The 288,358-nt window shown below is 40.5% G+C and overlaps 1 protein-coding gene across 5 annotated transcripts; it reads left to right on the top strand.

Annotated features, from left to right (window-relative positions):
• Positions 1–5,969: 5,969 nt before the first annotated feature.
• Trpc6 (transient receptor potential cation channel subfamily C member 6) lies at positions 5,970–123,819 on the top strand. 5 transcript variants are annotated; one of them, XM_036194359.1, is made up of 14 exons: positions 5,970–6,022; positions 6,386–6,597; positions 66,391–67,165; positions 74,217–74,399; positions 78,100–78,264; positions 100,715–100,931; positions 106,315–106,548; positions 109,325–109,589; positions 110,830–111,025; positions 111,998–112,201; positions 113,708–113,782; positions 121,093–121,173; positions 122,608–122,683; positions 123,507–123,819. In XM_036194359.1, exons 2-14 carry the CDS (start codon positions 6,431–6,433, stop codon positions 123,656–123,658), a joined length of 2,790 nt encoding a protein of 929 aa, XP_036050252.1. In that variant the 5' UTR covers positions 5,970–6,022; positions 6,386–6,430; the 3' UTR covers positions 123,659–123,819. The 5 variants fall into 5 exon arrangements, with proteins under 5 accessions (XP_036050252.1, XP_036050251.1, XP_036050254.1 ...); XM_036194358.1 differs by lacking the exon at positions 5,970–6,022 and adding an exon at positions 6,118–6,288; XM_036194362.1 differs by lacking the exon at positions 5,970–6,022 and adding an exon at positions 58,715–58,792 and having other exon boundaries at positions 6,545–6,597.
• Positions 123,820–288,358: the final 164,539 nt, after the last annotated feature.

A 288,358-nucleotide genomic window follows, 5' to 3' on the forward strand; every position in this document is an offset into this window, starting at 1 on the left:
TGAAAGACCACTGATCATTTTCCTTAGCATGATGATCATTGTTCCACTCTATCTGCACTTGAGGGCTAGTGTGTCAGTCACTGTTCTATTTCTGTGAAGAGAAACCATAATCAAGGCCAACTTATAAAAGAAAGCATTTAATCTAGGGATCCTGGTTTTAGAGTGTTGTAGAGTCCATGACCATTATGGTGGGGAGCATGACAGTGGGCAGGCAGACATGATGCTGGAACAGTAGCTGAGAGCGTACACGTTGAGATAATAAATATGAAGCAGAGAGAGAGAGAGAGAGAGAGAGAGAGAGAGAGAGAGAGAGAGAGAGAGAGAGAGAGAGAGAGAGAGAACTGTGTTGTGGGCTTTGAAAACCCTCAAGGGATGCACCTCCTCCAATAAGGCCACACCTACTAGTCCTTCCCAAATATTTCCACCAACTGGGCATTCAGATATGTGGGGCCATTCTCATTCAAACCAACACAGCTAGATATATAAAACTATTTATAAATACCACATTTCTAAAGTCCATTCATCCATAGAGAGGCATCTCATTGATTTTATGACTTGATTGGGATAAATAATGTCACAATGAACTGGGTGTGGATGAATCTTTAATGTATATGGCTTTTGATGTACCCAGGAGTGGGTATGGCTAGATTGTGTAGTAATTTCACTTTTAGTTTTTGAGCTTTTATTCTGATTTCCATGGACTAGCTTACATTGCCCTCAACAGTGTATCATGTTTCAGGGGTTCCCTTCCATTGTTTCTCAGCAATTGCCAGTGCTTGTTTTCTTGATGATAGTCTTTGCCATTGAGATGGAACAGAACTTCAGTGCAATTCTGATCTGTGTTCCCCTGATGGCTGAGGAAGCTACATATTTTCCTTATATACCTATTGGCCATTTGTGTTTATGCATTTCAAAATTGTTCAGTTTAATTGTCTGCTCTCAATGGCATTATTTCATCTTTTGATGTTTATGTTTTTTGACATCTTTATATAGTCAAGATATTAATCCCCCATAGATGGATACTTAGAAAAGATATTTTCTCATTCTGTAGACTGTCTCTTTGTTAATTATTACTATCATTTTCCTTGCTTTGGAGTCCATGCCTATGTTGTAAAATATTTCTCCTATATTTTTCTCAAGTAGTTTCAATGTTTTAGGTCTTACATTAAAGCCTTTGATTCCTATTGTTTGAGATCAAATGGATTTTTTTCACACAGATATCATTTTAACAACTTTTAGATCATTATTGTCACATCGGTACCATTTATATTTAGGTTCTATAATCAGAAATTAGTATTACACACATTGTTTGTAGTTGGATTTACAAATATAAGAACCTAAAATAAAACATAATTATGTATGTTATTCTTTGAAATCATATAGGATGAGACACATGAAGAAAATAGTATACCATATATTAAACCATTCACAGAAGTAAGGAGATCTATCTATCTATCTATCTATCTATCTATCTATCTATCTATCTATCTCTATTTATCATCTATCTATCTCAACAATTGCTCAAATAATATAACCTTTACTTTCTTTTATATTTCAACATGAATTTTGTTGACTTCTGCTTTATTGTATGTGTATGAGGATATGAGTACAGGTGCCTGTAGAGGTTGGAAGAAGACGTTAGATACCCTAGGGCTAGAGTAACAGTGATTGTGAGCTGATCCATGTGGGTTCTGGGAACCAACCTTGGATCCTCTGGAAGAGCAGCAAGCACTGTCCACCCCTGTAATATCAATTCTTTTAAAATCAATCACATAGTGCAGATATGTGTAGAGAGGCAAAATTTCATCTCAAGTCATATAGCTCATATTCACCCTCATGTTTTAAAATTTACCACCTAAACACATGAGATAAAGCTACATACTTGAATTAAAATGTCGAACTTTGAGAACTGTATGTTCTTCTTTCATCCAGAACTTTTAATCATGAGAGCCATTTCTGTTCCCACTTTCTTCCTTCTTCCAGCTCTCTTTGATATTCCATACATGATTCAGAAGCATTTGGTGGGGGAAGACATCTTCTCTTGTTCTTTACTGGATTAACCATGTAAGCATCACTACATACAGGACTAAAGAATGTGGGACATTAGAGACAGAGTTGCCCTCAGTAATTACATCTCCTCACAGATTAACAATCAATGATGTAGAGACATCAAATGATATCGATATCATCCAGCTTAGTTAGGCTCAGTCATAGTAATATGCTATGGTCTGATCCTGTATGCTCAGCACTAAAGTGACTGTGACAGGAATATTGTGAATTTGAGGCCTTTCTGAACTGTCTAACCCACCCTAAAGGAGAAATAAATGTAGGCTCTTGCACTTCTACTTGCTTGTCTGTGTCAGACTCTGTGTTGCTGGGATGAAGCACTCAAACAAGTGAAGGGAAGAAAGCTTTGTTTCCATCCACAGTGTTATGAGTTTCAGTCCACTTGCCATGGCTGGTTCTGTTGTTTCCATGCCTATGGTAAGGTAGAGCATCATGGCCACGAAAGCATGTGGCAGGGCTTGCCTTATCTCATGACAGACTGAAAGAGCAGGCAGACTAGAATGTGACTGGAGAATATAGGACTCCCCAAAGACAGTGATCTACTTCCTCCAACCAGGCTCCTTCTTTGACTTTTCACTTTTTCCCCATAATGCCATCACAGTCCGCATCCATTAAGGAAGTAAGACTGAGTAGTAGTACCCTGAGGTAAATCATGTCCCCAAAAGCCCACCAGCTGACCTCAAAGATCCCACCATATTTCATACTCAAACATCACACGGTCTTCTACTTCATGATATAAAACTCTCAGAACCCTTGATTCATTTATGTGCCCCTGTCCCACCACAGAAAAGTCCTTCTAATTGTCTAGTGCTGACTAGACTTCAAATAAGAGAAAAAATTGTATCTTGTTCCACCAAATGATAAATTAATGTCACAGTATAAATTTAATAAGTTTGTTCAGTGTGAAGATTGTTATGTGTGAATGAAAAACAGTGTTGAGAAAAGGCACACACAGCTCAGCTAAGTGCAACAACAAAGCAAATTCCCTAGGAATTCTTTCAAAGCAAAACCTAAAAAACAGTCAATGCGGATTCTTCCAACTTTGCTTCACTTAACAGAATTTGAGTTGAGTAGAATATGTTTGAATGTTACTGTTTCCCACAGTGGTGTTCCAAAAGAGATTACCTGATTAAATGAAATGTTTATTCATTAGTTTATTGAAGTCTCGAAGCTGTGCTGTAGCGATGATTACCATGTAGCTTAGGTTTTGTCAGTTTGGCACAAACTAGAGTCACTTGGGCAGAGGGAACCTCAGGTGAAGAATTTTCTCCATTAGATTGGGGCATTTTCTTCATTAATGACAAGTGTGGGAGGGCCCAGTTCACTGTGGGTGGCACCACTCATGGACAGGTGGTCTGGGATGTATGAGAAAGCAAGCTGAGCAAGCCACAACAAGCAAGCCCTAAGCAGCATTCCTGCACTGCCTCTGCTCCAGCTCCTGTCTCCAGATCCCTGCTAGAGAGTTCCTGCCTGAATTCCCTCAGTGATGGACTGCTGTGGAAGTGTAAGCCAAATATCTCCCTCCCCAGGCTTCTCCTGGTCACAGCATTTATCACAGCAAAAGAACAAACTAAAATAACTCCAAACCAAGAAACTCCAAGCAGAATCTTTTTACTGGGTATAATAAACATGAAGTAGTAGCAGTTTTAAATTATGGTTTCACATATTGAGAGATTAGTAGGAAGCTTTTAAATCAGAAACAATCAGCTCTAGTTTCTCAGGGTCAGAACCTTTGATTTCTTTTATCCCCACCCACCTGAGTGCGAATTGTACCCCTGTGATGTATTGGTGAGCTATCACTGTAACACAATACCGGAGAGAAACAACTCAACAGAACAAAGATTCATGTTAGCTCCCATCTCAGAGGTTTCAGTCCGTGCTCACTTGGCTCCATGTTTCTCAACCTCCAGTGAAGAAAAGTCTGCTTACCTTATGGTGGCCATGAAGAAGAAAGAGCAGGGCAGCGAAGTACAAGGTACAATGGCATGCCTTCCACACTCACTTCTTCCAACTCCACTCCAACTTTCCAACACCTACCAATAACACTCTTAAATTACAAGTCCATCCATGGATGGACAGACAGACAGACAGACACACAGACACACACACACACACACACACACACACACACACACACACACCCCTAGAGCCTCATGATCCAATTGTAAGCCCCACCTCTGAACACTGCACTGCCTTGAAAAAGATATTTTATTTGTGTGTGTGTGTGTATTTTGTATACATGCGTATTTGTGCAGTACCCACCAAAGGCAGAAGATGGCACTGAATCTCCTGGAGCTAGAGTTAGAGGCAGTTGTGAGCTGCCTAATGTGGATGCTGGGAACTGAACTCTGGTCCTCCAGAAGAACAGCAAGTGCTCTTAACCACTGAGTTATCTCTACTACTCCAGGTACCAAGACTTCTAACATAGGAGCCTTCTAAGGGTGACATTTTATATCCAAAGAACATTTGTCAAGCACAAAGCTCTGTTCCTTTTCTCCACCCCTCTTAGTGTTTGGCAAAGTCAATATTTTATTGATTTATAGCCTCTTTGGGCCCCTCCATCTTTCAATGCAATTGACATTGGTGTGTTGTTTCTGGGAAGCAAAATTCTTTCTTCAACCCAGGTACATGCACATCTGCTGTTTCCATGGCCAGCTCCTTGCCATGTGTGTCTCGAATCAATTACCGGCTTCTCAGAGAGCTATCCTGTAGTCATCTTCTTGGCATCACCACATCAACATGATTTATTTCTGTGAATTTCATTTGCTTTTTAATTTATATATTTTTGAGGCAGAGTCTGACTTTATAGCTGGCTTGGAACTTATATACAGCCAGGGTTAGACTTCAACCTTTCCCTGTGTTCTGCTTCAGGCTTCCAAGTGCATGGTTTAGAAGTGTGAGCGACACACTCTACTTATTTAACCATCCTTTTTCCTTCATGAGAACACTATGGTGCTACACAGGGGCTTTAACTGTTTGTTTGTCCCTGCATCCTGAAATGGTGGCTAGTATACGCTTGGCATTCATTAAGTATTGATGAATGAATGAATGGATTCTTAATTGACTTCTCTTAAATGAACTACTATAAATACTGATTCAGTGTGTGTGTGTGTGTGTGTGTGTGTGTGTGTGTGTGTGTGTGTGTGTGTAAAGAGTTCAGGCACAGGGAGGCTTTGCATGCCTATGTGGAGGTCAGAGGTCAATTAACTTGTCATTCTCCGTGAACTCTCCACTTGATGTTTTGAGAGGTCAATGAGCCTGGAGCTTGTTTTCGCTAGATTAGCTCTCCAGCAAACCTCAGAGACCCTAGAGCTGCAGTTAGAGATGTCCTTCACTAAGGAGGACTGCTATATAAATGCTGGAGACCCCAATTCATGTCCCCCCGCCATACTTCTGCAGCAAGCACTTCGACTACTTCGAGAATTCCTATCCGTTCCTGTTAAGGCTTTAACTTGTCAATGTATGCCACTTAAACAGTTTTGAAACAAGTCTTAAAGAGTTAGTTAGGACATAGGAGAAAGCAGATAGGCAGAGCAACAGTTCTGGCATTCGAATTACAGAGCAAGGATTTTCCTTCAAGCAAGCAGGCATCATCAGAAATTGCCCATTTTGTTGTTAGTTTTTTTTCAGGAACCAGAAACATTCGGTGGTGAGAACGCAGACGATTCTTCAGTTTAAAGTGAAGCCCAAATCACTTCGGAGTTTGGGAACAGGGAAGAAAACGAAGGAGGTGTGGATGGAGAGGATCTTGTCTTAGTGTTACTTAAAAGAAACTTCCTAGAAAGCCCTCCCTTGGCGTTACTTAATAAACCTACTTTGGGAGCAGTTAGCCCTCCCAATCCCAAATAAAGAGCATGCCTGGCTCCGCCTAGTTAAGGTTTATTCTGGTCCTGCAAGCCGTGGCTTCAGACAGGGGTCCCTGGATTTCTGGACCGTCCTTTAGATCCCTTTAAAGGTGGGGATCGTGACGGAGGATGTGGGGGGGGGGGCGGGGAAGGCGGGAGGCGAAGGCTGGAGAGTCGTGGTTGACATAGTAACTCTTCAGCTGCTCACCCTGGCGGCTGCCACCGAGGCTCCGCCTGTGCCCTCTGCCTGGGAGCCCAGGCCGCCTGTTGGCACGGTCCAGATGCTCTCAGGTCAAGGTTCCCTTGGCGGTTGTCTCCCAAGTCCCTAAGAAGTGACTTCCACCCTGGCGGGCAGGGAAGCCACTGCCAGAGCCCAGTAAGCTTCGCTTCTGCATACGTTCCCTTATCTTCCTCTCCCGGGCTTCGCTTTGCTCTGGGCCAGTCCAGTAGGTGACGCGGCCCCTTCTCCCCAGGTCCTCATCTGCGGAGCAGGGTGCAGGCCGGCTGGGCGCTGTGCCATGAGCCAGAGCCCCGGGTTCGTGGCCCGGAGGGGCGGCTCTCCGCTGGCTGCCCCTGGAGCCGGAGCTCGGCGCAATGAGAGCCAAGACTATCTGCTGATGGACGAGCTGGGAGACGACAGCTGCCCGCAGCTCCCGCTGCCACCCTATGGCTACTACCCCAGCTTGTAAGTGCGGGCGCGGGCGGCATGGGCTGCAGGAGTGGGTACCTTGCGAGTGTCCCCTCCAGACATCCAGGGCGTGCGCGCGGGGCTGGGCTGGCTGCTGTGAGCACTCAAGGGGTGCACTTACCCTCAGAATGAGCCCGCGGGGTTCCCGCCCCACCCACTACGTGTGGTGGGATGCCGGGTCACCACAGGGGACCTGGTGGTTAGTCACCTTTGTTGGGTCATTTTTTACAGTCCCTGTCATCCTGTGGCACTGATCAACAGGCATGATCTGAACTCAGCTTTCAGTCTTTGTGGGAGTTAACTGAACTCTGGGTCTTTGAAGGCACTTTGGGGACAGGAACCCACTTAGTGCACTCTCCGGCTCTGCCTTAGTCCTCTGGTCTTGCATAAGGATTGCTGAGGGAGAAAGCAAGTACGGAGGTTCTGAGGCCAGACCTATCCATTATCCCCTGGACAGTCCCCTTCTCACCCTGGAGTTGAGATTAAGACCAGGAAGGAGACCTGTTCAGGTCTTCGTACCCGTGGCATGACATGGGTAAGCCTGTTAGGGGACAGAAAAATAGGGATGGCTCCTTCCTAGTGGCCTCTCAATAACCAGGAGCCCTTATTTAAAACAGCAGCAACCAACAACAAAACCTCCAGATTCCAGGTTGCTGACAGTGGTGATGGGAGGGACAGATAGCAGATAATAGAGTGGAGAAACACAGTCTCAGTTCCTCCCTTGCTCCCCTCTCCCCACCCCATGCTGTGACCACATGTGCAGCAGGCAGATAGTGTTTCCGGCTCTGTGGGCCTTTGCTTGATCTTGCTTGACTGATACCCAGGTTTCCTGGCCTGTCACAGCCATCCAAACTGTTTCCTAGGAAAGCCTTTCTCAGTTGGGCGACCCCTTCTAGTGGAGGGAGGGTTTTATCTCTTCCCAGAGCTGACAGACCCTTATGACAGATAGACTCCAGACTGGCTTTTGGGCAGTGACCAGGGCTGAAAGAGTCAAAGCTTTCTGTGGTTTACTTTCCTGGTGAGAACTGAGCCCCAGGAAATGGGGCATCTACATTTTTCTCCAGGATGAAAAAAAAGTTGGAAGTGGTTCCATTCATCTGAGCTGTGCAAGCCAAAAGCATCTATGAAAACCTCTTTTCATTTATGAAAAATTAAGATATAATTCAGACAACATGAAATTCATCTCTTTAGTTGTGCGGTACAACATTGCACATGTAATAGTCATCATGTTTTGCAGCCACTGTCAATAGCTAATTTCAGGACGGTTTTGTCAATGTTATATTTGCTGTCCAATTATAAGTCTCTCTCTCCTCTTCCCTCCCTCCCTCTGTGCAGGAGTGGTATATATCTGTGGGCTCGTGTGTGTGTGTGTGTGTGTGTGTGTGTGTGTGTGTGTGTGTGTGAGCTTGCCCACGATTGGTGTGTGGAGGCCAGAGATAGACATATGAAATTTTTCTCTACAGCTCTCCACATTACTTGTTTTGGGTACAGTGTCTCTCACTGACCCTGAAGCTCATCTTTTTCCTTAGACTGGCAGACATATGCCACTGAACCAAGATTTTACCTGGGTGCTGGGGATCTGAACTTGGGTCCTCATGCTTGTTCAGTAGGTGCTGTCTCCCAGCCCAGAAAAGTTCTGTTTTCTAGAGCAGATTTAGACTTCTCCCAGTTCCATAGGTATGTGACCACCCAGAAGCTTTGCTAAGACTCCAGTTCCCCAGGTATTAGGTGCACCTGGAAAGTCTGCATTTCTAAGTCTCCAGTGATGTTGTATTTGCTTGTTGACACAGTACACAGTAAAAGCAAGAAGATACATGGCAAGAAAATAATGATAGAAAAATGCTGGCATTCTGATGATAGCTGTTTGCAAATTTGCTTTGAAGTCGGGTAGGTGTTGCCCATCTGTGATCTCAGCTACTTCAAGGCTTCAAGTTTGAGGCCAGTCTGGGCCGCGTAGGGAGACCTTGTCTTTGAATTGAGTTTCACTAAGCTCTAATGCTATTTAGTAACATTACTTGTTGGCTAAATTAAGTGATTTGATAACTATCTGCATCTTCAAAAAATTAGATGGTATCATTAACTAAACATTTCTATTCTACAATCTCTATTCTAATTGATTTCTTTGTCTTAAAGAAAGTGATTTACTTTAAAAATCCGTGGTTATATTATCAGCAGTGAGATTAAATAAAGTAAGAATTCCAAGTTGTTTGAACACTTTTCATAATGTCTTCAAATGTGATTTACTGTCTAAATCATGAAGTTCTTTAAATTATTATTATATATAGTAATTGATATGTAATTATGTATTTAGAGAACTCTAGAAATATACTATTTAGAGCAAAAGCACCTTTCTCCTTCAGTACAGGAATTTCAGCTACTCCTGATGAGGACAGGTAAAAGCAGGACACAGAGGGCTTCAGTTCATGATGGGTGGTACTTGTTGAGTCATGCTGAGAGTGAACCACACACCAGTTAAAGATTTTCTTCTCCAAATCTATTGTTTCCCAAAGGGTTCAGGGCTATTTTTCATCCAACATGTTCTCTGACAAAGTTTTTAGATTTTGCAGTTGAATAAAAACGGTGCAGGAGGAGATGCCAGAAAGAACTGACTTCTCTTTGGCACACAGTCCAATGAGCACTCCACAGACTTTTCAACTGTGATGAGAGTGGTTTGTGTGTGTGTGTGTGCTTCTGAGTAGATCGTGTGCTGGTGTCATTGTGGCAATCACTGGTACACCTTAGGTGCAGAATGGCTATTTTTCTCAAATCACCAACATTCCCCTGTAAGATTCTGGAATTTTGTAAGTGGCCATTTCTGTGAGATAAATTCACCCACTCTCATTTGGAAATTCTCTTTCATGTTTATCTTCTTAAAAAGAATGTTTTTATATGTAGTTTCAGCGCTTTTACTACTGAAGATTGTGAGGAATTATCTTGTGGGAGATCAATTGTACATTCTCAGGCCTTGGTAAGTGTAAGTGTTAATATTTTAAAGATGGTATTTTTGAAAGAAAGATTCACAGTTTCCTCTTTTTCTAACTTTCAATTAGAAAGCAGATGCTACATTCTATTATGAATAATTTTGAATGATGAGTAACAAGAAAGTCCCACATCCTGCCAAGACCACAGGGGTTCCTTTATTTAAAGAAATGTCTCTAGTCTATGACCCTGAACATGAAGGAGAATCTCAGACATGTACACATATGTTAAGGGTTTCCAAAGCAGTGGAGATGAGTTGATTCAGTTCCATTGGCCATCGAGTCATAAACTATTGAACTGACATTTGTTGCTGCTCAGACTGTGAATAATGACGTGGCATGACAATCAAAGCTGCAGGCAACCCACTAGAGTAAGTCTAAAGCAACTACAGAACTTGTGGTGGCACAGATGTGCTGGCTCAGTGGGTAAGGGCACTGGCTGCCTGCTGAGTCTGATCCCCGGGATCCATGTTGTGGGAGGGGAGAAGTGACCCTAAAAGACACCCTCTGACTTTTCTGTATGTGTGCTGTGGAGTACATGAACCCCCAAGAAACAAATGTGAAAATACCCTGTGGTAGCCAGTGTGTCGTAGTGATGTATTTTCAAGTATCTGAAAACATTACTAATTTGATGCCTGGGAACAGCTCCATGGGAAGGTACTCACCAGCACACCCAAGGTCCAGGACTTGATCAGAAGCACCATGAATAAAAAAATTAATAAATTGCTTAAAAATTGTAAGTGATTGCTGTGTGTCAGGAACAAAGATGCTAGAGAGAATATAATGTGGGAAAGGTCTTAGTTGCAAATGAAGGAGAAAACTAGAATTGAGAAATACCTTGAAAGAAACCAGTACTCTCATAATACTGAAAAGTTAGGCTAAAAAATGATGCCCCCCAGCACAGAGTTGATTGCAAACACCAGGAAGAAGACAAGTCCCCTTAGGAATTTCAATTTAAGGGCCTACATGCCCAGTGAGCTCTTACTTTTTATATGCCTAGTTGATCTAGAGATCCTCAAGCCTGGGGCTCTTAGTATAGTAAAATGTTAAAGCATGAAGAGGAAGCATCCTGTCCATGTTGACTGCTTAGGAAATTCATCCAAGAGCAAGCCTGCTAAAAATAGGCTCACTACAGCCAGTGACCATGCACACAGGAAACAGTTAACTAGGAGAGATTGCACTAACAGCAGAATCCACTGCACAGCAAGCATGACTGCCCTGTGAGGTGTTTAGGAACTTAGGGTAACAGTGTAATTAGGGGGAAAGGTATAAAGCTGGTTTGTATAAAATGTCACAGTGTAAAAATGTAAAACCCTAAGGAAAGAAAAAGGCTCGGAAGAACAAGGGGACATCCACAAAAGAGCTATGGACAGAACATATGAGAAAGAAAACGCAGTTCCATTTTAACAAGTTTTTAAAATTACAATTATTAAGTTATTTTGTGTATGCATATGTTTGTGAGAATATACCCATAAAAGAAATAATAATGCAATTTTATTTTAAAAGTTAATCATGTGTGTGTGTGTGTGTGTGTGTGTGTGTGTGTGTGTGTATGTAAGTCAGAGGATAATTCGCTGGAGTCAGTTCTTGACCCCCATGTGGGTTCCAGGGGTTGGACTCAAATTCTCAGGCTTGCTAGCAGCTGCCTTAACCCACAAAACTACTTCACTGCCCTTCCTACCCCAAATAACGTAATATTGATGGAAAAATACAACACTAAGTTGTATAATGCAGATAATACAGATTGTCCATAGTATAACTGATGTTAATATTCAAAATTCAGACACAGAACAGGCTGATTTCTATGATTTTGAGGCTAGCCTGGTCTACAGAGTAAATTTCAGGACAGCCAGGAGAACACGAAGAAACTCTGACTTGAAAAAGAAAACAAAGCAAAAATTCAAGGACACAAATAAATAGACAAAACAGAGATTTACTTTTTAATGATTTGCTTTTATTTTATGTGCATTGGTGTTTTGCCTGCATGTATGTATGTGTGAGGGTGTTGGATCCCCTGAAACTGTAGTTACAGACATCAGTAGTAAGCCACTATGTCGGTGGTGGGAAGGGAACCAGGTCTTTGGGAAAAGCAGCCAGTGCTCCCAGCCACTGAGCTATCTCTCCAGCCTCCAAAATAGACTTTAATAAGAGTCATAGAACAAGAAGGTAGGTGTTCCAGAAGAAAATAACGAGAAAAAGGAAGCACCAATATTCGAATACATAATAGGTAATGATTTCCAGAAATGACAAATTCCTATGTTCATGAAGTACAATATTATCATGACACATAAAGCCAGACAAATACAACCTGTCATTTTAATTGCAAAATGCCCATGAAAGACAAAAGATTAAAATTAAAAGTTAATTAAAATACAAGAACTTGAAGTGAGTTTATATTTTAAAATATTTACAGTGGAAATTATCCCACAGTGTCTTCTGATCCATAGGTGATGTGTGTCTTGTGAGAGCCATATTGTTTTGTTCCCCCCCATAAAATACATCATATGCACCCCACTTGTGAAAACAACATTTCATACAGTCAGTGTTCAAGGCTGACAGAATCTATTTGAATGTAATTATGAATAAAATATTTTTAAAGGGTAACCTCATTGAGTCTCAACTTTAGGGAAAAATCCAAAGAGATTCTGTGTGTGTGTGTGTGTGTGTGTGTGTGTGTGTGTGTGTGTGTGTGTGTGTGTTGTATGTGTGGTAACTGCAGATTTGTGCCCCTATGGGTGCATATCCAGGGCAGAACAAGACTTTGATTATCTTTTTTGATGTTTTTTTTCTTACTGCCTTTCACAATGAGACAGGGCCCCTCACTGACACCTATGCTTATCTTTCAGTTAGCTGATTGGCTAATGAGCTCTTGGGATCAGCCTGTCTTCACCTCCTCATGCTGGGCTTACAGGGTCATGCAACCATACCTGATTTATTTATTTATTTATTGGCTTAGGTTCAGGGGATTTGAATTCAGAGCCTCACATTTGCAGAACAAACACTGTACTCACCAACTCCCAAAGAGATATTTAATTTCATTTTCTATTTCCCATTAGGGAAACAACAAAAAATAGATAGTGTTTGAATTCAGTGAGAATCCTAATATCTGTTATGGCCTTTGCCTTGACATCAGTACCATTAAAGACAAATCCTGAACTTTAGTTAAAGGAGGCAAATAGATAACCTATCCATGAGAAATATAAATTTTTTTTTATTTCTGAGACAATGTTTCACTGGGTCGTCCAGGCTAACTTTGAACTCATGATGTAGTATAGGTTGAAATCCTTGCTTCAATCTGCTGAGTGTTGAAATTATGGTTGTGTACCACCATACCTGGCTGAAAAATATAATTATTGAAAAAAGCCCAATGGAACAATTAAAAATGCATTTTTTTAGAATAATTGATAATACTTCAAATGCAGAGATATAAAAATATACTGATGAATATCAACAATTAATATTCACCATTAGTTAATGGTGGAAAGTATACATTCTGAAGCTGCATCGCAGGGGAAAGCAAGTGTGGAAATCACTGTTGGTTTTGGTTTCCTACTTCATTTAAAATCATCTTCCCCTCTTATCGCCCCCCACCCCCCCCCCCCCCACCCCCCACCCCCCACCATTAGCATAGGAGGGTCTCACTTTTGACCTCATGGAGAGCGCTTTGCATGACAGACACACCTGTTGTTTCAAAACTTGCCATAGCTTGAAATAATCAGTAACCACCAGGAAACACTGATGGTTGTGGAACATTGTGAGATGAATGGTCCTCAGATGTGCTTAAAGGTCCACACTCATTTTGTTTAGAGTGTTACTTACTTCTAAGGAAACAGTGCATCATTTTTCTCCACAGGGTTATCTTCCCTGAGTCATTAGAAGCAACTTTTCAGGGCAATTTGTCTTTTAGAAAGTAAAAATCATAAAAGGGGACATTTTGTTGATTTCACTCTTTTTTCTCTGTTTCATTAAAATGCTAGATATATTTGGATACAGTGAGTTAAGTTAGCATTTTTGATTGCTCTTTGTTCAGGAGTGTTCTGTTGGTTTCAGTGTAAGGGGTCATCTTCATCTGTGCACCATGTTTTATTTAAACTCTGGCAGTCAAATTTGCTATACTGCTCAAGACTCAAGCCATTGCATTTGGCTGAATAACATTCTTACACAAACAAGTGTTCCAGCTCTCCCATAACATATAGTTGTGGCATACCTGGCCTCAAATTCAGCTAACTGAGGTTCTAGGAAGAGGAGAAAAGATACCAAGAAGAATTATATACAATACAACATGTTCTTATTTCTACAAACAAGTAATCTAAAATATTTACATACATCTGGGGATCTAACATTTTTGGGATACCTACTCTGTAGTAAGTCTTTTTCTTGTACAAATGTAGTTGACTCTTGAAAGCAGTCACATGTCTATTTTTAATGTTTGTTTTACAAATAACGATGCTGAAATTTACAGATGTTAAGCCACTGGCATGAAGTTACAAAGTTGTTAAGTTTTCACATGGGTTCAACCCAGTACATCTCAAAAGCACATCTGGAACACATGTGCAGAAGGACTAGCAGGGTTCTCTACACTCTCAGCACTCCACATAATCATTCTTGTACCCATACAGAGGACTCAGCATAACATCATTCTTCCATTCTGCTTCTTCCTTCTTGCCACAGATACTTTAGAGAACCACAAGCTGGCTCTGCTATATTGAGCCAAGATTCCTGTGCTGTGCTTGTTATATCCAAGAAATACCCAGGTGAGAAGAGGAGACAGACAGGAGGAAAAATACCAGAAATCCATGTAGAATTGGGCATCTTTGACTCTGGCTTTCTCTTTCTATCAAGGTGTTCCTCATCTTTGAAGATCAGGGCCAACCTGCATACTCCCATCCTTTAATTGACTTCTGAATCTATTTAGTCAACTCTGTTGGCATGATATGATTACATTTAGTAAGGAGAATTTATTGTGGACTTTTCTATACTTAATAGATACTAAGTCATCCAAACTGAATAAAAGCTGTTAAGTGTGAGCATTGAAAATTCTTATTTTACTGATAAGAAAAAAACTTATAGATAAGAGGTCGATGGACATGCCCAGCATTACATAGCTTGCAGTTGATTGAATGGGACTAAAGGAAGGAACCAAAGACTCTTTCATCATTAATTCCATCAACAGTGAAATGAAGGTTTGAAACATGGCCAATCTTTTCACCAAGGAAGATCAGTATAACAAAATAAATGTTCTGTAGATAATTTGCAAATTTAACCAAGATCCACAAATTGATCACAACTTTTTAAAGATTATAGACATTATGTACAAATATACATATATAATCTTAATAAAAATTTCTCATCTGGTTTGACAATGTTTCCTCCAAGAGCCAAAGGCCACCTGACAAAATCACCAAACTAGTCATGAGAAGCCCTCTTTTGATATGGGGTTGTCCAAGAGACTCCCAAAACACACAGGTGTAGCTAGAGTTTTCCTGCCTGGCCCATAGTCAGGACAAATCTCTCTCACCCACCAAGACCCAACCAAGTAAACACATAGAAACTTATATTGCTTAAACTGCTTGGCCATTAGCTCAGGCCTACCATTGTCTAGCTCTTGGTCTTATATTTAGCCCATTTTTATTAACCTATACTTTGCCACGTGGCTCATGGCTTACCAGTACCTTACATCTTCCTTGTCATGGCAGCGGCTGGCAGTATCTCTCTACCCAGCCTTCCACTTCCCACAATTCTCCTCTTCCTTGTCCCACCTACCCTATCCTTCCTGCCTGGCTACTGGCCAATCAGCACTTTATTTATTTTAACCAATCAGAGCAACACATTTGACATACAGAACATCCCACAGCCCTCGATTGTCACCCCTACCTCCAGAGGTAGAAGATAAGTTCTTATTGCTGAAGACACATGTGCTTTAGACATAGGGCCCAGAGGCCCCTGAGCTGAAACTTTCCTGAATGCCTCTTCCCTAAGCACTAGCTCTCATGGTACCAGAAGGTGCCATGCAAGCTTTCAAAGGAGAGAGGCAACCAATATTCCTAACCAGATATAATGCCTATGAACCACAATGAATAGCACAACATGATAACCCTATCAGTGCCATAGTGGCATTCATACCTTAGAGATAACCAACAGCTCTTTAATTGGGCTTAAGACCTGCTCAGTAGTAGGGAAATCATGCCTTGTACTAGCCAATTACCCATTAGTGAAGTCATGGAGAACCTACAACCACCACTTTATTAAACTCTAATTATTTGTCCTTACCCCTTATCAAAGACATGTCTCGGGCTGGGGATTTAGCAAGCACAAGGCCCTGGGTTCAATCCTCAGCTCAAAAAAAAAAAAAAAAGACATGTCTCTTTGTAACATATGGAAACCGTGACAGAAAAATCACAACCAATAAAGGTGCAGAGTTGTGAAGCCCACTTCCAACGAGTACGTCTACAAAATACTCCCACATAGGGTTCAGAGATCATTGCACAAGAGGATCCGGGAGTTAGAATTTTGAATTAGTTACAATTGTGAGACTGGGAATCCTAGCGATGTCAAAAGCTACAGCCATGACGTCTTACCAACATGGCTGCCTAGCATGTATTGAATCAGTTCAACAGCAGTAGACATGCCAAAGTGGACTGGAAAGGTCACAAGGCCTCCACCCTACACAAAGAAGTACAGGCACATAAGGAATGCCGAAGAGTGGGGGAAATGGTCTCCCAGGGAAGAGCACCCCAAGTGGTTAAATAGTCAGCCCTGAAACTATACATATAAGTAACATTAAACAGACGGAGAAGATTATATTTAGGTATATACATAAAGACATGCAACAACAATTGGTGAAAAAATAGATTATGAGTCTGAAAAAGAGCAAGTAGGTGTACACAGGAGGGTTTGTGAGGGAGGAAAGGGAAGAGAAGAGTGATGTATTTATATTATAATTTTAAAAATAAAAAAGAAATTACAGACATAAAGTGCTCTTTTTCTAAAATGTGTATAAATTGCTTCTGTGCCAACATACAGTTATGTTAGAGAAACTGGCTTGATTGACCGTGTGAGGGGCTGGAGAGATGGCTCCACTGTTAGGAGCTCACTCTCCTTCTGAGAGGACCAGAGTTGAGTTCCCAGCCCCCATCCAGGGCAGCTGGAACTCAAGTCCTAAGGGTCTGTCACCTTCTTCTGACCTTCACTGGCACCCACACCCATACCCACACTGGCGCAAGCCTATCCCTAAAGTTAAAAATACAATAAATCTTTGAATAAAAAAAACCAGGGTGAAATTAGAGTTTATTGTAGGATTTGCAGTATTTATTTTGAAATTTTAATTTACTTTTTTCATATATTTTGGTCATATTTTTTCCTTTTTCCCAACTCCTGCCAGCTTCTCCTCACCCAGCTTCATGTCTTTACTTTTACTCTCAAAACAGCCAGAACTAATAACAAAACAAAATAAAAAAAATCAATAACACAAAAACAAAAACAGCTCAAAAACCAAAACTAGATTTGCCTTCCTTAACAAAACATTTGTACATTATTTACCCAGAGATATGTACTGCCTGAAATCAATTGAGTCAATGGCCATGTTAAGATTGATTGCCTATTCAGGGCACATTACACATCTCCATTCTGAATCTCTGATTTTACTGTGTGGAGCATCCTGTCCTGATCCTGCACTGGGAAAGGACTAGACTCCACAAGGAGCTTGCTAACAAAATGAACTTCCAAATTACCATAAGAATTGGAAATGAGGTGAGTTCTAAGGGTAGTTTGAAAATTCTTTCAGGGAATTAAAGTGCTGCAAATAAAACTCACCATGTTATTGCAATATTAGCATTCTTTTTTATATTTATATTTATTTATTAAAAAAAAGTCTTGCCTGGCGGTGGTGGTATCCGCCTTTAATCCCAGCACTCAGGAGGCAGGGCCAGGCAGATCTCCATGAGTTCGAGGCCAGCCTGGGCTACCAAGTGAGTTTCAGGAAAGGTGTAAAGCTACTCAGAGAAACCCTGCCTCTGAAAAAAAAAAATGTCTCTTTTTCATTTTATATACCAATCCCAGGTCCCCTCCTTCCCCTTCTCCTGTCCCCATCTCCTCCATTCTACTCCCCAAACACTCTTCCTCAGAGAGGGTAAGGCCTTCCTTAGGGAGTCAACAAAGTCTGGCATACTAAGTTGAGGCAGGACCAAGCCCCTCCATCCTATGACAAGGCTGGGCAAAGTATCCTACCCTGGGAATGTGTTCCAAAAAAGCCATTTCATGCACCCGGGATAAGTTCTGGTCCCACTGCCAGGGACTCCCCAAACAGATCTAGTCACGTAACTGTCACCCACATTCAGAGGATCTAGTTCAGTTCCATGCATGTTCCCTAGCTCAGTGATTCACAACCAAGCACTGGGCTGAGCTCCTAGATTTCAGTTGAAGAGAGGGAGGAGGGATCACAGGAGCAAGTGAAGTCAAGATCATGATGGGGAAAACCACAGAGACAGCTGACCCAATATTAGCATTCTTAAAACAGAATGGTCTTGTATAGTGCTGAGGGAATACCTTCTTCAGGACCTGTTGATTACTCTAAGATGAAACATTCACTAATTTATTTCAATAGTTGCTTAAACTCTTTAGATTCATCAGGCACTGACTTTGAAAGCCAGGACCACCACATTTCCTTAATTGCCAACAGCTATAATTTATAGCCTGCCCTTCTAATTTATGTATTTTCAAGAAACTGTTTTAGATTTTGTTTCATATCTGTTGAAATGGCTTTTATGCATAAATGTATATAGATACGGCTTATGTATAACTTAGAAACACATAAAAAAGAGCATATACATAAAATAACTTTTTTTTTTAATCTGATCACAAACACTTCGCTTTCAAGAAGTGACTCCCTTTAGTCCCATTTTAACTAAGAATCTTCAGTGCCCTTGTTTTCAATACAGTACTGCTCTAAATGGTGATCAGAACATTGGTGTAAAAGCAATTTTAAGATTTATTTATTTATCTTATTTGTTTATTTATTTATTTATTTGTGTGTGTGCGTGTGTGTGCGCGTGTGCGTGCGCACGCGCGCATGTGCACACATGTGTGCAGATGCCAGTGGAGAACATGAGAGGGTGTAGAATATCCCTGGAGCAAATAATGCAATTGAATGGTTCTGTGCAATTAAACTGACTTCATAATTATATGTTTCCAGAATAATGATGCTTAAGGAACCTGATTTACCGCTGTTCCTTATGGTCTTACTATAGTCCCTGACATACACACAAACACACATTTATTTATTTCTTATGCTTGAAAAGAATATTTCACACTATTTCTAGGATTTATTTTTGAACTACTGTCACCCACGCTGAACCTTTGGAGGCTATAATGTTCGTACATGTACTACTGATCAAAACTACGTCATGGCAACGATTGACAGCCAACAGAGCTATAGCTAGAAGGCTTACAATATAAGACGTCTGCAGTTTTAGGGATGTTAAACTAGGAGAAACAGGGATTCACCACTGGGAGATGCCAACTCTCCCAGCAGTCATCATTTACCCATAGTTCTTATTCCAGGGGTGAGACTCTGTGGAACTTTCCCCTCCACATTATGTGTCCACTGAAATTGCCACTGTTTTGATCTTGTTTATGCAGCCATTTCTAGGAGAGGCTGTTTCACAGCAGACTTCCTGGTATTAGGGTTCTCATAATCTTTCTGCCCTCTCTTTCTTGATGTTTCCTGAACCATAGATGCAGGAGGTATGACGCAGATGTATTCACTGGGGCTGGGCCAGGTTCATTAAGGACATTAAGGTCATTCTGGACCCCATGATGGTTTTCTGTAATGATCTTCATTTGCTGTAAAGAGATACTTCTTTGATGAGGGATGATAGCTGCATTTATCTGTAGGTATAAAGATAAGGTTTAGAATGTAATAAGGAATTATGATGACCTAGCAAAACAGTGATTCTTTCTAAGGTCCATGACTGCACTTACTCTGGGAAGCTGGCTAGGTTTCTAGTCCTAGGGATGACTTCCTTCTGTTGAGTGGGTCTTAAGACCAATTAGAGAGTTGTTGGTGGCCACCAACACATGAGTTCCACTTACTGCACCTTCATGAACATCTTGCCATACTGGTCATTGTGATTCATAGGTGTTGCAGCCGAATAGATCTTGCTTCCTTCCTTTAGCAGCTTGAACAGTACTTCCTAGTATTATGGAAACTAGACTGCAGTAAGGAGGCTTTGACATTAGATTTTGCTCAAATTATCCAAGCCTTGTAACCTATGTGCAGGATGTCTTCAGCAATAGGGCCTTACCCTCAACCTCTGGGGGTCAACCAAGGGCTACATCAATAGTCTATACTATTGCAAGTCACTTGAACTCCCCTGACCAATCATTGGACAGATTTCTCATGCCTGTTACTGAGGTTTTTGTTAGTCTGTGGTTCTTTTGGGGACCATTGCTATATGTGTGTGTAGATAAATATATATTTATATATAATTTCTACTAAATACAAAATACTATGATTCCTTGACACTTTATCAAATATTGGTATTTTTTGCCCCATCTCCTGCCTTCTCCTTGTTAATGTCTCTCCTGTCCAGTCAGAGAACCTCTGCACTTTCCATTTCCCACTTCACCTGTATCTTGCTCTTTTCCTGCCAGGATTCCCACCCACTCTGTTGTTGCTTTATACTTTCCTGGTTTCTGTGGTTAGTCCACGTTACACACACATATCTGAAGATTTGGAGCTAGGGACCACAGATGAGAGAGAACATGTGGCATTTTCTGTGTCTGGGTTACCTCACATGATATGATCTTCTCTAGGTCCATCCATTTATCTGCATATTCCATGATTTCACTTTTGTAAACAGCTGGATAACATTCCACTGTATATACATACTTCATTCTCACCTTCATTCATCTGGCATCTTTATTTGTTGTTTTTGGGCAGTGGCCAGCTCTGAAACTGTATATAACAAAACCGGCTTAGCAGGTTGGATTCATATATTTGTGCATTTACGTGTGTGTGCATGTAGCAGTCATGCTCTAGGAAAAGGAGGCTATCAGCCTGAGAACTGTGAGACATAGGAGAGGTGAGAGGGACATACCTAGAAAGGGCTGGGTGGAGGAAAGGGAAGGGAAACGATGTAATTTTATTTTAATTAAAACTGTATTTAAAAGAAAAAATATATATATATATATATATTGGAACTAATGAAATATGATGCCCAGTGTTCTGGAGCTGTCTGGAGGCATAGAAGGTCATAGGGGAACATTGTCTTTTAGAGTCTGTACCAAATTTAAGAGGCTTGCATTTTACATTTTCTAGCTGACCTTAAAATATTGTTGGTTCTTTGCCTTATTTACATTAACTTGTTTGAGCCTCCCAGGAAACCCAGTTATAAGCAGATGGTAAGTGGTAATATGATTATCATGTGTAAAGAGGAAAAGGAAATTCAGAATGGTCTGAGGCTCTTCTTTAGCTTGTCTTATTGCTTTTTACACAGAGTGTATTATTTCACACATAAAAAGCCTACATAAAATTTAAAAGTTAGAATTATTTTTAAATTAGATTTATTTGTTTTATTTCATGCATATGAATGTTTTACTTGCATGTATGTATGTATGTGTACCATATGTGTTCCTGGTGCCTGTGAAAGTCAGAAGATGGTGTTGGATCTCTTGGACCTGGTTTTATAGATTATTGTGAGCCACCATGTGGGTGCTGGAAATTGAACTCAGGTTCTCTGCAAGAGCATCAAACGCTCTTAACCAATTATTTCAACATGATTTACTATAATTCACAATGGCAACGGAAATAACAATAGCTAACAGCATTTCTTATGTGCCTGTTCCAGTTCTAAGCACTTTACATATATGAACTTATTCAATGCTCCCAGGACTTCTCAGAGGGATTTATCATCACCTACATTTTGAGATGAAGATCTGATGTGTGTGGGAATTAAGAAACTTGCTAAAGATTCCAAGTAGCAAGCTAATGCTGATCTCGGGCAGTGAGTCTCCACTGTTAAGACTGCATTGATCAAAACCTAATAAATTTGATCAATAAGAGTTTGCTTCACTGTTTAATGCTTGTTAGAAACATGTCTTTTGAAAAGATGGATGAGAAACTTTGGCTGCCTTCGCTAAAGGAGTCTTAGTTTGAGCTGTGAGACATTAGACAATGTTAGGGACAGGGAGCATAGCAAGTTTCATAAAAGTAACAGAGTGAGATTGTAAAGGGGAAGGTGGGAAGGAGAGCCAGTGTAACAATATAATGGATAAAATGTTAGGAAAGAAATTTTAGTAAAAAAAATGTGGAAATTGTACCTCTTTCACAGACTTTACAAGAGCCTGCACTCCAAGTAACCATTATCATGGGCAGGGCTTCTTAATGACATTCTTTAATTATCTGTTAGGAACTTACTGGAAACCCTGATAACCAGGTCCTTTTCTAGATCTCCTGAATCAAAGACTCCAGGAGATTTATGTGTCACCTGTTCCAGGGTGAATTCCTTGCAGTTCTGGAACAGCTGATTGTCTCATCATAGCCCCGTCCTCAATCCTGTCTTGTGGGTCTTTGCTGTTCCATCTACTGTTATTGACAGTTGCTAACACAACATGTAATAGTGTCCCCTGCAATGGTGGAAAAGGTCTGTATCTGCTCTGCCTAACATGGAAGTCCTCTGTGGTATGGAGGACTTGAAATATGATAGTAAAACCAAGAAACTCAAATTTTAGCTTTATTTAATCTTGAACAATTTACATTATGTTGTGTGGATGAGATTACCACAAGGGCCAGCATGATGATTAGTTTCTTGAGGGCCTGGCAGAGGAAACATGACTAAAGGAGGAAGCATTTTGTATACCCAAGCTCTTTAATATTCCAAAGCAACCCTATGAAGTAGGCTTTATTGTTTCTCCCCATGTTACAGATGAGAAAAAGAAAGTCTAAACTTTGGACATAACCCTTCAAAAGTCAGCATTGGGTTTATATGCCCAAGTAGTTTGATGCCAGGGTACAGATCCTCAATGCTCTCTCTGTGATCTTGGGTAAATAAGGTGAATTTTATATTACCTTCTAAACTCAGACCAAAGGGGTCAGAAACAAGGGTAAAGGCCATTTCTTTTCTTTTTTTTTTTTGTTTTCATTTATAATGGTATTCTAAAATTGGAAGTTTTACAGAAATGGACATTTTCATATGGCACAATAAATAAAAAAGTAAAGAGCAAAGAGAAAAAGATGACAGCATGGCTTGCAAAGGGATTTGCCCTGGGAAAATTCTGGCATGCAGGATGAGGTCATAGCTCTCTGGAAGAATGGAACTTCCCCAACTGAACACTAAGCATGTAGTTCTCATTTGGCTTCTTACAGTCGAGTTAAACTGGACTTCCTGTGGGTCCCCTCAGCCTGTGCACATTTCTCTCTGTAACTGCCATCTTTATTTATGTGTCCCCTCTCTCTTTCTTTTATTATTTTTTCAGGAGAATTAGAGGAAGAAGGCACATAAACACTAGGAACAGCCACGATCAAAGAGCTTGAGTTTTTACTATCTCAGGATACTCTTTAATCTTGAGTTTTCTTTGTTCATCCAGGCGACCACTCCATTCTTCTATGCTCTAGCCTTTAGGGAGTGTGTCTCAGGTGATATACTAATAAAAATTACGTAAACTTAAAATTTTAATTTTCAAATAAGTTTTTATAGATATTCCTTAATATATTTATATGCATGTATACATTAAATGCATATATTCATATATGTATATATATATGTAATGTAATGTGCATATATATACTTTCATATCTTTCTATTCATACATGATGCATGTCTTAAACAATGATGACATTCTTATTTATATTTTGTTTTTCCATTTAACATTATTATTATTATTATTATTATTATTATTATACATTTTAATGTATTTAAATTTAGCCTTAGGACTCTATGAAAGTGGCAGTCTTCTTGTATTAAGAGATGGAGAAATGGGGAATATATCTCTGTCTATCTACCTATCTACCTGTCTGTCTGTCTATATCTCCTAGCTCATACCATGCCTATTCATGGCAAAAAACTTTTTTCCCTTTAGATTTTGACCAGATCACATACATTATAAAAGGATTAAAAACAAGTTTCACTACTCTTGAATGTACTTCAGTGTGCATGGAAATTTCAAATAAAAGTGTTATATGCATGGCTTTTGTATAAATGAAAGGTTTGCAAGGAGTTCATGTGTAGAATTTGTAAGTGCTCATCTTAATCTAAACCAAAGACTGTTTTTCTCTATTCTCATGAATTTGGTCCTACACCTTTAGCCTATGGTACATTAGAAACAACAAGTGAGAAAGACAGCCCCTAAGACTTTGTAATTTTCATTGCTATCAATTTGACTAACAGGTTTATGTAAAAGATGAGCTACTCAAACAGGCTATATTGTAGGAGGGAATGTCCCATAACCACCAAACCCACTTAAAATATTGATGTTTTGTTGGCAGCTAGGTATCATGATTGACATTTATAAAGGTACCCTGTAGTCATCAAAACAAACTTGATCATTGTGAGCATGATGTATCAAAGGATACATTTAGAGAGGTTTTAAAATCTAATTCATTAAGTTAATTAAAAATGTTCATGCATTGAGATATGATAATAGGACATTCCTTTCTGTGGATTGACTCATGGGCAACAATCGAATCAATGAGATGCTCCCAGGGGAATAGTGTAGTCTACCGGCTCCTGCCGACTGACTGCTGCCAGTCTCCAGCATCAGCTCAATTCATTTTTCCAATCCTTGTGTGTTAACAACAAATGGCAGCTGCCCCTGCTGCTGCAGTTCTTCTCTTCCCTGAAACGGGCTGTGCTGCCTTGTTTCTATCAGGAAGCCCCTTAGAGAATTTTTTCTTCTGCTCTCTCTGAACTCCACATTGCTTCCTCTTAGAGCTCCCATTATGCTCTGGAGAGACTGACTGGGAATTACTAGACACCACAGTACAAGGACTCTATGTTTGAGGCACTTGGATATTGGGGGCACGCTCGAATGATATGATATATAAAATATGTCTGGTGAATGGGTGAATGGTTGGGCAAATCAGTCTTGCCAACTCAAATTCATATGCCAATAACAAAAACTAAGTAAAGAGGTCTGTTGCAAAAATGAGAGGGCAGGAGACTTGCTGACCGTGAAGCTGCCCTTCACGACAATGACAATGTCTATTTGGCTTTGATCAATAAATGCTATGGTGCACTAGAGACTTGTGTACCTAAACTCTATCATTGTTAAAAGAGAAGCCAGAAATCAGATTTCATATGGGGAATGTTCTGATTTGTCAAACACTGCATGATCCAAAAGAACAATAGACCAGATATAACTCCTAGCCTATAATTTTTAAAGGCCTAGAATGAGCAGTAGGTCAGTTTCCATGAGACTGTAATTCAAGGTTGAATAAATTCTGTTCTCTCAAAAGCTAACATAATGAAATCTGTGATTCCATCGATTGGAAGAGAAGCAAAGCCACATCATTCCCCATGTTCTACAGGTTACATTTTATTTCTAGCGCTGGGCAAACAACTGTTTATTTTTCACAAGTGAGCCATCACTTTAAAAATGATCTGTAAAAAAAAAAGACAGATTGAATTAATGTGGATAATTGTAAGTTAACAGAGAAGTAAATCTTAAAACATCACTTTGATAAAATCCTGTTCTTATTGCCAAGAAGCCCTCTCAGTTCCCTGGAAAAACATCTAAGCTATGTCCCCAGTAGTTCATAATTATTAAGGCTAAATGTCTGTGCTCATAACTTCATGGGAAACCATTCCAGGGATTTGCTGAGGTAGAGTGTGTTGAAGATTTACAAATGAAAATTTATTTATATAAAATTCTTAGTGCTTTATGTCCCCCCACTGCAGAATAAAAATGACTTACTCTCATAGAAATGTGGTACAGCCTGCTGTAAGCACAAATATTCCTTGATGTTTGTTTTATATTAAAAGTTTGCATCTAATTCCACAATGTTCCCATGTTAACTTCTCCCAGAGAGATGTAATCTGTTTATCTATAAGTTTGTGTGTCATTAGGCTGTGCCGCAAGCTCAGGGGTATTCATTCTAAAATAGGGAAAAACCTATGACTCACACTGATGACTGTGAACAGAAAATGTCAACTTAACTACTCTCCAAGCTCAGACCATAAACAAACACACAGCCCACAGGACCCTCCCCAGACAGGAAAAGGAAGTTATGGGAGCTAAGAGAAAGCCTTTAAAAGATATGGAATGGCAGAGAGGGCCAGTGCTTGGTGAAAGAGTAGGATGCCATGTCATGGAGTTGAAAAGGAAGATATTTTGGAACGGAAGAAATAATTCAGAGCCCCCATATGGTCCATGACCAGCTGACCCCAAGCCTAAAGCATCCTGCCTTTGAAGAACAGGGGAGAAAGGCTTATTTCACCAGAAGGGAGTTAGTACATAACTCACAATAAAGAGAATGAACTCCAAAACCTGCAGTTCCTCTGTTGTTGGCTGTTTCTGTGGCCTAGCACAGTGTGGGCTCAGAGACATGTGAACTGACCATAAGCAAGGTTACAATCTGACCCAGAAAGAACCCAAGCTATGGAGTGGGGCCATGATGCTTTTTCCAGACAGAGAAAAAGACAAGCCTAGGAAGGGCAAAAGGGAAGGAGTCAAAGGGTGATGCAGGGGTGCTTGGCTGGAGGACAGACCAGAGAAGGGTGGAGGGCCGATGAGGGTGGAGTCTGGTTCTGTAAGGCCCGTGGCTATCCACTTCAGCCAGGAGTTCAGAGGCCTCTCATTGCATTCTAGTGGATTTGCTGTTTTCCATGCTGTTCTTTGGTTTCCTTCTCTCTGCTTCATGTGAGGGTTCAGATTTCCCTCCACTCATTGCTTGCTTCTGCCCACCCCGACTCTACATGTGAGGGTTCAGATTTCCCTCCTCTCATTGCTTCCTTCTAGGCAGCCACCACCTAAAATAGGCCAGGGCTGGAAGGGGAGCACAGAGGTCCCTGATATGCCTCATTGTTGCCAGGGAAACCCATCCACCATATTCCCAGTCCTCCTGGGTTTTACCCAGATTCCTGCAGGTCTGGGAATGATAGAGAGTGAGGCACAGTCAGGCTATTGTTCCTCCTACAAGAGGCTCAGTTTCAGTGTTGCTCAGCTTTGGAATAACCACAAGAACCCAGCTAACCCAACAAGCACAACACCTATTCAAACGAAGGATTCATAAAGAGAGTATGTAAATACCAAACTTTAAGCGTTGGTTCCGCTTCATTGCAACTCCCCCTTTACTGAAAAGCAGAAGTGGAAAGAGGGAGCTTCCCCTTTCAGCTCTTCCTGGTGAAACCGCACAGGATGAAGCGCGCTGTCTCACACATCCTTTGCACTGAACTCTGGTCCGTCTGCCTGGAATGCTGATTTCTGCTTATTTATAGAATCAATTGCATTTGCTCCCCTCTAAATTCAGCGTAGACACCAGCATTTCCAATTCTTTATTCCACATACAGTACATATACACACTTTCCCAACATTGCCCTGTTAAGTTACAAGTACTTGCAACAGTATGTGGTTCAAGTCAGGCACTTAAAAACCACTTCTGCGCACTGTCTCCTGACTGCGGCATGGTGAGTCTCATGTGCATGCTTGTGGAGTGAAGGACTCCTGAGGGCCTCCAGTGCTAACCGTGGAGCCAACAGGGTAAACAGAGGCCATTTAGACAGGTGTGGAATACTGGGTAGTTCTTAGTGGTGTGGCATTGTGTATGCTGAGGCATCTGCAGGAGACTGGCTGAGGGCAAAAGTGTCCTGGAAACCTCTTTAAATTCCTTTTTATTTTCTCATAGTTTAAAATATCCATATAACAATATTAGTTATTTTCACCCCACATTCTGTCCTCTCACTCGCCTCCCGTCCGAGAACTCAACAAGCCCCTCCTATTTTCATGAGTTATTTTTGTGTATCACCCCGGAGTTTAATTGGCATTTCTTGTCTCAACATGAACAGAGGGTTATTTACTGGAACATGGGCAGCTCACCAGTGACTACACCACTGGAGAAAATGATATCTCTCCCCCAGCAGTCATTAATTGCTAATAGTTCTCAAGGCAGGGGGAGGGGAGCTTTCGGGCCCCTTACCATCCATGGTGAAATGTTGAGGTGCTTAATCTTGTTCAGCTACCTACCCACAGGAAGTTGTTAGAAGCATAGTTTAGGTGGATCCTAAAGTATTGTCCTGGAGGCTAATGTTCCAAGCATGAGGTAGTATGACTGTTTTAGGCTAACATTGGTGTTAAAAGAGGTGGATCTGACGGGTGGTCAACACAATAGGATCTAGTCGGCAGTTAAAAATTTGTATCCAGCCTGTGGTGGCATCTGTGTTTTTGTTCATCTAGCTTGAATTGGAATATTGGTAATGACAGAGGTTCAGGAGAATGACAAAGTCGAATATGGAAGAAACAAAACCAACATTTGAAACAAAAGCATTAGGCTCAGAATATAGGGCATACGTCATGTCCCTTGCAGGCTGGAGCTGCTTTGGCGACCCAGACCAGCTCAGGTCCAGCCTCCTGACTCAGCCACCGCAGAAGGGGGTGAACACTGTTTCCTTCCAGCTGCACTTTACCGCATTGCCCTATTTGACTCCCATTAGAATCTGCTTCTGGAATGTCTGCAAACCCAGACAAAAAGGGAGCTTCTCTTTTTACATGAGTAGAATAAAGACATTTTCCAGTATCTAATTAAGAAAACACAAATGATTCCTTGGTTCTGATATTTTCACTTTACATCTGCCATTTGAAACAGAAAAACCACTCTGAATAAATTCCAATGAGGTTCATTATTGCCCTTCATAAACACATCCTGTCACGTTCACATCTGTTATTCTCAGCCCTCCCCAGAACCCAGAATTAGACTGGATGCTGTGCACTGGGGTAAAATGTCTTCTCCATACCAGCAGAAAAGAACAATGCAGAAGTTCTGAACAAGATACACAGAGTTTGAGACATTTACTGTCTTCACAAAATACAGATTTTATAAAATCACACAATTTAACAGAGCTAGAACTTCGTTTTTTTTTAGAATTTCTTGTGGAGAATTAAATCATGTTTCTCTTTTCATCTGGGCAATGAATAAACAGATATAAAAATGAGAAGGAAATAAATTCCCAGAGCAAAATGTGTTTTCTGACTTGGTGGCTTTGTTTCTGTTCAGTGTTAAGAAGGTGTTGACGAGTCCTTAATTGTTTGGTACAAATATTTCCCAGAACATTTTTTTCTCTCTTGATATACAAACTACTGTGACAGAAGGTGATAGACATTTTGAGAGCCAACTCATTCTGACAGTTATGAAAGTTGGCCTCCTGTATCTGTGGTATGATTTTTTTCAAATATAGGTCAACATGTACTTCAAACATGGGTAATATTGTTTTCCTTTTATCCACTCTTTTTTCTGACTTATTTCTGATGCCTAGAAGTGACCCAAAACTTTGGCCTTATTAGTTTTGGTTTTGTTTGGTTAAAGAAAATCGTAACTTTCTGGGTCCTAAAAATAATGAATGGATATGGGTAAAGTCTGCAATGTTAGTGATGTCGATCATGATGAATGGCCTGGGATTTCCAATTGAATACCTACAAGATAACCTGTCACAGTTTCACAGATGCTGGGGAAAGACCCTAATTTACTTCTTGGTCTTAGGTAAACAGGTTTCTATTATAGTGATGGCAGCATCCAATGTGTTTTCAGTTTTGAATTGATACCCCATGCCCTGATTTCCTCAAGGAGACACAAAAGGATGAGATGCTTCCTGTTCCTCCAGAGAGGTGTGTGATAGAAAAGTTCTGTGATTAAACTTGCTTTGATGAGCAAGAATCTTGACAGGTCCTCTGCTCAGAGGAGGGGCATTCTATCTCATAAGACTGCTTGATAACCACCCTTGAAAACAAAGTTTGGGTAAAAGGTATAACACTGCCTCACAATAAAATGTTTAGAGACTCCAGACACATCTATAGATAACTGAATCCTTGGGGATCTCTTTGAGCTGCTCAATAGTAGGGTTGTTTTACTGGGAGAAAAAGCTGGGATTACTTGCATAATACCTGAAGAAGACTAAGCCAGCCAAAATTCTAGTAGATTGTCTCCAGGCCCCACTCAACCAAAGCTATAGGTGAAGGAGTGTGCTTCAAGGTATATTCCTGGTGTATTCCAGAAATGACAAGAAAACAAAGCAGGGTCTCTGGAGCATAGTAGAGGATGGTGAGAAGTGAATCATGTGTAATCAAGCTACAAACTACATATTTAGTTTTTCTCTTCATAAACTTGTAAAAGGGTTTTTATGTAAAATGATTAGAGATGGTCTATCTTTTACCAAGGCAAATTTATAGTCTCACTTTATATTTTAAGAAAAGTAGAGTTCTGAGTAGGGGATAAAGATAGACACTAGAGACCAGTTAGGGTACCTATTGCTGGAGAGCATAGCAGCGATAGTGGTAATATGAACCACTGTTTTATTTGATTGGATTTCAGGTATATGAAGGACCACTGGAAAGCTTATTGTATAGACATTAGCTGTAGGGGAAAACAGAGAGACCAAGACTACTCCAAAGCAGATGTGGTGACATCTGCTGAGTTAAAGCGAGCCAGAGAATAGGGGAGAATGGAATCTAAGTAGCACTTTGGACACTTAAATTGCAAATGCTTCTTAGATTTCCATATAGGCTCAGAGTAGAAGAGTCAGCAAGACCTGGTGATATGGAATTATTATTTGAAATCGAATATTAAATGAGTTTCAGAGGCATGAGTCAAAGTAGACTAGATAGGACATCAATCCTGGGACAACAATCAAAGCAGTAATGAATAAACTGGCCATTGAATTTGCAGTATGCACATCAATAATAGCTTTGATCAAGTGTTCAGTGGCATAAACATGTCTTTCTGATAAAAGACCTTGAAGAAAATTTGGGTGGAGAGAATGGAGGCAGTAGGACTGTTCAGCAGCTTTGAAGGATCTTGCTGTCTAGACTCTGCTCACCTCTTTCCTTCAATATAGCCTGTTAACCACATCGAGTACCTTCCAACAACACCAGTAGATAATGGTCAGACTGATGCCTTCTAATTGTTAGCATTGGTAGATACCAGTTAAGCCCAAAGTGTTGATTTGACAAAGAATTATAAAAAATGATTGCTTAAAATCAATGTATTAAGTTAGAACATAATTAAATCCATAAATTCAGATAGACCTATCACTGTTTTGCTGTAATGCATTTTCCTTGAGCTTTCTGTAGACTTCCTGTTGGTATACTTATTTTTTTTTAGTCTGTCTCTCACCAACCACAGTCAACTGCACCATCTTTGATTTACACAATCAATCTTCTGATTGTGTAAAAAATTTAATCTTTTGATTGTGTAATGAGAAATTAAATTATAGAATGAGAAATTAAAAACCCTCCCAAAGCAGCTCAAGTGCAGGAATTTTCTAGGTTTTGATTTTTTCCATCTTTTTACAAATCTATCCATCCTAATTAAATAAGTTATTTCTTTGTATACTCTTCCTTGTTATCTTCCCAAAATATACAGATGACTTCTCATACAATCAGTGACTCTCATTGTCTTTTTAAATCCCATTAATGAGTACACACTGCTGAGAGAGAAGGGCACAGCCACAGTAAAGTGCCAGGGAGTGTGTCCTATAAAAGGGACACAGGTTAGCTCAGAGTTGGGTCAGCAAGGTCACTTACGAGGACTTCTCATATTGATCCTTTGGGCTGGGCCTTTACATTGAAGAACTCAGCCACAGAAATGAAAACAATGATTTAAGTTCTACTGAAAATCGCTGGTTAATTTTCTATGTTTAGATCTTACAAATTTGAAAGAAAAGTGATGAATGCCTTAGAGTAACTATTAAAACTACATTTTTGGCCTCATTTTTTATTGTGAGACATCATACTCACACATGAGTAATAAGCTATCTGATAGAGGGATAATATCTAAAATATAAAGAACTCAGAAAACTAGATATCAAGGAAACAAATAATCCAATTAAAAATTAGGATATAGATAGAATTTTCAAAAGAGGAAATTCAAATGGCTGAGAAACAGTTAAAGAAATGTTCAACATCCTTAGCTGTCAGGGACATGCAAATCAAAACTACTTTGAGATTTTTATCTTATTCTTGTCAGAATGGCTAAGATCAATAAAACAAGTGACACTCATCAATTGATGTAGGGAGTGAAAACTTGTACAGCCACTATGGAAATCAGTGTGGTGGTTTCTCAGGAAGATGGGAGTAGATCTACTTCAAGACTCAGCTATACCACTCCTGGGCATATACTGAAAGGATGCTTCATCCTACCACAAAGACGTTTGCTCAACCATGATCATTGCTGCTGTAATAATAATAGCCAGAAATTGGAAACAACCGAGGAACATCTAGGTTGTGGTCCATTTACACAATGGAATATTCTGCATCTTTTAAAAATGAAATCATGAAATATACAGGTAAATGTATGGAACTAGAAAAAAATCATCATAAATCAGGTTTCCTGGACTCAGAAAGACAAATATGGTGTGTGTTCACTTATATGTGAATATTAGCTGTTCTGTCAATGAAAACCAAGCTACAATCCATGGAGTCACAGAAGTGAGGTCTAGAGTAAAGGATGAGGTGGGACAGATAGACCTAGGTAAGAAAGGGAAATAGAATAGATAGTTATGGATGGATTGCAGGCACTGGAATGGGGGATCAAGTCAGGAGGGGGAGGGGAAGAGGAAAGTAGGGCTAGGGAGAGACTACAAGGAGAGACAGACAAAATTAAGGTCCATTTTAGGACTGATATGGAAACCTAAATACACTTCAAGCTTCCTAAAATATGTACATATATGAAGGCTATTGAAATGAAATTGCCAAATAATGGGGTCGACAGAATTCCAACTGGACATCTCTTGTTACCAAATGAAACTTCCAATACTAGGATTGGATTATATCTAATTGAGCTGTTGACCAAAGTGTCCCATGGCAATTCCCAAATAAACCCCGCTGTTGCCAAGACTACAGGTTGCTCTCCACAGACTGATGACAAGGCCCCATTGCTGAAGACAACACCAACAAAACTCATTGGACATGGAGAAGTCCAACTAGTGTCTTCACCCTTACGTGTTAGTGTCTTTGGTATTGAAGATCACTTTGCATGCTACCGAAAGAGAAATGTAAACACAAACAAAACTATAAATGTTTTGATCTACACTGCAAGATATGCTAGTTCAATGGTGGCACAAATCTTGTAGGAGGAACTGACCAATATCTTATTTGAGTTAAGAACTACTCCATGAGGTGCTACCCATACCCAATACTGCTTGAGTGACCAAGAACCTAAGACTAGATAGCCCAGAGACCTGGCATAAACCAAATACTACTGTTCTAAAAACAAACAAACAAACAAAAACAACAACAAAGGAGTAGCAATAAAATGACTCCCGATGACCATGTGCTATACCCAAAGATCAGTGCCTTGCTCATCATCAGGGAAGTTTTCCCTGCAGTAGATGGGAAGAAATGCAGAGACCCAGGCTACATATTACATGGAGAGTGAGAGACCTTGGAACCCTCAGTTCTAAATCAGATAACTCTACCGACCCCACTCAGAACCTTAGAGAACCTTACAGAGTAGGAAACAGAAAGAATGTAAGAGCCTGAGCATGTCCTCCATCCCCTCTGGCTTAATGAACTCACAGAGACTGAGGCATTATGCACAGGGCCTGCATGGATCTGTAGTAGCTTCCTACTCTCTCTCTCTCTCTCTCTCTCTCTCTCTATATATATATATATATATATATATATATATATATATACACATATGCTTTCAGTTATTGTTTCTGTGAGATTTCTTTGTCTGTGAATGAGTGAGAGTTTCCTGTGCCTTTTCCTGGCCTCTTTTCCTTCTGTTGGTTTGTTTTGTACAATGTGTTAGTTTTTATTTTATCTTATTATATTTATTATTATCCTCTAGAAGCCTGTTTGTTTTTTAATAAAGGACAGAAAGAGAGTGGATCCGGATGGGAGGGGAGGTGGGGAGGAACTGGGAGGAATAGAGGGAGGGCAACCCATAATCAGGATGTATTCTGTGATAGAAAACTCTATTTTCAATAAGAGTATATACGTACACAGTTTAAGTAATTATCACAAAGTGAATTCCAGACAATACCCATGAGCCTCTTCCTAATGTAACTCCTGTTGGGATCAGTTCTTGTTTTTACTTATCATTTACCACTGTGTATTTATCTTGTCTTTAGACTTCCTACAACTGCACTGGGCTGCTTGTGTTCCTCCATACCCTGCTTAATGTGCTCTTATGATAATTTTTGAGATTCATCAACTTAATGTGCTTATTCCTTTTCATGATGATGTAGTTTCCCATTGAATAAAGACATCATAATTGATTCTATGCATTCTATTATGATGCGTACTTGTGTTGTTTCTACATTTAGACTACTGTAGTCAATTCTGCTATGGATGTTCTTATCTGCATGCTTTGGTGCATGCTATTTTTAGGTGCTATCAAGACACATTGTAAACTATTTTAATTTATCAGAAACTCAGAGGGGCCAGAGATATGGCGCAGTTCATAAAGTTTTTGTTTTATAAATGTGGAGACTGAGTTTGATCTGCAGAACATGTGGTCTCTAACCTGGGGCTTACTTATTTAAAAACATGCTGAGTGTGAACACTCACTAGGCAGAGACGAGCAGAGCTCTGAATCTGAGGCCAGCCTGAAGCTGACAGAGAACTTTGAGCCAGCCAGGGTGACAGTGCCAGAAAACAGAATGCAAAGGGTTCTCAAACGCAGCCCATCTGATTTCACGACCACCTCCCTTTGGGCTGATTGTTTGTCTTGTTGAGCAGCTCTCCCTGCTCAGAGCTGTGGTTTATTTTCTCTGTATTATTTACCAGAATCTCAGCATTTCGCATCTCTCATTTAAGTACTTTTAATGCCTGGATTTTTTTCAGTTTATTTTATTAGGTGTAAAATTTTGCTTTTTTCAATAAAACCCATTTTCTCAACAGTGTTTATTGAAAATTCTATCCTTTATACAAAGGCCTGTAGCAATATCCTTGCTGTACACAAAGTGTTCAGGGGTTGCCTCACAGTTCATTCTGCTCTGCTGTCTGCTTTGATGTTTATTCTTCATCTTTCTGTCCTACCAACACTCCATCCTAAGTCTCACTGGCAGGACGAGTCTGACTAACTTGTTCTTTTTATTTTAAGAGTTTCAGCTGGGCGGTGGTGGTGCACGTCTTTAATCCCTGCACTCAGGAGGCAGACCCAGGCAGATCTCTGTGAGTTCGAGGCCAGCCTGGTCTACAGAGCGAGATCCAGGAAAGGCTCCAAAAGCTACACAGAGAAACCCTGTCTTGAAGAAAAGAAAAGAGTTTCCCAGTTTCTATTGGCCATTGCATTTCCTAGTTTTTAATAGTTTCTTTTTATTAGAATAAATTCCTCTCTATTCCTGGATGGGGAGAAGTACCCTGATAGAAACTGAATTGTATTAAGTGTTTTCCTACAGCCATACTAAACTTTTTGTCAACATCTTTTGCTTCCCTAAGAACCTGATGGGTGCTTTGGATATGTCTTATCTTAATCTCGGGTCAGTTTTACAAATTAGTGTTATTATCTTCATGTTGTCAATCAAGAAGCTGCGAGTCACAAAAGCTAAGGAGTAAGCCTGGATTTCCAGATGCTAAGTGGAGAAAGTAGGATTCAAACTCAGATCTCTGGGTCAATTAATAATCAATTACATTATGTCTGGATATTTGTTTAACAATCTCAGCGTTTCCTTGAAAAAATAAGGAGATATCACAACAAAAGGAAGAAAAAAAAAGATAAAACCTCCATCTTCTGCCTAGAACTTACTTTAAGTAGTGAGGCAAACATCTGGTCATAATGTGCTAAGGTGGAGTGAACTTTTTATACAATGATTTAGTTGCATCAGGAGATTCAGTCATGTGATTAGCAGAGCATTGGGTTGCAAGTTAAAAAAAGACTCAAACACACAAACAGATTAAAAAAGTCTAGCTTAAAACAGGTCTGTGCACCCCACAAACACATGCTTTGCTGGTTTCAGTTACTATGGACATGTATGTACCATGTAAAGACCAACAAAGAGCCCATTCTGAGACCCTGCTTTGCCAGAATTGCACACTTGGAAGTGTAGGTGGTCCTTATTACATGAATGAATTCTTGGGCGGCCATTTCCCAGAGAAGAATGGGTGAGCGGTGTTCCCAATATGTCTCTGGAGAAGTCAAACAAACAAACAAACAAACAAACACCAACTAATCTTAAGTTTACTAAGCAAGCATGCTTTCATTTCTCTTGAAGTATGATTGATAGGTCAAAGGGTACATGTACTTTCAACTTTATAAGAAATTATAAATGTGCTTTCCAAAGTGGCTAGACTATTTTGCATCCTGCCAGCCTGTGTAAGCTCCAGGAATTCTGCAATCTCATCAGACTGGTGTAGTGAGAACTTTCAATTAACCACACTACATGATTATGTTGAGAATCTCTCCAGGTATGTACAGGTAATTTGAATATTTATTTAGTTTTAGAGATTTATTTTTATTTTATGTGTATGAGTGTCTGCCTACATGCTTGTGTGTATACCATGTGTGCCTCATTATCCATGGAGCCCAGCAGAGTGTCAGATCCCCTAGAACTGGAGTTGGAGACAGTGAAAACCACTGTGTGCTGGGAATCAAACCTGAGTCCTCTGGAAGAGCAACCAGTACTCTTAACTAGTGAGCCATCCCTGTGTATTTATTTTATAATTTTATCCTGTATCTTATGCTCTATGTTATGAGCTGTTTTTTTGTCATCTGGAGAGAAGTTCATTACTAGGGAACTGTTTTGTAAATATTTTCTCTGGAGTGTTTTGTTTTGCTCTGTTTTTGTTCTTCTTTTTGTATGGTTGTCAAAGAGCAAAGGGTTTTAATTCTGTTTGTTTGAGACAGAATCTCCCTGTGTAGCCCATGTGTCCTCCAGCTGACAGAGACTGGCCTTCCTCTGGCTCCTGAGTGCTGGGACTGGACCAGAGTCTCCCTGTGTAGTCCATGGAAAAGTACACCACTATGCTTGGCTAGAAGGTTCTAATTTTAATGAAACAAAACTTACCAATTTTAAAAGTGTTCATATTTTTAAAACCCTGTCAAAATCTTTGTGTAACTAGCAATCACAAAATAATCTCATGGTTTCTTCTGAAGTTCTATTTCTTATGTTGAAGTCTCAAGTTTTTTTTTTATCATCTTTATGCTTACATTTCATTTTCCTTTTTCAGCATTTATAACTGTTTATATATCAAATTCATTAGTCATAAAGATAGCATATATATGAATAGTTGTAAAGACATCCAAAATTTATTTTTTTGGCCTTTACAGAGGCAAAATAGGTCTACACCTTTGAGATTTCTTTTATGTTTCATTCAAAAATACATTTCTTTTTTAGTTTCATAATACAGGCTTTTCAATTTTAGGTTTTTTCACTTATTTATTAATAATTATTTATTTGTAATTATTCATATTACTTCAATCTTTATTCTAGGAAAAGCATGACACCAATATTATTTGCTTTTTGAATATTATCTGGGTTTGGCTGTTGTCTTTAGAAGTGACCAGCAACCTGTGGAACTGACTAGTTACACTATTTAGACTGCACCATTACAAAATAAAGCTGTATCTGCCCAAGCAAGATGTACTTTTAGATCTGTGTGAGGGAACCGCTGTTGTCTTGGCATCCATGGGTTATATTCTCCTCCCTAGACCCAAGGATCCTACAGAGATACTTTGGTTTATGGAGAGCTGCTAAATTGTTGTCCTTGTATGAGATACGAGCAAGAAGGCTACCTCTTCTGATACCTTACTGTCCTTGATTGAGTGCTTGTTTAGAAAATAATAATTAGGACTGCACACAGCACATACCTAGAAAATAATTCATGTTTTTAAAAGTCTACTGCATTCTGAAGCTCTGTAGTTCTACAGAGCAACCAATATGCTGCAGACTTCCACACTAGTTTATCTTGCCTTTGCATGAATACATACAGGACAAATGATTTTAAAACACCATGTGTATCAGAGGAATGTGTTGATGGATAAAAGACCACTCAGTGCACACACAAGCTTTTATCCAGGCTATTTAATTCATTTAATGACACTAGAACATCTATCATTTCCCTTAGGAAAGCATTCTGAGGGCAGGCCTCTCCTCACCAGGATGCCACCCTGGCATTTCAATCAGACACTGCTTCCTTTATGTCTCCACTCTTCCTGGGTAATAGATGCTGCGCACGCATTATCCTATGCTCACCCGCAGTAGTAAGTTTCAGGCGGTGGACTCATTCAATCTCTTCTGTTTATCCTCAGCTCTTACTGAAGCCTGGAACTTTTCCCGGCCTTTGGTCAAGTCTGTCCTGGGAGTACATGAGTGCTCTGTTCCTTAGACTTTCAACTGAAGGTTAGCCCACTAACTGTTAAAAGAAGGAGAGTGACATCTGTCCATCACTAATACTCCTGCTTACTAAAGTGATTATGTATTTATTAGTTGAACTTTCTCAGAATATATTACTTTAGTGAAAAATTAATATTTCATGATTCTAGATGCTAACTGGTTTATAATGTCTTTTAAAAGAAATTATTATTATTTTTTTATATAAGAACTTTGCAATCTGTTGGCTGGCAAGATGGTTCAATAAGTAAAAGTTCTGCTGCCAAGCCTGAAAACCTGAGTTCAACCTCCAGGACCTACTTGGCACAAAGAGAGAACCAATACCTACAAGATGTTCTCTGACCCCTACATGTGTGCCATGAGATGAAACATGTGTACCTATTCACATACACACATACATACACAATAAATAAATCAAATACTTAAATAATTGAACATTACAGTTAGTCAAAAATTCTGTTTGAGTCAAAGAATATTTATTGACATGATCAGTTATGAGTTATTGATCCAGCTATAGTAAGATGATAGCTGCACTTTGTCTGTGAAATGTATGCCAGGAGTAAGGCCGAGCAGCTATCTGTTTCCTCCTGTAGGATGGCAGACATTATGACACTTTCTGACAATGTCTAAATTTTAAAGATAAAAGTTAACTAATATTTCATACTGAGCTCATACATCATTTACTAGTATGGATGTCCTTCCTTTTGCAGCCCACATATGGTAGACACATTTCAGTGCCAGTATCTCAAGATTTCCATTGATCTTTTATATTCTCCATTACATGTACTATAAGATAGTAAAGAATATACAAATTTAAAACATTCACACATGGAATTATACATTGTCTAAAGATAGAGACAGACAGACAGACAAATATATTATGTATTCTCTTACATTTCAGAAAGGATCTATGCTGTCATGAATTTGAAGAAAACTGAAAAAAAAACATAGCAGCAATTATTTAGTTATTTTATTAAAGCTCCTTTGGGAACATAAATAATTCCATGTAGTTTATTAGTGAATTCAAAAATGTACATCATTGCTCTTTTAGCCCAAACAAAATGCCTATGAAAAGAGTAATAGATACACCCACATACACACCACTTGTGAGAGTTGTGAAGTCTCCTGTGTAGCTACCAAATGGAGCATGCTCTGGGTAGCAGCTGACTGGCCAAGAGCAAAGTGCACACTGCACTGGGGTCCTGTGAGGTTACAATGGGGTTGCAAAATCCCTCTTTCCTACAGGCACAACAGCCATGGTCACACGGTACAGTGTGTTATTCCCATGTTCCTGGAAATGCTGAGAAACAGTCCTGCCGCCCTGCCAGTCCTACAGAAGTATGTGATTCTGTGAAGTGCCTGGTACTCCATAGTAGTTATGAATGGCTGTGTAGCTGGTTTGTGTGTTTACTCTGCTTTTTATTGCTCTTTTAGAGTGCACTCCTTCTTATATGAAAGTCTGCATTTGCTCTCAACATTGCACAGGGACACTTGCTTGTTCAGTCACATCATAAAGGGCATGGTTCTGTGTAGGCAAACCTTTGCTTCACAAAAATTTTAAGTATCATAGAGGCAGCGGATTACAGTAGAACATTGCATCTTCCAATACTGTTCTTCAAACTTGATAGTAATTAGTGAAAGCCTGTTAGATCAGGAAGCTATATTTAAGTGGGCTCTGCAAAACTAAGAAACCACACTTGACATTTCAGGCAAAGTATAAATTTCAGTTGGAAATAAATCTGTTACAATAAGAGATAAAAAAATCATTTCCTTCTAATACTTTAATGAAATTAAAAATGAAATTGCTGGGCGGTGGTGGCGCATGCCTTTAATCCCAGCACTTGGGAGGCAGAGGCTGGCAGATCTCTGTGAGTTCAAGGCCAGCCTGGTCTCCAAAGGAGTTCCAGGAAAGGTGCAAAGCTACACAGAGAAACCCTGTCTCGAAAAAAACAAACAAACAAACAAACAAAAAGCAAAAAGAAAAAAAAACTATACATATATCGGGAACATTCTTTCCTTCCCCAGTGCCAGTCCTCTGTTGCACAAAACACTGCACAATTTTGCACCTGTATGGTACCTTTTAAATTGGTGCTCCTTTTCACCCCCCCAGCATTCATGTACACATGATAACATAGCTCTCTAGAAACATGAGGTCACCTGCTATAGTTTTATAACATAGTCCCTACAGTTTGGGACTCAGTCTACTCAATTAAGTTATCTTTTTGGGGAGGGAGCATTGGCTCAGCTGTTAATAGTACATACTGTTTTTGTGGAAGTCTTGGGTTTGGTCCCCAGCTTCCACACGAGGCTGCCCACAACCATGTTTAACTTTAGCTCCAGAGGATCCAACTCCTTCTTCTGTCCCTTGTGGCACTTGCATCCATGTGCACACACCCACACCAACACACACACACATTCACATATGATTTAAAAAACCCTAAAGAGGATATTCTAAAATTTTACAAAGAATGATACAATTTGGAAGTAACACATCCCCCAAACACTGTTGGTTAAACAGCTTTACACTTTAAAGGGGAAAAGAACAACTTGAATTCACTGAAGCATATCTTTTTGAAAGTCTAAAAATATGTCTTACATATGAGGTTTATGGGCAAAAACAATGTCATATTTAGTTACTGCTCAGTAACTAAATACAATTTTGCAAGAAATCAGGGCAGATAGTCTTTGTGAGACTAATACTGCATCACTCTAGTACTTGGAAGTGTTCACACATCCCCACGAATTATTAAAAGGACAGCAATAAGGTCAGAGAGGCAGATGCACACTCTTAATCAGTGCACATCAGTTGAATGTGTTCTTTTCACATGCCAGGGGCTGTGTGGGGAACTGCTAGCAAGCCAGGGCACCTATAGTTTTGAAATGTACCATATTGTATAGTTAGAGTTAGTGTGTAAGCACTCGGAGTGTAAAGGGCTTTGGGTTCTGAAAACTGTCCTGGTGTGTCTTCCAGTTTCCATTGTTGCTCTCAAATTAAGCCACCCCTGTACCAATCAACCTTTGGCTGTCCTCCCCTAACTGGTCATTCTGCCTCCTGTCCCTTGTCCTTTGTAACTATGGAATTAGTAGCTTTGGGGGCCTATTCATCACTCCAGGATAAAGTCTAAACATTGCATCCTAGTAGAAAATTCTATTTACAACTGCCCAGTTTTTCTCTCAACCCAACTATCTTGAGTTCCAAGAACATATTGTCGTATCTTCAACCTTTTTATTTTCCTTTCCTTCTTTCTAGAACATTTGCTTCCTGTAACTGAACCTTTACCCGACGAGTCATATGTCCTGTGGTCTTCATCTCATTTTATCTGCCCACACCGGAAACAGACACTCTTGTCTCCCCTTTACCAACCCCTTTCCAGTCCTTCGGCACTACGGCCTGAAAACTCCAGATGGAATGTTTTTGCTGCGGATGATTTTACTTTCTAATCTTACTCATTAAGACAAACCTGCTACACTGATCGTCTTATACTCTTTCACAGCTGGTGGAATTGCAACCAAGAGTCCTTTAATCACTTGCTTAAAATCATGTACCTGGAGGTTCACAAAGCTAAGACTGAAGCCAAATTTCATGACCTTTTCCCAGGTGAGGGGGATGCTAATGACCATAGATGCTTGTTCAAAATGACATCACCTTGATCAGACTGGGTACACTCAAGGTGGTACGGCTGAAGGCTGAAAGTGACACCACTTACAAATGTTCACTCAGATTCAGTTTGTTTTAATATTTCCTCCACTGTTAAAATCAATGACTAACAAAATTGGCACTGGGCAATATTTTCATCTCTTCAACTGTTTCACCAAGACTCCTACTTAAATCACTAGCTACTTGGAGTGAAGCAATGATGTAACAGTTTCTATTCATTTCCAGGGCATCAGACTTGAGAAACAACTAGAAAGTGAATGAAGCAATGTGTCATTTAAAATACTGTTTTTAATACTTTATTAATTGTTTGAGCATGTTATGCAGTTTTGATTATTTTCATCCTTCTCTCTTCACTCCTTTAAGATCCACTCTCCCATACCCACCAGAATCAACCCATTCAGTCTATTTGTGCTGCCCAGGCATTGGGTATGTAGGCACCTTGAGGCATGGTTTACCTACCGGGGTCACACCCTTAAGAAAAGCTAACTTTCTCTTTCCCAACAGCTGCCTATTGCCAATGACTCTTCTGCTAAGGAAGGACTGCAAGCCTGTCTCCCACCTCCATATGGGATTTTTTTCCTGGCTTCAACTTGAGAATGACAGTGCCTGCTGTCAGAATTGCTGTGAGGCTGTGTGCAACTGCCTTGCTGTGGCCAGCAACCAGTTTTACTGTAGTGGCCCCCCCACTTCTGTCTTTCACGATCTAAAAGTTTCTTAGAGGTGTGTATTGATGTTGAACATATCTTCCTATTCCCCCCATTTCCTATCTTTTACCCCTCTCTTTCACACTAATCCTCTTTGTTCCCATGGACAATTTCATTTCTATTTTCACATAATATATACATGGTTAGAACCAGTAACAAGGAAAAAACATATGATGCTATTCTTTCTGAGAGTGGCTTAATTAGCCTAATGGGATCTCCAATTGCACCAATTTTCCCATAAATTGCATAACTGCATTCTTCTTTATGACTGAGAATTTTCTATTGTAATATATATATATATATATATATATATATATAAATATATAACTTTCTTTATCTATTCATGTATAGGTGGACATCTACATTGGTACCATATCTTTGCTGTTGTTATGTGAAAGTATTTCTGTGGTATGCTGACCTTAGAGTTCTTCATACACCCCAGGAATGGGATAGCTGAGCTGTGTATAATTTTGTATCAAAAATATTTTAGTTACAAAATATTGTAGCAAAGCTGTAGGATATTCATAAGATAATGACAAAGCAGTATGCTGGAGACCTTATAATGTTGCCATCTATAGTAACCATTTCATCCAGTTTTCCTATCAATCTTTATAGACAAAGAATTATGAGTAATTCTCTATACATGTGTATCATGACAGCAGTTGGTATTTTGAGAAATGGATGATATTGAAAGACTCAGTCTGGAAACTGAAGCTCTTGTAGAATGTAGGGTGTGTCAAAATGTTATGGTGTATTTACACATTAGCTTAGTGAATAAAGAAGGCCTGGCAGAGGTTGAAGCTCCTGTCTTTCCATAGCTTGGGAAACTCACTTGAGTGGCCATGATGGTCCTACCATGCCCAGTAAAGGGGACACTGTTGTGGAAGGAGCGCATGGATGGGTGACCACTTAGATCCCAAGAGTGCTGAATCACTGAGCAGACACACATCGGACCATTTCTGAGCAACTCTGAGTTTATTGTGCTGAGGACAGAGCTTTTCCTTTAAGATAAATGGTTCTCAAGTCAGCCGTCATCACAGTTACAAAAACTGCAGCAGCTGCTGGTGCTGCAGGGACAGCAAAGAGGCATGCTTTGTCCAAGGTTGCTAGAGGAAGGCACAGAACTTTCTCATGGAGTAATAATTTCCATTCCTGACTGGTTTTCTGGTCAGAGACATCTTTATTTCCTACATGTTCTTCCTGCAAGTGATCACTGTCAGTAGAGCAGAGTATTTGGGTAGATGTTGGGTGCATTTTTAAAACCACTGAAATTGCTTAATATTTTCAATATTTTTCTATTCTGTTGCATCCAATAACATCCATCTGTGAAATGAACTGTTATCTAACTTAAGGGAAAATATAGATTTTTCTTTCTCTTTTTTTTAAACTCTCTACTGAGGGTTGATGTTTGCATTACAAAGTCAGACTCCAACTTTCAATGGAATCTGTGTTGTTGGTTTTTTTGTTTTGTTTTTAGACTTTACTGTAATTGATATAAAATGTTTTACAAGAAAGACAAAAGAATAGAAAGTTCTAGCAGTTGACAACGGTGCCATCTGCTCAGTCCATTGTGCAATGCACTTTGGATGGTGCAGACCAGAAAAGAAGTGAGGCTCCAGAGAAGGACCACCCACTAAGGGACACAGAGACTGAGGGCAAGCCAACCAAGTAGCTGTAATCTGATGCTTCTATCAAATCCCCTATCTGATGGTTCCATTGCTCTCTCATCCTCCTGACTTTTTCCTCCACCCTGAACAAGAAAAAAGTCACAAAGAACAAAGAAGAAAAACCAAAAAACAAAAGCCAACTGTGTGTATTTGGTTCATATAAAATCACTTCCAGGAAGAATGAGGTGGCCCTAAGTTTGGAAAAGATTATAACATGTGTCGTGGTAGACTAGAACATGAATTATGAAGAGGTAATTAAAAAGCACAAATGATTTAAATGAGCATTCTTCAGAAGGTATAATACTTGGTTTAAAAGGGCAAAGTGACTCTTTTAAAAGTGCTTTTTAGCTTTTAGGCAGTGAAATAGCAAAGAAGGGAAGGAGATACAGGTCTCTGTCCTGGAAGACAGCAGACAGTTAAGTCTGTCAGCTTGACTGAACCACAGGGCTTCCAAGTATGTGACTCAGTTTGTGGCTGAGTGTGACTGTGAGGGTGTCTCAAGAGAAGATTTTCACTGATGGACTAAGGAATGAAGGTATCCCCCAATGTGAGCCTGCATCACCATCTGTGGAGAGTCCAAAACAAGAAGGCACACAGAGAGACACACTGGAAACCCCACTTTCTGCTTTCTTGGCTCTCATGTCTTAGACTTGAAGGACACTATCAGTTTCTCTGTGTGCAGATTGTGGGCCTTTTCATCCCACTCAATTGAAAGGCTATTTCTGTACAGTAAATCTTGGTCCTGTTTCTCTGGATCCTTCTAACAAATACAACAGACAACCAGACAATTTAAGGGCACACAAACTCCCCTTCCACTACCATAACAGCTCAGAAGTCAAGGAAGTGCTTGAACTTTGCAGTGCTGACAGAAGAGGGCACCATTGAACAGGGTATCTTACTCCGTGCAGACCAGCCAGGGGATGCAGTTCCCAAATGCACAGTCCTCATCAAGCATGGTGCCATCATTCTCCTTACCTCCTGTCATCCCATGAGTCTGCAGTGACATCTTATAAAGGTTTTAGTTTGAGTATCTTAAAGGGCTGATATTTGTTGCCCATATATGCTTTGATGAAGGATCTGCTAAATATATTCATTTTAGATTGAATTCTTCTGTGAGTGAGCCACGCAAATCTGATGGCCTGCGTCCTGTCACTCCAGCCCACATAAAGGTAAAAGAAGAGAACAGACTCTGCAAAGTTGTTCTGTGAGCTCTGCATGCATGCCCACTCATACACAGCATGCACACTCACAAATAACAAGTTGAAAACATTTCAATTGAATTCATTCTTTTTAAAAATTTTTTTTATTTGTTTTATTTTTTATATTTGTGTTTTTATTTTACATATCAGCCATGGGTTCCCCTGTCCTCCCCCCTCCTGCCCCGGTCCTCACCTTCCCTCCAGCCTCTCCCCTCTATTCCTATCTCCTCCAGGGCCAAGACTCCCCTGGGGATTCAATTTAAACCTGGTGGATTCAGCACAGGCAGGTCCAGTCCCCTCCTTCCAGGATGAGCAAAGTTCCCTGTGTAAGCCCAAGGTTCCAAACAGCCAGCTCATGCACTAAGGATAGGTCCCGGTCCCACTGCCTGGGTGCCTCCCAAACAGTTCAAGCTATTCAATTGTTGCACTTATCCAGAGGGCCTGATCTAGTTGGGGGCTCCACAGCTTTTGGTTCATAATTTATGTGTTTCTATTAGTTTGGCTATTTGTCCCTGTGCTTTTCCAATCTTGGTCTCAACAATTCACTCTTACAGCCCCTCCTCTTTCTCAACAATTGGACTCCTGGAGCTCCACCTGGGGCCTGGCCCAGGATCTCTGCATCCACTTCCATCAGTTATTGGATGAGAGTTCCAGCACGACAGTTAAGGTGTTTGGCTATCTGATCACCAGCCTAGGTCAGATCAGGCTTTCTCTCAACCACTGCCAGCAGTCTACAGAGAATGTATCATTGTGGATTTCAGGGGACCTCTCCAGCACTCTGCCTATTCCTGTTCTCATGTGGTCTTCGTTTATCATGGTCTGTTATTTCTTGTTCTCCCTTTCTGTTCTTGATCCAGCTGGGATCTCCTGCTCCCCTAAGCTTTCTTTCCCTCAAACCTTGCCCTTCATTACTCCCACTGTCATCCAGGTTGTTCATGTAGATCTCATCCATTTCTCTGTCATTGGGTGATCCCTGTGTCTTTCCTAGAGTTCTGTTTTCTAGGTAGCCTCCCTGGAGTTGTGTAGCAGTCTAGTCATCTTTGTTTTACATCTAGTATCCTCCTATGAGTGAGTACATACCATATTTGTCCTTCTGAGTCTGGGTTACCTCACTCAGGATGATTTTTTTCTAGATCCATCCATTTGCCTGCAAACCTCATGATGTCATTGTTTTTCTCTGTGGAGCAGTACTCCATTGTATATATGTACCATATTTTCTTTATCCATTCTTTAGTTGAAAGGCATCTAGGTTGTTTCCAGGTTCTGGCTATTACAAACAATGCTGATATGAACATAGCTGAGCAAATCCCCTTATGGTATGATTGAGCATTCCTTGGGTATATGCCCAAGAGTGCTATAGCTGGGTCTTGGAGAGATGGATTCCCAATTTTCTAAGGAAGCGCCATATTGATTTCCAAGTGACTGTACAAGCAGCTTGCATTCCCACCAGCAGTGGAGGAGAGTTCCCCTTGCTCCACATCCTCTCCAGCATAAGCTGTCTTCAGTGTTTTTGATGTTAGCCATTCTGACAGGTGTAAGGTGGTATCTCAGAGTCGTTTTGATTTGCATTTCCCGGATAATTAGGGATGTTTAGCAATTCCTTAAATGCCTTTCAGCTATTTGAGCTTCCTCTGTTGAGAATTCTCTGTTTAGTTCTTAAATCCATATCTGTCACCATGCACAAAACTTAAGTCCAAGTGGATCAAAGACCTCAACATAAATCCAGTTACTCTGAACCTGATAGAAGAGAAAGTAGGAAGTAGTATTGAACGCATTGGCACTGGAGATCACTTACAATCAATCAATGGGATCTGTTGAAACTGAGAAGCTTTTGTAGAGCAAAGGACACAGTCCACAAGACAAAGCGACAGCCTACAGAATGGGAAAAGGTCTTCACCAACCCCTCATCTGACAGAGGGTTGATATCTAGAATATATAAAGAACTCAAGAAATTAGACAATGAAATGCCCGACATTCCAATTAAGAAATGGTCTATAGAACTAAACAGAGAATTCATTCTTTTATTGTGGTTTTCTTCATACCTTTTCTTTTTTTCTGGTGCTGGGGATTGAACCCAGGGACTTGAGTATAGTAGACAAAGCCCCTCCCGCTGATCTATATCTGTAGTCATGTGCCATTTTAATTCAAGTCTTTTTGTGTGTTTTGATTCTTTTCTGTATTCTTTCTATAAGTCTTTCAACAGGTTGTTACATGCATACATTTTCTCCCAGACCCTGGATTTACCTCCTGATTCTCTTGGTGTCTTTCATAAATCATGTTGCCTATGTTTTGTCTAAAAATTTCTTGTTAGTATACATTATTAAATGTTAAAGTGGTCCATAGTCTATTACACTTGTAATAATATTAACTCTCCCATTTTTAGTGTTTTTGTGTCGTTTATGTTCTCTGTTTTGTTGTTGTTGTTATTTGTTTGTTTCTATTCATCCTGACAGAGATTTACAAATGTCATTTACCTCTTTGAAGAACTCTGTTACAACGTTCACATTGAACTTGAACCTCATGTTTCCTTTTGGGTATCAATCCACATGAGATTATGCATGTGCTCATCCATTCAGTGGGACTCATCACTTAGGTGTGGGGTGCATTCCATGCACTGAGAATGTATCTTTGATGGAGAGGATATGTTGCTTCAAAAACAGAAGACTGAAGAAGAAAAGTTATTCCCTTCTTCCTTTCCTTTCTCCCTTCCTCTCTCTCTTCCTTTCTTCCTCCTTTTTTGTTGAAATGGAAAGAAACATCTGGCTGATCTACTTGGCTAGGTGCCCTGTAGGGGCAAAAGAAATAGCATCTTTAGACACAAAGGAAGTGATGCACATATGAACTCCCAGAGACTGTGACAGCAGGCACAGGACCTGCACAGATTCAAACCAGACAAAATCTCAGCACTGAGACGGGGAAATGTACACATTCCACCAGTAACTGAGAAGCTATTTGCAATCAATACCTGATGGGAAAGGTAAAATTAGTTTTCCTCAAAGGAGTGACACTGGGTATATCAACCATTCTCTAGGCATCCCATGCCCAGAAACAGTTGGTCCATGTTCCATGGTGTGTGTGTGTGTGTGTACTTTTTATATATTTTTGTATTTTAGTTGTTGTTTATTTCTTTGGGGAGATGATAGATAGATAGATAAATAGACAGAGAGAAACAAAAACATGGGGGAGGAGCTAGGAGCAACTCAGCTGGAAGGGGGAGAATGTGATCAAAATATGTTGTATGAAAAAATGCAAATGAAAATGTAAAACTAAAGAAAATGTGGCAGACCAAGCAAGCAAGCAACCAACAAAAATGCTTACACATCCCACCAGGAGACATATCTGTGGTTTATGTCATTACTTTAGCCTTAACTTAAGGCTGAGGAGCATGAACTCAGCTAGCCTTGTGGCCTTTAAGACAATTCTGCTTTTATTTGGCTGCAATGTAAATAGGGGGCATTAACATCAACTAAAGGATTATCTGGAGAAAATATGATGTTCAAATTTGATCTTTGCCATAACAAAATGCCTCTTAATAGGATGAGAAATGAATTTACTTTAAAAACAATTGTTTTGGATAGTAGTACTTCAAAGCAAAATAAGTCAACAGTTCTGGGTTACAAGCATCTATTCAACACTGGTCATGTTGCTTTGTGCCCCTTGAAGTTCCACTTTCTTTCTTTCTTTTCTTTTTTTTTTTAAGATTTATTTATTTATTATGTATACAGTGTTCTGCCTACATGCATGCTTGCAGGCCAGAAGAGGGCACCATATCTCATTGCGGATGGTTGTGAGCCACCATGTGGGTGCTGGGACTTGTACTCAGGACCTCTGGAGGAACAGCCAGTGTTCTTAACCACTGAGCCATCTCTCCAGCCCCCAAAGTTCCACTTTCTAATTGAAGTTTTCCATCTAGGAAAATGTAAGACAGATATTTGACAAGGTTGAAAGAGACCATTTTCAAGTCTCATGCTAACACTTAAGTTTGTGATTCCCAAATGACTGTAATACCATTTCCATGGGAACCAACACTCTTTTTTGTTTGGTGGGTAAAGAAGTGACGTGGAAGTGTATTTAATGCTGGCAAATACCGAAGTGACTGACACTGTGCGACCAGCAGCATTAATAAAGAATGGCAGAGGTGACTGCGCAGAGGAAACTGAACCTTCAGCAGAGTTCTGTTTGAAACTTACCAGCAAGCAGTGTAATACAGTCAATAAAAGTGGCATGCATTGTTTTGGTAGGGACTGAAGTTCAGTTTTTGACATAGAGTAAGATAATAACTTCTCTATAGAAAGCCAGAACTTTTGTCTTTTTTAAATAACAGGGCTATGTGTATTTTTTAATGTATGTTTTGGTTATATCAACCTCCAACTCCCTTTCTAATGCCTCCCAGTTCTTTACATCCTCATGTCATTCTTGACAATTCTCTAGGCTATTGACTCTGATCATTACTGTCCTTTCATGGATATAGGGCCATCTACTGGGACATGGCACCTAGCAGGGGCCATTGCCTGAAGAAAAGTGATCACCCCTACTCTAGCAGTCTTCAAATGCCAAGGTTTCATGGCTAGGGGTGGAGCTCTATGAGTCCTTCCCCATCTATGCTCCATTTCTTACTGGCTTGATCTTGACTAAGTCTTCTGCAGGCAAACACAGGTGAAATGACCTTGTCATGTCCAGAAGACACTGTTCTGCACCAGTCCTTCCAAATCTCTGGCATGTGCATGCAAGATGTGGTCAGCTGGGCTTGTCTTCGTGCTCTGCCAAGGTGTGGCTTTGCTGACTCAGCCGTGTGTTCCCCTTTCCACTTTACTTTAGAGAAGTCTCAGAGTATCATAGGTTGATACTCCTTGTTAATCTCATTGTAAGTAGTACTTTTACCCCTGAGTGTTGAATGAGTGGAGATGCTGTATTTCATTCTTAGCAACCCACTGGTTGCTTTGCAGCCACTGGCTGGTTACACTAACACAGCTTTTGTCATAATTCACTGTTTTGTTTTGTAGAACTGGTTTTAAAAAATATAGACAAGGGATTGGAGAGATGGCTCATTAGGTAAGAGCATTTGCTGCTCTTACTGGGGGCTTGAGTTTGGTTTCTAGCACCCATATTGGATGGCACCCAACTGCCTGTAACTCCAGTTCCAGGGGATTCTCCAGAGCACCCACACATATGTGGCATATATTCATACATACATGTTCAAAATAAAACTTAAAAAGCAATACAGACAAAAGAGGTCATATGATAAAACAAAGAACCCCGTGGTTAGCACCTTCATTTCTAAAGGTGACATGGAATTGCCTGAAGAGAGTGAACCTCTCCAGGATGTTCTTTGACCTATGCATTTGGGACAGCGTAGAGAGCAGCAGATGTTGGGAATATTATTTTAAGGTGTGTTACTTTTGTTAAGTTGCATTTGTTTAACTCTGTGAAGGTGTGTTACTGTGCCTGTCTAAAATACCCGATGGTCTAATAAAGAGCTGAATGGCAAGGCAGGAGAAAGGATAGGTGGGGCTGGCAGGCAGAGAGAATAAATAGAAGGAGAAATCAAGAAGAGAAGAGAAGAAGGTAGCCAAAGAAAGAAGAGAATATCAGGGGCCAATGTAGTGTGTAGCCATCCCAACATTGGCCTGGAAGTTCCAACCCTCATTGAGGCTTCAGTAATGGTCACGCCCACAAGGCGGGGCTGAGGGAGGAGGCTGAAGACCCAGGATCAAGAGGAGAGGTCTTTCTTGGTTCTGGGACCCTGGGCACTGGAGGTAGACCATGCAGAGTTCTCCAGAGAACACCTCCAGACTGTGCCATACCTTTGCCAGACCCTACAACCTATCCCTTCATTTTTAAGTTACCCCATAAAATAGACCTCCCTTTTAACTACGTGGAATGGCCTTAATAATTTCATCAATAGGCCATCCACCCAGCTACACAGCAAACCATGGAGTAAGAAATAATGAAAGGTATACAGAAATAAAGAAAGGTAAAAGCATAAAAAGAAAATCCAGATGGATTAATATAAAGTTAAGCTTGCTAGCAACAAGCTAATGCTGGATATTTATAATTAAGAATAAGCCTCTGTGTGTGATTTATTTGGGAGCTGGGTGTTGCCCCCCCCCCAAAAAAAAAAAGAGCAGAAACAAACAACAAGAAGTAGATGCATAGACAGGTACCCTGCCAGCCTCTCAGACAGCAAGTGCAACTCTGTGGATCCTCAAAATCCAAGGACTGGCTTTTGGGATGTTTTTCTCAGGGAAGCTCCCTCCAAGTGTGCCACAGTGGCAATAGTTATTCTTTTTGTTTTGCTGTGTGTAGCTGGAGTTCTTATGGTCCTGCCTGACCCACCATCAGGACAAATCTTTCTCAACCTAGTCCCACAGCTACTCAGACCCAACCAAGTAAACACACAGAGACTTATATTGCTTACAAACTGTATGGTCGTGGCAGGCTTCTTGTTATCTACTTCTTTTATCTTAAATTAACCAATTTCTATTAATCTATACTTTGCCACGTGGCTTGTGGCTTACCAGTACCTTACATCTTGCTTGTCATGGTGGAGGCTGGCAGTGTCTCTCTGCCTCAGCCTTCCACTTCCCAGAATTCTTTTCTTTGCTTGTCCTGCCTCTTCTTTCTGCCTGGCTACTTGCCAATCAGTGTTTTATTTATTAATGAACTAGAGCAACACATTTGACATACAGAACATCCCACAGCAGCTGTGATTGTATATGTAGTTTTTCAAAACTATAAAATAAAGAGAATATTTAATATAAGAGCCAAACACCTGTTACTTTTCTGGGTTTGAGAAGCAAATAGGCCTAAAAATGACCAGTGAAGTAATTCTTAGGTGGGGAAGGGAACTAAATGTTGCCAAACTAATTACTGCTTTAAAATTGTAGTTTCTTTATTTCTGTCACAGCAGAAATTAAATTAAATGGAGAAATATGATCACCTGCAAACCTGAGTTTGCAATTTTACATTTCTTCTTGTTGTTCATGAAGTGACTGTCTTCATTAAATCCACATTATACTGGAGCTGTGAGTGAAAGTTTCCAAATAAACACACACACACACACACACACACACACACACACACACACACATACACGTGCACACACACTCACACAGAGCTCTCCCATCACTTCTGTGAGAGGAACATTGTAATTCTCATTTTTCAGGCAACCAGACAGTCAACAAATGGAAAAGCCAGAACCAAAATCCATGTCTGCTTACTTTAGCATCTGTGATTTTAGTTGGCAGAATCTGGAATGTTTGATAAAAGTTTCAGCATAGAATGAGGAAATAAAGGCAAAGAATGAAAATGTCTTGGCCAACAGAGCTGCATCAGTTAGTAACGTGCTTGCTATGTGTACTAGTCAGGATTCTATAGAGAAACAGAACTTACAGAATGAATCATAGAAAAAAGGGGAAATTCTTAGAACAAATTACAGGCTGCAGCCCAGATAATCTAAAATGTCTGGCTGTGAATGGAAAGCCCAAGAATCCAGCAGTTGCTCAGTCCCCGAGGTTGGATGTCTCAGTGGCTTTTCAGTACATGCTGAGATCCAGAGGACATAGGCTCTAATGCCAGTGAAAGGATGGACTTGCTAGGAAGGTGAGAACAATCAGGCAATGAGAAAAAGCTGCCTTCTTCCGTGTTCTTAGATAGACTTCCAGCAGGAAGTATGGCTCAGGTTAGAAATGTGTTTTCTCATCTTGAACAATCTGGATTAAAGGTGTATCTTCCTGCATCAAGATTAAGATAAAAGGCTTGTTTTTCCCAGCTCAAAAGATCTGGATTAGAAGTATATCTTCCTATTTCAAATTAAGCAAAAATCTCTCACAGATGTGCCCTCTATTTGGAGATTTAGTTAATTCCAGATGTAATGAGACTGACAACCAAGAATAACCATCTCACTGAGCAAGCATGAGGATCAGTGTTCAAATCCCCAGCACCCATGTAAAAGGTGGAGTGGATATGGAATCCAGATGGTGGCAGTGAGAGCCCAGAGGCTCATGGACCAGTCAGACTAGAAGAATCAGGGAACTTCAGGCTCAATGAGACACTTTGTTTCAAGAGTCAAGTGAAGAAGTGATTGAACAAGACAGTTGACATGAGCCTCTGGCCTCCACAGCCCCTATGGGCCAGCATAGCCCCTACATATGTGCTTACATATGCACACACAACACACACATACACACAATGCCTTGAATCTTACATCATGATATTAAGAATATCATAAAGACAAATTTATTGAATATGGGCCAACTTTAAAACACTTTGGGGTTTATTTACTGTCTATAATGCTTCTTAAAACTTGACCCTGCATGTCTAGGACATTAGTCAATTTAAAAGACAGAAATTTACATTGCAGGAAGATCTTAGTTGTTTCAAAAGAGTGCATAAAGATTCATAAATTTAGTCTTTGTGACAATTGTAAAATTGACTTTCAAAGACCTGTGATTTAAAACCTGGTATGTGCTTAATGAGGTTGCACTCTTCTGGTAAGTGAAACTGAAGTGGATAGTAATTTCATGTGCATTAAAGCAAACATGGTTGCAGTATGGAGTGAGCTCTCTCTTTCCTAGCCCTTCCAAATCATCATCATGCAAAGATATCTGGAAGACTCAATAGTTTCTTGATAGTATTCAGCTTCTGTCATTTAAAATAAAGCTCTCAGATGTAACAGGAAGCTTGTGTAGTATGGATATTATCTATCTAGCTATTGACCATAAATCAGTTTATCACTGGATAAAGCTTTCTGACATGGAAAAAAAAAAGCATTTCTACAACTCTTTAAGATATTGAACCCAGTACCTCACAAGAGCCAAGTAAACACTCTACAGCTAAGCTGTGGTCCCATCATCCAGGATGATCTTGATTCAGTCATCTTTTATAGTTTCTATTTGTTTATTTATTTATAGAATCATTAGAGAATTTTTTCATGACCCTTAAACTTGGCTGTGGAATCCAAAGAAGAGTTCAGGGCTTTAGAACACTCATGCACAAGAAGAGAATGAAGGCTGAAGCCAAAATAATGAAATGCGTATTAAGAACAGTGTCTTGAAGGCCAAGGCATAGATATAATGAAGATAAAAAATAAAACATAAGGCACAGAAGATGCCATTTTGGTCATAATGACTGTTCTGATAAGATAAGCTCACTGGTGCATAGTGACATGAATGTTATAGGAGTAAGTAACCAACTTCAGATTGGATCTAAGGCCCACTCCATAAGATGGAATCCATATTTGGCACCATTAAAGGGGCCAAAAACATGTGGCTAGATTTGTCATAGGCCCTATAATAGAACTCAAAACTATTATTATACTAAATTTACAGTGTATTAAAACAAACTTACTTTATTTTTAATTGACATAGAATAATTTCACACGTGCATATGGTTCTGCTATACAATTTATAATGATCATATTAGGATTAGCAGATCTATCACCTCAAATATTTATTGTTTATTTGGGAGGTGATTGGCAGGTCACCCAAAGAGAAAAAGAGTAGAAAAAAAATAACCAATAACAATATTTTGGCACCCAGTGTAGGGCTAGAGTAAAAGAAAATCTAACAACAAAGGTCAACTGATGTTAGGCATCTAACCCTGGCCCCAGACTTTAGTTAAACAGAAGAGAAAAGATTTCTCTTCGAAGAAGGGTACTCTAGTTCCTGAATGAAGGACAATTTCAGGTTGCCGACTCATACAGCAAGGGCTTTTCTTTTCTGTCTTTTTTTAAAAATTTATTTTTGTTTAGTTTTGTTGCTGTTTTCTAGTGATGCACCCTTCCTGCTAGCTCTCCTTCCTTCTTAAGTTTAGTAACATTTCCTCAAAAGGTTTTGCTTGACCCACAGGCTGGCTTAAAATTGCCTTCTACTGGCTTGCACAGCACACCATTCCAGTAGCAGAAGAGGCTCCACATTTAATCTTCTCTTTTTTCTACTTCATCCTCTCTTCTTACTTCCCCTGTGCTAAACGCAGGAACTAGAACATTCTGGTTATGTATTTGGCAAATAGTGGAACACTTAGACTTACGAGATGTCTCATGCTTGTCAAACCGCATCATGCTTGTCAAACTGTTTGATACCTGGAACCCATATGGTTCTAGAAAGAACTAATTGACTCATGCACATTGTGTCTTGACTTCCACATGTGTGCTGTGGCACATACACCACACACACACACACACACACACACACACATGCGCGCGCGTGTGCGCGCGCATGCACACACACACACACACACAACTTGACAGGAAAAATATTTGAACTATTGAATGACTGAATCCAATCAATTGGTAATTCATATTTAAAATTCACCTGACTGGTGAATGGAGGCACTCTGCAATGCTGGTTTCAGTCAATGGAAACCATGTGCTGTTCAGTTTACCTTCTCATCCTTCATAGCTGTGTTTGCTGATACACAAAGGCTCCTGTAGACGGGAGCTTCTGCAGTGAGTTCTTGGATCTGGCCCTGGTTAGTGGTAAAGGTTGAGAATGTAAGAAATGGCTCTGGAGTCGAAGCAAAGGACCACACAATCCAAGGTTTTTCTTCAAGGCAAAATATATTGCTTCTTTAGAAGGGTACATAGCATGTTGAGTGAAGTGGGCAAGCATACCAGTAGATGCAGTGTGTGAGTATGTGTGGAGTCTGCTAAGTTTTATTCCTAATGCAAAGGGATGCCATACTCCACTTTGAGTGATCAGAACTTCAGCTGATATCCTTACAAGACTGGCTGGTTTAAAAGGTGGAGTTGAGAAGCACATTTTTTTTTTTTTTTTTTTTTTTTTTTTTTTTTTTTAGCAGAGCGGGCAACCTTAAGCACACACTTTGATTTCAAGAAGTCATGACCTTAGAAGAATTAGGATTTCTGCCAAGCAGCCTCTTCAGTTTCTTTTCCCATCTGTTTTATTTAACTCTTTGATGGAAAGGCTAGTAAACTTTGTTTATATGTCCCACAGGAGCAAGCTCCAGATATACCATTCATGACTGTTTTGGGGAGCCAGCATCTTCAGGCTCTTCACAGACATTTATACCAAATCTGAGACACCAGAGCACCTCCTTCTCAACTTTAGAATCTGTGTTGTTCACTCAAAGCCTCATGTGAATGTGAGCAGGAACTTAAAATTCAGATGGATTAATTTTTTTTTGAAGCCTCACTTTTAAAAAAGATAATGAACTTGGCTGGACTTGAATGTGGGTGTCTTTCCTGACAGAGCTCAGAGAGGTGAGAAATGATGACACACCAATAACTCACAGAAAAAGTTCCCCTGGCATCTCTTCTGCACATGTTTCCAGCAGTCATTTCTGAAGGAGTTCACCATGGAGCTTGGGCTGCTGTTGTTGGGTTGACCCTCCTGCTCCTCTCTTCATCTTTGCACTCCTTGCAACCAGTGTTTGGGGGACATCGATACAGACCTGTGTAGATTACATATATGGTTCTTTTATTTCCTGTCACTGGTCTGGATCCAACATATGAGAGGGACTTGTGGGTTTCAGAGGGCAGAAGAAGTTGTTCTCTCTGTCTCTGTCTCTGTCTCTGTCTCTGTCTCTCTCTCTCTCTGTGTGTGTGTGTGTGTGTACATGTGCACCCACAAATACATACATAGGTTCCTGCAGAATCCAAAGGAGAGTGTTAGATCCCCAGAGCCAATATTACACGTGGTTATAAGCCATCCAACATGAGTGATATGGAACTGAATTCCTGCCCAATGCAAGAGCAGTGAGAGCTTTTATTTCTAGGCTATCTCTACATCTCACAATTCTGACAGCTGGACATCTCCTTCTATCACTTTATACTTGCATATTCGTTGTCCTGCTGTAGGCACTGTACTGTGTTGTGCTGGCATTCTCCACACTCCTAGTAGTCCCTTCACTTTATCCATTGTAGGTGCCCTCTCATTTTCCACCCTAGAATCTGCCTTATAGAAGAGATGTCATTTGTGGACTGGGAAGAGACCTGTGTGAAATATACAGGACTATGAAGTTGTTGATAATAGAAGCAAAGAGATTAAACTTTTTCCTTTGGCAACATAATTGGGGTCTATTTTGTTATACACAAAGTTTTTAATAGTCCCAAGAACACTCATCAAAATAGATAAAAACTGAATGTTTGTCCCCAGAACTCTACCAAAGAGCATTTCAAAGAAGACATGGCATACAAAAATGAACTGAAAAGAGTGAGCAGCATATACATATCAGATGTGGTTCTATATTAAGCCAACTTTCTATAACTTCCAGGTATTACTTAGGTTTGTCCTCTAGCAGTCTGGGATCTAACTGGTTCAAACAAGATAATTGATGATTAAAACCTAAACATGCAACCCCAAATCTCTACCATGAACAAGGACTTTGCAGTCACACTTTTGTTACCTCATAACTAAAGGTGACAAACATTTCAGGCAGGCAGTGATGGAGTGTGACCAATCAAGTAGAAAGTTCGGGTTTCATGAGATGAAAGGAGTTCGTGGGAAAGTCAAAGCCAATTGAGCGGAGACAGGTCAAGAATTGTAACCAAGAACACTGTCTGGGGTCCAGACAGGTCTGGTGATGCATTGTGAGGGGTGGCCATGGACTCTGTGCAGCGTCAAGTCCAGGTAGGAAGAGCAGGGCACACTGGGAGGCGATTCATTCTACCTCTAAGGATAAAAACTCTCCAGAGAATCTGATGTTTCCTTGAACAGTGTGCTTTGCTTGTATGTTTTGCCTTTCTTTTTCTGTAGCATTGAACATTGTGGTTACTGCAGAGTTTAAAGGCTGTGAACTTGGTTCCCTTGACAGGTGGAATCGCTTGTTTGGCAGGTATGTACTAGCGAGTGTGTGGATTAACGGAAGAATGAAAGGAAGTAGTTTCTGCTCCCACAAGACCAAGGCAAACATCACTCTAATAGTTATTACTTCCTCAACCCCAGAGAAGTCCTGGAATATGGAGAGAGAGATTAAATAGACATGTTCAAAATAGGGTTAATGTTATGCAATGATAATAAAATGACTTCTGTAATTCATGCATCCCAAACAACAATGATTGCAAACTCACTTCTTATATTGATCAACAGTTTCCAAATAACCAAGTCTAATTCTTCTGTTGAATGTCTCATAAAGTATAGACACCCAAATCTCCTTTATTTCCATTTTTCTAGGCTGAATATATGGAGTCTTCTTATGTGATTGCTAACTTTTGCCTTAGTAGATAGATTTGTGCTTGAATTTATATATTCACAAGGATTTTACAGAAAAAAAAAAACAAAACCAAACAACAACAAAAGTGCAAGCTAAGCAAGGCACTGCTGTGGGGCTTATTTGGACAAGAGCACTTCCATTTGATAAAAGCACATCATCTTGGAACAGGAAGTAGAGAAAATGACCACACATGCTCTGGCCCCAGCACGCAGTCTGTTCTGTTAGCAGCTAATTCACATTGCTGGCTTTTTCAGCTGAGATGGATTATTCCATCGCTCACTATCTGGGGCAACAGGCACTATTTCGCCAGAGAAAAGAGTCACGGAAATGAGGTACGTAAAAACCGGTTTTCATGACCTGACTTGAGAGCTGAGTGTCATGGGAGGTAGTGGTTAGTTTGGATTATTTCTTAGAACTGTTATTTATATGTTGTGATGAAAAAATTTTAAAATAGAGACGAAAATGTAGATTATTGAACATTTAACTATGCTAAATATTGCTCAATGAACAGAAAAACTGTGTGTGAGAGAGAAAGGGATGTGTGTGTGTGTGTGTGTGTGTGTGTGTGTGTGTGTGTGTGTGTGAATGTGTGTGTGTGTGTGTGTACATATTTAAAATAGAAGAGCTGGTTTTGCAAAATTACCTTTTAGTGGAAATGAAAATAACTCTTGTTGACACAGTTAGGAGGGTTTTTTTTTCTAGTTTTTTTGTTTTGTTTTGTTTTGTTTTTTAATGAGTGCTTGTTCCAGGCTGTGTTTTCTATTACAATCCAGTTCTACAAGACAGCTTTATAAAATCCATTTTCAGAGAGGTAATGTGGTCTATTCCCTGAAAGGGCTGAAATGCACCTTATTTTAAAAGTTACTTTACCTACTTTGTATTTACAGTTGGGAGTCAGAGAGGAAGGAACCAGCACAAACTCAAACACAAAACCAAACCAAACCAAAGGCCAGACCTTCCCTCTTCTTTGTTACACTGGCAGAAGGGAGCAATGCGCTCCTCCAGCTTGGAGCACCCCTTCATGCTGTGCTGCCCTTGACTTGGGAACTAGCTTTATCATGTGTAATTATTGCTGTTGAAAGGCCACAGAAAATGCATATGTGAACACTATATACTCCGTTTTTTTCTGTTGAAACAACATAAAAAAACAAAACCAACAGCCAGATTTTTAAATGAAAATGTGTCATAAACTAATGTATTCCACATGTATTTGTGGCACAGCCGTTAGGACAAAAGACAGTGGCTTCCTCCTGGAAAACAGCCTTCACTTCCCATGGGACTGTTGTTCTTCCAGAGGGAAGCCTGAGTGTGAAAGGCAGAGTTGGGAGGGGAAGAGGTCGTGTCCCAGGACTAATGGCTTGCCGAAATAGATCATGACTTTTTTTCCCCAAATAAATAGTAAGATAATAAATTGCCCTTCTTGAATTTTAGGATAGGTGTGTCTCTACTATGGCATAGTCTAGTTGAATATAAACTTAAACATGTATGGGCAAACACAACTATGGGCACCAAGTTAAAAAGTGACCTATAAATGAAGTTACTGATAAGATGCTTTCTTTCTGTGAAAAATGAAAGCCTCTTGTGTTAATTATCGTCATATTGTGAGCATTGTCAGGGTCTTTTATTTGAATAAACGGAAAATGGTGAAGTCCTGATGTCTTGCTCTTTAAGTGCCTGTCTATGAGGATGCAGGATGAATGCAATCTGAATCTAAGTGCTTTCCACGTTCCTAACTTTAATAGACTCCTAAAGGAATACTTTGAGACAAGCTAGAATAATTATTTGTTCCTATTGTAACAGACAAAGAACAAATCTGGGGGCTAGAGAGATGACTCGGTAGTTAAGAGAACTTGCTGCTCTCCCAGAATACCCTAGTTCGGTAATTCCAGCTCCTGGGATCCAATTCCCTCTTCTGCTCTCCATGAGTACCAGATACACACATAAGCAAAAAAAAAAAAAAAAAAAGATAAATATTTTAGCCGAGCAGTGGTGGCACACGCCTTTAATCCCAGCTCTCAGGAGGCAGAGGCTGGTGGATCTCTGTGAGTTCAAGACAGTTTTATCTACAGAGTGAGTTCCAGGACAGCCAGGGCTGCACAGAGAAATCCTGTCTTGAAAAACAAACACACAAATAAATAAATGAATTGAAAGATAAATATTTTTAAAATGAACAAAAAGAGGCTTAGTTCTTGATCCTCTGGTACTCAGTTCTACTTCATGCCTCTTTCCTATGCTTTTTATATCTTTAGTGTTTCATAAGAACTTTTTTTTGCAAGCTTTCACTTTCAGTGTTTCCATTTCATCCTCTTAAATCTCATTTCTCACTTATTTTTACATTTTTGTCTTTTTCAAACCATACTGTACCTTCAGCTGACACCTTTCCCTTCCCCCATCTTTAAACTCTACAACAAAAATCATTGAAAATGCTAAATAAGAACACAGGAAGCAAAAGCCCAAGGAGATTGTCAGAGGTCAGAAAAGTGACAGTGTGGTGAAGAGGACTTCCAGATGGAAGATGCTGGATGGCAGCTCACAACGTGCCTCAGTGGTTCCCTGCCTCCTCCCCATCCATGTTGTTAACATGGAAATAAAGCCTCTCTCAGAAACATCCATCCTGGGGGGCTGGGGAGATGGCTCAAAGGTTAAGAGCACTGGCTCCTCTCCCAGAGGTCCTGAGTTCAATTCCCAGCAGCCACATGATGGCTCACAATCATCTGTAGTGAGATCTGACACCCTCTTCTAAATAAATAAATTTTAAAAAGAAAGAAACATCCCTCCCACTCAGGAACACACACTTTGGCAAACCAATGTTAGTCTAGTTCTCCTAGGGAAGGTTGCATCCTTTTAGGAAGCACATTAGGAGTACTTCTTTGGAGGATAGGAAAGCATATCCACTAAGGATCACTTACAACGCATGAAAGGTGATGTGAAATACAGAGACCAAAGCAAACAAATTGAAGTGAGCAACTCCGGAGTAAATTCTTTGAACTACAATCTGCATTGCCTATATTCTTAATATCTTCAGACATTGAAAAATGGATTAAAGAAACATTTGGGCCACAAGATGGCTCAGTGTAGTAGTAGTAGTAGTAGTAGTAGTAGTAGTAGTAGTAGTAGTAGTAGTAGTAGTAGTAGTAATTAGTAATAATAAATGTAATATAATGACAATATAATGGTTAATACAATTTGAAAGGAAACATTTGAGAAAAAGTTCCTGAAAATTAAAAATGTAGTGGCAGAAAAAAATTCATTAGCGATATCACAGGATAAAATTGAAGAAATCTGGAATATGATGCACAATTGGAAATGAGAGAAAAGGGATAATAAATTTAAAATGTGATTATGAAATGTCCAACATCCAAACACAAGGAGTTAAAAATGGAATGCTAAAGTAGGAAATAAGATTGTTTAAGACCTATGACAAGAATGTTCCTCAGAACTGTGGAGGAGGAAGGACTCTCTCCACAAGCCAACACTTAATTTGAGGGCAAAAGAGACAAAGAAGTGAGCAAGAATTCAAGGCACGATGTGCTTCTCAGCAATGGCTTTAAAACCCAAACTCCGACAGAGTCAGGACTTCAGGATTTCTGCCAACAGAGTTCTTTATTCGCTCACACTGTTAGTTACATTTGGTGAGACAATTAAGTCATTTTAGACATGGCTCATCTACAAAAATTTTGCTTCCACCTACCTGTAAATTTTATAATTTCATTTTTCCCAACAGTTGAATAATAAATATTCCATCACATAAATGCACCATATAAATGTTTTGAAATAATAAAATAATTACATTATTCTCCCATTCCCATTTCTGTCTTCAACCCCTCCTATGCACCCTCTTGCTCTCTCAAATTTATGGCTTCCTTTTCTTTAATTATTGTTTTACAAACACACACACACACACACACACACACACACACACACAAACACACACACACACATTCCTAAGTACATAAATATAACTTGCTCAGTCTGTATAATGCTACCTGCATGTATATGATCTCATGGCTGATTACTTGATATTTCTCCTAGTTATTGTTCTATTACTGTGAAGAGACACCATACTATGACCGTGGCAATTTTTTTCTTTGAAGCAGAGCTGGAATTTATTAAAATAGATTTTTTCTTTATTTTACATACCAACCACAGTTTCCCCTCCCTCTTCTCCTCCCATTCCCTCTCCCCACCCATCCACTCCTCCTCCCTCTCCATTCAGATGGGGTAAGATCTCCCCTGGGAATCCACAAAGCATGGCATGTCAAGTTGCAGCATGACCAAGCTCCTCTCCCCAGCATCAAGACTGAATAAGGCATCCCACCATAGGGAATAGGTTCCAAAGAGCCAGCTTATACATCAGGGGCAGGTCCTGGTCCCACTGTTAGGGGCTCCACAAAAGACCAAGCAACACAACTGTCATCCAGATGCAGAGGGCCTAGGTTGGTCCACTGTCAGCTCCTTAGCTGTCTGTATGGAGTCCCTGAGCTCCCACAAGCTCAGGTCAGCTGTCTCTGTGGGTTTTCCCCTCATGATGTTGATGACCCCTAATGGCAACTCCTATAAAAGAAAGCATTTAATTAGGGGTTTGCTTGCAGCTTCAGAGGCTTAGTCCATCAACTTTGTGGTGGGAATGTGGTGGCAGGGAGCATGGCAGCAGGTAACTGGATAGGCAGGAAGGCATAGTGCTGGAGAAGTAGCTGAGGGCAAAATCCTGGTCCACAGGCAACAGGCAGAGAAGGGGGGGGCTGGGCCTGTCATGAGCTTTTAAAACCTTGAAACTCACCCCTTCAGTAGGGACACATCTACTCCAACATGACCATACCTCCTAATCCTTCCCTAACAATTTATCAACTGTGGACCGGTCATGCAAATATATGAACCTATGTAGTCAAATTTATGAAAAGTTTTAATAACTAATAAACATAGAGCCAAATACAGAAGTAATAGTCAAAGACATCAGAGAACTAGCAAAGAGTCACAACTACCTTATCTTACCATCTTGCTGCCTTTGCTTCCCCAGAGAGAGCTTCTTCCCGTGTGTCTTGTGTTTTTATTGCTTTCCTGTTCTGCCTTCTCATTGGCCCTAAGCCCAACCACATGACCTCCTCGTCACTGCATGTCTATACAGACCTCTAGGTCTCTATGGTTGCTACTGGCACTAAAGGCTTGTATCACCACACGTGGCTGTGTCCTTGACCACACAGAGACTCTGCCTGCCATATGATCGGATTAAAGAAGTGTGCCACCACCACTGGACTTCTGCTTATGGCTCGTTATATGACCTCTGATCTCCAGGCAAATTTTATTTATTAACATACAAATAATAGTACATTTCAGCACAATTAAAATATCACCACAAACCTATGGGGCATTTTTCTTCAAACCACCACATTATTGGAAAACCACTATGGGAGAAGTCCTTTCCATGGGGAAGAGCATTCTTCTGGTTCTCAGCATTCTCCAGTTCTTTGTCTAGAGTTGAGGCTTTACGTAGGAGCTTTCCCACTTCCATGTTAGCATGTCTATTGGCATTATCAGGTCTTGTTTGGGCAGCCATGAAGATGAGACTTCATGGGTAGAGTGTCTCTGACATGTCGCAACTTACTTTCTGCGCCTTTGGTTCTACAATCTTTCTGATCCCTCTTCCATAACAGTCCTTGAGCCATTCATCATCTGGTGGACATCTAGGCTGATTCCATTCCTTGGCTGCTGTGTTTAGCAGCAATAACATGGGTGAGCAAGTATCTCTGTAATAAGTAAAATATAGAGTCCTTTGGAGAATGTACCCAGAAGTGGTATAGCTGGATCATATGGTAGATCTATTTCTAGCTTTTTGAGGAACAACCATACTTTTGTCATAGTGACTGCACCTGTTTGTACTCCCACTAGCAGTGAGTAAGTGTTCCCCTTTCCCCACACCCACACCAGAGAAAATCCTGCTTAGGCTGATGTCCACTGTCTGTTTTTTCATAGAAATAAGGTTATAAAAAATATCTGTTTTGATAAGACACTTTTTTTTCTCAACCAAACACATAAGACATCTACTACCTTATCTGGAAACACTGACTGAGGAGTTGTTTCTTTAGCAAAACATAATTTTGGTTTGTTTAGAAGATGCCTTTGACAATCGATGATGAATGAAAGTGAAGCCCATTGTGAACATGGCAGTGTACTTTACAAGCTCCTTGATGAATTTTTGGAGCTGATGAAGTTTCACTAAGTTCCATTCTCTGGTGGACACCACTGCTACAGACAACACCCCAGGAAAGTAGATGAATTCCACGAAGGAAAGGCTTTTAGGTTTCTTAGACCTGGATGCATTCAGAGATGGTGGCTTGTGAAGTCTATCACCCACTGATGCTCTCTTTATACTGGAGGGTCTGTTGGCAGTCTTTAGAAAGGATAGCCCATTGAACATTTATAACAAGGAAGCTCCTCATTTGTCATCTCTGTTTCCTTCATTTAAGCCACTCCCACAACCAGGCACATCCTCAGTTGTGCAATACTGTTCCTCTTTGGGTTTCCAGTAGGTGATGGTAATAAAGCTTTAACCTTTTAGTTGAATGAGAGTTTTTCAGCCTCAAGAAGACCTTCTGACACATTTTGGATCCATAGAGGATAAATTTCTTCTTACAGAATTTTGATTAGAACAAGGATTACTTAAGTTTCTTGTGATAATCTAGAGGCCTCAGTAGAGGCCAACAGCCTCTTTGGAAGCAGTCCCCACCATGAAAGTTTCCTTTCTTCCTGTACTCTTGATCATGACTCCAAATTTACAGTGATGTTGCAGGTTGACAGAGTCCAAGCATTAATTATCTCAGTAAAGTTCTCCCTCAGTACATTTCCTCTGCTGAAGAAAGCTCCCATCTACTCCCACCTCAAGCCCAAGCTCCCAAACACACACTCATCTGACTAAGTCATGCTTCCATTATTGGCATGCCATTTTCGCCAGCAGCTAGGCTAGATGGTTATGTTACAGCTCATCACAACACCTAAGCAGCTGATAATGGGGTGTTATACTAATTTCTGCTTTTAGAGGATAAGACTTAAAGAAATAAAAAGTATATTTTTCACTATCAATTTTCCTGGAGTAATGTACTACTCCATCATACAGAATGACTCAGTAGATACTAAAGACTTGGAGTGAATTTTCTGTTCTGTTCACCATTTTAAAACATTTTCATGTTCTCTGCTCTAGTTTCATTTATGTTGATGTCACAAATACCTTGACCAAAAACAACTTAGGGAATAAATGGTTTATTTGGCTTATGATTCCAGGTTATTGTCCATCCCTGGAGGGAAGTCATGGGGGCAGGTGCTTGGGACAGCTGCTCACAGCCCAGCCACAGACAAGAGCAGAGAGAAAGAAATGCACCTGTGATACCTCCTTGCTTGTTACTCTGCTTGCCCTCACTACTCTTATACAATCCAGGGCTCTGGGACAGGGAATGGTACTGCTTACAGTGAGCTGAGTCAGATTATCAACAAGAAAATCCCCACAGTCATAATGGACCAAGTGAATCCAGATAATCTCTCATGAAGACTCTTTCTAGGTGACTGTAGGTTGTGGCAAGTTGACATTTAAAACTAACCATCACAGTGGCCAATAGCCTTTCCAAGTGTTTGCAATCTGCAGTTCAGAAATACTCACTAATATCTCTAAGTGAATGACATAAAGAAAATGATGGCCATCGCCAAGGTCTCCACCTCAAATTGGAAAGTTAAGCTCTATAAAGTACTTACCTTTCTTAAATAAGAAGTTCTTAGAATTCATTAACAAATAAATTCATCTTCATCTTATCAGCCAGTAGGGCTAGAGTTGCTGAGGCAACATCTAATATACTTGAGGATTGCATTAGATGAATGACAGGTCATTTGGCACAAGAAATTGCTCTTAATATGATTTCTTCATCATCTTTCTGTCTTACTGCAGCCGGGGTAATGAGAACAGACTGACTCACCGGCGGCAGACAGTTCTCCGTGAGAAGGGAAGAAGATTGGCTAACCGAGGACCAGCATACATGTTTAATGATCACTCTACAAGCCTGTCTATTGAGGAGGAGCGCTTTCTAGATGCAGCTGAATATGGCAACATCCCGGTGGTGCGGAAAATGCTAGAGGAGTGTCTCTCCCTCAATGTTAACTGTGTGGATTACATGGGCCAGAATGCCCTGCAATTGGCAGTAGCCAATGAGCACTTGGAAATTACAGAGCTGTTGCTCAAGAAGGAAAACTTGTCTCGAGTTGGGGATGCTTTGCTTTTAGCTATCAGTAAAGGTTATGTACGGATTGTGGAAGCAATCCTCAGCCATCCAGCTTTTGCTGAAGGCAAGAGGTTAGCCACAAGCCCCAGCCAGTCTGAACTCCAGCAAGATGACTTTTATGCCTATGATGAAGATGGGACTCGGTTCTCCCATGATGTGACACCAATCATTCTGGCTGCTCATTGCCAGGAATATGAAATAGTGCACACACTCCTGAGAAAGGGTGCCCGGATTGAACGGCCTCATGATTACTTCTGTAAGTGTACAGAATGCAGCCAGAAACAAAAGCATGACTCATTCAGTCACTCCAGATCCAGGATTAATGCCTACAAAGGCCTGGCAAGTCCAGCATACCTGTCTTTGTCCAGTGAAGATCCAGTCATGACAGCTTTAGAACTCAGCAATGAGCTGGCTGTGCTTGCCAACATTGAGAAAGAATTCAAGGTAGGTCATTGACAGTAGCAACATCACAAAGTTCAAGCACTAAGTAAATCTATGAGCAGTGTGCTGCACAATATTAGAGCAAGGCACATCTAATTCCTCCCAGGTTTCAGCAAGGTTCTGCAGAAGCTGTTATGTCAGCTATGTGTGGAAGAATGGACCAGAATTTGGAAAGCTCAGAGTGAGAAAAAGTATGATGTTGGCAAGGTCAAAGCTAGGCTCTGTTTCCATGATGTGCTAATTACTGTCCATGATAGGACTTTATAGACTGTGGGGGGTATGTGTATGTGTTCATGTGAGCTTGTGCAAACGTGTGGATGTACACATGTGTATATGTGTAAGGCCAACAGCTGACATGGGGTGTCTTCCTTGAGCATTCTTGGAGCTCAATGATTCCACCTGTCTGAGCTACTGCTGGGGTTACAAACATGTCAGTGTGCAGTTTTTGTTGTTGTGTTTTTAACAACATGTTCTGGGAATCTCAATTAAAGTACTAATTCTTGTGAAGCTGGGACTTTATTGACTGAGCCCTTTGCCCATCCCCAATTTATGTTTTATTCAATAAGTGTATTATAATTGTTGCTGCAATTATCTACTTTATATCAGATGTTTTGTATTTATCATGGCCCCAAGTAGGTATTTTTCCTATTCTATTTGAGAACTGGGGGATAGAAAGGTTTAGTAAGACTTGAATTCAACAACTGGTAAATGGCAGAGCTGGCATGAGAATACAGTTTCCCTCTGATTTTCAGCTTCTTTCTCTTAAAACATACTGTCTCTGTGTGCAGTATATCGTGATAGATGCCACTGGTGCAGAAAGACACAGTTTGAGAGGCAGTACATACATGAATAAGCATGACGTAAAATAAAGCATGACTGTTAAGTCAAGCTTTGAACATTGTGCTATAGAAGTTAAAGAAAAAGATTAAATTCCTACTAATTCCTAGTAGGCTTCAGCCAACTGGTCTGGAAGGCGGTACTTCCATGTGTGGAGGAATGAATGGGATTTTAGAAGGCCAAGAATGAGAGACAAGAAGTAGAACAGTCCTGTATACCTGAGGGAAGCAGGCATGTCGAACTATAAGTAGACTCTTATTAAAAGTGGCTACGGAAAGACATGGTTTCAGATCCAGCCCTTGTCTGTGTGGTCCCTGACACATTTGGAGAAGGTGAAAGCTCAGATTCCAGGCCAAAGAGCATCCACATGCGACTGAACTTCCTCCTGGGTTTCCAGTCTGATTGTGTTCATTTTCTTTTTTACTGGTTTGTCATGATTATTTGTGTATATGTTTATATGTTCATGTGCGTGTGCGTGTGCGTGTGCGTGTGTATGTGTGTGTGTGTGTGTGCACACACGCGCTCCAGCCATAGAATGTATATGGAGGTCAGTGGCCAACTTGTGAGAGTCTCTTTTCTCTTTCTATTATGCATATTCTGTGGATTAAATGGAAGTCATAAGGTTTGGTGATAAGGACCTTTATCTGCTGACCCATCTCACCAGCCCTGGACCTTAGGTTTGAGGCAGGATCTCTCACTGTACCTGGAGCTCCTCATTTGGCTAGAATGCTTGGTCAGAGAGTTCCCAGAATTTGCCTGCCTCTTCCTTCTTAGCACTGGGATTAGATGTATACACTTCCAGGCCTGACCTTTTACGTTGGTGCTGTGACTCAGGTCTTCAAGCCTGCACAGCAAACATTTGATGGACTGAATTATCTCGCCACTGCACCTCATTGCTGTTCACTGGAATAAACTTCTATGCAGCTTTGAATCAATTCAGTTCTTTGAACTCAGTGTTTTATACAAGCACATGATATCTTAATTGACTCTATTCCTTACACCTTGAGAAGATGGTCTCTCCACTGCACAGCTTGAGAGACTGCAGTCCAGTCTCTCCTGGGAAGCTCCTTGATGTCATTATTACTGAACATAGGGCACAGGGGAGGTAAAGCTGCAGAGATGAAAGAAAGAATTCATCACATTACCAGGATATGCACACAATTTAAAACGTGGAAATTTTTATTTCTAGAATTTTCCACCCATTTAGTATTTTCTGACCACTATTGACCATGGGAATCTGAAACTTTGGAAAGTAAAAGCCAGGGATGAGGAAGGGCTACTGCACTCAGTGGTCCTTGTTAATGCCTATGTATCTCACTCTAGCTGATGTCGCACTCAAGGAAGGTGTATTACTTGTCAGTGGTGGAGAACAAAGAGGGGATACACTAAGAATGATCCCAGCTCTCACTGCTTCACTTGAGCACACATGTGAGTCATTTTAACACTAATTCCCATGCATCTCTACCAACAGGCATCCTCTTTAGCAAGTGGTGGAATGTGGAGAGACACAGGACACCCTCAGGTTTTACAGGAATAGATTAATCATTAGAGGAAGTTCCCTTATTACTTGGCACATGTGATATTATTTTGTAAAGGAATGAAATATCTTAAGAAAATAGGCCTTAGAGAATAATGTGAGATCTTGACTATTTTAAGGTTAAAATCAGAGTTAAGCCTTGGCAGCAGACAGAAAATTAGTAAACAAACAAGTAAGCAAACAAACAACCAAAAAATGGAGGTCCAGAACTTTCATTTTAATACTGTAGAAGAGCATATTTTCCTGGCTGAAGTCAAAGCTTGGACCAGGAGTGAGAGAGTTCAAAGGGAAAGATCAGGACAGGGTGGCCTTGTCCACAAGTACACGTCCCCAGTGTCCCAGTTTCCTTTTGGTGTCTCCATGTGCTCCTGTGTGCTCTGTCTATAAATTCTTTTTTGAGTCCCTCTACCTCTTGGGTTGCTTGTAGTGATGCAGCGATTCCCTTTACTGCCCCTCAGTTTCCCATTCATTTCCTTTAAGTAGCAAGGACTGTCAGCATCCTTGTAATTCTGAAGAGAAAGTTTTGCTGCAGCTTTTCCAGCTCCATTATGTCTCCCCAGAGGTCCGTGCACTTACACACACATGGCCCCCCAGATGCCTCTGCTGCAGAATGGGGAAAGAGAATGGCAGAGAAAGACTGTCATGTCTATTTTTAAATCATTGCTATGTTCTGTTGTAGAATGTTCAAAAATGCCGGGCCATTTGCCTGCTGGAAAGATAAGTATCTTACAAGAAACTGGCTGGTTTGAAAAGTAGTATTGTTAGCAGTAAAGTCATGTGTCTATTATCAGACCTTGTAAAAGAACAAAGGCTGTCACTTACCTGAGATACAGCCTGCAAGGCAGAGTCACAGCGCTGGGAGCATAGAGCTGAAGTTCTGACCAAAGAGGAAGGAGAAACTGTACTCTTGTTGAGATTCATAAATTATTTTAAGTGATTCCCACTATAACTTCATGACAGAACAGCATTCACTAGACCAGACAAGGAGCTATGAATCCTACCTCATGTGTCTATAAGAGACCAGACAATGAGCTACTGTATTCTATCTCATGTCTTTAGGAGACCAGAGAGTGAGCTACTGTATCCTACCTCATGTGTCTATTAGGTAGTAAGCAGGAATTCAGATACAGCTACACTTTCTATCTGTCCACAGTCCTCTTTTTACATTCTCCAGCAAAGTTTGCTGACTGTATATTGTATGCCTCACACTGTGCCAGCTTGTGTGGACTAAAAAGAGAAGTAAGATACAGCACTTGTCTGGAAAGATACTCAAATCAACTCACAAAAAACAAAGTAGCCTTTCTATGTATACCAATGAAAAACATGCCGAGAAGGAGATCATGCGCACACTCCCATTCATAATAGTCTCAGAACACATTTTAGGAAAAAAACCATTTAAGGATATGAAAGACCTCTACAAAGAAAACTTTAACTATCTGAAGAAAGAGATTGAGGAAGACCCTCAAAAACGAAACCCTTCATGCTCATGAACTGATAGACTCGGTATGGGATGACTCAGCTCACAGATTAACAGCTATGGGGAAAAGATTCAGGGATGAGCCCCTTAACTGGTTATGGAAGAAAAATTCTTTAGACTAGAAACATACACACAGGCAACCCAGAGCTGGTCACCAGGCTGTATTTATGCTTTTTATTCATTTAGTATATGTAACAACAATGGTTAATGCTCCATAAATTTGGGAGGGTGTGCGAAGGGTAAAAAGGAAGTATAAGAAAAGGTGAGGGTGGGGAAAATTACATAATTATATTTTAATTAAATAAAAATGAGGAAATATGTGAGTCTATTGAAAAGAGACAGAAGTGTAAACAAACAAATGCAGTAAAATTCTGCCTGTGTCTCATTTGCGTGCATGACAATGTGTTTTCCCTTTGCGTTTCCTGAAGTGTGAAATGAATGGATAGAGAAAGTCTCCTTCCAACAGATTTTCGACACACGATAGCTCACAATTACAGAAAGGGGATTGTCAGGACAATCTGCTTCAGGGCATCTGTTGCACTAGGAATCCTGTGTGTGTCTGTCTCTTTCCTTGCTCCTTCAACTTCACAGTGGCTGTGGGACCTCAAAGAATAAGCACCATCATCAAAGGCGTTAAGTGAAATCAGGGCCACTGCTGAGGCTGAACACACAGGACAGTTAGGAACATCTTGGGAAGTGTCTTTTCTTAATTCTTATTTGAGATTGAATATAATTTATTTTTATATTTCCCATTGGGTAGTCTCCATTTATCTTTCACCCTTTTCATATCAGCTATGGCAGAGGTATGATCAGTGTGCCTTTAGTGACTATTATTATAAAGATTAGGGGAGACTGAGGTTGAAACTGGTTCCTATAGCATAACAGGGCACCTGTGATTATCTGGAGAATAAGACTCTGCTCTGTCCTGATCTTCAGATACATCACCGCTCTGGTCTCCTAGTTTAGCAAGACCGTGGCGTCTAGCATGGTCCTGGTGTGCAGAATGTTTCCCTTCTCACTTTTATGGAGCTGAATCTGGCCAAGGATGGCTGATTTCACAGGCACTGAGAGGTATTGATGGTCACTTGGCACACAATATGAAGCTATTTTGCATGCATCACTTATAAAGCTGTGCTCCAGAGCAGCATCGCTGAAATATGATCTTGTTGACTGGCACTCAGAGCCACAAGGTTTCTCCAGTGTTCTCCCCTTGTGACCTTCTAAGGAACCTTTCAGCTGGCAGCACAGGAGAGTTTTAGGATGAAGAAACAGCTGATTAGATTTGCATTGCTGGAAAGACTGTGCAACTGGGAAACAGGGTTATTGTTTTTTTTCCACACCCTAGATGGGAATGGCATCTGTCCTGCTTGCTTGTCATCTCAAAGTTCAAAGTGAGAAAGCGTTTGTGAGGAAGAGATGATGTGGTGTCCTCAAAGGCAATGAATGAGTTTGTGGCCAAACAGATTTATGCCAAGGTCGGATGTCAACAGTTCTGAGAAAATGACTTAGGATACTTTATTTACTTGCAGCAAATTATATGACTATTACATGAGATTATATCTACCTGCTGCACAGCAGGCTCTGATAACAGGTGTCTTAATTAGGGTTTCTATTGCTGTGAAGAGACACCACGACCATTACAATTCTTATAAGGAAACATTGAATTGGAGTTGAATTACAATTCAGAGGTTTAGTCCATTATCATTGTGGTGGGAAGCATGATGGCACTCAGGCAGACATGGTGCTAGAGAAGCTAGGAGTTCTACCTCTGGATCCACAGGAGGCAGGAAGAGAGTGACACTGGGCTTGGTTTGACTGTCTGAAGACTCAAAACCCACTCCCACTGACACACTTCCTCCAACAAGGCCACACCTACTCCACCAAGGCGACATCTCATGGAGCCGCTCGCTGTGGGCCTGTGAGGGCCATTTTCTGTCGAACCACAGCAGGGTTTCGTAGTTAACATTCAGTGATATGTGCATGACCTTATTTCAGGGTAAGAAAATAAGGAGGGTGGAAGCTAGGGAAGAGGCCAACGAACGAAGCTGTGATGAGATGCTGTGTAGAACGGCAGTGGTAGTGTACGGTCATTCAAGCCTGCATTCGAAGACCCCTTCTCGAAGAGTGTCACTTCATCGGATAACACAGTAGCACAGTAAAGGCTTCTCCACTAAACATGGTTTTGTCTCACTGTTCAGCCTGCACTGGCCTGGCATTCACCACCCCTCTGCTTCTGCCTCTCAAGCGTTGGGATTGCAGGTACCCTCACCCCTGATACACACACACACACACACACACACACACACACACACCTATACACACTCACACCTGACTAAACTTTTTCTTCTCTAAAGAGAATATCAGTTTTCAGAATCTATACATAGATCTTATATTTTGACTCTGCTGAATTCATAATAAGAAATAACAATTCATTAAAAAGATAATTGATGAGTCAGTTGTTGTGGAACACAACATCTGAATTTCCAGTGCCTGAGAGGTGGAGGCAAAACGATCAGGGGTTCAAGCATCTTGAGGTACTTGAGAATTAGTCTTAAAAAAGAAAAAGAAAAGAAAAAGGAAGGAAGGTCCAAGTAAGTGTTAAATGCTCTGAGCCTCAGGAGTGTCAACAGCACATAGTCTTCCAATGTTTTATCAAGTTTGTATTTTATAACTTACTGGTGAAATTATACCATATAGGACAGATCTATGCAAAGCAAGGTAGTCATGTTGTGGGGAAAGCTGGCTGTTTCATATCTCCCAGATCAGGTAGTGAGTTTGGCACAACAAAATCCTTCAAAATAATTTTGGTGATTCTTTGGGCAAATATTATTTTAGAGTCTTGAGAAAAATCTTCATGGTGACAATGTAGCTCAGGGGGCAGAAAGCAGAACAGGATCAAAATGTGTTTAAGATAAAATACAGTGAAACCAAGCTGGGCAGAGCCGCTCATCCTAGCCTAGCACTTGGGAAGCTAATGCGGGAGGGTCGCCGCAAATTTGAGACCAGTAGGTTTCATATCGCCTAGGCTACAGTGTGACTCCCTCTCACAAAGAAAAACCAAAGCCAGAACAAATCAGGGGTGGCAAACCTAAAACTTGATTTTTCCTCTTGAATGTACAGTCCCCCAATTATCTGAAAAATTCTGCCAAGCATGGCAAAATGAGCCCGTTCTTCCTTGTTTTAACTGCGCCTGTCTTCCCTAGAATGACTACAGGAAGCTGTCCATGCAGTGCAAAGATTTCGTTGTTGGTCTCCTGGATCTCTGCAGAAACACGGAAGAAGTGGAGGCCATCCTGAACGGAGACTCAGAGACTCGCCAGCCCGGGGACCTCGGCCGTCCGAATCTCAGCCGATTAAAACTTGCCATTAAATATGAAGTAAAAAAAGTAAGGTCGGGCTTGAGGCCTCTACTTTGCTTCAGTTCCTCTGAGTGGATATGCAAATAAGCAGGAAGGCTTAGCAAGGCCTATAGAGCCCGGGTTTTCTACCATCTCAAGGAACGGGAAGCATCTAGTGAGGCACAGAATGCACAGGGCTGGTCAGACATAAAATTTAGGCGCTTTGACGCAGAGAATCACAGTCATTGCCATTTCGCATCACTTGGATAATAACAATGACTCCATACATGGAAACCCGAAGGCATTTTCTGTATGAAAGGAACGAACTTAGTTACAGTATTTTAGATGCCTCCATTTTCCGATGAGTCGCTAGTTTCCAATTTGAAACAATGGCTTTAATTCTTCTTTTGGTTTGAAAACCTTCCAGGATCTTCGTAGAATTTTTTTTTTTTTTTTTTTTTTTTTTATATTGATCCCTACTCCTCTGACCACTTTTCTAGGGCATGAAGTTTTCTGTTTTTTGTTTTTTTAAGTTTTATGTATGTGTGTATGTATGTATGTACTTATTTAGTGTGAGTGTGTGTGTGTGTGTGTGTGTGTGTGTGTGTGTGTGTGAACAAAACCGGAAGAGGGTGTTGGGTTCCCAGGAGCTGGAGTTTCAGGAGCTTGAATCTGATGTGAGGGCTGGGGTTGTTCTTCTCAAAGAGCCACAAGTGCTCTTAAGCACAGAGCCGTCTCTCCAGCCACGAAAAAGTTTTTTTTTTTTTTAATAGTTCTTAAAAAACAAAAGCAATACATGTTTATGGTAATTATTCAGTGTAAATCAGCTGCTCTCAATCTGTCTAGCTAAAAGCAGAGAGTAATTGACCATTACTGTCTGCTTCACAAATTCTTATCTGGGGCCCCTTCTCCTAGCAGTCCACAGACACACACTTCATTGTTTCTATGGCTGTGCACACTCTACACATTTAATCAGTTACTATGCAATGATGCTTACTATATTTTTAAAAACTTCAGTCATCAAGACACTGACCATTTTTATAAAATAGTCATTTTTAAATGACTTACTTGTTTTAAATCTGCAAATAATTCTTGGGTATGAAATTAACATGCTAGAATTTTACTTTATGTATTATTTTATTGTATTTCAGAATATTTTTGTAACAATTCTTCCAAAAAAGATGCAACCAACAGTGTGCAGACAGAGGGCTCACTCCCCCCACAGTGTGCAGTGAAAAGACTCACTCCCCTCCCAAGGTATGCAGAGAGAGGCTCATTTACCTCCCACAGTGTGCAGAGAGAGGGTCACTCCACCCCCCCACAGTGTGTAGAGAGAAAGTCCCTCCCTCCACAGTGTGCAGAGAGAGAGTCCTTCCCCCCACAGTGTGCAGAGAGAGAGAGTCACTCCCCCCCCCCAGTGTACACAGGCTCACTCCCCCCCAGTGTGCACAGGCTCACTCCCCCCACAGTGGGCACAGGCTCACTCCCCCCACAGTGTGCACAGGCTCACTCCCCCCACAGTGTGCACAGGCTCACTCCCCTGCAGTGTGCACAGGCTCACTCCCCCCACAGTGTGCACAGGCTTACTCCCCCCCAGTGTGCACAGGCTCACTCCCCCCACAGTGTGCACAGGATCACTTCTTCCCCAGTGTGCACAGGCTCACTCCCCCCACAGTGTGCACAGGATCACTTCTTCCCCAGTGTGCACAGGCTCACTCCCCTGCCCAATGTGCACAGGCTCACTCCCCCACGCAGTGTGCACAGGATCACTCCCCCCACAGTGGGCACAGGCTCACTCCCCCCCCAGTGTGCACAAACTCACTCCCCCCCACAGTGTGCACAGGCTCACTCCTCCTCCCAGTGTGCACAAGCTCACTCCCCCCCCTAGTGTGCACAGGCTCACTCCTCCTCCCAGTGTGCACAAACTCACTCCCCCCCACAGTGTGCACAGGCTCACTCCTCCTCCCAGTGTGCACAGGGTCACTCCCCCAAGTGTGCACAGGCTCACTCCCCCCCCCAGTGGGCACAGGCTCACTCCTCCTCCCAGTGTGCACAGGCTCACTCCTCCTCCCAGTGTGCACAGGCTCACTCCCCCCACAGTGTGCACAGGCTCACTCCTCCTCCCAGTGTGCACAGGCTCACTCCCTCCCAGTGTGCACAGGCTCACTCCCACCCCCAGTGTGCACAGGGTCACTTCTCCCCCAATGTGCACAGGCTCACTCCCCTCACAGTGTGCACAGGCTCACTTCCCCCATAGTGTGCACAGGCTCACTCCCCCCCCCCAGTGTGCACAGACTCACTCCCCCACAGTATGCCCAGGCTCTTCCTCCCACAGTGTGCACAGGCTCACTCCCCCCCCCGCAGTGTGCACAGGCTCACTCCCCCCCTAGTGTGCACAGGCTCACTCCTCCCACAGTGTGCACAGGCTCACTCCCCCCCCAGTGTGCACAGGCTCACTCCTCCTCCCAGTGTGCACAGGCTCACTCCCTCCCAGTGTGCACAGGCTCACTCCCTCCCAGTGTGCACAGGCTCACTCCCTCCCAGTGTGCACAGGCTCACTCCCCCCCCTAGTGTGCACAGGCTCACTCCTCCCACAGTGATGTTCTGACACTTTGCCATTCTGAACTGATGAACTGTACACTTTACTTTCATTGTCTTTGGGATGAACTATCCTTAAGACTCATCTGAAGTTTTTTTGTTGTTTTACATAACCTGATCTTTTCCTTATGAATTTTTATTTTAGAAGATTGTTTTTTTTTGTATACTGACTAGAGTTAACTGTTCTTATATAAAATATAAATAAATATAAGAAAAACACATTATTCAAATCAAATATGTGAGAATAAAGAATTCTATAAAAGAATTACAATTGAGCCAGGTGGTGTGGCACATGCCTTTAATCCCAGCACTTGGGTGGCAGAGCCAGGCGGATCTCTATGAGTTCGAGGCCAGCCAAGTCTACAAAGTGAGTTCTAGGAAAGGCACAAAACTACACAGAGAGACCCTGTCTCAAAAAATCAAAAAAAAAAAATATAATTGAAAGAGTAAAGGAGATAGCAGGCATCTCCCAGAGTTGCTGAATGTGTAGAATTGGCACAGGTATAGAATGCTACCTCTGTGGGAAGCACACTGTTCCAGCTAAGTGAAGGGACAGTGTGGTTTGAGACTGGAGAGATGGCTCAGCAGTTAAAAGCACCCACTGTTTTTACAGTATAACCAAGGACAGTTCCTAGCACCATATCAGATGGCTCATGAACTACCTGTAACTCCAGCTTCTAGCAGGCCTGATGCCTCCCTCTTCTGTCTTCTGAAGGCATGTGGACTCATGCATGCACACATACACACACACACCAGGAACATAGGCATACACACACACACACACACACATTTAGAAACAAATCTTCATGAACAAACAATATTTCCACATCTAATCTAGGATGACCTTAATCTTGCTCTTTCTTGCTTAAAAAATTATATAAAATTCATAAAATTACTTGGGCAAAAATACTTGAGAATCTTTTTATAATGTTAAAAACCCAAACATTTTCTGTGCTTTGAATATCTGAACGTGTATACAGAGTGAGTGCTGTTTTGATTGATGCCTGTTAGTTAGATGGCTTGTTTGTTTGTTAATTCTAATCACATTTTTTCATGGGAAAACGTAGAAAGACCTATTAGACTCCAGAGAATAGCCTATGCTTCCTCTGTCTTTAGTCACACTGTGTGTTGTGTGCTGTCTCACTGCTAGTTTGTAGCTCATCCGAACTGCCAGCAGCAGCTCCTCTCCATATGGTATGAGAACCTCTCTGGTCTACGGCAGCAGACGATGGCAGTCAAGTTTCTCGTGGTCCTTGCAGTTGCCATTGGACTGCCCTTCCTGGCTCTCATATACTGGTGTGCTCCATGCAGCAAGGTATGTCTGTGAGGCCTGCTACCTGTTTGCAGTTGAAATTCTGTCTGGCTGGCAAAGTTCTAGCTCCAAAATGAAAATCTGATTGAAGTACACAGGTTTAAATAATCTTCTTGTTTGTTTGAGAATTTCATACATGCATATAATGATTTTTTAACAAATCCACCCCCATTCCTTTCCTGTACACACCACCACTCTGCCCTCCCAACTTCATGTGCTCTTTTAAAAACCCACTGAATTGGGTTGAGGATTTAGCTTAGTGGTAGAGTGCTTGCCTAGCAAGTGCAAGGCCCTGGGTTCAATCCTCAGCTCAAAAAAAAAAAAAAACCCCACTGAATTAATTTAGAGTTTCCAGTATGTACACAGGGTTAGGGTGTCTACTGAAGCATGGGTGTATGTAGGCTGTCCCCTGGGACATGGGCTTAGGCTATCTACTGGAGTATGGGTGTAGATGGTCTACTGGAACATGGGCAGCCTCTCAGTAGCTCCATCCCTGAAGAAAATGTCCCACTGCAACAGCCATCAATTGCTAATAGCTCTTCAGCTACTGTGGAACTTCATGCCATTCTCCTGCCTCCACGCCAACAACATGCTGAGGTTTCATCTGGCTTGTTTTGTGCAGGTCTTGTGCAAGCTGCACAACCGCTTTGAGCTCACATGCGCAATGGCCCTGTCATGTCCAGAATACACTGTTGGGCTGCAGCAAGTCACCATCAAACACTCTTTTCTCCCTTTCTATCAGGATGATGCTTGAGCCTTGGGTGGTGACAGTGTATTATAAACATCCTAATTAAGAACAAGCACTTCACAGACTTATTCTTTTTAATATTCTAAAAATATTTCTTATTTTCAATGGGAAACAAAAACAGAAAAAGAAAAAAAAAACCCAGAAAATTCACCTGAAACAAAATACTGTCACTATTTATGTGTGAAACAAAATGTCACTCTATTATTTCCTTATTTTTTCTCTAGGCATATAGATACACATAATTTTGCATTTTAACATAGTCCTAGTTTTATTGAGCTCATCTATCAAAGGCTTTGTAAAATTTCATCATTATTCCTTTCTTTGTTTCTCCTGAGATAGTATTTGAGATAAGAGATATATTTTGTATATATATTACCTTATATAATGAGAGAACAAGAGTACAAATGCTATTATGAGGCTTGTTTTAGTAAAGACCACTTATATTAAGGAGAAAGTTCACTGGAAATATGCAGCAGTGGTCACACACTTTTTAAGCACACTCTATCTGCCCAGGCTTTGGTGAAAGCTGGACCTTGCTTTTCTGGTGAACATTCAAATAAGACTGAAGACAGTTTTTTGTTTGTTTGTTTTTGTTTATTTGTTTGTTTGGACTGGGTGTTGAATATAAGACCATGGACATGCCAGGCAAGCACTCTACATTGAGCTGCATTTTTAATTCTCTTTGAACTGTTTGAGAAAGGGCCTCACCAAGTTGCCCATTCAGGCCATGAACTTGCAATCCTCCAGTGAAATTGTGCCTTAGCTGGGCCTACAGGTCCAGTTCACTAAGCCTGGGCAACACCAACTTATCATTTTGCTAACAGGTACATAGGTTCAGAGGCTGCATTTCTAGCAAACTTTTCTTTGTATTTTTGAGAGGCTGACTGAAATAATTCAACAATGCATGTCATCTGGGCCATCTCTTCCGTGTGCTGGATAGGCACATCAGGTGATAAGTGTAGTTCCTAGACACAGGCAGGACTCATTTTAGGCATTTGTTATGAGGGAGAGAACACACATCAGCATTTCCAGCATGTTGTCTTATTACCCAGACATGCTGTTGCTGGCATTTTAGCCGCTGAGGGACTTCATACTGACTCGTGTTAGGATGCTGCCACAAGGCCTTTACACAGTGGAAACTTCCTGACTATTTACAATGATGACGTTAGGGACTACTGGAAACATGGTATTTTCTCATGAGAGTAAAGTTCACCATCATGAAATTTTCCCTGTACAAGACATGAGACCAAAACTTGACCATATATATAAAGCACACATTGATGACATTAACAATAATAGATTATAAGAAATGATATTTATAGTGCAAGTTTTCTTATAAAAGTTATGTTCATATTCCAATTCGTAGAAAAGCATTCCACCCTCCGTGTGTGTATGTGTGTGTGTGTGTGTGTGTGTGTGTGTGAGAGAGAGAGAGAGAGAGAGAGAGAGAGAGAGAGAGAGAGAGAGAGAACATGTTGGGAGATCAGAGGGTAACAAAAACCTAAGAACCTTTACCTGCTTAGTCATCATGTTGGCACCACTCCTGTTTTTTACAGGAATGATAAATTCTTTTTAAATTTAAATTTTTGTCTGACAGTTTCATATATTTATATAATGAATTTTAGTTATTTTTATCCCACCCCCTCCTTACCTTAGTATAAGATTTGAAAGCTCTACATTACTCAATATTTAAAACTCCCCTGGTCCCTTATAGTAATAGTACAAAATATTCCCCAAACACACCCCTAGCCAGACACTAAGAAAAGACTTTCAGAGCGTGAATTTTCATGTTAACTTCCAGATCTATAGCTAAGAAAACTTAAGCATAGAAAGTTAAGAAATCTGCCCAGAGTTGCAGCTGATAACAGGTAGATCTAAGATTTAACTTTTAGAAAATATGGTTTACAGCTAACTGCCGAATTCTCATACTATTTTTCAACATCTTCTATTTTCTCTCTCCTTTTGAGTTAGAATTTCTCACCAGTGTGTGTTCTAATTAACTCTCTTCTGAACACTGGTTGCAACTGTGTCTGCAGTCTGTTATGCCTCTACTTCTCTTTCCCAAGTCTTTAAGAGTTAGAGCAATGTCTGAATCATCCTTGTTCTTACTCTGTGGTGGTCATGCAGTGGGTGGCTGTTTGAGTCATGCCCTGAAGCACTGCCCCTATCGAGGTAGCAGGTAGCTATTACACCTGCCCATGACCTTGAGGTACATGTCCCTGGGACGTGGCCACTGGGGGACCCTTAAGACCTGGGATGTATGTACGCTCTCTCTCTCTTCCCTACCTCATAGTTTTAGATGTTGAGATCTTCAGCTAGACAGGTCAGCATGGGACATAGCTCAACTTTCCTGGACCCTACAATAAATCTCCTGTGGTTGTGAGTTAACCCCCAAATAAGTTCCTTTGCTCATTAAATAGACTCTGTGGATGAATCTCACTATCTGGTACCCAACTCCTCCATGTGGGAGCATGGGTTGGCCATCCACCCCAACTGCTACCTCACTAGGGCTGGTGCTTCAGGACATGGCTCAAACAGCTCCCACTACAGTGGCCATGCAGTTGTGACAACTATTCTAAAGTCAATAATATTCTCTTCTTGTCAGCAGTGAGTGAAGATCATGATACCTTCCTTAGCTCCTCCTCAAGATTTGACTCAGGCAATTTGTGGTTTGCCTCAGGTTTACACATTTCTCAAATTTTAATTAAATATTAACTATCTGATTTCCTTCACCATTTCTTCTTCTCTGGTTATAATTCTTTCTGATATCTGTTTTCAATCCTAATTTATAAACACTGAGGCAAGCATAGCTTAAATGGGCATTATCAAAGCATTTTCCTCACATCTGAAGCTGTTTTATTGTCTATTCTTTATCCTAAGAATCATGATGATAAAGTGTGTAGCTTTTCTCATTAGCCATGAACTGAACATTATTACTGGGTCATAGAGCTCATTTATTTTAATAGTGAGAGGCATCTTTGGCTAAACTGATGCTTTTATTTGAAATATTTTAGATTTTCTTATATATCCACAAAAATATAGATTAAAATTTTAGGAATGTATCTTCACTAAGCTCTTGCTTGTCTTTCAGTTGCTCATTGGTGAAAAACAAGAAGACTGTGGTAGATAATGCTTAAAGGAAGCATTTCTTTTAAGTTATTTTAAATACATAATTTTTCTTTTGTTAAAATGTTTTTAGTTGAAATAGAATTACAGTAATTTCCCCAATTCCCTTTCTCTCTATATCCAATCCCAACCACCCTTCCTGAACCCTTTCCATGACCCCACATTTCTTAAATTGGTAGCCTCTTTTTCTTTATTATTGTTACATACATTTATATGTGTGCATATGCATATATATGTATATGTATGCACAAATATGTAGGAATACTGTTTTGATGATGGTGGTGTGTGTATGATTTCAGGACCAGCTATGCATTTGAACCCCCAAAGAGGCCTTATCCCTGAGAGGGGTTGATTTTCCTTCTCCCAGACATCAATACTTGTTCATAGTTCTTTGTGTATCATCATTGTTTTCTTGTATATGTAGACACTTCTAGAAATGGCTGTTTCATAACAGGCTTTCTGGTGTTCTGACTTTTACAATATTTTTGCCTGGTTTCCATGAAGTTCCCCGATCCATGGATGCAAGAGCTGTAATGTAGGTGCATCCATTAGGCCTGGGCTCCCCATGATTGATCTGTTGATTTCTGTGTTGTGTCTAGTAGTGGTTTTCTGTGATAGTTTCCATTTGCTGTAAAGTATGGCTTCTTTCATGAGGGATGGTAACTACACTTATCTGTGGGTATAAAGATACAGTTTAGGATGTAGTAAGGAATAATGATAGTTTAAGAAAGTGGGGGTCATATTCTTTTCTAAACTTCATGACTTATTAAAAGCAATGGAAAATTGGCCAGGTTTCTAGTACCAGGCATGATTTCCCTCCTCCTGAGTGGGCCTTAATTCCAAATAGACAGTTGCTGGTTACCATCAACATGTGAGTGCCACTTATTACAACTTTATGGATGTCTTACCTTTCTGGTAGCTCCCATGGTTCATAGATATTTGCTGTTTGGTAAGACTGTTTAATTGCTTCCCTCCCTTGGCAGCAGGGAAAAATATTTTATGGTATATGGGAAGCTACACCACAGAGCAGAGGCTTTTCAATTCAGACCCAGCTTAAATCTTCCAAGTCCTGTGTCTTAAGCATGGGCTGTTTTCAGGGGTAGGGACCACCCTCAGCCCTGAGAGGGAGCCAAGGTCTAAATCTCTAATCTATGTTGTTTGGGACTAGGACTGCCTTGAGTAAACATTTTAAAGGCAGTTTCTTATGCTTGCTTACTTGGGTTTTTCTTAGTTTACGGTCCTTGTGGACAGTATTGTCAGCTCAGGTGGCATATTGGCATAATTTCCCATATATTGTTCATATATGTATATAGTGTAATTTTTGGTAAATTAAAACAATATGATTCCTTGAGGCTTCATCAAATATCTTTGGTGTTATCTGTCCTTTGTTTCTTATTCTTCTTGTATTGACCTTCTATCCTCTCCAGTTGGAACCCCCTTTCCAGTTTCCCACTTCATATTATTCATATTCTGCTAGTCCCCTTCCAAGATCTGTCCATGGTCTCCTTATACTTTCCTACTTTCTGTGGTTACTCAGTGTTGTATACTCATACCTAAGGATTTGGAGCTAGGGAAGGTAGATGAGTGAGAACATGCAACTCTTGTATTTCTGGGCCTAGATTACTCCACTCAATAGAATATTTTCGAGATCCATCTATTTACCAACCAACTGCATGATTTTGTTTGTCTTCACATTGTGCATACATACCAAATTTTTATTATCAGTTTTTCTCTTAAAGGACATTTAGGGTTCCATTTCCGGGTTATTGTGAATAAGGTGGTTATGTATGTTGATGAGCAAGTTTATGTGATATAGGATGTCCAGTCTTTTGGGTGTTACCCAAATCTTATAACGTCTTATAATAAAAAAACAACAACCCAGAGCCAGATATCAGGGTGAAACTGAAAGATCAGAGAAGCATGGCAGCCAGCCACTAGTTTTTACCTCTACAAAATCCTCAGCCTAAAAAGAGGGAGTTCCTGTTTCCTCACACCTTACATACCTTTCTCTGCCCAGATATCAGGCCAGATTAAAGGCATATGTGCTACCCAGTACTGAGATTAAAGGCATGTGCCAGCAGTGCCTGGCTCTGTTTCCATTGTGGCCTTGAACTCACAAAGATCCAGACAGATCTCTGCCTCCCTAGTGATAGGATTAAGGGTGTGTGCCACCACTGCCTGACCTCTATGTCTAATCTAGTGGCTGGCTCTGTCCTCTGATGCTCAGGAAAGTTTATTAGGGTACACAATATATCACCACATTTCCCCTTTTTTGTCTAAAATAATAATAGAAGGTTATAACTAATATAAAAACTATATACAATAAGTAAAATAAGTATATACAATATTTACAGTCAAGAATTACATTAACAATGTCCAGTCTATTAATATTTGACAAATTTAGAGAAAATACTCCATTTTGTACCTGATTCACTTTCTATCCTAACTTGTATTACCAGCCAAAAATATCTTTTGATGTCTTCCAAACTTACACATATTACACATCTTTAGTGAGTTTCTTTTCTAAATTTGTTAACTAGGAAAACTATAACTATCTAAGCTTCAACTCCTTCAGAAACTCAAGAAGGAAATAATATTACCTAAGTAATCAGGAAGTGCAAACAAGCAACTTTCAGAAATATGAGAAATGACAGAAACAGCAGCCTGCCTGTTTGGTCAACCAAGATTTCTCTGCAAAGTTGGGGCATCCATCTTCAGCCTACAGGTCTAGCATATCTGACTCATTTGTGAAGACAGCTTTTCTAAAGAGCCTTCCTACCTTGTCTTGGCAAGGTTTCACAGTCCTTTCTTTTCTGTCCTGCTTGTCCATTTAAATGAGCTGTTTAGGTACAATACCTTGAACAAGATTAGAAATATATGTACAGTATTTTCTAACAAAATCAATCTCAAGTTTGTATCTATATACGTAATTTGTATACAATATACAAATATCCAATCCTATGTAAAATATTTAAAGCTAGTAGTTGCTTTCTAAAAGTAGATTCAATAAACTACCTTTTTATCTTTTCATATCCATATTCTTTCTTTTTTATTTTCAGAGTAGATTTCATTAATCTACATTTTAATCTTATCATCTCTATATCCTCTTTTTTCTTTTTTTTTAAAACAAGAACCCCAAATCTATTTTTTTTGTTTAACTTTTTTTTTCCTGACAAATAACAATTAACAACTTGTAACCAACCATCCTAAACAGTGACAATAATCCATAACCCATTGAAAGACCAAAAACCACCCATTCTATCTCTTGGGAATGTGGGCATTGTGTTCTTAAAATTACTTCCTGCTGTCTGGGGGGTGAACGCATCTTTAGGGGATCCCAAAAAGAAAATTTTGGGTTAATTGTCAAGTCCTGGGAGAGATGGCTGTATCATTTGTCTAGTTTCTGCATAATGGGAAAGTGCAAGGCTTATCTGAATTTCTTGCTTGAGTAGTCTGTGAGGCTGGTTAATCTCAGCTAGCTATCTTGAAAATGTCCTGAGCAGTTTGTAGTCCAAAGCCAATGTTTGGGTGGTATTTGTCAGCTTAGTAGCATTATCATCATCCTGATGGAATCGTCATTGTGGGGTCCCATCATCTTTTTGGAGACTTCAAATTTGCTGTTAGGCATGGTCGTGATTCCCTGCAGAAAATCTATTTCTTGGGACATTTATTCTGGATGACTTGTCCTTTTTCTCCAGATGTCTCATTTATCCAGTGGTCTTTAGATTCCATAGCTAGATGCCTCCATTTTCCTGAAAGACAAAAACAAAACCCTTCCCCAACCCTAACCTTGGAGTTTGATTTTTTTTTTTTTTGGCAAGTTTTATCTGACCAAATGAAAAGCATTTGTTAGTTGTATAAGTTAATTTAAATTGAATGGTCATGTTGATTGATGAACTATCACCTCTTCTAATTAAGAAGTCTCTTGTTCAAATTGAACTTTTATCAATTTTGATGGTATCCATAGGTTTTCTTCACCTGTAGAAACAAAAGCTAAAGCTCATCCCCATTAAATACATATCCTAATTTTCATTCTGAGGTCAGCTCATCTTTAAAGTATAGAGGCGGATTTAATTCTATAGTTTTTCCTATTAGCCAATGACTCTCTGCAGCTGTCCTTCCTTTCTCCTTAGTACTGAGAAAATTTAAAATTAATAAAACATTATGGAATCTATTTCTGGCGGGGGTTGTTACACATTACTGTTTATTTAGCATAAAATTCAGAATTTGATTTGATCTGTCTATGACTGCTTGGCCTGTAAGATTGTATGGTATAACTGTAATATGCTTTATATTGTAATAAACAAAAAACTTTTTCATTTTACCAGAGACATATGCTGGAGCAGTGGCAGTTTTAATTTGTACAGGTATACCAATGATGGCCATAACGTCTAGCAAATGCTTGATTACAGAATCAACTCTTTCAGAACTCAGAGCAGTTGCCCATTGAAATCCTGAATAGGTATCATTAGTGTGGTGTACATATTTCAATTTTCCAAATTCTTCAAAAATCACGTCCATCTGCCAGATTTTATTCCTCTGAGTACCTTTTGGGTTACATCCTGCTGGTAGTAGAGTTTGATTGTATAAAGAACAAGTAGGACATTTTCTTATAATTTCCTTGGCTTGTTGCCAGCTTATGGAAAAATCAATTTTTAAACTCTCACTATTGACATGATGTTTTTATGAAATTCTGAAGCTTCCAGCACATTTCCTATCAGTCATTTATCAATCTCATCATTATATATATATATATATATATATATATATATATATATATATATATATATAATGATTCCTATTCCTGATTATATCTTGTAACTGAATAAATAACAAAGTTAATTCTGAATTAACAGAGATAAATTCAGCAGTTTCAATATGTAATACCACTCTTTCAACATATTGAGAGTCAGCAACTATGTTGAGAGATTCCAAAAACTCCATTAATACCATCAGAATGGTATATAATTCTGATTTTTTGACAGAATTATAAGGACTTTGAACCACTTCACTTAAATTTTCTGATTTGTAATCTGCCTTTCCTTTTTTGGTTCACGCCTGTATAAAATGTACAAACTCCAGATATTGGTGTTTCCTGTACAATATAAGGCACGATCCAGTTAACTATCTTTATAAGTTGAATTCTATCTCTTTGGGATATTTGCTGTCAATCTCTCCCCCAAAATTAATGCAAGCTCATTAAATCAATTTTGCCAAGGTTCACTTTCTGCCCATAATTTTTCACTTTAATCCTTAGTTAAAGTTACTATAATTTCTGCTGTGTCTATTCCTGCTAATTGAAGAAGTCTCAATTTTCCTTTTAAAATCAAGTCAGATATCTTTTCCACATAAATTTTTAATTTTTTAATTCTGTTTATTTGGTAGAAATATTCACTCCAATACATCTTCCCTCTTTTAAAATTCCTGTAGGAAAGTGCTTAGAGGGTAAAATAACCAAAATGCAATCAGGCTTAAGATCAAAACAATTCACATGTACATCCTGTATTTTCTTTTCCATCAAGGCCAATTCGTTCTCAGCTTCAGTTAATAATTCATTTGGACTATTTAAGTCCTTGTCACCCTCTAAGGTTTTGAACAAATTACTCAGCTCATCATTTTTTTTTTTAGCCCTAATAATGGTCCATAGATTTGAAATGTCTCCTAATAATCTTTGAAAGTCTTCAAGAGTCCATAATTGATATCTCCTAATTTGTACCTTTTTGGGTTTAATTTTTGTACACTTATTTCATATCCTAAATAATTAATAGAATCTCCTCTTTGTATCTTTTCAGGAGCAATTTGTAATCCCCAAAAAGACAAATTTTTCTTTACTTCTTCAAATATTCTTTCTAAAGTATCTATATTTGAATCAGCTAGTAAATGATAAACTATAGATTGAGGAAACTGTTTACATATTACTTCCAACAGCTGTCATATAAAATATTGGCACAGTGTTGGGCTATTTAACATTCACTGTTGGAGAACCTTCAATTGATATCTCTTAACAGGCTGAGAATTATAAGCAGGTACTGTGAAAGCAAATTTTTCTCTATATTTTTCTTGTAAGGGTATTGTGAAGAAACAGTCTTTTAAATCGATAACTATAAGAGACAATCCTTTAGGTAACAGAGTAGGCAAAAATTATAGTGTGCCCAGTGACCGAATTACCTTGTTAATGGCTCTTAGATCTGCTACCATTATCTACTTACAAGATTTCTTTTTAACATCAATTACAGGAGAATTCCAAGGGCTGGTTGATTCTTCAAAATACTGAGCATTCAACTGCTCTTGTACTAGCTATTCTAAGGCCTGTAGTTTCTCTGTTGTTCAAGACCATTTTTGAACCCATACAGGCTTGTCTGTTAACCATTTTAAAGGTAGGGCTGTTGGTGTCTTTGAAAGATCAGCAGCTGTTGTGCTATGTTCTTACACAGTCTGGAGGGTTAGTGACTGTTCTTTATAATGTCTAATATTTTTCCCAGAAACATATGTTAGTTTATGGTTTGAGATTGAAGGAATGTTAATCTGAGTATTTCATTGCTCCAATAAGTCATGGGCCCATAGATTCATAACTCTTTTAGCTCCATATGGCTTTAAATTCCTTCTCTTTTCCTCCTGGACCTATATATTTGACCCATCTTCAACTCTGTTTTACTTGAGATAATGTTCCAATCCTTAAAAGCTGAACATCTACCTCCTGAAGAGGACAATTTACATGCAAAGATTGGTGCAATCATTGTTATGTCCATACCTGTGTCAATAAGACCTTCAATGAGAATGTCATTTTTTTTGGCATTTTTTTTTTGCATTTTGTTATTATTATATTTGTGTTTTAATTTTATACATCAGCCATGGGTTCCCCTGTCCTTCCCCCTCCCGCAACAACGCCACTTTCCCCTCATCTCCTCCCCTCGATTCCCATTTCCTCCAGGGCCAAGACTCCCATGGGGATTCATTTAAGCCTGGTGGTTTCAGTACAGGCAGGTCCAGTCCCCTGCTTTCAGGCTGAGCAAAGTGTCCCTGTGTAAGCCCAAGCTTCCAAACAGACAGCTCATGCACTAATAACAGGTCCCGGTCCCACAGCCTGGATGCCTCCCAAACAGTTCAAGCTATTCAGTTGTCTCACTTAACCAGAGGGTCTGATGCAGCTGGGGGCTCCACAGCGTTTGGTTCATAATTTGTGTGCTTCCATTCATTTGGCTATTTGTCCCTGTGGCTTTTTCCAGTCTTGAGCTCAACAATTCATGTGCTTAGAGTCCCTACTCTTTCTCAACAGTTGGACACCTGGAGCTCCACCTGGGGCCTGGCTGAGGATCTCTGCATCCACTTCCATCAGTTATTACAAGAGAGTTCCAGCAGGACTGGTAGGGTGTTTGGCCATCTGATCACCAGACTAGGTCAGATCAGGCTTTCTCTCAACCATTGTAAGCAGTCTAAAGAGGATGTATCTTCCTGTTCCTGTTCTCATGTGGTCTTCATTTATCATGGTCTGTTATTCCTTGTTCTCCCTTTCTGTTCTTTATCCAGCTGGGATCTCCTGCTCCCTTAAGCTTTCATTCCCTCAAACCTTGCCCTTCATTACTCCCACTGTCTTCCAGGTTGTTCATGTAGATATCATCCATTTCTCTGTCACTGGGTGATCCCTGTGTCTTTCCTACCGTCCCGTTTTCTAGGTAGCCTCCCTGGAGTTGTGTAGCAGTCTAGTCATCTTTGTTTTACATCTAGGATCCTCCTATGAGTGAGTACATACCATGTTTGTCCTTCTGAGTCTGGGTTACCTCACTCAGGATGATTTTTTTCTAGATCCATCCCTTTGCCTGTAAACCTCATGATGTCATTATTTTTCTCTGCTGAGTAGTACTCCATTGTATATATGTACCATATTTTCTTTATCCATTCTTCAGTTGAAGGGCATCTAGGTTGTTTCCAGGTTCTGGCTATTACAAACAATGCTGATATGAACATAGCTGAGCAAATGCCCTTGTGGTATGATTGAGCATTCCTTGGGTATATGCCCAAGAGTGCTACAGCTGGATCTTGGGGGAGATGGATTCCCAATTTTCTAAGGAAGCACCATATTGATTTCCAAAGTGGCTGTACAAGCTTGCATTCCCACCAGCAGTGGAGGAGAGTTCCCCTTGCTCCACATCCTCTCCAGCATAAGCTGTCTTCTGTGTTTTTGATCTTAGCCACTCTGACAGGTGTAAGGTGGTATCTCAGAGTCATTTTGATTTGTATTTTCCAGATAATAAGGGTTGTTGAGCAATTCCTTAAATGTCTTTCAGCCATTTGAACTTCCTCTGTTGAGAATTGTCTGTTTAGTTCTATAGCCCATTTCTTAATTGGACTGTTGGGTATTTTGATGTCTAATCTCTTGAGTTCTTTATATATTCTGGATATCAGCCCTCTGTTAGATGTGGGGTTGGTGAAGACCTTTTACCATTCTGTAGGCTGTCGCTTTGTCTTGTTGACCGTGTCCTTTGCTCTACAAAACTTCTCAGTTTCAACAGTTCCCATTGATTGTTTCTGTCAGTGTCTGTGCTACTGGTGTTATATTTGGAAAGTGATCTCCGGTGCCAATGTGATCAAGAGTACTTCCTACTTTCTCTACTATCAGGTTCAGAGTAACTGGATTTATGTTGAGGTCTTTGATCCACTTGGACTTAAGTTTTGTGCATGGTGACAGATATGGATCTATTTGCAGCCTTCTACACATTACATCCAGTTATGCACCATTTGTTGAAGATTCTTTCTTTTTTCCATTGTACATTTTTGGCTTCTTTGTCAAAAATTATATGTTCATAGGTGTGCGGGTTAATGTCAGTGTCTTTAATTTGATTCCATTAGTCCACATGTCAGTTTTTATGCCAGTACCAAGCTGTTTTTATTACAGTAGCTCTATAGTAGAGCTTGAGGTTGGGGATTGTGATGCCTCCAGATGTTGTTTTATTGTACAGGATTCTTTTGACTATCCTGGGTTTTTTGATTTTCCATATAAAGTTGAGTATTATTCTTTCCAGATCTGTGAAGAATTGTGTTGGTAATTTGATGGGAATTGCGTTGAATCTGTAGATTGCTTTTGGTAAGATCGCCATTTTTACTATGTTAATCCTGCCTATCCATGAGCATGGGAGGTCTTTCCATTTTCGGACATCTTCAATTTCTTTTTTCAGGGACTTAAAGTTCTTGTCATGTAGGTCCTTCACATGCTTAGTTAGAGTAACCCCAAGGTATTTTATATCATTTGTGGCTATTATAAATGGTGATGTATCTCTGATTTCCTTCTCAGCCTGTTTGTCTTTTGTATATAGAAGGGCTACTGATTTTTTTGAGTTGATCTTGTATCCTGCTATATTGCTGAAGGTTTTTATTAGCTGTATCAGTTCCTTGGTTGAATTTTTGGGGTCACTCATGTATACTATCATGTCATCTGCAAATAGGGAAAGCTTGGCTTCTTCCCTTCTAATTTGTTCCCCCTTAATCTTCTTATGTTGTTTTATAGCTCTGGCTAGAACTTCAAGTACTATATTGAATAAGTATGGGGAGAGGGGACAGCCTTGCCTTGTTCCTGATTTTAGTGGTATTGCTTTGAGTTTCTCTCCATTTAATTTGATGTTGGCTGTTGGCTTGCTGTAGATTGCCTTTATTATGTTTAGGTATGTTCCCTGTATTCCTGATCGCTCCAAAACCTTTATCATGAAGGGGTGTTGGATTTTGTCAAATGCCTTTTCTGCATCTACTGAGATGATCATGTGGTTTTTTTCTTTGAGTTTGTTTATATAGTGTATTACATTGATGGACTTTCATATGTTGAACCACCCTTGCATCCCTGGGATGAATCCTACTTGATCATGGTGGATAATTGTTTTGATGTGTTCTTGGAGTCTGTTTGCCAGTATTTTATTGACTATTTTTGCATCAATGTTCCTGTGGGAGATCGGTCTGTTGTTCTCTTTCTTTGATGCATCTTTGTTTGGTTTAGGAATCAGGGTAATTGTAGCCTCATAGAAGGAGTTTGGTAATATTCCTTCTGCTTCTATTGTGTGGAACAATTTAAAGAGTATTGGTATTAAGTCTTCGTTGAAGATCTGGTAGAAGTCTGCACTGAAACCATATGGTCCTGGGCTTTATTTGGTTGGGAGACTTTTAATGACTGATTCTATTTCCTTAGGGGTTATTGGACTATTTAAATGGTTTATCTGGTCTTGATTTAACTTAGGCATGTGCTACCTATCCAGAAAGTTTTCCAATTCTTTTAGAATTTCCAGTTTTGTGGAGTAGAAGTTTTTGAAGTATGACCTGATGATTCTCTGGATTTCCTCATTGTCTGTTGTTATGTTCCCCTTTTCATTTCTGATTTTGTTAATTTGGATGCTCTCTATCTGTCTTTTGGTTACTTTGGATAAGGGCTTGTTTATCTTGTTGATCTTCTCAAAGAACCAACTCTTTGTTTCATTAATCCTTTGTATTGTTCTCTTTATTTCTATTTTTTTGATTACAGCTCTCAATTTGATAATTTCATGGCATCTGTTCCTCCTGGAAGACTTTGCTTCTTCCTGTTCAGGAGCTTTCAGGTGTGCTGTCAAGTCACTAGCATGAGATTTCTCCAGCCTCATTATGTGGGCATTTAGTGTAATGAATTTCCATCTTAGCACTGCTTTCATAGTGTCCCATAAGTTTGGGTAGGTGGTTTATTCATTTTCATTGATCTCTAGTAAGTCTTTAATTTCTTTATTTCTTTCTTAACCTATTGGTGATTTAGTTGAGCATTATTCAGTTTCCATGAGTTTGTAGGATTTCTGTAGGGTTTTTTTTTTGTTGTTGTTAAAATCTATCTTTAATCCATGGTGGTCCAATAGAATACAGGAGGTTATTCCAATTGTTTTGTATGTGTCGAGATTTGCTTTGTGGCCAAGTATGTGGTCGATTTTAGAGAAGATTCCATGGCGTGCTGAGAAGAAGGTATATTCTTTTCTGTTTGGGTGGAATGTTCTGAAGATATCGATTAAGTCCATTTGAGCCATAACATCAGTTAAGACCATTATTTCTCTGTTAAGCTTCAATTTGGCCGATCTGTTCAGAGGTGAAAGTGGGGTGTTGAAGTCTCCCACTATTAATGTGTGGGGTTTTATATGTGATTTAAGCTTTAGTAATGTTTCTTTTACATATGTGGGTGCCCTTGTGTTTGGGGCATAAATGTTCAGAATTGAGACTTCATCTTGGTGGATCTTTCCTGCGATGAGTATGTAATGCCCTTCATCATCTCTTTTTATTGATTTTAGTTTGAAGTCTATTTTGCTGGATATTAAGATGGCTACACCACCTTGTTTCTTAAGACCATTTGATTGTAAAATCTTTTCCCAGCCTTTTATTCTTAGGAGGTGTCTGTCTTTGAATTTGATGTGTGTTTCTTGTATGCAGCAGAAAGATGGGTCCTGTTTTCATATCCATTCTGTTAGTCTGTGTCTTTTTATGGGTGAATTAAGTCCATTGATATTAAGGAATATTAATGACCAGTGATTGTTCGTTCCTGTTATTATTTTTATTTTTTGGTGGTAGTGTGTGTGTACTTCTCTTCTTTGGGGTTTACTGCTGTGGTGTTATCTATTGCCTCTGGTTTCATGGGTGTATCTGCCTTTCTTAGGTTGGAATTTTCCTTCTAGTGCTTTCTGTAGGGCTGGGTTTGTAGATAAGTATTGTTTAAATCTGGTTTTGTCTTGGAAGGTCTTATTCACTCCATCTATGATGACTGAAAGTTTTGCTGGGTATATTAGTCTAGGCTGGCATCCATGGTCTCTTAGTGTCTGCATTATATCTGTCTAGGTCCTTCTGGCTTTCAAAGTCTCCATTGAGAAATCGGGTGTTATTCTGATGGGTTTGCCTTTATAAGTCACTTGACCTTTTTCCTTTGCTGCCCTTAATATTCTTTCTTTATTCTGTACGTTTAGTTGTTTAATTATTATGTGGTGAGGGGACTTTTTTGGGGGGCCTAGTCTGTTTGTTGTTCTATAGGCTTCTTGTATCTTCATAGGCATTTCGTTCTTTAAGTTAGGAAAGTTTTCTTCTATGATCTTGTTAAATATATTTTCTGTGCCTTTGAGTTGGTATTCTTCTCCTTCCTCTATCCCTATTATTTGTAGGTTTGGTCTTTTCATGGTGTCCCAAATTTCTTGGACATTTTGGGTCATGACTTTGTTGGTTTTAGTGTTTTCTTTGACTGATGTATATATTTCTTGTACTGTATCTTCAACACCAGAGATCCTCTCTTCCATCTCTTGCGTGTTGGTTATACTTGCATCTGAAGTTCCTGTTCATTTATTCAGATTTTCTATTTCCAGCATTCCTTCTGCTAGTGTCTTCTTCGTTTTTTCTATTTCCCTCTTCAAGTCTTGGACTGTTTCCCTTGCTTTTTCATGATTTTCTTTCAGGGACTTATTATTTTCTTCTGCTTTAATTATCCTTTCCTCTAGTTTTTTATAGCGTTCTTCCCATTTTTTGTTTGTCTCTTCCTCCATTTTATTTTTGATTTCTTCTGTATAAGGCTCTAGCCTCTTCATGATGTTACTTATAAAGTTGTTTTCTCCTTCTTCCATTCCGTGATGTTCAGGTCTAGCTGTTGGAGAAGGACTAGGTTCTGGTGATGTTGTATTGCTCTTTATTTTGTTGTATGTACTTCTGCCTTGGTGTCTGCCCATCTCCTTATGGGTTCGTTCTTGTTCTTATCAGTGTATTTGGTCCAGACAGAGCTAACAGATTTAGGGAGCCTCTCTCTGGTCCAGATGGAAGCTCTTGGATGGAAGGGAGCTCTGGTCCAGATGAGAGTGCTGGCCTGATAGGAGCTGGGGGGCTGGACTCTGAGTCTCAGGAAGTCCCTGAAGTCTTCTTATTTTGTCCAGATGGGAGCTCCTCCTCTCCAGAAGGGAGTTCTGGGACAGGATGGAAGCTCTGGTCCATATGGGAGTTCCAGGGCAGATGGTAGCTGGGGCCTCTCTGGTCCATATGGGAGTTCCAGGGCAGGATGGTATGCTGGACACTGGTCTCTAAGTCTGTGGAAGGGGCTGTGGTCTCCAGCAGATGGGTGTGGGGTTAAGGTGTTGAGGTTGTAGTGTCCACCAGAGGGTCTCTCTCTGGTCCAGATGGGAGTTCTGGGGTGGATGGGAGCTGGGGGCTTGTCTGTGAGTCTCAGGAAGTGGCTGGGTTTTGGGCAAATGGGTGTGGGAGCCGGGTGTGGAGACTGCAGCGTCTGCCTGCAGTCTTGGAAAAGGGGAGCCTTCCCACAGGGCCTGCCAATTGGCCAGAAACTGGGGCCAAGTTGGGCAGGTCCTCCCAGTATGGTCCCCAGGGGTGGGACCCAGGGGCGGTTGCCTCTCTGAGTATAACCCCAGGCACTCACCTCTGGTCTTTATTTGTATTTTAAATTTTTGTCTTTTTTCATTTATAGAAGAAGTTTGCCCAAAAATTCACTTTATGGTTTCTCCCAAATTTTTTGTTCTCTCTTCTATAGTTGTTCTATCACCTTGAGCAGTATGTTTTTTATAATAGGCATTAGGTTCTTAAATTGCTTTGAGAAAGGGTTTCTTCCATGATGGCATGAAAAGACTGAATTGAATGTCATGGGTACCTGTAAGAGGCCTGCCAGTGAGTTTCCTGACAGCAAATGCAAAGGATTACCTTTCAGTCCCTTGTTGATCTACATTTGTTAGTCCAATGTTTGCCTTTGCCACATCTTCTGCATACTCTAGAAGGGAGGGGTATTCTTTGGGGATTATTCTTTGAAAAACATTGCTTCTAGGAACACCCTGTTACAGTCCCTTTTTAGGTGACCTTGTTTACCACATTTGAAACATCTGACATTACTATTTTTTCTTCAAACCTCTGGAAATCACCTCCTGTAACCGAGCTTCATTATGAGACTCAATATTAATTGTATCTCAGATCCATTCCTCCAAGGGTGCTGATCTGGCCTTTAATGGCTTAATTATCCTTTTGCATTGTACATTAGCATTTTCAAAAGCCAGATATTTAATTATTATTTGTCTAACTTCTGAATTTGACATCATTCTATTTATTGCTAAAGACAGCCTTTGTAAGAAATCAGTGTAGGTTTCTTTTGGGCCCTCTATACAATTTGTAAATGACTCAATTTTCTTTCCTACTTCATTCTGTCCAAAGCATTTAAGGCTGCCATTTGGCATAAAGCTAGGGTGTGATCATCATATAGAGATTGCCTTTCTATATTAGCATAATCTCTCCCTCCAAGAAGTTTATCTTCAACATTTCCATAGCTCTAGCCCTACTTTGTTGTTCATGGTCTTAGCCTCATCCTTCCACCAGGTCCTCCATTGTAATTGTAGATCAGCTTCTAGGACAGCTGTAACCAAATCTCTCCAGTCTTGAGGGATAATTCTATTACAAGTTGACCACGAGTTTAACATATGATTCACAAATGGGTAATGCATACCATATGCTTCTTTGAATCTCCTCAAATCTAACATTTGCACAGGAGTCCAATCAGCTCTTATACAGCCTTGAGCATTTGGCAGTTCCTGTAAGGTTACTGGATAGATTATGTTTTGCTGCTTGAAAGCCTTAGGCTGTTCCTCTGTAACCATATAATGCAGTGCTGAGATTGCTTCACCTTTAAATTCTTCTGTCTGGGTCTAAATATCTCTATATTCTATTTCAACAAGTTTTTCTAAAACTTTTATCTTGACATTCATATTAACCAACTTTTAAAAATTAAACAAAAATGATCAAACAAATAATATTTATAATTGATGTTACATAAATCCCATCTATATTAAAATTATCCTTTCATTTAATTGTTCCACTTTCAAGTCGTCAATTGCATTATCAGACAGAGACCATATTCCCTCCATTGTAAAAATGTTTCCCATTTTTTAATATGGGAAAATCTTTCTTTTACCTAATTTCTCCCTTTAAGAAATCTTAGTTGACTCACCATGTCTGCTGATAACAACAATTCAGATGATGGTGTGGCGGCAGCCTGAGGAAGGGCCCAAGGAAAGCCCAAACTCACCAGGTGAAAAAAGGAGCCAAAAAGCCAGTTTTCTGCACTGGAGAACATGCAAAAGCAGCTAATTCTGTACTGTTTGGAGCTTGAGCCTGGGGATTTTGCTGCAGAGAGGCTGAAACAGAAACTTAGCCAGTGGGTTAAGGACTCTGGGCCCAGTCAGGATGGAGATTCCCGCTGCATGTAGCTCGAGCCTGAGCCTAAGGCAAGTGGGTTTTTTGTGAGTTCATGAATTTGTGCCCAAGTTGGGCACCAGATATAATACAAATCTTAAAAGGTCCTGTAATAAAAAAGCAGAGCCAGATATCAGAATGAAAGCTAAAAGATCCAATAAGTAGAGCAGCTAGCCACTAGTTCTTACCTCTACAAAGTCCTCAGCCTAAAAAGAGGGAGTTCCTGTTTCCTCACACCATATATACCTTTCTCTACCCAGACATCACTTCCTGGGATTAAAGGCTTGTGTGCTTTCCAGTACTGGAATTAAAGGTGTGTGCTACCAGTGCCTGGCTCTGTTTCCATTGTGGCCTTGAACTCACAAAGACCCAGACAGATCTCTGCTTCCTGAGTGATACAATTAAGGGTGTGTGCCACCACTGCCTGACTTCTATGTCTAATCTAGTGACTGGCTCTTTCCTCTGATGCTCAGGCAAGTTAATTAGGGTACACAATATATCACCACATTGGGCATATGCCAAAGAGTGGTGTGCCAACCTAAGCCATATGGTAGGTATATTTTTAGTGTTTTGAGGATTTTGTATACTGATTTCCAGAGAGGCTACACAAGTCTTCACCTCCCTCTACAGAGAATGAGAGTTTCTCTTTCTCTACAACCTCACTAGCATTTATTGTAAGTACTTTTGCTGATTTTAGTTTTTTGACTGAGGTGAGATGAAATCTCAAAGTTTTTTAAATTTTCATTTCCCTAATTGCTAAGGTAATAAACACTTTTTGAGGTACTTCTCAGCCATTTCTAATATTGAAAACACTTTAGATCCTTAGCCCATTTAACAATATTTTTAAAAGACTTTCTGAAGTTGTAATAATTCACTTCCCTCTGCCTTTCCTTCCCTCCAAACATTTCCATATTCCCCTCATTGCTTTCCAAACTTGTCTCTTTCATTAATTGCTGTATGTATTCATAAATCCATAAATACAGCCTGTTTAGTCTATGTAATGCTACTTATTTGTTTCCTTGACTCTTTGTTTACCAAGTTCTTTGTATATTCTGGATATTAATCCTTTGTTATGTATATAGCTGGCTAAGACTCTCTCCTGTTCTGTGGGTTGCTCTTTACTTAATTTTTCCATAAGCTGTGGAGAAACTTGTTTAAGTCCCAGTTGTCAGTTGTTGGCCTTCAGTAGTTGGCTAATGCAGTCATGTCCAGAAAGTCCTTTCTTACACCTATGTCTTGTAGGTTACTCTCAATGTTTTCTTTTGGCAATTCTAGGGTCTCACATTTCAGAGTAAGGTCTTTGATCCACTTGGATATAATTTTTTTGTACAGCATAATAGATATATCTCTAAGCAAACCCTGGCCAGCAGCCTGGCTAGTAAAGGAAAGTAAATAACAAAGCCAGTCAGGGGTCAGCTAGCGGGTCTGTCTGTCTCCAGCCATGCTACTGAGAAGAGGTGGTCTAAGGCTGCCTCATAAACACTCCAGGCCTTCACCTCCAAATTCTTTCCCATCATTCTTGCTGCCTTCATGGTGTGTGGTGTTGTTTGTGAATGCTCACTTTGCCATCCCTTCCAGTCCATTACAAAAAAACAACTATTTAAAGGCAGGGAAGCAGTTCTAAGAGGGAAGCTTATAGCCCTAAGTGTCTGCATTAATGCTAAACAATCAGAAAGACCACAAATAAGTGACTTAGTGATGTAGCTTAAGAACTTGAGTGTGTCTATTTTAATGTATTTAATTCAACAATTAGCTAGGCTATTAAATTTGTTTGGCAACTTATTCAATAAAATACTTCTATCTATAGTTATATATTATAAATTTATTTATATCCCAAAATATGGATAGCAAAATTTGCTAAAATAACTCCTCAATTCTTAAAGTTCATTGAGACATACCCAAATCTCCACATTTTAAAGAGAGATATGGCCAACTGTGGTGGCATGTGCCTATGAGTTTAGCAGTCTAGGCAGAGGCTAGAGTATCCGAACTCAAGGCTATCCCAACTCAAGGATCCATTGCCAGAGCCTGTTCAGTTTTCTGCAATAATAAAGGATATGAGGATTCAAATATACTTCTTTAACCTCTCGGAAAGTTGCTCGTTTTTTTTTCCCCTTTCATTTGTCAGCTTGCTTTAAAAATCACAAAATTTTTTTCACTATGTAATAATTGTGGGTTTTATCACATTTTAACAAATGTATCATTGTGTATTATGTATGCTTATTCTTGATTTTAATGGGTTTCATTTATCATTTTAGAGATGTCCAGAGCCTTGAGGTATAACCTAGACTCTCCCTCTGCCATGGCCACATTTCAGACAGAAATTAATACAATAGTGCAGTGACATAGTAGGTTTTATCATCTATCTATTTCATAGGAAGGATTCAGTTTTCACATTGGGCAAGAAATGTACTCTTTGTCACCCAGCAAACAAAATGATGAAGGTGAAGCCTGATCCCCAAATGCTGAACTTTAAAGTCGGTGACCTTTGAGCCTGTGACTCTGAAGTGACTTTTCCTCCAGGGAGACATTGTGTTGATCTTCATGACTTTTATGCCCTGACACTATCCACAAGACATCAGCATCACCTCAAGCCTGAGCTCGGTGTATGTCAGTAAATCACTCCGGAGACAAAACTCAGGGTCTATGCTTTATAATGCAGACCTGCTTAATGTTTTCACTACTGCTTCTTCCATGCTTAGGCTCACTAAATGAGTTTGCTCCTTATGAGTGTGCTGATGATGTCCTCTGCATTTGAACTAACATTAACAACACCTCAATAATTTAAATATTCTTTTTCCTAAAAGATTTATTTTATGTATGCATCTGTGTGCATTTGTGAATCTGACATGTATGTGTGCATGCCTGAAGAAGATCAGAAGATGGCATTGGATCCACTAAGATGGAGTTACAGGTGGTTGTGAGCCACCCAGCGAGGGTGTTGAGATATAGATTTGGAAGAGCATCAAACACTCTTAATGCATTGAGCCATCTCTCCAGTCCAAAAGTTTAAAAATTCTTGATCGTGAAATTAGTTTTCAATTATTAGAAACATCAGCAAGTAGAAGAACATGGCCAAAATTTTACAACAATATAAAAATTATTTTTCTATCACTAATCATAAAAAATATATGGCTATTTTAGGAGAGCATTGAAATATGCAGATGTGTATGTGTGTGTGTGTGTGTGTGTGTGTGTGTGTGTGTGTGTGTGTATGTGTGTGTGTATGTGTGTATGTGTGTATGTGTGTGTGTGAGAGAGAGAGAGAGAGAGAGAGAGAGAGAGAGAGAGAGAGAAAGAGAGAGAGAGAGAGAGAGAGAGAGAACAATATTAAGATTTTTCTGATTTTTCTGTTGATGTATGTTGTGGCAGATGGGGAAGATAATGCGTGGACCATTCATGAAGTTTGTAGCACATGCAGCTTCCTTCACCATTTTCCTGGGGCTGCTCGTCATGAATGCAGCTGACAGATTTGAAGGCACCAAGCTCCTCCCTAATGAAACCACCACAGATAACGCAAGACAGCTGTTCAGGATGAAAACATCCTGCTTCTCATGGATGGAGATGCTCATTATATCCTGGGTAATAGGTAAAGACTGATTTTCTGTCTTGTTCCTTTTTGCAGCCTTAGCAATTGTACTGAATCATGCTGATTCTCCCACATAATCAGTTACACAAATGTATGCAGTAGGAAATAGTTTCCATGCACTGTGACTTTCTTTGTGATCTTACGCAGTTGCTATAGTGCTCTTATTACCAATGTCAGTCTCTTCATATGCCCTGTGATAATTGCATTCCCTCTCCCCAAAAGGAAGAAGACCAGCAGTATACCATTAATCAAACCCATCACCAATAATGACAACCTCCCATGTGCAGTTTGGGATGGCTTTGATTTCAAGCTTGAAAACAACTGTATTATTTTATGTTGGGATTTAAGAGAAACTAAAACTAGTAGCCACTCATTTTGATTGAAAATTTATTATGTACCAGGAATTGTTCAAAGCCCTTACCATACATCAGGCCACACAGCCTTTCTGTACCTCAGATATCCAGTCTGCTATATATAATAACATCTATTTTATTGAATTATGAGGGCATTAAGTAACTCATTTCCTCAGGTAGCTTGAGAAAGATGAGGAATTTAGTTTGAAGCACTATAGGATTTGATTTGTCTTTAGAATTTACTTATACCTGTAGATTGTCACTAAATACAAAGCATGTGAGAAAAGTATCTCTCTTGGATATTTATGAATAAACACATTCAACCACTATTGAGCTGTCATTGGGTAATAAGGATACTAAGTTGAGTGGGATGTAGTCTTTCCATTCAAGGAAGTAATCTGGGTGACAAATAAAAATGTCAGTAGTTAAATCTCATTCATGAAAAATGATACAATTGAGGACCTGCTAAGATACTACAGAAGCACAGATTGGGCATTTAAATATTAGTGAGGTAGGATGCAGAAGGAGCAGAGAATTCCTCTCCTTAAATACCAATGGCACCTTTAAGGCTTTGAGGATAAAGACAAGCTAACCAGACCAAGCATTTGGGGGATATGAACACAGAGGCATTAGGTGTTGAGATGTGGAACTATAGTAAGACTGGACCACTTGAAATACTGTGAACTCCTCTTGGCTGGTCTCTAGGGGCTTCGTGGCTGTGGGTGACAGAGGTGGGTGGTGAAATGGTCAGAGGGTGATTTCCAGTGGCTGCTGCTGATGGCTCAGAGCACATTTCAGAAATGTCTCACTGGTTTTGCTGAAAAGGGAGGCTTGAAGTGGTGGTGAGCCCAGAGGCTGGGACCAACTGCAGTGAACCTAATGACAAGAGTTGCCTGAGTTCAGCATCTGTGGGAGAGGACCTGAGAATGGCTTAAAGGTTAACTGCAAATAACTTGGTAATTGTGTGTCTACAGGGAGGCTTGTTATTAGAAAGTGGTTACTGTCCTCTAGGGGGTGGGGGAGACACGTGAAAAACTGCTTGTTAAATTCATGGTTAAGTAGGAAATGTCGTAGCATTTCCAGGGATAAATGTCAACTGAGTCATATGAAGAATGACTCCTGGAATAAGTCTGACCATAGATATATTTCCAGAAATTCTTCATTTTCACACAACTCTTAAGGCCTTGACTGTATGAAATTCCCTCAGTGGAACTGTGTGGAGTATAAAGAGAAGACACAAAGGCTCTTGATACAGAACCTCCCACAGTCTGTTAGGTCTGCTCCATCAGCTGGCACCTTAGTCACCCAGAGAAGTGTTGCAGTCAGATCATGTCACTTCCCGGGCATCCATGGCTTCTTCATAGTGGAGCCCAGTGGATGACCAACGGGATATTAGGAAGTAGCATAACACTTGCAGTATGCATGCTTTGGACTTCGTAAGGTGGTTCACTGGCTACTGGATTATTTAAAACTTTCAAACCGCTTGATCTCATAGGTAAGTTTCAAGGGAAAACAGTTTTCTCCTGGTTTTACTAGAATAATGCTGACCTTGAACACATGGCAGGACTTGACTTTTCTTTAACTCTTTCTTTTCTAATTTAATTGAAAAAACTGGAAGAGATATATTTTATCTCTGTTGTATGACTTAAGAGTAAATACTATTTTATAGCCTCTATCTTATTACACTAAGAGCTATGAGGTTTTTTAAAAATATATTAATATAAGTAAAATATACAATAAGGAATTGGAGTGTTGGACAGGCTCAAAGAGTCTCAGATAATTATTAAACTTTTCACTAGGTATTATTTGTTTTTTTATATATATATGGTAAGCATTTCCTACTAGATAAGAGATATCTCTTTAAATACAAGACATAATTTTGAAAAGAAAATAAATTTTATTAATAGTATTAGAGATAATGAATGCTCATTTCATTCTTTATCAAAATTTATTCTTCCTGTAATATATAATTTTTAGTATAGACTTACCTTTTCAATGAGAAACCAAAGCTGAGAATATTAAATATCTTTAATGTTGTGAACAAAAACATTTTCCGTGGAAGAACTGCCCTGATAACCTTTGCGTTTTACTTTAGAAATTATCTTACAATCTTTATTTGAAGAGGAAAAACAAAAATAAATCAAAGAGACAGCTATGTCCATGTAGACTATGTGGGTTCCTGGCTCAGCTTCGGACACTACTGTCTATTTTCTTTTATTTTTGTTCTTGTAAGAAACTCACAGAAGCTTCTAGAAATATTAATGAGAAATAGGCTATGTAGATCACAGGCCAGATGTGTTACAGTGTTAGTGGAAAAGGCATGGTTTTTGTTTTGTTGTTTTTAACAGCAAGCAAATCTATGTGATTTTCATTTGCTGAAAATTTGAAAAGCCAAAGAGTAGAACTGATACTCCAAGAGACTGTAGCCAGACAGAATAACTGCAAACTGATGTTGGTGTGGGCTCTGGCAGGAACACAGGGCAGGCGCTGTGTGTGAGAGGGCTTTGTGTTCAGAAGTCGGAGGATCATTTGTTGTATGTCATCCACCGCGAGCTCTGAGAAAGCACAAGCGATCCTAGGTTGACTCGAACAGTCAGAGCACAGTCAGGGCTGCCATTGCTCTGCTGTGGAGACCACGGCTTCGAGAGCGAGCGACAACCGAGTGTGAGTGACCCCACACTGGTCCTCAGAGGATTTGGGGAGTTTACTTTTCATTACTGAAGGGGATGGAAAGGAGGGCTTCACTATTATAATTTGAGGCTTATTCCATTGGTGGGGGTCCCTTAAAGAAGAAGGTGAAACATACCTGGAAGTAGGGCGGCAGGGCGTTGAAGCTCTTAGTGTCTCAGTGTCCCAGGGAAGCATGGCTCTGCTGGAGGAGAGCCAACACAAGGAGCACACAAGTGGCTTGCTCACTAGAGAAGTTCAAATGCAGAGGGAACTGGCACACTCTCCACTGCTCTAGAGAACAGAAATAGAACCAGCACACTCTCTTTGAAGAGACGGTCCTCACAAGCTGGCAACAGAGCGAGCCTCCCTTAGAAGTAGGAAGTCACTCAGCCCAGCACTTTTTCCACAATGTGGTCCCTACCGAGAACTCTCCTGCATGGGGGAGAAGCCAGACTAGATGTGGACAATTTCAAAGGTCCTTAAGCAACAACCCAGAGGTTGGGATCAGCATAGAGGGGATTGGACAGGCACACTTCCTGAATAGCTCTGAGTGTTAGCTGTACTTTGTCAGATGCAGCAAGATACTATTTATACCAGAAAAAAAAAAAAAGGTATGAGGAAAAAGAGACAGTTTCAAAATGACTGGACTGTGTGAGTTCCAATGTCCACTTGGTTCCTGTACATTACTCTGAATCATTGTAATCTTTGTTAAAGTTGGGAAAACTTGGGGATCACACCAAGAACATAGATGCTTTTAGGTTTTCCCATTCTGTTCAATGTTTTGGTGTGAATGTGAGTCTTGCACTATTTCCTGTTATAAACTTGTAAGTCAATGCTAATGTCCCCTTAACCTGAAATTACCTAACAAGAATAATGACCATGGCATTTTCTTCATCTGGCAGGGCTGCTCAGCAACTGGCCTAGCATGTTCTGTGATAGACATGAGATGGATGTGGGAACTGGGGCAAGAGATGCTGAAGGTTAGGGGAGAGGCCTGCTTCTAAGTCTGTGCAGGAAGTTCTTGGTGAGAGAAGACTTCAATGAGCATGTGGATTGTGTTTCTGCATAGGGCTCTAGCAGGGGATGGGGTGTCAGACAGGACAGCATTTTTAACTTCTTTTTAATTAAGTAATATCCTTCAAGTTAAGAAAGAGGGTACATGAAAGTTACAACTAAATCAAAGAAACCAGTGCTTTGTCACAGTTTGTTACAAAGGCCAGCACTGTGCTCTATATTTTACAGTTATTATTTCATTTGTACACTGTGGTCTTGTAAAGTAGGTACATGTTGCATTCTTATTTTGCAATCTACATTCTAGAACGTCTGAACACTTTGTCAATGACTCTGCAGCCAATTATTGTAGAAAAAAAGTCTCGCAACCAATGCTCGTAAGTGCTGCACTGAGGCTTTGGAAAACCGTGAACTATTATTAATAATTTATCAAAGAAGTCAATCACTGTTAGTGCAGTGATGCAATTAGCCTCTGTAATTTCCTGTCGTCTTTCAAGATGCTCGTTTGTGTTTGTTCACAGATTGTATGCCATTTAAACTTGTGGATTTACTTGATGGTGTGTGTTCTGGTTCCTCAAGACACATGTGGAAAAACTAAACACACAATATTTACATTGAAAGAAGTGTAATTTTATTAAGGTGAATGTTCTTATGAGAAAAAATGTGGAGAAGATAGAGGAGAGAAGGGAAGGGCTTTTGAACCTGAGGGTTAGAAATGGAAGGGAGGCATCCTTGGTTAGATGGGTCCAAACTTTCATTCAGACTAAGAGAAGTGTGGCAAGACCATTAATCTTTGAATCAAAGGCCCCATCAGAGAAGTCTTATGTGTTCCTCAGTTTTTGTCTGAGAGGGGCACATACTAGGAAAAGTGGAGGTGGTTTTCAGAAGACAGTAGACGAGGCTCATGGTCAAGGAAGGTTCTGTGGTTGGATGTTGGCAGGTAGTTCCCATGATCTGTAACCCACAATAATTTATAAGATATCATATCAAATATCTGCATAATTTCATTGAGAAAATGTGAGTACTTCCATTTTGAGTATGTAGGTATGTTGTGCTTAGGATATTAAAAAGAACATCTTAAGTATTTTTTCATGATTTGAAATAAAAGATCAATGTGGTATTTTTTTCACTTGAGATTTTTGATTAATTTCATTTGATTGCTTTCAGGTAACATGGTGATATTATTGGACTGGGTTTCTGGAGGTGGGGAAATTGTGACTGGAAAGGAAGATAGGGGAAATTTACAGAGCTGTGAATATCAGATGAGACCTTTCCAATTGTTTTGTCTTCATGGAAGAGCTAAAATTAGAATGAAATTGAGCTGATATATTAATCCTTTACTGATGCAGGCATGATATGGGCTGAATGTAAAGAAATTTGGACTCAAGGCCCCAAAGAGTACTTATTTGAGTTATGGAATATGCTTGATTTTGGGATGCTGGCAATCTTTGCAGCATCATTCATTGCAAGATTCATGGCGTTCTGGCATGCATCCAAAGCTCAGAGCATCATTGATGCAAATGACACTTTGAAGGACTTGACAAAAGTCACGCTGGGAGACAACGTCAAGTACTACAATCTGGGTGAGTTTATGTTACTGTGTAAACTACTGAAGATAAAATATTTTCTTGTAAAGAAGTATTAGTAGCTTTTTTTCCCCAGTTCACACAAAATTGTTTGTTGATGGTATCTGTATTTGAAGAATAACATCACCTGAAGATTCATGCTTTCTGCCTCTACATTTGGTTTATCTTCTGCATGGACCTTTGTTAACCATGGGAATCATCTCCCATTCCTTCTTAAATCAACTGGATAGCTACCAAATCCATTGAGAATCCCTGTACCATATCTTATAATTATGTATTTTTCTGTTGTCTTTTTCTTTTTACTGAGTCTTTGTGTGTGTTTCCCATATAAGACTGAGTACCCAAAGAGTCCAGCAGAAGTTGTTAGATCCACTGAAGCTGGAGTTACAGGTGATTGTGAGCTTTTCAACATGGGTGCTGGAAACTGAACTTGTGTCCTTTACAAGACCAGCAAGCACTCTGAGCCCTACAGTCTCATAATTTTTTCTTGACTTCTAAGAGAGTTCACATGAGACAGTGATCCAAAAAAATGCCAATATGGGATATCTGTATTCTAGCCATCATGTCTTCCATATCATGAAAGAATTCCTTTTCTTCTAAAGCCTCCAACAAAACCTCTTATTTTGGCTACACTTCTGTCTGTAATGATGTAAAGAAAGCAGAGATCATATTGTGCATCCCCTATCTACTTCAGTAAAGTTAGTTCTTTTGCTTTTAAAACTCACTGTGTGTTTGCCTAGTGCACAGAGCTGAACAAGCTCCATCTGTGACTTCTGTAAGAGCAGCTCTGAGTAGTGATCATGAGTTAAATGTGGCCTCAGTGCAGGCTTTGTCTGAACATTTGACAGGTCACGTGTTGATGGCAGAAGTTCACCAGCCATTTCTTTAATTGAACATATTCAACAGCTGTGAAATGTTAAAGTAGAAAGAGAAAAATTCACATGTGAACTATGCATACATGATGAAATGATACTTGGGTTTAAATAAGAAAGGAGATGATTATTGCAAAAACATGATGAATATCATTGCTACATGAAATAAAACAGGCATGCAAAAATCTCATGATTTCACTTACATGTGTCGCACATAAGCAAATCATAATGGTGGAAAGCAGGAATGGAAACATGTGGGTTAGAGACAAGAACATGCTGTACTTAGACACAAGCCACAAATGCTGCTGTTCGACCATGCAACATGGTGGCTGTAGTTAACCAGTGTACTACACAAAGGAAAATTGCTGAGACAGTAAATTTTAAATGCTCTTACCACACAGAAAAAGAATGTGATAAGGAGATTGATATATTAACTATATTAATTTGATCATCATGACGTGTCAACGTATGTGACATTGAGCCCACATACACATAAGTTTTAAAAGTTTATTTTTGAATGATTTTTTTTTAAAGACATATAAACTGTGTCAAAGCAAAATAATCTTTGAAGTCTCTAGGAGGGGTCTCAGGCACTGAAAGAACTGAGAACTGAACAAATGAATATGAAGTAGGGTCTCAGTCATCAACTCTAAAACTGATAAAAGGGCAGATGTCGTACATCAGAGCTAGATGGATCCCTGACGTATAGTCTCCAAATTTGTAAGAATTACCATCCAGTTTTCAGCTAGCAGTGGGCCAGGGCAGCATTCTCAATGAGGGGTAGAATGGTGGTGACTGTAAATGGTTGATCTTGAGGGATGCCTCTGTGGGGACCAGAGAAGTTTCACAAGAAAGAGGGCAATGCCAACCCCATGATCAAAGTCAACGTGCTTACTATCCCAGGTTAACAAACGGTGAACTATTTATTTCCCCAGGGGAAAACTGACTAAGGAAAGGAAATAAATTTCAATATTCACCCACGTAAAATAATCCCTCCCATAGAAACGGCTTGGGGAAAATAAATCTATTAATGTTTAACTGACATCTTTGTGGGCTTAATGTCTATGTCACTAAAATCTCATTTTCATTATGGATCTTAGTATTTATTTCAATCCTAGGTTTTTATTTAAGGAGTTTCAAAATATACTCAGACATCTACTTAAAGTAATACTCAAAACACTATAAAAAGAAACGATATTCATAAGTTTTGTGTTATCCTTTCCTAATTCCACTTCTCTGAAAATAACCAAATGCAAATTTGTAATCACATTTTCCTCATTCTTACACACTGTTTTGCATTTTTCTTCATAATGGTTTCTTAAGTGGTTTTTGATGGCTTAATGTAATAATACGAGAAGAAATTATTAATGAATTGTAGAAAAATTTGTAGCAAAAATAGACTTGCTTTACTGACCAATAAAAGTATTTCTAGTAGGTTTAAATAGTAAGTATATAAGCCTCAAATGACATTATTTTGTGGTTATAGTTCAAGATTGAACAATGAATGCTATAACTTAGTAAGTGCCAGATATTTCTAAGCACTGTCTGTATGTGAACTTATTGAATTTTCAAGGGCAGATGAGAACAATGGGAACAGTACTCTCACTGTTAGGGAGAGAGGAATAAACCTGAGAGGGGTTATTGTATATGTTCTTTCATTTGGAGATACATATCTATCAATAGGGACAATTGCTCAACTAGTACACCATGGATTTGCCACATAGGAATTAAACCCTGTTGAGAATTCATAGCAAACCATCTCAGTCAGATTAGAAGATATGGCAGGCACTTGAGAAGTTCTTCAGAATGGAGACTTTCACTTGAGCTTACTTTATTATCAGAAAAGAATTTACAAAGAATAAGCAACCCATAGGAATTACTTGTCTCTGATTTTTTTCTAGCCAGGATAAAGTGGGACCCTTCTGATCCTCAAATCATCTCTGAAGGTCTTTATGCAATTGCTGTGGTCTTAAGTTTCTCCAGAATAGCTTACATTTTACCAGCAAATGAAAGCTTCGGACCACTGCAGATTTCACTTGGAAGAACAGTAAAAGATATCTTCAAATTCATGGTCATATTCATCATGGTGTTTGTTGCCTTTATGATTGGAATGTTCAACCTCTACTCCTACTACATTGGTGCAAAACAGAATGAAGCCTTCACAACGTATGTGGTCCTGGTATTCTGATGACAGAATTTGATGACAGATCAAAAGGAGATTTGTTCAATAGCACTCATGTTCATAGGCCCATGCTTTGATGCAGACATCCTCTCTACATCTGTTTCAGCAAGACATATATTTTCAGAGTGACTTGTATGAAGACCAACATACAGAAAACTTCCTAATATAAAATCATGAGATAACATTTTTAGAGCTATATTAGATGGTAAATCCTCCTACACATACCTTTATTATAGATAGTGCATAAAAGAAACTAAAGCTCACAAAAGCTAAACAATATTCTAGATGTTGCATATGTGCTGACATTATTTACTAAGTAGCATCCACTGTCCCATTCCTCTTTCATGGGGACTGCTGGGGCACTGGTGTGAGGACAGCTCTTCTCCTAGTTGAGTTAACCAGAACTTATCACTGGACAGATTATTAGTAGCAACAGTGACAAGATTATGACTTGCATTCACCACACACACATACAGTTTGAATAAACTGTGCTGGAATAGATGTCTTAAATGTCATGTCTATGTCACAGGACAAGTGGCTTCTGAAGAAGAACCTACTGTTTTTCATATTCTTCTAAAGTACATTTTTTCAATAGAAAATTAAACCAACTGGGTTAAACCTATGAGCTTAACTCTGGACAAATGATTATGCCTGAAGCATCACAATTCTTCCTAGGACATGCCAAGAAATTTGGTGCCATTGTCTATATTTATATTGTCATATTTTCTTATATATATATATATATATATATATATATATACCATTATATATATCATATTTCCATATATATATCATTATTTTCTATTTATTTTGTGTGAATGGAAGTACAGACAAACAAGAAACTAAAATGACTCTAACAAGTTGTATTTTTATTAAGTAATTCATTTAAATTTTCCTTTGCCAACTCCATCAATCATTTAAATACCAACATCTGTAGTCATGAGTTTATCCCGTAGCCTTTAATGTCAGCATGTAGTGTCTATTCAATGCTAAATCTTAAGCTATGCACTTCATATGCACAATATCACATCTTCGCAATGAACCTAAAACTGCTATTTTGACTATTTTACAGAAAGGGAATTGAAAATTCAGACAAGAAGATAATTTTCTCATGAATAGCTAATAGTTTATAAGAATATTGAAACCACTCGGATTTATGATGATGTTATTATTATGTATTAACATCTTTTCTTATATTTCTTTTTCTGTTATTTTTTCTCCCAGAGTTGAGGAAAGTTTCAAGACACTGTTCTGGGCTATCTTTGGGCTTTCAGAAGTGAAGTCAGTGGTCATCAACTACAATCACAAGTTCATTGAAAACATTGGCTATGTTCTGTATGGTGTCTATAATGTCACTATGGTTATTGTTTTGCTAAATATGTTAATTGCAATGATCAACAGTTCATTCCAGGAAATTGAGGTATGAAATCCATATGTTTTTATAGTCCATGTTCATGTTTCAAGTATTGTAAGGATAAACTAATCAGTGGAATGAAATTTACTCTCCATGATTTGTTATTTCTTCACTGTCCATGCTCGCTTGATCAGTGTTGGTCTAGGAATGCAGACAAGCTTCACTAAACACAGTATAGATGGAGTATGCTGAGTCAGCAGAGGATAAGGGATAGCACTGTCTAATTTATTACTGTTTCTTAAAACCTGAAACACTGCGTCAAGATGAAATTTTATTTTTGTGGTGTTTTGTTATTTTTTTATATACCATCTCATGTAGTTCAGGTTAGCCTGGAGCAGAGGATGGCCTTGTGCTCCTGATCCTCTAGCTTCTACCTTCCAAGAATATATTCTACTGTACCTAGTGATGAATTAATTTTTTAGTCAACAAATATTGCTATCAGCCAGGTGTGGTAGCCTAACCCTGCAATCCCAATGTTTGTGAGACTGAGGCAGACAGAGCAACATGAATTTCAGACCTGCTTGGACTATACAATAAGACTCTATTTCAAAATAGCAGCAACAAAGGAAAAAAATATTATTTACAAATAATATACTGTCCACATCTTTTTTGAGTTACATTCAGAATTGATTATTTCTCAAATTGGTGATGACTGTGTAAGTTTGTATTCTAGAAATATTGATTCCAGAAATATCCTGAATGAATGAGTGCTTGAATGAAGGATACATTTTCATGGTATTTTAGAAAGCACACTTTATACCTTGCATATTATTTATAAACTCATGTGAATTTTGAGGTCAGTAGTCTAGGAAGCCTAGTAAAATCTGAAGCAGACTTCAGAATGAGGGTGCGGAGCCTTCAGTCTTGGGAATCAGGCTATCTACCTTTAGCCATTGCCTCTTCTATGCAGCCACACAGCGTTCGAAGAGCCTGATAATTCCATGTTTCTGTGCTGAACAGTCATGTCTATGTCTACAGGATGATGCTGACGTGGAGTGGAAGTTTGCAAGGGCCAAATTATGGTTTTCCTACTTTGAGGAGGGAAGAACACTTCCAGTCCCCTTCAATCTTGTGCCAAGTCCAAAGTCCCTGCTCTATCTCCTATTGAAATTTAAGAAATGGATGTCTGACCTGGTCCAGGGCCATAAGAAAGGCTTCGAAGAAGATGCAGAGATGAACAAGGTGATTAGCTTGATCACTTATCACTACAGTCATAATTGTTACCACATGGTAACCACTGAAGCCTTCCATGGATAAACCATGTCCCTGCATTCTCATCCCCAGCAACTACATATATGGTGCTCCTTGGTCTGGTGACTATTTATAAAGGGCACACTGGACATTTCCTATGTAAAAACATGCAAGAGAAATGAAGTGTAACTAAATTAATGAATTGTCTGGTGTAGACACTGAAATCGAGAGTATTTGGGATTTTATTGTGCTGCTGGCGCCCCAAGTTTCTCCCTTCACTGTTAGTGAAGTGCCAGCAGTTATCAGTAGCTGGTAGGAATTTGGCCATCTAACATAACATCTGCATTGCACAATTCAGGAATGACTGCTCACACACAATGTGAGAGGCCAGTGTCTGCAGCAAGGTGCTTGAAGAAAGAAGGTCTAAGATTACTGATTGGAAATAATAATCTCAGTAGGCAAGGTGATCTCAAGAAAGCACAGATGAGTAGTGCTCAGATGGTGGGGGTAGGAGGCTTCCAGTATGTTCAGATATATTTCAAAGACATATACAATGCTGTGTATACATAGGATTGGAGACATGGGCTGGCTACTTCCAGTGGAGGTGGATCAGGATGGGGACACGTATGATAGAGTGTATTCAAATAATTAACAGAGCTGTCAGTTTCTTCTGAAAAGGGAATTTGAAAGGAACAAGAATCTTTTTAGAGCATTCATTTTTTGGTTAGAGATTACAAGCTTTTTTTGTCTCTTCAAAAATTAGAAAGGCAATGAGCAAAAGTTATAAATGTTTCAATTTTAATTTTATGAAAGAACAAATTCATAATGATAAGATCTACCCAGCAGAGCAGTAGATAATCTTAGTAAGCAGGGTGCCCCTGGAATTGTAGTTATCCAGTAAACTACGAATGTTTGACATTAGAAACCCAAAGCTGTTTCTCCCTAGAGTAAGTGGGCCATTGGACCGAATGGTTTGAGGTTTCTTGAAATGTTAAGATTCTGTCATTGGACGGAAGGAAAATGTGTTTCAATTACTGTTCCCTTTGCACCACAAGCTTCATGGGTTCTAGTTTCCTCTCCAGCAATAGGAGTAAAAATTCTGTCTGTGTTGCAGAGATTAAGTAAAATAAATATTAAAAGTGCTTTGAAACTTCTAAATGCTTGTGCATAGAAACTTAGAGGAGGCAGCAGTAATGGCCTTCCTTGGATGGCTGATTTACAGTAGTCAGTGGGTTAAGTGGAGGACATTTTATTTTACTCAATGTAATCAAATGGACAGTTGTCAGCTTTGATTAGAATTGTAACCTGAGAAAACTTACCTGAGAAAACTTAGTGTTTGAATAAATGTCCAAGAACTTGCCAAAAGGAAGACTCAAAAAGAATATGTTTCTCTCATTAAAACTTGCTGAGGAATTAGAGCAGGTAGCTTTTGGAATATGAAATGAAGAGTAAAAAAAGCCATGCAACTAGACTCATTTTAATATCTATCTTTAAAAGAGAAATGAAGAAAAGAAATTTGGAATTTTGGGAAGTCATGAAGACCTTTCAAGATTTTCACTTGACAAAAATCAGGTAAGATAACACTTGAGAACAGAAAGCCACACTTAGGCTGCCTGTCCTCACAGTTGTCTTGTCACAGAAAAAGACCAGTGTTTAAAGCAATGTTAAGGGACAGGTAGCAGGCACTGGAGAGATGGCTCAATGGTTAAGAGCACAGGCTGCTCTTGCAGAGGACCTGAGTTCAATTCCTAGCACCCATATGATGGCTCACCACCTTCTGTAACTCCCAGGGAATTTGATGCCCTCTTCTGGCCTCGACAGACACTAGGTATGCATAGACATGGATGCAGGCAAAACACCAATGGACATTTTAAAAAGTAAAAAAGAAATAGGTAGCAGATACAGTTATGCTATTAGCAACTATTATATCAAAGATTGTAATTGAGAATGTACCTATGTCTGTTTGCAAAAGGAAATTGGTGTAATGTAAGCAATGTGTTAACCACGAATTTGTGGGTCCTGACAGGTAGTGAGATACAAGGCTATTGAAAGGAAGAAGGCACCAGGCCAGAGGGTTTGTTAACTGTGCAGAGCACACAGCCAGCGATGTCTGTCAGGCGTCAAGAAGCTGTTTGCAGAGGTACTGTGAGGATTCAACAGATGTGGCCAGTACAGTTCATAATGAGATGATGTATTTCGAGATACTCCAGCTTCCTAAGTTGGAGTCAGCAAATCCTCAGTGATAAGATATTTACTCCCTTCCCTGTCAGTTATAAGTCACAGGGTTTTGAAAGACATCAAAGAGAAATTCAAGAAATTCAACAAAAGAAATGAGAAGAGCAGTTTGTCAGGAAGGAACCGAGTTCGGTTGCACATAATAAAAAGCCCAAATCATGGCGGGCAAAGCAAGGTGGCTGTCTTCCTGCTTCTGCTCTCACCTGCCCTGTGAGAGTATGCAGTGCTTGTTAAGGGTGAGCGGCTGGGACCCTCTTGGAGTTTTCTTTTCGTGGACACAAGATGATAGCTTCACCTCCTGTCATGACACTCCCTGTTGAGGTAAGAAAGAGGAATATGTACAAAGAATGGCTGGCTAGCTGAATTCCAGAAGTACCTCATAACTTCGTTATTCTGATCAACAAGAAATGCGTTGTGCTGCTAACCCAAGGAAAGAAAAGACCCAGAGGAGGCCACTGCGTTCTGTTTTTAACTGAATATTTTATGTCTCACAGCAGAACACACATATACTTAAGGTCTGTGTGATGATGATTCCCAGCTGCCCAGCTTTCTTTCTCACCATCTCAGTCGCAAGTCTGTCAACCATTTCCCACTTTCACCAGAACCTGAAAGACACGTCTACAACAAGAGGATGTGGGCCAGAAGCCCTACTCCCGTTAATAATTTCATTGGGAAGAATTTTCATGGAGCAGGATCCCAAGCAGGAAGGGTGGTAGTGGAAGGAGGTGTGAATGTGTGACACACCCAGGAACCCATAAGGCCTGCAGCAACTTGGGCCTTTAGTTGCAGCAATGGGGGCTAGGAGGGAAATAGTAGCAGGTGCAGTGAAATAACCTATAGTCCCCAAGGCAGTCACCCTTAAGGATTGTGGGGAATTGGCGGTCTTGCTATTCAAGTTGTTGTTTCTGTTGCCACGGAGACACCAGGCATTTTAAAATGGTACAGGCAGGGGAGTCATGGAGTGAAGTAATTAATAAGAGATCTACAAGGTCCATTTTCTCTGTGGAGAAGATGGTGTGTTGGTTGGGGGGAAGTGGAGAAACTCTATCCTTTCCTTCAGCTATGTTTGCTCTCCAGCTTGTTTTTGTTTAGACTGATATAGTTCAGTGTGTGTGTGTGTGTGTGTGTGTGTGTGTGTGTGTGTGTGTGTGTGTGGTTTATATTTTAAGGAATTGCAGAAAAAACGAGGGAAGAAAGTGGCACAGACATATGTGGCTCACAACTCCAAAGTAGTATCTGTTCACACAGAAGCTCCCTGCTCCTCAGCTTGTGGGGACATTATGACAAGAACACTTTGAAGACACAGAGCATATTGAATACTTTGTAAGGTATTCCTTATGATAATGAATGGCTGTAGGAGGGATGCTTAGAAACACTACCTTGACAGTGCCTCCCTTGTTTTTAGAATGTAGACACCAAACACACTGCCATCCCAGAGTGTTTGGATAAAGTGCTTATGACAATATCTGAGGCAGAGTAGAATACAGAGCTACTTAATTATCATCGCAAGAGTGGGAAGAACAAACAGGCACACAGTTACAGTCACACAGGAAAACGAAAATGGGACTCGGCCTAAAAGTCCTAGAGAAAGGGTACAAACAGGAAATAAAGGGAGTCCAGCTGAGTAATGTAAATGAGTGTATCTGGAAAAAATAATTGGAAATAAGTGAATTAGCAAGTGGAAAAACAGTAATGATAATGGAAAATCATCATGCCATTGGAAAGACAGCATACATTAATTGAGAAATGACACCAGCATTAGCATATGTCGGGTATGTTTGACAGTATACACATGTGCACGCGCGCGCGCACACACACACACACACACACACACACACACACACACACACATTCATCACCATTATATTGGTTTTCCCATTACATTCCAGCTAAGAATTTGCACAAATTGCATAAGCTACTACAGTGTCAAAGGATGACTAAAGGAATAAAATATATAGTAAGGCATTTTGTGGGAAGTTGTTTTGTTACTTCTGTGTTAGTACCTGCCTCTCATTTTCCTTGGTGAAATCATACTAGTCATGGCATCATAACCAATCCCCTGGTCAAGAAGAGGGCGTGAATGTCTAGGCAGCACAGGGGTCGTGTCTTAGTTGATCCAGTTGTGGAGTTTGGGATGAGATGTTGATTCTGATGTCACTTTAACAGCTGGAAAACCTTTTCATGAGGTCGTATACTATGGCAACCACAGAGATGTGGTGTTCATATCTTTCTTCAAGACAGTCTGGTCATCTTGGGGTCACCTGGCAGCTTCTAGCTGTAGAGCCTTTGAGATCTTGTCACTCCCTTGCTGTGACTGTGCCCTTTAGGTTCTAGGTGCTTGTGTTCCACAGTGACCCCCACCCCATGAAGTCTAGACACTGGAATTGGGCTGGACTCCATGGGGCTGGCTGTCTCTTCCAGACAAAATTTGTGCCTTTCCTGCTTTCACAGGTCAGCTAACCCTCAGGGTCGAGGGTACCAGTGTATGGAGGGAAAGTGAGAGAGGGTAATGAGGGATAGAATGAGCAGAGCACATGATACACACATGTAAGTGTCATAAATAAAACCCATTATTTGTATGTGACAGGTTCATACATGCAATTCCGGATATATCTCAGACTTCCAGTGCTGGCTTTGACATTTGCATCCTGGATGCTCAAATCAACACAAATGTCCATTTTCCTACCATGTGAGCTTCTGGTTTCAAATGATTTTATTTGAGAAAGCTAGTTTTAAATTAGCCCATTTTTACTGAAAATAACTTTTCCCCAGTGTTGCTGAAGGAGGTTCCTCTGGGAACATGCTGTTCTGTAAGTACAGATTCAAACTCCCATGGTTCAGGCTTCATTACCCCATAGCTTGGCTTGGATGTTTTCATAAAGTTGGCCTCTAGGATGGCAGTTTGTGTTTTATCCAAGGCCTCTTCTGACTGCTTGAAGACGGCAGTATTTAATTAGCTATGGAAATGCTGTCTTCTTATTTGTTGCAGGCATACCATACAATCCCCAGGGTGAGCTGAGTAAAAGTTCTTCTCAGTACTCACTGAGCAAGCCTTCTCATCTTCTGTCACATTCTTTATTTCAAATGTTTCCTGACTTCGATGGAGGCTAGTGTTAGCTTTTCAGACACACAGTGCAAAAGAAGAATGTAATTGAAGACCAGTCTCTGCCATTCACCACTACACACGTAAACCTGCTAATGCAGAGTGATGCCTTGAGTTCCTGCTCTGCTCCTGTTCCAGCACAGGTCACTATCAGGTTGTTTATATCACAGTGGGCTTTATGCCTTTTGGGTAGTTTGCTCTGCCCTGGGTTCAGTATATATACATAGGCTATACATCCAGGAATTATGGTTTTAGACACTACTTAGGGCAGGAGCTACTTAAAAATAAGTCATCCAAAGTAGCAAGCAGGTAAAATGCTGGCTCATCTTTCTACATGATCTTGTGAGAATTCTCACGTGATTTCCTTTATATACTAAAATATGACAGAGGGTCCTGGAAATGTGTGTACTCACTAAGCTCTGGGGAAGCTGAGTGTGGTAGCTCATATCTCTAATCCCAGTGCTCAGGTAGCAGAGACAGGAGGATTGCTGCTCAAGGCCCACTTGGTCTACATAGTGAGTCCTAGGCTACCACCCAGGGCTATATGGTAAGAATATGTCTAAAAGAAAAAAACTTTAATACATTATGGGGGAGCCACATTGTATAATTTTCTAAATGACTTAGTCATAGACTTGGGTGCATCAATCAAAAGCAGTGTTTGCAGAGTATCCCCAGTGTATATCAACTAGATCATGACCATCTATGAACAGACTTCAAACCATATAGTAGATATGCATGTCTCTCTACAATAATAACAGATATTGGCAATACCTATCATTCCAAGCTGGAAAATCCATACAGCTTTTCTTTTGCATATTATTTTCTCGATTCTGCACCTGAGGTGGCTGAGCTCTGAGAGGTGAAGTGCTTTGCCTAAATTTCAGCCTTAGACAAGTTACAGTTGAAATTCAAGTCCATAGCCACTTAGTTCTAAAGCAGGAGGCTTCCCTACAGTACATACTATGGTCCACCTCACATCTGCATTTTGTGAGGCCCGAGTACATCACCTCCACTGTCTTTTTTCTTTGTGTTTTTCTGGGGTCCTGCAATTTAGTCCTTATAAAAATAAGACAGACTTCCAGATTGTCTGTATTTTCAGAAAGGCAGGAACTTACTTTCTTCTCCACATTAATAATAAATATTTTATTTAATGTTCATCATGCATATTCTGTGGTCTGTAGGATAAAAATGCTAATATAAAACAGGAAATGAGAAAGGAAAGGCATAAAGAATGCAGAAACAGACTTGATGCAGGTGTAGCTCATGACACAGCACCTACCTAGCATTCACAGCTCCATGAATTTGAGCTCCATTTCTTCCAAAAATGCATAAAATATAATAATAGGTTGGTTTTTTTTTTTCAAAAAGAGCAGTCCATGTTTCATTCTGAACTTGAGAGAGCGAATATTTACAGATAGTAAGAACAAAGCGTGTGCTCAGTCCTTTGCACCTTATTGTGGCTGCATCTCTAAATGTTAAACATTCTTCAAATTGCCTATTGAATTCCCTGATAAGAGCTGAAGGGCAAACAAGCTGCTGTGCCCTCTCTCTAGACTCTAAGCTGGCTGGGTATCTGGCCATGGAGCCAGATGGTACATGAGGACTTTGTGCCACCAAGTGGTAACAATGCTTCTTTGCACATTGGGTACATTTCCTCTCCCACATTATTTCATTGCCTTATTCAATTAAAAACTGATTTGTTGAGTTCCTATATTGGAAAAATTACAGTATCATTTTTCTGAAATAATATTTACATCCGAAACCTGATATTTCAAAACAGAACTAGCCACAAAATAATTGGCATGAATTAATATCTGCCTGCTCATGAACCTTCAATCTGCTAGCTGGTTCCTAGTCAGTAACAATTTTGTCATTGACCCCCCACAAGGATGCATTTGATTTGGACATATTTGGGCTTGTTACACAGGGGTAAGGACTGCTATCTGCATCTATGGCTTAGAAACTAGGCATGCTGCTAAACACTATATAATACATAGGACACTGCTCACACTGAAGACTTTTCCAGACCATGATATTGAACTTGATACTGCTGTGACAGAAAAAGCAAGGGTTTGTCTGCCTGGCATGCATTTGAGAGGAAATGTGGGAATATACCATAGTTTTGGTCCCCAAGGCCTTAAGATCGGAACCCTGGAAAGCCACATCTGTGCTCTTCCACACACAAACCTTCCTTGTATCATTATCATCTCTGTGTAATCTATCTATGACAGCCTGTAAGGCATCTGCTTATGTCCTAAAGTTATTCCTTGTGTTTCTAATACATGTTTACCATGAAGCTAAGCTACCACTACCTGGCTAAGATCTCATATTGAACATGCCCAACTTAACAAAAACTTCACAACCCCAGTACATCCCACTGATGATGAAAAACACCCATCATTTCATTCTTTACACAGGACAGCAGTGTTTGAGCACCTGCTATATATCAGTACTGCCACAGGGGACCCTGAAATAAACTGCCAAGACCAAAAACATAAGAAGATAACTATGCAACCAAGCTAGTGTAAGAATCATGAGCAGTTCTGACAGGTGCTATGAAGAAAACAAAAGGCCTGACAAGTTCAGGAACTTTGTTATCATGAGGAGGGCAAGGAAGCTTTTCTAAAGAACTTATGCTTTAATCTAAAATCTCAATGATCTGACTGAGCAACTCTGCGAGCACAAGGAAGGAAAGGTTTTAGGGATGTCAAACACAATGGCCTTTAATTTGGAGAGCAAGTGAAAGAAGACCCTTGTGACACTCACAAACTATTAGGTTAAAAGAAAAGATTATCTTTTCAGGTCCTCCTTCACAGAGGATTGACATGCCAGGGTATGCATGACCAGAGATCCTCATTCTCAGAGGTTCCAATATGCTGTCTCATTTCCACCTACTGCTTGCTGTACTGGGATGTAAGATAAGAAAGATCATGACCCTAAGTTCGCTACACAGTTAATAAACCAAAAGTATGAACCATAACAATTCCTTTTATCTAGGTTCTTCCCTTGGATTATGAGCCTGCCCTCACCCTCCATGCTGTCAAGTACTTGGGTGGTAGAGAGATGGATGCTAGCTTGAACCCAAGCTCCCAATGTAATGCTGCTTTCAGAAACAAACTGTACTTTAAAAAGCCATTGTGTCCTAAAATGCCAAAGATGCTGTGTTGATGCTTCCTGTCATTTCATGACTTCCTAAGTTAGGGAGGGGCAGTAGACAGGCATCAAGGAGACCATACCCTTCATTATCAAGGGATGCTAGCAAAGCTAAGTGTGCTGCAACAAGACTCATAGAACAATGTGATGAGAGACACCAAGTCTGAGAGCCTGCACACACAATCTCCAGCAGCAACAGAGTGATTCAAAACCCTTGCAGAACCATTTCTTATATCTTATAAGCAGAACATAGCAATTAAGACAAATGGCCCTATCCATACAGATGTGCTCCTTTGAATACACCAGACTATTAGCACACCCATATGACTAATAATCTATTACACATTGCTTACAATGAGAATTAAATGAGAATTTCTAATTCCTTTTGTAGCTGGCACACAAACAGTCAAGCATAAGGAGCTCAGAAGACTTCTGTTTAAATAGTTTCAGTAGTCCTCCAAGGCAATACCAGGTAAGCACAAACTTCAAGACATAAGGCTAGCTCTTTGCTCTGCTTAGGTTCTAAAGCTCTGCATTTTGTTAAATTAAAGAAAATGTTAGGACATGTTCTAAACATCAGAAGGATGCATCCACTTAACACGGCTTGTGGTGTAACTATCATGTGCCTGGTACTTTCTAAGTGAGGAATATGTAAGTAAATAATCATACAGTTTAGAGACCAGGGTCTTCTTAAAAGGCTAACCTTTCAAAACAATAATGAGGGGCTACAGAAATATCTCAACTTTGGAGTATACACTGCTCTTACAGAGGACCCAAGTTTGGTTCCCAGCACCCCCACAGAAGCTCACAACTGCCTCAAACTCCAGCTCCATGGCATCTGACCCCTCTCTTGACCTCCAAGGATACCTACAGTCTTGTGTGTATACCTGCACACATTTATACATACATATACATGATTAAAAGTAAAACTAAATCTTTAAAAATAAAACTAAAGAGCACAATTTACCTCACAGTCTCCTACTGTAAAATAAAGATTGCTTACTTGGGAATGTTCTATCTGCTGATTGTATATGTGTATGCATTGTACAGTTTTATATATGCTAATATTCTGTAATATTTGTGGCATATCAAATGAATGAATAGTAAGGTGTTCTATATATAGTTCTTTAGTGTGTGTTTTCACTCTACAACATATATACCTACAATGTATTCTTTTATAGAAATAAATGACAATTTACTGAAATAATTCACCATTGATGGACATTTAAGTTTTCCTTTACTGTTTTTGTAAGTAACACTACTGAAAACACACACATCTCCACAACAAACTGTATCCTTATAAGAATTTCTTTAACAGAATTGTATTCATCACCTTTTACACACTAAACTATGTCCTTATGTGAATTTCTCCAGCAGAACTGTATTAGTCACCTTTTAATTTGTGGTGAGATTTGGTTTCATAATGTAAGAACTTCCTGCACTATTGTTGTGTTTCTTAAATTGTTACACATAAACCAAAGAACTAGGGAAACCTTGTTTTGTTGAAACTATGGTTCTTAAAGCAACCATACAATTAACAGTGGCTACAATTCTTGGTAGGGTAGGGGACATAGACAACTGGACCCTGTTTAATTCCTTACTTCCTCAAAGAGCTCTGCACAAATCTTGGACCTGTTTGACAGGAAGTCTGTGCTCTGCCTTCAAACAATACATGAGAGGCACAAAGTATTTGGTGTTTGCTCTCTGGTATTCCTCTTTTTGAGAATTAACTTTTGAGTCATTAGCCCAAGTAACATGACAGTTGCTTTCATAAGAAGCATGAAATATAGATAAACATACTCCTCATGGGCCATCACTTCTAAAGATAGTTAGACCAGAAGCCTATTCCAAATGAGATGTTTGCATGAACATACTGCTGAAATGGATTTCTCTTTTTCCTGTCTAGAAAATAATGAAAAGACTCATTAAAAGATATGTATTGCAGGCTCAAATTGATAAGGAGAGTGATGAAGTGAATGAAGGTGAGTTGAACATAAGGACAAAGCTTTCCTGTGTGAGCTGGGACTGTGTCCTGATGTGGAGATGAGAGGGCCCTGGGCAGCCATATAGAATAGACTCTCTCCACCTGGGCTTGCTTTTCCCATCACTGTGACAGAACGCTTTAGGAACTTTATTCTGGTCACTGTTTGGGGGTCATCCACCTTGTGGGGGGCATTTTGAGGGGTCGGTAGATCATGCCGGTGAAGGAGTGTTGTGGCAGGAAAGATAGAGTGCCATTTTCCCGTGTGTCTGCTGTCAGGAAGCAGAAAGGGGTGACTTCCACACTCAGCTTACGTTCTCCCTTTGATTCCACTGGCACTCTTGCCCAGGGAATGGTGCTGCCCACAGTTTTGATGCATCTTCCCACGACAGTTACCCCAACCCTCAGGTTACTCCCATACTAGTCCAGATGCCAGTCAGTCTCCAAGGTGATTCTAGAGCTTGTCAAGTTGACAGGCGGTATTAGTCCTCTCCACAGCCATCAAGGCCACAAAATACCAGCTAACAAGTCCTTTGTCTGCAGATGGTACAGACTTAGATAAAACCTCCTTATTTTATGGGGTCCTTGGTGATGGTGTCTGGGGAAGGTGAGAGGCTGCTACCCCAACTGCAATGTTCTCCAAATCACTAAAATTCTGCTGTAATTACTTTTCCTACCCGAGGAAAGAGAAGCCTACTCTGATTGGGAAGTTATTTCCATTGAATAGATTCCGAATACAATTAGGGCTGTCTTTATCCTACCCTGGAATCATTGGTTTGCTTTCACAGTCATGGTTGACATCTTTTCTCTTTCCCTCTTCCCAGGAGAACTGAAGGAGATCAAGCAGGACATCTCAAGTCTCCGTTATGAACTCCTTGAAGAAAAATCTCAGAACACAGAAGACCTTGCAGAACTTATTCGAAAACTGGGGGAGAGATTGTCCTTAGAGGCCAAACAGGAGGGAAGTCACAGATAATGTGAAGCCCCCTCAGAAATGCATATTTATTTCTCCACTTGAAGCCATATTATTTTCTGATTTATTTTTTTAAGTGCCAATGATAAACAGTATGTTGAATGATAACTTGGATCATCTAGAGTCCTAATGTCAACATTTTTTGGTGATTAAATTGCACTGTTGAGGCTAAAGATTACAGACTGTGTTGAGAAGTCTGCTTGGTTCCTTGGAGCTTGTTTTCTGGATAGCTTTCTTGTGGGGTGGGGGTGAGTGGGATGGGGTGGAAGAGTAACTTGTGCTCCTGTGAATGTCTTGGGAATGGGTCTCAGATGTCAGGGGACAGTTTTAGGTTGCTCCCTATGTGGCTCCTCAAAGTGAGTTCAGGCATCTTCTTTCCCTGTTGGGGACTTCCAATCCTAGAATACAGGGGAAAATAATCTATTTAAAGAGCATTGTAACCACCACTTAGCTACTTAATATACTTGATACTACCTGTTCCAAGTGAGGTTTAGAGCTCTGTGTCATGGCAAACACCTGTCACACCAGCACTTGGCAGATAGAGTGAGGTTTAGAATTCAAGGTCAGCCTTGGCTACACAGTGAGATTCCATGGCCTACATGAGACCATGTTTAAAAATCAAAACAAAATGATCTTATACCTGTGTTAAATTTTCTGCTTCATCTGTTCAAAACATTATATTTAACAATGAAAAAGTGTTTTCTCAGCTAATGCCAGAAACATGGCCCAGTTCTCTCTCTGTCTCTGTCTCTGTCCCCCCACTCTCTCTGATGTGTGTGTGTGTGTGTGTGTGTGTGTGTGTGCGTGTGCATACACTGGTGAACTTGTGTGTGCATTTGTGTGTTTGTACATATACAACATGCTTGCCCTCTTTTGTAACTAATGCGAACACTCAAAAGCCCTTTATTATGACTTTTTAAATTGTAACCAAAAGTTACTATTCAATAAGAACTTTTTTCTGTTACAATAGTATCGAAGTTCCAAACACTGTATTTCTTAGGTTCAATGACACCACAATTCTACGCCATTTCTAAGGGCATTTACAGACAAACCCCATATTCAGCCTTTGACTTTAAGCAGCCATGTGGGAATTTGCAAACATTCACTGTGGTCTACTCTGTTCCCCAAACATGTAAACCAAGTCTTGTATTCATTTCCACTCACTAAGTGGTTGTTGTTATAACTATTGACACTGTGATCCAGTATCTTAAATAACTAGAAACCAGCAATTAAGGATCATCATTTTACCCAAAGACTCAATCTTCAGATGCTGCCTGCTTTAACTGAAATGCTGCTTTGAGTTCAGCAGAAGTATGTCTTCCCTTACAGGCGGCAAAAACAGAAAATCTGTTCTGCACCAAGTGTGGCTGAATCAAAGGACATCTGTAGAACCAGCTTAGAGCACACAGTTGAAAATTAATATTCAGTGCTTTTGATATTTGTAGTTGTTTCTTATTGATAAAATTATACCGATAAAGCAGAGGTCCATCTTCAAATCATGTATGGCAATATTTAATTAGTAATTGTGAAAAACAAGAACCAAAAGACAAACCTCATACCAAGTGCTGTATCTGCAAGTTAAAATAATGCAACATCCATAGACTTTGTGTGCTGTGCTGTTCAAGAGGTTGGCTTCTGTGCCAAGGACTGTGGAACAATGACTAGGCTGAACTGCAGAGGGTTCCAGAAGAGATGTTCAGACTCCTGTGTCTCCAAGGAGATTACCTTGAGAAGGCACTTTGGAGAAGGTGTCATAGCTGTGGGTTCCGAAGAGAAGGTGTCATGGCTGTGGGTCCCAGGAGAAGGGTGTCATGGCTGTGGGTCCCAGGAGAAGGTGGCATGGCTGTGGGTCCCAGGAAAAGGTGTCATGGCTGTGGGTACCAGGAGAAGGGTGTCATGGCTGTGGGTTCCGAAGAGAAGGTGTCATGGCTATGGTTCCCAGGAGAAGGGTGTCATGGCTGTGGGTCCCAGGAGAGGGTGGCATGGCTGTGGGTCCCAGGAGAAGGTGGCATGGCTGTGGGTCCCGGGAAAAGGTGTCATGGCTGTGGGTACCAGGAGAAGGGTGTCATGGCTGTGGGTTCCGAAGAGAAGGTGTCATGGCTATGGTTCCCAGGAGAAGGGTGTCATGGCTGTGGGTCCCAGGAGAGGGTGGCATGGCTGTGGGTCCCAGGAGAAGGTGGCATGGCTGTGGGTCCCGGGAAAAGGTGTCATGGCTGTGGGTACCAGGAGAAGGGTGTCATGGCTGTGGGTTCCGAAGAGAAGGTGTCATGGCTATGGTTCCCAGGAGAAGGGTGTCATGGCTGTGGGTCCCAGGAGAAGGGTGTCATGGCTGTGGGTTCCCAGGAGAAGGGTGTCATGGCTGTGGGTTCCCAGGAAGCACCTCCTGTTACATGATTCAGTGGCTTCTGCAGAGGGCAACTGGATAAGAACCTGTTCTGGTTTCTTTTCAGTTGGAACATTACAAAAAGACACCAAAATGTATTTAAAAGTTTAAAAATTCCATCAAAAACTTCTTTTAGGGCATATTGCTAAAGATTGACCCTAACATGACAAAGATCTCAGGGTCACTGCTTTTTATGAATACAAATCATCGAAGACCATAATTCACATCACATACACCTCACCTGCTAAAATAAGGTTGGAATGTACCTATCCCAGTTGCTCTTTCCTCTTGGAAACCTGTGTACCACCCGGAGGAGTGATTATGAAGTTTGACATAGCCAACAGTTGTTCCCTCTGCCTAGCCCTGCCCTCTCCTTACCGAGTACTAGCGGCTTTATTGCCAGTAAGCAGATCAAAAGCTGTTGCATGTGCATGCATGGTTTTGCCTCCTTATTTCACGGCTGAATCTGAGAAATGGCACATATTCAGTATGATTTTACTAGATGTTGTGTTTTGAATGTGGAATATCTCCCACAACCTTGTTTATTTAAACACTTGGTCACTATGTTATTTTTGGGTGTTGTAGAACCTTTGTAGGAAAGATCTTGCTGGAGAAAGCGAGTCATTGGAAGGCAAGGCATAAAGTTTGTAGGTCTGACCTTATTAGTGTTCTCTGTTTCTTGTTCCCCTAAGTTGTGACATGAAGGGTCCAGCCACACACTGCAGCTGGCAATGATCCACCTGCCAGCATGAGATTCCTGCCATGATGGAATTACACTCCCTCAAACCATGAGCTGAAATGAATCCTTCATCCATGGCATTGATTCTTGTAAGGGGTTTAGTCACAGCAACAAGAAACAATCCCTGCACTAGGCAGAGAGAACAAATCATCAGAATCCACCACTCAGTGTCTGACACTAAATGGAGAGCTGAGATGTCACACAACTAGGAGAAACATCCACTGAGCACAATCCTTATGCCAGGCTCTAACACATGTTTTCTACCTTAGTTTTATTTCTGTTGCTGTGACAAAAACATCCCAACAGAAAGCAACTTGTGGGGAAACAGGGTTGATCTTAGCTCACAATGCCAAGTTACAGTCCATCAAGGCAGAAAGTCAATGCTCAGGGACTTAGTCATATCACATCTATAGTCAGGAGCAGAAAGAAGAGAATGCACATGTCCTTCTTTTTTCTGCTTCTCTGTCTAATCTACAGTCTAGGACCCAAACCTAGGGAGTGGTGCCACCTGCAGTAGTCTTTGTCTTCACACATTGATAAGCATGATTGAGATAATCTCTCCTAGACATGCCCATGTCTGATCTAGGCAATCCCTCATTGAGACTCTCTTTTAACCCAATATTGTGAATTTGACAACTAATATCATCACATAATTATCTAATTTGCTCAAACTTCATCCTTACAAAAACTATATAGCCTGAGTCCTTACTTTCAGCTGTGGTATGCTCAGCTGACACACCAGGAACTTTGAAAAACTGGGATTGTAAAAGCAAATGCATAGTGTGTGTATGTGTGTGTGTGAGTGAGTGTGTGTATGTGTGTGAGTATGTATGTGCATGTGTGTGTAGCATGTGTGTATGTGTGAGTGTGTGTGTATGAGTATGTGTGAGTATGTGTAGGTGCATGTGTATGTGTGTGTGTGTGTGTGTGTAAATCATTCATTAACTGCTTGACTTTTCTCATTTATTCAGTATTTGTACCTATAGAACTTTCAAGAGATCATTTTTCCATTCTTCAAACCTTTCAAGATTTTAAGTGCACTGATTTTTGGATAGATTTCAGATTCTGTTATGAACAGTCATGTCCATGGACTGCACATAATCCTCAAAAGCAGTGGCTTTCTCCATCCAGTATAGCTATTTCAACCTCATCATCTTCAACTATACATTTTATTTAAAACTTTTTAGTCCCAGATCCCAGCAAAACCAACTTTGAAGAGCCACCCACACATCCTCAGAATGAAGCTGGTCAAAATAACTATAAAATAATCTCTCATTCTGTAATCAACTTTTATGGAGATTTGTGTATGATTAAGTTTATGCTATCCAACAGTGTGATCATCCTTTTTAAATACTATGCCATTTTAAAGATAATTATTGTGAGTAGATGACCAGGATGGTTAATTCTATTTTGCAAATTCTTTTGAGGGTGACATGTTGGAGGCCATCTTGTTTGATAGCAAAGGGAAGAGGTCAAATATTTATAGTAACAATAATACATCATAAGAAATCATACCATTACATGGGATGTGTGTTCATCTTTTTGGTTGCTATTAAACAGTATCCTTAAGGTGAACAGCTTATAAATAATGGATGTATTTTTCACCCTCTGGAGAGGAGTAAGTAGACTTGGGGAGAGTCCACTTCCTATGTCATGAATGGGCTCTGCTCACTGTGTCCTCACATGGTAGATGGGGCCATGTTGTTCTCTGAAGTCTCTTTCTCAAGATCTCTAATCCCATTCATGAGGCACCAACCATTGCACTAATACTTCCCAAAGGCTCTGTCTCTTTTCATCCACTGTGGTGATATTTTATTTGTGCAGCCCAACAAAGTTTATCTGAGGACCAGAGGAAAAAGGCAGCCACTATAGTAAACATAGCAATCAGGCAGTGGTAGCACACCTTTAATCCTATCACTTGGGAGGCAGGGATCTGTCTGGATCTCTGTGAGTCCAAAGCCACACTAGGAACAAAGTCAAGTGTGGTGACACACGTCTTTATTCCCAGCAATAACCATAAAGGTCTTGAGGTCTGTACAGACAGGCAGGAAGAGGAAGTGATGTAGCTGGACACAGAGAGCAAATGAGATAGCAGAACAGAAAGGTATATAGGCATGGGAATATAGAAAATAGGTCTCTTTGGAGATGGAGGTGTCAGTGAAGTGAGGTTAGCTTGTGGCTTTTCCTATTCCTCTGATTTTTCAGGTTTTAACCCCTATATCTAGCTCTGGGTTTTTATTTAATAAGACCATTTAGCAAACTTGACTACGATCCACAGTCAGGAAACAGAGCAAGATGAATGTCACTGCTCAGCCCACTTTGATTCATATTTGTCTGCAATGTCAGCATATAAAAAGATGTCATCCACCTTAATGTGGTCTTTTTACCTCAGTTGGTCCATTCTTGATACTCCATCATAGGTGTGTCCAGAGCTGTGTCCTAGGAGAGTCTAGATTTTGTCAAGTTGATGATCCATGTAGACTACCACAGTTACCTCCCCAGACAACTTTGTCAAGTTGGTGATCCATGTAGATCACCACAGTCACCTCCTCAGTCTCTTTTGCCTTGTGGCTTGGATTTTAACATAACTCAAGAAGCAGACACAAATATTCAGACCACTCATGGGTATGTACAGAATCTTTCTGTTTTACATGCATACCTGCGAGCAAGGGCTATTCTTGTCTGTTGATAAACTGTAGGGAGAGTGTACAGAAGCAGATGGATGGACATGCCCTTGTCTGTTGATAAACTGTAGGGAGAGTGTACAGAAGTGGGTGGATGGACATGCTCCTGCCTGTTGATAAACTGTAGGGAGTGTACAGAATTGGGTGGATGGACATGCTCCTGCCTGTTGAAAAACTGTAGGGAGTGTACAGAATTGGGTGGATGGACATGCTCCTGCCTGTTGACAAACTGTAGGGAGTGTACAGAAGTGGGTGGATGGACATGCTCCTGCCTGTTGAAAAACTGTAGGGAGTGTACAGAAGTGGGTGGATGGACATGCCCTTGTCTGTTGATAAACTGTAGGGAGAGTGTACAGAGTGGGTGGATGGACATGCTCCTGCCTGTGGATAAACTGTAGGGAGTGTACAGAAGTGGGTGGATGGACATGCCCTTTAGGAAACACAAGAACATCATGGCTATTTTCTCTAAATCTCTAGAGAAAACCTTGATGCTGACATTCAGGAAGTGAGTCTTGAACTTCACTAGCTGGCATTTTGATTCTAATTTTTGTCCATTAAAATAGACTCTCATATTGCTGTAAGAAAAAACTTTTAATCAGAATAAATTAAGTTCCTTATTACCATGTGTTGGTCTAAAGCAGCGTGGAGATCCTTCACTGTGCCTTAACCTTTTCAGTAGTCTTTGATTTGCTGTCTGACATTTACCCTCCTCTTCTCTTTTGAAGGTGGACTTCCACTAGAATAATTGGAAAAGGTCAAACTTTAGAGTGCTTCCTTGTATCTTAAAAAGGGTTCGATTGTGTCCACTTTATTGCTATAATTTGCTAACATACAGAAGAGTACACATGTGGAAGAACACTCATACATCTACATATAATCCATCATATATAACAAATAACAGCACCACCTACCTGTACATATACGTGTATGTGAGCAAAGACATTTGGGCATCAAGGCTGTCTGAGACATCATATGTATTTTCTTTCTCTTCTCACTCATCCTTTCCTTTAGTTTTTATTATTTTGATAATTTACCCCCTCTCTAGTCTCTGTTATCTCCTCTTGTAAAATCATCTTGGCCTAACAGTTCGAAATATAGATCCAAAGCCAGTATCTGTGGGTTCAAATCCCAGCACTGGCAATTTCCAGCTGTGCATTCTTTACCATTTTCCTATTTTTCTGGTCTACAGCATCCCACTTGTATAGGTGGAGAACTAATGCCATCTCCTCTACTGAGTTATGATGAAGGTAAGTTTGGATGTTTTAGATTCAGACAGTAGTACTTGGGTCATAGTAAGTCTTCAGTTAGCATTAGCAATTTTACAAAAATGGTGTGGCTAAAAAAATATTTTCCTAGGGCTGAGGTTGGATAGCATTGGTAGACTGCTCACCTAATGTGCACAAGGCTCTGGGTTTGAACATCAACATCACACAGCTGGGTGCCATAGAGCATGGCTGTAATCTCAGAATTGGGAGGTAGAAGAAGGAGGGTCAGAAGTTGAAGGTCATCCTAGGCTATACAGTAAGTTCAAAATTAGCCTGAGCTACACGAGACCCTGCCTCAAAAAAGGAACATGGGATGAACAAACTCCCTTTTCCATTCTGTCTTAGCCTATTCCACCTTAAGCTTCATAAAACCAAGTGCCATTCAGGTTTTTGACTTGCATTTCCCTGGTCAACTCCTATATCATTCCTGGAGCATTGAGTTAAGAAGGAACCCGAGACACTAGCTGGAATTAGTAGAGAAGCATGACAGAGGAGTTATGTCTGTCAAATGCAAGACTGGCCTACACATGCCTGTCATACTTAAAAAAAAATAGATGGCTCACATTTGAACCGTATTTGGGAAAATTTCATGGTGCTTTTGCTATTTTGCATCCTAATAATGCATTATTTTAACTAATGGCATTCAAAGATTGTTTGGGATGAGGACTATGTTAGCTCCTGTTCATAACACTTCTATTGGGAGCTTGTGACATTGGTGGGAATGTTCTGGGTACGGCTTTCAGTAACAGAGACAAAGTGTAAGCAGTTTCTCTGTAACAGAGTAGGGGCTGCCAGTGAAGTGCAGGGCTCCTCTTCTCTGAAGAAACTGTAAATGCTCGTGAGGGAGCTTCTAGATCCTCAGCTGAGAAGGAAATCTGGGCTGATTCTGTTATGTTCAGACTTCCTGCTACAGTCTATGGTTTCTTTTTTATTAGAAGACATGCTAGACATTGCTCAGATGCCAGTGAGCTGACTCCAGGGTGGTTTCAAGTCCCCCTTGAAGTATGATCATTTAACTTGTTTACTTTGTCCCCCTGTTTAATCAGAAAGCCATCCCTCAGCAAGAGAACAAGACTTCACCAACACATGCCACGTGTTCGTTGTTAATTCGCTGTTGGACACCTACCTGCTTGCTCCAGCAGCACAGTCTGCTCTCCACTGGTATCGCCAGTGGAAAGGTCCACACCCTGGCTCTCCTCATCTGGTTTGTCATGTGTTCACACAGCCTGTCTTAGCAGACTCTGTCTGTTGATGGACCTCATTATGTTTCTTACACATCTCCAATAAGTCAGGTGTGATTATAAGATTATATTTATTAAATATATATTTATATTTATTTATATACGATTACATCTATTAAAGCCTTGGCATCTTCTTGATGGTTTAGGAGCTCAATGAAGCCCTGTAAGTGAAATCTGTGTGTGAATCTTCACAGGACAAATCAATACTGATGGTGTTAGATAAGAGTGTTTTATATATTAAAGGATCCATAGTTTGGCCTTGGTGTAAAAACCCAAACTCTTGGGTGTTCTGGTCCAAAGTTGTGGTACTAGGTGGTCATGACAATTCCCTACAGAGATTCATTTATGCTGGGAGTTAGAATTTAGACTTGAACATTGATCTGTCTGTTGCAGCCTGTGACCAATAAGATAATCTACATCATTCTGCGTTCCCACTTCCTCAGTCCTGCAGCAGGACTGCATCCTTTGAGTATTTTACAGAATTTAGAGAGGATTACAAACTATCCATCAGAAAAGCATGGTCAGTCCACTTCACGGCAGTGGCACTGTCTTGAGTGTCTTGGCCCATGCTTTGCAAGGCCAGTGTCTGACGTTCACTTCCATCTCAGGCTTACCAAAACTCCCAATTAAACTGGCACAAGGCATTCATGGCTTTTTCAGGCATTTCATTTAAAATTATGACAATAACTAAGATGGTTCATATCCTACTAGACTTCTGAGACGTGCAGCTGGCTAAACACTGTGAACCCTTAGGAGAAGCCCCTACATGTGTGCTTGAGGGCGAGGGGAAGAGCTGGTTTTACATGTCAAAAAGGCTTCCAGTGGGCTATGATGCTTTGGGAGAGTACTCTGCTCCAAATGCACGTGGTTACTTGGATTCCTTTGGTTGACAGCATCAGAACACGCTCTACTGTCAGCACGGTATTCTGCATTTTCTTTCCATTTCCAAGGGATTATAACTCAATGGCTTCCTAACCCTGGCCTGGAATGAGTCCTGTGGACCTTTGAAGAAAACGATTTAGGTGTAATAACTACTGAGGGTGAGTGTAAGGAAAGGGCTAGAATGTAGGGCCCTTTTGTTTGGGCCACTTTATGATTAAACAAAACCACAGCAGTCACTGGCCCGAGAGGTTGAAGGGAGGTATTGGAGAACCTGCAGGAATGCAAGAGCCAGAATGCACTTCTTACAGTGGAGCAAGAAGACCCTAGGGGCTCTTGTGTTCTGAATCCATATTCTCATGGCCATCACAAAAACTGTGCATAACCCAAAGAGACCTATGAGCCATGGAACTATTTCCCAGACACTTTCAGGGGTGGCGGCAGTTTCAGTTTCTCAAAGAATGTCTAACAAATGGATGTGTTTATTGAGTGAATGGTCTGGTGCAGCTTGCAACCCCAGTGGGGCTGGCAGCCTTCACCTGGGAGGAAGAAAGAGGGCCAGGCCCCAGGTAGAGAAAGACTCCTAAGGGAACCAAGTTAAGATCTGCTGGCCAAATATTCTGGCAGTGGCATCTCGGTAACCCCTCTCAGGCTCCATGGCACCAAGACTTCATAAAGGGTGTGGGCCCCCAATGCTTTGGCAGCTGCCTCCATCTTTCTGCACAAACCTGGCCAGATGTAGTTGTTTCCTTTATATGTAGTTGCTGGGCAGACCACATCGTTTCCTATCCATAAATGGAGGTCACAGCGACACAGTTCAAGAACGCTTGTGACAAGGCCTTGGAAGAATAGACAGAAAGTGGTTGGGCCTGCTCCTGCTGTGCTGTGTTAGACAAATGGACAGAGAAGGATCTGGAAGGAAAACCCCCACACTGCCACTAACTTCCTGCTGGGAAGTCTGGGAAACTGTTGACTCTCCCCAAGGTCCTGCCTCCTCTGAGTTTGGAGTGAGGATTAAATAACGCATATATGAAGGGCTGTCTCTGAGAGCTGCATGCCTAAGTATCACTGCCAGGAAACAGGCCTTATCAGCTTCCGTATGTCGTCTACCCAAAACATCCGACTGAATTTTGAGATGCTATATATATTCTTCTTAAACAATCCCAGGACAAGATTTGAGGTATGCATCTAGGTTATTAAATGCCAGGGTGAGACTCACACAGATCACTCTCTGGGAGGTAGTGAGGAGATAAATACAGAGCAGGAGTCCAGAGCCACAAGAAGACAATACATCCATTCTTGTGAGTAGTCATTAGCAAATTATGGTCCTATAGTCTTGTCTTCCACATCTAACTGATATTTCCAGTGGAGATCCAGTTCTATTGTGGGCTCTATGTTTGATGCTTCTGGAGTCTTGATGGCAGTTAGCTTAGCTATCAATCCTTTTACAGCCATATGCCTATTTGTAAACATCAGCTAGGTTACTGGACAATGAACTTATACAAGCACTATTGTTGCCAGGCTAAGGTTGCTGCCAGGCTGTGGTTGCTGCCAAGCTGGGGTTGCTGGCCACCTTGGCCACCTGTGTGATTGCTAGGCTTGGGACTTGAGGCTTCCTGGAGCTCCTGTCCCACCAGAGATGTGGACTGTGAGTAGCAATGCCTGACTCATTTGTGGTTCCATAGGTTTGCTCTGAGTGTTATGTGTATTAGATGTTGCCCTGGATGAGACCAGTAACAAGGAAAACCTCTGCCTTCTCAGGAGCCTGGGAGCCAGGAACCTGAAGAGCCACCGTAGTAAAATGTGCAGTTTACTACAAGGAAGAATGAAGGTGGGCCAGTGAGTTCCAATTTTAAGTAGAAAAACATCTGAAGGTGGCAGAGAAATTAATGAAGTAGAGGAGGAAGTTCTGGGAGGAAAAGGCCTGGGAAAAAGTCTTGCAGGCAGGGGCACAGGATGTGCTGGGGTTGGAACTAGAGAGCCAAGGGGTGGAGGACCCAGTCCATTGGAGGTGGAGAAGTCCACAGGAAAGCTGTGGTTTCCACTCTGATGCAAAGCTGAGCAGTGTGGCTCTGCTGCCTGGGGTGCCTGCCTGTTTCTTACCTTGCTTTCTGGAGGCTGAGCCTCTCCTTGCCTGATCTCACAGACATTACCACCCCAGTGCATCTTGGTGTGATACAGGGAGCAGCCGACTTGTCTAATTTCCCACTCACAGTGCGGTCCTTTGAGACCCTCACACCTGGGTTTCACATGGTCTTTGTCACACTCTGTGACCCCATCTCCCTGGCTAGCTGCGTCTGCTGCCCTCTTTCCGTTTCCTTTGACAGAGGCTCTTCGGCCGCTAGCAGGCCATGAAGTTCGACCTAGCTGGGGGTTTTTCTTGTGAACTGTGAGAAATCAGCACAAGAGCAGTTAGGGGACTGCTTCGTGGCGAATGAGAAACCTCCGTGCCTCACTGTCCTACTTGTTCTGTCAGAGAACAAAACCAGCAAAGAACTCACCTCAGAATCCTTCTGTCAAAAAGAAAACTGATTAAATTATTATGATATTGGTTTATTTATTGCATGTGTGCACACACTGTGTCCATGTGCCACGGAGTGTGGATGAGCAAAGGACAGAGTTGGTGCGCTCCTTCCATATGTGGGAATCCAGGTATTGAAACCAGGCAGTTGGGCTTGACCGCAAGTGCCTTTACTCACCGAGTCATTATATCAGGCACAGAAACAGATTTTTATGAACTGAATGTGTAAATATCTTCTGTTTAGTTCTAGAAATTGACTTAAGCCCACATTTCAGGACATACCACTGTGGTTGAACTGAAGCCAGCCCACTGCAGGGGTAGGCTGCATTCCAATTTACTCTCTAGCACCACCATGTGGTGATGCGCGCAGCCTTCCATTTAGCTGGCCGGGCTGGATCAGGGGTAACAAGAGAGCCTGGGTAGGCAGCTGAGCAGCCACGTGTGCCCTGGTACAGTCTGTCAAGTAGTACAGGGCACTGTGACACAGACTGGCTCTATAATTGTCTGAGGTCACCCTCAGGTTCTCAGTGCTCATAATTCTGGAATTTGAGATGAGGCCCTGACAACTGTCTGAATAGCAAATGAAGTTAAGGCCTGTCTTGTGCAATGGCCAGCTACCCTTCCTTCCATCTTCTTCTTGTTTTTCCCACCAATGATGGATGTTACCAACATAATTGGATTGTGAAAGACTTATGTGCTCAGATTTAATGTAAAGCACAATACAATAATAAAGGTGTGTGTGTGTGTGTGTGTGTGTGTGTGAGTGTGTGTGAGAGAGAGAGAGAGAGAGAGAGAGAGAGAGAGAGAGAGCGAGAGAGAGGGAGGGAGGGAGGGAGGGAGGGAGGGAGACAGACACAGATGTGTAGAGGCATTCACCAGTGTGCAAGTACTGAGAGAGCAGAGGAGGACACCAGTCATCAGATGTCGGGTTCAGCCACGCTCCTCGTCCTGCTGAGAGAGAAGAGGTCTCTCCCTGAACCTGGGGTTCGGCTGGCAGTCCTCAGGCTCCCGCAATCCTCTCCTACCCTCCACAGTGCTGAGTTTCTGGGACTCATCCTCAGGTTTTCACACGTACACAACAGCACTCTTATTCCACAGACTTGATGTTTTTAACTTATTTTATCACTTAAGTGTTGCCATTAAAAAGTTCTTTTTAAGTTGTATAATGTTGAGAAATAATAACAACAGTTGCCATCTATTTAACCCAGGAAACAGGCAGAGTCTGTGGTAGGTCTTCCTCCACCTACATTGTTTATTCAAATTTTCATGAAAACTCCATCATGTAGATATTTTTCTAGAAGAGATGACAACATCTCAATCAGATCAAAGCCACACAGAGAATATATGGTAGCTTTGGGACTTAAATGCAGGTCCCATTGGAAAGAGTAGAGGCATGGAGGGAGAGCAGGTGCTGGAAACAGAATACCCCCACCTCAGGGCTGCAATTGCCTTTCTTGCTGGAGAAGGACATGTGCATGTTTAATGGTGTTGAGGCAGGTCTATTGCAGCATGCAAACCTACTATGATATCTTCAGTTCCTACCCCAGCAAGAAAAGAGCTCAGCACCCACATACACTATCACAGCCCCAGGAGAAAACTGATAGCTTGGAGGAGTTGTGATGTCCTGAAGTTATGAAAGCATAAGCCCAGAGAAGCCTGGCTTTGTATCACCATGCCCAGGACTAAGATAGACAATATGCTTATTGTGATTGGATATAAACATCTAAAACATAATATGGATGAACAAAGAATGGCCTGGCCCCCAATGCTTGAGAGATGCTTAGGTTGAGGATGATTTAGGTTGGGGCTGGTCAAGTGTGGATTCTCTTCCCTTAACTACTGAAAGGTGCATAACAGACACCATCTCTAATGGGAACCTGGTGACCAAGGTTTACCACTGACCACAGAACTTGTGGCTCATAACCTGTGACCCAAGTCAGGTTCAGCTACCATTCCCAGCAGCTAAGAAAGGACAAAGTAATGGTAAAAAGCAGAAAAGGGAGATTTATCCAAAGAGGTCACCCTGGGAAAAACAAAGAGATTCAGTACCACCCCCATCCCCTTATGGGTCCATATTTGGGGTTCTGAAGGGAGACTGAAGCTTAGGTGGAGGGTCAAGGGTATGCACATCTGAGTAGCCTGGGCAAGGTCATCTGGTCCAGTTACAGACACACAGAAAAATACGATAAATGTGCAAAGTAAATGTTCAGCTTTCCTTGACAAACTTTCAACTCAATATGAAAAAGAATTATTTAGAGTCACCGTGTCCCCTCACCATCTGTGTCCCATTTGGCTATTAAATTGTCCCTTTACCTAGAGCAAGGAACAAAGAGACTGGCCTCAGCCTGAATGCTTGTCGACTGAATCCTGTTTTCTATGTGCTTCACTCTGCTTCACACACATTTTTATTTCATTCTCACAGTGGTCCCCACATGGAGGCTGAGAGAAAAGAGGGTGAACCATTGTTCTTAAAACCAGAACTGAAAGCCCGGCTCATTTAAGGCAAAGACTAGTACTTTCTGAATGCAAGACTATAATGACAGGAGAAGAGACTCTCAATGCGAGAGTGTGGAAGTCATCCTCAGACTCAGGTCAAGTTGCTCCTGTCTAGCTGCATGAAGTTAGGAAAAGAACAAATTGTCTTTCCATCTGCCTAGCAAGGACAGGAACGAGCAGCATCGTGACAAAGCGTCACTAGAGGGCGCCATTGACCATCCTTGCAGGTGCATTGCTTGCCCAGGAGATCTCAGCCCATGGCCCCTAAAGACAGACTTGAGCCAGGGGTCCCAGAGTTCCAGGACTATAAGGCTCAGGTCAGCTCTATGTGAAATTTAGGACACCAGGAAGAAAATTTCCTGCAGGCTGCAGGCTTTATTACAGATACTTGGTCATCTTTGAAGTGCCCAGCGCTTTGCTTTGCTTTGCTTTTGTAAACGCTCCAGGAAGTGAGTTACTAGAAGAACGCTGAGGTGAGACTTAGACACAAGAGCAAAACAATAGCTCAAGGTATCAACCTTGGAAAAGATGGAAATGACTCCTTTAGGAAGAAAAATTAGCCTATAAGAAATCAGCTTTGCCCAGTTCTGCGGCAAGAATGGAGACTCAACTGATATAGAGTGACATCTAATCCCATTCCCACCCACTGACATCCCTGGACCTCCGCTAATTCTAATTCTAATCCAACGATTTTACTGGATGTGGAAGTTAAGTAGTGGACAATACTGGAGCACCGAGTCCAGGGAGTACTTAGTAAATAGTGTTGAATGAGTAAATGACTAGGCAGGTGATATTCTACTTAGCAGCAGCAAGGGGCTTTCTGGAACAGCCTCCCAGCCCTTTTGTCCTATCTTCAACTGGTGTGCCTAGGAAACAGGAGTGAGTGAGCACAGTGGAGACGAGGCAGCAGCATGGGCAATGTTTGCATCCCCCTCCCTTGCAGTGGCTACAGACACAGCTTCATCTTTTCAGTGGCTGCTTCATAAACACCTGATGAATAAAGCAAGCAGAGCTGGCTCTAATTAGGGCTTACAGGTGAAACGAAGCTGTGGAAAATAGTTTTGAGGGGAAGACATTAATGGCAAGATCTGCCAGTGTGTGTAATTGTCTCCCATCAGCTGCAGGGTCTGTCCTCTGCTGTAATTAACTTAGAACTAGTTAGGCAGCAGTGAGGTTAGGGATAGAGCAGACAGAGGAGGCACAGCAGAGATGCCCTGACGGCTTTTCCACATCCAGGTTGATTGACTGTTAAGAAAAGAAGGAACAGCTTGTCCTATTCTTGGCAGCATGAACACTGCCATTTGTGGCAGCTACAGGTCATGTATCTATTTTCTCTATCTGACAGGGACAAGGAGCAGTTACCCAGAGTGGCTCATGCGAGCTGTGACAACCAGGACAGAGCCTTGGTATTCCTGTGTGAGCTGTAGAGGAGACCATGTGTGTGGCTAACATCTGAACATCTCAAAAACTTAACTGGAGTTAGCTGAGCTCTGGCTGCAGATGGGAAAAACAAAGAATGATGATTCTAAGAACATGGGTCTGACTTTCCTTCAAAGGACCGAGGGAAAGGAAAGCAAAGTGTGTGTGTGTGTGTGTGTGTGTGTGTGTGTGTGTGTGTGTGGTGTGTGTGTGTGTGTGTGTGTGTGTGTGTGTGTGTGTGTGTGGTGTGTGTGTGTGTGTGTGTGGTGTGTGTGGGGGGGGAGTCAGCACCTGCCTCTCTCTCCACTCCCACTGTGGCCACCTTCAATTCAATCACATCAAAGCAATATCCCAAGAGCTCTTATCGAGTGCCCCGCTCTGGGCTAGGCACCAAGGGCTGAGTGCAATATGACATGCTGCCCGCCCCTCCACCATTAGCTTAAGATAGTAATAGATGGCTGAGTAAAGTGGGTGCTAATGACAGAGCTATGCACAAAGCTGCAGCATGGAGTATGGGAAGAGTGGAATTTGTGCTCTAGCTGAAGGAGATAATGCCACAGTGAGGAATGCAGATGGATTTTCAGCAAAGAAGCCCAGTTTCTCCCACCTGTGAACTGATTTTAACAGTATTGGTGGGTAAGATGAATGCCTTACATTCCCTGAATCTCTAATACTTGGAGGTAAGCCTGTTGCTTTGAGGGTGTCTCCAGTAGCTGTCACACTCTTGTGCTATCAAGGACTCTCTCAGCCTCACTATGACATTAAGGTTTGCACACACAACTTTATTTCATTATATTGTTCGTATTATTTAAGTTTGCAAAATTTTCTACAGTTTATAATGTTTCCTAGGAAATGTAATGAGCTAGAATGTCCTTGTCTTTGCAGGCCAAGAGTGTCAATGTTTCTATCGGTAAGGGATGCTGAGGAGCACTGAGTAGCTAAGTAACAAAGTAAATGAGTGTGGGTAGAGTGAATACTTAAGAAAGTCAAAGACATGTTTTTTTTTGTTTTTGTTTTTTGGTTTTTTGGTTTTTTTTTTAACATATTCTGGTTCTTAACATTCTTATTCAGTCAGTCTTTATTTTCCAGGAATCTTTTCTTTTTAAAGGTATTTATTTTATGTATACGAGTGTTTGCCTGCATGTATGTATGTGTCCTGGTGCTGGCAGAGGCTGGAGGAGGGCATTAGATCTCCTTAGAACTGGAGTTAGGGGAAGGTGTGAACCACCTGATGGCTGCTGGGGACTGAAATAGATTCTCTATAAGAGCAGCAAGAGCTCTTAATCCCAGAGTCATCTCTCCAGCCCACTAAATTCCTTCTTAACTTTGCCTTATCCCTGCATAGATCTTTTGTAGGCCTTTCCTTGGCTCCTGTTACACCCTAACAAGTAGCTCTCTTTCATGGTCCCAAAAAGTGGCAGAGGAAGAAGGACTGGTGGTTTCTGTGGAATTACCACGTGCTTCAGTTTGGGGAGCACATGAAGAATGAGCAACATATGCAGAGAAAATAAGCCTTGTATGTCCTGAGACACCCCATGTTCCTGGAACTAAGCCATAGCCTCAGATCCTTAGTAGAGGGAAGTGAGTGATAAGTACATTAATATAACTAAATATTGAAGCAGATCTACAATGGCCCATGAAGAAAACTAACAGAAACTTTTCAAAGAAACTTTGTGCCACAAATGAATATTGTGTAGTATGGCAACAATTCCCTCTGTGTTCCCAGACAATCCCTTGCGGCCAAACTTGTGGACTGACTTGGAGTATGGAAAAGCAAGATCATTGAATTACATACAACTGATATACTGAGCCTCAAGACTGTAAGAACACCAGAATATATAAAGAACTCAAGAAATTAGACATCAAAATGCCCAACAGTCCAATTAAGAAATGGGCTATAGAACTAAACAGAGAATTCTCAACAGAGGAAGTTCAAATGGCTGAAAGACATTTAAGGAATTGCTCAACATCCCTAATTATCCAGGAAATGCAAATCAAAATGACTCTGAGATACCACCTTACACCTGTCAGAGTGACTAATATCAAAAACACAGAAGACAGCTTATGCTGGAGAGGATGTGAAGCAAGGGGAACTCTCCTCCACTGCTGGTGGGAATGCAAGCTTGTACAGCCACTTTGGAAATCAATATGGCACTTCCTTAGAAAATTGGGAATCCATCTCCCCCAAGACCCAGCTATAGCACTCTTGGGCATATACCCAAGGAATGCTCAATCATACCACATGTCATTTGCTCAGCTATGTTCATATCAGCATTGTTTGTAATAGCCAGAACCTGGAAACAACCTAGATGCCCTTCAACTGAAGAATGGATAAAGAAAATATGGTACATATACACAATGGAGTACTAGTCATCAGAGAAAAACAATGACATCATGAGGTTTGCAGGCAAATGGATGGATCTAGAAAAAAATCATCCTGAGTGAGGTAACCCAGACTCAGAAGGACAAACATGGTATGTACTCACTCATAGGAGGATACTAGATGTAAAACAAAGATGACTAGACTGCTACACAACTCCAGGGAGGCTACCTAGAAAATGGGACCCTAGGAAAGACACAGGGATCACCCAATGACAGAGAAATGGATGAGATCTACATGAACAACCTGGACCACAGTGGGAGGAATAAAGGGCAAGGTTTGAAGGAAAGAAAGCTTAGGGGAGCAGGAGATCCCAACTGGATCAAGAACAGAAAGGGAGAATGAGGAATAACAGACCATGATAAATGAAGTCCACATGAGAACAGGAATAGGCAGAGTGCTCGAGAGGTCCCCAGAAATCCACAATGATACATCCACTGTAGACTGCTGGCAATGGTCGAGAGAAAGCCTGATCTGACCTAGTCAGTCTGGTGATCAGATGACTAAACACCCTAACAGTCGTCTTGGAACTCTCATCCAATAACTGATGGAAGTGGATGCAGAGATCCTCAGCCAGGCCCCAGGTGGAGCTCCAGGTGTCCAACTGTCGAGAAAGAGGAGGGACTGCAAGAGCATGAATTGTTGAGACCAAGATTGCAAAAAGCACAGGGACAAATAGCCAATCGAATGGAAGCACATGAATTATGAACCAAAGGCTGTGGAGCCCCCAGCTGGATCAGGCCCTCTGGATAAGTGAGACAATTGAATAGTTTGATCTGTTTGGGAGGCACCCAGTCTGTGAGACCAGGATCTGTCCTTAGTGCATGAGCTGGCAGTTTGGAACCTTGGACTTACACAGGGGCACATGCTCAGCCTGGAAGGAGGGGACAGGACCTGCCTGTACTGAATCCACCAGGTTTAAATGAATCCCCAGGGGTGTCTTGGTCCTGGAGGACATGGGAATGGAGGGGAGGGGCTGTGGGGAAGGTGGGAGTGGGGGCGGGAGGGGGGGGAGGACAGGGGAACCCATGGCTGATATATAAAATTAAAACACATAATAATAATAATAATAATAATAATAGCAAGCAAACAACCAACCAAACAAAAAAAGTCTTATTAATAAAATCAAACCTGAGGCCAGGTATTGGGGTGAATGCTGGAAGGTCCAAGAGACAGAACAAGCCACAGTTACCTCACCTTGCCAGTTCCTCAGCTGGTCTTGTTTCCTCAGACTGGATGCCTCTGAGTCCTCATCCAGAATGAATCTCAACTGAACTGTGTTGCTCCAAAGCCTAAAAGATTAACCAGGCAAATGCTTCTAGTTTCTGGTCTTCATGCCTTATATAATCTTTCTCTTTCTGCCTCCACACCCTGGGATTAAAGGCTCACTTTCTGGGGATTAAAGGTGTGAGTCACCAAACCTGGTTGTTTCCAATGTGGCCTTGAACTCACAGAGATCCACAGGGATTTCTGTCTCTGGAATGCTAGGATTAAAGGCGTGTGCTAACACTGCCTATTCTCATGTTTAATATTGTGGCCATGTAGTGGATAGCCATCCCAGCATTGGCCTGGAAGTTCCAACCCCCATTGAGGCTTCGGTAATGATCATGCCCACAAGGCGGGGCAAAGGAGGGAGCGGAAGATGGAGGATTGAGAGGAGGTCTCTCTCTTGGTTCTGGGACCCTGGATGCTGGAGGTAGACCAAGCAGAGTTCTCCAGAGAACACCGCCGGACTGTGCTATACCTTTTCCAGACCCTGCAACCTACCCCTTCACTTGTAAGTTACCCCACAAAATAAACCTCCCTTTTAATTACGTGGAGTGGCCTTAATAATTTCACCAATATGGCCGTCCTGTTATCTGACCCCAGATAAGTTTATTAGCCTGCACAATATTTTTGGGAACACAATCCCACACACCACCACCAAGAGGAACTCTCCACAAGCCTTGTTCTCCAGATTAGTGGTATCCACAACACACTGAAATCTTTTCAATTTGATTTAGGCCATTTTCCCTGCCTGGGTTTATTATGTCCATCAATGTGGAAATGAGACCCAAACTCCAGAGAGCCATTGGAAAGATGTTTCCTGTGTCTCTAACTCTCTGTCCATGTCATTCTAGGTTCTACTTTAGCCCTCAGCACATACCAGTAGGCTCTGAGATGTAAACAGCAGAGGTTTGCTGCACCCTGGATAATGATACACAATAGATTTGAAGATAAGCAACCACTCTGGAGGCCTTCATACAGAAGGGCCATGTGGGCTCAGGGCTTGTGGTGTGTCACACAAACAGGAACACTTTACTTAGCAAGAGCTAGGAAGTGTTAGTGTTACCAGAGGAGACACTGGGATGTAGTCCAACCTTTTCCTTGCAGAATGAATTCAGGCTGTGACCTGCCTTTCACAGCCACCCTGAACTCTTGGTGAGTTACAGTTGATGCTGGAGTGGGGGTGGGGATTGGGGGGAGGAGAAAACAATGGACTGCACCTCATAGGCTGGGTCTTGCAATGTTTGAAATTGAAGCAAGGAGCTAGAGTTATATACTCGTATGTGCTTTAAAGTCAAATGATTTTCAGTCTTGAGAGCTCTGACAGCAGAACACTCCATGGAGGGGTAACAGAGGTCAGTCTGAGGCCAGAAGGGGCCTCTTGACTAGTGCTCTCCATCAGCCTTAGGCTATGTGAGCTCATCTCCAAGACATGCCTAGGGAAAGGGTTCTAGTAGGGTTAGGAGGGACCCCATACATTTTGACGTAATAAACTCATATATGTATTCGACACCACATCCCTCTCCCTCTAGAGGACCCCAAGAAGTTCTGATGTCAAAACATTTTTAGTTTTCTATTCATTTATGTACACATTTTAAATACAGGGCTTTCTGCATGTATTGAACCATGGACACATTTGGCAAAATAAAGCCTCAAGAAGCCAACTTCCGTGATTGACATTTTGGAAAAAGCAATGTATTGATGCCATCATAACTATTTCCAGAAAAGGATGGGTAATGCAGAACACATATACAGATACCTGGTATAGGGCTGGAGCTTAATTTAGTTGTTGGACTGCTTGCTCAGCATGCACAAGGCCCTGGGTTCCATACACAGCACCGAGGAAGTAGAGGCAGGAAAGCCAGAAGATCAAGGTTATCCCTGTCTCATAGGGAGTTAGAGACCAGCCTGAACTAGAAACAAAACATGACCTAGACATTATGAGCCCCTCAGTGAATACTGTGCTGCACACAGTCTAGGTGGATCAGGTGAGGTTTGCTTTTTGCATATGTGTTCATAGCATCACATTGAACATGATAAACACATGTGATTTCATCTGCCTATTTCAAATAAATAAATGGAATTGAAAAAAACAAAACCCAATCATTTCTTACTTAAAAGTGGAAGTATTTTTACTAAAACAGGTATATAATTTTAGCTCACATAGAAAGTGTTTAGCACAGGGAAGCTCTCATTTATAGATATTTCCATTAAGCCCCAAACATTTCTTCCTGTTAAATCACAAAGCCAAAAGGGTAAGGGCAGTGATCTGAAAACCTTGTTAAGACTACACCAAGATTGGTGGGGGTGGGCTGTATTTGGGAACAGGCCTTCCAGCTCCCTCATGGCTCATTTACAGCACTATCAAGAATGAAACTGAAGGGAGGGAGGAATATGGTTTTGCACACAGGGAGACTACACAGAACCAAACTCAGAAAGATTCTTTTTGTTTTCCCAGTTGCCAGTTGATTTTGAAACTGATTTGGGGTGGGAACCCTGTTGGTAGAGTCTATTCTTAAATGTTTATTGTCTTGTGGGTGGGAAGAGCCTTGGGAGACAGAATTTTACATCTAAAAATACAGGGATAGTGTGAGAAGGAGAACTCATTTCTTGAAGTGATTTACTGAAGAGTTGGATACAAATTCCATGAGAAACTTCTGCTTAGGAAAACCAGGACTTGCAGGGTATGGTGATACATAGATGGTAACTCTGCACTTAGAAGACTGAAGCGAGAGTTCAAGGGCAGCCTGAGCTCATACAGAGTTCCAAGTCAGCTTGGACTACATACAGAGATTGTCAGAAAGAGAGTGAGAGGGAGAAGAGGGGAGAATACAGGGAGGGAGGGGAGTGGAGGGAAAGGAGAGACGAGCAGACCAAGTCCTTAATGGCATTTGTAGAATGTTTTCCTGTGTTAGTCGGGAAATGCCAAAAGCAGACACCAAAGTGAGCTTTCATGTACAAGAAACTTGTGGGGGTGTCTGTAGGGACAGAAGAGGGGGAATAAGATGGTTGAGAGAGACAGGCTGCGGTAGGAGCAGTGAAGGAACTCATGGCAGCAAGCCACCGTGCAGTTCATCTGTGCCACCTCATCTCCAGCCAACGGAGAGTGTTGGAGGAATGGTCAGGAAGCTGCCTGGGGGATGGAAGAAGGATGCTGGCTAGGATAGTGGCTGGGAACTTAGCTTTTCCAAGGATATGAACAGAATCAGGTGAATGGGAGGAAGGAAGGAAGGAAGGAAGGAAGGAAGGAAGGAAGGAAGGAAGGAAGGGATAGTTGATGGCTCCAATCTCTCTTTTGTCTTCAAGAATTCTGTACCTGGCCTGACCCCTGTTACTTAACGGATATTTTATGAACTGTTTTATTGTGGAGTGTTCCTGAAGAAATACATGTATACTTCCTGAGTGTTACTATTTAGGAAATAAAGGTTACATAAATTATCTCATGGAGAAATGCCTAGGGGAATGGAGAATTTGAGTAAACTATGATTCTTTATTTTTATTAAAATGGGCTATAGTGGATGCATCACCAGAATTCTCAGAACTCACATAGTATGGGTGACACGGAAGTGGACATTTTCCTCAGGAAAAAAGCTATTAAGTCAAACTTTTGACCCTAATTACAAGGATTGTAGAGAACACCTGATTTGTTCATGTTTGATAAAAGTGTATGCTCATGTGAATGAAGTTGGAGTGATCATAAAAGAATATTAGAAAAAAACATAATCCCTTAAGCACAATAGAAATCTGGTGGACTGTAATTCTACCCACATACCATACACATCTCAAACTGTAGTCACACTTCCTAAATATTCAAAATGTTCTACTTATTTATTCTTTGTTACCAAAGACTCTTCTGACTGACCCAGCCAGCTTCTCAACCCTCTCTGAGAGTCTGTTGTAACACTTACACATTGCACAAAAATTATTGGGTCTTTGCCCAGACTCTCCCTCGTTTGGGCTTGTACTTTCCATGGGTAACTTGTGTGTCTTTTACTTTTATGTCTATGTCAACAATATCTGGCACACACTAATGTTTTAAAAATATTTAATGAATGGAAATATATACTTACTGTCATAAAAGAAAAATACACTTAAGTTATAAGAAAATGGATGAGTTAAAGTGACAGGAATGCTGGTTCTCTGGAATCTCAACAACATGGTCACATGTATAAGGATCACACTGGTCGCCATGACAAACTGGATGGGAAACTACACATGGCTCCATCTTTAGATGAAGAGTTTCTGAACCAATGGCTATGGCAGGACGGAAAAGCAGTTTTCTCTAGGACAAATCCCATTAGGTTATCTGATCCTAAGTGGTTAACCCTAAACACATGTACTTATGAGCCACACTAGATAGACTTAGTAGGCTATATATTACACAGATACATATATTCAAAACAATTATAAGAGGCCATAAATTCAGGAGGGGATAAGAGAGGAGTTAGGGCTAGAAATAATGTAAATACTCATGTACAAAATTCCAAAAAAATCAGATGGGTATGTAGTTTAAGCCTTGTTCTTTTGTTTTAGAAGATCTTTTTTTCTTTAATTGACTTAAGACTTATTTCTCATGACTTAACAACCAAGTTTTTAAATTAAGTATGTCTTAGTTTCACTACTGGTAACATTCAGTATCTATAGTTACTAGCTTGGGGCCTTTTGTGTGCACAGTAGGATGTTTGGAAGCATTCTAGTGTCTATCTGCTGGGTCCTGGGAACATTTCCTTTATTGTGATAACAAAAATATCTCTTGACATTGCCAAGTACTCCTTGGTTGTGTAAAAATCTTCCTATACTGGAAACTGTTGCTCTGTTGTACAGAGGCATAAAGAGTGCAATGAAATCTTTGTCTATGACAAGTCATTTGGTGGGAAATGGTGTGACTCGGTGTGAGAGATGCTGAGGCTTAATAGACCATGATAGCATGGAGCCTGTTGCAAATGTTGATGGGAGGAATTACAAACTGTGTACATGAAAGCATTGTTGGCATGCTTCTTAGCACATGCTAGGACATTGTTCAGTTTGGATGTTGATGCTGGATGACTTTGGGAAGATGTGCCATTTAGCAGAACTAACTGGTGACACGAGACACCTGGGGTTTGCTCCTACATGTCCAGTTCTGTTAGATCTCATGCTTCCTTTCCCTAGGTCCATCCTTGGCCTCCTTCAACTCCAGTTGTAACAACAATAGCCCACATAGAAAATCACAGAGCCCACCAATTTATTTGGCCAGTCTTCTCCTTTCTATGATCCAGTTTGAACAGTGGCCTCTATGGGCTCACATATTTGAACACTTGGTCCCTAGCTGGTAGAACTATTTGGAAAGGACTAGGAGGTGTGGCTTTGTTGGATGAGTATGTCTCTGGGAGTGGGCTTTGAGGTTTCAAAATCCCCACCACTCCCAGTTAGCTCTGTCTCATCTCTGTCTCTGTCTCTGTCTCTGTCTCTGTCTCTGTCTCTCTCTCTCTGTGTGTGTGTGTGTGTGTGTGTGTGTGTGTGTGTGTGTGTGTGTGTGTGTTTCTTGGTCTTCTTGTCATTGTCTCAACATGTAAGGTCTGGGCTACTACTCTAGCATCAGGCCTGTCTGCTTCTCACCATGGAAGTCATGGCTTTACCCTCTGAAACGTAATCAAGCCCCCAACTAAATGCTTTCTTTTATAAGTAGCCTTGGTCATGGTGTCTCTTCACAGTAACAGAAAAGTAATTAAAACACCTGAGAACTTGAGGGAGCATGATTGATTTTGTCTCACAATTTGAAGATGTATTTCTTTATAGTGGGGTACATGACAGTGGGAATATAAGGCTGCTTCTCATGTTTGTGGACCAGGGAACAGAGATGGGATAGGAAATGTGGCCAGGCTACAAGCCCCAAAGCCTGCTTCCTGGTGAACTACTTACTCCTTAATGCTCCCAAGCCTTCCCAACACACCATGTGCTGGAGACCAGGTGTTAGAACACATGGACCTATGGGTAAGTTACTGATCTCATCCACGGCAGGTAGAGCCAGAGCTCAAAGCTCCCTGGTGTCACAAGGATGAGATTCTTCAGCAGGAGAAATATTTCAGTCTAGCTTACAGTGCCTGTGACAATTTCACTTCATTAATATTTGAATTATACTTTTAATCTAATAAATAAAGTAAGATTATAGTATTTTCCCTCTTTGGGATTCCTACAAACAGGGGAATTTTATTATTTACATCAACCTAAGACTCTGTTCAGATGGTTCAGAATGCAGAGGCTATGGTGGCTGACTCGTTCTTGGTATTGCCTCTCTTCACATTTTTGTCTTGTGCCACAATTGACAAGAAGTAGCCATGTATCCTTGCTGATGTTAAATGACCTCTCTGCTGCTCAGACATTTGGTTGGGCACTGTCCTGAAATTCATCTTGATGTAAGAGGAGAGAGACCAAATGCACACTTGACAACAGTGAAGGAATGATCTTAAACATAATAAATCTTCTAGAATGTTCTAACCATCTTTAACTGGAGTTTGACATGAAAATGGATTTTGAGAACAGTAATAAATCTGAATCTACATTTTTGACAAGTCCTGAAGAACATACTAACCTGTTTCACAAAGTGACACTGTTCCTCAGATTTTAGAATAGTTTTCTCTCAGTAAATTTTACATTAGTCAAATCTTAAACAAGAAGACAATTTAAAAAATAAACACAAGTGCAATGCATGGCATTTTCCTCAAAATCTGAATGCAAAACTACTTTACAAACTATGAGAAATGTAAGCGGCAGATTTTGCCCCATTCCTTGGCTGAGAGTGGAATGTGAGGGTCACTGCGTCCTAGCAAACAGGTCTTCATGGCCTTGGGGATGCTTTCATTTCATGGTGAGAGAATAAAGGATTATTCTCCCCTCCCTTGAGACAGTGCAGTTCATCCCTTGGCCAGACTGAATCATTCTGCCTGGTTTTGGGAGCAGTCCATAGAGAAGCCTGGAAATCTCACTATCTCTGGATTTATCTGTTGGGCCAAGCAACTTCTAAGGTCACATTTGAGACAGTAGTTGTATTTACACCAAAAGGCAGAGACCCCTCCTGCATTCACTGCCTTGTGGAGGGCCTGACATGCCCTGCATGGCAGAGATAGAATATGTGTGTATCTTTAATATGCTGACATCCTAGCTCCTGAGGTGATGCCAATAAGCAGGCGGGTTCCACATGGTAGAGCCTTTGAGGAGTGGTTAGGTCATAAGAGCAATGCCTGTACAAATGGGATCCCTGTGATAGAAGACGCCACAAAGAACTTGTATCTATGAGCCAGCTAGCCAGCCTTCACTAAATGTTTAACTTGCCTGCACCTTACACTCTCAGTGTAAGCGTGAGAAGTGAATATTTTTGTTTATGAATTTTATTGTAACATAAACATAGACTGGACTATGATCCTTTACCACCATACTAGTCACCCCTTTCTCAGGCCTTCAAGCCTTTATGGTGTCCTTCACCTTAATGCAGATGCTTTGAAAAAAAGTGGCTCTCTCGGTCTCACTCAGGGCTGCCTAGATTCCTCCCACAGCTTTCTCTTGCCAGACTCACCACTGTGCCAGATAAGCCTGGTTTCTGCTGTCTGCCAGCCTCACTACCATGGCCGCCTTTATCAAGAAGCCTAGATTCATTTTCTCTGCACACCAGGCCCACAGTGGTCTGTGGTTGAAGACTTAATCCTTTGGGAGAGGGTGTTTATAAGAACTTTGTTTTTAAAATCACTAAGTCTAGTTAGTGTGGCCCATATGGCTAAGAAGTAGAGCCATCTGCTGGAACACAGGGTACCTACCTACCAGTGGGATCACCCTCAAAAAAAGAGTAATGTTCCCTCCCCCAGCAGCTAGGAGCTGCTAATAGCTCTAAGGTAAGGGGTGGGGCCTAAAGAGCACCCACACTGTCGATGCCAGAGCTCTGGCTGGCTTGACCTTGTACTTGTCTTGTTCAGGTGATAACAACTGTTGTGTGGAAGAGCAGAAGTAGACACTACATTGAGAGGAGGATGTGTTGGGGAGCTGAGAGGAAAAACGAGGGCAGATATGACATTGCACATATGTGTGAAATTCTCAAGAACAACAAAGCAACTATCATGATGGACTGTGAATGTTTGCAAGCCAAATAAATCTTCCATTGTGGGAAGTGAGACTGCACTACCCTGCTTTCATAGTGATCAGTACGCAAAGTTGTGTCTGCATTGAGGCAGCCTGAGAGAAGAACCAAGTATCATTCTCACTTTGAGATACAGCTTCAGAGGAAAACACTCGTCCATGTGACCCACAGTAACAAAAAAGATGTCCGTAGGAGACACTAGGAGGGGAGATACTCCCTCACCCGCAATGGCAGGGAAGCGACTTCTGCTAAATGGAAGTTTGCTTACAGATGAAATTAACTATATTTCAGCTCATAGGCATACTCTTTAAAATACTTCAGAATCTCCATAGATGGTAAGTTGGATCCAGAATACCCCTCAAGGGCCCATGTCACCAGAGTAGTGAGTTGGAGGAGTGAGTAATGGAACCTTTAAGAGATGGAGTCTAGTAAGAGTTTTTAGGTTATTGGGCATATGACCATGAAGTCTCTTCCATTATGCTCTTTCATATTCTGGCTATGAGGTAAGCAATCACTCCTGTGAGATGTGCTACACTCTGTGATCATTTCCTTGGGAGATGTGAATAACTATCTGCTCACTACAGAGAGGGTGCCAATGACATATTAAAACATAATGACATCTGAGCCCAGCATGGTGGGCCAATGGTCTCATTGGGATTACTTATAGAAGTATGGTTGTCAGGGTGCTTAGAGGAGTAGGGGGACCCTCGAAACAGCTGCATCACTGAAAATCTCACCCAAGCAAGGATGATGACCTTCCAAAAATTGTAGAGATAGAGTCCCATCTTTGAATAACCTTCATCTGCTATATACTCTAGCATCTCCCATGACCATATGAACTGGCAAACATCACATACAGCTCTAGGCGGTTCGGGTGTAGAAGTAAGTCAATGACTGGAATCTCAGGGGACTCTCTAATGACCTTTTCCATCCTCTTTAATCATGTGACAGAGTACTAAGAGGCCCCAACTTGTGAGTGTCTCATATACACAGTCACCTCTCCTGTGATTTTCAGATGGCTGTGGCCATGCCTGCAAAACAGAACTCCTTAGCAGTGACTCACACTTCACAGAAGCCTGAGAGCAGCTTATCATGGGTCCAAACCTGGGAGCCAAAACAAACTTTCTTTCGTGTACATTGTCTATTGTAGCTGGTGGTTTTTACTCTTTAATCTTTTGGGGCCCATGACCCAGCTCCCAAATAAATACACACACAGAGGCTTACTCTTACTTATAAATGCCTGGCCTTAGCTTGGCTTGTTTTTTTTTTTTTTGCCAGCATTTCTTAACTTAAATTATCCATCTACCTTTTGCCTCTGGGACTTTACCTTTCTCTATTTTGGTATATCTCTCTTTCCTACTTACTCTGTGGGTTGCTGTGTAGCTAGGTGGCTGGCCCCTGGAGTCCTCCTCTCTGTTTTCTTTTCTTCCTCTTCTAACTCTTTCCATATTTCTCCTACATTTATTCCCTCTGCCTGCCAGGCCCACCTATCCTTTCTGCTGCCTCACTATTGGCCATTCAGCTCTTTATTAGACCATCAGGTGTTTTAGACAAGCACAGTAACACAGCTTCACAGAGTTAAACAAATGAAACATAAAATAATGCAATAGATCTTTGCATCATTAAACACTTTTTCCACAGCATAAACAAATGTAACACATCTCTAACTAATATTCTACAACACTTTCACCTTTTGTCTAAATAAAAATGAAAGGTTTTAGAGACCAGCCCCCAGCTCCCATCCGACCCAGAACTCCCATCTGGACCAGAGGTGAGTGCCTGGGGTTATAGTCAGAGAGGCAACTGCCCCTGGGTCCCACCCCTGGACACCAGCCATCCTGGGAGGACCTGCCCAACTTGGCCCCAGTTTCTGGCCAATTGGTGGGCCCTGTGGGAAGGCTCCCCTTTTCCAATACTGCAGCAGACCCTGCAGTCTCTATACCCTGCCCCCACACCCATCTGCCCGAGACCCCAGCCACCTCCTGAGACTTAGAAACCAGCCCCCACCTTCCATCCTGGCCTGGAACTCCCATCTGGACCAGAGGTGAGTGCCTGGGGTTGTAGTCAGAGAGGCAACCACCTCTGGGTCCCACCCCTGGGCACCAGCCATCCCAGGAGGACCTGCCTAACTTGGCCCCAGTTTCCGGCCAATCGGCGGGCCCTGTGGGAAGGCTCCTCTTTTCCAAGACTGCAGGCAAACCCTGCAGTCTCCACACCGTGCCCCCACACACATTTGCCCAAGACCCCAGCCACTTCCTGAGAATCAGAGACCAGCCCCCAGCTTCGATCCTGCCCCGGAACTCCCATCTGGACAAGAGGAGCTCCCATCTAGACAAGATAAGGAGACCCCAGGGACTTCTGAGACTCAGAATCCAGCCCCCCAGCTCCTATCTGGCCAGCACTCTCATCTGGAATAGAGCTCCCATCTGGCCCAGAGCTCACATCTGGCCCAGAGCTTCCATCTGGACCAGAGAGAGGCTCCCTAAATCTGTCAGCTCTGTCTGGACCAAGTACACTGATAAGAACAAGAACGAACCCAAGAGGAGATGGGCAGACGTCAAGGCAGAAGTATATACAACAAAATAAAGAGCAATACAGCATCACCAGAACCTAGCCCTTCTCCAACAGCTAGACCTGAACATCACGGAATGGAAGAAGAAGAAGAAAACAATCTCATAAGTAACATCCTGAAGAGGCTAGAGCCTTATATAGAAGAAATCAAAAATAAAGTGGAGGAACAGACAAACAAAAAATGGGAAGAACACTATAAAAAATACTAGAGGAAAGGACAATTAAAGCAGAAGAAAACAATAAGGCCCTGAAAGAAAATCATGAAAAAGCAAGGGAAACAGTCCAAGACCTGAAGAGGGAAATAGAAAAAAATGAAGAAGACACTAGCAGAAGGAATGCTGGAAATAGAAAATCTGAGTAAACAAACAGGAACTTCAGATGCAAGTATAACCAACAGAATGCAAGAGATGGAAGAGAGGATCTCTGGTGTTGAAGATACATTAGAAGAAATATATTCATCAAAGAAAACACTAAAACCAACAAAGTCATGACCCAAAATGTCCAAGAAATTTGGGACACCATGAAAAGACCAAACCTACAAATAATAGGGATAGAGGAAGGAGAAGAATACCAACTCAAAGGCACAGAAAATATATTTAACAAGATCATAAAGAAAACTTTCCCAGCTTAAAGAAGGAAATGCCTATGAAGATACAAGAAGCCTATAGAACACCAAACAGACTAGACCCCCTAAAAAAGTCCCCTCACCACATAAAAATTAAACAACTAAACGTACAGAATAAAGAAAGAATATTAAGGTCAGCAAAGGAAAAAGGTCAAGTGACTTATAAAGGCAAACTCATCAGAATAACACCCGATTTCTCAATGGAGACTTTGAAAGCCAGAAGGACCTAGACAGATATAATGCAGACACTAAGAGACCATGGATGCCAGCCTAGACTAACATACCCAGCAAAACTTTCAATCATCATAGATGGGGTGAACAAGACCTTCCAAGACAAAACCAGATTTAAACAATACTTATCCACAAACCCAGCCCTACAGAAAGCACTAGAAGGAAAATTCCAACCTAAGGAAGGCAGATACACCCTCGAAAACACAGGCAATAGATAACACCACAGCAGTAAACCCCAAAGAAGAGAAGTACACACATACTACCACCAAAAAATAAAAATAATAACAGGAACGAACAATCACTGGTCATTAATATCCCTTAATATCAATGGACTTAATTCACCTATAAAAAGACACAGAGTAACAGAATGGATATGAAAACAGGACCCATCTTTTTGCTGCATACAAGAAATACACCTCAAATTCAAAGACAGACACCTCCTAAGAATAAAAGGCTGGGAAAAGACTTTCCAATGAAATGGTCTTAGGAAGCAAGCTGGTGTAGCCATCCTAATTAATATCCAGCAAAATAGACTTCAGACTAAAATCAATCAAAAGAGATGATGAAGGGCATTACATACTCATTGCAGGAAAGATCCACCATGATGAAGTCTCAATTCTGAACATTTATGCCCCAAACACAAGGGCACCCACATATGTAAAAGAAACATTACTAAAGCTTAAATCACATATAAAACCCCACACATTAATAGTGGGAGACTTCAACACCCCACTTTCACCTCTGGACAGATCGGCCAAATTGAAACTTAATAGATAAATAATGGTCTTAACTGATGTTATGGCTCAAATGGACTTAATCGATATCTACAGAACATTCCACCCGAATGGGGTCACTCATGTATACTATCATGTCATGTGCAAATAGAGAGAGCTTGACTTCTTCCTTTCCAATTTGTATCCCCTTAATCTCTTTATGTTGTCTTATAGCTCTGGCTAGAACTTCAAGTTCTATATTGAATAAGTATGGGGAGAAGGGACAGCCTCGCCTTGTTCCTGATTTTAGTGGTATTGCTTTGAATTTCTCTCCATTTAATTTGATGTTGGCTGTTGGCTTGCTGTAGATTGCCTTTATTATGTTTAGGTATGTTCCCTGTATTCCTGATTGCTCCAAGACCTTTATCATGAAGGGGTGTTGGATTTTGTCAAATGCCTTTTCTGCATCTAGTGAGATGATCATGTGGTTTTTTCTTTGAGTTTTTTTTTTTTTATATGGTGTATTACATTGATGGACTTTCGTATGTTGAACCACCCTTGCATCCCTGGGATGAAGCCTACTTGATCATGGTGGATAATTGTTTTGATGTGTTCTTGGAGTCTGTTTGCCAGAATTTTATTGAGTATTTTTGCATCAATGTACATGAGGGAGATTGGTCTGTAGTTCTCTTTCTTTGTTGCATCTTTGTTTGGTTTAGGAATCCATCAGTAGTTCTTAATCTTGATTGGATTTAACTAAGTTTAATACACATAAAGTCGAATTCACCATTTGTAGAGGCTGCTTTCAGAGAATTCTGATTTTGTGTACTATTGTCCATCCTCCAGACACAGAAATGTGTTAAATAGACAATAAATAGATGTTTAAGGGTATATACCTTATCACATTCTCCTTAATGGAGCATGTCACCACTCTAAACCTAAATAACCATTATCTAAATATCTTTCCTTTTCATTTGAAGAAAGAGATTTGATAGTAATGAAACCAGAAGGGACAGATTATTACAGGTTTCAGAAAATTGCCCTCAAATTGGATGCACAGTAGGGAATAGTCAGTTGTGGAGTAAAGGAAGGCATTTCGGGCACACAGAAACAACAAGAAGGGGGAAAGACAAGAGGTACAACTTGGTGTCCTTGAGAATCATTCTTGATAGCACTATTCTAAAAAATTAGACTCCAGCTTTCCTTTTCAGCCATCCTGGTGAATAGCTGCCTGGCACTAAAACATTCTTATGCCACCATTCATTCCCCCTAGGTTGTGTATCTGGTGTGGTGGAGCCCCAGAGGGATGAATAGTAGAAGACTCTCAGAGGGTCAGAGCCAGGTATTGGAGACAAAGACAAGGTTATATTCTTTTCCCCAAAGTGGACTTTCTCAGGGAGCTTAGCAAGAGATCTAGAATGCTTGTCTGAGCCACCTGCCTTCTCGAATTTTCTGGAGGAACTGATGTAGCAGGGGAGGCTGCATCTTTCCTCTCAGAAACCCAGCTTCAACAAGACTAAATGCTCTGACATAGGGTTATTGAGAAGGTGTCTCTGTCTAGTCTGTCCAGGGAAATGAGCCAGGGCTCTATGAGAGCCTTTCTCTTCCTGGGTCTCATTTCCAAACTCCCTTTCAGTTGTCATCTCCAAATGGCTCTCCCTCTAGTTCCTCACAATTTTGTTGGCTTATTTCTGAAGTTGCAAGTTCATGGGCTACTTTACATGGAACACTCTTTCTCCAACTTTCTTCTAAAATCTGTGGTGTGTGTGTGTGTGTGTGTGTGTGTGTGTGTGTGTGTGTGTGTGTGTGTTGGGCATGCCTGTGAGTTCCTGTGTCTAAGTGTGGACCCATACAGGCCATGGTGTACATGTGAAGGTCACAGGGTGGTCTCTGATGAAGACCCTTTGTCACCACTCTGTTAGAGATGTCTCATTTGCTTCTGCATATAGCAGGCTGAATGGCCTACAGGCTTCCATGAACTTTCCTATCTCTAGCCCTTATTTCATCAAAGTCATTCTGGAATCACAGACACATATATGTCACGAATTACTGGGTTCCTAGGATCTGAACTCAAGCCCTCACACTTTTGAGGTAAGCACTTTACCCACTGTTTCCCCAACCCGCCGGCCACATGACTTGTTGCGTGAGGGTGAAATATGCTATCCTGTTGACAAACACCTTCCCTATAACTCTCTTTTCCAGGCATCCATTTTGTCTCACTGCAGCATCATTTCTTCTGGGGTTTTTGCAGAATCTTTCACTGAGGATTCGAGAGTTTTCAACTATGTTGCTGTAATAGGCTTATTCAGTCCTAATACTTTATAAATAAAATAGAGTTGTTTCTTAATGTTGTGGGGGCTGGAAGACCATGTCTGCTGAGGACCTACTATGTCATCTTACTGTGAAAGGTAGATGGGTATGAGGAAGTAAGGGGAGAAGATGGTGGTCAGCTTAGATAAGCTGCCTTGATCTCTGCTCAGAACCTGGAGTCTACTTTGGGGGTAAAAAAAGCTAATCTTGAAGCCTTTAACTCCAAGACTTGTGTCTGCTCCTTTGACACACTGCCCCTGTTCAACCCACTGTGGCTTTTCTACATTAGATATGCTGCCTAGGGAAGTGACTGATGATACAAGAGCGTTTCCATACCCGGCAGCTATTCGCCAGCATGGCCACAAGATCCTTCACACTAGGATTGAACTATTCATGAAATCTATCCCCTTGTGAACAAAGCCCCATTCCTCTCAGGTTGTTTTCTCAACACTGTTGTGTTGAGTACTGTTTCTATCCTACACTTTCAGGGAAGGCACTCAAAACATATTAGCCCCTAAACTACTTAAATACTCTTTAAAGTAAATAGTTGCAGGTTTTAACAGCTTTTTGTTATTCTTTTGCCTCTCCTCATCACTAAAATGTGAGCTACTTGAAGAGCAGGCTCTATCTTGTTTGCGACTGTTTCTGTAGCAATTGCTATGTTATTGACACACAAGCACCAAACTAGCTTTAATGGGAGATAATGATGGTATAGTGGTGTGTTAGTGGGAGGTAATGGTGTAGTGGTGTGTTAGTGGGAGATAATGGTGTAGTGGTGTGTTAGTGGGAGGTAATGGTGGTGGAGCTCTCAGCTCTGGAAAGGGTCAAGCTGCCATCAGGTCGTGGAAAGTTCCCTGGTTTTACAGGCTTGCCTCTGGTAACAGAGCATCACCCCTGACATTTCCTATCAGCAGGAGCACCCCTAGAGCTTGCTGGTCAACTAGTCTTGCCCAGTTGGTGACTCTAGGTTTAGTAAATGATCCTGTCTCAAAAAATCAGAGAAAGCCATAGAAAAAGATAACTGACATCAACTTCTGGCCTCTACATGTGCACATGTAGCTGTGCATGCACTCACACATGAATTAGTACACACACACACACACACACACACACACACATACACAAACACACTACCATGCTACACATACACAGGAAAATAAAGATGTCTGTGTAGCCTGTGAAATGGGCACTTTAGAGCTTTAAGTCAGTAGAACATGGTGGTATGTACCTGAATTTGAACACATAGGAGGCGGAAGCAAGAGGATCATGAGTTTGAGGCCTACCTAGGCAACATAACAAGACCATCACTCAAAAAAGAAAACACAAATCATTATCTAAGGACTGTACTCTCTTGAAAAGATAGGGGCTCTGCCTGATCGTGTCTATAGTATGCAGCCCTATAAAAACAAAGAAAATGGCTCATTGCAATAAATACTGGCAAGCAAGGAGAGGTGGCAGGAACACCCACAGCATCAGGGGGAAGAAGAAAGATTTGATTAAGTTTGCATGTAACTAATATGGATGTCCCTAAGAAGATGGCCATTCTAGATCCCTGCTCTCTATCATATTTGGCTACTCTGATACTGAAATTGAGTAGTCATGAGGAAGGTGAGGGGTGGTGGTGTATACTGTTTCCCTTTACAGCAAATCAATGTGCATGAGTGCTCTCAGGTGAGGATTACAGCAACCAAACACAGTGTAGCTTCTATCATTCTGCTGAGGCATGAACCGAGGTTCAGAGTGCTCTGACAATATGTGGACAAACCAGAATGTGGCAAGGTTTGACCTAGAAACAAATTCTATTTTCATTTCAGGACATTTGTATAAAAAATGACCAGAGAAACTAAATTAATCACTCTCATGCCCATGTAACTCTGGGATTCCTGGCCATAGGGCTTTCCTTTTGAAAGGGAAAGCAGTAAAAGATGATAATTACATCAAGCAAGGTGTCAGTAATGGAAGAATCCAAAACATCATGATTACTGCTCTGGGTAATTATGGGGAATGGGGTGAGTCCTGTGCCTGTTACAACAGCATGGCATTTACATGATCTTCAGAGGGGTGTCCCCATTTACCTCTGATTACCATATGATTTCCATGGGTGTCTGGCCGCCTGCATTTCCAGTGCCTGGTAGTTTCTACAGAATCCTAGCAACGTTTACAATGCATCTGGATTCATTTCTGGACAGGCTATTAAATGGCATTAGTTTTGATTCTTTCTGCAGAGACAATCCTTGACTACAGCCCCAGGTTGTCTTTACTGTATGACTGTCCTGGTGTTGCCCCAGTCTCAAGACTTTCTCTTTGAGGATCAGCTTGACCAGGTGACTGTGAGCCCAGGATGGTGAGGACCAGGTCAAGGTGCTTTGTTCAAAACTGGAATCTGTCACAAAGTAATATGCAGGCTGAGATGACTTTCTAAAAGAATTAAGGCATGGAGATGTGGATGTGCTTTTTGAAATGTGTTTATGAAAGGCATCTCTTGGAGCCCTCCACAGTATGACAGGCCCTAAACTCTGAATAACACTGTATATCCATCATCTCTCTCCTTTCCGTAATGGTCCCCTGAACCAGGTGTCCTCATGATACTTTTCAATTGTACCTTCCCGTGTTTATTTGGGTATAGTTGGCAAATAAAAATTCCAGGTATTTAAGATACCCTATCCCTGAACTGGTCTCCTAGCTCAAAACAGAAATTAAGACATTCATTGGGTTTAAGAAAAAAGAAATTAATACAGTAGAGTTTATCTTTTTAAGCTAACCATGCCTAGCCTTCTGCTAGGAGATAAGCAAGTACATTTGTATGACCAAGGTCAACTGCATTTGAGAAAAGTCCTTCATCTTGGTTATCTTAGAAGATGTGGGCCATTGGTTCATTCCTTGTAATGCTGTGCTGACTGAACTATCAAGCCAGCATCGAGAATACTATTTTAAAAAGAAAACCAGTAATAGATGACAAAATAATAAAATTGTGTATCAAATGTATACTTTCTAATCTTATTGTTTGAAAGCTAAAATATTTTCAGGTTCCTTCTGTATTTCTAGCAGCTGTTAAACATCCACTCAGTGGGGTCAGAGGTAGAGGTAATCCACCACCATATGCACAGCCAAGCAGCCACAAGGCTCAGAGGACAGTACTAAGTGAATTTGAGAGTGTTATAGAGTTGGTTCAGTAGCATGACCCAGAACTCAAATTGAGTCATGATTTTGCGTGGATTAGATTTCTGGTGGCAGTATAAAGGAAGATTGGCCATGATTCTAGAGACAAGAAGTACAGTCCTTAAACCTATGAGCACCCTCTTTCTTTCTGGGAGCTCACCAGACACCTACATCCCATTTTACTTGCTCAGGAAATTTTGCCTCATTTTGATTTCTGGTTCAGTTGCATCCATCCTTTCAAAAATCTATCATCTAGCCTATTTCCTAAGTAGCTATCTCAGGATCATAAGCCTTTCTACCTACTCCCAAAAAAGTATTGTTATTCTTTATCTTTGAGTCTCTGCCTTCACATCTTTTCCAGTCTTACAGTTTTTTCCATTTTGTTCTAAAATAAATTGCATTCTATTTGCACAGAGTAATTCCATCTTTCTAAGTCTAAAGGCTCAGAGCCTGAGCATGTCTTAGCATATGGAATGTTAATCACTTTAAGACAGATGGATTCCCAAAATTCATTCTATCAGTAAAAGAGGCAAAAACCAAAACCAAAACATGAAAAGTAATTGTTTGCACTTTTAAGTACATGCTAATTTCTCCTATATGAAATTCTCAAGCTGCTACTTTATTAACAGAAATAGAAGAATTCCAAGCCTCCCTTTGGTAATTCTACATTGAATCACTTCCACTGTGTGTCCTGAACTCGGTGGCTGTCATGCATGTCTACCACCTGATAAAATTAGAATTTCTGTTATCTTTAAGCCAGCTCTGGTCTCTCAGTTCTAATCTCAAATACTCCAACTTTTTTTTCCATCCTGATGAAATTAAGCTGCTTTGGTCCATAGTTCACACAAATCTTAAGATTTCTGTTCAAGAAGTCTTATCCAAATTGGCAAAACAATAAACAAACATATTGTGTCACATCACAGCAAATGCAGGCAGATTGTGGACTCCAAAGCTGGTTGCTGTCTCCTCAGCTGTATGTTGAAGGACTCTTTAGACTTTTTGTCTCTAGAACCATGCCTTCTGCTCTCACAGCAGTGGCAAGCAGGATATAGCTGGGGAATAGAAATCTTTGATCCACATACATCTTCTTAGAAGGGTAGGGTGGACTGGTCACAGTGATTCAAATGCCTGACAATCAAAATAAATGCTTGCTTTAGCTTCTGGATGCTTCCATGCAGGAGACAGCTCACACTTCAGATGTCACAGGTCCATGCTGCTACAACCATGCTCCCAGCAGACATTAGCAGATTCTCAGTTCCAAAGAGGCAGAAGCTGATGCCTCAGGAGCCTAAGTGTCCATAAGGAAAATGAATGAATGAGGCATTACGTCTATGCACTTTTCACACAAAATTCAGCAGTGTAGACCCATAACTGCATAGACAGTTATTGCCCCTTTCAGGCATGATGGCTGAAGTCTTCCGACTACAGCTAAGATTTATCTTTGTGCTAACATATCCAAACATATCCCAGGTGAATAGGGATCCTTGCTCTTCTCTGCATTTTCTTATTTTTTATTAATATGACCCAGGGTAATATCAAAATCCTTTTCTCCCCCAGGGGGCTGTGAGCTTTTCAAAGGAAAGAGCAGCATTTGATTTATCCCGGGGATCTCTGCATTTAGAATGATGCCTGGCACTAAATAACATTTAGAACAATTAAAAAAATTAATTTATTTTATATTTTGTCAAATTCAGGAGAAATTTTCTTGTAATTATTGCTTTAGATTTTTACAAGACTTCTCTTCCATGAATTCCTCTTAAAAATAAAGGTGAACAATTGTGTTTTGAGTATGTATATATGTTTATGTATGTATGGTTGGTTGGTTGAAGTATATCTATGAGTACATGTATGAGTGTATATACCTGTGCATGTGCATGGAGACCACAGGAGGGCACCAGATGTCTTGGCCCGTCACTCTCTTTTGTATTCACTTGAGACAGGTCTCCTGGGGAACCTGGAGATAGGCTGGCATCCAGGAAAACCTGGCACCTCTTTTGTCTCCACGTCCAACAGTGCTGGGGTTACAAGCAGGCATGCAGCCATATCCAGATTTTTATGCAGGTGCTGAGATCTGAACTCAAGTCCTCATGCTTGTGAAATAAATTCTCTTACCTGATGAGTCATCTCTTCAGCCCTACTAAAATATATAAAACCCATTTGTGTATAGTTGTAATGCTTTCTTTTTCATTTCTCATTTTACCTCAATGGGAGAATGCTGTACTCACTTCCTTTTGATTATAACAAACAGAAAAAGAGCCACTCATTCCTTTGGAAGAGAAGTCAGTCTGCCATCAATGGGGCAATTTAATGAAAGTCCTTTGTGCTCTTGTCTAGTGCACTTCAAGTTGGGGCAGGCTAAAATATCTGCCAGTCATTTTGTATTGAATAAGTGCAAGGAAGAAACCGGGCTGTTGGAGGACTGCACTCTATCAAAGGATATGATAATTTCATTTTTGTTCAGCCTGGAAAGACTAATGAATATTGCCACAGACACATTGAGATTCAACATGCAGAAGGAAAGCCACACAGGCATAGTTTTATGCTCTTGCATTCTTGTCAAATTATAATTCAAAATTAACAACAGTACCAGCAAATACAATAAACTGAAGCTATACATTGAGCAGTTGGTGGGAGTTTTTACTTTTTCATATTCAGAATAGGTAGACCAGTTGACTGCTTGTTCTCTCTCATAGCATCACTGAGTAAATAGTAACAAATTCACATGGACACTGAGATGGACTGGCCACACAGAGATAGTTGGAAGGTACTATCTCTCAGAGAGATAAAGACCTTGCACTTCTAGAAAACACACCAGGACATACATCTGTATTGGTGAAATTATTAAGGCCACTCCATGTAGTTAAAAGGGAGGTTTATTTTGTGGGATAACTTACAAGTGAAGGGATAGGTAACAGGGTCTGGGAAAGGTGAAGCGTGTCTGCTGGGTCTACCTCCAGTGTCCAAGGTCCAGGAACGAAAGAGCTGGCCCCTCAGGATCTTGGGTCTTAAGGGGTCCTCTCTCGGCCCGCCTTGTAAGCGTGACAGTTACCAAAGCCTCAATGGGGGTGGTACTTCCACATCAAAGCTGGAAGGGCTACCCACTACACACTGCTTTGGAAGACCCTATACTTTGCTGCACCACACAACCAGCACCCAGAATGTGGGAATGAGACGTTCTTAAATTCAGAAGGAAGTGAGAGCCAGTTGAATTGGAGAACTGATAACAGAGAAGTTTGGCCCAAACCAAAGGTCAAGGGACGATGAAGCATCAGAAGGCACTGGGGCATTAAGGAAATAGACTTTTTTGGGCTCTGTAAGCCACATTGATGTCTAAGCTTTATCTGAAGAGAACCAGAAATCCATTAGTGCTCTCAGCTCTGAGAAAGAGACAAAGTGAAAACAAAAGCACGAGGACGGTAGGATTGTCAGTGAAGAACAGTACAGAGTAGATCCCCTTCTGTTACAATGGATTTAGTAGGAAAACAATGGTTCCCACTTTAAACAATAACAACAATTCATAATGTGAGATGAAATGTACAAGCCACCAATCAAATAAAAGCTGTGGGAACACTGGTGTAAAAACCCATACATGTGCCAGATATAAACAACAGAAACCAGCTTTCGGACCAAATTTAGCTAAACGTGCTCAACACAAAATTTGTTCTTATGCTTTACCTGTAAAGGCAAAATAAGACAGGCTATTGTGGCCACCGAAATTACAGAAAGAAACGAACACCCAGCTGTCCTCTCCTGCCTATAGCTGGAATCTTAAAAGTCACACTGGGCAAATCCATAACGACCTAATCGCTCCCTTGTTTAACTTCGACTTTTTTTTCTAGGATATTTGAGTTTTCTGTTTCTTTTATTGTCATTGAAACCTGTTTTCTGTTACTTTAAATGTGGTGAATATAATATATACTGCATTGTCTACAGAGATGATTCATCTGTTCACTGTCTATATTAGTTTTTTAATCATAATTTCTTAGTATTTATTTATTTATTTATTTATTTATTTATTTATTTATTTATCTATCTATGTATCTTTTAAATTATGGTCTTACTATGTGGCCCAAAGTGGCTTCAAATTCATAGTCTTATTGCCTTAGCTTCTCAGTGTGTGGTTGTAGGTGTGTGTCTCTATACCTGGCTAGTGGATTGTGTGGCTGTAGGTGTGTGACTCTATACCTGGCTAGTGGAGTTTTTAATTATATTTTTCATATAGAATGCTTATTTTCCTTGTAATTTGTGGGAGTTTGTTGAAGTTTGAGATAAAGGCAATTTATTTCCATGTGAATTTCCATTGCTTTTCTGCCACCAAGAGACATGTGCGGCTCACTTCCATTAAAATGACCAGGGTTTTGGTCAATGTGAATATGAGCTATGACTCCTTGAGCATGCTCTTTCAGGTCATATTTCAAATGTATTTACCACTTTTGATCAGCTGAAGACATGAAGAGGATGTACTGGAGGGATAGAATAAGAAAGTCTGATATCTATCATTCTAGATTCCAGAAACAATGGTTATGAAGAATTATTCAAATCTCATGAAAGATACCAGCCCATTAACAAAAAGTTATTAAATAATTTCCAAGTTGAACATGATTAAAGCTTTATTCAGGTACTCATAATGAAAGTTTAAGGTGATGAATATGCTGAACTTTGATTTGATCACTATGCTATACATATGAATCAAAATTTCACATTAGAAGTCATAAGTACATATGAATATGTGTTAATCAAACAGCAACCTAAATTTTAACACAGATTACTAGTGTTTACTGTGATGGAACTGAATTCATTTTACATGTGAGAAGGACATGAATGTTCTAATTTGAATGTGTCACCTTTTAGAACCTGGGTATGACCAGTGTGAAGGTATTAAGTAGAGCCTATCAATGGGACAGTTTAAGGGAAGAGAGATTTATTTTGGCAGTAGTTTCAGAAGCCCCAGCTGGTTCCATTGCTGTGACTATAGTGAAGAAGAACATGGTACAAGAGTACATGGCAGCACAAAGCTGCTCAGCTCTGTGAGGGTTAGGAGCAGAGACAGCCGACACAGCCCCTTCAAAGGCACACTCACCAATCACCCATGTCTTCCAACTAGGTCATTCCTAGAACTCCATTCAAAAATCATATGTAAGGAGCCTCGAGAGGTGGCTCAAGTTTCCAAGTACTGCTTGCTCTTCCACAGGACTTGCATTCAGTTCCTAGTGCCCACACAGTGGCTCACAACCGTCATAGCCACAGTCCCAGCAGATCCAAAGGCACCAGGCACATGTGTGATACAGAGACATTCATGCAGACAAAACATCTGTACACATAAAATAAATAATAAAATATAGTTAAAACTATAAAACTTCAAAAGCAATGATCTTGGAAGGTTCAAAGTAAAGTGATAAAATGATAGTTTAGTCAGATCTTAACTTGAAGTTCTGTGAGGTAAAATGGATTTGGGTCCAAAGGCATTAAAACAATGAAGGAATTTTATTAAAAGTGCAAGTTCAATTCACTGACTTAAAATAGCAGTACTTACATATGGACAGTTGTCCCACACAAGTGACTCCAGTTGTCCTGGAGCCTTTGCTTTCTGTGCTGATGTGAGTGGGTGCCTGCTTAAGGAACTAGCAGATTCAGCACTAATGTCTACCTTACCATCTTTTTGCCACATCCTTAGGACACTGGAGAGTAGGGAGTTGATTTTGCTTCTCTTTTCAGTGCATTGTTGGCTGGCTTCATGGCTCTGGTGGTGAGATAGGACATAACATAGTGGGGACAGAGTGTCTTGTGGCAACTAGGAAGCAGAAAGAGACAAGAAATGGCCAGAGATAGCAAAGGGGGCAAACAGGTCTTTCCCAGTAACTCACTTCTTCCAATCAGACTCAATTTCTTAAATAGTACCACAAGCTGGAAACCAAGCCTTCAACACATGGCCCTATAGGGGATATTCCATATTCAAACCATAATATGCAGGTAAAAATAAGTGAGCTACAAAAGATTTGAATGAAACAATAAACAAAGGGTAATGGACATGACCTGTAAAACACTTGCTCCCAGACCAATTAGCATGATTATACATTTGGGTTTTCTTTAGTCTAAACAGAACAGTTACAAAAATATAGATTGTCAATCAGAACAGAAAAAGTCGTATTTTAAAGATAACAAATCCTAGAGATTTTTTCAGTCATCAAAACATCACAATAAAAATGATAACAAAAGATATAAGTTATATTTGAAAACTAAGAAACAATGAAACATTTAAATTATTTATTTAGAATTCTATATGCTACATATAAAAATTTGTGGAATCCAATAAAAGGAATTACAATAATTTTTCAGCTTTATGCCTGCATACTGGGGCAGGGGGGCTGGAGAGATAGCTCAGTGATAAAGAGCATGTACTGTTCTTGTAGAGATAAAAGTTTGGTTCCCAGGGTCTAAACTGAGCAGCTCCCAACTGCTCCCAAATTCCAGATCCAGCAGATCTCTGTGGGTACCTGCACTTACACAGACAAACCCTCCCCTAGTCCCCTAACATGTATATCCCAAACACATATACACATAATTAAATATAAAAATAAATCTTTTGTAAAAAGTGTTTATATCAGGGCTGGGCAATGTAGTTGACACTTGTAATCCCAGAATGTTGGAGATGCATTCAGAAGCTCAAGGCTAGCTTCATTACATAGTAAGACCTTATCTCTAATAAAAACAAAATAGGAGGTTTGTATAGGAAACGAAAAATGACTGATGTTTGCTGAGCTGAGCATCTACTTTTAGAAGTTAGAAAAATAAGAGCAAGTAACTCAGCAAATGCATAAGCAGGAAGACGAGCTCCGTTGACAGTGGGTGTCAAGGGACTAGTTAAGGCTGAATAAAATGTTCAGTTTAGAGAAGCTCCCAGGTGATGTTGTTAGTGGAGAGAAATGGTTAATTCTAGAAACAACAGAAGGCAGGAAAGTAAATCTCTATGAATCGATTGATAAGAGGAAGATGAGGGGAAGGGTTATTCTCAGATTCAGAATTGATTAGCATGCTTTCCCACTGGGAGTTGATGATCAATGGGGCTATCATATCTCACAAGCACAAGTATCATTTTTGGAGCATTGCTCCAGGCAAAATGTTTTATTAATCCTCAAAATGGCTGTTGGAGCCTTACATTGTCAACATTCTCGTTTTAAACCCAGGTTTCAAATTTGTTGGCAAGTCTACTTACATATGAATTTTAACTTTGGTCTTGCATTTAAAAATTTATGTATTCTCCAGTTTTTGTTTCAGATATGATACATTTGGATTGTCAGAAAACACTAAAAATCTTGGCAAAATGCATATTACCTGGTTGTCAAAAAAAAAGCAGTCTAGTATAGGATAATATGGTCCAAATAGACTTGTAAACTCTGTATTATGGGACTGTGGCAATACTTTTCATGATTCATTTTACTTTTCATGATGGTACAGGTGCATTTCTTTGTCTAACAGTTACCACAAGGCAGGAAGAAGGCAGGAACTTGGAAAATATTGTTCTTGCGGTTCATAAGCCCTTGTCTCAGTGTGGTCGACTTCTTCGCTCATGAATCATATGTATAGTTGATTACAACTTCATGGAAGCTGACTTCCATTAATCAGATTCTAACTCAAGGTCCTCACAGGTCGCTCAAGCCAAAGCAAGCTGACAATCTTTGGATCAATAAATTAATGCTTCATTGGAGGTAACATAGGCTCAACAAAATAATCTCTATTCACTTAACAATGCGAATGTTGAAATAAAAACCTTATCAGAAATATAAAACAGTTGATTTGGGGGGGTCTATGGATAAAAGCTTTACATGAATAATTGGCTTTTTTCTTCAAGAGGTTTTTCATGCCTGTCTAATCATATACAATGAGGAAATCAGTCAGCAGAAACACATTATTCTGCCATGTCCATTTTGGACTGCAAACTCACCCACTGTATCAAGAAGAACCTTTGTCCACACGCAACTGCTTCCTCCTGGTAAAACCAAGGTTGCTAAAAGCAAAAGGATTTAAGACGAGGGTAGGTTTGAAAAAGGGAGTTTTGTAGCATGAATGAGAAAAGGATGAATAAAGTTGAGTTATTGTCAGCTCACTCACATTGTCCTTTCAGAACAGAGGACCACAGAAGCTGTAAGTTGAGATTCAAAGGGTCTGAAGTTCATTATCAAATCCATCACTCATTGGCAGTGTGAGATTAAATCTTTTAACCACCCTGAGCCTCAGGGTCATCATATTGGAAATGAAAGGGTTAAATGTCAGTGACCATGTAAGGCAAAAACTTCATAGCTTCAAGGAAGTGTTCACCCCAAACACCATCTCATCCCTCATCCATGATAAATGCACACATCCTAGTGTTTTTATGTTTTGTTTTGTTTTCACAGAAAAACTTACACGACCAGATAAACTAGTTTGGGAAAATCCTCCTCCCGAAGTGAGAGTTCTCAGGTCACAGTAAAAGACTGGGCAAACACACCATCATGTAATTTTCCAACCTCTGTGGAGTGCTCACTTTGTTTCAGGTACTCTGTTGCATAAGGACGTTTTCATAGAGTTAATATTGCACACTGAATGCTCCCTTTACCCTTTGCCCTTCCCTGCTAGTGCCCTCTGCTCCCCTTGACAATTATACCTCTATTTACATGTCATAAAATAGTCACTATGTTTGAGACAACCTAGTGGGTAGCACATGGCTTCAAATCCACTCCTTTGTGACCTTTTCTGAGAGCCTTTATCCACTTATGTGTCTTCCAACACAGCACACACTTCCTCATGTTTTCCAAAAGACAGACCACAAGCAATATAAGCAAGGTGATAGGAAAGCTATTTTTGACTGAATCCCCCCACCTCATCTGTTTTATCCATACGTGAAGTTCCTAGTGAAATACAATGACACCCTTGACTTTCAGGAATGTATGGGTGTCAATGCTCTGTCAATCAGGAAATCACCAGTGGTCCGGAGGATAGTGTAGTTATACACTAAATTCAAGGAAATTACTGTTTTTATGAATATTTTCCTAGATTTAAATATACATTTTTTAAGCATTTGTGAATTATTGTTGTTGTTGCTGTTAAACCCTGAAGCGTATGTAAGGATGAGACATAGATTTGACAACCCCATCTCTAGTTACATAACCAGAGGGATTTGATATCAGGAAGTAGATTTTTTTCTCTTAATGGAAGAAAGTATTTTAAAAATTGAAAATCCCAGTGGTTCTACACCTGCCTGAAAGCTAGGGCTCCTGACACCACACCTCAGTTCCTGACTGTTGGCCACAGTACCTCGGGTATATCCCTTGAGCGGTCTGGATTGTCTACACAGAAAAGGACAAACCATGGCTATAGCAGCTGACATTTGGTGTCAGTCTGAGCCGTTCTGCTGCTGCTCTTCCCACAGTTTGGGCTTGAACCTAAAGAAAATAACTTGCCAATAAGAGTGTGTGGAGGGTCACTGCCAGTGTCGAGAACTGATCTGCAAACCTGGCAGAACTGAGTAGGGTGGAGCAATTAAATCAGCAAATCTGCCTGAATTTGATGGCATTGACTTTGTTTCTAGGGTGTTTGCTCTGGTTGCCCTTCCCGTTGCTATGACATAATGGCTGACAAGCAGCAACTCAGTGAAGAGTTGTTCTGGCTCCCAGTTTGAGAGGACACATTCCAACATGGTGGGGAAAGCATGGTGAAAACACCAGGAGGTTGGCTACCAGCAATACTCCACAGTCAGGAAGCAGAGAGCAAACAGCATGTGAGAACTGGCTATGAAAAACTAAATCCGGACTTCCTCTAGCAAGGCTCATCTTGAGAAGGATCTACAAACATCTCAAACAGCACTGCCTCCTAGAGAGACAGTATGTAAGCACATGGGCTTGTAGACATTGGCCATTCATACCACAGCAGGGATGGATATCTGAGACTGAATTACCCACAGAATGGTTATTTCTTCTTTAGCATCAAAAGTCTCACAATATTTGTGGGAACTATCATTTATGTTCTCCTTCTTTGCCACTTTCCTAGTGTCATAACCATGTTCAGCCTTTAAATTCAGTGAGAAAATTCCTTTGGAGTTGAAGTTATTTCGACTTTTAGGACTTTGTAAATAACCCAACTCTAAAAGCAGGAAGAGGGGGTCTGAACAGTAGCAAACTGCAGACAGCTCATTCCTCACCTGATTGGTCTTATGAGAATATATATTTACTTATTTAATACAAATGATAATATATCTATATTAGATTATATTTAGTTTTAAACTTATACCTAAAAACATAAAATTATACATTTTAAGGATTTCCCACTTGGTATTTGGAGATATGGATATATTATATACCTTTTTCAATATTTATTATTATTACTTTTCTTTAAGTATGTTTTAATCTACATGGATGAGAGTGCAGATACCCCCCAGAGACCAGAAGAAGGCATCCGATTTTTTGGAGCTGGAGTTGCAGGGAGAGGTGAGATGTGGGTGCTGGGCACCAAACTCGAGTCCTCTGGAAGAGTAGAATGTGCCTTTTACTGCTGAGCCATCTCTTCAGGCCACATTGTGTAATTCTAAAATCAGGCTAAACATACCTATCTCCTCACACATTTAGTATTTGTGGTGAGGACATTGAAAATAATTTCTTTCAATTTTTGAAACATAGAGGATATGGTCATTATTTATAACCACCCCACTGTGTGGTCGCACACCAGAGCTCCTAGCAGAAGTTCAGTCAATCATCCTGCCTGCCCTGCTACACTCCCACATCCAATGGCCACTTGTCTCTGGTCAGCTTTTGTCATTCCTGGACACGAATTCTTTGTATAACAACGGATTTCCTTCTTTCAGCCCCGTTAAACTGGTATGGGGTGGGGGCCAACAAGTCACGGTCAAGAGCTGAACTTGGCACTTTTCTTAGAAACTTGGCTTTTTAATTTTTTTTTGCTTTGTTCCTTTCACTATCCCTGAAGATGAGCAGCACGGTTGCTCTTATCCCAGTTTACGAATCAGGAAATTCTCAAAACTTAAATAACTTTGCATTCATAAGGCTAAAACCTAACGGTTACAAGGTTGTGGCTTCTGATTCAGGCCTGTGACTTTTGCACAGTTCCTACAGTGCTTACAAAGTTTCAACTATAGTTACCTATACAGCACCTAATGTATATTAAGTTCTTAGTAAATGTGGCCTGAACACATGGCTGCTACAAGACTAAGGAGGGGATCTACAAAATTTTGGGGGGAATTCTAAAGTATGTACCACACAGATCGGCATGTCCTCAAAGATACCCCAGAGGACAGATACTATTGCCATCTCTGTTTCCATCTTACAACCATGAAATAGGCACTTGTTTTGAAACATGAATTTTTGAGATGTTTACCTAAGTACTTACTGGGATCTTATTTTAAGCCAAGCATGATGAAAGTTTATTACATAATTGTCCTATTTAATCTTCACAAGGATCATCTGGCAGCATCAAATTTTTACCATTTTACTGAAAATTATATTTAAAGAATTTAAGCAGTTATCAACTGGGACAGTCAGTAGCCAGGTTAGGGCCAATCTCTTAGCACCTTGATGCTTTCCCACTTCAGAAGCAGGAGTCTGTTTTATCCATGTTTATCAGTCTCCTCTGCAAAGTGAGTCTCCTCTACAAAGGTCTTTCTGCTTAGAGCACATTGCCTGCCTGCTCACTTAGGAATTCAATTAAAAGCTGAAGCAGATTAATAATTGAATGTTGTCAAAATCATTGTTTTATAATAAATGGTCCACAAATCATGTACTCAATAAAAATAAGACAAAATTCAAAACTGGTTTTTCGGAAATTCTTTTCATGAAAAGAAACCATGTTTTCTTCTTGTCCCTTGCTGTGCATACCTCTTTGACTGTGCGCAGACCATAATGATGCCAGGGAGCTTCTGCAGGACCCAGACCACTGCTGGCAGAGTATACGCATGCAGAGAATACATTTATCTTGAAGTGAGGGTAAGCACCCCACAGATTCTGTGCACAGTTTGTACACAGCCGAGGAGAAAGCAACACCCTTGAGAGTGAGGGTAAGATCTTAGGCACTGACAGACGGCCATGTGTGTGGATGCTCAAGTACACTGGCAGCTGGCAGAGTCTTTGGAGTAATTCTTTAGTTTTCAACAAGTCTGCGCATCTCTCCTCTTGAAAATGAAATGGAGATATGTGAGGCTTTTTTAAATGTAGCCTGAATCTTATGGTAAGTTTTTGTGGAAATTTAATGACACTATCAGAGACAGTTTTGTCACATCCCCAAGAATCTAAAAGCAGGGCCTGAGTACTACCAAAACTCCCAGTCACAGAATTTCAGTAAAAAAAAGTGAGTCACAGGGTATTGATAGGTAGCAGTGAAGAGGCAACCAAGTCACTCCACATTGTGATTCCATCACTGTGTAGACAAATACAGGAGCCACTGAGATGGCCTCCGGATAAAGGCCACCAAGCCTGACAATCTGAGTTCAATCCTTGTAACCCACAAGATGTAAGGAGAGAAATGAGTCTAGAAAGTTGTCCTGAGACCTCCACACATGCACTGTGGCCTGTGTGAATTCACTCACATGTAAATAAACAATTTTTTCTTAATTCTAGTTTTCGTATATGACAAAATTATAATTGAATTCTTCAAATACTTATTAATAATCTGTTTTATATTTCAAGTTATGTAGGTCTTATTTTTAATGAGGAAATGAAGAATATTTGGTTCCTATTGTCTTATAATTCACAACCAACAGGGATAAATATGTGACAGAAAAGGTAGAGTAGAAAAATAGTAACACACTATGAGAGACTTTAGGGCTGAGAAAGAGCACGTCCAGGGAACAGGCATAGATAGTTGTAGGAAATGCTAGGAACAGAGCCCTCTGTTCACATACAAAGCAAACATATGCACGGGTGCACCTTGGTCAGGATTCAGCCTGGTGGGGTACTTCCTGTGTTAAGACTACTTCACCAGGGCCAGCATGTCCTTTCTTAGAGTTCTCTTCCGTTCCCCTTTCCTCTTTCCTCCCTTCCTCTCTTTATCCCAATTTCTTTGGACTTTTCTTACCCCTGATTATATTTCTTGCAGAGGTTACAAGTTTCTTCTTTCATCACAGCTTGTGCTCCCCCTGGTGACAGAACTCCTGAATTCCAACCATCTGCTGATGGTTCAGACTCAGTATCCTTTGTTCTGTTGTCTGAGCTCTATTCCCATGTGTCAGATTCTGCTTGGCTATCCCACTTAAACCCAGTATGTTCACAATCATGTTGCTAAAATATGCTCTCCTCCTGACATACTGCCCTGCCAGTGATGTCGTTGGCCACCAAGTGAACAAAGACAGGAGCCTGATTGATACAGCGCCTCATCTCACTCATTTACCGCTCAGAGTCAATGAAGCCTATGGATTTCAGTCCATCCGTGAGTCCTCGGTTCTACCCTTCCTTGTCACTGCAGTGATGCACTGTTGCCTGGTGTGCACCCTGACTCATCTTGTCTGTATCTGTCTTCCTGCTGTAAGGTGAGACTTCAGATGGTTTCAGATCAAACTGTTCCTAGCCAACATTTATCCTGAAGGGCGTGAGAAGTCACAGGAGCATGGCATACCAGCTAGCTTAACGCATCAGGCTCTTGCCCATCTCCCTAGAGTCAATCCTTGGGCCTCCTCAGAACCTGCCTCTGCTCCATCATGCTTTTGTCTCACACTTGAAGCACCCTGTACTGATGATGTCTGACAGCCTAGATTTCTGTCTCAGATTAGTTGGATTCCAGTCTATGTTCTATTATTTTAAATGTTTGATTCTTATGTTTTAATTATGTATGTCTTTGTGTAGCTATGCTTTGTGTGCAGGTGCTCACAGAGGCTGGAAAAGGGATTCTGAATCCATCCCTGGAATTAAAGTTACAAGTGATGTGAGCCACCACCCTATGTGGGTGCTGGAAAGAGAACTCAGCTCTCTGCATGAGTTATCTTAACTTCTGAGCCGTTTCTCCAATCCTTCATGGTAGTATTTTAGATACATTATTTTTCAGCAGAGAAAACTGGGATCTTGAGAGAATAAATTTTTAAAAACTCAATAATTTTATAAGATGGTACATTTGTGTTATTATTTCAGTAAAATTTTCACATTAAATTATAAAATGACTATATTAAAAGTTGGATTCATCCAACCAAAACCATGAATATACATATTATCATGATAGCCCTAATTAGAGAAACTCCAGGAATCAAAAAACAGCACAAGTTGATGATGTACAGCACTTGAGGCTCTCAGTCCATATTTATGAAATCCTAAAAAAATATGTGACAGAAATGCTGAAATATTCAATGCTTGCAGCATCTATAAGGGCTTTGCATATGGGACCACATCCAAGGTTCTCTCTTTTCACATAGCTACTAGGATCAGTATGGACAAAGGGAAAAGGTAAAACAAAAACGGGAACAAAATCAAAAGCTGAGATGTCTAGGTATGTTAATAATGTGAAAGGAGATCAAATCTACTGTGTAATAACTAGTGTATATTAAACTTCATGCCAATGATTCAACATTTTAAAATAATTTTTAAGGTCCATTTATGTATTATACAAGTCATGGAAAGGTTGTCTCAGAACCTGCTTTTCCTTAGCCAAGAGACATGATCTGAGAAGCCAAAAGCTTTCTTGGCTTTGGATCAGTTGACTAATGTGGCGTTCAGTTCTACACAGCGTAAACACTGCACTGGGGAGAGGAAACAAATACCAGGCTGGCACTGAAGCTCATCACTGCCAACAGAAGGCATCAGACCAGGGCTGGAAAGCAGCTCCAGGCAGTGGGTGAGCAGGCAACACGTGAGCAGTGGCCAGAGTACTCCATGTAAGGACAGGGCTTTGTGCTCAGCTGCTATGGGCTATCTCCATTTTGGAGGACAGGGCAGTTTACCATGACCTTGTGGCAGGAATCCAAAATGTTCACAAAGGACACATCAACCAGAGAAGATCTTAGGCCCATTCTGCTTGGCTCCTCTATTTGACAAACTAGAAAGATGTCTATTCTGTAGTATAGCTTAGAAGCCTGATTTCAGATGTATACCCTGTCTATCCTGAATACCACATGTACCCATTTTAAATTTTTTGATTAATGAGGAACTTACAGCCACTATACAGTATTATCTCAGGAGTAGAGACTTGGAATATACATTCAAATATTTTTCTCCATCTTTCCAAGCTACTTTCAAAGATATAAGTAGTCTGTCAATAGTGAAAAGGCTATTCACTGATAGACTTTAGATAAACCCAGATAGCTCTGTGGTGGTCTTCTAGTGGATAAAGTGGACAGGCTCAATGCACATCATACTGCATATTCACTTGAGCACCCTCCCATTAGATCCCAGGAAATTAGAGAAATATGAGAAGCCTTCAAGGAACCTCTTTAGATCTTTGGCTTTCTCCTGCTCAGCCTGGTAGCTGTCACAGCATGCTTTCTGAGCTCTGAGGCACCCTGAGAGCATGTACTTCATACTGTGGCCATCAGTGTCCTTGTGAAGACCATTAATCATCCCTTTTGTGGGATGCAGTGAGACTTATATTATGCATACACATTCACCTCCCAGCAACGCAGGAATATAGGGAATTCTGAGTCTTCTAGAACAAGTTTTAGGTTTTATTCCAACATGACACAGGAGTGTCTTAGTTAGAGTTTCTATTATCTATTGAAGAGACACCATGACCATAACAACTCTTATAAAGAAAATATTTAATTGGGGTGACTCACTTACAGTTTTAGAGGTTAATTCATAATCATCATGGCGGGGAACATGGCAGTGTGCAGACAGACCTGGTGCTGGCTACATCTTGATCAAAAGGCAACAGGAAATGATCTGGGACATGGGGTGCTATCTTGAGCATATACAAGACTTCAAAGCCCGCCCCATAGTGAGCACTTCCTCCAATAAGGCCACACCTCCCAATAGTACCACTCCCTATGAGATTATGGGGGCCAATTACATTAAAACTACCAAAAGGAGCATGTGGACAATTCTTTCCCTTTCTTCTATAGTCATAGAATAATCAGAAAAACACATTATATGACTTCTCCCCTACAGTATGTTGTTCCTGGAAGAGAGATACATTTCATAGCAACTCCTCATTGACTGGAAGGAGTGAAAATATTCTTAGGTTTCTGCAGCTTTCCCTTAGTCCAGCCCTTATACAGGCCATTTTACCCCAAATAAATATTGACCTAAGACTTACTAAGGAATGTGTCCTTCTAAAACAAAATATTACAGCTTGATCTATGATTCCTGAGAAGTGACATTCTGTAAATGGATGCTCAGGTAAATCCCGCTGGAAGCCTTCTGAGTTGGTTTCTGTTTGAACCTCTCTACCATGCTTATGCCACTTCATGAAGTATCTTTTAGGATCGAACATCCTTATCTTGCCTGCTCCTCCTCTGCTTCAGTGTAAGGAGTGAGAGCAACTTTCTAACCAAATGTCACCATCATCAAGTAGACTTGCCTTATAGCATGTCATGAAGTACATTATACCCAAGGAAGCATTGTTGTTAATGACAAACCAACAGTGAAAAACTTGGAGTATAAAAGAATAAAGAGAGCCTGGAGAGATGGCTCAATGGTTAGGAGCACTGACTGTTCTTCCAAAGCATCCAGGTTCAAGTCCCAGTACCCACATGGAAGTTTACAACTGTCCATAACTGCAGTTCCAGGGGATCTGACACGTTCATACAAACATGCATGCAGGCAAAACCCCAATGTACAATAAATTTAAAAAGGAATAAAGATCCAGGATATTATTGCTTTATTTAAAATGAAAATTCCATTTTCATATGTGTGTATGTGGAGTGTACCTGTGTATATGGACATATTTTACGTCTGTGTGTGTGTGTGTGTGATGCACGAGCACCTGTGTGTACATGCATGGTAGAGCCCAAGGTCTGTGTTCAGAATCATCCTCGGTTTGCTCTTTTATCTTACTCCATGAGGCAAGATTTCTCAGTCAAACCCAGAGCTTACCAATGTGGCTAGTCTTGACAGCCAGCTTGCTCTGTAAATCCCTGTCGCTGCCTTCTGAGGCTGGAATTATAGGCCAGCCTCCATGCCCTCCCACCATGAGCTGTGTAGATCTGAACTTTAGTTCTCATGATTGTGGGACAAGTTCTTTAACAACTGAGCCCTCTCCCCAACCCTGCTACTGCTTTAGAACTGTCCTCATTGGCAGCCTGGTAAAGCTCTCCTTATAACAGTGAGGAAATGCTAACCAGAGAAGGGAAGTAGCTAGCTAGTGGAAGAGCCTTGGGGACCACAGATTGCCCTCAGTATCAAAGCTGTGTTTCTTAAATTACATCACAACATTGAATCATGACCAGTGACATCCTATCCATTAGGCAATTTGGCAAACAATACAAAGAATGAGTCATTGGATTCTCTGGGTTAGAAGAGGAGTCACACAGGCCCCTGCTTCACCACCTTCTGTTTTGCTACCCCTTTGTTGCTTTAGGCGGTGCTTTGACTCTCAAACATGGTAGTCACAGTATTGTACATAAATATTCTATTAGTCTATTAATTGTGTGTGTGTGTGCACACGCACGTGCATGCATGCACATGGGTGTGTGCATATGTGTGTGTGTAACAATTTGAATCAGTTTCCCAGAGCCCAATGTTTCTAACTGATAAATAATTTTTAATCATATAGTGTCTGTATGGTGGTGTGAAGACCAGATATCAACATTGTATGTCACCCACCTGTTGTGAATTATCAGTTGAAGATGTGCTAAATTTTTTATGCTGTGGAACATTTGTTTAATGATGCAAAGTTATATTTCATTCTTTTATGCTGCATTTGTTCAACTTTATGAAGCTGTGATGTTTGCCTGTCTAAAACACCTGATTGATCTAATAAAGTGTTGAACATCCAATGGCAAGGCAGGAGAGGGATAGGCAAGGCTGCCAGGCAGAGAGAATAAATATAAAGAGGAAAAGAGAAGAGAGAGGAGCAAGAAAAGGAGAAGAGGAGGGTGCTGGGGGCCAGCCACTGAGCTGCACAGTAGACATGGAATAAGTAGGAAAGAAAAGATATACAGAAGTAGAGAAAGGTAAAAGCCCAGAGGCAAAAGGTAGATGGGATAATGTACCTTAAGCAAACCTGGCTAGAAATAAGCCAAGCTAAGGCCAGGCATTCATAAGAAAGAATAATCCCCTGCGTGATTATTTGGGAGCTAGATGGTGGCCCCTGCCCCAAAGAGTAAAGAGTGAAAAATGAAATGAAAAGCGCCCACCATCACATTCCACCCTAGCTTTCACAACAGGAAGCTGAGCCTGAAGCCCTCGGTCCAAGCAGACTGGCTGGCCAGTGAACGCCATCTCATCTCTGCCTCTCCAACGTGGGTTTGCAGACATGTCTCAAGCACATTCATGTTTCATGCTGCACGACAAGCACTTCCAGACTGAGTCATCTTTCCATCCCTCAAATTTGTTTGTTGAAATGGAGACCCAGAGGACAAGAGGTCCTGCCTGTCTGAAGCAGAAGGTAGGCTCTAATCCATACACACACTCCTTTTTAGTTCAAATCCATGCATGGACAATGAGCTCAAAACACACGTCAATGAAGTTCCAAGGCCATCTGCTGGGGAGCCACCATATGTCAGGAGCTCAGCCAGCAGAGGCAGAGGTGTCCTCCTCAGAGTTCCTGTAAGTTCTTTCATTCTTCATACTTCCTCTAGCCCTATAGTTTTCTAAACGCCAAAAGCACCTTCAGGTGACAGGCACAGTTAGTGTCCTACAGTTTACTTTCTATATCAAGTCCCTAAACCCTCTAAGGAGGTGGTTTTTAACCTACAGGTCTCAACTCCTTTGGGGGGTCACATATCAGATATCTTGCATATCAGACATTTACATTATGATTCATAACAGTAGTAAAATTATAGTTACAAAGCAGCAATGAAATATTTTTCTGGTTGGGGGTCACCACAGCATGAGAAACTGTATTAAAGGGTCGCAGTGTTAGGAAGGCTGAGAACCTCTGCTCTAAGGGCAGGAATCATGAATGCTCATGTTCCAACACTACTCTACCCCCAGTGTCTAACGCACTTCACATGGTACAAGTTCAACATTCAATACATGTGTGTTGTTGTTTTGATTCTTGCCTTGCTGAATAACAAAGTCTTTGCAATTTCTTTGCATGTTTCCTTGATTTTTCTTACAGTTCTGGCACTCAATGAAAGCCCCCGAGATCCAGGGAAATACAGAGGATTGGCTATCCTCCTGTGAGCCTCACTAAACTGCTTAGCCTGTGAAAACCATGTCAGTTACAACCGTGTACATGACAATCCTCTGGGTACTTAATGAATGTTGAATATTTATCCTAATTTCCTAGATACTAACTGGAACTCTCTCAAAAGAGGTTTTCTCAGACTATTCCCAAATCTGCTAGATCCTCCCTCATATGACTAGAATTATCTCAAAGAATCTGGAAAAACATCAATTCCTTGTCATTAAAATCTGACTCACAGAGATGCTCAAGTCACCAAGAAGCAGGACAGTTCAGAAGGAAGAGGGGGCGTAGTGACCCAGGAAGTCCCTATGAAGGTCACAAAGTCTCACAAAACATCAAAGTGGAGAGGCAATTTCCCTTAGCTATCATGGAGGGACTGCATCTTTAAACTCTTCTTTGATGCAGCTGACCTGATCCTTCCTTTCTTCTTTGTTATATGTCCTAAAGATATGGTAATACAAACCATAGAACTCATCATCCATTCTTTATTATTCTTGACATTTTAGATGAACTAGCTTGATCAAATTTCTCCTTTTCCTTTTGCCTCAAGCAATGAATACATTCTAATTGTGATAAAAAAAAATAAGCAAGTGAGGATGGAAGAAGTGGCTTAGAAGTTGAGAACCCTTTCTGCTGCTCTTCAGAGGACTCTGGTTTGGTTCCCAGCACCTCCATCAAGCAGCTCACAACCACCTGTGACTCTCATTCCAGGAGATCTGAAGCCCTGTTGTGGCCTCTTTGGACACCAGTACTCATGTGGTGCACACACAGACAAAACACACACACGCACACACACACAAGTGTGTAAACAGTTTCAAAGACATCTTTCCCTATGTGCCCAAAGTTCCTCCCTTCCCCCACATGAAATGCTATAAAAGATTCATTGTACTTCATTCCTTTGTTTCTCTTGTGCAATGTATACACATATCATATATAACCATAAAACATTTCCAGGACCAGAGTTGTTCTGCATTTTATGATATTTTGTTTCTCTTTGAGGATTTCTATTATTAATGCAGATTTGACTTGCTGTGTTAATAGTTTCATGGTTGGTCACCAGGTGGCTGTGATCATTTTACTCTGTTTTTACTAGTATACATTCAATTCCTGTCTAAGTTCTTGATGCCACACAACGTCAGAGTTAAAAGGAATGTTTACAGTCTTCATAGTTAGCTTGAAAAATATATGAGTCATTTCTGGAGTCATTTGTGTGTGTGTGTGTGTGTGTGTGTGTGTGTGTGTGTGTGTGTGTGTGTGCAATGTCCTTGGATGACAGAAGAGTGCATCATACATCCTGGACTGGAGTTATAAGTGGTTGTGAGCAGGCTGGTATGGGTGCTAGGAACCCAACTCAGGCCCTCTGCAAGGGCAATAAGCCTTCTTTAACCACTGAGCCTCTCAACAGATTTTTCTGAATACTTCTAATATGAAAGGCCTCATTTAAGTGCTGATGGAACTACCAACTACAACAGTCATGGTCCCTACCCTCATGCAATCTATGCTCTAACCAAGGACAGCAAAGGATATGTTATAAACAAACACAGGTGAGGTACTGATGCCGTGAAATGAAGACAGCCACAGAGGAGACTTTAGCTTATATTGAATGGCTACGGGGAGCATCCTGACCAGGAGACTTTACAGCTGAAACCTGGAGGAAATTCTGTCATGATATACATGTCTGTAATCAGTAGTATTCCAAGCTGAAGAAAAGCTAAAGGTGTCACGTTCCGCCATCTTGGGCTTAGTTATTCTGTCTGTGCACTGCTTGTTCACACACTTTCTCTAAGTCTCCACTAAGATATTAGTTCTTTCCCTCATGCAGAAGAGCTTGATATATTATGTTGATCACTAAAATAATCATTCTTTGACTTTTTGTATTGCAAATATTTTCTTGTAGTTTTTTAAAATATTAATTTCACTTACTGCCCCTATTTTGTTTTTCTTTGTGAATTTAGTTTGGCGTTTCTTGTGAAACAGTGGCCATAATCCTTTGTGTCCCTCTGGTATCCATGAGGGATCTCCGACTTAGATTTTATCCCAGGAAACTGTTGGACCCACCAGCAGCTGTCTGGGTCTCCTACACAAACCTCACAGATAGAGACTGCAAATAATGTGGTTGTTTTCCTTTGGGCAATGAAGAAATGATGTTTGGATGGATTCACTGGGGTTCCCAGAAAACTTCAGGATGGGTGTATTTCTGGCCCAATCTCTGGGTGCTTTGGAAATGGTATAGAGGATGGATTACTCTCCCCTCGCTTATAGGCAAAATTCCACAGAAGTGCACCATGTTAATACAGCATGTACTGAGGAATTGATTACTGAAATCTGTGGATGGCTGAGAGTCAAGGACTTGGTTTCAGATACAATCTTCCTTGGTGTATGATAGAGCTGGTATGCATTAGCTTTCAAATAAATCTCTGGGTGTTATTTATTAGGTATCTCTAAAATTGGAAGCATCAATACAGTTTTCCCAAAAAAATCTATAGTCCTTGGATCAAAAAATTAATCCATGAGTTTCTAGGGTGAGACCTTATAACACTTTCAAAGCTTATGGATAACCACAGCACCCACCCATGCTTGGGAAGCCTGAAAGCAAGCGTCGGGCTCACGCTGCACAGACCTTTTTGCCACATCTGTTCTTTCCTGAAGAGCTTCCACATCCTTGATTGTTATGAGTCACTTACTCATTTTTATATAAACTCCAAGTGGCAAAGTTGTATTAAAATAACCAAGTACATGTGTTTAGCCACACTCTCCTGACAATGAAATATTGTTTGCCCCATAAGGATTCAAGAGTCTCCTGAGATCATTCATCGGCACACTGCCTGTGAACGTGGTGACTTTATCATTGAATGTGGGACATTTTAACTTGTCTTTTTAAAATGTATTTCTACTACTTTGTTATTTTCGCAGAAGAGGGAATTGTTTTCTACTTTCTCTTCATAACATCCAACAGGGTTAAGAACAATATTGGAAACACAAAAGTGGTTTATAAACATATGCCATTTGACCTCATACTCCTCAAATCATGAAACATAAGCCATTGTTGTCTTTTAAGAGCAGTGGATAATTAAATTCTCTACTTACCATCCATGAGAGAAGACATGTCAATGTGCAATATAAGGACATGGTGGTATTTATTAAACTATTAAAAGGACTTCAAACTGACATGTTTAGGAAACAACATACATATAAAAATTCAAATCCTGTAATACATAAAGTGATTTTGTTCTGAAAGATCAGATTTGAGAGGGAGTGATAGATGCAGGAGACGTGCAGAGGGGGGTTCCAGGCCACTTCTTTGTTTTTATGACCCCACAAAATTCACTGTAGGAGTATGTCATTCCAACCCCAATCTAGGACAGAAAAACACTGTCCTTTGACCTAAACTCCAGACAACTGCAAACCAAGTTTATGATTCTTTCAGGAATCTGTGATTCACTTTAGAGAAATGAAAGGCCAACACATGCTGTCAGGCCTTCTGACACATAGCAGCCCACACTTCAGACCTCCATCTGAGAAACCCTGATTTACAGAATTCATCCTTGGGACAGCAGGATGACTTCTTAACTCCCTCATCTCTCTCTCTCTCTCTCTCTCTCTCTCTCTCTCTCTCTCTCTCTCTCTCTCTCACACACACACACACACACACACACACAATGAGACCCCCACCAATACTGACAAAAACATCAATGTACACATTTATATTTTCTTTTCCTCTTGACTTTCTAAAGATGCTATATTTGCATCACTTAGGTCTGGATGCCATTGTGCAGCTAAAATAATAGAGTCACAGGAAGAAGGAAGGACCCTCTTATGATTTCTGCTCTAGCGTTCTAGTGCATGGAGTCAAGGCTTAATTTTCACTTAAATCCCCTTCATTGCTTAGCAGCATCTGCTGTGTTATCCTGTTTTTTCTTTACGACTTCTGGAGAACTCTCCATGAATGAGTCACATGTTTTCTAATTCCTGCCTCAGGCTCTACTTCTAAGGGATCTGTGCTCATAAAATGTTAAAAGGGGACTTTTAAGAATTCTGCTACACAGTATGTGACTGGCTATAGTACCAACCTCTGGTTGGATTAGTATTTTGTTTTCTATGAAAATATTACTACAAGGGATAGACTTCATGGCCAAGGCAAGAACAGCACATTCACTCACATTTCAACAATCTCAGAATTAATCAAATGCACCTGCTCTTTTCTTCTCTTCAAAATTTGCATTCTATGTTCTAGGTCAGGGGCATTTTTCTAGGAAACTCTAGACTACTGTCAGTTAAGAATATCTTTCCAGCCTGGCCTATTGACCAGTGTTGCTTGTCCCTCATGGAGCCTCACTTTACAGTGAGCCTCGCCAGCCACTTGTGATCAATTATAAACACAGGAGAAATATGGAGACTTCTCAGATGTTTCTTAACCTGTAGAACCTAGAATTCTGACACATAACATGGTATAATTTTAAATTAAAAACAGGTGAGTGTGTATGCATGCTAATGAACTGGAAGATTTACTATTTATCATGTGATTCCTACTAAGGATTTCTGTAAAATATAGAGACTAGGCACTATTTTTGTGCAGGTAGGCAGCTGTTCTTCATCCCTCCACTCTGCCCAGCTGTTCCCTGGCATTGTTCTAAAGTGACGTTAGTGATCATAGGATTGTGTGCGCTTGGAGACATACGCTGTGCCACATCCACTTTCTAATTCCTTAAGCAAAAATGCTCAGGCAGTACAGAAAGAGTCCCACACCTTCTCAGGTGCTGGATGATGCTGTGCCAACTGAGACTAGGCTCTGGAGCCCAACTTTTCTACCTACTCTTGTTGTTCATTCTCAATACAGCCCTCAGTTTCCTCTACACTGGACTATTTTGCCTCTCCTATGGAGAGCCGTCACTCTGTCCTGCCATGTAGGCTGCTCCCCTTTCCTGGAACAGATTCCCTGCAGCCTGAGTATGTCACATGTCACATGTCACAGTGCACTGGAGCCCTTGGTTGGCTTACAAAGCGTTGCCTGACTTCATCTCTTGTTGATGTTCTTTTCAATTGGATCCCACAAAACTTCAAAACCACAGAAATGTTGTCATCTCCTCTGGGACAGAAGTCTGCCTTAGACGCTTTGAGTTAGAGATTAGTGACACAGTGCCTAGAGCATAGTTGACATTCAATAAATGTTTCTAGAGCTGTTACAGTTGATATCCTGTGGTGGGAGTGAGCCAATAAGAAAAAAAAGACTTTTATTATCACCTTCAGTCCAGAACTGCATGCAAGAGATGGGAGAAAAGCAGTTTGAGCCTGGGGCCATTGATTGGCAGTTAATGTAGATTTATTAATTGTATTTTATGTGTTTGTTTTGCCTGCATATATGTCTGTACACCATGTCATGACTGGTGCCCACAGAGTCCAAAAGAGGTCATTGGAATTGAGTTATGGATGGTTGTAAGCTGCTATGTGGTGCTGAGAATTGAACCTGGTCTTCTGCAAGAATACCCACCACCACTGAACCATCTTCCCAGTGGCAGTTAATGTAAAGAAACTTTAAAATATGCTTTAGTCCATGAGAAGTATAAGATACTCTTAACTTGGAAGGCCACAGTGTTGTACTTTGTAAGGTGTTTTGATGTTGTTCTGACTAAATTCCTCATAGTAGAACTGGTTGACATTTCAGAAGAAAAGGATTCAGTTTGTAGTAAAGCTAATGCTTTGAAAATTGGAAGGATGTTTGTCATCCAGTGTTGGAGATAGCTCACTTCTCCATGGTGTCTTTCCTCAGACAGCAGCACTGGCTGGAATCTCTCTCCTCTTCAACGGACTCACACTCTGTCTGTCAGAAGTGATGGCACTTTAGAAGCTGACTGGTGAGCAGCCAGTGGTGTGAAGAGGATGAGATCTCACTAAGTATGAGTAGGAAAAGAATACATGAGAAACACAGGCTCAGAGAGAGGCCTAGCCATGTGGACACCTCAGGAACTCATCACAGTTGAAATGTCAGGAGGCAGGACAAATCAAATCAAAGAACTCTTGCTTAATTCATAGGCATTTCAGCTAAAGGAGCAACACCAAAACTATAAAGACAAATTTAGACTTGCAGCCCAGGCAGTCTGGTTTGTACTTTGTCATCTTAAAGCAATATATTTACTCTAATCTCAACTTAAGCTTTATGAAAACTGCCTAAACCCTGCGAATACTGGGCTCTGGGTGGACAGAGGGTGAGTCAACTGGACTAGGAACAGTGACTTCCCCACCTGCACTACAATGGCCAGTTAAGAAATAGGAACAGCATGAAAAAGTAGCCTTCTAGACTAGTCTCTAGGAAAGGAACAAATGCTATGATTTGATACCACTCTGTCAGAAGGTGGCTTCAAGCACATCTGGTGCCCCCAAATGTGAGTCTGCATCTCAGCTGATAGACGTGTATGTGGCTTCGCTCCATTCACTGAATCTCTCTCAGTTTCCATTTCAGCTGAAAGGTAAGTGTTTGCATAAAACGTTCCTTCACTTTCTCCTAAAACAATATTTTTAGAGACTGTGTCTTCATAATACAGTTGTTTCTAATAAGTAAAAATCTTAGTTGTAAATACTTTTAGCTTAGGCTTTTGGAGGTAGAAAGTGTCCATGTTCCTCCCAATTAGACTGATTCAAGGCAGTATGTTGTCATCATCCTCAGGAGCCGAATTGTGGACTTTATGAAGTATCTTTACCACCTTTCAGATGTACCCTTGAATGAACAATACAAAATCTTTTTTTAAAAGTGGGGCCCTGTAGAGATGACTCAGTGGTTAAGAACACTTGCCAATCTTGCAGAGGACCCAGGTTCAGTTTCTACAATAAAGCCCTCACAACCATTGTTTTCCAGTTCCAGGGAATCTGATGTCCTCTTCTGGACTCCATGGTCACTGCCTGTACAGGTCGTGCACATAAACTCATATAGGCACATATACATACACAAAAATCAGAATGAAAGGAAAATGAATTTGTAAAATATGTTTACTCTCAGTGAACATGTCCTCTGCTTCTTGTTAGTGGTAATATAATTAATATAGAGTACTTGCTATATGTCTGGAGTGTTTAAAGGTCTAAAGGATTTAATCTTCACAGAATCCTTAGGAGATTGGTGCTAAGAGTGCTGAAATTTTACAGATAGAGAAATCAAGGCTCACCTAGTCTCCACTTTAACTCACAGGAAACTGTGACTGATTAGTAGTGAAGCCAGGGTGGTCTGCTTTTCTCTAGTCAGACTTGGAACCTAGCTCATAATGTACAGAATTTCAACAGTCCAGAATTATATTTATGATTAGATAAAAAGAGTTTTAGTGTTTTATCATTTTCATAAGTCTGCCACTGCTATTTTCTGCAATACGTCAAGCACTTTGACATTTGAACACTTTCCTAAGACCTTTCAACAAGCAGAGCTGTTCACTGTGTGAGTCCCAGTTCACTCCAGCCTGCCTCCCCTTCTTCAGCTCTAAGACATCTGCTGAAGTACAGGATAGATACACTCTGTACAGGGGCCCTCTGCCCCTCTTTCACCCTTTCCAAATCCCCAAGTCATTTGCATATTATGTAGAATTTTACTATATTCTTGTTTCTAGTCTGTTTCTGTTTTTCCCATCTCTTCATTGCCTCTGATCATTCAACAAACATTTATTCAGCATGTGCTGGATGCCAGCCACCATTAAAGCTCTGGAGAGGTGAAAAGTGAAACGGTACATACCTGCCCTTGAGCCTATAACTAATTAATAGGACTCATGGGACAGAGATAGCATGCTTCCAAAAGACCTTTGTGATGTTTAGAAGAATTCACCCTTGAATGTGATCTCGCAGAAGAGTTTTAGCTTCTTCTTTATCATTTTATGAGCGTCAAGTGTTTGTTTTGTCATTTTAAACAATTAGATGCCCTCTAAAATGTCTTGAGTGCCTTTTGGTTCTGCTCCGGACATGCCAGCATTCCTGGATTCATGCTGAATGTGATTTTAAGAAACTGCCTTCCAGAGGCACGCAGTTTCTACCTAAGGTCAAAGTTGTGCTGCCCAGGCTTTCCTGTCACTTAGAGGTTACATTTTCTGACTTCTTTGAGTTCTTCTGGCCACCAGTGAACATCTTTCCTGAGGTATTTTCTCTACTAGCTTAGTTGTGTCTGGTTGTTTTGCAAGCACAGATCATAGCTTTTATAGAATAGATTATGCTGTCTTTTGTTTTCCTGGGAACCTTGTACATGATAGACAAACCTCCCACTAACCTTAGCCCACATGATATTGTTATTTCTGCTATTTAGGTCATAACAGACACTTTCTTCCTTAACTGATACAATATATCCCTTGAAAATTGTAAATCCAGGCTGGTGAGATGGCTCACATGTTAAAATATGTATATATGTGAAATGATTAAATAGAGCTATTTATAAATTCAGAGTCATATATATACAGGTACAAACATATTTTTCACATATTTCTTTACTTTTATTGCCAGGAAAATGTCCTATATCTCTTAATAAACCAAGAGGAAAAAATGAAAAGAAAGACTGAGGCAATATATATTTAGGGAAAGCCAAAATTATCAGGAGCAAATAAACAGAAAAGAAGTTTATAAACATGTAACCTGGGATGGTGATTTCCAAGGCTTGTCCTTCCTTCCTTCCTTCCTTCCTTCCTCCCTCCCTCCCTCCCTCTCTCCCTCCCTCCCTCCCTTCCTTCCTTTCTTCCTTTCTTCCAAAAATACTATTAGATGCCAGAAATTGAGAGAGAGAAAGAGCAGCTCATTTCAAAGAGATTTAAGTGGAAATGCTCTTTTTCTAGTCATCTGGTGCTCCACTCTGCAGCCTGGCACGTAGTAGGGGAAGCCTAAACCTGTTCTCTAAGATAGGATTTGTCCCAGAAAAAGCATGCCTCATATACAATAGACAAGGGGAACCACATACCAATTTCCTGGTTATCTCTATGAAAGGATGTTCCCTTGGTTACTTTTCTATTGTTGTGCAAAGATACCAAGACCAAGGCAACTCATAGAAGAAAGAATTTGTTAGGGTTCACAATTCCAGAGCTTTAGAGTCTATGGCCATCATGGCAGAGAGCATGGCATCAGACAGGCATGGCACTTGAGCAGTAGCTAAGAGCTTACATCTGATCTACCAGAAAGAAGCAGAAAGAAGAGAAAGAGCTAACTGAGAATGGTGTGAGCTTTTGGAAGTTCAAAGCCCATCCTCAGTGATATACCTCCTGAATCTTCCCAGATAGTTTTACCCTATGGGGCCACTGTCTTTCAAACCACAACATGATCTTAGAATGGGTTGTGGGGTGCTAGATGTTAAAGTCCCAAAGAGTCAATGCAAGGATAAAGGAAAGGTCTCCTAAAGTTTTATTCAAATATTGAGCAATTAAGAGCATAAGCTGCCAACAACTATCACAAAAAGACCAAACATTGACAATGAGGTGTCTTGGTCATGGCCTCACATTTCTCTGTCCTTATTTCGTTCTAGAACTCTCCCTCTGAACTAACTCTCTATTAATCCCCCAATGCTGTCAGCTGTATTGTGTCACCAAGATGTGATAACACTGTAGAGTCTATACTGTATTAGTACTTTTTTTTGGTTGGGGGAGTTTTGAGACAGGGTTTCTTTGTGTATCCCTGGCTGTCCTGGAACTCACTCTGTAGACCAGCCTGGCCACCTCAAACTCACAAAAATCTACCTGCCTCTGCCTTCTGAGTGCTAGGATTAAATGTGTGCATCATCACACTTTTAGTACTTCTTAAATGTTATATTTACTTATATTTGCAAAAATCTGAAAAATAAAGGTTTTTTTCAAGTAGAGTTGGAGTTTATAAAGAGATTTTCATATAGATTTTAAATATTAGGGTTTAGAGAAAGATATTTAGGAAAAAAGTAAGACATACCTGTGAATACAGAGGTATGGGTTTCTCAGAGAAGAGTCCCTAAATTTTAGTAAGTAAATATCAATGGCTTCCAAACTTAGATGTTTTTCTGGTTACTTCTGATTTTATACTCTCACGTCCAGATATCTACTTATTATCCCAGTTACTATAACCTAAGAACTTCAGATGTGTTGTTTCTGAGAGACTCTTTCTCTGGTGTACACTATCTATGCATCTTTGTGCCATTCCCTAATGTAGTGAACAGTCCCTTACCTAACTCTTAGTGATAGATACCATAAAATTAGTCCCATACATTTCTTCTTTTTCCCCAAACAGCATCTAGTCTATCTCTAAGTCATGCATCTTCAAATCCCAAGACATTCCTTTTAATGAAATTCATTGCTATTACCTTTATCTACTTGGGATGTGTGTGTGGGACATTTGTATATCTGTGTGTATGTGCATGTGTGATGTGTGTGTCCATGTGTCTGTGTGCATGTGTGCATATGTATGTATTGTGTATATTATATTATGTATTTGTTTATGCATATATGTGTTTATATGTTTGTGCCTGTTTGTATGTATATGTGCGTGTACATGTGCATGTGTGTGTGTCTTAGTTAGGGTTTCTATTGCTATAATAGACACCATGACCATGACAACTCTTGATAATTGGGGTGGCTTACAGTTCAGATGTTTAGTCCATTGTCATCATGGTGGGAAGCATGGTGGCATGCAGGCAGACATGGTGCTGGGGAGATAGCTGAGAGTTCTACATCTGGATCCACAGGCAGCAAGAAGAGAGAGACACTGGGTCTGGCTTGGGCATCTAAGGCCTCAAAGTCTATAGCTGAAGTTTTCCTGGTCCTCCCAGCTCCCATGGCCCCGAGGCTGCTTGGACCCAAGTAAACACACAGAAGCTTATATTAATTAAAACTGCTTGGCCATTAGCTCAGGCTAACTACTGACTAGCTCTTACATTTAAACTAACCCACAATTTTTATCTATGTTTAGCCATGTGGCTTGGTACATTTTCTCATGCTTCCCCTGTGTCTGTCTGGTAACTCCTGACTCATTCTTCCTGTTCCCAGAATTCTCTTCTCTGCTTGTCCCATGTATACTTCCTGCCTGGCTACTGGCCAATCAGCATTTTATTTATTAACCAATCAAAACAATACATTCACAACATGCAGAGAGATATCTACAGCAAAAGTCCATCTTCCATGACACACTTCCTTCAACAAGACCATACCCCCTAATAGTGTTACTCCCTGTGGGCCTATGGGCGCTATTTATTCAAAACACCACAGTCTGTGTATGTGTGAGTGCATGTGCATGTGTATGTATATGTATTTCCATGTATCTGTGTGCCTTGGTGTGTGTGTGTGTGTGTGTGTGTGTGTGTGTGTGTGTGTGTGTGTGTGAGAGAGAGAGAGAGAGAGAGAGAGAGAGAGAGAGAGAGAGATGAGGAAGTTAGGCAAGCATCCTGCTGTCCCAAGGATGAATTCTGTAAATCAGGGTTTCTCAGATGGAGGTCTGAAATGTGGCCTGCTGTGTGTCAGAAGGCTAAGGTGCATGTAGAAGGCCTGAGGACAACTCTCAGGAGCAGGTTCTCTCCCTCCAGCATGCAAGTTCTAGGGACTGAATTACCAGGCTTGGGAGCAAGCTACTTTACCCACTGAACCATCTCATTGACCCTCAAGAAGTTTTTTAGTTTCGCATTTCCTGTTCCTTATAGCAGCACTCTCCTTCTGGGGTAGTACCCAGAGGTGACTAACTCCTCACTGATATTTCTCCCCAATTCTTGCTGCACCCCCCTTATCACCTAGCCTCCTTTTCCAGACATTGATCCGAGCTATTTAGTTAAATGATGACAAATTACTAACTACTCAAGACCATCCTTAACTTCCCTTGCGCTTCTAACAAAACTTCCAATATTTTGCATGACTTTTCAGTTCTTTCATCTCATTATAAAATTCTGTTTCTTAATTTCCAAATCTATAAGATATGAATAATAATAATGTACAACCTACAGGATTGTTACAAAGATTAAATTATTTAATATCTGCAAATACAGCTGTCCTGGCACAGAGTAAGTGTAACACATGTTTATTAAACACACAGACCAGGAACTTTATTGTGAGTCATTTTTTCCTGTTTTTCCTCTATCATGTCTCCTCTGTGTGTGTACATGTATGCACAAGTGTGTGTGTACATACATGTGTTCATCAAGAGGCCTGAGTCATATCAGCTGTTTCACTCTATATCCAACTTCTGATTTTGAAACAGTCTCTCAAGGGACCCGGAGCTCATAGATCCTGCCACTGTGCCTGAGCTAGGTTTCAGATAAGCACCACTACCACCACTGTAGGCTACTGATTTGCAAACAGTTCAGAATAAGCCCTTTCACTGGTGGAAGCATAGATTCTCCAGCTCTAATCGGTCTCCTTTTGAACAACTGCTTTGAGCTGTTCCATGCTTGGAACCTCTAGCCAAGTTAATTTATCTTCTAGACATTCTCATTTCCCAATTCATTCTTATTCTTACTGCTCTTTCTCTGGTCCTCAATTTTAGAAGAGAAATTTTTATGGCTACCTGACTTCTCTGATGAGCTTATTCCCCAGCATGAACCCTCAAGCACTTTCTGCCTTTCTCCATAGATGTTTCCATAACGCTGGTGACTTTCAAGATTTCCCACTTCAATCCCACACACCTACCCAGGATGTCAGCACTAGGATTGTATTTCTGTTACTTAAGTTTCAGCCTTAGCATCAAGCACAATATCTATCATGCACTGGATTTCTAACAAACACTCACTAAATGAATAAATGAATGAATCAATAGATACTACAACTTTCCACTTAAGTACATTATAACATCCTTCTGGGTGTTTATTGGTATCATGGGGAGCAACAGTTGTGGAGTCTTGTCAATCTATCAAAGGCATATGTGTCAAGACTGAGCTTTACACACTCAGCTGAAGGGCTTTACTCAGAGGGACCATTTGCTCACAAATGGCCCAGCTGAAGCCTAGCACTGGGGAGTTATTTTCCCTTGAGTTTTCTCAGTTGGTGTAGCAAAAGCAATACTTTCTCAGCACAAGAATTTTCCTTGTTATAAAGGAGTTCACTGCAGGCTACCAAAAGAGAAAAATAAGCACAAATCCTCCCTAAAACCTTTGATCTATGGTGGTGTCCTGTCTGCAGGACATACTAGTGCAATTAATATACAAAGCTTGTGGGAGTAACAAACCAGTATCTGATTTAACTTAACATCCACTCCACTGACATTGCTTGGATGACCAAGAACCTGAGAGTAGATAGCCTAAGGTAAAACCAAATACTAACATTAAACTAACCCAACCCAAAATGTAGCAATAAAATGACTCCTAATGGCATCTTGCTACACTCATAGATGAGTGCATTGCTCATCATCATCTGAGAAGCTTCCTTCAGCAGCAGATGGATACAAATATGGAGACTTACAGACAATATACAGAGTAAGAGACTAAGCTCTAAACAGAATGTCCTCATTGATCCCCACTTCAGGACTCAGGCAACCCAGTGGAAGAGTAAGAGCCAGAGAGGATGGAAGACACCAAGAAAACAAGGTCATCTAAATCAACAAGACTGATGCACACATGAACTTACAGAGACTGAGGCAGAATGCACAGGGCCTGCATGCATCCTAGAGCTGAAAGAAGTGGACACATGTCTTAACCCTTAACCCAGAAGCTATAGATGTAACAGTCGTATTAAATAAGAAACACAGAGCCAAATGCAGAGTTAAAATCCAAGAGGTCAGAGCAGTAGTTAAGAGCTGATACTAAAAAACCTTTCTTTCCCTTTGCTGCCACTGTTGTCCTCTCCCTCACAAAGAGACCTACATCCTGTGTATCTGTCATTTTATTGACTTTTGTTCTGCCTTCTCATTGGTTGTAAACCCAAACACATGACCTCCTCATCACTGCCTGTCTATACAGACCTCCAGGTTTTCTATGGTTGGTATTGAGATTAAAGGCATGTGTCTCCATGCTGGCTATATCCTTGAACATACAGAGATCTGCCTGTCATGTGATTGGGATTAAAGGTGTGTGTCACAACTGCCTGGCTTCTGCTATGGCTTGCTATTTGCTTTGACCCCCAGGCAACTGTACTTATTAACATACAAATAAAATCATTTTTCAGTACAAATAAAATATCACCATAAGAAGCTATCTCCAATTGATAAGCACTTGCAAATTGAAATTTAGTTTTCTCCCAATGAGTCTCACTGGGGAAACAGTGTAGGCTGCATGCCCAGCAGTAGCTGTCCAACAGAAAATGATCTCACTGGCACCTTTGGAGGTTCCTAGTCTCATAATGTCATGTAAGGAATTTTCTCTTTTTATTTAAAAGTTTTCATCTTAAAACCAATATCTTTGGGGTTGGGGATTTAGCTCAGTGGTAGAGCACTTGCCTAGCAAGCGCAAGGCCCTAGGTTTGGTCCTCAACTCTGGAAAAAACAAAACAAAACAACAACAAAAAAGCCCATCAGTATCTTTATCTATGTATCTATCTATGTATCTATCTATGTATCTATCTATGTATCTATCTATGTATCTATGTATCTATCTATCTATCTATCTATCTATCTATCATATATATACACAAAAGCCAGGCAGTGGTGGTGCACACCTTTGATCCCAGCACTCAGGAGGCAGAGGAGGATAGGTCTCTGAGTTTGAGGCCAGTTTGGTCTATATAGTTAGTTCCAGGATACACTGGCTCTAGAAACCCTGTTTCAAAAACAAAAACATTTTATTTAATCTTATTTTCTCTTTTATTTTATTTATATTTTTTTCTTTTTACCCTACAGGTCCTTTCTGTATCTATTACGGCTTTCAATTCAGTGTTTCTATGAGATTTCTGAGTGTGTAAACAAGTTAAAGGCATGTACCACCACTGCTCAGCTCTTGTTCCTTTTCTTATCCTTCTGTTTGTTTTGTCTTATTACGAAGTGTTAGTTTTTGTTTTATATTATTTTATTATAATCATTTAGAAGCCTGTTTGTTTTCTAATAAGAGACAGAAGGGTGTGGGTCTGGATGGAGGGGAGGTGGGGAGGAACTGGGAGGAGTAGAAGGAGGGGAAACTGTAATCAGAATGTATTATATGAGAAAAAAATCTGTTTCAATAGAAGGAAAAAAATATATTTTTAGAGGGGGGAGGGGTTCAAAAAGGCCATTCTGTTTCCAGTGTTCTCTTGTTACAGCCAATTTACAGAGTTGAAATTTTTGCTAAGAGGCAGGCTTGCTACAGGGTTTGCAATTAACTCCTCCCTTTCCTACATGTGGAGGCCTTAAAACACCAATGAGGAAGTCATTCCTAGAGCATCCAACTGCTGGACATGTGTAAGATAAGATGGAATCACAGTGAGGAAACTTCCCTTTTCACCAATTTAGAATCTTGAAAAACCACTGTTTCCAAGGGAACCATGCACTCAAATCACATTGAATGAAGGAGAAAAAAATAAAATAAAATACCCACAACCCCCAAAATCCTACTCTTTCTTTCTCTCCGCCCTCCCTCCCTCCCTCTGTCTTTCTGTCTCTGTCTCTCTCTGTCTCTCTCTGTCTCTCTCTATCTCTCTGTCTCTGTCTCTGTCTCACACACACACATACATACACACACACACACACACACACACACACACACACACACACCTGCTCATCTGCACGTCCCATGTGTATTTTCTGTAGTATCTCAGCCTGGGACTAAGAGATTTATGAAGGTCAGCTTGACTGTGAGCCGAGAGCTCTCCTGTAGCAAGCTCAGGATATGACCACTTTCGAGGCAGCAGGGTGTCTTGACATTATGAGGTAAATTGCCTCCTCTTGGCTACCAAGTGGTACCAGGAAAAAGTAATTTACCTTCTTCAGGTTACACACGCGCAGAGGATAAAGCACTCACCTAGATGAGCAAATTGCTTTTCCTTACATTATGAGATGCCACCCTGACACCGTGTTCTTTTTGCCCTGGTCCATCAGAGGGCTGGCTTTTAGCATTCAATTTTATGCTCTTTCCCTGTTTCAGTGTACAGTTAGACAAAGAACTCACTGACAGAAAGGTCCTGCTTTGAGTGAAGATCAACAGAGAACCGCTGGTTCTTTTATTCCTCAGATTTGTGTCCCAGATGCAGGCTGTGTCAGAGAAAAAGATGCATTTCCAACATGATGCAGAACAGCCATGTTCAACAGGGCTGAATTGCAGACAGCTGGGGACAGCTGAATATGGGCATTTGCAGTGGTATTTCTTACAACTTGTTAAAACTGCTTTCCTAAATCCCATGACACCAGCCAAGATAGGACCTGGGCACAGGCTCTACATCCCTGTGGCGAGAGCAAGAAGATGACCTCGTTCAGGAGACCCTGAGTGCTTTCACTCTTACGCCTTCAAAAACAAGCTCATAAATTATCCCCCATGTCTTCCAAGGGTTAATGTGACCCTCCTCCTCTCAGTGACTCACTGCCTCTTCATCCTCAGACAGGTGTGCCATGGGTTTGATTGTATCAAAAATAAGCATTCACTCAGGATTGAATGTTTACAGAATTAAAAGCATGAGAAAATCTTAGACATATATCAAGATGGGCAGGTACAAAAATACACAAGGGTGTCCTGACCCATCGAGGTTTTCATGGAAGAATTAACTTCAAAAAGGCAGAGATTTTTGTGGTTGTTTTGTTTTCTGGGAACACTGCTCCACGAACTGGGAGAAATAAAACAGACACAAGACTTGCTACGTATAATTACTTTGTACTATGAATTTGCCCCTAAGCTTTAATTTATTTTCCAATAAGGCCCAAGTTTGTATCCACAGAAAAATTAACGTTTTTTAAATGACAGATACAGTGTTTAAATTGCAAATTGCTTCTAAACCAGTGATATCTTGCATGAGGACAATCTTTCCAAGCATTAAATTGAGGAAAAAACAGTGGAAATCATGCCTCTGTGAGAAGCAGCAGTGAATAAGACCAGAAGCTCTCTGGGGTATCTCTGGGAAGCAGGAGTGCAGAGGCAGAAAGGGTCCCAGGAAGGAGCACGGGCAAGTTTGCAGTTACTGGGATTGTGTCATCCTATAAGAATGGTATCAACACAATTAATAGGCTGTTGAGTTTTTGGACTCTAAAATATAGTGCATGCAATATTAGCCATAAAAGGGGGAAAGAAGGTAGAAGAAAATGGATAGGGAGGGGGAAGAGGGAGGTGAGCAGAGAGACAGGAGAAAGAACAGAGAATGAACCAACATGAAAAGGGAGGGACTTGGCGATCCATATGGCCCCTCCCCTTCCGAGACACAGCCGGGAGGAGGGCAACTGGAAGCTCTCGGTGCTTGCTGTGTGGTCTGGAAAGACAGAAGCATTAGCTCCCTTTCTACGCCTGCCCAGAAACCAAGTCTTCCTTGTATTTCCTTCATGCCTTCGTTTTCTCACTTCTGTATAATTTTGCTAAATAAAACAAAATTTAGAAGCATTGTGTGTTCAGTAAATATACTTCATGTGTCTTCTCCCTGAGTGTATCTGGGATCTATTTGTCCTTTTCTGCATTTACTCAATCAAATATTTATGGGGTGTGACTATTACCTTCTAGAAATTGTATCACACAGTAGGACTATACACTGGACAGGATATTGATGTCTCATTTTTTAACTTGAAAAAAAAAAAAAAGCCTGAAGATAGTTTTATGGTGTGAGAATACAATTAGCAAAGAGGAAAAAGGAAGCGCATTTCTAAATTTTTATTTTAAAGACCTAATTTTTAAAAATATGCAAAAGATTTTAAGTGCTGGCATAGATGAAGTGATAGGGACAAAATCCCCTTCCTTGTCTGAAATAACCAAATATTTGATAAAACACATGAAGCAATATTAGTAAGTACTAAAATTAGACACTGGTGTCAGTGCACTAAGCTGTGAGGTGGGACACTTTGAGATAATTCCTAGAATGCAGTGAAGACAGGGCACTGGGGCACAGTGTGGTAAACTCCCTGAGTTGAGAAGAGGGATTGGAGAGCAAGGACACCATAGTGTCTGGGAGTTGTCAGGATGGGTCACTGGAAGGGAAAGATTGCACAGAACTTCAGAGGTCCCACCACATTCTGAGTATAGAAATGGGTATCACTGACTCAGTGAGCCACCCCTCAGGGAGTGCAGCTGTTACCATCAGATATAATTAGACAAAGAGTTGGCAAGTCAGTTCAAGCATATACAATGCATCACTGCCCTTCCCCTTTCAACTGACTTTTTAAGTTAGCATACAAAGTATCAGGCTTTCTCTAGTGTCTTCATCATGTGAATGTGTCATTATACACACTTTCTTCTTTCTAAAAGACATTTTACCTTGTATTTTATTCTGCCCCCATCCCCTGCATAGGTCAGAGGGCTTCCTGCCAGAGTTGATTTTCTCTTACCTTATGGGTCCTGGGGATCAAACTCAAGTTGCCAGACTTGGTGGCTAAACTTCTTCACCCTTTGCGCCATCTTGCTGGCCCTAAAAAGAATTTTCAAAGCTGCAAAAGGCTAAAAAGAACAAACTTCAGTCAAATAGAAAAAAAGAGCCAAAAAATTGTGTACAGATGGATGGCAGATATGGGTGCTTGTGGAAAAATATTTCCTTAGAGGCAAGAATAACATGAAAGACAAAGCCATTCTTTTGCTGCACAAGTGACAGGGTGGGACTAGCTGAGACAGGCATGGTGGGAGGGTTTGGACAGGCTATTCCAAACTGTTGACAAATCAGAAGCCTAATTCTAACAAGCTAGGCATTCTGATTGCGTGTGCTGGCATTGTCTATAACCATGATATTAATTCATCTTTGTGTGAATAAACACAGGGACACTAAGATTATTGAAAGTCTGCCTACCTACAAATTGTGAGCACTCAGTGGGTGCTGAAATCCAGAGCAAAAGTAGGGAGAATGTCTGCACTTCTGTATGTGGTGGACACGTTTACAGTGAGCCTTTGCTAATCTCAACAGCTTCTGATATTTTTATCAACAAGAAAACTAGAGTCATTCAATGCCCAAACATGAAAATTTCTTGTAGGTATTGTATCCCTGGTGTGTACCATCATTATGTTCATCTCTGGAAACACAGAAGAAACAAAACATGGCTTCTTTTATCAAGGAAATAACTATGCCAATGTGTGCCAACCATAAACAAGTAACCTACATAAGTCACACACATAGTGAGTAGAAAGCCATTGGAAGGCATTTTTCTGTGAACTTATGTTCTTTGTCCCATCATACCATGAAAATAGATGGCTTCTTTCCATTGTCTCCCTTCATAATACTGAATCAAAAATGTGAGCAAGTATCATAATATATGACTTTATATTTTCTGAGCCCTGGGTACCAATCAATTTACAAAATTCAAAAGTATATAAATAGCTCAAAATTCTATCTTGACAAACAATTCTATAAGACAAAAACAATTCCATAACCAAAGTTGCAGGTATGGCATACTCTGTGATGCTTATTTACATAATATTTCTATTTCCAAGTTTCCAGTTGCCTCCTTCCTGTATTCAAACATGAAGTTTAGTGCTGTGTTCATTACAGAAGAGACACGTCAGAGCAGAAACCAAGACCTGCACATGGCTTGGGGCATCTGTTTCTTTAGAGTGAAAAGTGATGGTCTCTGTGTACGGACAAAACATTTTCATGAGAGAGTTGTTTCTCAGCTCATCCCCGTTCACCATAAGAGACGGAGTTTGGGAGCAGCCAGTATGTTCACCTCTACCTGGTTCTGGAGGTACTACTGGGAGAAGACAAATGCCTCAAGCCAGTTTTCTTACCCAGCCTCATGGTCATAATGGAAAGAGAATCCCACTGTCTACGTGTCTAAGAACACAATAAGTCAAAACACATTAAGTCTAAACAATAAGTCAAAACAAAATTATGAGTGCCTCAAATTTTCAATAGCATGCATTCTGATTTCTCTCACATCCTCCTGCCTCTTATCTCCCTTCCACACTATCAATAACCCACCCTCCTTATAAATTTCTTTTTGACATTCATAATTTTTGTTCTATTATATGACCCAACAAGTTCTAACAAAGGTGTACATGTGACCATGAGTTTGGAACTGTCCACTGAAGCCTGGTAGGCTCATAGTTGTGTAGCTGAAGAGAGTGATTCCCCCATGATCAGCATCTACCAAGTGGTTGGTAGATCTATCAATCCTTCCTCTAGTAGTGCCCTGGAGAAGAATCCACCCCCACCCCCCCAATTTTAGCAGAAATAAAGTTTTGCTTTTATGATCATGGAATCCCACAAGAAGGAAAGGGAAACTGACATTTTATAGCCAGCTTTTTAGAATGCTGTCTTTACTGTGAAGGGTAGCACATACACTTTTCCTGTGGAAGGTCCCGTGCTGCTCTGGACCATGTACATTCCCAGTATGTAACCACCAATGGAGTTCACAAGGCCTGCTTTTTGTTTCCAAAAGAAATGTTCCTATCTTGGACTGTGGCACAACACTCTTTGTTAGCTGCATTTTGTGGGGATCTGGAATACTCACTTCCTTATAGGAAAGAAGTGTCAGTAGGCTTCCTCTTCTGCTGCTGGCTCATCCTGTCACACCACACAGGAGTATTTGGTAAACACTCTGTCTCTCCCCTGGAGATGCTCTTATGTACTTGGGTTGGTGTTTCTCAAACAGACGTGCAGTGAGAAGTGTTTCAACATTTGTCATGCTGTGTGCTAAATGTGCCAGATGACCTCTCATTTTGTCTTACAAGTTCACAGTGACTTCACATTTTGTAATTGGCTGAAGTCAGTGATGTGAGCTGTGGCTGTGATGACCCACAGACCTGAAGGTCTACTATCATAAAGATTTCAGCTCTTTAATGAAAACAACTTGTTACATGTGTGATCAAATGTGCTTTCGAGCTCTGCACTTGTCAAACTTTTCTAGGAAATTAATTTACAAATCAGAAAACATCTGCTATCTGACCCTATGCCTCAAGTTGAGATTTAGAATCTTTGTCTACTACATTGCCACCTCGATTGAGTCCGATATAGGCTTGTCTGCAGATGTCTTGGGTGATATTCCTCTCTTATTTTCCTCCTTTCATAGAATACCTTCCTTCTTTCCTCTCTTAACTAATTCCACCATTCTTCCCTTGAACTCTGATTATTATTTATCATTGTTGTCCAAAGTGATTTGTGTACAAATAAGGGCATATTTGTACAATAAGTATGGAGTTCAGAGGTCAACTTTCAGGAGCTGGCTCTCCACCGTGGCATCTGGGGATTGAACTCAGGTTGTCAGTTTGTGAGGAAAGTCTTGTATCTGCACCTTCATCTTGACACCTCTCTTTCTACTGCTCTCATGAGAGGCTTCACATAGTCTTCTGTCTTACTACCCACCATACTGCTTTTCCGTATTGTCTAAATACATGGCCAGTTTTTGCATAAATTAATCCCTCTGACAAGGTAACTAGTCAGCTCTTAACAGTGTGAGAGGTCACTGGGGATGTCAGCTTGGAAAAAAAAAAAGAACTTAAATTGCAGGATTTGATTGTTGGTCACAAGAATGGCATCTGAGTAACACATCTGGTCCTGGGTGGAGACATGACCTTTTGAGCTACATGGAAGGTCATAAGATTATTATCTAACCAAAGGCTTTCTGGTAATATATGACATAGCATTGTCTCCTCCCTTAACAGTTAATCCAATGGCCTGTCAATCACTTGGGCATGAAAATGCTCCTGGGAAAAAGCATCTGTTTTAGAGTTTTAGTGTAAATCCTGTTTAAGATGTAGATAGGGCCAATGTTCTCTTGGCCACTGCCCACTCTTACCCCTTGAGAGTGCTTCGCTTTAATAAAACCTACCTACCTTCTCCTCTACTCTCTGTGTGCTTCATCTAACTGTTTTGTTGACAATCACGAAGAATAGGAGGCTTAGGGGAGCCCCAGGTGCTATTCCACTGACATCTTTGGCATTACCATGGGATGCCTCTCATTTTCATTGGTACAGTATGGAGTTCTTTTTTGAACCACAGACCTCTTCACTCCTTTCTGCTTACAGCTTTCCTCTTGAATGCACATTTTCATCTAGCTATGAGATCACCCTTACTTCTCTGCTTTTAGAATATGTAATCTTCAGGGACTTGCTCTTATTCTTTTTATGTTTCTGTCTCCTGGTACATACATGTTAACCTAACTCAAATGTCCATTTTCAAGATGGGGTAACTATGCCCACAAAATGTTTTCTGAGCATCCCTCTTGCCATGTGAGAAGGACCTTTTCTTATGTTGGATAAAGAAAGTTATGTCAGATTTCAAATGGTAGGCCCTTCTCTTTTTGAAGCACTTACTTTTTGTAATTTGTTAATTGTGTCCTGAAAGGAACATTGAGATTCACCTGTGGCTATTAGCTTATGATTCACTGTGGCCAGTGACTCTTTCCTTTTGTGTGTTTCTTTATGGTTTCTCCAAATATTTGTAGGAATAAAATTCATGCTATAACTGAGAGAGATGATCATACCTTTGTTGTGCATTTACAAAGGATGGAACTTGAACCTCAATGGCCAGTGACTTGGCTTTCTCTGGCCAAAGCAACTTCAGAATCAGACAAAGCTTGCTAACCTGATTCTTAGGGCTTTTGAGTGAAAGAGAGATGTCTCAACCACCCACTAGTATCCCAGGCTCCTCAAAACAAGAGACATCCCCAGAACTAATTAGTGTCTCAGGCTTCTCAAAATAAGAGAAACCCCGGAATTAACTGGTGTTCCAGGCTCCTGAAAGGGAAAGTGTTGTGTGATAGCTTGATTGTGTTCTGACAAATAAAGCTTGCTTGGAGTCAGAGGACAGAGCTAGCCACTAGTTAACCATAGAGATTTGGAGGACTGTAGAGAGAAGGACAGAAAATTTTAAGGTGGGGAAGAGACAGGATCTCTGCCTTCTGGGACTGGAGAAATGAAAGGGAAGAAAGTGACTGTGGCTGCTTTCCTGCTTTTCTGGTCTTTCAGGTTTTACTCTGATACCTGAATTCTGGTTTTTATTGATAATATTAATTAGATTTACACTTCAAAAAGAGATGCTCCAAACAGTCACTGGCATTTGCTTTCCCCTCTAGATGGGCAATGCCTTTTGATTCTTATTGATTCTCTTCTCAGATGTATCTTTCATAATTAGGACAAGTTTTACCCCAAAACTTGGAATAAAAAGAGAATAATATTTTCTGAAGGATATAGAAGGACAGGTCCATAGGGTCAAGACCATTTGCCAAGGTATGTACATAACATTCTCCTTATGAGCCAACCTGGAGTTCTACCTCAGGGCCTAGCAACGGAGCTGTCAAAGTTCTTGGTCACTGTCAGAGTTTCTGATCATGTAGAGTCTGTCTGAGAGCCTAGAAAGAGGTGCTATCAGAGTTCCTGGTTCCTGATAGAGTTCCTGATCAATGTCAGAGTTCCTGATTGTGCCTAGCCAATGAGGGACAACCAAACAATGTCATTGGATTGCAACACAGACTGGGTGCTGGGAGGAGGGTATATAAGGTCTTCCCTGTTATTGAATAAATGAGCTTGTTATTTGCCTTCAAAAGACTCCTGGTGTCTGTGTTATTGACACTATGCCTTCTCACCCCCTCCCCTGAAGGAGCCATTAGGATCCAGCAACATATGGTGCTTTAATATGGGGCTTCTGTTACTTTCTCTTTCCCAGCACAGGTTCTTATCATCTCCCTCCCTTCACTCACAGTGCTTGACAGCATCCCCAAGATGGCGTACTTTGCTGAGAAGGCTCCTCAGTGTTGTGTTCTTTTGGTCCCTTTTACAGGTAAGCATTGGGATTCCATTTCTTTCCTTCTTTTGTGTTGTCTGTCATGTTTGTCTGCCCATTCTGTTAGGAAGGCACATTTTTTTTTTTCTGTTTCTGTTCACCTGGTGCTTCCACATAAGGGTTGACCCCCCAGGAGGTGGAACCAAGGCTTGGCTCCCAACACCATCCCTTGTCCAGAGATACCATGTGGGCATATGGCTATGGCCTAAAAACCCACAGAAGTACCCCACTAATCACAAGCATAAGGGTCTGATACAAATTCCACCCCGGTTGACTGTCATCTTCTCTCTGACTGTTGTTTCCTTCTAAAACAATGGGTAATCTTTTCATCACTCCCACCATTTCCCTATTGGATATCTCTATGATGTCCAATGAGGAAGAGACAGACAGCTTGGGCCTCAGGACACTTGTAAGTTTGGGTCCCTCCAAATCTGTCAAGGTGAACATAGCTGTCAGTTTAGGACCTGAGAAATCTGTCAAGGAGAACTTAGCTGTCATTAAATCATGTGTTGTTCCCCCTCTGCTCCACCACCATGCCTCCACTTCAATATTTGTGGGAAAATCTACCCCAGTACCTGCCTGCCTCAGGAGATGGCTGCTCTCCCACAGTGCCAGGCATCTTACAACCCTCTCAGCCTGAACCACTGTTAGTCTGTGAAGTCATAGAAGCCTTCCTGGTCAAGGTGGACCCAAATGCCAATGCTGAGCCCTGGATTCTCACCCCCATAGCTGTTCTCTCCCTCATCCAGAAGGCAGCCAATGAGTCAAGTCCAGATTCCCCCTACTTTCAGCAGATCCTTGTTCAATGGTCCGTGCAGTTACAAACTTATTTTGATTGGTACCATTTGCTTAAAGCTGTGTTGGAGCCTACAGTCTTTCTCAGTTGGAGATTGGCTATGATGATCAGGCAGAATCCAAGGCCCAGAGAAACATCTTACTTAATGTTCTGGTGACCAATAATATGCTCACAGGGTATGGGGAATATGTCTATCCTGTGTACCAGGCACAGATTGGCTTGAATGCCTATTTTTAACAGGTCTTAGACCTGGTCCTCAAGGCCATACAAATGGATCATCCTGGCCTACAAGCACTGGGCATCTCTGCCAAAGAACACCCCCTTACCCCTGGTGAGATGGAGAGATCTTATCTCCCTCCAATGGCAGCCACCAGTCCTCTTGATAACCCATGGGAGAGTGCTTGGTTGTGTTTTTCTTCAGAGTGCCACTGTGCCAATATGGGACCCAGAAAGAGAAGTGCACCTGGTCACAGACCATCCTGCTTCCATCAAGGAGGAAATAACCCAGGATGGGTAATTTATGTACTTCCCTTTCTTGCTCTCATTGCCCTTCTAAAGGCTGAAGACTTGTAGACTCTTGCTTTTCCTCATTTTGTATGATGCCTTTTGAGATGAGGAAAGTTAGTTTAGCAGGCCAGGAGCTAGCTAAATATATTAAGGGCCTAAGTTTCTATATTATCCATTACAGTTAACACACAAAAATTTCCAGTTAAATCAGACAAGGGCAGAGGTTATGGCCTTTGACTCTTTATTTTTTTTTTTTTTTGAAAAGTTTGGCATGATATAAAAAGACTGTTTGATTCCCTCCTGGATTTTCATTTATCTTTTGATTGGCGGGGTGGTCCTTTTAATTTCTCTCCTTTTTAAATGTCCTCTACAGCACATCCAACAACATCCAACTAAGGCAATTCTACAGGTGTTAATGACTCTTAGTTATTCAACTCACAGCCCTCCACAGGAGACCATGCATGCTTGGTTTTCTGAAATTCAAAAGGCTACTGCCTGACCCTCCCCACTTAGGGTGACTCCCCAGGGATGGATGCTCTTCGAGGGATGATAGTCAATGATGGATAAGAGCTTGTTTGGCAAGCCAATCTAAGAAAGGTCGAGTCCAGTTGCTGAGCCTCTCTGAGGCAGAGTCAACAAGGCTGGAGCAAAGAAATCTGACTCTCACTGAGAACTCTTGTAATAAAATAAAAGGATGGATATGTAGTAGGACAGGCCCATAGGGTCAAGGAAATTGGCTCAGACCAGTTATCAAGTCATGCACTTAATGTACTTCTTATGAGCTAACCTGGTCTGCCTGAGGGCCTAGCAATAAGAGCTATCAGAGTTCCTGGTGACTGTCAGAGTTTCCAATTGTGTAGAGTCTGCCTGAGGGCCTAGCAACAGGTGCTATCAGGGTTCCTGATCAATGTCAGAGTTCCTGATTGTGCCCAGCCAATGAGGGACAGCTATACAATGCCACCGGATTGTGACATAGACTGGGTGCTGAGAGGAGGGTATATAAGGCCTTCCCTGTTATTAAATAAATAAGTTTGTTGTTTGCCTTCAACTGACTCCCAATGTCTGTGCCATTGATGCCACACCTTCTCACTCCCTCCCCCAAGGAACATCAGCAACACAGTGCCAATTAGATCCAAGAATAATGGCCTCATAAATGGTTAAGAGGCCTCTCAAATGGGGGATGCCATCTTTGTGGGACATCATCTTGATAAGTCAGAACTAAGCTTTAGTAATATTGCCACCTGCTGGACAAAGGGACCTAGGGTCCCACACTTCTTTTTGCTTGTTTGTTTAAATTATTTCTTTTATGTTTTGAGATTACAACATAGTTGCATCTTTTCCCCTTCCCTTTCCTTATGGGTCTTCTTGGAATGATGGCAATGTTATTATAGGATAGATCTTCACCACTTCTGAAGGAACTGTAGTGACTCAAGGGCTAGAGAATCTGCAGATGACTTATACCTAGTCAGTGCTAAGCATGCTGTAGGAGTGGAGGCTGGCCCAGTGGATTCCCTGAGATGAGACTGTAATATGGTGGGGGATGTGGTATGTGGAAGTGTTCACATTTCACTGTCCTTGAGGGTCTAAATAACAGTAATGTAAAAATCATTAATTATGATAAACTGGCAATTATCTACCAGGGGCCTAATAAAAAACGTACTTCCCTTTTAGAGTGTCTTAAATACATCACACAAAAATCACACTCTAAATGACCCCTCCTCCTGTGAAAGCTGAGTCCTTCTCAGGGCACATCCCCTACTCTGACATCAGGAGGAAAAGGCCAGAACTGTGAGGGAGACCGAAGACATGCTGAAGGCCTCTCAGCCTTGTGGGAAATTTAGTCTTCTGCTGCTCCCTGCAGAGGAAACAGGGAAGCCAGTAAATAAACACAGTGCCCGTTGGAGATGAATCACTGGCAAATTGCAGATGCCATCCTCAGACTCTTTACCCTGGATGTTGAATGAGACACTGGAGGGTATAGTTGTTGTAAAATATTATTTTAAGAAGTGTTACATTTGTTTGTGCTGTGGAACATTTGTCTAATGATACAAAGATGTATTGCATTCTTTTATGTTGCATTTATTTAACTCTATGAAGTTGTGTTACTTTGCCTATCTAAAACACCTGGTTGTCTAATAAAGAACTGAACAGCCAATAGCAAGGCAGGAGAAAGGATAGGTGGGGCTAGCAGGTAGAGAGAATAAATAGAAGGAGAAATCTGTGAGGAAAAGGAGAAAGAGCAAGAGAACAAGGAGAGGAGGACTCTAGGGGCCAGCCACCCAGCCACACAGCCAGCCACAGAGTAAGAGTTAAAGTAAGATTTACAGAAATAAGAAAACGAAAAAGCTCAGCGACAAAAGGTATCTGAGATAATTTAAAGTTAAGAAAAACTGGCAAGAAACAAGCCAAGCTAAATCTGGGCATTCATAAGTAAGAGTAAGACTCTATATATGATTTATTTGGGACCTGGGTGGTGCCCCCCCAAAGAGCAAAACTAACTCTACATAGTGCTTCAAGAACCAAGGGATCCCTCAGGCTGGAGTCCAAAGTGTCTGTGCTGGAATGAGGAAACTTTGAGACTACCCCAGTCACAGCTATCTCCATCAATGAGATGGAGCTGCGGTAAGTGTTGGAGACATAGTTAGGAGCATACATTTTTCTCCTTGATAAAGCAGCCTTCTTACCCCTGTCCTAGACCACTGGTCTTTGAGTTTTGTGGGGTAGTGGCATCAATGAGACACCAATGTCTGAATGCTTCCCTGATGACCTTAAACAACATAAAGAATTATTCTTTCCTCTTATTTTCATAATGATATCTGAATATACTCTCCCTTTAACAGGCAGAGACTTATTGATAAAAAAAATTTGGGCCTACATGATTTGCAACATCTCACAAAATTCCATAGCTAATGGCCATGATCATTTCTCCTATATAGACAGATAAACAATGACTCAGTCCTTCCAGGTTTCCCTGTTAAACCTCAAGTATGCATTCCTGAGTAGGTAAGGCAATCCCAGGCACCTCAGCTACCACCAAGTGGAGGATGCTAATACTTTTTCTAACCATAAACAACATTTTCTCCACACTGAAGCTTGTGTGAGACTTGAACCCATAATCCACAAATTCTTCCAAAATAGGCTTTTAAACCCCTGGCAGTGTCCCTGCAATATTCCAGTACTGGCCAGTAACAAGTTTAACAGACTATTGGATGGCACAGGACCTTCATTCTACAAATTAGGCTTTGGTTTCCATTCACCCAGCAGTCCTTAACTTTAGACTTCATTAACATATTGCCTCTCATGTACCTAATGGTTCACTCTTCTAGATCTCACAGATGTCTTCTTCTGTATTCCCATTTCATCTGAGTCTCAAATTCACTGTTTTAAGTAGACTGGTGTCCACAGTTAGACTGTTCTTCCCTGGAGCTTTTAGAGTTAGCTTCTGGTATTTTGGGACATGTCCTAGCTAACTGACTGAACATTGGATCATGGGATGATCTTATGATATGTAGGCCATCTCTGTACCTATCATCATTCCTCAGAAATCTGCCTCAAGTCATTTGATACAAGCAGGACATTCCTAGAAGACAGGACACAAAGTTCCCTGTCTCTGCTCTCCATCTTGCCTTATAAGCACAGAGATAGCAAGGGTTGTATCACATTGATTCTGGAGATTCAAGCTTGGGTTTTCCTGCTTACACACCAAGTGTGTCTTGTGCTGTTGTCTGGCCTTGTCTTTGTTTGGTGGATGCTCTGGTCCTTGGATTCTGATGCTCTCTCTGGTTCTTAGGAGAGTGTAGTGGCTGTGGGTTGCCTTGTAGGGAATGCTTCTGAGGTCCTGCCAGCTGTAGTCACTGGATCTCAAGAATATGTTTCTGATTCCCTGGCTGGAGTGGCTAGCAGGTTTCTAGGGAGTTCCTTCTGGATTTGGCAGCTGAGACAAAGGGATGGGGTTGGGGTTGTTTGAGAAGATCTACAGGATCCACTGAGAATGCAGGAAGAGAAAAGGAAGCAGGTGGTCTTCTACAAAGCCTAGATAAGACTGAGGGACTGGAATTAGGAGACAAGAGGGAGTAAAGACTGCTAACTGGGCTCCCTGGCCAGCAGGTTTCCAGGGAGTGCCTGGAGTAGTTGGGGCTAAACATCTATGCACCAAATACAAGGACACCCAAATTCATAAATGAAACACTACTACCACTTAAATCACATATTGACCCTCACAGTGGATGATGGGAGACTTCAATACCCACTCTTACCAATAGACAGGTCATCCAAACAAAAACTAAACAAAGAAATGCTGCAGCAAAGTGAGGTCATAAACCAAATGGACCTAACAGATATTTATATAACACTTTGCCTGAACACAAAAGATTATACCTTCTTCTCAGCACCTCATGGAACTTTCTCCAAAAGTGACCACATTCTTGGACACAAAGAAAGTCCCAACAGATACAGGAAATTTAAATAGTATCCTGCATCCTGTCAGACAACCATGGATTAAAGCTGGATACCAACAACAACAAGAAGCTTACAAACTTATGGAAACTGAACTACTGAATGAAAAATTGATCCAGCTAGAAACTAAAAACTTTCTAGAATTGAATGAAAATGAAGACACAACATAACCAACTTATGGGATACAATGAAGGTAGTTCTAAGAGGCAAGGTCATAGCACTAAGTACTTTCATTAAAACAAACAAACAAACAAACAACAACAAACAAAACTAGAGCGATCTCATGTTAGCAACAAGAGCATACCTGAGAGTTCTAGAACAAAAAGAAGAAATAATGTCAAAAGGATTACATGAAAAGAAATAACCAAACTAGGGATGAAATCAATAAAATAGAAACAAATGAAAAACAAAACAAAGAATCAATGAAAAAACAGTTGGTTCTTTGAGAAAAACCAACAAGATTGACAAACTTTTAGCCAAATTTATTAAGAGACAGAGAAAATCCAACTTAAAAAAGTGAGAAATGAAAAGGGGCACATAACAACAGACAGTGAGGAAATCCAGAGGGTCATAAAGAAATAGTTTGAAAACATATACTACAACAATTTGGAAACTCTAAAAGAAATGGATAATTTTCTTGATATATACCACATACCAAAGATAAATCAAGATCAGATAAGCAATTTAAACAGATCCTTAATCCCTAGTGATAGAGAAGCAGGAGTTAAGTTTCTCAATCAAGAAAAAAAAATACTAGAACAGGATAATTTTAGTTCAGAATTCTACCAAATTTTCAAAGAAGAATTAATACCAATACTCCTCAAATTATTCCACTAATTAGAGATGAAAAGAACATTTCAATGCCAATTTCTTTTTACAAGGCCAGTTATGCTGATACCCAAACCACATAAAAATCCAACAAAGAGACCAATTACAGACCAATTTTCTTTGTGGACACAGATGCAAAAATTCTCAATAAAAACTTGCAAGCCAAATACAAGGACACATCAAAAAGATCCTCCACCATGATCAAGTAGGCTTTGTATCAAAGATGCAGAGATCTTTCAGCACATGTCAATTAAGAAATGCAATCCTTATAAATAAACTGACAGACAAAAAAATATGATCATTTCATTAGATTCAGCCTTTGACAAATCCCATTAATACTGCTTCATGATGAAAGTGCTAGGGAGATTAAGGCTATAATGGAAATAATAATAGAGGATATTTATTACAACTCTACAGCCAACATCAAAGTAAATGGAGAGAAACTTAAAGAAGTTCTACTAAAATCAAGAACAAGACAAGGTTGTCTACTATCTCCATACTTACTCAATATAGAACTTGAAACCTTACCTTGAGCAATATACAGCGCTAAAGATCAAGGAATACAAATTTGAAAAGAAGAAGTCAAAGTATTTTTATTTGCTGATGATATGATAGTATACACAAGGGAACCTAAAAATTCTACCAGGGAACTCCTACAGCTGATAAACATTTTCAGCAAAGTAGTAAAATTAATACACGAAAATCAGAGCCTTCCTATATGCAAATGACAAACAGACTGAGAAAGAAACCAGGGAATTGACACCTTTCACAATAGCCTGAAAAATATACAATATCTTGGGGTAACTCTAACCAAACAAGTGGAAGTCCTGTATGATAAAAAAAATAAAATAAAAAACTTTAAGACATTGAAGGAATAAATTGAAAATATTAGAAGATGGAAAGTTCTTCCATGCTCATGGGTTGGTAGGATTAATATAGTAAAAATAGCCATGCCACCAAAAGCCATGCACAGATTCAATGCAATTCCCTGCTACAGGCTGCAGGAATATATTGTAAGAACTCAGCTGGTTATGGCAAAGCCATTACCTGAAGGGATCAAGGAATTTCTTCAGAGGAAGCCAAATTCCAGGGGGCATTTGGCATTATTTGGCTTATTGTATATCAGCTGTCTTCTGTTATGAAAATTTTGTGTGCTTTCATAGCTTTCCCAATTGATTTTTTCCTAAGAATTGCTAACAATGTGGACTGATCACTATTTGAACATATACATTTGAGGTATTTGGAGAACAACCTCAGGAAAGACTTCCTTCCCTCAGGCCCATCCGTTTCTTCTCCTTTTAGCACTAGAATCAGATATGTCCCTTAGCCACATTCAAGATCTAACAGGAATAACAGTGCAAACCACCACATAATAATTCTCCTGAATTAAGGTAAATTCCACAGAGAGACACCACCTAGGTCAGGTGGACCTTAAGTAGTAGCTCAGCAAAATTGAGCTTGGACCTGCCTTTTCTTATAGCCTTACTAACTTTATAGATCTCTAACTCCTTACCTAACCACTTCTAGGAATAGTTAGATAACCTTCTGCACTGACAGCTATGCACAGCCAGAACCCCAGTTCAAGCCTCTCTGTAATTATCATCATTGGCAGCATCTGTCCAGGTCTATCCTCAGGTGGAGGAAAGTACCTTATCAGGGATACCTCTGTACTCTCTAAGAACAGACTAAAGTGGACTATCTGTTTGAGAAGGCCTGGCAGATGTGCTAATTAAGCTTAACTTTCTCCTCTCCAAAGTCTTATCTCTAGTTCTAGATCCACCCTTAACAATTAACTCAAAACTAAAAGGTTCCAACTTACCAGTACAGCTGTGATGGACGTTGCCTAGCTAACTTTTCTAGCAAGGGAGCACGCTTGCCAGAAACAGCAGGAGCAGAGATAGCTTGGAAAGATAATGGTCAAAGGGATAAAAAGGCAGTTTTATTTTCAGAGAAGAACTTTGAGGTATAAGGAGACAAAGAAGAAGAAAGGAGTGTCTGGCTGGAGACTCCCAATTCAGCCTTCCTCTTTCTAGAATTCTTCTCATCTGCTTGTCCCACCTATATTTCCTGTCAGGCTACTGATCAATCAACATTTCATTTATCAACCAACCAGAGCAACTCATATTCACAGCGTACAGAACAACATTCCACAGCACTTCCCCTTTTCTGTCTAATCAAAAAGGAAGGTTTTAACTTTAATATGGTAAAATTACATATAATAGAACAGTTATCAAGCAAGAATTACAGTTACAATATCTAGTCTATTTGTATTTGGCAAAATTAAAGAAACTATTTTATTTATCCTATATTTGTGAGTCTAAGGTTTCATATCTAACTTATCTTTTATCATGACTAAGAAAACTATAATTATAACTATCTAGTCTTCACTTACATCAAAGACCCCAGAAGGATATAATATTACCTAAATAAACAGAAAATGCATTGTAAGCAACTTCCAAAATTTCCGGAAATGACAGAGACAGCTGCCTGCCTGCACAGTCATCCAAAGTTCCTCTGTAACATTGGGCAACCATCTTCAGCCTATATGGCTAGAGTTTCTCAGTCACTTTTTCCTTTGTCCTGGCAGTCTCCTCTGTGAAGCAGGAACCTGAAGGACCATTTCATCTTGCAAAGTTCAGTGGTCACCTTCTTATGGATTCTGCATGTCCATTTTATACAACATACTGTCAAGCAGTTGACTCAAGGGCACTTTTTTTTGCCCAGTAGCTAACTATTTCCACAAAGAAAGCAAACTCCACAATGAGTTTTTTTAATGCCCATTGTCTTCTCTGAAGTAGATAGGTGCTGCCAGGAGCAGACGTGTCTCACTGTCCATAAAGTCTAAGTTTTTAAAACATTTTAAATGCCATATTCTGTACGTCTTTGAAGTGTTTGAAGATTACCTACCTAATTGAAATATATCTATGTGTACCTAGAAAACTTAACTAACATGATTATAAGTTTGATTATCATGAATGACTAATTATTAATCTGTATTTCTTAATCATACATTACAATTTTAAATGAGCTGTACAAACATAATACCTTAAACAAGAGTAGAAATATATATATATAGTATAACAAAATTAACTTTAAATTTGTATCAGTAAACTAAAACCCATAGCAAAGTAAAACATTTCAAGTAAGTTGTTACTTTTTAAAAGTAGATTCAAATAATCTACCCTTTTATTCTATCATATCTATATTCTAGCCTCCTTTTTTCTTTAGAAAAAGATTGCATTTATAATCAATCTACTTTAAATAATATTAAACATTTATGAATAATATTTTGGGAATTTGAGTGAAGCTTCTCATACTACTTCCTGCTGGTTGTGTGTACTGTTAATCTTATGGGGATCCTGAGAAAATTAAGAATTATGGGCAAGTCCTGACTAGACTAGTCTGTGAGGCTGCATTGTCTGAGCCAGTTGCCTTGAAGCCATTCTAGATGTTGGATCATCTGGGCCATGGTGTCATTGGAGACCTTTCTGGGGGTCTTAGCTGATCAAGAAGCAATCCACAGGTTCTCATCTTCTGTGGAAATGAAAGCAGAACCTCTTTTCCAAGGCAACACAACCTTAGACATAAATTTTGAAGTCAAGATACCTTTAAAATATGCATATTGATTTAACTCAGCAGCTTTTACAATCAAATGTCTCTCTGCAGTTAAAAATCCCAAAGACAATATAATCCAGACTTTCTGAGTGATTTCCATCTTTATGTAGCTTATTTTTTACATTACTTTTACTTTCTCTTACTTTATTTTATAAAACTTTCTATTTCTTTACATAACTGTCTATCCTCCTTTTCCTCTCTCTTCCAAATCAACATGCATTTTTACATATAATGTAAAATTTAGAGGTTTATTTTATGTGAATCTGTTTTTTGTTGTTGTTGTTGTTGTTGTTGTTTTTGTTAATTTATTGCTTTAAACTGCAGCATGACTGGGACTGAAATGTAAGCTTTGGCTGCTGGCTCTGCCCACCTCAGCTTCCCAACATGGCAGAATTTTGTTTACAGCCAGCTCTGGGGGAACCATGCTCATTGCTGACTCTGTGAAGCAGTGTGTCTATGCTTCCATCCAGCAGTGTGTAGCCCAAAAACCTTCTCTTTCTTTCCTTTTTTTTTCTTGTACTAGCAAAAGCTACATCAACCATCCACCATGCTGTGTGGCTTGCAGAAACCTCTATGTACCTCCAGAGGAAGCTGCCATGCTGCAGGTCAAGCCCACATACTACTGTGAACCTGCCATACTGTAGCTCATGGCTTTCATGAGGGACACAACAAGGAAGCTGTTTTTAGCTCTGTTTTAGATTGTTTTTTAATATTTTCTCAGGTTTTAGATGGAAACTCTTGCTTCATGTTGTGTAGCCAAATGCAGCTGGAAGTTTTCCTGTGTCCCAGACAGCTGGCAGTCAGGAAAAATATCTCCCACTCACATCCCCTATGTAAACACACAGAGACTTATATTAATTATAACTGCTTGGCCATTAGCTCAGGCTTATTACTGAATAGCTCTTACACCTAAATTAACCCATAATTATTATCTATGTTTAGCCACACTGCTTGGTACCTTTTCTCAATTTTGCCTTGTCATCTTGCATCCTCTGTGTTTGGCTGATGACGCCTGACTCAGCCTTCAACTTCCCAGAATTCTCCTTGTCTGTTTATCCCATCTATACTTCCTGCCTGGCTACTGGCCAATCAGCATTTTATTTATCAGCCAATCAGAGCAATACACACTCACACATACCTGACTTTTTTATAAAGAAGTTGGAAACACACACTGGAGAAAAGCATCTTCAACAACTGATACTGGTCACACCTGATGGCTGCATGTAGAGCATCGAAATGGATCCATTCTTATTACCCTGCACAAAGTTTAACTCTGTGTGGATCAAAGACCTCAACATAAAACTAGATAAGCTGAAACTGATGGAAGAGAAAGGGAGGAATAGCCTTGAATTCATTGACACACACATAAAAAGACTTTCTGAACAGGACATTGATAGCACAGGCACTAAGATCAACAGTTAATAAATGGGCCTTCATGGAACTGAAAAGTTCCTGTATGGCAAAGGACAACTAGCGTAGACTGCATGGTGACTATTACTGCTTGACAAAGTTCCAGCATTTCGACTTTGTAGATCACAATTTTCCAGCATTCTTTTACTTTTATTTTTAATGATTCTCACTATGTGTTATGGGAATTCCCTCATGCCTTTTCCTTTGGGGAATTTTGTGCCAGCTTTGAAGGATGAAAATTTATAAAATGGCAGCCTCTTAAAACAAAATAATCCTTTGGAAAAAGTCTCCACCACCTTGGAACCATATAGTGTGATAACTCTGCCTACTCCCATACAAGTTAACACCAGCTGCTAAAAAATTTAGATAAGTAACATATGCTTGATAAATAAGGCATATTTGATAGTCATGGTCTATAAATTCCTAAGGACTACTCAGAATCACAGTAGTAATTGTCTAGCCTCATCTTTGCTTACTTTAACCTTTAGCTTTTTGGATAAAATAAGCCATACAAAAAACTGCAATATTATATAATGGATTGTCTGGTCCCCTGAGAAAGTCCTTTCCCAAGGTCTGGCATTTAGACAAAAGTTCCCAGTTCCACAGGAGCTTGAAAGTTCCTACTTGCTAAAAAGGGAGACATTCTTATCTCTGCCAAGAGGAACCTGTGGCCCTTCCATTAGCATATAACTGGAGCCTATTAACTTATCAAGGTCCATGCTAGCTTCCTCAGCTCCTGATCACAAGCCACACCACAAGCCACATGACCCCTTCTAGCTAATCCTTTTTGCAATTATAGAACATAAAAGTATGGGTCTGTGATCATTTCCAACATCCTCCAGGCACTCCTGAGGTCCCATGCACACACATGCACCATCAGCATTCAGGTAAAATGTTTAGTCACCCCAGGACCTTATGTCCTACATAATCTATATGCATGTTTTGAGCTATCTTTAAAAGCAGACCTGCCTGTCCCATGCCCTCTCTTCTGCCATGTTTCTTCCAGACAGGCCTATGCACACCCTTTTACCCTTTTCCCATTCTCTACCAATAAAACTCTTAAAGTGGATTTTATTGTATATTTGTGGTCCATTCTTGCTCTGGCAAATACAACAGGGCCTAGGGCAGCTTAACCACACATCTGCCATGACAAGCTTAATAAAAGCCAGTTAAAAAGTAGGCCTGAGTTTCCCAGTTACTGTCAGGCAATGCCCGGATTCAGGAAAAACCATAAGCTGATAACACTCAGGGATAGGCCAGCGTCTAAGAGGAAATACCTTACATTCCAAACATTCCAACCATTAGATAAGATTATATAAGTTCGACAGTTGTCTCTGAGCCTAGTACACACCTATCCCTTTTTGACAAGCTATCACTAGACAAATGTCAGCCAATCCGCGTCCTGAACCCTGGAAATCCCCTCACCCCAACCTCTGCTATGGTAAAAACCCTACCATGACTGGGCTGGGGTCTCTCCACTTTTGCTGCTCCATCTGATAGATGGAGCGTCCAAGCTTGAGCTTGAAATAAAGGCTCTTGCTTTTGCATATGGGATTCAGTCTCCATGGTGGTCTTTGGAATTCCCCCAAAACCTGGGCATAACAAAAGATGTATTGTTTTTTCAATAAAGTGGCAGCCATCCAGATTCCCCCTCAGGTCATGCTAGTCTCCTGCTTCCCTTCATCGACTCTACACCTCCTCTTTGGAACCTGAGCCCTGCTGGAGCTGGGCTCTAGCAGACAACATCATCTATACAAAGCTGCAGGCTACAGAATGGGAAATTTTATTTTCAACTACACATCTAATAGAGGACTGATGTCTAAAATATATAAAGAACTAGAAAATCTGGACATCAAGAAAACAAATAACCCTATTTAAAAATGGGTTACAAACCTAAATAAAGAATTCTCAATCCCTGGTCACCAGCCTTTCCAGGGAAGACCTGCCCAACTTGGCCACAGGTTCTGGACATGCAAAACTGTACAATGGAAAAAAGAAAGCGTCTTCAACAAATGGTGCTGGCATAACTGGCTGTCAATGTGTAGAAGGCTGCAAATAGATCCATATCTGTCACCATGCACAAAACTTAAGTCCAAGTGGATCAAAGACCTCAACATAAATCCAGTTACTCTGAACCTGATAGAAGAGAAAGTAGGAAGTAGTCTTGAACACATTGGCATAGGAGATTACTTCCTAAATATAACACCAGTAGCACAGACACTGAGAGAAACAATCAATCAATGGGACCTCTTAAAACTGAGAAGCTTTTGTAGAGCAAAGGACATGGTCAACAAGACAAAGCAACCACCTAAAGAATGGGTAAAGGTCTTCACTAACTCCACATCTGACAGAGGGCTGATATCCAGAATATATAAAGAACTCAAGAAATTAGACATCAAAATACCCAAGAGTCCAATTAAGAAATGTGCTATAAAATTAAACAGAGAATTCTCCACAGAGGAAGCTCAAATGGCTGAAAGACATTTAAGGAATTGCTCAACATCCCTAATCCTCAGGGATATGCAAATCAAAATGACTCTGAGACCCATCAGAATGGCTAAGATCAAAAACACAGAAGACAGCTTATGCTGGAGAGGATGTGGAGCAAGGGGAACTCTCCTCTACTGCTGGTGGGAATGCAAGCTTGTATAGTCACTTTGGAAATCAATATTGCACTTTCTTAGAAAATTGGGAATCCATCTCCCCAATACCCAGCTATAGCACTCTTGGGCATATACCCAAGGAATGCTCAATCATACCACAAGGGCACTTGCTCAGTTATGTTCATATCAGCATTTTTTAAAAGCCAGAACCTGGAAACAACCTAGATGCCCTTCAACTGAAGAATGGATAAAGAAAATATGGTACATATACAGCAGAGAAAAACAATGACATCATGAGGTTTGCAGGCAAATGGATGGATCTAGAAAAAATCATCCTGAGTGAGGTAACCCAGACTCAGAAGGACAAACATAGAATGTACTCACTCATAGGAGGATACTAGATGTAAATCAAAGATGACTAGACAGCTACACAACTCTAGGGAGGCTACCTAGAAAACGGGACCCTAAGAAAGACACAGGGATCACCCAATGACAGAGAAATGGATGAGATCTACATGAACAACCTAGAAGTGAGTAGGGGTAATGAAGGGCAAGTTTTGAGGGAAAGAGAGCTTAGGGCAGCAGGAGATCCCAGCTGGATCAAGAACAGTGAGGGAGAACAAGGAATAACAGACCATGATAAATGAAGACCACATGAGAACAGGAAGGAGCAAAGTGCTAGAGAGTTCCCCAGAAATCCACAAAGACACCGCCACTGTAGACTACTGGCAATGGTCGAGAGAAAGCCCAAACTGACCTAGTCTGGAGATCAGATGGCCGAACACCCTAACTGTTGTGCTAGAACTCTCATCCAATGGCTGAGGGAAGTGGACGCAAAGATCCACGGCCAGGACCCAGGTGGAGCTCCAGGAGTCCAGTTGTCGAGAAAGAGGAGGGATTGTATTATTGAGAATTGTTGACACCAAGATTGGAAAAAGCACAGGGACAAATAACCAAACTAATGGAAACCCATGAACTTTGAACCAATAGCTGAGGAGCCCCCAACTGCATTGGGCCCTCTGGATAAGTAAGACAGTTGATTAGCTTGAACTGTTTGGGAGGCACCTAGGCAGTGGGGCTGGGACCTGTCCTTAGTGCATAAGTTGGCTGTTTGGGACCTGGGACTTATGCAGGGACACTTTGCTCAGCCTGTGAGGAGGGGACTGGACCTACCTGTACTGAATCTACCAGGTTGAGCTGAATCCCCAAGGGAGTCTTTGTCCTGGGGGAAATGAGAATGGAAGGTGGTATGGGAGGAGGACAGGGGAATCCATGGCTGATATGTAAAATTAAATTAAATTATAAAATAAAATAAAATAAGATGAAATAAAAAAAGAATTCTCAAAAGGAAGTAGCTGGAAAAAAACTTAAAGAAATGGTCAGCATTGTTAGTCTTCAGGTAAATGCAAATCAAAACTCCTTTTGAGATTTCTTAAACCTGTTAGAATGGCTCACATCAGTAAAGAGATGTTAGCTTGTGCTGGCAAGTTTGTGGTGTAAGTACAACACTCCTCCATTGCTTATGAGAGTGTAAACTTGTACAGCCACTACAGGCATCAGTGTGGCAAGAAGCTGGTAATGATCTACCTCAACATCCATCTCTATCACTCTTGTCCACATACCAAAAGGACATTTCATCCTATCATATGAACACTTGCTCAACCATGTTTATTGTTACTCTTCTCATAATAGACAAAAATTGAAAAGAGCCTAGATATACATAAACAGATAAATGGATAAAGAAATTACAGTATATTTACATAATGGAATATTACTCAACTGTTAAAAAATATAAAATCATGAAATTTGCAGGTAAATGAATTGAGATAGAAAAAAATGATTCTGGGTGAGATAACACAGATTCAGAAAGACAAATATGGTGTATATTGGCCCATATGTGGATGTTAGCTCTTATGTCTTCAATAAGCAAGCTACAATCCATATAATCACAGAAATTAGATATCAAGTAAGGGACTAGGGGGAGAGATGGTTTTATCTAGGAAGGAGAAACACAATAGATTGTTATAGACGGTAAGAGGATTGGAATGGGACTATCAAATAGGGAGAGGCAGGGTAGGGGAGGATGAGGGATAGAATATTGGGAGAGATAAAATAAGGGCCATTTGATGGGTTGTATGGAAACAGCAGAAACTTCCTGAAATGTATTTATGTATGAAGGTGATCAAAATGAAATTGCCAAATGGTTTAGTAGGCATTGCCCAAACATCTCTCATCATAAAATGATGTTTCTAGTACTGAAAATGGGTTATACCTAATTGAATTTTTGGCTAAAAGGTCCCCATGAGAATTCTAAACAACCCAGGCAGGCTATTGCCAAGGCTATTGGTTACTGTCCACAAACTGATGGTAAAGGCCTTAATAGGTTTTCTGCACCCTCCCTCCAAATGCTGATACAGTAAGCCAGATCAAGCAGAACTGGAAAGGGTAACAACAGGTGTACTGAGAAAAGCAACTCCCAGGCAGGTTCTCTGGTCCCAGAGAAGTCATGAGCCTGAGCCAAGGCAGGAACATTCTACAGACTGTGGGTGAGGGTGATGATATATCTTCTGCAAGCTGGGTTTGTGCCCAAGTGCTCAGGTGGGGACTTGAGTAGCTGGCAGCGTCAGGGGAGGAAGTTGTAATAGTTGCCAAGAATGCAGAACTGGGCTTTTTGGAGCCTTTCCTTTGTTCAGAGACTCTCTGTGTGGGTGGGTGGGGTTTGGAGAGGGGGGGCTTTCAGGACCATGTAGAGCCAAGCTGGAGGCTCTGAAGGAAACAGGCCTATTGCAGAAGACAATCGTGGAAGATAACACCTGTAAAACTCATTGAACATGGGGAAGTCAAGCTAGCACCCACCTAGAGCCTTCACCCCTTCCGAATATTGTTTATGGCACTAGAAGGTACTACACATGCTACCATAGGGAAAAGGGAAATGCCAAACCAAACACTACTGTTCCGCTAAAGAAACATAGCTGTAGTTGGAGTTTTCCTGCCTGGCCCAGTCAGGACAAATCTCTCTTACCCGCCAGTCCCACAGCCGCTCAGACCCAACCAAGAAAGCACACAGAAACTTACATTGTTTAGAAACTGTATGGCTGTGGCAGGCTTCTTGTTATCTACTTCTTCTATCTTAAATTAACCCATTTCTGTTAGTCTATACTTTGCCACATGGCTTGCGGATCACCAGTGTCTTTACATGTTGCTTCTCATGGCGGCGGCTGGCAGTATCTCTCTCCAGCCTTCTACTTCCCAGAATTCTCTTCTCTCTTGTCCCACCTATACTTCCTGCCTGGCCACTGGCCAATCAGAACTTTATTTACACAGAGCGATATCCACAGCACATAGCTATAAAATGACTTGTAATGGCATTCTGCTATACTCCTAGATCAATGTCTTGCTCAACCGTCATCAGAGAAGCTTCCTCCTGCAGTGGCTGGGAACAAATACAAAGACCACAGCCAGACAATGTGCAGAGTGAGAGAGCCTGGAACACTCAGTCCTAAGTAAGATTTATCCATCAGTCTTTTACCTCAGGGCTTTGGGAACCCTGTGGGATACCTTACCTCAGGGTTCAGGATGCAAAAAGATTCTAAGAGCAAGAGGCTGTGGAGGACACCAAATAAACAAAGCTTTCCAGTCACAGGACTGACACACATAGGAACTCACACAGCAGGACTGGTGCATATATGAACTCACAGAAACTGAGGCAGCATGCACAAGGCCTGCACAGGTTTGCACTAGATGGAATCCCAGCTCTGAGAGGAGAAGTAGATGCAAGCTTCCACCCCTAACCTGGAGGCTATCTCCAATTGATAATTTCTCACAAATGAAAAATTAGTTTTCTCTTGTATTTTTGGTTGTGAGCCTAGCCTTTAATGGCTGAGCTATTTCTCCAGTTCGATCCTCAGCTCAAAAAAAAAGAAAAAAAAGTCTTAAAAAAAAAAAGAAAAATTAGTTTTCTCGACGGGCGGTAGTGGCACACGCCTTTAATCCCAGCACTTGGGAGGCAGAGGCAGGCAGATCTTTGTGAGTTCAAGGCCAGCCTGGTCTACAGAGAGAGATCTAGGAAAGGCACAAAGCTACACAGAGAAACCCTGTCTTGAAAAACAAAAACAAAACAAAAAAAACAAACAAAAAAACAAAAGAAAAGAAAAGAAAAGAAAAATTAGTTTTCGCCAAGGGAGTCTCACTGAAGAAATTGGATAGGCTGCATACCCAGAAGTAGATGTCCAACACAAAATGAACTCAATGCTCAATAGCATCTTTGGAGGTTCTTTGGACCATAATACTTTGTCAGGACTATTTCCTCCTACAGATCCTTTGTATATTCATTATGGCCTCCAGTGTTGAGTTTTTGTGGGCTTCCTTTGTGTGAAGGTATGTCTCTGTATGTATGTGTCTCTTGTGCTTTTTCTTTGGCTCTTTCCTTCTGTTTGTTTGTTTGTTTAGTCTGATTCTTAATTGTTAACTTTTGGTTTGTCTGAATTAGAAATCATGTTTTCTAAAGAGAGACAGGAAGGGTGGGGCTGTGGATGGGAGGGGAGCTGAGGATTCAGAGGAGTTAGGGCATTGGAAACTGTAATCAGAAATGTTATACTAAAAAAATCTGTTTTCAATAAAAGAAAATAGAAAAATCAAACCAAGGAAACAAACAAACAAAAAGCAGTGTGGGCTATACCCACTGACTCATTTCCTCAGCCCAGCAAAAGACTTTTCATTAAGTCTTTAGTCTTAGGTACCACAATCTTTCACATCATAAAAACCATTTGTTAGTAACTCCAGGTTTAGCTGAGGAAGCTCCCACCAGGTCTTGGTCACATGAGTCAACCTATGGGATATTTGTCAGAAGTGCTTGACTCTTAATGAGCATCAGCATTGGTTTCTCTCTCTCTGCCTCACAACTATAGACACATGGTGACCAGTCTTCACTCTCCTATTGCTGTCTTTCCCACCACAACAGACTGTTCCCTAAAACTGTAAGGCCAGGCAAGCCCTTCTTCTATACTTCTCTTCTGTTTCTGATAAAACACTCCAACCAAAAGCAAATTAGAAGAGGGAGGGTTTATGGAGCATACATGTCCATGTCCCAGTCTGTCACTGGAGGAGTCCAGAGCAGGAACTTGAAGCTGAAACTATACAGGAACTCTGATTGCTGGCTTGCTCAGTTATCATGCTTTCTTATACACTCAGGACTACTTGTCTAAGGAATAGTGCTGCTCACAGTGTGTTGAACCCTCTTACACAAATTATCAATCAAGACAATCTCCCACAGACTTACTCATAGGTCAATCTTATCTGGGAAATCCCTCTACTGAGACTTCCTCTTCAGGTGATTTAGGCTGTGTCAACTTGACAGTTGAGGTTAACCAGGACATCATCCTAAAAGCAAAATAAAACTCTGTTTGACTTAGTAGCCCAATGGTGGTCAAGATGTATTAGAATAACAGTACCACATGTTCTCACAGCACATTCTCTTGTTACTTCAGGCATTCCTTTGGTTTTTCATTTTTTGTTCCAAATAATGTCACCATTAGAATCTGAAGGATCCATGACATACAGGTGTTGATTTCACAAACTTACTACTTGACACTTCATAAGTGTCTTTACATCAGTGTCTCAGGAGAGATGGTAAGGGTGTGGCATTAAGATTGACATGCATGAACTAGGCATGGTGGTGCATCACTTTAATCTCAGCACTTGGGCAGCAAAGAGAGGCAGTTCTCTGTGAGTTTGAAGCCAGCCTATTCTACAAAATGAGTTCCAGACCAGCCAAAGCTACACAATAAGACCCTGGTTAAAACAAACAAACAAAAGATCAGAATGTGAAAAAAACTATGGACAGTGAGAAAGGCTGAAAACCTTTGTATTCCAAGATTAACAAGGGACAACATGATCAGGAAAAAAAAAGTATGTGCTATGCAAATAATCCCAAAGCCCATGATCCTGGGATGTAAAAACCCAGAATCTTCAAATAGCACTCCCACTCAGGCTCTGACCACTATCCAGCTGTGGCTTTGGAGGGACATTTGTTCCTTAGTACACTGTCAGTTCTTCTGTTACTATCCACATATCTCTGCCCAGATATCTATTCAGGGAAACCAGAGCATGGAAATCCTAGCAAGTATTCTCCAACCCTAATCCCATCTATCACCCTAGTGTCTATTCTCTACTTTGTTGCAGTACTTCTCACCCCCAAATTATAATTTACCAAGCCATGAGGATGAGTCTGTGGAACCCATTAGTCATTGCCTAGATGTTAGTTAGAGAGGGAGAGAGAGAGAGAGACAGAGAGCGAGCATTGACACAGGTTCTCATTGTGTATCCTTGGCTGACCTGGAACTCAATCTGTAGACCAGGGATAGTATCAAATGTACAGACATCCACCTCCCTCTGCTCAAGACTTAAAAAATACTGTAAAGCCTGTTTAAAATATAAGCCCTGGCAATGGTCCCATCAACCAGTGCTCACTCTCAATTAATGAGACTGCTTTACTCAAATGAATCCCACCCACCCATCTTCTATACTATACTCACTGTGTCTCATCTATATTATATTTATGGAGGTCACAAAGACCAGAGAGGTGAAGAAAGACCAGGATGAGGTACCTGGTCTGTAATGAAGTTTTACAAAAAACCCTTTGTTTCTGAATAACACCAATTCATTTTTTTTAATCATTTAAAACCTTTTCATAAAGGTAGTGATAGTTTTCCTAGGAAGACATGAATAAACACCAGACTAAACAGAGAAGATTCAAATAATGATTTCACACAGCCAAGCTTATTAAGCCAGTGAGTTTATTGGACTTATTTACAAAAGCATTGATAAGGGGTTACTTACAGTGGCAATGTGACCCAAAACATCTCCATCAAAAAGTTTTACCCCCATCATAGTAGATGTCCTCATGGGGGCTTCATCATGGGTATCCCTTCTTTAGTTAATCTTTCATTTTCCGTATCCCTTAGACATATCACAGAGTTGGGAGTCAGGATGGTATGGCATGTGAAATCTCAGGTAATGATTTGGTGACCCTCCCTTCCCTACTACTAGGCTATCAACCATCCCTTTGCCACTACAATAGCAATGGCTATATTATGCTGCTTATTTCATAGCCAAGTGTAGGATCAAAATGATCTCTGCTCCATGATGGCATATGATGGTCCTGTAATGACTAGAGGAAAAAGCAACATTGCACCTATATCTGAGTTGCCACACTCGATGCTAAATTGAGGCCTTTATAAATTGCTTGTTTGAGGAGAGATGGGGAAGATAAATTTAATTGGTAATCAACTATCATTATTAGGGGAACAATTTTAATGTACTAATGCTGGAAATTGTGACATTAAATATGAGGGGCATCCTTCAGTAGGAGAAAGCTTTTGTAATGTGTGAGGCCCTGGATTGTTACTGGGATCTCACTGCAGTTGCCCCCCCCCCCGACCCCAAGCTCCCCAGTGCCTGTGCCTTCTACAGAAATAATTCAATGAAACTTTTGGAAGATGTTGCTTAAGGTAAGCTGTATTCATTGAAGCGAAGCACTCTTCCAGGTGAGAATGGTGAGTGGCCAAAGGGCCTATTGCATCAACCTTCATTTTTCAGATAAACTTTATATATTTTAAAATTTGTTGCCCCTTCCTCCCATGAAAGAGTGCATGTTTGTTGAGATCAGTCTGTGCCCTGATCCAAGTTACTCCATATTGGATAAATTGGTAGCTTTTATGGATGTGCCTTGCTCTAAGAGATCCCATTTTTCAAGCACCTTTGACTTTATTTTGAAGATGGGAGGTAACTGTGCACCTGGGTGGATACATGAGTGCACCATCTGTCTGGCACTATCCATGCAATGCAGACTTATAAGTGACTTATTCTGTATAAATTTACCAGAAGGAAGTGAAGCTATAGGGACATGTATATTAAAATCCTATCAGGAAAATCAAGCCCCAGAATTTCTTGGACATGACATACCAAGGAATGTGTGTAACTTCCTCACCTGGACCTCATAAGGAGGTGGAAAATTACAATAGCCTCCACCAAACTGACATCTGACCATCTGTTGTATGCATCAAGGATCAATAGTCAGAGAACCCCCAACTGTCCTCAGGACTTATGATTAACTTGGTTTCCATTCTTGGTACAGCCTACTCAACACTCCAGCCACCTGTTCACTCATCTGGACCTGCCATCCATCCATCTATCCATCCATTCACTCATCCATCCATCATCCATCCATCCACAAGATGGCTGGCCTCGAACTCACAAAGATCGGCCTGCCTCTGCCTCCCAAGTACTGGGATTAAAGGCGTGTGCCACCCTGCCCGGCGAAGCTTCTCAATTTTATGAAGTTCCATTTATTAATTATTAATCTTAGTACCTGTGTGTGTCTCCTATCTCCTGTGAATAGTCTTCAAGCTATTCTCTATTTCCTCTTCAGTCAGGTTCAGTTTGTCTGGTTTAATATGACAAATACTTTACCAACTGAGCCATCTCCCCAACCCTGTACTATTTCTTAAAGTCTTCAAAAAAGATGAATTTTCAGAGTGGGAGGGTATTTGGGTAACTGGAAAGCCCACTTGGATTAACTTTCAGAGGAGAGGATAATAGTATGTCTTTGTTCCTGACAAGAAAGTCTGTAGTGGCATAGGTACAAGATGATCTTTTGAACACTTTTGAATAGGATGTCTCTACTCCAGGCAAGAGATATGAGTCAGGTATCATTCTTCTTACCAGCTGTCAAAGTTCTAATCTCATTTCCTATTGTTTCAGGCTTCTAATTATGAGCTACAAGCCCCATCCTCCATGCCCTCTATGCTGCTTAATAACTGACTAGCTATCTAGCAATCCCCACTCAAGGTTTGAGTCCAAAAAATCCCATAGGAGATGGAAACTGGGTCCATCTAGCTACTTTTGACTAATTGAATCATGGAAAATTTTATGTCTTCACTCAAGCTTGTGGGGGACAATTGAAGAGACCCAGATTTATGGGAAAAAGAATGCCCTATGACCAGCTGAGGGTTGATTGATTATAAAAGCAAGTCAATTATATTAAGAGGGCATTCAAGTATATACTATCTAAAGACTAATAGCATTGCTACTAAGATTATAATAGATAAACTCATTATTACAAGATGTTGACAAAGATTTAAAAGTCCAACACAAAGCAGTTTACTGATTATGGGATAAAGTTCTATTTGGACTTTAAGCCAGAGAAAATATTATTTATGGTTAGGAAAAGTACAAGAATATCCCATTATTACAATTGAGTGGTTGTGATTGCCCTTTTGGCCTGTTGGTGCCCATGCTTGTGGGTTAGTGAGGGGGCTTGAAATGAATGAATTATCTCCAGGAGAGATGGTCATTCCAGTTATTGGATTATTTCTGGAATGAAGAGAAGTTAAAACACCATTTTTTGTCAATAAATGTAGAGAACAGTTGGACATTACTAGAAAAAAGCAGGTCAAGATTAACTATCTTAGATAGGTTACTATTAATGTGATGAAGCACCATGACCAAAGCCATTTGAGGAAGAAAGGATTTATTTGGTTTACAATTCCACACCACAGTTTTATCATCAGGATGAGTCAAGACAGGGACTCTAGCAGAGTAGGAACATGAAGGCAGAAGCTGATGCAGAGGACATGGAAGGGTGCTGCTTAGTTGTTTGCTCCTCATGGCTTGCTCAGCCTGCTTTCTTATAGAACTCAAAACCACCAGCCAGAGATGGCCCCACCCACAATGGGCTGGGCCTCCGCCATCAATCACTAATTTAAAAAATGCCCTACAGGTTTGCCTATAGCACAATTTCATAGTAGCATTTTCATAATTGAGGTTTCCTGTTCTCAGATAACTCTAGCTTGTGTTAAGTTGACATAAAATTAGCCAGAACAGTAACTCTTCCATACATAGCATAAGGCACAATGGACATTTCGTCATGAGGCTCTCACTGATGCACATTACATAAGAGGCAGAGGCCAACTCTCCAGCATAGAAGGTAAGAGCAGAGTTGTAGGCTCCACCATCAAGTAGAAAATCATGGTCCTACCTGTGACTTCAAGATTTACTTGAGATTTTGTTACACTTGTGAGGAGTCAACTGGAGCCAAGAGCTTCCTCATTCCAAGGACAATACCTAGGGCTCTAATTCAGGGAGGTTTTGATCCCTGGGACAGTAACCTCTCCAGTGTTCTGTCTCATCTCATTGACAAGCAAGAAGTCTTGGAATGATGCTCAATATTAAGATAAGAGTTTTCTAATAATTTGCCTTCCAACAGATGTAGCACTGATCTGGAAGCTTGGTTTTCCTTGGAGTGAAGCCAGTGGGAAGTTTTGGTCTCTCTGCTTTGGTTTCTGCTGCTGTGATAAACAGCATGACTAAGAGAAACTTGGAGAGGAAAGGGTTTCATTCATTTACAAGTTACAGAGCATGGTTGATACAAGTTAGGGCAGGACTTCAGGGCAGGAATCCTGAGAGAGGAACTAAAGCCAAGGTGGTGGAGGAGCACTGCTTACTGACTTGCTTCCTCGGTCTTGCTCAGCTAAGTTTATATAGTCCAAGCCCACCTGCCTGAAAATGGCAATGCCCATAGTGGAGTGTACTCTTCTCACCAATTAACAATTAAGAAAATCGCACAGCCATGCCCACAGGCCAATTTGATAGAGGCAATTCTTCAGGTGAGGTGTCCTCTTCCCAGAGGACTCTAGTATATGTCAAGATGACAGAAACTAATCAGCACTCCCTGTGAAGTCTCAAGCTGTTCTCTGTGCCTTTTCCTCTCTTTTTGGTAGATGTAGCCTCATTTTGTTCTTTCTCTTCCTCCTTAGATCAAAGTTACAGGAAAGAGAATTTATTATATTTAGTAGGCCATCAGTGTGGATCTCGAATGTCAATGAAAATTTTGTAATTTCCTTCCAATGTCAGGAGCAGATTGAATAAAGATTCTGTTCTAGTTTGCTTTTTGTGCCTGTAATAAACACCATGACCAAAAGCAACCTGGATAGGAAAAGGTTTATTTCATCTTAAAGTTCTTTGAGGAAGTCAGGTAGGAAGCTAAGGCAGGAACTTGAGTAATGCTACTTACTGGCTCACTGTCTGGTCAGGATCAACTTTGGTTGGTTTTTTGTTTGTTTGTTTGTTTGTTTGTTTTTTGTTAAACATATCCCAGACTCATCTGCCTATAGGAGTAGTACCACCCACAGTAGGCAGAGACCACTCATATAAATCATCACTCAAGATAGCCAGTCTCTTACAAATACAGCCACAGGCCAATCTGATCTGAAAATTTATTAGATGAGGATCCTTATTCTCAGATAAATCAGGATTGTATCACAAGTTAACAAAAAACTAACCAGAGAAGACTGTCCTAGAGATGGATTTTCCTTAAAGTAGAAGAGGTCCGTAGAGTGTGCTTTTATAATGTATTATAATGCTGCTCTGAAGAGGTGGTAGGATTTTCTCCAGGCCTCAATCATTAATTGTATACTATTGGTCTTTAGCACTTAATTTAAATTGCCATTTATTTATATAAGGCGAAGTGAAGCTCTCTGTTTTTAAAGTCTGAGGACCAAATTTGTCCAAATAATTAATTTTTTCCCTATTTCTATGACAAAATACCCTAACAAAAGCATTTGATGCAGAAAAGGTGGAAAGTTTGAAAGGATGGCCTTATCATGGATCCTGGAACTTATGGCTTCTGTTAGAAAAAGACACCAACTGTCCACATTACTATAGCAGTCCAGAGCAGGGACTGAACAGGAAGTGGACTAGGCTATAGTACATCAAGACACTCACCCAATGATGAGTAGTGCCACTAGCTGGGAAACCCTGTATTCACACCCATGAGCCTGTGGGGCCATTTCACACTTAAACCATACCAACCTAAACTGGTGCACAAACAAACTGGAGAAGAACTTCCTCTCCAGAAGAGAGGGAGGCTGAAACACTACTGAGCAGCCAGAGCATCCTCAGAAATCTGTAAATGAGGAGCTCTATGTGCAGGTGAGTTACAGAGGAGACTTGGTCAATGGGGACCAAATTCTCTGGCCAATGTGGGTCAATTATGACAATGTTCTGGGAATCAGGGTATCTTGTCCTGCCTGTTTTATGAGTAAACATCATGTAGTAAATAGATGGTTTACTTGATTCTAAAGTTATATCAGTCAGTGTGAGCCAAGTTCCTGGACATCAAAGTCTAGGTTTCAAACTTTACAAAAATATACACATAATAAAGATATGATTGTTTCTTTTAGATAAATAGATTTTTCCCATAAAGTTTGTAATATTTGGAGAGAATCCCAAAATAAAGCAGTTTATCCTGACCACAATGTGACAGAGGCTAACAATCACCGTGACATTCCTAAGTTCTCCTTAGGACCCAGTTAGCACATTGCGTAAATGAGTGCATTAGACACAGAAGAATTTAACAGCTGAAGCCTGGTGTTACCCTTTTAATCTGATATAAGAAACACATTGATCTCATCAGATTTCAATGGACACACCCAGAAAACATTATTTGAAAACAGCAACCTTTCTTTTCTTAATGGCACGTGAAGTATGTTAGCACTGATGTTGTAGTTCACAGACACATAAGTGAACAAGGGTAAACTGGCATAGTCCCCTAAAACAGGAGAGCGAGGGATCCATACTCAGGCACAGAGCCCATGGCTAAGGGAAGGCTGTAAGTAGAAAGGAAAAGGGAATTCCCTGATGCCCTGAGGGAGGAGTGTTCATGCCACAATGAAGATGAAGGAAATTCAGTAGCAACCCAGAGGAAAAATCAAAGCATGTCACAAATATCCTGTTCTTGTCTTTTCTCTGTCCCCTATCCTTGTGATCTCCATTAAAGGGATTCAGATGAGACTAAAGAGTATAGTGCAGAAGATGGCTGGAGTATGTTACAAGTTAAGGTGGGCACTCTCAAAGGTAAGAGTGGAAAACAGCCAGAGAGACCACAGTGTGTGGCATACATACTCTTGAGGTGTGTGGTGGATAGTGACCAAAGATCATTATACCAACCTACAGTTTTAGGTAGGCTATTACTATTTCTGTAAGTCCTTGGAATATATAGTCTTCCTAACAGGTGCTTCCTTGTCTGGTATCTATTTGGCCTACTTGTTTTAGCTCTAGTTTAGTAATATTTGATCTTTGTTCTTCATCAGAAATGTGACTCCTATATGGTAATAATAAAACCTTCAGGGGAGTTTAGATATCATATCTCTATGTAAGATAAGAAATGGGAATCAGTTTCATTCTTTTCCTGGTTATACAAGCTGTTGATTATGACAGTAGGGTCCATCTTGATGACCTTCATGATGACTATCCCCTGACTGTCTATGAGAAGGCTCAGTCCTCATAGAAAAGAAAGAAAAAGAAAAACAATTACCTTGAATAGCATTATAATTGAAGATTGCACAGAGATCACAACCACATCTAAAGAATGGATGAGTATCTTGCCTCTGTCCTGTGTTGTATGACATGTATTTTTTCCTACTTAAATTTTACCCCAAATGATACATTCTAAATAATTTATAGATGAGTCATGACATACTTTAAAAAACTGTATTAGATGACTGAGAAAATCTTTAGATATGATAACAATAAAAATATCAATATTCATGTTGGGACTTTAAATACAGTTGGGTTAGTAAAATGTAGAGAGAAAAGTTTTAAATTAGTGTATTGTTTAAGTCATATCTTAAAAGTGGGGCCCTAATTCAATAGATACACTCAAATAATATAAGAAACTGTTTTAGCTACTCTGTTTGCATTTATCTCTTCATATTCCTTTTAGAATATCAAGTCAAATTCAAGTTTAATTGATGACAATATAATTAATTGTTCAAACATGGACACTTTCCAGAGTACAAGAAGAAGCAGAAACATGTGAGTATGGAAACAGATACACACTGTTAGAGACTCACACAGGTCACGGTATGCTGTCATCCAGGGAGTGTTCTGTGTGAAGGTTTTGTCTTGAGATGCAGAGCTGTTTATTAGACATTGTGTTAACAATACAAGTATAAAAGCACAACTCTTAATTTCTATCCACTCAATAGAGGAACAATGTCCTACACATTGACTAACTGATAATGAAGAAACATTTGATGCCAAAAAAAATTTCATGAGGCTTCCTTTGAGATCTCAGCACCCTGAGGTTGAGACAGAGGATCCCTAGTTAGAGTCTAGCTTGGAATACAAAGTAAGACTTGCCAAAACAAAAATAACAGCAAAGTGAAATTGCATGTTCAGTTCAATTAGTAAACATTTGGCTCAATTACTTAAAGTCTCTGAAGTCAATGCTTAAGAAAAATTCTACCATTATATTACCTAATAAATATAGTTTTAGTGAGTTGAGAATACGAAGTATTTGTTTTAGTTTCTGTTCTATTTTTGTGATGAAACACCATGAACAAGGCTACTTACAAAAGAAAGCATTTGACTGGGGACTTGCTTACAATTTTAGAAGGTTGGTCAATGGTCATCATGATGGAGAGTGAGACAGCATGCAAGCAGGCATGGGGCTGGGGCAGTAGCTGAGAGCTCACATTTGATCCATAGCTGCAGATAGAAAGGGGGACTGGTCCTGGTGTGGGCTTTTGAAACCTCAAAACCACCCTGAATGACACACCTCCTCCAACAAGGCCATGCTTCCCAATTCTTCCTAAACAGTACATCAACTGGGAACCAAACATTCAAATACATGAGCCTGAAGGGCCATTCTCATTCAGATCACCATGGTCTTTTATGTGTGTTAGGTGTGTCTTGTTGCTGTGACAGAATCCCTGGCAGAAGCAGCTTGAGGGAGGAGAGCCTTAGCTCAGAGTTTCAGACGCACCAGTCAGTGAGCGTGGGCATTAACAGAGTGGCTCTGTGTGCCACACTGATCCATAAGTAGGGCTGGCTTGCTCACATAGCAGACAGGAAGCAGAAAACTTGGACCAGAGTTGGGGTGGGTTAACCTCAGAAAGGCCTGCATCTGGTGACCTACCTCTGTTATCTAGACTCCACTCCCCTAAAGCCTCATGTGACCACATTTTAGATTCAAACTGTAGTACTAATTATATGTGTGTGTGTGTGTGTGTGTGTGTGTGTGTGTGTGTTTTCAAAATAGGAAAATCACATGGGAAAGTATAAAATTATATATATATATATATATATATATATAATTGTATTTCCAAAATAGGAGAAAAAGTTACCTTGTGGGAAAGTATAAATAATTCAAAAGCTAGGTTTGGAACCAGAAAAATCAGTAGCCCTCTTGAGAGACATTCCCCACCTCTCCTCTAAAGGTATTTGTTGACCAACAGTTTTAGAACTGACCAGAAGTTGAGCTCAAAGGAAGATAACGCTGAAACAATAAATCTATATGTCCTGGACTTGGTAAAACAGGGTATAGGAAGTAAAAAATTTATGTCTGTGTAGATATTCTGCATCTTGTTAGCCATCAGTAACCTCATGCTTATAGTTCAGCCAGTAACGTCAAAGAACTACCTCACCCCAGCCCCCTCATCCAATCCTGAGATATATAACACTCTACACGTAAACCTTTCCTAAATAAACCCCTCGAAGTGAGTGCTCCGGGCTGGGGCTGTCCTCCTCCACCCGCTGTGTTGAGTGTTGGGCATAGACCAAGCTCTGGGGCTTGCTTGGTTATTAAGAAACCCCTGCGTGATTGCATTGGATATTGGGTTTGTTGTGGTGGTCTTGCTTGGGAGTCTTGCAACACGGGCACAACAATTTCAGGGTACACACCAGCATTAAGGAAGCTGACTCAGGGAGATTTCGAACTCAAGGCCAGCCTAGGACCACAGTGAGACCCTGGTTCAGAAAAATACAAAGTCTGGGTAAAACCACTTAGAAAATATAAAGTCAGAGGTAAATGAAAAAATTGAAATATAATACCCAAAACTTGAATAGCTCAAAAAGAAGTAAACAGGGTGTTGGTTTTAATGTGGCGGTACAATGCTATTCATTAAGTGGCACTGTTACTGTGTGAGAAAAGCCATGAGGTAAGACAAAACCCACTGTCAAAGTTTGATTAGGGAGAAGGAAGGGACAGGAAAGAACATGACCAGGCCTGTGGGAGACATGTGCATGGGGGAGGGAGGGGGCAGAAGAAGGAGGAGTCGTCTGTGATCTGCTTCTTATGTATTCCCCTGAACATGAGCATATGGGCTTACAGAGCTGTGTCTCTCGTCTGCACATAGATTACATGAAAGGAGAATGTGTGTATGTGTGTGTGTGTGTGTGTGTGTGTGTGTGTGTGTGTGTATTTCTTTTTTCTAAGCTTTTCTCTGTCTCACCAGCACACTTTCAGACACAAGCAGCCAGAGTCTCAAGCAAGAAAATTGATGGAAGGCTCCCAAGCAGCAGATGATAATCCATCATCCCAGAATGCCTGGCTACCTCAGAAACTCCCTTCCCTACCCCCCACCCCACTGAAGCAAGAGTCATCCAACACCCATCAGGTCAACTGAAAGCAGTTTTCAGGAGAAATGATGCCCCTCCACACCCACTCATCCACTATCTTTTATAAAAACAAAGAGTTTGGGATGATAGGATTTCCAGCCATGCCCCCATGGTTGTGCATGCTCTGGTGAGACACTTAGTCATTTCCACCTAGTCATTTCTGGGCCATACGCCCTATGTAATCCATGTGCCACATAATCTATGCACATGCATGGAGTAGCCAGGTGGGCCCATGTGGGCAGGCTCGGGGTAGTCCATAAGAGGCAGATCCCACCTCTCTACACATATGTTTTCAACAGGTCTGACCACATACTCTGTTCTGTCCCTCTCTCTTAATAAAACTCTTTCAGTGGGTTTTGTTGTGCCTTGTGAATTTTCCTTGCTGGGTAAAAGCGCCACATAAAACCAACACAGGGATCAGAGGGAAATCATTAGAAAATAGTAGACAGGTTTTCAGGTTAGGTGGCACACACCTGTGATCCCAGCATTTGGGGAAGTTGAGTTAGGCAGATCTTGGGTTCAAAGTCACTTTCAGATACATAATGACTTTGACCAAGATAATTTAAGACTTTGTCTCAAGTCAACAAATAACACAAAATGGAATATAAGTTACAAATATATCAGGTGGAGGGGGTGAAAATGAAGAGCCAGTTATGTCAACTGAAACAAGCAAAACTGAAACATAAGACACTTAAATAGTTAGAAAAAAATCATGTAACAAGCAAGCTTAAGAAGTCTAAATAAGTGCACTAATATCACGAATTTTTCAAGATAGAGATTTTCCCCAGATAATTGAGCTTCAAAATGTGCAAGGCAAATAATGAGAGTTATAAAAGAAACCAAGAAACCTATAATCATAGCTGGGAATTTAACAGCAGACAGAAGATTAATGGGAATGCAGACTTGAACATCAAAGTCATCGTGATCTGACACACATCCGTAGATAACTGCAGCCAACAATGGCCGCATAATGAAGCTCACCTGGGATGTTTGTCATGATGGGCCATTTAATAATCCATAACATGTCTTAATTATAGCCAGAAAGTGGAGGCTGAATGCTGTTCTCTGACTAACACATAATTAAAGTAGAGATAAAATGTACAAACGGATCTCAGTGGCAAAGCACTGCTTGGTGTGTTCCTGTCCTGGCTTCAACCCCTAGCACAACAAAGCACAGATGAACAGATAATTTAGGAATGAGAGGCAACTGCCAGGTTACACAAGTGTAACCTCAGTACTTGGGAAGCTGAGGCAGGAAGATCAAGAGTTCAAGTCAAACTTGACTATATAATAAATTTGATGCTAGTCTAGGCTCTCTCAGACTCTGTTTCTAAAACAGAGAGAGAGACAGAGACAGAGAGAGACAGAGAGCAGAAAGGAGCTCCATAAACAATACACCCTTAGACAAATCTCAAATTAAAAATGAAAATTATACACATATAAATGTATATACATGCAATAATAAAGAAAATAAATCATGTAATTTGTTGATGTTCATATATGGACACATATACATGTAGTTGAAATTATTTATATTATGAGATAAAAATGTTTACATTAATTATTTATGAACTAGTCCCAGGAGAAGCTAGAAAATATTAAATATTAAATATTAACTAAAAAGGAGGAAAATATGTGGAGAAATAAATAATATAGGTGATGGAGAAAGGTAGCAAGGAAGAAACTAGATTCCTTTGGAAATCTACTGATGAATTACAGCTGACCAGGAGGAGAAAACAGAACTCAGTGCTATCTAATCTAAAGACTTGTCAAACCATGCAGGAGTGGGAAGAACAGTGAGGATCTGTTAGCAATGGATTTGTGCAACACATTTATTTAAATCAATTTCCTTGAAAAATAAAACTCACCAAAAGACCCCCACAGACATATGCCGATTAAATACATTGTCTGTTGAGAATATTGTCACTGACAAATGTTCAGACTTGGATGTTTTCATCAGAAACGGAATCAATTATTCAAGGAATGAATAATGCAACAGTCACACAAATGTTCACAAAATTCAGGAATCAAGAACATTTCCCAGGATGTTTTATGAAGCACTAAATCATGATAAAAAATATTAAAAGACATGAAATCTGAAACCAGTAACTTCCTAGGATATAGATGGGAAAATCTATACCAAATTACTGTCAGACAGTATCTAAGTTAATTTGAATCTAATAACATGAATGAGAATGATAATTTGCATTTAGTATCAAAAATCAATCAAATGAATGTACTAAAGACCACATAGAAGAGGCTGTCCTTAGACATACTCAGAGGAAAACTATCTTGAAAGGCACAAATGTTACCACTCTTGACTGAAATGTTCACCAGCTTCCCTCAGGTCAGGGTCAGTGTGCAAATGCTACCTTTACCACTTTTATTAGCCCTTTTTATGTAGAAAGTTTTAGCAATCACTGTAATAAGTAAGGGACATAAAGGACAAGAAGTGAGACATCTCTTCTGTGGATGACTTTGTTGTTTTCATAGGGAATCTCAGAGTGGGTCAGGGAAGGAACTAGAAATAGTGGACAAATTTACCAAAACCCATCTCTGTATGTATAACATAGCATCAAATGATTGACAAGGACAAACATCAGCTAGCCCCAGTTACAACAGTGTCAACAGAAAACACTACAGAATAAATTAACGAAAGACTTGAAAATTTTCAACTCTGAATTCCATTTGTTAAAACATTTAGTAATTTATGGTATCAGTTTTTTCCAAGTTAGTTTATATACATAATACAGTCCAAGTCAAAACCCAAAGAGATTCTTTGTAGAAGTCCACAAGCTCATTTAGAAGTTTTAAAGCTACTCAAATGGCACAGATTTGAATAGTTGTCTGAAGGGCAAAGGAGAGAATCCTAAGCACAGCAGCTTAGAAGGTAAGAGCACTTGCACTAGAAGCCTGGTCACATGACTTGCAAGCAGAAGCCTGGTCATATAACGTGGGGCCTAGAGCCCATGTGAAAACTTAGATGCAGCAGCAGGCACCCAGTTCCTACAAAGAGATGGGAGGCATAGACAGGAATCTCCAGAAAATACTGTGGGTTAGAGAACCCAGAGTATGTAGTACAGCAGCGGGAATAATAAAAGAGAGAGAGAGAGAAACCCTGACTCAGCAAGGTGGGAGGCAAAAGGAAGCTGTATACATACTAGTCTGTGTCCACACACACACACACACACACACACACACACACACACACACACACACAGACACACAGACACACACACAAAGACACACACAAAGGCACACACACATACACACACACAAATACAGACACACACAGAAATACACAGACACACATACACATAAACACACATACAGGCTAAAATTGTTAAAGAACCAGGCAATATTGGAAAGAACAGATACTATTCAGGGCCATGACTAACATTAAGGCTGCTTCTGCTCCACTCAGTGACTCTGTCACTTACAAACTGAAGAATTGACTTGATGTCAACAGGGCATTATTGTGATTTTTGTGGCTCCTAAGCATATTGGTATATGTGCTTCTTTCCCCAAATATTATTTAAAATTATATCTTATGATTACTTGGTATAAAGGCAAATTTATCCCAGGCTTCATATATTATGATATATTACTGCCCTCATTTATATAAGTATTTTAAAATAAAATGTTTTCATCCTCATGTGTGCACTGTTTCCTGGCTTTTAGCATCTTTCCTTTTGTGTGTTGTAGAATAACCAGCTGTGACAGGGAGGTCTCCTTCTTGAGGTCACATTGCTTTTTAATACTTTCTTTACCTCCTCCCAACTGTCTGTCTCAACTCATCTTTTGATGAGTGACAATGTGTACTTTCTATCTCCACCCAGAATCCTAACCTCTTAAAATAATTTTATGATAGAAAATTTTCTGCCTTTGGCAGACAGGCTTTTAATTTTTCTTGTGATAGAAGTCTACCCATTATACATTTACACTCCATACAAGCAGAGCCCAACTTGACCAGAGCGCTTGTGCTGAACTGAGACAGAGTGGTGGACAGAGAGCAATGCTAACAGGCTTCGTGTTCTCTTAGCCCGAGATAGAAGAAAAGCCAGCTCTGGAGAGAATTTAAAAATAAATGTGAGTAGTCACCTGCTATGGATATTGATCTGTGTAAATAAAATGCTGATTGGCCAGTAGCCAGGCAGAAAGTATAGGTGGGACAAGGAGAGAGGAGAATTCTGGGAAGTGGAAGGTGAAGGGAGAGAGATATGGACAGCCGCTGCCATAACAAGATGTAAGGTACTGGTAAGCCACGAGCCACGTGGCAAAGTATAGATTAATAGAAATGGGTTAATTTAAGATAGAAGAAGTAGATAACAAGAAGCCTGCCACAGCCATACAGTTTCTAAACAATGTAAGTTTCTGTCTGTTTACTTGGTTGGGTCTGAGTGTCTATGGGCCTGGCAGGTGAGAGAGATTTGTCCTGACTGTGAGCAAGGTAGGAAAACCCCAACTACAGTCACCTCTTTTCTTACATTAAAGTCACATTAGGGTGATTTAAGAACGTATTAACTTATCTTTTTTCCTAGTTCTAAGAACAAAGAACTCTGAGGCTTTTCTGGAACCCTGGCTGTTTAAAATGTGCTTTGAAAGTTTATGTGCACCAGGGTACCTGGATGTGAAGGAAGCAGTGTATCTTCATCTGTCCATCAAAGGCTTCCCATTTGCAGAGGGGATCAAAAAAAGACAAAAGCAACACGTTAGCAGATGTGGCACTCTGGACCACCAATCTTTCTTTATAACAGGTCCTCTTGGGCTGCGTTTTCACTTTCAGTTTCCTGAAGACAACTAAGTTCAATCATATTAAATAGAATTCCAAAAATAAGCAACTCATAAATTTTAAATGGAACATTGAGTTGTCTATCAGTGGCAGTGAGACTACTTACTTTGGTATGCCTTTGTTTATCATGTCCATTCTATATACAACTCACCCACTTATTGCTTGACAGCTCCCAGCTCTCTGATCACCAGTCAAAGAGCTTGTGTTCAGGTGACCCTAGTGTTGTATCCTAATTGCTGCAACCACATGTGTGCTTCAACCCACCTATCTCCATCTTATGACATAGATACTTTGCATCATCTCAAGAAGGGTAAAAGACCACATTCACATAACTTATAATGAGTTGGTGTTGTTATTTTATTTTCAATTGATAATGTCTTACTATGCTGTGATGGTGTGAAAGAAAATGATCCCTAAAGAGCACGGCACTATTAGGAGGTACAGATTTGTTGAAGTGGGTGTGGCCTTTTTTAGAGGAAGTGTGTCATGGTGAAGGCAAGCTTTGAGGTTTCTTTTGCTCAAGCTTCGCTCAGTGTGACACTCCACATCCCATTGCCTTCTGATCAAGACGCAGCCTGTACCATGTCTGCCTGGACTGAACCTCTGAACTATAAGTGAGCCACCTTAATTAAATGTTTTCCTTTTTAAGAGTTGCCATGGTCATGGTGTTTCTTCATATTAATAGAAGCCCCATGAAGCAGAAATTGGTACCAGGGACTAAGGTATTGCTGTGATAGTCCTGACCATGCTTTTGTCTGGAGAAATATTGACTTTGGCACTTTGGGTTAGGAAAGCAGTGGAATGCTTTGAGTGTTGCTTAGTTACTAGTAGGAGCATGGAAGACAGTGATGCTGAGAGTTATTTGAACTGTGGACGTCTTAATCAAGAGGTTTCAGAAGTTTCAGTGGCCCAGAGTTCATTCTTGTGATACTTTGGTGAAGAAAATGACTGCCTCTTGCCCTTGTCCAAAGAGTCTACCAAGGCTAAAGTGAAGAGTTTTGGATTAATTCTATTGGTAGAGGAAATGTCAAAAGAGCCTACTATAGACTTTGTCAAGTGGTTATTAGTGGTAACTCTGATGAAGAATTAGAATGAAAAGGAGTACACTGAGAAAATAAAATTTAAAAAAAATGTACAAAATAAGAAAAGGGGCACCAGGAAGTGGAATAGAGCTGAAACCTGTGTTCAAGAATATAAACAAATCAAGAAATGGAATAAAGGAGGTGGTGACCTCAGGGCAAAATCCCATCCAGCTAATTCTCAATTTGTGAAAAAGGATAAAAGGGAAGCTAAGAGATGGCACACACCTTTAATCTCAGCAGATCTCAGAGTTTGAGGCCAAACTGGTCTACAGATCAAGTTCAAGGATAGGCGGGCTTAGGCAGTGAAGGTAACAATCAAAAATAGAAAGCTGGTGAAGATGTAATTGAATGAAGGGGGCATGTTCTAGACCTTGCAAGCAGCAGAACTTGGCAGCTTCAGCCATGTGGTTCTGGCTTTAGAATCAAGGATAGAAGAAATGGGTTATGGAAATTGTCTCTGAGTCTAAGGAAAGCTGCTGAGGTCAGACATGTGTCAGGGGTGTACCTGAATGGAGGCCTAAAGAGGCCATTTTGTGAAACTGTAAAGTTGAAGCCTGGATTGCCTTTAAGACCCCAATATGTTAGAGTAGCTAGATCCATGGGATACCTGCCAAGGAGAGCTGCTAACAGGGGTGGAACAAACCAGCCTAAGAGAAAGAAATGTGTTGCTGATATGCAGATGGTCATAAGTGACCCACAGGATGAGAAGCACTAATTTAGATGATAAACACTCTCCACACTTCAAAAGAGGGCTATTCCTCATGGTGTTGTCTAGGTAGGGCCTCTTTTCTAATCATATTCACCCAACTCACCCAAGGATGAAAGTTAGAAAAGAATCGGCCATGCCTTCTTCTGGGTCAGAATTTGATGGATGCAGTGCCCAGGTCCCCTAGAACAGTGGTTCCCAACCTGTGGGTTATAACCCCTTTGGAGGAATCAAACAACCCTTTCATGGGGGTCACATGTTGAGTATTCCTCATATCAGATATTTACATTGTGATTCATAACAGTAGCAAATTTACAGTTATAAAGCACAATGAAAATAACTTTATAGTTGGGGGTCACTACAACATGAGGAACTGTATTAAAGGGTCTCAGCATTAGGAAGTTTGAGAACTACTGCTCTAGAAGTACTTTCTATCTGCAAAAAGTAAGTGATTGCCAGCTAGGAAGGATAAGGATTTGGTAAATCATGTGAGAAGCACTCACCTTAGGTGTAAAATTTAAGTGAGAACCATAACAATCAGTAATTGCAGTCAGTCATGTGTGTATAGGGGTGGAGACTGCTGCATGTTCTCACCTTTCTGCTCAGGTTGATCTTGAACTTACTGTGTAATCAAAGCTGGACTTGAACTCATGATCCATTTACTTCAGCCTGTAGACAGTAGAGCACTACTATGCTTAGCTAAGATAAATGACATTTTAATGAAATGTTTCAAAAGTCAAAACTATTACAAAAACTTCACGATAAAATATCAAATTTTAAATAAAATGATTTATTAGCATAATCTAGATCAGTCACAGAAAATTGTACAGTCTTCATTAGGCAGCCAACACTGGTGCCCAGCAAGGCTGTGGTATCTACTCTTGTTTATTGAATTTTAAGCCAGACTGTTGAAAGGGAAAAACACACGTCATATAATATCAATTATCTAAAATTTAAGACATAAAAATAACATTTGCAAACATGAACACTATAATTATGTCTATATATAACACAAATTCAAAATAGAAGTTATGTATCAACATTATTAAAAGGGTAAATTTTTGGAGTGTAGGACACAGTGGAGGCTCAAGTTTAAGTTATAAGTTTAGCAGTACGTTTATTTTATGGTTCTTTGTGTCTTGTATGCCAACATATGTGTGTGTTTGACTGACATAGAACAATAAGTATTATGAATCACTCTTTAACATCTAAATTCTTTATATATTTTATAAAATATAAAAATATTTTACACATGTCATGATAACAGAAAATAAATGAGTATATAAATACATTGCCCTCCAGAAAAAAGAAGTATGGTTTTCCAATTTCTAAAGCAAGTCATAAAGATTGTGGATGATTGTTATTTGTAGCAACTGTGACTTTCATACCATATTTCTGTAACTTTAGAATGTAGTAGGATCTTTCTATTGGTTAGACATACCCTGAGAAACATTTATCCAAATCCTAAGTCTTGTCTGGAAACTGCAGAACATATTCCCCATTTCCTCAGGCTTGAAGTTAAGTGTCAAACTCTTCATATTGCCCTGAGTTCTAAGTAACTGAAGACAGGGACCGCGGAGACGCCATGGTGCACCAGGCCCTCAGTCTCAGTTGTACCAGATGAAACTTGTCACTGGCTGTGCTGACATTATTATTCACTCTAATTTATACATCTTGACCTGAATTGCAGAAAAAGGAGCTTTTGACAATTGATTCAACCCTACATCAAGCATGATAGAGTGGATCTAAGAACAAAACCTTTCTCTGGCGTTTCTACTACATGAGATTAGAGTAATCCTATTGTGCTTAAACCTTGGGAAAGCTTGAGCTGGGATGGCAACTTCTCAGACTCTCTAATGTGCAGCTTCTGTGAAAATCTCTGTGAATAAGAGATAGGTTGCAGTGGGCCAGGTGTCACTTTGACAGTTATTATGAGTAAGACTCAGATGGCATTGAAGCAACATGTCGGGTTAGTCAATGCTGAAAAGCACTCTCTGGTTAAGGTCACAGTGACCCAGTCTGTCTCAGCAACAGGTAAAGGCAACAATCCTGGAGAAAAGGCCAATGCCTGGGAACCTATAACAGCAGAAGCTACTCGTGGGGATGTTTGCACATTTTACCCTGCTGTGTCTTCTACCTAGGATGCCTTTCTGTCAGGGGTGTGATTCTTAATGCCAACCTCCTTTCCTCCATCTCCTTGCTGTACTAAGCTAAGATAATTACACTTTTCAAAGAAAAAGAGAAGTACCTCACATTGATGAGTGTCACTGCAATAAGACACTAGCTATTACTCATCATCAAGTCTTTTCTGGGTAACTTCAGTACCTTAACATAGGACGCTTCTAAGTGTCCCTGCTTACTGTCTGCTCACTTCAGGTGGACTGTAAGCTGCTAGGTAGTAAAGAGCCTGTCTTAATCATTTCTAACCTCTGGCAAGTCTAAGATATGAACAAATGCAAATCAGCCACCTTTCCTAATAAGGATGGAAGAACTATGCTGACTTCTGTAGAAAAGCCCCATAAAAAAAGCAGCCATCAATGGCAAGGAATGATCAATGTCCTTGTTTGCACAGCTACTGACTAGTGTTTCTTCTTTCCTCATTTTCACATCTCTTCATTCCATGTTCTCATTCACCAAACAGCATCCTCTCTCATTGTTCAAACCAACAAAGCAGCCAAATAACTCTCAGCCTGGGAATTCATAACTTGATTGTCTCTGCAACAGAGTCCATTTTTTTGTGTGTGTGAATAAAACTCCATTATCTTATACAAACATAAGATTAAAACACATTATATGACTCAGAAATGTACAAAATTTCCAAGACAGTGTCAATGGAAATCTCCTGAGAAGTATTGCTAGTTATCCTTCTTATTCAGGCATCTGCCCCTTTTATCCAGTGTCAGAATCTTAAAAACACTTGAACTGAAATTTAGAACTAAAGAATATGTGTGGCTTCTGTTGCCTGAATCTTGGAATGTTTATTTAACTAAACATTTGAGAATTGTTTTAAGAACATGTCCACTCTGATTAAAAAATAATAGTAATCAAAATAAATAAACAAAATCTACCATTTCCCATTTTCCTTTCAGCCCCAGGTAGGAAGTAAGACTTCCAAAGAACTCTACATTCTGAGAACCTGGCATCAGGAAGCAAACCTCCCTGCATTGTCTTGTAGCCTGGAAACATATTACAAGGATAGCTCACAGGGTCTCAAATTTTGAAGTTGGGTTAAGATGTTTCCAAACAAGTAGAGCTTCACAGGCTACTAAGAATCAGTGACATGAATACCATTATTTGAGTGTAATTATATAGTACATATGCATCATTGTGCTTTCTGCATAGACAAAAATGTCTTTATATATTTGCATATATTTAAAAAACTATATGCTATTATATAATACATAAAGATGCAGATATATTTAAAAGTATATGTCTGAAGATATTTAAATTTAATTCACAGCAGTGATTATGTATGTGAAAAGACAAAGGTTGTAAGAAAAAAGAGACAGAATTCCAAAAGACTTAAGCTAGTAGAATTTTCAGAAATTAAGTTTCATAAAAATAAACCAGACTTATGTTTCTGGGACTGAGAACCATGCTATCAACAAACTGACCAGGATGCAATGAAACTAGAAACAAGAAGGAACTTTAAAGCAAATATCCAGGAATGATGTCTTATAGCTGGAGTTTTCTCCAGGCTTACCTGGCCCATGGTCAGGAAAATCTCTCTCACCCGCCAGTCCCGCAGCAACTTAGACCCAACCAAGTAAACACACAGAGACTTATATTGCTTATAAACTGTATGGCTGTGGCAGGCTTCTTGCTATCTAGTTCTTACATTTTAAATTAACCCACTTCTATTAATCTATAAGTTGCCACATGGCTTGTGGTTTACCAGTATCTTTACATGTTGCTTGTCAGCCTTCTACTTCCCAGAATTCTCCTCTCTCCTTGTTCCGCCTATACTTCCTACCTGGCTACTGGCCAATCAGTATTTTATTTATACAGAACAATATCCACAGCACTTCCCCTTTTCTTTTTTTTAAAAGGAAGGTTTTAACTTTCACATATAACAAATTACATATAACAAAACAATTATTAAGCAAGACTTACAGTTACAATATCTAGTCTATTTATAATATCTAGTCTATTTGTATTTGGCAAAATTAAAGAAGATATCCTATCTATCCTATATTTGTGAGTCTAAGATTTCACATCTAACTTACCTTTTATCATAACTAAGGAAAATTATAACTATCTAGTCTTCAGCTACATCAAAGACCTCAGAAGGATATACTATTACCTTAGAAATGGGAAAAGGATGCAAGCAACTTTTGGGAGTCTTGCAACAGTAGACAGAGACAGCTGGCAGCCTGGACAGTCATCCAAAGTTCTTTTGTAAAGTTGGGGCATCTGCCTCCAGCCCACAGGCCTAGAGTCTCTCAGTCACTTCTCTCTGTGTCCTGTAGAAGGTCTAGCAGTTTCCTCTGTGAAGCAGGAATCTGAAGGACCATGTCACTTTCCTATGGGTCCTGCATGTCCAGTTGATCAAGCAGTCCACACAAGAACAGTTTCTTGCCCAAATGGCTATTTTTGCCAAGGTGAAGAGAATCTCTATATGGAATGTCTTCGATGCTCATCCTCCTCTCTGAAGTAAATCTGGTGCTGCCATTTGACATAGAGTTAGGGTTTGGTTATCATATAAACATTGTGTTTGTATTGCAGCATATTGGCCTTCTCCAACAAGCTGATCCTGGGAGATTTGTGTATCTCTAGCCCTCTATTGTTTTTCTATGTTTTAGCTTCCTCTTTGAACCACATATACCACTGCAGCTGTGCCCTGGGTTCCAGAACAGCATTTGCCAGTTCTCACCAGTCCTGTGGTATAATCTTATTATAAGTTGACCAGGAGTTTAACATTTGCTATAAAAATGGGGAATACATGCCATAAGACACTATTGCCTCCTTAAACCTTTGTAAATCTAACATTTCAATTGGAGTCCAAATATTTTGTGCATTCACTTGATCAGGTAGCTGCTATATGGTTACCAGATAAATTGAGGTTGATTGTGTGAAAACAGGCTTTCTTTCTGTAACCTTATAATCCAATCCTGAAACAACTTCACTATTAATTTCTTTTGTCTGAATCTGAATTTCTCTGTTAATCATTTTAACAGATTTAAGAGGTTTTTCTAAAGATTTTATCCTGGCACTTTAATTGACTATCTTTTTAAATAGTAAAATAAAGATAAGGAAAGTAGTAATGTGCATAATCCCATCAACATTAATCTTCTTGTATAGTTATTCCATTTTCAGACTGCCTAAAATTTTATCAAAGCCCAATTTTCTTCCAGTGTACACATAATATCCATTTTTTTTTTAATGTGGAAAAAAATTTTCTCTCCTTTAACTAGTTTGTTCCTTTAAAATATCTGATATCTTAATTGACTTACCAAGTCTGTGGTAGAATAGTAGAAATCTGTGGGAATTTCAAAACAGCTACCTAGCATCTGAGGTATGAATCCAGAGAGAGAGAGAGAGAGAGAGAGAGAGAGAGAGAGAGAGAGAGAGAGAGGAAGGAAGGAAAGAAAGAAAGAGTAGCCATAAGTTCTGGCTAAAAGCTTAAAAGGAGCTTCCTTAAGCTCTGACCACATGCACTGGCATTTTGGCCGCAAGCAGTTCTATCTGCAGTTGCGAGTAGCTGCTGCAATTATAGTTGAGTGCAGCCGGACCTGGTAGCTCTGGCAGGGCCTGAGTTGTTCATAGCATCGCCTTTTTTTTTTTTTTTAAGCATGAGCCACTTGAGTTGTCAATCTGACTCCAAGTAGCTCCAGCTTTGGGTAACTGCTTATAGTTAGTCAGGCCCAGGGCGGGCCACCAAGCCAAGCCAAGCCAAGTGGTTTTTAATGAATTCTTACCACGTGGGTGCCAAATGTAGCTGTAACAGTCTTATTAAATAAGAAACACAAAGCCAAATGCAGAGTTAAAAGCCCAAGAGGTCAGAGCAGTAGCTAAGAGAATTAAAGACTAAATCCATTTCATACCCCTTGTTACCGCTGCCATCTTTCCCCTCCAAAAGAGACCTACTTCCTGTGTGTCTATATTTTTATTAACTTTCTGTTCTGCCTTCTCATTGGTTGTAAACCCAACCACATGACCTCCTTGTCACTGCCTGTCTATACAGACCTCTAGGTCTCTATGGTTGTATTGAGATTAAAGGCATGTGTCTCCATGCTGGCTGTATCCTTGAACACACAGAGATCTACCTGTCATGTGATTGGGATTAAAGGTGTATGCCACCAATGCCTGGCTTCTGCTATGGCTTGCTATTAGCTCTGAACCCCAGGCAACTTTATTTATTAACATACAAATAAAATTGCATTTCAGCACAAGTAAAATATCACTATAATGCCTAAAAAACTGTTCAAATAAAAAATGTTAAAGTAAGGACTGGGAGTGTAGCTCAGTGATGAAGCATTTGCCTCATATGCATGAGGCCTTGGGTTCAGTCCCCAACACTGCAAAATTAAATAGATGATATAGTTCATATGCATGAGTCCCTGGGTTCAGTCCCCAGCACTGCAGAATTAAATAGATGGGTTAGTTTGAAGGCTCCTGTGCTTGAATATGTATCTCCAGCTGATGTCTCTGCATGGGAGGTCATGGAACCTTTGGAAGGTAGAGACTCACTGAAAGACATGGTTCAGGAGGGGCAGGCCTTGAAGTTGTATACGTTAGCTCTACTTTCTGTCTGTTCTCTACTATCTCTCTGCCCCTCAATGTGACCCCTCAGCTTCCTGCTCCTGTTACTGTGCCTGCCTAACATGATTGACTATCCCTCTGCAACTAGAAGCCAAAATAGTCCTCTCTTTCATTAAACTCGTTCGAGTCAGGTGTCTGGTCGCTGCAATGAGAAAAGTAACTAACAGAGTGAGTGAAAGTAGGTAAATAGATTAATGCTTAATAAATTGCTAAAGACTTGTTTAAAACGTCATCCAGCTAGTCTCTTAGTGAAACATCCCCCAAACTTTACCAAAATGCAGCTTGAAGACTCAAATAAAGACACATTAAAATTAAAAAAAACCTAGGTGATGTACAATATAATGCTGAAATCTAGAAGGAATTTTTATTACTCTGGCTGATGGAACTAGAGGCAAAATTCACTAAGTTTTCCCTCCACTCACCCAAGCATTTCCATGTAAAACAAAGACAAATTTTCTTGATGCTGGAATTCATCTCAGAGCCTTGAACATGCTGGATAAGCACTCTATCACTGACCTGCTTCCCTGGCCACAGATAGAATTTTTGAGATATTAACAAAACATTTCATATCTCTAAGACTGCCTTGACCCAACTAGTCAATGAAACAGTCTCTGTCTACCTATAAATATCCATCCATCCATCCATCCATCCATCCATCCATCCATCCATCCATCCATCCATCCATCCATCCATCCATCCATCAATCTGTCTATCTATCTTGCAAACAAACCAATTTTACTTGTGGCCTCAATTTGTCTACTTTAAGATCCTTGCTTTAAAATAGACTTGCAACCAATGGCTTTTTGAGCATTGCTCTGGTCAATTTGTGTGAATGGGCATTAAATGTTTAAACTTCCAAGAACACTTTCTTCAAATGGCTAATTCTCCTGAATGGGCCTTTGCCCATGGCACTTACCCTTTCCTCTTCATATTGCAACCCTAAGGACTCATTTGCCAGAAGATATTGCAAGTCTAGTAATACCTGCAAAAACAGCCTTGGCATGTTTGTGGTCTTTCCATTACATTAAAAGCAATCAAGCTGCTTCTCTCATCAGCATATGTGAAATCTATGTAATTCATGTATTGAAGGTCTCTAATCCACAGAGGAATGTAAAGTTGTTCCCTGTCCACCTGAAGGCTGCTTCCCAGCGGGACAGAGATTCTCTGCTCCTCCACATTACTGTCCCTTCAGCAGCTACTGCCCACAGCATGCATCTCAGATTCCTCAGCTCTCACATCTTCCTAATTCTCTGGAACAGTATCACCTGCAGCCATTTGATTGAGCGTTCTTACAGCTCTCCAGCCTTGCTTGCTTCTTCTATGGGTAATGTCCAAGGCTTCTTCTTAGATCTTAGTCTATATTCTCACTCCTATAGGAGTTTCTGGGCTATCCCTCAGACAGCCATTCCCCCTGTCTACAACCTGTCTTCCACTACAACACTTACATTGTCAGTTAATGTCATGGCCTTCTACATGTTGTTTACTCTATTTCTATGCGTCCTACACTTTCAACTACAGTGAATAGTTCCAGAAAATGCCTGCTTCAGAATCTTCTCAGTGAAATAGGACATGTTTCTCTGTGATAATGCTGCAAGCTTGTTTTCTGAAATCTTAGCCTCCATGTTTCACATCTCACTCATTTCTACTGACTCCAAAAGAATACAAAGCATAACTTGATAATGTGTCCTGGTGTGTCTCCTAGGCAACCCCGTAATGATATCTTCCAGAATATGGGATATCTGTTGTTTCTCATCCTCCTGTGAAACTTTCTACAAAAACAAAGAAAGAAGCATTGCTGTGTGTTGCCATCTTTTGTCTTCATCCATAGTAATTCTGTCATATTAAAAACAAGATATTCCCTGAGCTTTAGAGCCAGGGAAAGGGGACGATACAGATGTCCCAGTTAGGGCTGAGCTCTCAGTCACTTCTCAGCACTTTGGCCAGTTGTGCATCTCACAAAAGCACTAAAGGCAATTGGTTATGACTGGGGAGGGAGAGTCATTCTTCTTTGGTGTGTAGGTTGCCCACATTCCAGTGGATGGCACGTGTGCTTACAGACAACACTAATTGTACTCAGTGGGCTATAAAAATATCTTTAAAAGATATGATAATTATTTTATGAGGGGGAAATGTTGGGGTAGGTCAGGATAGAGTTAGAAGGAAGCAGAAGGGAATAGATATGTGTGTGTGTATGAAATTTTCAAAGAATAAATTTAAAATATGATTAAAATTATAGTACTAGAAATTTACATATTAAAACATTTTACTTAGTAGAATGTTGTAAATTAAAGCATAATGAAATAATTTGTTTTACTTCCCAATTAAAATAGAAAGAAAAATCAGTATAATTTCAGTATCAACTTTAAGTTTCCCAAAATATATATAATTATGTCTAAATAGTAATGACAACTATCTGTTAGGCAATTGCATTTGTGAAGTGTTTTATATCTGTTTACTCATTCATTCCTCTCAGCAAAGTAAGATAGCAATTGTCCCCATCTCTGTCAAAACCCAGCATGATAAGTGATGTACAATGTTAGCCAAAACCTTTTCTCATGACTCCATATCCAGATGCATTTTGTTATTCCTCTTAGACTTCAAGGAGGAGCTTCCATAAAATGTATATTTTATTTAAGATCAATAATAATAACAATCCTCAAAATCCCACCAGAGTACTGGGGTGGACATGAAGTGCCACCACCAGCCAAGGAACTACTGGCATATGCTATCTGCCAGGAGGGTGGAGAGTCAGTTTTCCTTAAGGGTGTGGTCCCTGGCAAGTTGACCTCACTCTGGTGAATGGTTATACACCCATGAGTAGATGAGCAGCACATACTGGACTTGATTTAAGAAACAAACAAACAGACATGAAGTTGGGTGGTGGATCTGGGAGGAGTTGGGAGAAGGGTGAACATGATCAAGACATATTGTATGAAATTCTTAAAAAAACTAATAAAAATGGCAGAAAAGGTGTAACAATCACCGTGTAGGTTTCTGTGTCTTAGATAATCTAACCATATCAGGGCTTTTTGTTGTTTTGTTTTGTTAAAGGACAAGGTATGACAATCTCACATACATTCTGAGAGGTGGAACAAACCTCTAGGTTTGTAGGAAGCCTTCATTGCTATGAATATAGGAAGTCCCCTACCTTCTCTGTATCTTAAATTCTTACTATAAGATTGTGCAGTGATGGTACTTAAGAACTTGATATGATTTCAAAGTACTCATTATAACATTTATACAGCTTTAAAAATGTTATTTATTATAGCCATTTTCTTGAATATGATTGTTCCTCTCATTTTTAGTAATATTTGTTTGTTGTCTATAAACCAGATACTGTATTGAGCAAGTTTTTATTGATATAGCTCAGTTACTTTTCCAGATGTTCAATCCTTCCAGCTAAATGTTACTGTTCCCATTCTACAAATAATGAACCTGGAGTGGAGAGTGTTGATGGTAAGCACAGAGCCCACCACTGGGTGGCCTGCTTAAATTTATCTAGATTCAACTGTTGTTTATTCCATCACTATCTGCTGCTTCTCTGGTTGAAAAAAAACAGACTAAATTTTACACAGGCCTTATTTGGTACCATCTCAGAGGTAGTATGTACTGTGTCTCCACAGGCCAGAGTGGCAGGAGCTTCCAGCATGGGACCAAAGCACATCTGTCCTCTACCAGTGCACAGACTGACTCAGTACAAGGTGTGCTGCCTGAGAGGAGGAGCCCCAGGAGGAAGGTTGCTATTCATCCTAGGTTCTTGCCATCATTTTATTCAATTCTCAAAGGTTGGTGATTTGAGATACTTATTCTACTTTGCTCTGTTGAAAGGAAGTTCAGTTTCAAAATTCACGTATATAAACACACACACTCTCACATATGTACACATGCACATACACATTCATACATTTTGGAAATAATGTTAAACTATGAAGAAGAACATAAATTAGACTTTTCTAGTACTAAAAATCTTAACAACTTGTTTTGTAAAGAGTCATGGAGAATATAGCAAAAATATAACCCATGGAACTATTTGAGTAAAATTGAGACTGTAGAAACTAAAGGTAGTGAGAAGTATCCTTGGGATACATCAGGTAATAATATTACAATGGTATAATCCTGGCTTCTCAGTAGAGCTGTTTAAGAAGGGTCTCTTGGTTTTCTTTTCATCAAATTAAAAGTGATATGAGGTTTCTATCCTATACATTTGACAAGAAATTTAATCTGAGTCTTATTTATATCTCTTAGAGTAGCGCCAGAATATGAGGGACCTGAATGATATAGGAAAGCTATATATCCTCTGGTCTATTTCAGGTGCCATGCACATCCCCATGCTGCTAAAGTCCAGTGTCCAGAAGTGCTGTGGATATCACTCTGTGTAAATAAAGTTCTGATAAGCCAGTGGCCAGGCAGGAAGTATAGGCAGGACAAGAGAGAAGAGAATTCTGGGAAGTAGAAGGTTGGAGGGAGACACCGCCAGCAGCTGCCATGAAAAGCAACATGTAAAGACACTGGTAAGCCACAAGCCATGTGGCAAAGTATAGACTAACAGAAATGGGTTAATTTAAGATAGAAAAGGTAGATAACAAACAGCCTGCCACGGCCATACAGTTTGTAAGCAATATAAGTTTCTGTGTGCTTTCTTGGTTGGGTCTGAGCGACTGTGGGACTGGCGGGTAAGAGAGATTTGTCCTGACTATGGGCCAGGCAGGAAAACTTTAACTACACAGAAGGCTATAGGGTCTTAGTATAAAATGGATGTTCCCAGGTCTGTACTCTGGAAACTTTCTCTTTCCAGCCTTTGCTTCCACCTTTGTAGATGATTTAAAAGCCACTCACCATTAATTTTTAGCTCACAACCTATGTCACACTGACCTGTTCGTAAGCCAAGCTATAGCTTCTGCTTCCTGCTCAACTGGACTCTCCATACGGCTACAGATGCAGCACAGGGGAAGGATAGAGCTGAAGTCATCGTGGGTGACCTGTGGCTCTTGGCCACTTGTCAGGAAGATTAACTCTGGGTTTGAGGTTGACACAGCCTCAATGCTGGATACAATTTCATTCCCGTGAAGGACTGATTTACCAGTCCAGGTCATTCATAGAACTTAATTCCACAGACTCTTCTGAATATGAACAATTCTGGACACATGATCAGTTTGGTAAGTGAATGTGATGCTTTGTAGGAGGTCTGAATGACCCACATTATGGTAGACAGTGGGAGAGTTAAGCCCCAAAGTGAAACTTAATGAGAACACAAACTGCTTCTGACACCTTTTTTTCCAGAAGAAAACAATCCACATACTTCACTGTATCTCAGCCCTTGCAATAAGGTCCAATGATTCTGAATTCAAAGAAAGAGCTACAGCTTAGACTGTGGCTTTGTTGAACATACTACCATTCCCAGGAAGCACCTGGTTTGTGCAGCAACTATCCAGAAACCTAAAGGAAACTGTTAGACACCACAGCCCTGAAGCCCTTGAGTCTTGACTGGCAGCCCTAACCCCAGCAGTAAGAAGACAGCTAGGGTGAGAATCTGCTCCTGTGTACAGCCTATTTTGGATTCCTGGGTTGGGCAGAAGGGTAAGAAGGAGCTGTTTTCTGACTTCCCCTGGGCTATTTCTTACTGCACAAGCCAAGAACCTGCTATGGTGGATGCTGAGGTTACCAAGTATTTTAATTCTTATTATTAGTTAGAGAATTATCAGATACTCACAAACCAATTACAAAGCATATTGGGGCAGGATTCCATTTAACACCTGTCTCTCACAGGCTTCCACACTAAGAGAAAAAACTGTTATTTTGTTGGGTTTCCAGACCACAAAATCAGCTCAGGATCTGCATCCACTGGACCTTAAAATTCTGGATACCCCTAGTATCCTCCTATGAGTGAGTACATACCATGTTTGTCTTTCTGAGTCTGGTTTACCTCACTCAGGATGATTTTTTCTAGATCCATCCATTTGCCTGCAAACCTCATGATGTCATTGTTTTTCTCTGCTGAGTAGTACTCCATTGTGTATATGTATCACATTTTCTTTATCCATTCTTCAGTTGAAGGGCATCTAGGTTGTTTCCAGGTTCTGGCTATTGCAAACAATGCTGCTATGAACATAGCTGAGCAAATGCCCTTGTGGTATGTTTGAGCATTCCTTGGGTATATGCCCAAACGTGGATACTAGGTGTAAAACAAAGATGACTAGACTGCTACTCACAACTCCAGGGAGGCTACCTAGAAAACAGGACCCTAAGAAAGACACAGGGATCACCCAATGACAGAGAAATGGATGAGACTACATGAACAACCTGGACGACAGTGGGGGTAATGAAGGGCAAGGTTCGAAGGAAAGAGAGCTTATGGGAGCAGGAGATCCCAGGTGGATCAAGAACAGAAAGAGAGAACAAGGAATAACAGACCATGATAAATGAAGACCACATGAGAATAGGAATAGCCAGAGTGCTGGAGAGGTCCCCAGAAATCCACAATGATACATCCACTGTAGAGTGCTGGCAATGGTCTAGAGAAAGCCCAAACTGACCTAGTCAGGAGATTGGATGGCCAAACACCCTAATTGTCATGCTAGAACTCTCATCCAATAACTGATGGAAGTGGATGCAGAGATCCTCAGCCAGGCCCCAGGTGGAGCTCCAGGAGTCCAATTGATGAGAAAGAGGAGGGGCTGTAAGAGCATGAATTGTTGAGACCAAGATTGGAAAAAGCATAGGGACAAATAGCCAAACGAATGGCAACACATGAACTATGAACCAAAAGCTGAGGACCCCCAACTGGATTAGGCCCTCTGGATAAGTGAAACAGTTGAATAGCTTGAACTGTTTGGGAGGCACCCAGGCAGTGGGACCTGGACCTGTCCTTAGTGCATGAGCTGGCTGTTTGGAACCTGGGGTTTATGCAGGGACACTTCACTAAGCCTGGAAGGAGAGGACTGGACCTTCCTGGACTGAATCTACCAGGTTGAGCTGCATCCCCAGGGGAGTCTTTGCCCTGGAGGAGATGGGAATGGGGGGTGGGGTGGGCTGAGGGGAAGGCGGGGGCAGGAGGGGAGAGGGCAGGGGAACCCATGGCTGATATGTAAAATTAAATTCATTTTTTTAAAAAGAAAAAAATTTTAGATATAATAAAAATATTCAGCCAGAAAAAAAAAATTTGGATACCCTTGCCTCTCCAGTGTGTTTGAATGGATAGTTATAGAGAGAGAACCTCTATCCCAGTGTTCGCTGATTTCTATAGTATAAATGTTCCCATCATGACCAACTTCAAGATTCCATTAAAAATCTAAAAAAATGCCATCTTTCCAGTCTCCAGACCTGGTAAGAGTCAGTTCTGATTGTAGGTTTCTTTAAGGACAGAAGTACTACAGTCTTATAGGTGCCAGACCTGAAGGTTGGCTGACATTCAGGAACTGAGGTAAGCTCTAAGATTCCAGCCTCTCCATCCTCTTCTTCTGATATGGATTTCATATATTCTTTTTTTGTTGTGGCTGATTTTTTTGCCAGTAGATATACACTATATTTATTCAGTACCCCTCAGTCCCTATAACAATTGCCGGTTGGTCCTGTGGTTGTAGTCACCTGACTAATGAATAAGCACTACCAACTGTACTCTATTTTGTTTTCTTCTCTTCCCTGTGGCCGTGAATGGACTCAGTTCTGTTACTCTTCTCCCATTGCTCCTCACCAGTGGGTAAAATCTGCCACACACTGTATTAGTGAAGCAATTTCTCCATATCAGAACAACCCTTGCTGACCTTGGTGAATGTCCTTCTGGGCCCACCCATAGATCATCAACCTCCTGCAAGTGCCCCAGCCATTGTAGATATGAAGGAATACCCATGTTCTCACTCCATGCTGTCTGCGGGAGCAGCTCAGACACTTATATTTCATTTCCTATGATAATTGTTTTCAGAGTCCTTCCAGAGGTTACTTTGCTGCCTCCTCTACCAACTTTGTGGAGGAGACAAGGAATCCTTGAGGCCGTGATTCCAAGTCACTACATCCATGCTTTTCTGTCTAATATTGCAGATCCCTTCATCAAGTGTCCTCAAAAGCCAGTCCCAGGTCACTTTCTTTTTCTCCCCAAAGCCTCGCTAATTCCTCAAAGCTCCTGGTCAAGCTTAGTTCCAGTCAATGAATGCTGGAATTTGGTCTTAACACACATCTGGTAGCCAGGAATAGCAGTGTGAACAATCCTCTAGGAGATCATCTGAGGACTGACAGAATACAGAGATTTACATATATGTGCATATTCATGTGTGCAGAAGTGTGTATGCACACATGAGTGTATGTGTGTGTAGAGGCCAGAGGTCAGTCTTGATTGTTATTTCTCAGAATGCCATCCACTGTGGCTTTTTTTTTAGACTCCATCTCTTACTGGACTAAAATATGACAATCTAGCCAGGCTGGCTGTCGAGTGAGCCTCTGCCTTCCCAGCATTGGGATTACAAGTGCATACCACCACACTCAGCTTTATTATACAGATTCTGGTGCTCAAAACTATATCTTGATTCTTATATAGCAAATATTTTGTCAACTGAGTCATAGAAGTCCCACATTTCATTCTGTTTGTTTGAACCATGGCTAGGCCCCTTTGAGATGGAGAAGTCTTTGTGAAAGGCACCTGAGAACCAAGAGGTTTATTTCCTGCTACCTGAGGTATAGAAACCTTTTCAGGCCAGAGAGGAGGCTGTAGATATAGCCCAACATTTCTGCACTTTCTTTAATCTCTGACTTGCAAATCTGTTTGACCAGGTTCCACAATTTTTTTCTTGCTCAACCTTGCTAAAAGCAATGAATAACAGCCAGCACAGGAAGTGTGAGGTTTCTCAAGCATTTCTCTTCAATCTTCAGGTCTGGTGAGCACACTGTCTTACAAGTCACAGCCAATTGGCTGATGGAGATATCAGCAGGGCACCTGCAGCTTTCCACCCAGAAATCCTGACCCAGTGTCACATTTTGGTCTTTATTATTAGTTCTATTCATATGTACATGTGTGTAGTGTACATGAATGTGTATATGCATGTGTGTGTACTTGTGCATATTTGTGTGTATATGTATGTGTGTACATGTACATGTGAGTGTGTGTGTGTGTGTGTGTGTGTGTGTGTGTGTGTGTGTGTGAAGTACACATGGAGGCCTGAGGTTGTTTGGGATTCTTGTTCTATTGTTCTTTTACCTTATTCTTTGAGGCAGGCTCTCTCAGATAAGATCAGAGTGAGCTGGTATGCCAGGTCTCTCTAGCCAGTTCGCTCTAGAGATCTCCTGTCTTTAACTTCTGAGGTTGGAATTATAGGCAAGTTCTCACACTCACCAGCATATACATGGGTTCTGGGACTTAGAACTCTGGTCCTGTTGCTTATCTAGTAATTTCTTTAACCACAGAGCCTTCTCCCAGCAACTGAGACTTTCATTTGTTTGTTTGTTTGATTGCAGAATCTGTAATGTAGTTGCTATAACATAATAAACGTGGTTTAAGCTGTTCCTGCCATGGTTTGAACAGTGGTATCTCCTCCCAAGTTCAGTTGAAACTTAATACCCACTCCAATTCCATTAAGAAGAATAGCCTTTTGGAAAGTGATTAAGTCAATAGGCCCAGGCTCTCATGAAAGAGTCAATGTGCTTATGAAAGAGGCTTGAGAAAGAGAGTTCATACCCTCATGCTCTTCTGTGCCTTCTGCTTCACAAGGCCATCACACTTTTCTCTTCTGAGAATGTATCTGGTGACTAGGTTCCATCTAGGAAATAGAGACAGATTCTCCCCAGATACCAAACTGTAAGTGGCTTGACTGTACTGCCAGGCTCCAGATCCAGAATGATGAGAAATATGTCAGTGTTGTTTATAAACTGACAGAATGCAGTGCTTTGTTTCAGCATCTCAGATGGGCTAATATGATTAGTAATCAAGACAAAGTCATTCTCTGCAAGTGCATTTCTTTCTCATCAGACATTCTAGGGAGAGAGTTTTAGGTGTACTGACAACTGATGGCTTTTCTTCTCCAACAAATGACTTGGAAGATGGCTGTGGTTATTATGGTTTCAGTCCACAGATTGGGGAGCACAGAAAAATCTGAAAGAAATATTCACATTCACATCTCTGTTCACACATCATTGAGACATTATCTTGTGAGATAATCCTAAGAGGCCTGGGGGAGGTATTGGTCCACAGTTTAGCTACAACTCAACTCTCTTATGGAAGAAGGTGAGAATGCATTCAAACCAGCAGCTTTCTGTCACATTCCTTATGAACATCAGTCATTTAGGATGGTTTTATTCTCAAATGTGATATGCCAAGAGCAGAATTAGTCCACCCATCTCCATCTTGCTCTTCTCTTTTGTCCATATTTCTTGATGGCACTGCCATTTTTATGTCCCTACACAATACATTGCAGTGGCTATTGATCCTTTCCCTGGTTAACAACAACCAATGGATTGCCAAAAATTCTTCTGGCTGCCTGGTATTTCTTTTCTCCTTTCCTATATAACAAATGCTGATCAGTAATCCTTGCCACCTCTCTGGTATGAAATGTTGGCAGTTTCAACTGTTAACATAGTCTAGAACCACGTGAGAAGAGCATCTCGAGGAGGGTTTGTCTAGATCAGGTTGGCCTATGGGAATGTCTATGGGAGATTGTCTTGTTTACTAATATGAATTGTGTGGGATGACCCAGCCCATGCTGAGTGGCATCACCACCTAGTCAGGGGATCCTAAGCTGCATGTGTGTAGAAAGGATGATAAGCATAAGCAAACATGCTGGCAGAACTGGCTGGATCTTGTCTTTTCTGCCACTATACACAGTCAACTAGAACTGTGAGCTATATTAGCTAAGGCATTGGTCTTGTCTAAGATAAATCCCCAAATATCAATGTATTTGTGCCTGAACTAGCTGTAATGCATTTCTGCTATTGTTGTGAAGTCTGCCACAGCTAGACCAGAATTTAAAGAGAATAAGACAGAGAGAATAGGCCCAGGTATAGCCCATGGCTTGGATCTAAGCCCACATCCGACTGGTCTTGTCTAGCCAAAGTTTAGTCAACACAAATGCATGAGTGAGAATAAATTATTTATTGTTTTTGGCAACTGAGTATGAAGTGATTTCTTATAAAACATTTTAGCAGTGATGAACATGGAATGTCAAATGGACAATCAATAAAATATATAAAATTTGACCTAAGTAAGGCACAGGGATAATCAAAACAATGCTCATTATTTCAACCTTTTCTTTCTGTTCTGTTCTTTAGATAAGGAAATGTCACCAAGCTTCACAATAAAAAAGATTCTTTAATTTTTTTCCTATCATAAACTTGTGATTCCCATCTAGCACCTCAACATGATACAATGAACAGTTACTTTGACATGACAGCAGTAGCCTAGCAGAACCATGGAGTATATAGTAAGTATCCTTCCCTCTCAAGGTGATTCATCTAGAATAAAACTGGAAATCCAATTTTAAGTGCACTTAAGAGTTTTATCAAATCCTTCCGGTAAAAATAATAACAGTTATTACCTACCACCAGAAATGCCACATGCCAGGAGCAGTGATGAGTAGTTTGCAATATATGATACTTTTCAAATTAAATTTAAATTAATTCCATGAAACATGTATTATTTTCCCCATAGCTTAAACTGTTTATCTTGAGTAAAACACTTAGAACATGACAGAGACACACTGCAAAAACAGATACAACTGACTCCAAGCCTATCCTTTCCACTTGCCACACACTGAGATGAAAATTGAATTTGCTTAGACATAGTCAAGGGGTGTCAAAACAAACCTTGCATGACTCTCTAATGTGAGGCTGTCTTTTGATTTAATCTTTGTTAAGCCCAAATTTCATAAATAGAAATAAATATAAAATCATATTAATAGAAATGTACATGTATGTATATAAATATATGGGGTAGATTCCTATTTAAATATATATGTACATTTCTGTTTAATAAGCAGTTATTTTTCACTCAGTGGTCTTGAGAACTCTGATGAGTTCATTCACCTGTTTAATTGTCTAATAGAAGGTTATTGATTCTGAACATGTTCCACACACTTGTTCAGAAAGTATGGAAATAATGACCTTGACTTCAGGGAATTTACAGTACAGTTATGAGACAGATATGCCAATAAATAGTCACTATTTTAATTAGAAAATGCTAATTAAACACCATGTATACCCAGTGGATCAGAAGAAACCAGAGTATTATATACTGCTAAGTATTGACAGGGATATAGGGACCACTCATGAGGTCACACCACTGTAAAGGAGAGGATGAGTTTCTTTTAGAAGTGCTACATTAGAAATACTCCTGTGCAGCCCAAGTGGAGACATCCAGCAGGAAACTGGATATTACACATTAAGAGCCAGAGTATTCTCCATTGGAGGGATTTTCATGGTAAAGCCAGGGAAGTTAAGCCAACCAAAGCACAGGTTGCAAGGTAGTTGTATAAATGTCAGAGTATGGCCTTCAAACCACTCATGCCTGTGGTCAAGACCAGGTGAGACTCATTTTCATGAACGATTAACAGGCTAGGCTAGGAGGGCTTGTGTTAATTGAGACCAGTATTGGATGGGATCTGCACATGGCAGATGGGAGTTCCAATCCATTGTTGCAGGTTACTGGGCATCCCTAAGACTACTGTTCTGTTGTGAGGCATGAGATGAAAGTGTGCTCTGCAGAACCCTGAGAAACACTTATTACATCTTTCTTGGTCAGTGGTCCATGGAAGTTTGCTTTTGAGAGGAATGCATAAACTTAGATTATGAGTTTCTCAGAGAACTTAATGAAAACTGTAAATCCTTCCTCAGAGAAAACAAGAAAATACTGTTTTCAAGTTGTCTGGGGTGTTAGTTCATCCTTCTATGGACGCGGGGATTAATGGCACCTAGGGAAGATCAATTGTTGCCACACGGCCCTCATCTCTTTCAGACTCTTTCCCAATCATCCTCGGAGTTTCTTCTACATGTGGATTAGTAGCATTGGAACTGATGGCGGGTGGTAGAAAAGGCCATTGATTCCACTGGTGCACAGGCTCCCATCTCCACTAGATGGTCTTTTTAAAACCAGCTCTTGTTCCTGGGAATCTATATTAAAGAGCCCAACTTTCTCCTCTTTCCTTTTCTCCTCCCAGTGCCCATGTAAGGTACTTTACTACTCTTCAGCAAACTGTGTTCTGGACTCCCCTTTGGCGGAATCATTGAACTTGTGCAAGATAAAGGCATTAAATACCCATTGAGATAAAAATTGTACAGTGGGTTTGGTCTCTTGGACTGGGTGAGTGTTGTTCAAGTAACTAAACAATAAAAAATAAATAAATAAAAGCCTTGGTATTGAGAGGGTGGAACTTGCTTTTCTCATTCACAGCACTATGAAATAAATGACAGGAAAGGTTGTTTAACCCAGTGAGCTTGCTGATTATCTTCCTCTTTCTACTGCTTGACATTGTCTTTCCAGCTCACATTTAAGTCTTGGTTCATGACTTTTGAAGCCCGCTCTCCTAGTACTAAGGAATGTTTACAAAACAAAAAAGAAAATCTGAGGCAAGTTGTGTGCTCTCTGATCATTTATCTATGAACAAAGTGAAACAACAGAGGACAAAGGGCATTAGATTAAAATCAGAATATCTGGGATCGAGTCCCACTCCAAACAGCTCTGCTTCTTGGAACTGGTCCCTATACTGCCCTGATCTTCCAGTTTTAGAAGCTGAGAACAATATACCCTCTGTGCAAATCAAATGAGGTGAATTATATACAAAGTACTTTTGCTGTTTAAGGTTGCATATCCTTTTTTCCCCTCTTGCAATGTTTAAACGAAGAACCTGAGGTTCAGACAAGTCTTGAGTAACTGCATAGCCTTATTACAGAATTAAACCTCATGATTTTGATTCTAAACTCCATATTCTTTCTTTATGGTGGAGTAGATGAGCATATTTGGTATGGTGATGAAATTTTAGATAAACTGCTTAAAGGGTGGAATTTGGTCTGCACCTCAAAGGATGGCTAGATTACAAGTAGATGACTGTTGAACTGCTTATTAAAGAGGCATAGCCCTCAATAATTCCAAGACTTTTTGTTTTTTAAAATGCTGTACACAAATTTAAGACCATGGCTTTGTTATTTGCCATAACAGAGGAGCTGTGAGAGGCAAAGAGAAGCAAGAATAGCCTAGTTTCTTATGATTAAAGGAACTTTCGATGAAAACAAATAAGATAAGGAAGTACATAAAACTGTTCTGTTGTGAGGCATGAGGTGGAAGTGTGTTCTGCAGAACCTTGAGAAACACTTAGTACATCTTTCTTGGTCAGTGGTCCACAGAAGTTTGCTTTTGGGAGGAATGCTTTGGAGTCCTGAGTTGCCTTTCAAGCAAGGCTATGTATGGTAGAGCAGAACTGGAGGTGGCCCCCTGGAGGGCAGCCAGAAGGGCTACAGTACCACTAACAGGAAGAGCTCCACACAGAACTCCATCAAAAGCACCAATTGTGTTATTGTAATCAGCCATCTCCCGAGCTGACAGGGAACAGAGAAGGAAGGAGTAGCTGCCTGATGGTGCACGGTCTTTCAACTCCTCACCATAGCAACAGTATCTATTAAAAGCAACATGGATAAATGAGGGATAGAATCAATGTGCTCTAGTTCATCATTAAATTTTACTTTGCTCTGGACATTTTGCCAAGGTGTAACACATTTTCCTTTAGAATTAACCTTATAAAACACCCTTCTCCCTCATTATAGTTACTCAGACCTCAACTATGTCATTTTCTTTGAAAATTGAGTGGCTGTGCTGTTAGCTTAAAAAATAAGTAAACAAACAGCTATGTAGGACCCATAAAAGAATTAAATTTCATGCATTTTACTTAAATATGAATTTTAATTATTATCTGCCATATGCCAGGATTGATGCTTACTAGTATTCCTGATTTTAAAAAGGTCTCAGCCTGTATGTAGTATCTGATTCATGAGGCATCTTACACACACCTTTAAGAAGATAATTATTGATATAAGCATCTTTTTATTATGCCGGTCATCCATAAGGGAAGGCAGACAGTTTTTGTTTTTCATGTACAATAAGATTTGAGGGACTGAACATATAAGACAGGAACAGGGGAGGCTTGAACATCCTACAATGTGAAGGATGGTCCTATGCACAGAGTGCTAACCTCTCCAAATGCTGTCTTCCCTTGTTGGAAGACTTGTGTGTGTTCATCCGATGAGGATGGTGGAGGTTCATAGGCCTCTGTCAAGAGAATTACAATTTTATCATCTCTGACTTCCTGCATGTAGAACTGCTAGGATAAATCTGAGAGCCAGTCATTTGGCACATTTTCTCCTCTATTGCAGCTACTCACATTATCATAGCTCACAGTACTGGCTCACTCTTTAGAGCAGCCAAATGCACCAGGATGTGCATGCATCACTACCAAACTTCTTACAAACTAGGGAACTGGAGCACTACTCTTAAAACACAGCTTGCATTTCTATTTTCTGCTGTCAAACCACTTAGTATAGGGTAAAAGAAATAATTATTTATGCTAAAACATTAAAGATAATAACAATATTTTAGATTTCTTGTGAATCAAAGTACTCATTTGTAAATACATTTGACAATAATTATTTTTAAAAGTTCTTTTTGAGTGATACTATAAATTAATGAATTTGATTTCAACATTTTTATCCGTGTATATCATCACACTACATTCTTGTTTATGCACCCTGACAAAAATTTCTTGGATGACATCGTAGATGAAAGTTAAACAACTTCCATCATCAGTTATCAATGTAAGTATTCATACCATAAATCTGCTATTTGTTTTATTTTAAAGGTGTCTAAATTTCTCACAGGTATAAAGAAATGGAAATTTTATGGTGGACCAATGAACATGATCTCTGGAATACTATTAGAAATGATTGTGTTTCTGCTGGTACAGGATGAATCCATTGTTAGAGAAATTTTAATTGCTTATTAAACACATGCCCTGATGATGAAATAAAACTGGAAGGGAATAACTAGGGTCTACAGAAAGAAGGCAAGAATGAAAGAAAGCAATTTATGTATTTAATCCGTGCAATTACAGTGGGTTGGTCAGCACAATGCCCTAGAGACAAAGAGTATTCTTCTTAATCTATGATCCATGACTCCTCTTACATTAAAACAAAACACAAATTCTGTCCATAGTCCACATTTTCATTGATTCTTATCCTCTTTCTATTGTAGCTGAATTTATTTTTTAAAAGCTGAACTTACAGTTTTATTTTTAACTTTATTTTATAATGCAGGATTAGTTTGAAATTTCCAAAAGATTGAAGTCTTTCTTGATTTTCAGAGTCAGAGAAAACATATTTCTGGTATATTCAGAAACATTTTTCAGACTATTTAAAACCTGAAGTTGTGCTAACTTTCCTCATAACTCAAGAAAATACCTGATCAAAATAGAGTTCTTGATAATAAATATCCAAAAGTTTCTCAATGAACCACTCTAATACCCAGTCAATTCATAGCTGTGGAGCTTGTATTATGGTAGGCAAATATACTTAAGAACTACTTAATAATACCTGGGAGGGGATGCACCAAGACTATGGACTGTTTTCAAGCCAACATTTGGGGTCTAGAAATAAGTTAGATAACTAAAATTTATAAAAAATGAATATTCTGAAATGAAGATAAATACATTTGCTCTCTCTAAAGTCAGCCTTACCATAGCTTAAGATTTGGGGATAATTGTCATTCACTGTGAGACTAGTGAACTAAGAGCACCAGCCCCCGGCTAGTGAGGGGGAAATGCTGTCTATTTCATGTAAGTGTGCCAGGCACATGCTTCCTGGTCTTCTGAACCCCCTCTCTGTGTCTCACTTAGAATTTATATCTGCTGCAGCCGATCCAATTTGACTTATTAAAGATAAAATTATTTATCCTTCAAACCATTAAACACATGTTTATGTGTTAGTAAATTTTACTAAATGTCATAGCATAAATAATAAGTCAGAGTCCCACTAAAAATACCTGTTAGGATGACTAAGTTTGAAAAAAAAGATACAAAAATTGTTTTTTCTTTTTATTGCACCTAGATATTTTTCATACAGCATATCCTAATTATGGTTTATGTCTGTCTACTCCTCCCAGTTCCTCCCCACCTCCCCTTTACCTGGATCCACTCCCTTTCTATCTCTCATTAGAAAACAAGCAGGCTTCTAAGGGACAATAATAGTTTTTGAAAGATCCATGTAAGATATCTTAGTAATTCTTTCACAGTAGTAAAAGAAAAATTTAATAAGGTTTTTGGAGACTCTTTAATTTAAAAATAACAAAAACTCAAAGATCATATTGGAAGTGAGTTTTAACTGAAAGAATACTTTAAAATGCAACTTGAAAAAGTGTAGACATGATCCAGAACCCAGACAATATGCAAATTTCTGAACATTAAGCTAAGTGTCCACCCCCTTTTACAACTTGATTTGTCAGTTTATCAGAGCAAGGACTGCCTCTGCTTATTCTACATGGTTTATCAGTTACCACTTGGACTCCTTCAGGAGTGCTGTGAAGTGTCTTGTTCACGGTCATTGGTTTGTTGTTTGTTGTACACTTTTAATGTCTGCAACCACCAGGGATCTTACTCCTGGCCCTCTCCTGGCACTTCATCCCTTTTCTTTCCTGGGAAGCTTAAAACAAAAGCTAGTGGAATACCTTTCTGTGTTACTTGCCTAAAATTAAAAAATAAAATAGTTTATACTGTGTAAGGGTTCATGTAAACAATAAATCCGACCGCTATGATTCAAATGTGTAACATGCTCTATAGGCTCAGATATGTTAACATGTGATCTCCAGTACATGGTGCTGTTTGGGATGATTATGCAACCTTTAGGAGGTGGAGTCTTGCTGAAGAAGTGCATCTATGGAGTAGGTTTGGGGGTCTATACTTTGCCCAATTTCCTGTTCTTTTACTTCTTCATTGGAGTAGATGTGATGTGAACAGACAAGTTGTGTCTTCTCAGACTGTTGTCCTCTTCCCTGACTGCTATCCTCTTCCCTGACTGTGTTCCTCTTCCCTGACTGTTGTCCTCTTCCCTGACTGTGTTCCTCTTCCCTGACTGTTGTCCTCCCTTCCCTGACTGTTGTCCTCCCTTCCCTGACTGTGCTCCTCTTCCCTGACTGTTGTCCTCCCTTCCCTGACTGTGCTCCTCTTCCCTGACTGTTGTCCTCCCTTCCCTGACTGTGCTCCTCTTCCCTGACTGCTGTCCTCCCTTCCCTGACTGTGCTCCTCTTCCCTGACTGCTGTCCTCCCTTCCCTGACTGTGCTCCTCTTCCCTGACTGTTGTCCTCCCTTCCCTGACTGTTGTCCTCTTTCCTGACTGTTGTCCTGCATTCCTTGACTGTGTTCCTCTTCCCTGACTGTTGTCCTGCCTGTCTGCCAAGATGTACTCTGTCTTTCTGGAACTCTAAGCCAAAATAAACACTTCTTTTCATAACGTCTCTAGTCAGGGTATTCTATCACAGTAATGGAAAAGTAATGAATACATTGACTTATGCCATACACATAAAAATGGCAAAGAAATGTCCCAGGGAAGATGCTCCATGCTACCATCCTGGAAGCACCACAACATCTAGCTTTCCTAAATGATAGGCAATTGATTCTCAGCTCCAATTCTAATGGTAGTTACCTGCCCATCAAAAAAAGAAACTACTTAGGTAGAATGTAGAAAGATAATCAAGTGGGGAATGGTTGGCACCACTGATAAAAAGAACTATGTGGCATACACAGGAAAAGGCCATTTCTAAGTGACTAATGGCACACAGGTAGGCAGAGCAAACAGATCAAGGCAAACTGCCTGCTAATGATAAAATAGCTTCTAAACTCTGAGTTGATGGAAAGCTGGAGTGAGAGGGTTCTTAGCAAGTGAGTTTATAACATAACATGACAAGCCCAGATTATAACACAACAGGACAACCCCAGAATATAACACAACATGACAACCACAACATGCATTTGAGGGTTTTCCATCTGGCCTTGCTTACTTCAGTTGGTATAAGGCCCTGTGACTAATGAGAAAGACAATGAGAAATTTCTGGAAAAGAACAGCCCAGGGTAGAAAAGGGATGGAGAATTTGTACAAGAGAGTACAATAAAAATATAGACAAGAATGTAGCAAAGGAAGATGACATGAGAAGAAAACAGAGCTTAGTGGATGGGGGGGGGAGGATGAGGAAAGGAATGGGAGGAGAAAAATGACTAAAAATTATTATATACATGTACAAAGTCAAAGAACTTAAAAATGGGAAAAATAAAAACACTGTATGTGTATGCCACTGTTGCAGAGAACAGGCACCCATGCTCCTCGAGAACTTGGGTAGAATTTTATTGTTCATGTTGGCCACTAGTTGAATATGCCTGCTACTGGGAATTTAAAATATGTTAAGATATGAAATGAGAAGTGTCCTAAATATAGGATACTTGCCAGACAGTTTGAACATCATAGATAACAAAAGTTACACACACACACACACACACACACACACACACACACACCAGGATAGATCTATACTCATTGCTCAAACAGATACAATCAGTTCAGTTAGGCCCAGCTAGCTCATGGAGATGTGATGGAGGATGAAGTGAAACTAGGGCTTGTTTATCCCACATCACTTCCCTGATAAGTGTCCATGAATGTTCTCACCAGTGTTGGGCCACACCTTTTCAATACCCTTTTAGCTTTTTCATAAAATTCAAATTCCCTCAAGTTTTGTTCGAAATTGTTTCTGAGTGACATGCTCACCATCCACCTGTTGTATTAACATTTCTGGTCTGCAGAACCAATCTGGGGAAAGTTTTCATACCAGACACTTAAAACCATTTGGGGATTAAAACAAAAATAAAACCAAAAACTGTCAAGAAAGAGCTTGAGAGATGACGTGGCAGCTAAGAATGCTGGCTGCTCTTTCAGAGGATTAGAATCCAGTTTCCAGCATTCAAGTGCTCACCACCACTTGTAACTCCAGTTCCCGGGGATCTGAGGTCTTTTTCTGACCTCCATGACAGCTACAAGAATGTGCATGCATGAACTAAGGTGCACACACACACACACACACACACACACACACACACACACACACACACACAATAGAGAGAGAAGTGTAAAAATAAATCTTAGAAACAATAAGGCTTATTAATGATTCATTATATTCTTTTGTTTTTTTCATGCAGCTCATACATTTTACCCAAATTCTCAGGTTCTTTAGGTAAATAATCTTTAACTTTAGCCTGAAGCTTGAAACATAGGCTGTATATCATATCGTGACTAAACATTGGAAAGTTCCTGCAAAAGCCTGGGTCTGAAAAGAGAGAAGTAAACATTTTGGATCTCTGCTGCAGTGTCCACACTTACTCAAACAAACAATGTGACCTGGGGCATAGAAGGACAGAAATATTTTAGGCAATTTATATTTTTAAAAAATCACCAGACGAGTTTGAAGCAACTGATCCTCTACCATGACTTCATAGAAATAAATAATGGGGAAAATGAAGCTTGTAAAATATATTAGAGAGTGCTTAGTTGGATATCATGAGCCCAAAGCATGAGGGGTCTAAACCAGTACTTGAAAATGTTGCATTTACCACATGCCTCAGGATGCAGACCTCTTTCCTGATTTCTCTTTAATTTCAGTCTTCTAAGCCTTTGACCAGCTGAACTGCTTGTTCCAGGTCGTCAAACCCCTAGTGACTGAAACTCTTGATGTCAGACTAAGAAAGGGCATGGCCAGGGCCAGGATGCTGCTTGGTGCTCAGTTGGTGGATTGTTTACAGAGACTTCATCCTCAGCACTAAATAACTCAGGCATGATGTGAACACCTGTGATTGCAGCACTTAGGAGGTGGAGGCAGGAGATCTGAAATCCAAGACCATCCTTAAATTCACAGTAGATTTTATGCCAGTCAGAGATGCATAAGACTTTATTGCAGAAAAGAAAAAAAAGGATACAGCTAGCCTCATATATTTTTCAGTGTATATAGCAGAAAAATTAGTTATGTACATGCATACCCACCCCTACACACACACACACACACACACACACACACACACACACACACACACACAATTTCTTAAAAAGCATGCAGTGAACCTCCTGCTGTGCTAGGGATGGGTGCCACCCACTTTGGACATGGGACTTGGAAGAACAGAGCTGGACTACCTGGAAGCCTCCACCCTGAGGAGCTCTCATTTCCAAAGATGTGATGCAAGCTTCTAAAGGAGAAAGTCAACCCACAGTCCCACTCAGCTGTGGTCTGTGAACTACAATGACCAACCTCAAAGATGTAGTGGTGACACTGATATCCAGGGATGAGCAACAGAGATATTATTGGACTCAAGGTTCTCGAAATAGGAGGGAATTCATGCCTTATACTATAAGCTATCCATGGCTACTGAGGTCATAGGCCCTCAAGGAGAACCTAATACTGCCCCTTTCCCAAGCCAATATAATCCTGCATTCTTTTCCCTTGTATCCACAGATAAGGAATGCTCTCACTCGCATAAAGATTGTTTTTCAGCAGACAGAGACCATTACAGAAAACTACAGCTGGTCAAAATACAGAGATGCAAACTCTAGGTGGTAGTAAGGCAGTTCAATGGTTAAATCCACATGTCAATAATAACACATAGATTCTTATCTCATACAATTCAGTTTCTCCACCCTCCACTCTTCCCAGCTTTCCCACACCTACCCTCTCCTCCAGATCCACTCACAGTCCATTTTCTCTTCAGAAAGGAGCAGGTTTCCAAGAGATGACAGCCAAACAAGACATGACAGGACAATAAGAAAAGACAAAAGTGTTCATATTGAGGCTAAACAAGATAACTCAATAGGAGGAAGAGTCCCAAGATCAGGCAAAAATATCAGAGACATACCCTCTTCCACTGTTAGGAGGCCTACAAAGACACCAAGCTAACAGCCTTAACATATACACAGAGGACCTGGTGCAGACCCATGTAGGCTCTGTGATTGTCTCTTCAGTCTCTGTGAGCCCATGTGAGGCCTACTTAGTTTATTTGGTGGACTATGTTCTCCTGGTGTCCTCCATCACCTCTGACTCCTGCAACCTTTCTGGCCCCTCTTCCACAGGGTTTCCCAATCTCTGAGAAGGGGAGCTAGATGGAAAGCTTCAATTTAGACCCTCTCTGCATAATGCCTGGCTGCGGGTCCCTGCTCCTGCTTCCAGCTACTACTGGAGGAAGCTTCTCTAATGACTGACTGCACAAGGCACCAATCTATGAGTATAGCAGAATAACATTAGGAATCATTTCATTAATTTTTTTCTGCCAGTCATGTTTATTTCTACCCTAGGTCTCTGGGCTATCCAGTCTCTGGTTCCTGGCCATCCAGGCAGTGTAGGACATGGGCCTCAAGTTAAACCAAACATAGGTTGGCCACTCTCATAAATTTTGCACCATCATTGCCCTCGCACATCTTGCAGGCAGGGCTGATTGTAGGTCTAGGGTTTTGTGGCTGAGTTGGAGTCCAGATTTCTCTTCCAGTAGCCTGCAGAGTAGCTTCTCATGCCAAAGAAATTGGAACTTAGGGGTGAAGGCTCCATGCTCACACCAGTTTGACCTCTCTATGTCCAATGAGCTGCATGGGAGTTATTCTAGGCAATGGGGCCCACTGTTAGTTTTGAGAGAGAGAGATCACCTGTCCTAGCATCAGTCTGGGTTGTTTGGGATCTCCACAGGATATCCTTGGCCAACAATTCAACTGAATGTATCTCAGGCCCACTACTGGAACCCTTGCCTGGCTATAAAATATAGCCATTTGAGATTCTGTATCCTCCATTACTAGGAATCATCATAGGATCACCCTCATAGATCCCAAGAAGTTTCCACTGCACTAGGTTTCTATACCATCTGCTAAATGTCCCCCAATTCTAGCTGTCTCTCCCTGCACTCTCTCCCTCCACACCCCCACTTGAACCTTCCTGCTACCATCCCTACCTGATGCCAGTTTACCCACAACATTTATTCTATTTCCCTCTCCAGGTAGATCCATGCATTCTCCTCTAGAGCTCATCTCTTTACCTAACCTCTTTGAGTCTGTGGATTGAAACTTGATTACCACTTACTTAATGGCTAATATCCACTTATAAGTGAATACATGTTATATTTTTCTTCCTAGATCTGATTTACCTCACTCAAGATACTTTTTTCTAGCTGAATCCATTTGCCTGATAATTTCATGTTGTCATTTTTTAACAGATGAGTAATATTCCATTGTGTAAATCATCACAATTTCTTTATCTATTCTTCAGTTGAGGGACATGTAGATTATTTCCACTTTCTGGCTATTATGAATAAAGCCACTATGAACATAGCTGATCAAGTATCCTTGTGATAAACTGGAGTATTGTTTGGGTATATGCCCAAGAATGATATAGCTGGGTCTTGAGGTAGATCGATTCCCAGTCTTCCAAGGAACCATCATATCTAATTTTCATGGTAGCTGTACAAGTTTGCACTCCCACCAGCAACAGTAGAGTGTTCCCCTTACTCCACATCCTCTCCAGCATGAACTGTCTCTTGTGTTATTGATTTTAGCCTTTCTGACAGGTATAAGATATAATCTCATAGTCATTTTGATTTGCATTTCCCTGATGGCTTAAGCATAAATGTTTTTCTTTCTTTCTTTCTTCCTTCCTTTCTTTCTTTCTTTTTTTTTTTTTTTTTTTTTTTTGGTTTTTCGTGACAGGGTTTCCCTGTGTAGCTTTGCGTCTTTCCTGGAACTAACTTGGTAGCTCAGGCTGGCCTTGAACTCACAGAGTTCCACCTGGCTCTGCCTCCCGAGTGCTGGGATTAAAGGCACGCGCCACCACCTCCTGGCAGGATGAATGTTTTTTTAAGTGTTTCTCAACCATTAGCAATTCCTCTATTGAGAATTCTGTTTAGATATGTATCCCATTTTTAAATTGGATTATGTGGTTTTTTAATATCTAATTTCTTGAGTTATTTATTTATTTTAGATATTAGTTCTCTATTGGATGTGGAGTTGGTGAAAATCTTTTCCCTTTCTGTAGGTTGCTGTTTTGTTCTATTGATGGTGTCCTTTGCCATGCAGAAGCACGGTCTTTTATCACCTTCAAATTTCAAATTCTTTACAACCTTCTTCATGTGCAGAGTCACTTTTTTATGAGCCTCTGAGTTTCTGGGTGATACAATGCCCTACATTTCTAATGTGTTTAGATAAGTAACTGGAGGAAAGAATGACCAGTGGGTACTAAGTCACAGCTAGATTGGAGGATGGGATGGACTCTGCTCAGAGGTGGACTCTGCCCATCTAGTGATAGATTCCATTTAAAATATGGTTCTAATGCCAGGTCAGGTAATTTCACATACTAATTATGGTCTAAAATGTTTATAGTCATATCTTAAGTCCTACTGTAGAGACTAGAGTGTGTCTCACAGAGGCTAGAAGATTGACTTGGAGCTATTACAAGGGCAAAGAAGAAATGGTACAGCTATTGGTACAGTGGATAGAATATCTACCCCAAAGCTCTATCATCAGAATGCTTTGGTCTTTAGCTTTGTTCATAGAATCTGCTCTCAGTTGGCCAACTTTAACTTTAGACTATATTGTCTAGTGATGCATTTGTTGAGTCCTACTGAGGCTTTGTGTAGATTAAATGGCCTAAGTCAAAAGTTATAACTGGCATTTAGGATATAGTATTACAGGCCTCACTAAAGTGAACCTGTATGTTTCATCCCAGACCTATTTGTGTTATAGGTTATGTATCTTGAGTCCAGCATAAACTATGACTCGTGCTAAGGTCTAGGAACATTCTTATTCTGGGGCTGCTAATTGAATATGTCAGTCAGTGTTAGCTCCACTCTTGGGAGCGCTCAGGAGAAACATTGATATTCTGTGAGATACAATACCTCATTGGGTACTCACTGGTGTGGAAGAGCAGTTACTATGTGGCATGCAGAAATCACACTCCTAAATGTAGATGACTCATTATGATCTTATAAAATGGCATTGGTGCTCCCAAGTCTATGCCTCAGCCACAAAAAACAATTTAGACCCTCAGGAATATGTGGGAAAAACCTAAGGAACACCCGTGATAGCCAATCACTACCACGAGAAAGGCCAGGGCTCTGGATGGTTCCCATTTGAAGATCCTTTGAAGAAGAGAATTATGTGAGCAGGTGGAGGCAACTTCTGGCCACCAGTGAGCATTAGGAAAAAGGAAGGCAGGAAGGGAGGAGAAGAGGGAGGGAGTGAGGGAGGGAGGGAGTGAGGGAGGAGGAGGAGGGAGGAAGGGAGGGAGGGAGGGGAGAATAGAAGGAAAGAGAATAAGGAAAGGAAACATGAGACAGTAAAACTAGTCAAATGACACAGACCCCCAACAACAGCAGTAGCCCTTAACAACAGGTTCAAATCCAGTGTTTACTAAAATAGTCTACTCCAGGAAGATGGCCAGATGCTGATCTGCATTGGAGCCTTTTCAAAATAAGCCATAAATTAACTTTAATACCTGAAGAAATGCACAAACTGGTTGGTAACACTCCATGGTGTCCATCCACACTGCATTTACATTGCGGTCTTGTGTGGAAATCTCATTAAATGTGGACACAGCACACTGTCCTCTCCAGGAGTCATGAAACACAATAGAGGGCACAGGATATCCCCACATTAATTGCTGGAGCTGTTGCCTTGCCAAAATTTCTCATGGTCAGGAAATCTATTACTTCACAACAGTCCATTGTGAGTGTGGATCTTTTAATCCCACAAGCAGCAAGTTAAAAATTAAACTGTTAGCATCTACAGTGTGAATATTAAATAGATCTATGGGCCATCTTTCCTTAGTTAGGAACTGAAGTACTTTACTAGAATCGGTAAGAGCTAATTAGCAAAGGAGTGATGAGCCTCATTACTTCTGGCTTGTTTACAAAGTGGGAAAAATTAACAGCGCCTTATGGACTTTTAACATTATGGTCCCATCTTCTAATGTACTTACGCCCAAAATGTTTTAAAGTTTTTGCCTCCATCCAATTGGTCACTTACAAGTGTTTTGGTATTCTGTTTATTTAACTGTTTCTGTGGGTGTGGTGTGTGGGTGTGTGTGCATGCTCATTCACATGCACATGCCCATCCTTTGTGTGAACTTGCATGTGCATGGAGGTCAGAGGACAACCTCTGGTGTCTGTTCTTGATTTCCACCTTATCGTATTCTTTTCCTGTTGTGGATGCCTGGATTGCTGGTTTGTGAGCTTCTGAGGAGTCTCTAGTATCCCTCTCCCTTCTCCTCAGACTAGTTCAGGGATTACAGATGTTCACACTATTTGTCCAACCTCATGTGATTTGAACTCAAGTCTTTGAACTCAGGCAAGCAGTTTTTGCCCACAGCTGTCTTTCAAGCCTGTATTCTGAAATTTAAACTTGGATGCTGTTTGAGTCTGTTTCAACAGCCTTTCACTAAAATTATCTTCACCTTCAAAATAGCATACCACACTTATAAGGGTCAAATTTTGTACCCCAGCATTCATGTAATGAAGTCCTGTTACTGGTACCTAGAATACAACTAAATTTGCAGAGAGAGTCTTTAAAGAGGCAGATCAGCTGAACATGTGAGCTCTAGTCCAACATGACTAGTATCCACCTGAGGGAGATCTGGGGACACAGACAACACAGAGAGAGAGAATGAGAGAGTGAATTACATGAGACCCAAGAGAATGCCGCCCTCAGGACACCAAAGAAAGAAACTTCAGAAGAAATGAAGCCTTCTGATTCTGCATGCTGGACTTCCACCTCATAGACACCAGAGTGTGAACCACTGCAAGGAAGTTGCTGTGGGAGGGAGATTTATACCACATGGAGAAACTTGCAAGCTACTCTGCCTGTAGCCATCATAAAACCCCAAGTAAGTTTCCTTCTCTGGTACTCCCCAGGCATCTGCTTTTCTTGGGAAATCTAATTATGCCAATAATTTTGTATCATGGGGAGAGACAGAGAGACAGACAGACAAGAAGAGGGAAAGAGACAGTGTGACTGCCATCCATATTGACATATGAACCACATTTGTGTGAGGTCTGTTCCACTGTTTCTATCTTCAGTTAATTTTTTGAGGTATTCATATATGGGTACAAAGAAATATGATCATATTCACCCTCATTTCCTCCCCCAATTTTTCCTAGATCCTCCCAACTTCATGTTCTTTTAAAATAAAATGATTCACTAAGTGAATTAGTGCTGCACATGTATGTATGGGTGAGGGGGCAGTCACTGGAGCACAGACAACCTCCCATGGCCAAACCCCAGAGAATGTGTAGCCACCCCAAGTTTTCAAAATAAACGTGCTGCCCAGTAAATGAGAATCCTCTTGTCTAAAACAGTCTGCAAGTAAATGTGTATTAGATACTGCTCCACCTCCTTCAATCCAGCCTCCTCCCAGCTGACATGGCGCTTTTGGCTTTATTCCTTTTACTCTATAAATCAGACACTCATTGTTTCATAATGGCGATGTTTACTTGACACTTGCCACCATAGCCGGACATCCCCCAATTGTCTGACCTTCTATCTGTGATTATCTATCTGTCTTTCCTTCAGTGACCTTTTACTACCTGGCTCATAATGGTATTTTTAGAAAGAAACCCCCAGTCTCCAACTGCTTGCAAAAGCTTCTCTGGTTTTATGTTGCTTCATGTATAAATGGAAAGTGTAGAATTTTCTTTTCTCACTGATGCAGCTTGGTGTTACCTCAGAGTCCCTTATGTGTGGATTCATATTTAATTACTTCTCAGATATTGTCTCTGCAGATGTTCCTTTCCTCCATGTCCTCTAATCTGATTTTTCTAACCATTTATTCAGCTCATATTGGGCCTGTGTTGTTCTTAAGCTCAGCAATATAATAGAAAAGTATAGAAAAATCACAGAAAATTGTCTTATTTAAGATCTAGTTGATTTGAATTGGCTTTGCTTCAGTTGTTCAGGAGCAGAGGAAGTGTCTTTTAGCTCACTCTCCAGAGGTTTCCTTAGTCTGTGTCTCATAATGGGCAGTTCTTCAACATATTGGGACAGAAGCAGAAAACTCATGATCATGCAACTTTCCTGGATCTTTCTAATCTTTGCATTCTCAGGAATTAGCAAGCTATGAACAAACCTGCCAGGAACAATGTACCTATTGTCTCAGTGTACTGGTAAAATTACCCAGATGCTCTTTCGAACCATGTGTGTTTTCATCCTGATAAACTGAACACAGTTTAAACTCAGCTTATTTCTATTTGGAGATGTGTGCACTTGGAGGAGGAAGATAAGGTCAGACTCACTGTTAAGTAATTGTTACATTTCCATTCAACACTGTGTCTTTCTGGAATAAAGTTCCAATTATGTAATTATCACATCAAACTTCTCCTTACTGTACGCCAACATGGTTATTTAGCGTGTAACCACTAGCTCCAAATGAAAAGAGCAAACTGAGAAAATTATCTTAGTAGCAATGATTCAAAGAGCTACTGTTGATGCACCTGGAGTGGTGTAAGCTGGAAAGGTTCAAAGCACACTTACTGACAGAAGAGTCACATTGTGGTTTTCTGGTTTGTCATGCTCTAGCCATGAGATAAAAGGTTACAAAGTCGAGTACTACAAGAAATAATCCAGAAATGTTAAACAGAAAATGCCAAGGTGACCTCTCCATTTTAGTAATCTCTCAAAACATATCTCCCAAGAAGGACAAATTCATTGCTACATTTAGGGATGGAAAAAAATGAAGAAAATCAATTTATGTGATTAATATAATTAATGTCCTGGTCAGATAGACCATTTCTATCCTCCTCAGTCATTTAGAAGCAGCTCAAGAATCACCCAGAGCTTCATATTCATTCATGTGCCTGGTGGTTGAAGTCACAAATTCTCAATCTGCCGAGGGTTGGGACAGCCTGATACCCTTCAGTGGTCTCTATGTAGTTGCAAGTAAGAGCACAGTAAATGAAAGGATACAAATTAACAGTAGCTTTCATTGTCAACTTGACAATCTAGGATCATTTGAGTCTGGAGAGATGACTCAGCAGTTCAAAATACATCCTGTTGTAGAGGGCATGAGTAGTTCCCAGCCCACATGTGGTGCTGCTTAAAATCCTCTGGAACTCCAGGTCTAGAACATCCAACTCCCTACTCTAGTCTCCAGGGCACATACACATAGGTGGCTGTGCTCAGACACAAGTAAAATAGCTTTAAATAAATCAACCTGAGAAGAGAGTCTCAGTGATGGATTGTCTAGATCGGGTTAACTGGTGTGGGTTTGTCCTGATTGCACTAACTGATGTGGAGAAACCCAGGCCCACTGAGTTTGGAGACACTGAGCTCAGCAATGGCTCAGTGCATTTTGCTTTGCTTTTCTAGGGTTATAAAATCACATTCATCCAACCCTGAGCCTCACAGTAATGGACTGTGTCCTGGAATTGTGACTAAAAAATAAACTCTTTTATTGGGGGTATTTTACCATAGCAACTGGAAATGAAACTGGACAATAGCACAAACTATATACTCACTTTGGCCATAATTAAATGTCTGATCGGGGGAGGGGATGGGAAAAGAAGAGGGAGGGGAAACTGTGGTTGGTATGTTAAATAAATGAAAAATTGTTAAATTAATTATTTAATTAAAAATGCCTGAAAGAATGAGGTCTTTGGACTGTCTTAAGCAAAAAGATACAGGGAATCTTAAAGAATTTTTAAAACAAAGTAAGATAGCTCATTTTTATTGCTATAATAATACTTGAAGCATGGAGGAGGGGACTGGACCTGCCTCAACTGAATCTACTAGGCTGGGTTGACTCTCCAGGAGAGACCTTGCTTTGGAGGAGGTGGAAATAGGGGGGTGGATTGAGGGGGAAGGCTAGGGGTGGGAGGAGGGGGGACGGGGATTCCGTGGCTGATATGTAAAATTAAATTAATTATAAAATAAAAATATTTATATAAATAAATAAATAATAAAATAATACATGAAGCAACTACTTTCTAAAGAAAATAGGTTTATTTTGGCTCGTGTTCTGAAGGCACAAAGTTGAGGTACCTTATTTGTGTCTAGCCTTATTGCTGACAGGTTCTAAAAGCAGTATGGGGTACCATATGACAAGAGATAGAGAGGGTGTGGTGGTGTATGTCCTCTGCTTCCTCCCTTGTTTCATAAAGCCCCAGGATTCAGTCATTGGGGTTGTTTTCATGCTGTTATCTAATCAAAAGCACTTTCCACAGGTCCCACCACAAATGCTCTAGCCATATTGTTTTGTAGCTAGAGTTTTCCTGCCTGGACCACAGTCAGGACAAATCTCTCTCACCCACCAGGCCCATAGACGCTCAGAACCAACCAAGTAAACACACAGAAACTTATATTACTTATAAACTGTATGGCCATGGCAGGCTTCTTGTTATCTACTTCTTCTATCTTAAATTAACCCATTTCTATTAATCTATACTTTGCCACATGGCTTGTGGGTTACCATTACCTTACATCTTCCTTGTCATGGTGGCGGCTGGCGGTATCTCTCTCTGCCCCAGCCTTCCACCTCCCAGAATTCTCTTCTCTCTTGTCCCGCCTATACTTCCTGCCTGGCCACTGGCCAAACAGCATTTTATTTATACAAAATGATATCCACAGCATTGTTTCCATCTTTTTAATACTTTGTGATTTATTTTAACACATGAAAGTTTGGGAGACACTCAAATTGTATCAAACTATAGGTGCTAAGGGCATGAAATTGCACTTCACTGTGGCTGAAATGGGTGTGAAGGCAGGGGAGCCAGTGTGTAATGAGACACTGAAGCCCCACGTGTACTGTAGAGACAGAGTGGTCCAAACAAAATTTGAAAATAGAGATGTCTTGTGTGGAGTGATTTCACTCTATAAGGAGCAATTGAATAAAGATGATAAATTTATATCGCTTTTTATAATATCAAGGAATAGCTCACCTCCTGCCCCTTGAAACAGGATTTTATGTTGTCCATGAACATTCTATGTAGCCCATAATGGCCATGAATTTTTGGTCCTCCAGCCTCCTCCTTAGAGTGCTGGGATTACAGGCAGCATACAACACTGGGTTATATAGTGTGGAGGACAAAACCTAGGGCTTCGGCATTCAAGCAAATACCTGAGTATCCTTAAGAAGCAGCTTTCAGAAAAACAATGCAGTGTAAAAGGGAGATGTGAGTGGATGGAGAATAGCAGTCTGTCTTGACATGAGAATAAAGGATACAACACATAAAAGTCAAGAATGAAAATGTCCAAATAAATAGTTTAATAGGAAGCCAAAGATAAGGAGAGGGAAAGAAAGAGTTATAACTAGAGCATAATCTTCCTCAGGGATAAAAACAGCAAGGCCTGGAGGAAAGGAAGGAGAGATGCATTGTGAGAGCAGTTCATCTGGAGAAGTCTAGCTGCAGGTATGTTATAACAGAACACAGACCTAGATCTATCATTTCTTCAAACTGTAAAAATGTAAAGGTATTGAACATATTTGTTAAGTATTTTAAATTTCTCTCTGTCATTAAATAGTCATTACTTGTGGGATCTACAAGTCCATTTTATAGTGTACAGTAACAATATTCCAATATATGGCAGTATGCTAGGAAGCCAGGTGTTATTGGCTGATGAGGCTTGCTCAATGTCCTTTTTATAAATCACCCTTTACTGACATAGCAATACATGCTCAATGTAGCTGATTATAAATGGATGTAGATGAGATTAGAGGCTGACCAGACTTCTGGAAGGGCATTTGCGGTGAGTTCTATATAGTTTCTTTATGAAATTATCACACAGCCAGCAATCTTAAAACAGTGAATAACAATTTAGTTAGAAGATATGTCTGATGTCACTTATAAGAAGTAATTAAGGTTTTTTAAAATCATATGTTCTGATTTGATGTGACTTTACAAGAACATAGGGACATTGTACAAGGCAATTTACATGAAAACCCCTGAGATAACCCTGAAAGCACATAGCCCATCACTACTATGCTTACTTCCTCAAGTGACACACTAAGTCACAGAGAGATTGACATCTGACATCAGAGGCTGCAGTTTATGAATATTGTACAATGCCCAGAACCTGAGCCTATCTCTATCTCAAAAGTCATCCCACTCACTATGGAGTTAGGAAAAATATGAAGCTAAGAATTGGGTTAGAATTATAGTTACTGAAGTGCCCTAATCACATGTGCAAATGCAGATCAGAAAGAGAGAGAGAGAGAGAGAGAGAGAGAGAGAGAGAGAGAGAGAGAAGAGGGAGAGAGAGCCCTGCACAGTAAAGACCCTGGCACTCAAGGAGTCAATAACGGAGGCAGCGCCCTTCATTCAGGAGGAAATACATTAACCACAGTAAAGCACAAGGAGTTCTCAAAAATTCAAGATGACCTAACTTTTGTCTGTCGCTTATTTTTCATCCCTCAAAAATTCTGCCAATAGACAATGTTGGTCAATACAAAACTCACATTCACAACCTAGATTTCTCTGAAATCTTTGAGTTTTGTTTCATAATTCTGTATTTATATATGTGCTATAGGGTGTATGTGAAATGCTTCTATAGAACAGTCATACATGCACACACATGTACATGTATATGCCTGTACATACATGGCTCTCTGTCTTCTTATCAGTCTCTGTAAAGAACTAGATTCTCACTTGCTGCTTTTCCTTTTTGTCCTCTCTCTCTCTCTCTCTACACACACACACACACACACACACACACACACACACACACAGAGAGAGAGAGAGAGAGAGAGAGAGAGAGAGAGAGAGAGAGAGAGATCATTCTGTAAGAGAAACAATCAACTTGATATTACTCCAGAAACATCTATTTAAATATTTCCTTGGGGGGCTGCAGAGATGGCCCAGTGGTTAAGCACACTGGCTGCTCTTCCAGAGGACCCTGTTTCTTCTCTCAGCACCCAAATGGACAGCTCATAATTGTTTATAGCTCCAGTTCTAGGAGATCCCACACCTTCTTCTGGCTTACAGACGTACATGCAGGCCAAACACCCATACACATAAGTTAATAAAATTTTTAAAAACTAGCCAGGCAGCAGTGGCACACACCTTTAATCCCAGCACTCTGGAAGCAGAGCCAGGTGGATCTCTGTGAGTTCAAGGCCACCCTGGTCTACAGAGTGAGATCTAGAACAGGCGCCAAAACTACACAGAGAAACCCTGTCTCAAAAAAAAAAAAAAAAAAAACAAAAAACAAAAAACAAAAAAACAAAAAACAAAAAACCCGCAAAAAACAAAAACAAAAAACAAAAAACCACAAAAAAACTAATAAAATAGTTCTTCTATAATGAGTGACTACAAGGTGCTTAGGATTCACACTCTGATGATAAGAAAAGTGATATCTGCAACCTGAAGCATTAGAGTGTGTCTTGAGTTCCTGTTTAACTGAGTTCTTTTTTGTTTGTTTGTTTTGCTTTGTTTTGTTTTGTTTTTTCAAGACAGGGTCTTTCTGTAGCTTTGGAGCCTGTCCTGAAACTTACTCTGCAGACCAGGCTGGCCTCGAACTCAGTTCTTTGAATGAATTTAATTTTTTTATTTGATAACACATTTTAAATGAACAAATACATACACAACCATATAAGCTCCTGGTGAAACAAAACTCGGGCATGCAGTGTGTCGCCTTTCACGGGCCAGCACAGGTCATTCCCTGTGTTCTGAGTACCCAGTTGATCCAGGAACACATACTCCATTGTTGTAAATATGTGCCATTGAGGACAAATGCAACGGGACGGCAGAGCAGTGCTCCTGCTGTTCATCCTCCAACTCCAGCTATCAGCATTTAGTTGGAAGAAAAGCCAAACAGCATTTTCTCCTCTTTTTAAGGGGAGCAAATTGAAGGAAGATTGCATGGTGATTTTCTGGTTGATGTTTCAGTGTTTCTCAAATGTCCCTTTGCTCACAGATTTAATAAGATGCTATAAAAACAGAAGTCTATTTTTCAATGCTAACAGTAATGTTTAGAAGTGAGAAAAGTGACAGATCTCCATATTCTTGCCTGATCATACATAATAAATATATATTATAAACATATATTCCTTATAATTATGTATGTTATATATTATATATTTTCTTTTAAAAATTCTTTTATTGATTTTTTTTATTAATTTCACATCATTCACCCCAGTCTCACTCATCTCCTAGTCCCTCCATATCTGCCCTCTGCCCTTGCATCCTCTCCCCCAAAAGAAAACAAACAAACAACAACAACAAAAAGCTCTTGCATGGCAGCTGCAGTGTGTCGTGGTGTGTCACACAGTATAGACCCTTTCGCCCACACAGCTTTACTTGCAAATGTCCCTTTCAATGAGTCACTGAACTGGTTCCAGGCCTCTGGCTCCTGCTACACCACCACTACTGGATCCTTGCCAGGGCTCCTCTTAGATATCCTGCTGTTGCCCTGTGTCATGGATGTCCTGCAGCTTTGATTCTGCAGGACTGGCCTCTCCACACATTCCAGCAGTTCCTGGATGGGGTGGATTTTGGGGTGGGCCAACTCAAAGCCCTGGATCTGAGCCTGAGTGGAAGCTGAGTTAGTCAGCCCAGCTGCTCTCCTGCACCCATGCCACCAGGGCCAGCTTTCCCTCACCCACACCACAGCACAGCAGGCAAGGCTAGGGCCAGCTTTCCCATGGGGCAACACCTATTGTGCTGCCCAGGTGAGGTGCCCTCCCACTCTCCCAGTTGCTGAAGCCAGCAAGGGGCAGGGCCATTTCACCTGCTCTGATGCATTTGGGGCCAGCTCTCCTGCCTGTGGCTGCCATCAAGGGGCAGGGCCAACTCTCACTTGGACATCTCTCTGGCCTCAGGTGTCAGCCCGATCACAGACGTCTGAATGACCATCGTTGGCAACACAGTTAGAGTCAAAGTCATCAACACAGACCTCAGCCATAGTAGAGCCATGGACTCAGACATGGCCCTTGGTGGCAGTGGGGGACTGAACATCACCATGGCCTCAGGTGACAGTACAGGCCACTCAGGTCAGCATGGCACCCAGCAGCAGCATGGTCCTCAAACACGAACATGGCTTTAGGTAGCAGCCCAGATCGTAGGGATAGTACCCTGAGGTATTATCTATGGACAACTGTATGGCCTTTGGTGGTAACTCAGGCCACAGACATCAACACAGACCCCAGCTGCAGTAGGGCTATGGACCCAAACATGGCCCCTGGCAGCAGACTGGGCCCGGACTTCACCATGGCCTCAGGTGGCAGCACAGGCTCCTCCTAGGGGCCTGTTCCTCATCACCATCCCATCTCTTATTCCACATCTCTCCACAGTGCAGGAACCACTCCACTTCACCTTCCCTTCTCTCCACTGTGTACTCTAGCTTTCCTGTCTCTTGGGTGGGTACTTGGGTGTCCTATATTATTTTTCTCATAATTAATTCTCAGTGTTTCTTTCTGATACCTAAATGCAGCATGAAAGTCAAGATGTAGTTTGGAATTCATCCAGTAAAATGGATCACTAGAAGTGGGAGAAACATTCTAGCATGGTTATCTACAGAGCTACCTAACCCCAGCCCAGACGCGACTTGAATCTGCATTCAGTGAACCTGACTGCACCTTCAGTCAGCAGGCTAGGGTCTTTGGATTTGCAGCTATTAGCTTTTATTAGCCGTGTTGCACTTAAACAGGTTTTCAACTCACAATGCCTAAACTTTGAAAAGGAAAAGATCAGAGTTTGTTATTTAAAATACGCACTATAAGGGAGACAAAAATTGAAGGAGAAAGAGCATGGTTTTTGTGGATCTGGGGATGTGGGTCCGTTGGTAGAGAGCTTGCTTAGGATGCAGGATGCACGGTCTCTGCCCCAGAGCAGCATGAACCAGGTTGGTAAAGCAGGGCTGTAATCCAGATGTTTTAAGGGAGTTTTTGTTCTGTTGTTTCTTGTTGTTATGTGTTTTGTTTTTTTAGAATAAACTCATTTAAACATTTTCTATTAAAATAAACTTTAAAAATTAAGAACACTTATTTAAAAACAATATTTAAGCCTTGGTTGAGTTTGTTCTTTGCTTTTTCTTTAGTCCCTTTCAAAGTGTATTTAACTGGGACACATTTTTCCATAATGAATCGAATTTTCCTGTTCAAACAAGTCAATATACAGTGTGATGATATGTATGTGTATACAAATAATTATAGCCTTTGGGAGTAGCATGTGATTTATGTCATCCAGATCAACCCCCTACTTACTGTAAGGCCTAAAGCACAGGATTTCTGAAATGAGTTAACTCAGCTTTCCTTGAACCTTCTGAATTCCCAGATCTCTTTTTTAAAAATTTATTTTATAATTTAATTTAATTTTACATATCAGCCATGGATTCCCCTGTCCTCCCTCCTCCAGTCCTCCTGCCCTCCCCCCAGCCCATCCCCCCTTCCCATTTCCTCCAGGGCAAGGACTCCCCTAGGGATTCAGCTCAGCCTGACAGATTCAATGGAGGCAAGTCCAGTCCCCTCCTTCCTTCGCCCAGCGAAGTGTCCCTGCATAAGCCCCAGGTACCAAACAGCCAGCTCATGCACTAAGGACAGGTCCCGGTCCCACTGTATGGGGGCTTTCCAAACCATTCAAGTTAATCAGATGTCTCACTTATCCAGAGGGCCTGCTCCAGATCTCAAGGGTGTGTGTTTTGAAGGCAAGGACAGTGGTGAACCCAGTGTGTCTGCTTCCTGGTGGTTGTTTACTAGGTCCAGGACTTTTTCCATTTGAAGTTCTGTCTTGGAATATCTCCTGTGTTCCTACCTGCCTTCCCTCACTGTCATCCCAGCTTGCCATCCTGCTCTGACACCCAGAAGTGAGAGAGGGATCTGAACTGAATCTCAGTTAAAGAGAGTCCCCGGTTCCCTCAGTCTTTTCAAGGTAGCTCCTTCGTTTTGTATTCACACAGGGATGGCTTCAGCACTTTGAGAGACATTTTTGTTTTCGTGTTCATGGCTCATGGTAGGTCCCTCTAACCATAATGCATAGCTCTTGGAGTATGCTTTTGAGTATCTGATCAGTGTTGCCTTGCTGGGTCACAACAGTAATTTGAGATTCCTCAGCTTCTCAAGTCTTGGTACCCCTGATGCAATTCCTAGCTTCCTCCTGGAAAACAAAACTATAAAATTCCCCAGGAACAAAGTGTAACAGAATGTGGTTAAATCTGCGCCATAAACTCCCTCCTAATTTCAGTGTAATTTGCTTGTGTTGTCTCTACTTAATCCACCCTTAAGGCCATTAAAATATAAAAGACGATTCAGATGTTTGTTTTGGTGTAATTCATTATTCATTTGTATTTCCAAAGACCAAGACAGTTATGTTATCTCCAAATAAAATTAGCATGTTCAATAAAGAATGCAATAATCAAGATCTAAAGTTGGCTATTATGGCAAGGCCAAACATGTTTTAAAGCTATTGATTCATACTCATGCCCCAAATGAGGTTCCTGCTTCTACAGTGTATTAACTCAAGACTAGACAGGGAGACATCTCAAGCTCAAGACAGACACCAAGAAATTCTGAAGTCTGTATCAAACCAGTTTTTAATTATATATTAAACAGCTTTGCTAAATATTAACACAGGAACTCTTCACTCCTACTACTGAGACTAACTTTCTGCAGCATATGTACTGCTAATGTATTCACTATTATTTACCCACAACTTAATGACTCATTTGCTAAAATGGAAAGTATTTTAAAAGTAGCCAACCCCATAATTATGTTTACAAGTGTATTCTTACTAAGTTGTAATGAATTATAAAATCTGAAAAATAGGGAAATTTGGAAATTATGCCTTAGCAAACTGAAAAGTTCCTATTATCTGACATTTACTGTGTGTTTGATAAGACTTAAATCTCTCCAGTCATGCCTATTATCTAGAGACACAACTGTACCATTTACACAACTGAGTTTGATGTTTAGTAAATAAGAGTAGCTTTTCTTTTTGGATTTGTGTTTTGTGCTGCAGCAAGATAAGGACATTGGAGTGAGTAAATCTAATTACACTTATACTGACCTTGTTTGCAAAACAAAACAAAGCAGCAATGAAGCACAAAGCACAAGAGGAATGATTCCCCTATTGTTTGCAAACCCTGGCTTCCCTCATGTGTTTCAGATGAACAGCTATGATGCACAGTGCAGCAACTGCTTATCTCGGCATCCGCATTCACATGAAAAACTAGTACACACATTCTATCACTATCAGGATGATGCTCTGTGCTGACTCACAGTCCAGCTTTGGAAATGCTAAGAAGAATACTCCTCAAGTACTCTATACCATCCAACATTCTGTACCCTCAGGAAAATCTCCCACCTCCATGCCAGTGGACTTCTAATTTGCATAATCTTGTTGAGCTCAAGGTCTATGGCTTGGATCACATCCACTGCCAAATTTTACACTTCTTAGAAACATAAAAGACTACCTTGGTAATACCCCTGTGCTCCTCAGTGCACTATTTTCAAGGAGGCTCAGAATTATTCTTGTAACCTTCCCCATTCAAACCCAGCATCATGCCCATGTTCACAGGGTATGAATTGAGAGTAGGACAAGCCTCTCGAAACAAACAATCAAAGTCATGCTGCCTGCGTTTCTGAACATCCACATGGTCTTTGGGCAGTGCAGTTTCTGCTGACATGTTACTTCTTCTGTCCTCACCCCACATCCTTGGGTCATTCCTAACTCATGTGAAGTTCAAAATGTTAGGTCCCATTAGCAATCCAAGCATCACTTTAAAATCTTGCCTCCTACTCTGGTTTAAGTCTTTATTTTTAAAAATTCATGTACATTGTAAGTGTTCCTTGGGAGTCATGGCTAATTTAAATAAAAGGATATAGAAGAAGCAGGTAAATAAATACAAATTATTATTTCCAAAGACATTATTCATTTACTTTCCCAGCATTTTTAGTACTAAAATATCAAATATGTCAAACTGGGGGAGGGAGGTTGGATGATAAAGTAGAAAAATTTTTGATCTTGTTCAAATTTAATTGGTTAATTGGTTAGTTAGTTTTTTTAGTTATTGGTAGTTATAGAGTTAACCTACAGTCTCACATGCTAGTACTCTACCCACTATGTTATAACCCAAGCCCTTATACAAGTATTTTCAATTCTTTTTAGAAAATATAGTGGGAGTTAAAGAAATCATGAAGGAAGTTGGAGTAAGTGGCTTTTGGAGAAGTTAGATACACAAAACACATTATTAGAATACAGTCAATATGCAATGTTGCAAGTTTTGTTTTTGAAATTTACAATCCCTGGACCTACCTTTTAATCTTGAAGCATAGAATTTCAACCACAGGAGGCTCAGATAACATTCAAGTTAACATTACTCAGGTAACATCTCTCAGGTAAGACCTGGGAGAGGGAGCCCAAAAATGAGGTGGACTAAATCTCATGCAAGAGCCTACTTTATTCAGGGCATCAGACAATTTATATTCTGAGGGCATTGTGAAAGCTAGGCCAGGTCATGTGAGCAAAGTTCACTTGAGTTCAAGTTATATACAGTCACAAGGATAAGCTCACAAGAGTTTAAGCTGTATAAAGCAACAAGGATGACCCATGCCTGGAAACATCATCTAAATAACAACGGATAAGATGATGAATAACCCACTCCTACTACTATAGCCAAGAGGGGCACCAAAGCACATCCCAGGAACAATCCATGTTATGGAGAAACAGAGCTTACAATATTTCTGTCTCATTTCTTTGGAATTTTCTCACAAGTTCTCAAACATTCTCCTTACATAGCTTCATTCAACAACCATGCTCTGACAACATGAAAAGACTGTGGCAAGAGTACAGAATGACTAGATGTCCCTAGTACCTCCCAGAAATGCTGACCTAATTAAGGAAACCTGTCAAAATGTTTATGTACATATTTTTACTATTTTATAAGAAACACATCAGCTGATGAGATGACATAGCAGGAAAAGGCACTTGCTGCCACGCCTGGGCACATGAGAACGATCCTCAGAACCTAGCTTGTGGAGGCAAAGAGCCAACTCTTCCATGTTTCCTTCTGGCCTCCACGATGTGTGTGTGTGTGTGTGTGTGTGTGTGGTGTCTGTGGTGTGTGTTTGTGTGTGTGTGTGTGGTGTGTGTGTGTGTGTGTGTGTGTATGTGGTGTCTGTGGTGTGTGGTGTGTGTGTGTGTGTGTGTGTGTGTGTGTGTGTGTGTGTGTGTGGTGTGTGTGTGTGTGGTATGTGTGGTGTGTGTGTGTGTTGTGTATGTGTGTGGTGTGTGTTTGGTGTGTGTGTGGTGTGTGTGTGGTGTGTGTGTGTGTGTGGTGTGTGTTTGGTGTGTGTGTGGTGTGTGTTTATGTGTGTGTGGAGGGGTGTGTGTGGCATGTATGTGCCCCCCAAATAAGTAAATATAAATAAATAAATGAAGGTGAAAATTAAAATAATAAGCATGCACACAATTACATAGTTTCAATATTTATTCACATGACAATGCACTACACATCCATAGTTTTTCCCTGTTTTTTTTTTATTTGCTTCCTCATTCTCTATGGTTTATGTGTTGAAGAACATTCCAGTGTGTAATAATTGATTTCTGAAATGCATTAATTTCACTGCTTTGGTTGCAATACTTGATAGCTACAAGCAGTTTCAAAGTGTGTGTGTTTAGCCTCTTCTGTCATTTGAATACCCACAATCCCATCTGTTGGGCAGATTCCCAGAACTCCATTGCTAAGTCAAAGGGAGCATGATGCCTCAGTAGTTCAAAACGAGAAGAATTTATACTTTCACCATAGAAAGTCTCTTTTCATACCTTTGATA

This window comes from Onychomys torridus, chromosome 7 (genome assembly GCF_903995425.1).
Source record: "Onychomys torridus chromosome 7, mOncTor1.1, whole genome shotgun sequence".
NCBI lineage: Eukaryota > Metazoa > Chordata > Mammalia > Rodentia > Cricetidae > Onychomys > Onychomys torridus.

Excerpts from the sequence above, each read along its gene's own strand:
- Trpc6 (XM_036194359.1), top strand. The coding sequence starts at position 6,431 with ATGAGCCAGAGCCCCGGGTTCGTGGCCCGGAGGGGCGGCTCTCCGCTG. Across the intron at positions 111,026-111,997 it reads GTTCATTCCAGGAAATTGAG|GATGATGCTGACGTGGAGTG; the intron begins GTATGAAATCCA and ends CTATGTCTACAG. Across the intron at positions 122,684-123,506 it reads GAGTGATGAAGTGAATGAAG|GAGAACTGAAGGAGATCAAG; the intron begins GTGAGTTGAACA and ends CCCTCTTCCCAG.